Source organism: Netta rufina, assembly GCF_964035555.1.
Source record: "Netta rufina genome assembly, chromosome: 2".
Classification (NCBI taxonomy): domain Eukaryota; kingdom Metazoa; phylum Chordata; class Aves; order Anseriformes; family Anatidae; genus Netta; species Netta rufina.
Window position 1 is genome coordinate 66,161,187 of NC_140124.1, and position 230,399 is coordinate 66,391,585.

General features: G+C 40.8%; 1 long non-coding RNA gene across 1 annotated transcript; it reads right to left on the reverse strand.

The window, feature by feature from the left end:
• Positions 1 to 50,186: 50,186 nt before the first annotated feature.
• Positions 50,187 to 230,098, reverse strand: LOC311207131. Its single transcript, XR_014618251.1, has 3 exons — positions 230,029 to 230,098; positions 155,884 to 156,000; positions 50,187 to 50,247 (listed from the first exon to the last, which is right to left on the reverse strand). It is a non-coding gene; the product is annotated as an uncharacterized lncRNA (long non-coding RNA).
• Between the last annotated feature and the right edge of the window lie 301 nt (positions 230,099 to 230,399).

The following is a 230,399-nucleotide window of genomic DNA, read 5'->3' on the forward strand; positions in this document are numbered from 1 at the left end:
AGGCAGCTGTCGGGAAGGGCCTGCCAGCATTCCCCAGTGCCATCTTTCCCAAGGATGCGGTGCCCAAAGTTGTGCTTGGGGGACTGCAGTAATGCTGGCAGAAGGTCAGCACGACTTTGCTGGCTGGCTCAGCTCTTGTCTTGGATTTGAATCAGCTGCCTGTCAGCTCTCTTCCCCACTGACTTAAGGTCTGCATGGTGAAAGGTTAAATAGATTTGCTCCCCACCAGATGTATGTTCTGCAGAGCAGGAGACACTCTGTATGGCTGCTGGAGATGCCTCTTTATGTTTCCTTTGAAGAAAAAAGGAAAAAGCAACCCAAATGTGTTTCTAATAAGCAGTGCTTATATCCCTTAAAGTGAGAAGGAAAAAAAAAATCTTGCTTAGTAGATTTTTCTTGGAGATACAGGTAAAGGTGTTCGGAGATGATTTGCTGACATCTGGGCCAGATAGGAGTTTCAGGACCTTGTCAGCTCTGGGAGAAGGTACCAGATTCCCTTCTAGTCCCATCCCTTAGAAACACAATTGCTACCTGGGGCTGCCTTGCAGGTCTCCTCTGCCCCCAAATGATCCATGGGTGAAAGTGAAGCAGTTTATCAAGACAGGGATTGTACAGATGAAAGCCTGAGCAGAAAGTGCCCTGCAGCCTCTGTATTCTTTGTAACTATGCAGAAACCAGGAAAAAAAAAAAAAAAAGACTTTCTTTGAATCTCTGGTGAATTTTTAGGACTGGCAGTTAGATGGGGAAAAAAGCCTTTTTCTTTGAAATAGAACATATAAGATACTGAAATCTTTAACAGACAATAAACATGAAATACCGCAATACTATTTGTACCACCACTTCAGAGCAAAAGCTCATCTTAGGAGTCTGCCAGCAAAACCCATTACTTGGCCTGTAGTCGCTAACACCATTACAGGGATTAAAATGAGAACACAGGTTGCTGTTGAGGCAGCTTCAGTGGCAACTGAGATTGAAGCAAGGAAACAGAGTTTGGAGGGGCAGATTTGGCAGGTGAAGGAATTGATTTCCAAGGCTTTGATTTCTAAAATACAGCAAAGTCTTAGACTGCTCTCTTTAGAGCAAGAGGAATTCTCTAGGCACAAGTCTCACATCTTCTTCCCACTAAGTGAGATTTAGGTGCTGCTGTACAATCAGCCTCCTAGCAATGAGGAGGGACCGGGCAGAGTCACAATTTGGGAGAATTAGGGTAGCTGCAGGCAACAGAGATCTTGGCAGGGCAACAGCAAATGAATACTCCAGCTCTGGCAGTGGTGTCCTTCCCTGATGTTCCAGCCCAGACAGGGCAAGGGCATGGGGTCTGCCTGCTGCAAGGTTTGCTCTATGTGTCCAGCAGTGGAACAGGTGAGAATCACAAAACTATTTTTCATTCATGTCCCCAGCAGTGCCAAGAAACAGTTTTTTCTGCCAAGAGGCTCAAAAGCACTTTCTTATGGTGAACTTATAGGCCACATCTGAAATAGGCCTGGAAAGGCCGGTTAATAGTTAATGCTCTAAGTGTTGTAAAACCCTGTATATATTTTGTATGAAAAGCTTGTAACGTCATGACTATGTAAGTGACTGTCATACCACTCTCTACTCCCCCCCCCCTTTTTTTTTTGTTTTACCAAATTAGTACTGACACCTGCTGCACTCCCTCTCTTCTCCCAATTACTCACTTGTCAACCACGACTGATCTGTCAGTTTCTTGACAATTAGCCTTGGAAAGATGAGTCAAACCTAAAATCTTACCAAAAAAGCAAAAAGGGAAAGAAGCTGGATTTCTTACATTTTTATTTCCTTCCACAAAAGCTGACTATTGAAAATAAAATATTCAGTATAACAAAACAGACTGATCAAATTAGATGAGCCTACATCTCCCGCTCTCTCCCACGCTTCACTCTTGAGAAGTTGGACTTGTGATTAGTGCCGATCAGTCTCTAAGTGAAGGTACTCAGCGGAAGTATGAGCACTGCAGCACAGTGCTAAACAAGAGGAAATTGAACAGATTCTCTAGTGAAGAGATGAGTGTAGATTTCTGGAGTGGGGAAGGGAAATTTGGATGAATAAAATATGAGAATGGATTCTCAGCCCCAATTCAGCTGAAGTTGTTGCACTGTGTAAAGGCACTTGAATGCTGCCTGGAGTCACCATCAAGCACTCTCTTGTTGGGTGGTGCAAAACTGAGTTCATCCTCTTTCCTGCCTCCGGGCCACACACATGAAGGTGACAGGGTATGATGCAGAGCTCTCCTCTGTGCTGGGACTCCAGTTGTTCTTCTTGAGTACTGTCTGTAGTCCGCGCAATCAGAGCATCCAAAAGACTCCTGGCACCAGGAATACATACTCTGATTATTAATACACACTGCTGTACTGCCAAGTCCTACCTGCTGTAGAGCTCCACAGTGGCAAGATTAAGTTGCTGTAGGTGTTTTGGCCCATGCCGTGTTCTTTCACCTTCTTCTGGTGCAGATGTTCCTCTGATATATTTAAGCACCTTTCTGCAAAAGTTACATGAGCACAGCTGGATTTCTCTAAGAGGAAAGTTATGAAGTCAGCACTTATCAAAAAATGTTATAACTGATTAGACACCCCAGGCATTTACTAGAGAAAAATACTAAGGATAAAGGAGAGAGGAAACTACAGGTATAATTATTTACTGCCTGGTGCATAAACCAGCTCATAGTCCTGAGCAAAATGGGTATAAGGTTGCTTATAGAGACGATACTGATAAACAACACTTTTAAACCACTACGTTCTGCTCTCTAGGAATAGACAAAGCAGGGAGGAATCAGGATGTCTGCCACCAAAGCACAGCCCTAAAAGGGAAGAGGATTGCAGTCTACTGAGAGTCCAAGTGGTTGCAGACTGAGTGCCGTAGAAAACCATTAGACATGGAAAAAGGATATCATTCTGGTACTTGCAGTACAACTTTATCATCCTCTCTCTAAGTCACTCAGTTCAATTTGTGAATGTTCCAGGTGAGAACTTGTAGCTTCATTTCTTATTCCATCCAATTTTGTCTTTGTGGAAACTGGCAACAGGATACCCATCCAGCACCATTTGCGATGGGAATTTTACTTTTGGCATAGTGCATTTGGCCAGACATATCAGTGGACATGTTCACTAGGCTGTACTCTCAAACATTCACTATTGCCCACAGCTGGCTACTAGACTGCAAAGACCAGACCATTGCTTTAGCAGAGAATTTGCCTGTGTTTCCAAGTAACAGGCTTGTGGGAACTTATCCACCAGAAAACATTGTACCCACAGAGATAACAGTATTAAAATAGCATCAGGTGGCTGTTTTTTGTTCCCCTCCCCACCCCCCACCCCCCTTATTTTGTTTTGGTTGTAGCCACATACCCCTTGTTTTTGTTTGCTATGGGTAGAATCTTGGCAGCTCATCAAGCAGCTAACATAGCAACAACCCTTCCCACACCCCAGGATTTCATTTATCAAAATGCCATCCAAGGGAAGGGCTACAGTCACCATCAACCTGAAAGCAGAAGCCAGTCAATGCTCTGAAAGCATTCACGGTACTAATGGGATAATGTAGACTTGTACTTTGACTAAAACGATCTCAAAGTACTTTTTGGAGTTAAAGTAGTAAGCCTCCCACTGTTCCCAGGAGTGCTTATAATGTAACAATGGAGTAACAATAGAGGAAGCCAAACCAACAGATTTGTGCTTGTGCTTAAGTGTGAGATAAACAGAACCTCTGCCTGAACATTAATTTCAAAACCCATCTTTCTCTCCATCCATGGCAATGCTACAGGGAGCATTGCAGAGACCACAATGCAGCTTGGGCAACTTGAATCTATCTTTCAGAGAGATTATGATGAGATTGAAATACTGCTACCCTGCCATCTAGTTCAAGAAAATGAAGAATGCTGCATCCTCTTGTGACAGCAAGAAAAGTTTGAGAAGCAAAGAAGAGGATGTAATTATAAAAGATGGAATTTAGCCAAGATACATCATGTAATATGTTCAGTCTTACAAAAAGCATTGAGGTACCTTTAAATAACTAGCAACAGTCCCAACCTGATTTTACGTCTTTGCTAGCAGTGTGATTCCTTCTCTCTTTTTATAGGAATGTGATATAAAAAGAGGCCCATGGAATCAGTAGCACCACTTCCTGCAACTCACAGATATTTGTAGAAATTCCTGGCATTTAATAGCCATCTACTGACTTGGTCTAATATGACTGTAGCGGGAATGCCCTCATCCAGTTCAAAGGGTTGCTGTGGTAGTGATTCAGCTATGCAAGCACAGTGTACTAAATCCTTTCAGGGTATCTGTGCTCCAAATATTTAAAGAAGTAACAAAGTTATGATAATTAATATCTCCTCCTTTTTTTCTGGACTCTACTTTAACCTCACCCCTGTTCTCCAGGATGAAAGGCCTCATAGAATATAAGACTCTTCCTGATTACCGTCGGTACAACTCAGAAGACTCTCATATAAACCCAGCCAGCTCTACGTACTTCTTCTTCTCAGCTGGTTCCAGGGTGGGGTGGGAGGAAATCCCAACAGGGTCACCATCCTGGATCTTGGGCCTTTTTTTTTTTTTTTTTTTTTTTTTTTTTCCTGAGTAGCTTTCAGTAGGAAGGAACTTTCTGTCATCTTTCTTTCCTAGATCTCCTCCAACGTGAATTCTCCCTGAAATTTCCTTGTCCAATTGTCATCCTTTTCAGGTATGAGCTGAGTATTACAGCTCACAGGGCTTCACTGTATTTGTCTCAGGTACCTGCTTGTTCCATCACTCTGGTATAGAAGAGTGTATTATAAAGAGCTAGTTCTTAACTGATGCCAGTGAAAATGAGCTTAGAGCAAAATTTTGCTTAGAATATAAACAGAATCCAAAACAAGATCTGCCTCAAACATCCCCAGCATAGCTAGTGGTGAACACATGGATTTTTTTTTTTTATTATTTTTATTTATTTATTTATTTATTTTGTTTCTACAGATATCTTATGGCTACGCACCAATTTTTAAAAGGCTGTGCATGCACAGAATTTTCTGTCTTAGGTAGTTATAGCATGTCTGTCACTGTAATATTTAGGCACAAACATGTATGCTGAATGCAAGATAAACCTCCCTGTCTACTGCAAATCTGCAACAGTTGCGCTATCATATTTTGCGTTGAAAGAAAATAGGATTTCTTAACGTGCCAATGACCTCTGTCAAAAAAGCAGGACTTTTCTACAGTGTCAGAACTCAGTTACACGCAGCAAATCTTTAAGTGCCTCTGGACCTGGTAGGATGAAAGGCTTCACAGAAATATCAGAAATTATCATTGTCAAGATTAACGTTCCACTCTATCTAATTAGTGCATGTGTCAAATGGAATAGGAGTGTGTTTGATGAGTGTTGCCCACTGTTATGTAAGTTATTGTAATGATCTATACAGTTCTTAAACAAGAATAAAGAAAATGTTCAGCCTATTATAAACTGAATTGGAAAGCAAATATATTACAACCCAAATATATTGTTTTTGTTTCTTGAATCTTGATAAGATGCAAAACTTGAAAGATATTGATGGAAGATGGGCTATGTTTTCTCTACATAGATTAAAAATGTTGAAAATTAAAATGTGAAGTAAAATGTAATAATTAAGTTTCCAAAAAAAAGGTAAATCTTAAAAACACTGCAAGAGGTTATCTGCAATATTTTGTATTATTTTAAAGTAACGAAAACTCTTATAATTCAGTGCAAAATGATAGTAGGAGGGCAGATATGATCAGTACTCTGATTCTATCAAATATAATCAGTACCTTTTTAGAAGGGCTGTGAAAGGTCAATTTACAAAGGAAAAAAAAAATCAGGTCTCACTATTATGCCTAGAAACAGTTAAAAAAAACACTAAGCATTTTAGCTGAGAACCTTTCCAACCAGATCTCTTGATAGATATACCATCATTTTTTTGAAGCACTCCAGTTCATACAATAGTTGTAATTTGTTGCTTGAAGCAATAGGAAAGACTATAATCACTTGCTGCCATTTGAAATCTCAACACAGAGCTTTTTGGAGTCACTGCTCCTTTTATAAGTAAATTTCATTGCCTCATTATCCAAAGGGGTCAAGTCCAGCTGCAACAGCAAAGAATTTCATGAGGAAAGCCAGTCAAGATTTTTAGAAGTGCAAACATCAGAAAAGAAGAGAAATAAAAGAAGAAAAAAAAAGTGGAACATTTTTCAAAGTATGAATGACTTTACTTTCCAAATTCCTAATTATTTCTATTCTTTCTTGGATAAAAGAAAGGCAAAAGCAAACAACAACAACAACAAACCACAAACAAACACAAAAAACAATTAAGGTTTTATTTTGTTAGTCATATCGCCTGCAGTAACACCTTGCCATACATGTAATTCTGATGTCTCAGAGTGGCTGTTCAGGCAGAAAAGGATTGCACATTAGACCCAGTGAAGAGCTTTCCACAGAATAGGTTACCTCAATTTCAAATGAACAATAACTGAACTCTGTGGTTTTAGACTGAGTAAGCAGGATCACAGAATGATTTTGGTTGGAAGGGACCTTAAAGATCATCCAGTTCCAAAACCCTGCCATGGGCAGGGACACCTCCCACCAGACCAGATTGCCCAAAGCCCCATCCAGCCTGGCCTTGAGCACCTCTGGGACTGGGGCATCCACAGCTTCTCTGGGTAACCTGTACCAGTGCCTCATTGCCCTCTCAGTAAATAATTTATTCCTTAGATCTAAACTCAGCCTTCTCTCTTTTAGTTTAAAGCCATTACCCCTTGTCCTATCGCTACATTCCCTGACAAAGAGTCCCTCCCCAGCTTTCCTGCAGGCCCCCTTTAGGTACTGTAATGCCACTATAAGGTCTTCTTAAGGCCTTCTTTTCTCCAGGCTGAACAAACCCAACTCCCTCAGCCTGTCTTTATAGGACAGATGCTTCAGCCCCTTGATCATCTCTGTTGCCCTCCTTTGGACTCATTCTAATAATTCCACATCCTTCTTGTCCTGGAGTCCCCAGAGCTGAACGCAGGATACTGAATTATGTTGTAGATTTATTCATATGATTGGTCAAATTGATTTTAGCAAGATTATTCAGCCAATTAAATTACAGAAGTGATGATTTAGCTCATATATTTATGTATCATTTTAAAGTTCTGTTTCCATTTCGTAGTCCATATACTGCCCCCTTTTTTTTTTTTTTTTTTTTTTTTTACTGGAACATGAGGAAAGAAAAGACTAACGAGCAAAGAGCATGAGGATAGCTGAAACCTAGAGGAAAAGCAAGTTATTCCACTTTCCTAGGAAAGACTAATATTTAGGATGCTTTAATTTAGCCAAAAGCAGAACTAACAGCAAGGCACAAGTGGTTTGACTTTTAGGGGACTGACAATTAAAGGAATAAGGTATTTATAGTAAAAGAAGTAGCCATCATCACATAATGCAAGGGATTGTTTCAAACTGGGGCATTCTTCTGAGATCTCAGAGAGAAGGAAATCCAGTGGATGTGGTAATCCAAATGATCAGAACATTTAAGAGGCACAAACACTAGGAAGATATAACATCAGTCAAAAAAGGATTTTGATTCATAAGATAATACGAAAAGGAAAGTATTATCAATCAAGCTGCAATACAACAGAAGAGATTCTCTTTCCAAGTGAATGTGACCAGCTCTCAAACATGAACTCATATGAACACACAAAGCTTATACCTAAACTCTTAGGTGAAGAATAGAGCTTTTCAGGTTCTATTTTTCAGTCCTGCTATTTTGAGTTTTTACAGCACTTAGGATCTTCCTTCACTTTCTGGCTTGTCTTGGGTATTACAGTAAAAAAAAAATCATTTAACATAGTGGATGCATGTCTGCTCAATCCCAGGAGCACTGTAAATCTAACTTGTGAAACATTTGGCTGTGTTCAAAGACCTTATCATCAAAATTTTGCTTTCCCTTCTCCCCCACACTCCCAGCTTGCTGTGATAAATGAAATCCTGCTTTTATGCACTGACCATCAGAAACTAGAGGAGGAGGTATTCAAGCATTTTAGCAATGAAAAATAAACCCACAATCATTTTCATGATTGAAATATTTGAAATATTTTCATATGACTGAAATATTGAAAAAAAAGACATCAAATAAGTAGAAGCTAAACACTAGATATTTATATATATATAAATGTATATATGTTCTTATGCTGCATACTTAGCTATAATATAATAATGGCTTCACATATTGCAGAAACATTGAGTGATAGACAATACTAGGCAGAAGTGCTCAGGAAAGATGGGGAAAAGATCACTGCAGCAAGGACTCCATACATCAAAAGAAACAGTACAGAGAATGATCCAATTTGGAAAAAAAATAGTTGCTGTGTATTTGTGTGACCACCTAGTAAGAGCTTTGTGTAGCAAATCTATTTTTGTCTTCCACACAGAGAAGAAAAGAATGTGTGGAAATGTGAATGACATGTTTTAACTGCAGATTGTTGGTAAAGCTTTTGGCTTTACAGAGGTGTATTTTTAATCCTGTTGCAGCTAGTGGATTTATAAGGATACTTGCAGTACATCTTAAAAGCGGTTTCTCCATCAACTGAAATACTCTGTCCTCAAATCTCCATGGGTGGGATTTTCAAAAATGCATCATGGGGCTTTATCTTCTTCCAGAGATGTGAAAACTGCCTTCCTTTGACCCAGACAAAACAGTTGGACCATAACCAAGCAGTTAGCAGAAATCCCTACCACTATGCTTGTACAGAAAGGTTTAGATATATTTTACTTGTTACTATTTCTCTTACTACTAGGCACCTAGAAATTACACCTCGACCATATGCTCAAGAAAAAAATGAAAATAATCTGGTGCTGGATTCACTCACCTTACGTTCGTATTTAAAAAAAAAAAAAAAAAAAAAAGTAATGATTGAAAGCTTTATCCCACTGAACCTGAATTTTATCTAATCTAAATGTAAGAAGGAAGTTGATAGTAGAGTCAAATACATGATAGTAAAGCAGCTAAAAAAATAACCATTTTTTTTCCCAAGTCCTTTATTTTCAGATGTTGTTTGCTTAGCAGCTGGTAAATAGGCTATCAAAAAAGACACGGGGACAGTTTTCCAAAAGACATGAATGACACCAGGGCATCAAACTTTGGTTAACCAAAGACAGATAAAGTTAACTTTTTAGAGAGAATTCTAGTAGTATAAGAGAACATATCTCTCTCCCATCTAGGGAGGCACTTTGAGAATTACAGTAATAGCTTCTGTGCCAATTCTATAAAACACCATTCCTGAGCAACATAGCTTTGCATGTGAAGTTTCAGTCATATTATATTACTGACAAGGGGAAGACATTCACATTCAACTTCCAAAAGACTAAATGTTTTTAAAGAGAATTATCTTAAAGGGGAATTTTGAAGATGCATGCAAAATGCTGGGACCACTGAAATCAGTAAATGGTCCCAGGATTTCACCCCTGCAACCAAATACAGATGGTTCCAGATAAGAATGTCTGGTGAGATATCTGTGGGAATAAAATGATTCTGAAAAAACAGGCCAACACAGTTATCTGGCAAACAGATCAGACAGTGCTATTATAGTCAGCAGGCAAACCACTTTCCCTGTTAATTATATGCATCTAGTATCAGAGAGCTAATTATCCAAGAAAAAATTAAAATTCCTAAAAGAGCAAAGAAATGAAAAAATGGAATACAGACAAACATCCCTGAAGTTTTCACTCATGACAATCTTAGCCTCAGAGATCAGCATCAATTTTGACTGTGCTTTAACCTTTTTATTTTTTTTCCCTTCAAATAGCATGAAAAAAAGAAAAAAAAAAAGTTCTGTATATATAACTTTCAAATATTTACTGCCTTCCAGCACTTCTTGTACCACTTGATTATGCTGAATTACCCTGATTATTTCTCTTTTTCTGTCACTGAGAGAGAAAGATCCCTGAAAACAAAAACTTACTTTGGAAAATACAGTTTTACACCAGTAATTTCACCTTTGAGAAGACTGGTCATAAATTCCTAGAGCCACGAAGTAGACCAATAGCTATTTTGTTAAGTATTTAATCTCATCAGTTGTGTTCATTATATAAAACAGAAATTAATGTTGGAGTGAAATTCCTTCCTGAAAATGTAAGTTTTCTCTGAATACATATACGTTTTATAGCCTATTTCACATAACACCCCTGCTCAAAAAAAAAAAAAAAAAAAAAAAAAAAAAGTGGAGGAGCTATCTGATAGCCAATATCTAGACCTCTTTCCATTCCATCTATGGAAAGAGGATTCCACCTATGTCCACTGAAATAGCTATGAGTCAAGACACTATGGGACTATGCTCTTCATACTGTTTTCCTTTAAAAACAGCACTTTTTACTATTTATACAAATAATAAGACCAGAAAACAAGATAAGCTGGAAACTCAAGTTGCATCTGAAGACACATTTAGAAGTTACATTTTGATAGCTCTTAAACGTTGTTTTTAGATCAAGCCTAAAACCCCCATTCTCGACCTTCAACTTCACTACTGCCAGAGGGTATAATATGAGCTGAAGGCAAATTTACAGAAGAATACACCAAAAGGAAGAATAAGTATTATCTTGGCATTACAGAAACTATATTAAACTATATCACCTGGGACCACAGAAGAGACACAGGTTAATGGAATTGTTGCTCTCATTTTGTAAAAGTCTACCCATGTGGGAGCAACTTGACAAAATGTCTGTTACTATTTTAAATGACAAAACCGAACCAATTCGTCTTAGGTGTCAGACATCCCTACTCAAAAAGGACAATTCCTGGTTTTAGGAATTGTCCTTTCCTATTTTCTGTAGATTTTCTTTTAATCTGTCTCATAAAGATGTGTAACTATTCCAATGAATTTCATCATAGTTTAAAAGCGCTGTCCTCATTTCTTCTTCAAGGGCTCTTCTTAATTCCTTTCAAATGTTACATGTTAGTTCAAGAAACAAAGATTTTCTGTTTTACCTAGTAACCTTCATTATCAACTCATATTCTATTATCACTCCCGGACAAGTAAATGATTTATATATTCCTTACAGGGCTAGCTTTGATATTGGAGGACTGATCTAACAAACAGATTGTCAGGGCTCTCCAACAAATTCACTATATTATTGTTTTATTCTGAGAATACCTCTATACTCTAATCTCTAGTAGGATTTATTGCCAGATGCAGAAACGCAATGCTTATCAGATGAAGCAGTGTTGTAACCAGCCAGATAGGTTTTCCCAACATGAAGGAGGTGAGTTGTTGCTCAGTGAGAGCACTTCTGGTGTCTTGATATTTACTGCAGACCCGGTAGGGAGCCACCAACAGTAAGGCTTCTGGGGGACAGGTCTGAAAGTATCTGAACATGCCCATTCAAGCTGCAGCAAGAGGATCTTCCATTCTTCCCCAGGTGGGGAAGGAAAATGTGGAATTATAGAGTAATTAGTCTACACAAAATCTGTACGCCTGTATTCACACCATGTAGACTTGGAAGTGGGATGCAGGCAGGTTTCACAACACGTTGGGGAGAAAGGTAGGGTTTGGTCATTGATTTGCTGCTTCCTTGGATGTATTTTTCTACTGAGCTGAGAGGAAAAACTGCCCACTATTTATCAGAAATGAATGCCTATCCACCGTAGACTCACTGGTCACTGTGTCTTGATGCTAGCATGAAGGTCTGTTGTTTAAACTGAAAAGAAATGTTTTTTTGTTCACTCCTAAATTTCTAAATCAACAATGAAAAGTATATTAAGTATCATATCAATGTTTATTGAGCCTTTTCTAAGCCCACCTTTTCCATTGTAAAGCTTCAGTCATGTTGGCATGAAGATATTCAGCAATACGCTCTAAATACTAATACCTATATATCTAGTTATTGAATCATCAAACATCTCCTAATTCCCCCACTCTTAGACCAATGTAAACTACGCTCTCCCACCCAGAGTATACCTTAGCCTTTCATTGGAATAGTTGTACATAATTTCTCCTGTCTCTTCAGACAAAGCTGTACAGTGTTTATCATTTATGGCGTGGCTAAAGCCTTTCAAATCTGTGAGTCATTAGACCTTGGTCAAACTATGTGAGCTCACGTAAGAACAACATGAAGTGTGCTTGTAGAAATGCTTTGCTTGCTTATCTGTTGTACTTCACGTAAGCCTTTTTCTAGGCAAATACTCATGAGCAATGGTCTTTCTACAAAAGGAGGGAATTCACTGGGTATACCGTTTTCAAATGAGCTTTTCTTTCTGAATGTAAAATTCTTACTGGATGTGAACTCTACATACCGATGCATATTTGAAATGGAAAATGTATCAAATGGAGCAGAGTGCTGCAGCTGCATGAGCTTCTTGTGTCCCAGATTTGTACAATTTGATACATATATATATTTAAATCCCTTACTATCTTGCTCTTTTACCCTTACTCATCCTTAAGAATTCGCATCTTGGCTGGAATGTGGGGTTTGGGTTTAGTTTTGCTGATACGTGAATGGTGGATTTCACCACAGTGTTTTCAAAGCTGATGACAGCACCTGAAACTTTCACAGCAGAATATCCTATTATGAAACACTTTCACATGCAATCAAATGAAACTGCAAAACGTGTCTGATTTTGATGTCAATCTGTCAGGTGGTTCATCTATTTCAAAGGAAAGTGATTTCAGCAAACTTTGATGTACTTGATATTAGGAGTGCCTTAGCTTTAAAACAAAACAAAAAAACACAAACAAAAGCAAACAAACAAAAAACAAACCACAAAACTTGAATACAGTAGAGCACCTGATAGATCTAGGTTTCCAGACATTTAGAACCATTTCCCTTATAAGGGTCAACAAAAAGAACATTTACCCATACTAAATTTAATATTGTCACATGAATGCTGTGTAACTGCTTGTCAAAGTCAGCAAATAATTTAAAGGCTGCATTGTAAGACCTACATTTTCTTTGTTAGTAGGGTACTCCCACATTTAGGAGGATATTAAACATTAAAATATATACATATGAACACTGCAAAGGCATGGTGTGCTGTACTAATTGTTTTGATCACAATAATTACAGCAAACAAAATTAGCTCCTGGACCACAACTACAGAGTGAATAAATCTCACCAGTCTAAACATCTCAAAGTTTGGAATTGAAAAAGACAAACATACATCTGAATTGTGCTTCTCACAGTGCAGCCTTCTCCCCTCTGTTTCCCTCTTGATTTTGCAGCCTATTAATCAGACAATTCATCTCAGTCACATCCCTATCGCATCTTTCTCTCTGCTCCAGTGCAACTCACCAAGTGTAGCCTCTTCACATGTTTTCACATTGATGATACTACAAAATTTATATCTTATGCAACACTGGAAGCTGCATTTCTAGGGTCAGTGGTCTTAGGCAAGCGTCTCAGTCACTAGAATAGAATTGAATGGAAGCACTAAATTATGAAATGTCTGCAAGAACTGGGGTCCAAAACTGCATCTGATGTGGCCTCTCTCAGTCTCTGAAACAAACACAGTCCACACAGGCATACCTTCTATACAGATTTAAAGCAATTTGAGATGGCCCTGCTACCATCTACCAATGACAAGCCAGTTTAAACAGCACACCCTAATCTCCATGTACTGATTGATGTTTTGTGAGTCTCTCCAAGTCCTTAACCTGCAAATTCTCCACCCACTTTTTCCCTCAAAACAGCCCCAACCTAAGACTATGACCTCTGTATATGTGTGATACAGCTTACCCACAGCACGTCAACAGGACGGGCTTTACTTCTTTGGCATTACCTTAGGCATTCAGCCTCAATTCTGTCCAGAAAAGCAGCTCATGAGGGATGTCAGTAAAGGTTCATTTAATGCAAGGCAAAAACAGTTAGAAATCAGGACACTGAGCCAAACATGTTTCTCAATCAGGTTGGCTTGGTGCTGTGAACCAATCAGCCTAATTAGGCAGTCATGATGAGGAGCGACTGTCCTCTCTAGAAACACCCAACTGTGTATGGAGCTGGCAAGGATAATTAGCCCTTTATCAGAGAGCTCTGAAAGAAGCAACACATTAGCACGGTGATTACCACCGAATGACACCCAGGTGCAGAGAGTTGTGTAGCTGTGTATATGGTACTGGGGAATTTTAAGCCTGTCATGAAACTGCTCCAATAGCTAGGTTCTCTAAGAAAAGATATAAAGAAGACTGAAGGATGGATGTACATTCTAGCAGAATTAATCAAGAAAAAGTCAAAGCTATGAAATGTTTTTAAAAAAAGGCAATCATATTGCTGCAGCTTTATAAAGTTATTTCTGTTTTAATACAGAAAGAACTGAACAAAACTTATTTTAAAATGTTGAAATAAGAGACAATTTCTTTCCATACTGCTGTATCTGTACAGTTTTTTGAGTAGTCATAGTTTCTAGTCCTTATGATTGTGACTATAATTTAGGAAACATTAATTGGAATACTATGAAGAGTAGAAATGTCTGCAGTTGCTGTCTGAAACAATAGCTTGGATGGGTATGAATTACTTTGTTCACCTTAGAATATATTAACTCTGAAGACTGATAATAACAATACTGTTACCATTTCACTACTCTTAATTTCATTTTAAATGTATAGCTAAAGCACGTGTCTCAGAAACTTACATTCTCTCTCAAGTGACAAAAACCCCTGACTATCTTTTGTGTATGACCAGATATTCTCCATCCAACCTGCTGGTTTGTTGGAGTTTCTTTGACAAAAATGTTTTCTTTTGGCAAGTGGTTTCTTTCCTCTTCTAGAAAAAGGATCCATCTCCAGTGAAATACGAACTTCAATAAAATGAAAACATTTTCCTAAATCTAAAGTTGACAAAATCTCAACTGGGAGAAGCAGTTCCTTTCATCTTGGGTCTATAAAGTCATGTACTACATTTCCCTTCTGCCACAGTGCTACTTCTCCCTACACACCTTGCCTGATACTCCAAGGACCCAGAAAACTGAGGGTCATCCCTGCAAAATGGATATAACCTTAACTAACATTTAAGCTTAGCCTCGAACAGTCTTTAAGCTCCTTCAGGATCTGGTTAACTTAGTTAAAAGTTGTACTGCATTAGACAAAAGCCAGAAAACAGTGAAAGAAGGAGCCAAAGTGAAAGACTTTGTTTTCTCTCAATCTAATTCCTGTTACATCTTGGTGGTTATTTTATTTATTTGTTTGTCTGTTTTCCTCCCTTGCACATTCTTTCAAATGCATATCTGAAAAGTAGTTCCCCATTTCTAAATTTGTGTCATAGACACAACAACTGCTGTTGTAGAGCACCACAACTGCTCTCTCACTCCCCCTCCTTAGAAGAGGAGGGGAAGAAGTAAAGGAAAGAACAACTCACGGGTTGAGATAAGGATAATTTAATTAAAGGAAAAATTAATTATTAAGGAAAGATTATTATTAATTAAACAATTTAACTAATGGGAAAAAAGGGAAAGGGGAAAAGGGAGGGGGAAAGGGAAAACAAAACAAAACAAGTAACGGCTGTGTAGATGTGCAGAGGAAAGAAATTATTCTCTACTTCCCACAAATGAGTGATGCTTGACCACATCCTTGAAGCAGAGCTTCAACGCACATAGCCGGTGTTCGGTAGGAGGGCCAACGTTTTTGCAATGAGAGCCCATCCCTTCCCTCTTCTTCCTTTTTCCACCTTTTATTGCTGAGTGTGACATCATATGGTATGGAATATCCCTTTGGTTGGTTTAGGTCAGCTGCCCTGGTGATGTTCCTTTCTCACTTTTTTGCCCACTCTCTAGGAGGGTTAGAGAGAATCCTGATGCTGTGCTAGCACTGCTCACCAGCAGACACAACACTGATGTGATACCACTGCTGTTCTAGCTACAAGTGCAGAGCACGGCACTGTATGGGCTGCTGCAGGGAAAGTTAACATCCCAGCCAGACCCAGTACAGCACAACAAGCTGGTGGGAGATGAAGGCAGCGGAATTCCACAGCCCCCCTTTGACTCCAATTAAAATGAGGTCCAGGAAGCAATTACTCTGTGAAAACATATGTATCTGCAACCACCTGGAAGGGGTGGCATTAATTAAGAGTTTTAATGCTGTTGCCTGATTAGAAAGAGGAAAGTTAAGGTTAGCAGTTTTTTGCTTGTCACAGTGATTCAAAGCAAGGCTATGGGGAGTGAGAAATAGTACTTTCAAGGTAAGGGAAGCTTCACTTTCAAGCTCATGGCAGCTATGCTTTTCATCTGATGACTGCGTAAGTTGTAGAAAGAGAAAGGAACAGTCCTAAGAATCCGCAACCTAAAAGAGCATCATGGATTATGGAAAGCAGTGTCTGCTTCAAGAAAAACTAAACTCATCTGCATCAGTCATTTGGAAGGGAGGAACCTGTTGCGAGGACATTTGTTGTTGACGGAAGGAAGACAAGTGCACTCAATATGAGTGATCAGCAAGCTCCATTTTATTGCCCGAATAGCCTAACTTTTATAGTGAACTTAACAGGGGCGGACAGTGTCTCACACAAGATCATTGGTCAAAAGCACTCAGACAAACAGTGACAAGAAAACAACCCCACCTGCAAGAAAACAACCCCCTTGTGATTAGCAGTCACATAGACCTTGTCCTTGAAGCCAGCTGCTGGTAACAGTATTTTTCTGCGTTCCTTAATTGGGCAATGTGAGAGTCATTGCAGTGGGAGGTTTGCACAGTTACTCTGGTAGCTTGGTTTGCTAAACTACAGCAGGCCCTGAGATTTTCTAAGGCCTACCCCTGCTTGCTTAAAGCAAGCTCAGATTGAACAATTGTTCCACGGGCACATGTCCACGTCCTGTATGCCAGTTCCCAACAGGAACCTTATTTTACACATTTCTTTTGAACCCCAGTGCTATCCCATTACACCTCAACCAACATGTCTCACATTTGGGCAAACACCAACTCAAAATGGGTTTCTTTGGGTTCTGGATGCCTTCAAAATTTGTTGGTAATTTTGTTCTTTTCATCACCAAGTAGTGAGAAGTTCAGGGGCGGACATATCTCTCTTGGTGATGTCAAGATCACTGTGAAAGGGTCTGCCACCCTACTTTTGATAATCAGGTCACCCTCCTTGCATTCAGAGTGAGCTTGTCAGGTACCCTGCCAGGTAAGTGGGCTCTAGTCTCTGGCTTTTCCTCTTAACAACAATACCTGTATGAAAAGTCCTATTTTTTTGCCTCAAAGAGGCTGCAGGTGAGGAAACCAACTGTTTGTCTAAATCCCCTTGTACTACAGGGTTTGCTAGAAAACTTTTTCCAAGGCTACTGTAATGCATCCTGAGCTGAATTAAATTGCCCTTTCCCACATGCTATGAGTAGGTCTGCTCCAATTTCCACAGATAGTTTATATTTCATCATTTTCAGTCTGGCTGTAAGGAGAACTTGAGTCTGACAGCATGTCCAGAGGCAGAATATTTCCTACAGCTACTCCGGGTCACTGGATCAGTAGTGGCTTTAAGATGCACAAGTATTGAATCATCTTTCTGCACCAGTCCAGTTCAAGAGACTTAGTAATCAGACCTACCTTGGGCAGATTATTAGAATTTATGAGGCCATGGCCCTATGGATTATATGTGCTGCCTTGACAGACAGAAACAATAGGTTTATATTGGATTAAGTGGCACTGTATGTCATTTGTTATCAAAATAGCCTCTTCGTGTGTGCTAATTATTTACTTTGCTACTGAAAAATACAACATGGTAATATCAACATAGAGCAGCCAGCACATAACACTTATACTGAACTTTGAGTAATTTCAAGTACTATTTTAACATTTAAGAATGGGGATTGTAGAAACAACTACTGCTCTCATCTGTGTAGAGTATGACCAGAACAAGCTCAATTGCTCTTAAATGCTATCATTCTCCTTACATATGGTCAGTGTTATTGTTAGTAAGATAGGTATTTATGCATATACAAGCCATACTTCTTCTTTATTCGCTGCACAATTAAAACACTACTGTTTTCATCTGCCAGGCAGAATGGTATGTATATATTGCAGTAGAACGGTGCAAGTCTCCAGGGCTGACTGCAGATGATGTTTTTAAAGATGGTCCAGAAAGATGCATGTTCAAGTGCTGTTTTGTGTCTATACCGCCAACTAAAATGAGAAAACTAACCTCAGGCTGCCCTTCCAAGATCTCTGAGTTGCAGACTTTTCTTCCCTGAAAGCAGCCAGTGCAGGGGGTCAGCCAACAATCCCTGTATTGTATGCCATTCAGGAACAATTCCTTCACTTTTATTCTCACGGCGGGGAAGCAAGATGCTTAAGGAGATCTAGAGAGGTGCCAGGACTTTCTTCCTTTTCCACTGCCCACATGGTAGGTCCAAGACACAGGACAAGAAGAGCACTTCTAACAGAAAGAAAAAGATTACACTATCACTGCCTTCTAGGAGCTAGACACCAGAGCTCTAGCCTAAAAACCACTATCCAGCTCAATGTGTCACAGGCTCCTGAGCGGAGCCACACAGGCATGCCAGGATCCCTGCTGCTATTAGTTTAAGCTGTTTTTATTAGTTTAAGATCAAGCTCAGCATTTTTCACCCACACTGGCCTGCTGAACACCCTGGCCAAAATTCCTGTTGCAATAGTTTTGGTTAAAAACAAATAGGGGAGAGAAAGAAGACAGCAGAATTTTTTAAAAATATATCCTTTTGAAATCAGAAAGACACCCACATTCTGTATTTTCCTGTATGTTAAATGAAGAACCTGTTTTTCCCAGGATAAAGTTACCATGTGTCTGAATTTTCCTGGCATTTTGTCCTCAGACATTTTGTTCAGGATCAGATAAAGCATTTAGCTATTCCCTTGTAATTTCAAAATATACAGAGTGCCCCTTGGAGCAGTAAGTCTGAGTGGCCTACCCAGCATCCAGAGGTCTGGATAGCCCTTCTAGAGGCATCAGGCACGGGGCATGGAGCCTGGATGTTCTGCATGGAACAGACTTGACCGTGGATAACCGTATATAAGCTATATGTTCATGTAATAGACTGAAGTACAGTTTCAGCTAGCAATCCAGATACATTCACTGCAGAATCAACCCCCAGATGAACAGCATGTCTGATATATCCAGCATGCATTGAGTTCACTCTAAGTGCCTTTATACATATGTGTATCTGGATGACACCTGAGGAGCCCTGGCCTAACCTACCCGGAAAGACTAGAGAATGATAGCGCTGAGCAAGTGATGCCTTTTTATACAATGAAGTATTGAAGTTTTTATGATAAAATAGCAATGCTACATCTACTCAGCATGTGCCTGCACCACATGATTGCTTTAGTTCTAGTCTACCTGGCTTATTTTAGCTAGACAGAAATGCTTTACTACAGCTTTGACTCCATTTTGAAATGATCACCTGCTGTGCTGTTCTCAGTACTTGATAATTCTTTCCTGAGTAGCAGACATCTTACAGTGTTTCTGTGAGGATTCCTCTACAGAAAGTTTGCTCAAATAATGCCTGATAATACCAGCGCTGAGAACTGAAGACAAGGATTGTGAATGTTCAAGATCTACAAAGAAACAGAACAAAGTCCCTAACAGGGCATGTGAGAGAACTGATTATTCTTGTTAAGGAGAAAGAATAAATAAATAAATAAGTAAATTCAAATTTTTCTCTTTAAATTATCAGAGAGACTAAAATGGCACTTGGTTCTAGTCTTATCATCTTCTGATTCAATTTTCCATACTTTCCTTCTGTTTCCTCTTCCCCAAGTCCTCATTCCATCCCACAGCTGCATGCAGGACATTTTAGTGGCTTGATGGAGAAACAGTGCATTTCCTCAATACAAAATTGAAACCTTTCCCTTCTGTAATTTGAATTGAAGTGCCACTGTGTTTATTTCTATTTTAGGGTTGGCATCATTCTCATGCAATGATGTATGAGCAGTGGCTGAGTTGAGTCTATCAAGGATAGCAGTCAAGAGTACTCTCAAGAAATCCTCCACAATAATACTGGACACTGGTGCATCATGTTTGGATAGAAGTGAGTCATCATTTCCAGCCAACATCAGCACTTGCACAGTTTGTTCCTCCTCCTGCAGCCAGCACCCCACTGGCCTCTGACGCCAAGTGCAGCTCTGTTTCTGTACCAAGGGAACGGCTATGTCAAGGCCAGTGACAAGTTAGAGATTCATCCTACCTTGTATGTCAACCTCACTGTTTTTCATGTTTACTAAGCACCAGCAACTGTTCAATTCAAGCAGAGTATCTGGACAGAGAAGAAAACTTTGATGACAAAACAAAAAAGGAGGAAGATGGTGACTGCTATAAGTATTGATTGCCCTTCATTATCAATAGGCACTGACTCCATTAAGAAAGTGGTAAACTTATACTAGAATACTGAAAAATAACATAAACATTGATTGTGCCTTTCAGTGGTAATAAAAAAAAGACGTTATCACAAACCACTCTAACCTTAGGGAATTGAAAACCTCATCAAACAAACAAAACCTGCCAACTGGACAACCTTCCAATTAAACTAAAAGCAAAAATGCATTGACCTGAACATTTTTTTTTTTTTGAAAAAAAAGAAAAGAAAAAAGGTTTGATTTAAATTCTGAAAAATGAAAAATAGAAAACTTAGCAACAAAAGTGTATAAACTTTCTCTGCTACCAGAATACACAAGAAACCTACAATTCTCTATTAGTGACAGGAAGAACTGGGTCTGCAACTGGGCCATCAGTCCAAGAATATTTATACATTTGACATCTCCAGGTATCTACAAATATAGGAGGATTTTTCAAATGAACTCATCCCTTGGCAGGACAAATAACATGTTTTATTTTTGTGTGTTTGTTTTCAAAACCAGATAACTTTCAACTTCTTCATGCTGTAGCATTTGTGTTGAAATTTTAAGAAGCGCCTACGCAATCCAGACCCTGGAACAATTTTGAAAATCCATTCTCTTAGCCTGTTGCATAAATGCTTACTGTGCATTAAGTCAGTTTTGACATTAAGGCCCAAAATGTGAGGACCACCTAACTTTTGCTCAGATCTGATTCTCAAAGAGAAATGGTGTGAACCACTGACTAAAATAGGCAGAAGATATAAGCATTTTAAAAACAGATTAATTTGTCATTGAACCATATTAAAAGGGGGGAAAAAGCTGGGTAGAAACATAGCCTTTAACAAACGTAATTTCCCACTTCTTTATGGTCCTTTATGCTGTCTTCTGTAGTTAGGACTGAATCTCTTCACTTGATTTCAACCCCTATTAGGTGGAAGTAAATTTTCCTGAAACAGTGTTTATGAGGAAAGTAACAGAGCTCTAAGTTTGCCAGCAAAAGTTTAGACACAGATGGAATGGTATGTGTCAGGGAAGATCAAAATAGCTAAACTTTTACACAGAAAAAAAAAACAATAACAAAACAAAAACAAAAACAAACAAACAAAACAAACAACAACAACAACAACAACAAAAAACAGAACTGGTACCTATTTGACACTAGTAAAACTGTCTGGTTTGGGGCTTGTTGATGAGGATGAGAAGGGAGGCAAGGCTGAAATGGCAGCAGTCATGGTCATGGAAAGAAGCTGCATAGGCCTAAGATGACCTAAAGCGTGTGAACACATTTGCAGAAAGGCATGCAGTGATAGCCATTGCCACCCTGGGATCACATACTGCGATTTTGATCTCTGAGCAACCCTGGCAAAGTTGCGAAGACAACATTTGTAGAAAAAAAGGGCCTTCAGAGGGCTGCCAGTTGCTATTGCAAGTAGTTAGCTCATTAAGGTAGATCTTTACTCATGGATAGTACATGCAAAGAAAGCTCAGGTGATGTGTGCGGATGGGATGTGTTTCTCCCTTGGTGAAGTCAGTAGTAGAGGTGCCTGCAAAAGGCATGGCTGTAGCAGAAAGCCTGATGCTACCACAGCCCTGTGGGTTGCCCAGAAAGGGAAAGAACAGTGTGTATACCTAGCATGAAGTTTGTCAAAGAGCATGGTCAGCATGGGGCTCCATGGGTGCACAGCCCTTTGAGGGAGGAGTAGCAGCCTGTCTGAGCAACTGTCTGCCATGCTGTTCATGTTGGCTCCTACTGACAGCAAAACAGGGGCAAGGTGCCCTTAAAATATCCTCTGTGGAATCCCAGCACATCAGGTGTTGTGCTTGCATGACAGTTCCCTGAAGTTCAATAGCAGACAGACAGCTGAAGCTTTAGGCCTTGAATTTGCTGCTGGGGATGTCTTTACAGGGCTATGTAGACACAGCCACTACCATGAAATGTCAAAATGCTTTTCACTTCTCCAGATTTCCAGCCAGAAGGATAAACAGTAAGGTCCCAGATAAGCTTTGTGATGTTTTTGTAATATTTTGGGCTAGCATGAATGCATGTCTGCATTTTTATTTATTATTTATTTACTTTTCTGACAGCTAATTTCTAACTAGATTGACATGGAAATTGTATGATGACTTTTTGATTGATTTTTTACTCCCTTTTTATTAAGGTATACAAGACAGTGCATTTGCTATGACAAAAATGTAAAAAGAAGATTAAGGAAACAGACTTGATATTATAGAAAATGTTCTGTCACTTCAGAATCAAAATAATTTAAACACTTTTCTAAAACGGCATTTCTTTTTATAAGGAATGAGAAGAAACACATGGAAAAATAATTTGAACTTCTGGCCAAACAAACAAATGCTAACAACAATTTGTATTCTTCACTACTGTTTTCTTTTTCCGCGGATTGGGGGGGGGGGGGGGGGGGAGAGGAGGGAGAAGCAGGCGGAGATTTTTTGCTTAAATGAAAAAAGTTGATCAACTTGTGAGATGTCAACTGGGATTACCACACGACTGACATGAGCAAGTCCAGGAGGTTCTTAAAGCACCTAGATGATAACTTCTTGGTGCAGGTGCTAAGGGAGCCAAATAGGAAAGGTGCCCTCCTAGATCTGTTGCTGGAGAACAGAGACGGTCTTGTGGGGGAGATGGCAATTGGCAGCCGTCTTGGTCATAGTGATCATGAAGTGATTGAGTTCAACATTTTTGGTGACAGAAGGAAAACTGCCACCAAAACTTCAGCCCTGGATACGGGGAAAGCAGACTTCAGGCTGCTCAGGGAACTAGTTAGCAAGGTGCCCTAGGAAACTGCTTTTGAAGGCATTGGAGTCCATCAGTGCTGGTCAGTCTTTAAACAGTGCCTCCTAAAAGCACAGGATGAGGCAATTCCAAATAATTAAGCAGGCAGGGCAGAAGGCAGGCCTGGCTGACCAGGGATTTTCTTCTGGAGCTTAAGCTGAAAAAGAAAATGTACGGCTGCTGGAAGCAGGGTCAGGCAACACAGAAGGAATACAGGGACACTGGTCTCATTTGTAGGGAGAAAATTTGTGTGGCCAAAGCCCAACTAGAGTTGAAGATGACCAGGTCTGTGGGAGACAATAAAAAGTTTTTTTTAGATGTGTGAACAGAAAAAGGAGGACAAAAGAAAACATAGGTACGCTACTTGATGGGAAAGGTCTCCTCACAGTGAAGGACATAAGCAAAGCAGAGATGTTTAATGTCTTCTTTGCCTCCATCTTCAATGCTGATGATGGGCTTCAGGACCCAGGGTGCCCTGAGCTGGAGGACCATGACGGTGGGAATGATAAACTCCCAAATCACCCTGAACATGTGCGGGATTTGCTGCTCCACCTGGATCCATACAAGGCCATGGGTCCGGATGGGATTCATCCCAGGCTGCTTAGAGAGCTGGCTGATGTCATCGCGGGACCTCTCTCCATTATTTTTCAGTGGTCTTGGGAATCTGGAGAAGTTGTAGTAGACTGGAAGCTGGCAAATGTTGTGCCAGTTTTCAAGAAGGGTAAGAAATAAGGCCCTGGCAATTACAGGCCTGTCAGTCACTGCCTAGTAAAATTATGGAGAAGATTATCCTTGAAGTTATTGAAGTGCACCTGGGGGACAATGCAGTCATTGGTCCCAGACAATATGGGTTCACAAGGGGTAGGTCCTGTTTAAAAAAATTGATTTCCTTTTATGATAAGATCACCCATCTAGTTGAACAAAGGAAACCATCTGATCTGATCTTTTTGGACTTCAGTAAAAGCTTTTGACACAGTTTCCCATAGGATCCTACTGGACAAAATGTCCAGGATACAGCTAAACAAAAACATCATACGATGGGTGAACAATTGGCTGACGGGCAGGGTTGTGGTAAATGGGGCGACATCAGGATGGCAGACAGTCACCAATTGGGTCCCCCAAGGCTCCATTTTAGGGCCAGTCCTCTTCAACATTTTTATAAATGATTTGGATGTAGGACTAGAAGGTGTTTTGAGCAAATTTGCCAATGACACTAAACTTGGAGGAGTTGCAGACCCTGATGAGGGTGGAAAGGCCCTGCAGAGAGATCTGGACAGATTGGAGAGCTGGGCGATCACCAATTGCATGAAGTTTAACAAGAGCAAGTGCTGGGTCCTGCACCTTGGATGGGGCAACCCTGGCAATACTTACAGACTGGGCAATGAGACGCTGGAGAGCAGCCCCTCAGAGAGGGATCTGGGGATTATGGTTTGTAGCAAGTTGAATATGAGCCAGCAGTGTGCCCAGGCAGCCAGGAGGGCCAACTGTATCCTGGGGTGCATCAAGCATGGCATCACTAGTTGGTTGAGGGAGGTGATTGTCCTGCTCTACTCTGTTCTGTTGTGGCCTCACCTCGAGTACTGCATGCAGGTCTGGCACCACAGTACAAAAAGGACATAAAACTGTTGGAGAGTGTCCAGAGGAGGGCGACAAAAATGGTGAAGGGCCTAGAGGGGAAGATGTTTGAGGAGCAGCTGAGGTCACTTGGCCTGTTCAGCCTGGAAAAGAGGAGGCTGAGGGGAGATCTCATCACAGTCTACAGCTTCCTCATGAGGAGGAGTAGAGGGGAAGGTGCCGATCTATTCTCCTTGGTTACCAGAGATAGGACCCATGGGAATGGTGTCAAGCTGAGGCAGGGGATGTTTAGGCTAGACATCAGGAAGAGGTTCTTCACTGAGAGGGTTGTCACACACTGGAAGAGGTGCCCCAGGGAAGCAGTCACTGCACCAAGCCTGTTGGAGTTTAAGAAGCATTTGGAGTGTGCATTTAGTCACATGGTCTGAATTTTTGGGTAGACCTGTGTGGTGCCAGGAGTTGGACTGGATGATCCTTATGGGCCCCTTCCAACTCGAGATACTCTATGATTCTAAGTTGGAAACTCAGGAATCAGTTATAACAGGATGAGACTGTTGGAATACCTTTCTGAACATCTTTCAGGTTTGTGGGGGAGGGGGAATTAGGCAGAGGATGATGGGGGACTGGGGACAATTTGACAAGTTCTCTGTGCCTAGCAAAATAGCTTGTCTCAAGTTTCTCACTCATTCTTATAGTCCCGGATATAAAAGGAAGACCGTCAGATTTTCTTCTGTTATTTCACAAGTTATGTGTGAAGGCAAGAGTCCACAGCTGTAAGAATAATTAAGGAAAGTCTCAAAACTTTTAATCTGCTTTTCAGCATAGCATTTGGAAAGATGGAACTGCAGAAATAATTGATTATTTGAGGTTAGTGACTGAAATCATAAACCAGCCTGCAAAAAACAAAACCTAATTTAGATAAGGTATTCTGAACTGTACTATTTCTTCCCCCAACTTCTCACTAGATCTAAAGAAGTAAAAACATTTTTTAAGATTTAAAGTTATCCTTTTCCATTGACATTGGCTATCTTCCCAAAATTTTAATTTTGTTTATCATAATCTAAAACGTGAATTTGAAAAGGGAAAATGGTTTCACTTTGAAAATGCAGCATGACAGATGAGAAGGAATGTTATAATAAAGCCCTCAATTTTCCCAAAGGAAAATTATTTCTGAACCAAGTTCCCACTGGTAGAATGTTTAGGTCACAATGAAATTGTTTTTTTCAGCTAGTAAACAATGTCTGAAAACTTTTTGCGTAAATCTAATATCACATCCAATTTTGTCAAAAGCATTTCACCTATTCTTAAGCTCATTTCATAGGATACTTTCCAGATTTCTTAACATTTACCTAAAAACTACCATCAGATATGCCATTCAATCAAGTAGTGATTGCACATTCAACTAAATCATATGTATTTCAGAAAACACATTCACATGAAGTATTTCAAAAGCTTTGGTCTTTTCTGATTGCACATCCCCATGAGTTTATTAGCCCCCACCAACACACTGGGCCCTAAGTTCCTCTAAATGTAATATTATACCATATATAAAAAGTGTTTAGTCACTGAAGAAAGAAAATGTGAAGAACAAGAGCTTTTTGCCTGTTTCCCCTGGTATGAACAAATAAATGGGGTCAGCAATAAGCACAGGAGCAGTTCTGGTTTCTCTCTCTTGTCAATAGAGAAGAAATAGCTGTTGACAGCATGGAAGGGAAGACCACTAGAGTGTGAAGTAACCGCCTTTCCCCTAGACTGAAAGGGAGTTTCTCACACTCATCACTTCTGGTTTTATGGCTATCTGTACAGTTTTCCCTGAGTAAGAAGTTGTGCAAAGTCACAGTACATCTACCTTTGTCATTGGCAGTTGTGCAATCTTAGCATCACAAGGCCAATGCCTCCCCACAAAACTTGAGACTAAACTACCTGAGCTTTACTATAACAGTATGACACCAAAAACATTCAAAGAGATGAAGAACAGCATAAAAGAAGAAAACTTCATGCAGACTCATCCCTGCTCTGAAGATCAAGACAGTAAGTTCAACTTGCTCTATGCTTTCAGGTATGAGCAAATGTGTATAGAGGTGAAAAGTCAGAGAAAAAGTCTAAAAGGCTCTGGAATATTCTATATTAAATACAGTTTTGGAGTGGAGTGGTGTTTCTTTACATTCAGTTTCTGCAACTAATCCTTTGAAACCATAGTCCTCAAAAAAGCAGTATATTATCACCATCTTCTTTTCTTTACATATCTACCTTCTACTTAGATAATACGTTCTTACAAGACAGAATGCATCCTTTTGCCTACATGAGAAGCTTCAATCAGTGAATAGCAAAACTTTCTGAAAATGCTGGTTCTTTGTTTCTGGCAAGGTTCAGGACTCTTATGGCATTACATAAGCAGTGATCTTACACTCATGGTAATTATAATTCTCTCACACTTTGTTTAGGATTTTGTAACTGTTATGCAGTCTGTCCACCCTCTACATTCAGATTCATAGAACTAATATCCTTTGCTTAGAAAATATCATGGATTTTCACACTCAGATCTGTCCTTTCATCCTCCAAGGGTTTCACAACTCTGCAATAGTACAAATGATTTAATTTTAATTTTCCCCTATGTTTAGCTTCATGGGACAACATCATAGTCTAAGCCCTCTCTTTTCCTTAAGAATTATGGCCTGCAGTAAGTGGTGCAGCTGCTTTGTCCCAGATCCTATAGGAATCTTTGCTGCTTATTTCTGTACAGGAAGAACAGTTTAACATGTTACTCTAAACATGATATGAATTATCTTTAGGATACCACAGTGGTGTTCCCTTTACTCTGTCACCTTATTTCCACTGCTGGCCAGTAGGCTGATACAAAGAAAGGCAAAGCATAGATGTTATGGATGAATTTGTTCTTTGCAAAATTTCTTTCTATTAGATTGTTAGAATTCCGACCCTACATGACAAATTGAGTTTTGTCTAATGCAACTGAGTGTTCTTTTTTTTCAACCTAGATTGAATAGCTACAGCAAGCAATCCTATTTTCAATACTATTCTGCAGTAATGAAAATAATGCAGTATTAGTCTCTATTAAGTGTTTCATGGGTTGCATATACACCTGCTGGAAGCTTGAGTCAAAATCTAATAGAATATCAGACAGGGTTAAATGAGTACAAACAAATAGTTGCATCATTGATTTTCCTGTTTTTAAGTACTGGTTTGTTTGCTGATTGTAGATTTTTCATCAGGCTGGCTGCTTAGCATATGGCAAACCACAGAATACATTATCCATAAACAAGAAACAAAAGTAATCACAAATGGAAGCCAGAAACTCTCAGCTACAGTCTACCTTGAGATAACTACACATTGTGTCTGAGAGAAAAAAAAACTTTTATTAAAAAGGTAAAGCACAGATAAAGACAATGAAATAAAAAAGGTATTTAAGCTGAAATGTACCCATTAAAATAAGATATAGAATAATATCCAAGACACAGATCACAAAAGACACATGCAAAAGAGTGAGATGTTTGTATTGCATGAGAGATCTTTCTCAACTAAGAGAGAAGGTTATTAATGGATGACTTCTATGCATAATTTAAGTACATAACCTATTTTGACACATGCACACAGCTGGAAAAGTTCCTGCAGAGAAAGAAACATAAAATTTTCACTCGTGTACTTTACATGACACATGCGGCTCTCCCAGCTGATACTTAATGGGAACTGAACTGTAGCCACTCAAGGCTGCACTCAAATAGTGAGTCTTGTGTGACTTATAAGTATGGTTGAGCTTAGTGAATATTCACACATTGCAAATCTAAATGCCCATAACAAATAATTGCCTAAGATGCTGTTCATGGCTTCACAGACTAAGATAATTATTTTACGTGGATTAGAGTTTATAGCAGAAAAGACAAGGCTGGACAGTGGAGATGAGATACTGACAAGGAAGAGGTTTCTAGGAAAATTAAAAACCAGTACATTAAAAGACACAGACTTACAACTTTATTTCTACAAGAACTAACTTCAAACACGATTTTTAATCCATTCCCAAGGTGTTATGCACCCAGCTGTGACTTCTAAACACACTCCAAAATGATAGGAATCCTTCTGCACATCTGAAAGATGACAATATCCAGAGGGATATATCCTGATGCTTTTATCCTTGAAGGTGGGAAGAGCTGCATTTTCATTTTGTGCATTCACCAAGAACATTTTGATTTAATATTATATTTAAATAAATAAATAAATAAATCCCAGTACCTGTAGTAATTGAGAAATCATAAAACATGTGATTTAATAATTGTCAAAAATTCCTTAGCAATTAGCAGCAAAGAAAAATCACAAAGAAAAGAAACACATTTAAGTAGATAATTCTGGCTCCTTTAACATAGCAGTAGGGGAACAAGAATTGCTACAGAGGACTACTTTGAAAACAGTGAGCTACATTCATTTGGTGTTTTTCTCAGTGCTTGGTCTGAAATATGGACAAACAAAAAAGTTATTATAAAAGTAGCAAAATCCAGACTGCTAACTGCTTTGTCAGTACCTTACATGACAGGATCTAATTTGTAACTGACTTGCATCTGAATAGCAAGAACCTGCACAGATAAGTTAACATGGAGCAAGTTTACCATCTCTCCCAAGGACACTTTTGGGCCTCTCTCTCCCTCCGACCTTGCAGTCACAAAGGTAAGTTCCATGCTTCTGACAAGCTTTACTAACTGTATCAAAGTTATCAGTGAAAGACAAAGCTCTAGAAAATTAGTTTCCATCACCATTCAATGTGGAGAGCGTTAACTTTAGCGTTACTAAGGGCACATTTGTCCTCTGAACCAAAGTGACAGGGTAGAGGAGTGTGTTATCCAAATAAGGATGAAATAGTAGTATCACAGGCCATTAGATTGTCTTGGTTCAATTTCTGCTTGCTTAACCAAGATGGTAACTGTCACACCATAATAAATCATGCAGAAAGATATCTTAGGAGCAGTCCTGGCAGCTTCCTCTACTACCTCATTCTTAACTCTCTATTCATAAGTCACAATATCTGTCAAGTGAGTATCTGTTGGGAAACAGGGCAGAACCTGCAGGACTTGAGAAGTAGAAAATGAAGACATTGTGGTTCTGCCTTCAAAGAAGAATTTGGGGGTGAGCACCTTGGAGAGTAACAGCAGCACAGCTACCTGTATTGAGAGTATGTGTAGACCTCACTATCAACTTTAATTGAAGTGTTTCTTCAACACACCATATAATATACTTATGTCTGGCTACTTCTGATCAGTCAAAGAGGAGATGTTTTTCTAGCATAGCACAAACGTAAGTAAGTAAAAAAATCCTATTTTAATGCTCCTACCTTTGTGCCCTTAAAGGTGTTACTATAAAAAAGCAGAATTCAAACTCCAAGCTTCTAAACACATGCCAGCATTAACAGAGTATTTCTGACTTTTTGCAAAATTATTTGGTAAAATCACAATTAAAATACAGATCATTAAATTATAATTATATAAATTTCTTTCCATATTTTTCCTGTACTTTCATGCAGACAGCTGTAAACAAAATATTTGTAAACCATACTGTGTCTATAATTAAATAGATCAAAGTGTTAGTAGAGAGAGAGCTAAATAACTTCACATCAAAGTCTTCCTCTCAGAGGCTCTACTAATTTAAGAGTATAAGCTTATCATCATTTTTCATGGGTTTTCTGCAGATCTGAAAGTACTAGGAAATAAGAGAAAGGCTCTTTCTTCCCCTTAACTCAAGAACAGTGTGAATGCCTAAGTTTTGATTAGTTCTGTTAACCATCAAGTTTTCCAGTCAAGGCTTTAAATAAAATTAATCCCCTTCCCTTTGTGTGCTTTATCTTTGTTATGGAGTTTGATTTTTGTTCTTTTAGCACTGAAGTTAGCGAACTTACTTGCTCCCTAAGGGACTGCAACATTGTCTAACGAAATCTCCACATTGCTGCACTCAGGTAGAGTTTCTAAACTCAAGTTTGGTCTTGCTGAAAGAGAAGAGACTCTTGTGATGCAAAGTAGTTACCCCTTCTTTAGAGGACAGAGGACAAAAAGGATCAGATGGGCCCAAGCTGCAATGGAGCTGGGCCAAACGCTTATTTTTCCTACAAAATGAAGGTAAAAAGAATAGCAGTACTTACTGTCACGTGTGGTTTTTCACATGTATCACAGAATCACAGAATTTTTCTAGGTTGGAAGAGACCTCAAGGTCATCGAGTCCAACCTCCAACCTAACGCTAACAGCCCTCCACTAAACCATATCCCTAAGACAAACTTTAAATGCAGTAAAATTTGCTCAATAACTGTATTGGCGATTTGAACACAGTAAGTTAGACTAATCCTCTTATTAGCCTCACATATTAATTGTCCCATTCCAGGCTTCGTTACCTTTCATGGAATTGCAGCATCATTTATGTTGGAAAAGACTTCTAAGCTCATCTAGTACAACCTCTGAAACATATCACAGAAAATGCCTCTAAAGAGAGTCAATGAGTGAAAAATACGTGGATGAACATCCATGACAAAAACGTGCACTTAAAATATCCATGTGGACAGAGTTTGCTGCTTTAAGTAACTGTGTTGCATGCTATGAAGATGCATTAAAATTGTCAGCAGGCATCCACATAACAGCATAATGAGGATGCCAAGGGAAGTGCTTGCTCTGGTTTTGTGCAGGAGACAAGCTGAGGATAAAAAATTGCAGATATACTGCAGAGTCACTTCCCAGAGTTGAGAGCTTAACCTGGAGCCATTTTGTCTCTAGATTAGAGGACAACCCTTTTTCTACCTTCCATCCCCTTGTTTTTCTTTCCATGGAGAGGAGAGTTGGGCATGTGAGTCACAGCCAGCTGGATCACATTGGACTGCAGTGCACAACAGGGAGTGTACCAGCGCCTCACTAGACAAATATCCACATCACAGGCTGACCCCTAATGCTCCTTTTCTGTTTCACATTCACTGCAAAAGCCTGCCTCGATAGAGCTGTGCTATAGCTGCAGAAATGTGCTAGACAAATGAAATGAGAAATTGCTTTAATATTCCCTTTTCATGGGCTCCTTTAAATGCTGAAGTCTCATTTTCTGTTCAGGAAATCTGCTGCTGTGCTTTCTGCTTCTGAGACACAATATTAGATTCTGTCCACAAGTGAGAGCTAAGAAGGGAACATGACAACTAGTCTTTTCTTTTTTCTCATTTTCCATGACATGACATGAAAAAAATCAACAAAACAAAATATTTTGACTGACATATTTGAGGTTTGTTCTTTTCTGCCTGCCATAAACAATGTTGTAATGAGTTCATTTTAGTTCATTCCCATTTTAGGGGCATTGCAAATTGTAGCACTTATCTCTGCACTTAAAGTGGAGCACACTTTCTGGTCCTGACAAAGGCTCCACAAATAGTAAAACTTTTTTGATGTATACAATATGTTTTATATTTACACTACTTAATTAGAAAGAGTGGGAATTTTCTATTGGAACAGATTCTTGATGGAAAAAGTAGTTTTTTTGTTTTGTTTTGTTTGTTTTTTTTTTGAAAAAAAAAAATCAGTTAAAATATGAAGAAAATATTGTGCTTTGTGTGTGTTTAACTCAGAATATTTCTTCATTTAAAAGCATTAGCTGACTATCAGATTGATAAAATAATATACTGAAATGTCTCATCACTGCATAGGCTTGAAAAAAAATAAAAAATGAGTTTAGGTCTCACAGTTTCCCCATGTTACACTCCCTAGAAATGTAGAGAGCACTTCTAGGTGCTTCTTTCAGGGCATGGTTGTACAATACCTTCTAAAGTAAAAATGACATAAGACATCCCAGCACCTGCCTGTTCCTGTCCTCTGCCTCCTGTGCCATCCTGCCAGAAAACCGTGCTGTCACCCGTATCTCTGGGCTGATCCCAACTATGACAACTGTATTAGAAGCCTATTTTTAATTGCAAACCAGAGCATCTCTGTCTGGCTTTGGTTCCAAGTTCAGCTTAGCATCAGACTGTCCCCCTGTAATGCCAGCTGTAACCATCTGTCTGAATGTTGAACCACTGTGTCCAAAGGATGAGGGTACTACAGGAGATGCAACCCATGGGACGGATTTTAAACCTTTTTTTTTTTTTTTTTTTTTTTTTGTGTGTGTGTGTGTAAAAATGTACTGTAATAGGTTGCCTAACAGCATTGTGTCATTTCAACGGAATCTGCCTTTGAGATTTTTTTTTTTGAGAATTTTTATTGAACTTCTGAAACATTTCCTCAGAGAATGACTTGAAATTATTTTTATGGCACAGATATTCTAACTTTCCCTCTTTCACCAATTAATAAAATATCTTATAGTTTTCTGTAAGTAGAAATTCCTCTTTTTTTTTCCTTCTTGTCATTAAAAATCCTGTACAGAAATACCTCATTAACTTTTCCATAGTCCTTTCAGGTTAGATAAATATTCAAGGACTGTAATAAAATATGCAGCATCTGATATAATTTAACAAATCAATTTAGTATCTTTAAGGGATGGACTTAGCATTTCAGTTCTGCTTGAATCATTAAGACTTCTTCAGACTTCTGTGAAGTACAGAAAGTTCCCCAGTGTGTAAAGCAACTTAAAAAACACCCAAACCCTAGGTTTCATCAGAGAAAGTATATTTTTTTCCAATATGTTATTCATAATGACATATACTTAAACACGAGGTATTATCATTTTGGAAAAAATCACTGAAAGAAACATCAAACAAAACATTCTGACCTTCCTTTGTTCTTCTGAACAGTTCAGTAAAATAGTCAAGTTTGAAAAAAGAAATTGGTCAAGTCAGAGCTACAATTTTGGGTGTAAAAATACATCTTGAAGGAAAAAATAAAAGTTGCCCTTCTCTACACCAGTTGCTATTTAGTGATCAGTGCACATGGTTGATACAACCACTACTGAGCACAGGTGTTGATGATCCAACAGCCTATATGAAAGATGGAAACTGAAAAGTATCTGCCATGGTTAGTGACAGTGGTTAAATTCCCATGGTTCTCATTATTGCAAGATGTTAACCTTACAATGGAAGAACGAACAGTTTTCCTGCTGGGGCAGAGAGAAAGATGATTGTTCTAGTTATCTCTTTCTTCACTATCCTAGTATAGAGGAGTGAGCTTGACTATAACTCATCTTTTGCATACATAAGCATATAGCATTCATCAGGTTTTGATGTAATGTGTCCCTAGGCCTCAGAAGAAAATTTCAGAGAGTACTGACTATATTGCATTAGGAAAACTAATTACCAAAAGTACAATCTAATTAATATAGGGCATTTAGGACACAGGATCCCAAAGCTAGAATTGCTAGGGGACTGTAAAACAGTGAACAGAGTTTCTTTGTACGGTATCATATCTCCTCTATACTCTACGTTAAACCAAGGCTGTTTTCCAACAATACTCTCGAGAAATCATTTCCCTGCATGTGATCTTACAAGCTATGCAATTTCATTATGTAACATAATGCTTCTAAAATACATGTATTAAGCATAATATATGGGTTTTCATTTCTACATCTTAAGGACCTGTATCCTTCTATGAAAGGTAATATAAGGCAGACATGAGCATGGATATAATATAAATATTCTGTACAAAGCCACCTTAAGGATGTAAATACTCTGCAATTACTTTTTAATAGCCTCCACAGAATTACCTCAATGTATCTTGGAAAAGATTTCAGAAATGAGCCATTGTACATGCTTAATCTGCAATACTTCAGAAAGATCTTGATTGTTTAAGCTTTTCTAAAATTAACTCCCTTCAGCAGCTTCCAGGTGGGGACCCAAATCATCAAAAATCTCATTCTTTATAAATACCTATGTATCAAAATTGCACTTCAGATGAATGAAACAATCAGGGGATTAAACCTCCTACTACTCTTTTTTCTTTCTTGAGGTTGAGAAGAAGGCAAGAAGACATCAGATGACTTGCCTAAAACCTCTAAGAAAGTTTACAAAAAGTATAGTATCTGATTTCTTGACTATGACTTTAGCCATGGAACTGTCTGCTGATGGACTCAATACAAAGTTTTTTTGGGGGGGAAAAACTGCATGAAATTGAATTGTCGTCTCTCAATAAACAAGAGACTTAAAGCAAGCAGAAACTGATATATTTAATGGGAAAGGACTGAAGGGCATGTACTCTAGCACTTGTAAGATATATTTATCATAGAATCATAGAATCATAGAATATCCTGAGTTGGAAGGGACCCTTAAGGATCATCAAGTCCAACTCTTGACACCGCACAGGTCTACCCAAAAGTTCAGACCATGTGACTAAGTGCACAGTCCAATCTCTTCTTAAATTCAGACAGGCTCGGTGCAGTGACCACTTCCACGTGTGCAACCTGTTCCAGTGTGCAACCACCCTCTCTGTGAAGAACCCCCTCCTGACGTCAAGCCTAAATTTCCCCTGCCTCAGCTTAACCCCGTTCCCGCGGGTCCTGTCACTGGTGTTAATGGAGAAAAGGTCTCCTGCCTCTCGACACCCCCTTACGAGGAAGTTGTAGACTGTGATGAGGTCTCCCCTCAGCCTCCTCTTCTCCAGGCTGAACAGGCCCAGTGACCTCAGCCGTTCTTCGTACGTCTTCCCCTCCAGGCCTTTCACCATCTTCATAGCCCTCCTCTGGACACTCTCCAACAGTTTCATGTCCTTTTTATACTGTGGTGCCCAGAACTGCACACAGTACTCGAGGTGAGGCCGCACCAGCGCAGAGTAGAGTTCATATTTTAACCAGTATTATTTAATAAATTCTCTAGAAATGTAATTTCTCTTAATGACTCAACAAAGAGATGATCCAAACACAGCAGTTGTGATTAGTCATCTAAAATGTACCTCAGAATTTAAGCTAAGAAAAAAGAAATCAAGGCGTGTTAAAAACGAACAAATAAAGAGTTATCTGAAGTATTCATAAAGCAGTTACTGAAAAAAGCTTTCTCAGAAGAGGCATACTTATATTCCCAAGGCTCATTGGATTGACTGCATTGATCCTTTGGGATCAATTTATGATATGTCTGGACTTGCAGCATGTTGACCAAACATAGATGCGGGGCAGGAAGAAGGGGGAAGACTGGACCTAACACCATCAAATGTTTTTAATGCAAATTTTGGGTAAACAGCTTTAAAGAAGTCTTGAGGTTGGTCTGTTCTGTGTCATGGTCAGTCTCCAGCCAAGTAAGGAATCACAGAGCTGTCAACAGTTTCTCTGTTATTTTCATATTTCTTGACAGAGGAGAATTGGGTCCTGCCAGAGAAACAGGCTGGGGAAAAAAAAAAAAAAAAAAAAAAAAAGAGAGAGAGAAAGGGGAGAAACTATAGTTAGGTTAAAACAACTATTATGTATCAAGTGCTTAAGCTGTCACACTGAAATGCAAGTCAGACTGCTGAGGTTACTTAAATAATAGTGTACAATAATAGAAAAACAGAAATATTTCAGGCTCATTCCATCAATCTAGAATAAGCCATGGAAGTAAATAAGAACATTCTAAATAGTCATTTTTAAGGTAACTGCCTTAATGTAGTCATAAATTCCCCAAACCTGGTCATGAGATACTCATGTTCCCTAGGGTCACACATAGTGCTTCATGTAACTACTTAATTATCTTTCAAACCCTTACCGCTCACAGTAAGTGCCACTTTCAAAACTGCAGATTGTTCTTGCTTGTAAACACATTATATGCACTGGAGAAATTACTGTGAATGAGCTCTGATTGTATCTGTACACTGAAAGTCATTATGCTTTCTGTGGAAATACGGAATATGAAAGACATTTTGCATGATAATGAAAATTTGCTGGCATTCTAAGTCTACTGAGATATGAAACGTATTACCAAGATGACTTAACAGCTACCTAGTTTCCATGCCATCTTATAAGTAAGCTGAAATGAAAATTTTGTATGCTACTCTGTTTTTGGAAGCTAACAAATTAAATTGAAAATAAAGGTTTATTACAGGGCCCAACTACACCTATATTTTATCTTAAATTAAGCATACCTAGAGTAACATACTGTTAGGAAATGAAACTCCTGCTGCCAGAACAAAGCCCAAAAAAATCACAATTAGTGAGGTCTGCAATTCAGTCTTATTCCTTGTCCTGAGAAGCAGTCCTAGTGTGTCCTGCACCAATACGTATGGAAAGGTATGCTTTCTAGCCTATTCATTTTAGCATTTTTTCCCTTTCTTTGTGATGCCACAAACTTTATGATTTTGTAATAACTGGAATTATAGAATCATAGAATACCCTGAGTTGGAAGGGACCAACTAGGATCCCTGAGTCCAAGTCCTGGCTCTACACAGGACCAACCCAACATCAGACCACGTGTCTGAGAGCACTGTCCAAACACTTCTTGAACTCCAGCAGGCTCAGTTCTGTGACCAAGACCCTGGGGAGCCTGTTCCAGTGTCCAACCACCCTCTTAGTGAAGAACCTTTTCCTAACATCCAGCCTGAACCTCCCTTGTTACAGTTTCATGCTGTTCCCTTGGGTCCTATCACTGGTCACCAGAGAGAAGAGATGAACTGTCTTGAGATGACATCGGCCAGCACTTTCAGTACCTTGGGATGAATCCCATCAGGCCCCATAGACTTAGGAGCATCTAGCTGGAGAAGCAAATCCCACACTAGTTCAGAGTCGCCTGGGAAGTAATCATTCCCACAGTCATGGTCCCCCAGCTCAGGGCTCTGAGGGTCCCAGGGACCATAACTGGTGTTCAAAATAGAGGGAAAGAAGGCATTAAATGTCTGTGCTTTATCTATGTCCCCATTTGTGAGGTGACTAACCTCATCAAGTAATGGACCAATGTTATCTCTGGCTCTCCTTTTGCTGTTAACCTATGTTAAGAAGCCCTTTCTGTTGTCCCTCACTGTACTGGGAAACTTCAACTCTAACTGAGCTTTAGTTATCATAGAATCATAGAATATCCTGAGTTGGAAGGGACCCTTAAGGATCATCAAGTCCAACTCTTGACACCGCACAGGTCTACCCAAAAGTTCAGACCATGTGACTAAGTGCACAGTCCAATCTCTTCTTAAATTCAGACAGGCTCGGTGCAGTGACCACTTCCCCGGGGAGCTTGTTCCAGTGTGCAACCACCCTCTCTGTGAAGAACCCCCTCCTGACGTCAAGCCTAAATTTCCCCTGCCTCAGCTTAACCCCGTTCCCGCGGGTCCTGTCACTGGTGTTAATGGAGAAAAGGTCTCCTGCCTCTCAACACCCCCTTACGAGGAAGTTGTAGACTGTGATGAGGTCTCCCCTCAGCCTCCTCTTCTCCAGGCTGAACAGGCCCAGTGACCTCAGCCGTTCTTCGTACGTCTTCCCCTCCAGGCCTTTCACCATCTTCATAGCCCTCCTCTGGACACTCTCCAACAGTTTCATGTCCTTTTTATACTGTGGTGCCCAGAACTGCACACAGTACTCGAGGTGAGGCCGCACCAGCGCAGAGTAGAGCGGGACAATCACCTCCCTTGACCTACTAGCGATGCCGTGCTTGATGCACCCCAGGACACGGTTGGCCCTCCTGGCTGCCAGGGCACACTGCTGGCTCATATTCAATTTGCTGTCTACCACGACCCCCAGATCCCTCTCTTCTAGGCTGCTTTCCAGCGTCTCATCGCCCAGTCTGTACGTGCAGCCAGGGTTTCCCCGTCCCAGGTGCAGGACCCGGCACTTGCTCTTATTGAACTTCATGCGGTTGGTGATCGCCCAGCTCTCCAACCTATCCAGATCCCTCTGCAAGGCCTTTACACCCTCATTCGAGTCCACAACTCCTCCAAGTTTGGTGTCATCAGCAAACTTGCTCAAAATACCTTCTATTCCTACATCCAGATCGTTTATAAAAATATTGAAAAGTACCGGCCCTAAAATGGAGCCTTGAGGGACCCCACTGGTGACCGCCCGCCAGCCTGATGCAGCCCCATTTACCATAACCCTTTGGGCCCTGCCCGTTAGCCAATTGCTCACCCATCGTATGATGTTTTTATTTAGCTGTATGGTGGACATTTTGTCCAGTAGGATCCTATGGGAAACCGTGTCAAAAGCCTTGCTGAAGTCCAAAAAAATCACATCAGCTGGTTTCCCTTGGTCCACCATACGGGTGATCTTATCATAAAAGGAAATCAGGTTAGTTAGGCAGGACCTACCCTTCACAAACCCATGCCGGCTGGGACCAATGACTGCTTTGTCCCCCAGGTGCGCCTCAATAAGTTTGAGAACCAACTTCTCCATGATTTTACCAGGCACTGACGTGAGACTGACAGGCCTGTAATTGCTAGGGTCTTCTTTCTGACCCTTCTTGAAAATCGGCACAACATTTGCCAGCTTCCAGTCTACCGGGACCTCTCCAAATTCCCAGGATCATTGAAAAATAATTGAGAGAGGTTCCGCGATGACGTCCGCCAGCTCTTTCAGCACCCGGGGATGAATCCCATCCGGACCCATGGACTTGTAGGGATCCAGGTGGAGTAGCAAATCCCGCACACGTTCAGGGTCGGTTGGGAGTTTGTCATCCCCACCGTCCCGGTCCTCCAGCTCAGGGCACCCTGGGTCCCGAAGCCCATCATCGGCATTGAAGATGGAGGCAAAGAAGGCGTTAAGCGTCTCTGCTTTGCCTATGTCATTGTCTGTGAGGAGACCTTCCCTATCAAGGAGCGGCCCTATGTATTCTTTAGTTCTCCTTTTTACATTCACATATCTAAAAAAACCCTTTTTATTTTCTCTCACAGACACAGCCAGCTTCAACTCTAGTTATATAAATTTTCTCCCTATAATGGTGAACAGCATCTTTATATCCTCCTATGTTGCCTTACCTTGCTTCCAGTATACATACACTTTCCTTTTCTGCTTATGCTCTAGAAGAAGATCCAAGCCCAGACAAGCAAGCTTTCTGCCCCACTTGCTTGACTTCTGACACTTTGAAATCTCCTGCCCTGATGCTCTTAAAAAGTAACCAGCACTGATGGATCCCAATACCTTCAAAAGCAGTTTCCAGGAGATTTTACTAACTAGTTTCTTGAACAGCCAGATGTCTGCTCTCTCCATACCTAGGGCTGAAGTTTAGCTTCTTCCTCTCATTTTCAGTCAGCTCCTTCCTGACTTGGGCCTTGCCAATCCCTCATCTTTGATTTCATACAAAGTGAGGAGGGATGTCACTCCTCAGCCCAAGTTGCTGGCCTTCACTGTTCCCTTGGTAAATATGAAAATAATCTCTCTGTGCTTTCCCCTATGCTATATGCAAAGGTTGGAACAAGCAAGTTATTAATAACATTACTATTACATCCATATCAACCCTGTCTTCCCTAAAATTCTTAACTCTGATGATTACAAAGAGAGACAAACTGGTGCCCATTCCTCTCCTGCCTCCCATGCATTAACAACCAAATACATTAGGCCACAGATGGCTAAACCCATTCATTATCATCCAATAATTTCTTTGTATCCTCATGCCTGTCTCTACCTATCTTACATTTCTATCCTAAAATCTTTGGAAAATATTTCCCTATTTATGTATTTTATAGTATAAGGTGCACCTACTTCATACATACTGATTCTAGTTACTTGAATTATAAGAAATATCCTTTCTTCATGAATACTCTTCGTACAATTAAAATACCAACAACAGCTACAACAACAGCCAAGCATCTTCTCTCAGAGATTTCCTATTCTCACTTCAATATCACAGTGAAATGTATTTAGATTTAATTGACTATTTGTCATACTTTGTTAAATTGATCACGTACATCAGAAAGACTTCAGCAGACATAACTGGGGATGAATTTTTTCAATGGTATTCATTGAATTGTCAGAAGAAAAGAAAAAAAATGTTTTCTCAGAAGAGCTGAACATAGCACATAGTGAATGAATCTAAAAGCACGGCCACTAATTACAGACCTAAATAAAAGTTTTATTCCTTTGCAAACCTTGCTCTGAATACCTTAAAACACATTTTGTTTATGACAGGCCTATTGGCATGTTCTGAAAATGCAAGGCTTTGTTATAGCACTACTTAAACTAACCCAAACATATGCTTCTCTAGATATGAACTGAGGATAATACTAGAAGAACAGTGAAAAACAAACAAAAAACAACAAACTAACAACCACCAAATACAAAGGCAAGACATAAAAACCATTCTTTCTAAAGGGTTTTTGCTATCCACAATGATGCCACAACATTACAGCATCATTAAGGGATCAAGCAGAAGATGAACTGAAATAGAGAAATGGCAGTTTTCTTTATCATAAATATTTCTAGCAATTAGCAGAAGTGACTAAGAAAGAAAGAAGGAGGTACAGTGTCTTGAGGGACGGACACAAACATGCAGAAGGGCCAGAGAAAATGATGTACAAGGGAAAGAACTACTTCTTAATAGTTCTTATTTATTTAAATTACTTAAGCTCCTATATAACTTAAATATGGAATAAGTTTCCTTTAAGTGTCCCACTTCCAGTTAAAAAATAACAATGTTTTTTCATCTAAAGATAGCCCTATGATGGTCATCAAAACAAACTAGCAATTTACTTAATATGTAACTGAAAGACCTAAGAAGCATTGCACAATGCTAATTGTTTGTATACACTGGGTGCCAGCACCAAACAAAATGAACTGAAGAAAGGATGTGAATTGGCAGACAGTGAATGAATGGTTGTAGACCAGTATCTATCATGTCATTCATTATCCTAATAAATGTCATCCAAAATGCCTATGTCTATCACAGGCTATATTCCAGGCTCTTTCTAGAAAACTGTTTTCTGCCCAGTGCTAGTTATCAGTCATGCTAAAAATCTTGGATTTATTAAAAGATTAGGATTAAGAACCACAGCAAATCACTCATTTAGTGTTTTTTTTTCTCTCTTTTTGTTTTGTTTTGTTTTGTTTTGTTTTGTTTTGTTTTGTTGCAATCATTGTCACAAAAGCCTTTTAGAAAACCTACAGTTTCCACAAGGAAGTTAGATGATACCCCCCCAGCTCTCACTTACATGCATTTCATGCAACATTTCACATCTCATCTCTGGAAAGAAATCATATATCTACCAGCACATTAAAGGACAGCATTGCCCTGTTTGCATCACCTATTTGCATTCTGAAAACTTCAAGATATTCTCTCTATGTTCTAGTTCATATTTTAGCAACAAACAAAGCACCAGCTCACTAGATTGAATTGAAGAAGGAGGAAACCATATAAACTTTCTTGAAATCATCTCAAAATGAACTGCTTTTATCCATCTACATGCTCTTAATCCTTTCTCCCAGAAAAGGAAGATGGAAGAATATTCAAACACTTGACTGATCATTATTCAATGGATAGGTTTTGAGAATCAAATCTTCATCCTTCACAAGAACCTTAGTACTATACTATATACTGCCTTATGCATGTAAAGTTTCAGTTTTACTGTTAAACACTATTTTCCTAAGGCACCTTGAAGACATGGAAGAGAAAAGAAAGGAGAAAAAAAAACCATCATACAACCCTGATGTAAGCTGAGTTATCTCTAGCTTGTTCCTGGAGTTTCTTTTTTCAGTACATTTTCTGGGATCCTGTTTTCAGGGAAGTCTTTACCTTCTTAATTCTATATAATTTAATTTTTGCTTGAAAAATTCATTCCTTGTAGGAATTTCTGTGCTTGTGTGTGGAGAGAAAAGATAATAGTACATTAATAGATAATAGATAGAATGGGTTCTGTTCTCACTTATTGCAAAGGAAAAAGCCCCAGAGTAGAAATAAAGTCAATTTAAATTTGCTTTAAAGCGCCTTCAATTCATTTACTTTTTACCATTTTTTAAGGGTATTTGAATGATAGGATAAAAATTTCATAAAAACCCAGTAGTATAAGAAACAGAGATCTCTAGTGTTAATTTTAAGACTATCGTTTTCATTCAAGTGGTTCAAAAGTCTCACAGTGGGCAGTTGAATTCTCACCTAGATCTCATAGGAATCACCAGAAAGATGGCTGTTGCCATTAAGCAGTTCTAGATCACAACAATCTATGAATTATACTTGGAATTTGAATCCTGGATCTTATTTTCCTTCTTCCTTCTCAATGATTACTCCACTTCACATATTGCACCACAGCAGCCTGTAATAAGCAGAAGCAGTGTCTTGCATCTGGCATGAACAAGTTCATGCTTTGCAACAGGTTTTACCAAATCAAAAGCAATAGTTCTTCACCATTCTGAACTATATTTGGTTTGATTTATTACTTCTGAAAAGCAAAAAGCTGAAGACAAGATTTAGCAACTTGCTCCAAGTATCTGTACTGTCAGCAGCATAGATCAAGTCCAGTCCTATGCTATGCTGAAACACTGTGCATTGCAAACCTGTGGTGAAATGACAGAAGTGCAGACCTGCTTTGGATGATAATGCCAAAGAAAGACATAGGTAAGTGTCAGCAATTTGCTGATTTGAGGGACTTAGTATCAAAGTCCATGCTCATCTCTTTACACTACATGAGGGTTTTAAAAAACATATTGTACATTTTTTAAAGTGCTTTCTATCACAAAGAAAGTCAAAATGTTGTGAAAAGGAGATAGAGTACTATAGATAAAATAGTCACAAAACACATTTCTGAATTAAAACTCTTTGTAGGACAAAACAACCTCTTCTAATTATAGTTGCTTTCATTTCAGTCCTGCCATAGAGGTTTAAATCTCCATGGTGGAAGCCAGTCACATAATTCCTTGTATCCAGGGCAGGTCCTGGTAGCTCAGTGCTATCAACATCCCCCTGGATGCAGGTGAGCCTTTGTCTGGCAACATGACTGTGAATATTCCTCTCAAGCTATCTTCTATCTGCAACAGAGGTGAAACATTTGCGTTTTATTAATTGTAAAGTGGCAAGAATCCTTTATGAGATAAAAGTGGTGTTTCTCAGAGGGCAGAGCAGTTTGATCTTCATAAGATGACTCTAATTGCATGGCAGTTCTTTATTAGGGCTGAGTTAAGTTACTGTTTCCAAGCTTGTTGCTGGAATGTCTAGTACAAGACTTTGGATGCTGTCACTTTTTCATTTGGATACTTAAAAAAAAAGTATGTTTATTGTGTTTTTACTTTAATTTCTTCCCTTCCGCTCCCCAGACCGTATCAATGGATTGCAGAATAGTCTGGAAACTGAAGTTATGTTACCATGAAAGCCACTGCAAATGTCTCAGCTTATGTAAACATGTTCCTAAGTAAAATTGGGCCACTTGGACCAGAGCTCTCCATTTCTAATTCTTCAATTAAACTGCAAAACATTTTCCAGCCTTCATCCTGAATCCTTATAAAATTCATCTTTTGCAGAATTATCATAAGATAGCATCCTTCCTTCACAGAAAGGTAACAAAAAAAAAAAACAACAGTTAAAATATAGAACAAGTACACTTGTTAGATTTTTAAGATTCTAAACACAGATCAGAGGTAAGTTTTGGAAGAGTTTTGCATCATTATAGAAACATCTGGAGGGGAAAACACCAAATGTACAATGAAGCCAAATCTGAGCCTCCTTCTGCTCTTTCTACTGGGGCTTGCATCATGCTCAGGGGTGGAGAGGAATTCCTCGTACCTATGGCAGAACCAAGACTGACTGGGACTATGTCTCTACAGCAGGAATTAATGCAATCTAAGAGCAGCTTTGACTCCTCAGGGAGCCAAGGTTAGCCTTGAGATTGGAGATTTGGAACAACTTTCCAAAAATCTCACTCTTCTATTCCTTTCCTGTAAGCCAGGGACAGAACAGTGGTAGCATCTACGCAGCCCATTTGCTGCTTTTAATTCAGCAGTACCAAAGTCAGTCCTGCAAGGAGAAGGGGATACAAGATCTTCTGAATTGCAAGAATGCAAAATAAATAGAAATCTACAAATTGCACGTGAGCCAAAACTCAGAGCTTTCTATATCTAAATAAGGAGAGGAAAATAAAGTGAAAGAATGAGGCATAAAGTTAATGATGCTGGTACTCCAACCTGTAATAGAAACCTCTTTTCTGTTTTTGCTTTTGTTTTGTTTTGTTCTGTTTTGTTCTTCATTTGAAATTAGCACAGGAAGCCAGCATAAAAATATACTAAGGGATTACTTCCGAGTTTCGGACTCCAGAGGATTTTATCTTAATAAATAACGTAGGTGGTAGGAGAGTAACAGGAAGGGATTTTAACAATTAATAGAAATGTTAGCAAGCACACACTATTTTCTCTGCTGGTATCTCTCAGTACACTTGTGCACAAATGTGATGTTTTGTCAAATAAGGTGCTATGTATTGCAGATTAAGTTATCAAATAAAAATAGCAAGGATAATTTCAGTTCTATCCACAGCACTGGGAGCTGGGGAGGGGAGGAAAGTGGAGGTGGAAAGGAATATTTTTGGAGTGGAAAAATTCAGTGTTATTCGGGGGTGGGAAAGGAAGGAGGAAAGATTTATACAAAAGCTCTGCTGAAAAGAACAAAAAACAATGAATCCAGGCCTGGTGTATATGCAGCTTTTGTGATGGTTTTTCAGTCTATACATATAATGCTGAGCTTGTTCCATACCATGTACCATCAATACATTTTCAGTAGAACATTTCTACTGTGTGGCATAGGCCCCAGGCGTAAGACTGCACATATACCTTCTTCAGTCTATCAGCTTGGTTAGAATGAACAATGTAATTAGTAAGTCTGTGATAAACTGGCTGTTTTAGGCTTTAAAGAGACTGGGAAGCAATTATATGTAGTGCTCAGCCAGCAGAATCATGATGTGCATAACTAGAACCTATGGATTCAGCCAGCAAAAATGATACAAGCAAATAGTATGACTTTCTTGATGGGAAATTTTATTTATACATTAATCTGTGTTAGGGCAGTCAGTAAAATTCACCTGAAATATTTTTTTTAATATTCATACAATCATAGAATCACTTAGGAAAAGAACTCCATAATCGTCAAGTCCAGCCATTAACCTAGCATTGCCAAGTCCACCATTAAACCATGTCAATAAGCTCTACATCTACACGTTTTTTGAAGACCTCTAGGGGTAGTGACTCAACTACTTCCATGGGCAGCCTGTTCCAATAGTCCACAACACGTTCAGTGAAGAAAAATTTCCTAATAACCAACTTAAAACTACCCTGGCATAACTTGAGGTCATTTCCCCTCGTCTTATCACTTGGTGCTTGGGAGAAGCTCCAGCACCTCGATGTCATTCTGGTAGTGAGGGGCCCCAAACTGAACACAGTACTCAAGGTGTGGCCTCACCAGAGCTGAGTACAGAGGGACAATCTCGTCCCTAGTCCTGCTGGCCACGCAGTTTCTGATACAAGCCAGGATGCTGTTGGCCTTCTTTGCCACCTGAGTACACTACTGCCTCATATTCAGACAGCTATCAACCAATACCCTCAGGTCCCTTTCTGCTGGGTAGCTTTCCAGCCACTCTTCCCCAGCCTGTAGCATTGCATGGGGTTGTTGTGCCCCAAGTACAGGACCTGGCACTTAGCCTTGTTGAACCTCATACGGTTGGCCTCAGACCATCTGTTCAGCCTATCCAAATCTATCTGTTGAGCCTTCCTACCCTCTATGGCAGATCAACTCTCACTCCCAACTTGCTGTCATCTGCAAACTTACTGAGGGTGCACTCGATCCCCTTGTCCAGATCATTAGTAAAGATATTGAAGACTATTGTTGATCAATGTTGATTGGCTATGCAGCCTTAAAACACATAGAAGGATGCCTGCTTGGTGTAAAATGAAGCAAGCTTAATCTCAGCTACTTGCTTAACCAAAGAAAAATTCACAAAAAGCTATAATAAAGGTCAGCTACACTGGAGTTATATCCTGTGTTTTCAGTAATAGAAATAGACCACTCAATGAACTGACCTGGGCCAAAAAAACTCATACAAAAAGAGAGATGCTTTCCTCAGACACGCATATATACATGGGCCCACCAGCCTAATCATTTAAGAGCATTTTTCTCTTTCAAATGAAAGTCTATGACAAAATAACTTATGGTGAATTCTGAGCAAAGTAGATTTTCCTACACTTGATAATCATAAATCTGATGAAACAGAACTTTGTATCACACAATCTGTGTTTTCAGCAGAACCATCCTCCAGGCAGCCAAGTATTTCAATTTGTGGGGTTTAAAAAGTTTTGATTATAAATAACCCATACACATTACAAGGGATTTTAGCCATTATCAACAAATCTCCCACCCATCTTGAGCCAGTAGTTCACTGCTTGGGACGTTACCCAAACACAATTATTTTCTTTAGTAGTTATGTAAAACTGCATCCACAGCAATCCCAATGACCTCTGTAATTTAATGTGTATTTTCTTCAGTGATGTAGAGATTTTGGCTAACTAAGGCAGTATAAATACACATTTCACTCCACCAAACCAGTGAGGATACCTCAGCTGTGAAAAAAAACAACAAGGCAAAGTCAGAGACTGAGAAACTGATCTCATCAGTCCTGCTCAATGTCCCATTGTATCTTCTTATTTCTTCACCAAAAAGCAGTAAAAACATTACCCTCTTGTCTGCTGAAATCACATGTATACCTGTGCCCTCACATTGCCACCTGCAATGCATTTGGGATATACCTGCATGTCCCTCAGGATCCCATCTATAGACATACACCTGGTCTCTTTTTCCTCAGTCATTGTCAGTCTCATGGCTTCCCTGAAGGCCACAGAGTGGCACCTGAGCTTCTGTGAGGCTGAAGCTAATGCCTGTGATATCTTATTTGCTGCAGGAGACTGAGCATGAACAACAGTCGTGCCCAAGTACTACCTGCTCATAGGCAACACGGACAACGCTAAATGCGGAGTATAAAAGTAGTCCCTGCTTCCCCTTACCTTCCTCCCAGATCTCCTCATAATATAACTACCTCCACAGCACCAAACACATCCAGTTGCAATGATAAAAAGAAAAGGCATATGGTCCGGAAAATATTTTGTGCAACAAAAGCAGTTTCAAGGAAAAGTGGGTTTAAACAGAACATCACACAACAACTTTTTGTAAATTCTTTTTAAACTCTAGTCTCTGGGTACTCAACCAAATCACCTTGCTATAGTAATAAAGCTGAACAACCCCTGCCATTTAACTGATGCTTCTCTTCCACTTCCCAAACAAAGCCCTTCTAGATGGTTGCCCAGTCATGCTAGAGGCTTTCTGTAATGTGTACTACAAAGCACTTTGTTCAAGGACTGTGTAACATTACTCTGCTTGCTTTAAGGCTGCATGAACAGCTGTCACTGGCTGAATTAAACGAAACAGTGACTCATACTACTTCCTTGATATTGAAAAAGGTGTGGGTAGTATTTCATATCTTGCAAAAAAAGCTATGATTTCACATTATATTTAAATAAAGAACGACAGTGACTTTAGAACATATAAATTCTAGATGATAGATGATGTACCATGTATTAAATTTTTTTGGCAATATACATGGTTCTGTCATCATCCAACAGCAGGAGGATCACAAACAGAAGAGGAGTTCAGATGAACTTCCAAAGAAATAACATGTAACAGGAAGAGAAAGTATCTTACTGATACTGAAAGTATCTTGCTCTCAATAAGCCGATATGCTTTTTGAAATTACATCCTTCAAGATGCATGATTCCTTCCCACAAATATTAGGTATAGGAGAAGGTGATGTAGAGGTTTTCTGAAGCCAGTATCTCGGAAAAAGAAAAAATACATTTATGGAAAATAGTCATGCCAGAAACATTTCCTCAACTTCTGTAGGAAATAAAAGGAAGGAAGACAAGTCACATTTCCTGGAAATAGCATAAGATGCATACACATATACATACAGTAACTACTTTTCCTGTTTAGAAGCAATACAGAAAACATAGTAGTTAAGGCAGCCACTGAAAAGCTTGATGAACATTTTCCTTTCCAGACAATTTAACCTGCAATCTTGCTGGGAATTATCTTAATTTTTAACACTGTTCCTTTGTTGTTGTTGATACTAAATCAGTATTACTCATTCCAGATAAGATGCCAACATAGAGGCAGGCTGAGGTAATCTGGGAAGTGTTAGCCAGCTCTGGAGGTGGTTGGAGGACTGGATTCCAATACTTCTCAGCATGATTTTAAACACCCGTAAAGTCCCACTTCTTCCCAGTAGCCAATAAAAGAGTGAGTCAACCAAGACAGTTTTATTTTATTATACGTACTTTGAACACGCCTTTTCAGGCCACTTGCATAATGTTATCTCAGCAATTTGCTGTCTTTCTGCTTCAATCTCTACCTCTCTTTGTTGTTTCTTCAAACACCATTGTAAGCTTTAAATTCTCTAATGTGTTATAATGTATCAAATATATGATAAGATTTTTCCAATATTCTTTCCATATTTCCTGTTTCTTTATCATGCCCTATTAAATCTAATTATATCCACTAGAACATCCCCTCAGCTACTCTCCATCTGTCAGAACAACTGATAGTACATTCTAGAGAAATGCACTTAGAAGTCTACTCATAATTCAGGTCCCACAAACTCAAATATACAAATAGATTTACTTATTCCTCTGAAACACACATCACCTGATGAAAATGGTTGGGGAAAAGAAGCCAGCATGCTTACAGTCCAAGTTTACTGTTTGCTAGCCTGCCCCTCTGCAAAGTATGGGAATTCCATAGCATCATGGAGTGGCATGGGTTGGAAGGGACCTTAAAGATCATCTACTTTCAACCCCTCTGCCATAGGCAGGGATGTAACCCAGTAGATAAGACTGGTTCAGGTAGCTTCCATGAAGTGCTAGAATCAACACCTACCATACCTTTCCAAAAAAGTACTTTCCCTAGAATCTTGTTCTTGATGTCAAATACCCTTGGATACAACACAACAATGCCAGGCTCCAAAAGGTTTTACTTGCACTGAATTCTAGAATCTTATCTAGAACAATTTGTGTCTCCTAGACCTTGAAAAAAAACTTCTAGGCATCCAAAATTTTGGGATAAACATTAATCTTTTGCAGTAACATAAAGCTAAAAGAAAAGAAAGGAAAGTATCTACTTCTCACTACTAGATAGAATTAAGAATTCTGTATGTTTGTTTTGTTTTAGAATAATAGACTAATTTAGGCTGGAAGAGACCATTGGATGTCATCTGGTCCAAACTCCCTACATGGTCTGGGACAATTTCAAAGTGACATTAGGTTGTTCATAGCCTTATTGATTCAAAATGGAAAACACTAAATGAGGGAAAGAGAAGACGATATTCTGGTGCCAAGGGTACTTCTCCATGTTTTAAAAACTTTTTATTTAGATAAAGGGCATCTCTCTTCAGAGAAAGAGCTTCTCTTACTTTTCATCTTACTCTGTTACAGGGGAAAAAAAAGATCCTGCTGACTGCATGCTGGAGATCCAGCTAATTAAAGAATGTAAAATGGTATGAAACCCGTCTTTCTGACTTCTGGTTCCCACATTCTATGCTGAAGGGAGTTTGGAGAGAGAAAGTGTCATTGCAAAGAAACTGCAGCAAAAAGTATCAAAATGGTTTGCAAAGCAGCAGCTTTGCAGCCCCAGAGTTTTTTCTACTCCCCTCTCCCTCCTCCAAACATACCGAGTTTTTAACACAAGTCTAGTAAGAGTCTCCTCTTGACACAAAACTTATTAGCAGCTTACCAGCTCTCTGTTCCTTGTAGTGTATTCACAGTCCTTGGAGACATCTGTATCTTAGGATATGCTGCAATATAAATGAAATTGATATTAGGAACAAGAATGAAGTTTGCTGCAGTCACACTCATAGCTTCTCAGAACGCATTTCTAGATAGACTTCTAGCACTTGCTGCTGGGCATTCACAGTGTGTGTATGCCCTAATCTAACCATGGTACAAGCAAAATGACTTAATGGAGGCATAACATGTCTGTATTCAATGCTGTAACATTCCAGCCTCAGGACAACGTCAAAAAGGCCTTTGGCCTGAGGTGGGTGGCACATGCTGTATGTTGAGTTGTTTTATGTCTAACTTATGACTTTCTCTCAGAATGCTAGGCAGAGAGAAGTGACCCTTTTGGATGAGGAGATGTGAGCAACTTCTTCAGTTGTCCTTCTGTGCCTAACAACAATATGGTCATACTTGAAGCTTCTCCCTTACTTCCTAGGTAGGAAAAGCATGGCATGAAGGTCCCTAGGAAAATTTCATGTCCTCTTTATTTATATAAAAATCAACAGAGAAAGAATAGGGCAGTGAGGAGGAAGAACCTGAACAGGCCCCACAAATATGTTAATTGCTGCTCCTATGAGAGCAGCATGATGGCTGTAAAGAGAGCATAAATTTAAACATAAATTTATGACTATAGCCAAGTTGCCAGCAGTGACCAACTCATACCATGTCAGCAAAACTCACAAGATAATTTCATCCTGTACAAATTGTTTAATGCATGGTCTCAAAGTATGGTGGCTAAAAACTCATCCACTTGTCCTTCATTAATGCAATTTTTTTAATGACGCAAAAAGGGCACCTACTGATTACACTTTGAACCGGAGGTTGGACTAGATTAGTTCTCAAGGTCTCTTCCACTTCAATGATCCTAGGTTTACATGGAAATGTGTTTTGAACGTGATTTATTTAAATTCACAACAACAACTAGAGAGGTATTTGCTTACTACACCCAAATAGAAAGCAATTTTAGCTTATGTGTATCAGAATTCAATGTGAAAATGTGATGGGGAAAGAAGTAAATTATCCAAGCCAAAATAGAAGATAAATATTAGCAGAATATTATTAAAGAAACCTATAAGCAACAAAAGAATGTCAAAGAAAATTTAACTGAAAATTCAAAGTTAGTATCAACTGTTACTTAGTTACTAAGTTATTTAGTCTATATTAGGCCATATGACACAGCTACTCTCTTTTTCTCTCCATACCCTCTTCCCCTTTTCATCCCCCCTCACACCAAGTTTTTTCTCTTAAAAAAAAAAAAAAAAGCTTTCATAAAGTGACTCTTCTCTGTTCTGTCCATCACAGAGCATTTGGACAGAAACAAAAACTTATTTACCAATGGAGCCTCTCTGTACACCCAAACTCTGGGAGACAACAAGACATAAATCGGAGGGCATGGCCAAAAATGTGTCCTACCACCTCCCTGACACAATAAATGTGGATGATGATGTCTCCTTTGATGAAGGAGACATCCTACAGTTTTTGCCTGGGAGACAAGGTCCCTACAAAACAACTGGGGATAAATACCACCACCACCACCTGACTGTGTGTGTGTTCTCTGTTTGGTGCATTTCACTCCTTCTAGAAAAAAGCCAGCAGAAACCAGTCACTCTGATCAAATAGTGAGACATCACCAGCACCCAGGTTAACTATCAAAAAGAAATTGAAAGATTAGGAATACCCAAAAAGCCTTGGAAACAGTCAAATATTTATTTTTATTTTATTTTTTTTTAAACAAGAACAGTTAAAGGGATGCTTGTTTTGTATCTGGATATTCATTTGAAGTGTCAGAGAAACATTAGCAAATAAGCAGAGGGGATGATGTGAATTTAAAGATGGTAATTATGGATTAGGGATACCTAATCACCTCCTCTAACTTCATTAAACATCTACAATAGTTATGATGGATTTATTGCCTAAGAAACAAGAATTGTGATGGCGTGAGAAGTGGTTACTATTTTACTGAAGCCCAACTTCTCAAGTCCAGGAGGTCACTGCAGGGACATGGACAGTGGGAGGGCACAAAGAGTCTGTCACAAGGCTCTTCTACTAAATGAGATGGACTTAAAGAGAATAAATGAATGAACAAATGGACATCAAGTATCCCTAGGAGCAGAATCAGCTTCTGTGCATTGTCAAAATACAGGGCTAACTAGATCTTTGTTCCAGAGTCTGCTTTTTTAGCCATATGCTAGGAAAGCTTATTTTGATAGAGAAGAAGATTGGGCTGATCACCAGCATAAATGATAGGAAAGGCAGATCTGTTATAGTAAACAATGGAAACTGTTGCTATGGCACTAACCTTTCTATTTCAGCACTGATGAAAGATTGTCATAGAGTAGAAACATCAAAATCATGTATGCAACAGAAAGAATTATAATTTTTGAACAGTATTCAGACACTTAAAGGTCCAGATAATTACTTTTGAAAATTCCCTATTGGTGTCCCACTGCATCTTCAGCTGCTCAAGCTACGCTCAGTATGTCTTCAGGTATCTATCCTGTATGGGAGAAGGAGAAGACTCTCAACATCCTTTCTTACTTTTGCTCTGCAACAAGAACTGGGAGGATCCTTCATTGTCACATCCATGCAACAACACTCCTGCAATTTTCCTGTCAAAATCTGACATGTTCTTCAACTAACATATACATAGCCTGTGCAGGAAAAACAAACAAACAAGCAAACAAAACAAAACAAAACAAAACAAAACAAAACAAAACAAAAAAAAAAAAAACACACCATGACTTGCAACGAAGGGGATTTCTAGATATCTTGTGGGGATAACCTTAACTGTATGTCCAATTTCTCTCAAAGCTCAAAAAAAAAAAAAAAAAAAAAATAGTACCATGTCTTTATTTTAATTCAAATCTTGGGATATTTAGGTTACACTTAATCTGAATTCATAAACATGATAAACAACAGGCAATTTAAAGAACAGAAAATATGTATTAATTTCCCTTCAGAAGCCCTAGAATTAGAACAGGTCTGTTTTCATGTTCACTGTTTAACTCACTCCATATATGAAGAAAGGAAAAGAACATTTCCTGATCTACTTTTAACGTAAAATAAAAAGACACACTTGTTTGACAGAGGCTTTGAACTGACAGAAAGTACTCTCAGTTTTATAAACTATATTAACATTTATTGTCACAATACTAGAGTGCTGCTTTGCTCTTCAAAGTCCTCTAGGATGAGTTCACTGGGTGAGAAGCTCCATAATTATGCATGGGGGAGCACTGTGCCTTGTTTTTTAAAGTAAATGTTTATGTCATTCAGCCCTTGGAACACTTCTGTTTATCCAGAGCTGAAAAGCATGATATGTAGCCCAATGCTATATACTCTACAGCTAAAAGTACCAGCCAGGAAAGAAAAATTCCTGCCACTATTTTCAAAAGCTATCAGAAGAAAGAAAGCTGTTTTGAACTAGTCCTATTAGACGTGGAGATAACTTTGTTAAGTTTTAAGGTGAGTTTTCCAAGAGGCTGAAATCCTGTCTTCTCCAGGACCAGTGTTTTCAGTCCCAGGAGGACACCAGAAGTAGTAACATGTTCTTGTCCTTATCCTCTTGGGTCTCGACATTTGTGTCTGATACTTTGCTATATGAGTATAAACTAAGTGCCATGAAGAACCATTATTTCTAAAAGGAAAGAAGGGGGATGCAGTCATCAACATATTCATCTAGAACAAGAAACAGTGAAGGTACTGATCTTAGGATATATGAATTTATAGAGGTAATTAAACCTAGAAAAAAAAAAAAAAAAAAGAGGAACATTCTTAGAAGTAGCAACGCTTCAGTAGGCATGATATGTTTTATTCTCTAGTTACATATAAACCAGCTGGGTATTACATTAGATTCTGGAGTTCAGTACTATTATAATGCATTACTAGCTATAGTAAATATAATCCATGTGGGCATCTGATATTTAACAAAGCTGTCAATATCACATTGGCCTGATATATGCCAATTCACACCAAACAGAACTCAAGCCCACTGATGAGTTGCGTAGCCTATAAATCTTTAGAGTATATTTCCAATTCCCCATAAGGAGTTAAATGAATGCTTAAAAGGAAAGCATGCTCTGTGCAAAGACTTCAAGATATGTCTTCAGTGTAAATCATCATTAGTGATTCTGCACTACAACTGAGGAAGGTCTGTTTGCAACTTTCTGTAGTCTGCAAGCAATGGAAGTGGCTTCAACTTGTCCTTTGCCTGCTAAGGTACACAAAGGATGACTTCCTGATACTGATGGCTGCGTTATGTAGTGTGCAACTATGAATGTTGTGATGTATATTCCCATATTTGCATTTCATATGCTCAGGTCTTAACAGAGAGTAGAAATATAATTTTGTACTTTGAACAAACATTGAGTTGCACAACCCTTTAAGCATCAAGATTCAACCTGACAATTACTAACAATTAGTCTATCTAAATTCAAGGAAGGGTGAAGCATGGGAAAATGTGTGCAGAACAGCCACCTTCTCCACACCCCCAGACACACAGTTTTTGCATTGCCACTAGAAGAGAGTATTACGTAACCTTTCAGGTGAGTTGATCATAACATTCTGTTTGCTTACTGTGCTGTCCTTTGCTTTTTCATTCTGGGCCCATTATTGTGAGTCAACAAAAGTCTTGTGCTGACAGGATTTAGCCTACAGATGCATTTGGAAGGTAAAACCAAAAAAAGGTCTGTTTTAATTCTGCTCTGGGCTCATAAAGAAAGAGGGGTCAGAGGAATAGTCAGCTAGGGGTATATAAAGTTAATTCCTCGGTATGTTTACTTTCATAACCTGGAATATGAGTCCTGCTTGTACCTTGAATATTTGCAGCTAAAGAAGACTTGATAAGTGTTTGCAAAAGCTGAACTGTGTTCTGGAGAAATAGGAGTTTCCTCAGGATACCAACTCAGAATTAAACATGCTGAAATCTTAGATCTTACTGAAAAGATCTTACTGAAAAGAAAAAGAAGACACCAAGCCAAAACATGATCAAGAACTGCTGAGGAAGAAAACTTAGAATTGCACAAATCATTCTCTCTTCTGATTACCAACTGTGATAAAGCTTTAAACCAGAAAGAGCTACTAGTTATTATCTCAACTTTTTTTTTTTTTTTAATGCTCTTTCAAAATTTGTCCATTTTCAAAAATGTTATACGGTTACAGTTTGAGAATTAAACTTTCCCATTAACTTCACTTTCAGTGTATTTAAATTATGGGAAAATGAAGAAGGAAAGAACAAGAGCGACAGCAGATTGTAGAAGATATTTGCATAATTTTAGAAGATGGAAGTGTTTCATTTTGATTCCTGCAAAATAACCAAGTAAAAATGCATTTTAAATGTCATTACAAAACAGACACACTTTCCTTAATCATCTCTACAGTAGGAATTCTGAAAGTGCTCAGATTGGAGCTCTTGTTCATAATGTTCCACATCAAGATTGTAGTTAATGACATCATCCAGCCTAATTGTAAAATGCAGGATTTTCTAATTTTGAATGAACGTACTAGTAAGAAGTTGTTACAACTATTTTTCATCTATAGGTCTCAAAGCACCATATGTTCATTAATTATGGATTAACACAGTCTAATCTGAGAACCCACCCTGAACAAAACCAGAATAGCTTGCATAAACTTCAACTCCAAGTAAATAACTTAATGATTTATTTCAAAGCCATTATCATAGCTTACAGACAGTCTTTTTGTGATGTTACTAATTTTAGCAACTGTTCTGTGTAAAGGGTTTAAACTGTTAATCAATTGAAATACATGATTTACACAGCAGCATTCAAAGAACATGACTCAGAGTGCTTTCTGGAAAATACTACGCAAATGTTTAAGTGCTTGAGAAGAAAAAAAAAAAAAAAGGAAAGAAAATTCTGGAAAACAAACAGAAAAACAACAACCCAAGGCTATATAAACGTAGAATACAGGAGTAAAATATGTTATCTCCTATTTAGGTTGGCACTGTTGGGACAGTTTCAGTTACAGAAGAGGTCCTAATCTGTTGTCTATCTCTGCCTCATGAGTTTGTTATCTTCTTCAAAGCTCCCTACCGGCACCTTGGCTCATCTGGCATGTACAATATAAAGCGCACTGGGAAATGCAAAGCAGGCTGATAAGCTGCCTGGTTCACTGAAAAATGAAACAAGCCACTCAAAAATTCACTTTTCACATTGCAATAAAAAGAGAGTTATCTGAGCAGAAGACTGTTTGATGATCGTCTGTGGGTATGCAATATGAGTCGTTTAAATGGGTAAAACAGAGATTGACTATCAGGTCATCTTTGTTCGTGCAGTTGATTGTGCAAGGTGATACAGATGTGATTTTAAATAAGAAATTAAGCACACACTTCTCCTTAGAAGCCAAAGAAATACAAACTTTGTCTCCACATTATACACATTCTACCTACATTTGTTACTATGACATCCCTACATATAAAAGAGGATTAAGATGCTGTGGTGGTTTTACCTTGCTAGGCAGCTGAACTCCACCACAACTGCTCTCTCACACCCCCTACTCAGAAGAGGAGAGGAAGAAGAAAAGGAAAGAAACAACTCATGGGTTGAGATAAGGATAATTTAATTAAAGGAAAAATAATTATTAAGGAAAAAATATTATTAATTAAACCATTTAACTAGAGGGAAAAAAGGGAAAGGGGAAAAGGGAGGGGAAACAAACAAACAAACAAACAAACAACAAGTAAAGGCTGTGTGAAAGTGCAAAGGAAAGAAATTACTCTCTACTTCCCACAAATAAGCGATGCTTGACCACATCCTTGAAACAGGCATGTAGCCATTGTTAGGGAGGACAGACATTTTTGCGACAAGAGCCCACCCCTCCCCTCTTCTTCCTTTTTCCACCTTTTATTGATGAGTGTGACATCATATGGTATGGAATATCCCGTTGGTTGGTTTAGGTCAGCTGCCGTGGTGATGTTCCTTTCTCACTTTTTGACAATCCCCAACCTACTGACCCTGGGAGTGTTAGAGTTCTGATGCTGTACCAGCACTGCTCACCAGCAGACACAACATTGATACCAGTGCTGTTCTAGCTAGACGTGCAGAGCACAGCACTGTATGGGCTGCTGCAGGGAAAGTTAATATCCCAGCCAGACCCAGTACAGATGCAAGGTTACAAATGTGTTTTTGTTTGTTTGTTTTTATGTGTACAGCTGCAAGCGTACTTGGAGCTTCACTGTATTGTTAATCAGTGAAAAACAGAAAATAAAAAAGCAGCTAAACAACCCACAGGCATGCTGACAGAAAGACCACTTCTGGGTTATACATTAGAGCATGCACTTGTGCTGTTTAAAAATTTACTGAAACTCTGATGAAACCTAATGACTGCAAGTATGTGCCCAGGCCATTGAAAGGTACAGGAAGCTGTGTTTGCTTACAAAGCTGCTGAGAGAAGCCTTTTGCAAATGCTACCATGAGAGACAGGGTTTATCTGACCATATCCTAAAGCTTGTAAACTGCTAAATGTTCCCTGGGAAAACCCAGTGTGGGATCCACAGCACTATCTGAAACAGAGCCCAAAGAAGAATTTCCAAACATGAAAAGTCAAAAAATGGTTCCATCTTTCTGAGTGTCTCATAGTCAATAATGAATTGCAAGTTCATATTTCTCCTAGAGAGAATAGAAATTAATTCCTCATTTGCACCCCCTGCCATATCCCCAGATGTCTCAGGTTTCTAAGCAGAAAAAAAAAAAAAAAAAAAAAAAAGGAAGGAAAGCAAACCCAGCACAACTCATATACCTAATATATATATAGAAGGGTATAAAGCGGAGAAAGAAAGAGGTCCTTCCATGATGCAGAAAACTCGTGATGAGCTCTTCCCAAGTTATTAGCATGCTATATTGTGTGTATATATAGTTATACATGCATTGTGATTTATTCTTTCAGGTTTTGCAGGGAGTTACTGGCATGCAAGTCAAACATTTTAAATCACATTGCTTTAGATATTAGGAAACCATGTTTAAGTTCATAGTTGCTTGCCTTACTTGGTCCTGTCCTGTCAGACCTACAATATCATTTAGCAAGAAATCAAAGTGCCACCTTTGCCTTAAGAAATTCTTTGCTTATACTAAGAGAAAGACATGATTCAAGGTTCAAGATGATGGCCATGGGACAACTTAACACACTAATTTATTAGCAATTCAATACTGCAGGCAAAGAAGATAGGGGTATTGTAAAACATGTGGTTTGCCCACATTATGCACTCTTCTGTCCAGGAAGGAGTCAAATTCTACAGCTTGTGAGCGAACCAAATGAGAAGCCAAGGCCATTGTAGCACAATAATCACCAGAATAGCCCAGAAGAACTCAAGAGAGATGATAAATTGTGTATATAAACTAAATATATTGTGAATATAGCACCACAAATACCCATCCATTTTGCTCCTAGAGTAGTAATCGTGTGCAACAGTGACTAGTTTCTCTTAACAAACAAGGCCCACTTCAACTTGTAGCCAGCACATTTCAGACAACTCTTGTTTCATCAGCGTTACTGGACCTACAAGACCTCACAGAGCAGCTTTGTCTGTTTCTCTCACTGTACCACACTAGTGGATAATAGGTAATCAGTTCCCCTCCAGACATCTAAGTTTAATTATTGGCATAAAGCCTAACTCCTTCAACCATTTGTCTTGATTCATGACAGATGATCAGCATAGTAGAATAGCTTCTTGTCTGTGCTACTGCTCAAATTGCCTTAATTTTTCAAATTAGAAAATCCATACACTTTATTGTAGTTCATGTTCCTGACAAAGATCATTAGTAAATTCAGAAATATCAAGCTGACTTTCTGCTTATACCCATCTCATTTGTCTTTTGAATCTACTCAGTACTTTGCACTGTTTCATCTTTTGGCAAAAGTTTTTGTATGCCTATAGTGGCATTCAACTCCTAGACACAACAATAATCTATGCTACATTTTTATTTTATTTTATTTTTTTACAATCTATTCAGAAATGAGGCACAGTTCAGAGACCACTTCTTAACTGCATCTTTTTACTGACAGTGAAATCCTACCACCTGTAATATAATTCCAAAGTAACAACAACTGATTTTTTTTTTAAGAGGGTCAGATAAGGAAGACATAGAATACAGCAGGAATGTATATGCATGCATGTGCGCACACACACAGAAGAGAAAAATTAAATTATCCTGTTACAGATTCAGGGGTTTCAAGGCATAAAATCATTCTTACGGATCGTAAAACTGAGAAATTGTTGGTATGAATCAGAAGCATTAAAGATCTCTAATGATTATTTTCCTAGCAGTATAAGAAATCTTTGAATGCTGCCAGGTTTACAAGGTAACATGCCCATGCAGGTGGTCTATAATACCCTTAATGATGTTATTTCTACCTTCACCCAACCATTACAATTATGGAGGAACTACTGCTCATTATCTTCTAGGTTGGATGTTAGGAAGAACTTCTTTACTGAAAGGGTTGTTAGACATTGGAACGGGCTGCCCAGGGAAGTGGTGGAGTCACCATCCCTGGAGGTCTTTAACAGACGTTTAGATGTAGAGCCTAGGGATATGGTTTAGTGGCGGACTTGTTAGTGTTAGGTCAGAGGTTGGACTCGATGATCTTGAGGTCTCTTCCAACCTAGAAATTCTGTGATTCTGGGAGCACCAGCGCAGAGTAGAGCGGGATATATGTATATGCCATATATATGTATATATATGCCTACTTTGTCCCTTAATAGGTAATACAGCTGTCTACCTAACTTCATAAGCAGCCCTTCTACTACCATCAACTGTATTTGTGTTTATCTCCTTCACATTCCCCACAACCTTTTTCCAAACTGAAGTTTCTTTGAGCAGCAGTATCTGATGTTTTCAAGACATGGCTAGACTCTGATGCTCTTCAGATTGCCCTAGTTAGACCACCACAAATAATACTTTCTTGCAGTCTTTCTTACTGGCATTTTATTTAATACTATAAAATAGTATTTTAGGTGAAAGATGATATCTCCCACTCTTTGCTAAGTGAACATTAGGTGCCAGCAGAAGTCTCTGCTCCTCCTGCTTCTCTTTAACCTCATGCACCTTCAAGTCCTCTAAACTCTTTGCTCTCTCATGATTTTCCTTTAAAAAGGGAAGGAAAATAAAACCCAAGCAAAGCTTCCAATCTTCACTTGGCCTCTGCTTCTCTCACAAGTAATTCCAGCCTTAGCTGTTCCTACCTTAACAGATTATTCAATAAAGCCGCAGCCCAGCCTTCTTACCTGGAAGACAGATAAATTGTTGGTAGGGCTTGGCACAGTACTGCTTAGAGGGCCACCAGACCATTTTGAAATGTACAACCATTGTGTGCAGATAAATAATCAAGTAGTACTTAAAGCAATATCAGGAGTATTTTCAGCAGCAGCATTAAAAGTACAATAACTGTTCTATGGTGATTCACTTTGAAGGTCACATTCAGATCGGGCTGGTCATCTAGAATGTTGAAAAATAAGAAAAGTGGATTTGAAAGTGGAGGATTTTTAGGATGCACTTCTAAAGAACAAACAAGAATTACCTGTCTCCCATTGATACTCTAATTGCCTTTTACATTCCTCTTCAGAAAAAAATAAATCTGTTTCAGAGTAGGGCTGCTTTGATGTAAAAGCATCTACAGCTAAAGGAAACCAAAGTACCTCATTAATTTTGTATAGGGTTTCTAAAGCACAAATAATTCAAACATGCATTAGGTTGATGCTGACAAAAATGATGGGCTAACACAGGGATCTCAGTCAGGCACTGTGTATAAAAAGGAAAGGCTTCCGTGCCTACAGCCTGAGCGTAGTGTACTAGGAAAAAAAAAGTTCCCTTCTTCAGTAAGTAACCTCAAAAGATAGTGTGTACCTATTGACATATTCAATTCAAATTAGAGAATAAAACCTAGGACAGCCTAGTAGGACCACTTTTATTTATAAAAGACATACCAGTAATTATACATACTTGTGTTTTTATGCGTGTATATATCCATATACATAACAGCACTTCATTAACTATTCTAGCGCATAGATTTTACCCCTAGAAAGATTGCTTATAGATGTTTAACATGATAACAAACACAGTTAAAGCTGGACACTAGGAGTTCAGAGCCTAGTGCTACAATGCTGTGTATTTTGAGAAGTTTTTCAGCATGGGGAGCAAAGTGAGAAATCACTGGAGGAAGGCAGTATCTTCTGCCTATGATCTCAGCCTGATTAGGCTGGCTAGCTGCCCATCCACCCACCTGCTATCTGTGACTAGTCCTTAGCTTTTATAATATAATGAAAGGTGGTCAGTGTACTATTTTTTGAATATGCTAAGTGTTAAATGAGAAAGGTGAAACTGTTAGAGATTTAGTGGTAAGAGTATTAAAGATTGAGCTAGAGAAAACAACATTTGCAACCAAACATTCAGATCCAAACTCTTGTAAGATATGCACATAGGGTTTTGACGTATGCAATAGGGCGACTATCGCCCAACCAGAATTCAAGAACACCCTTTGATGCTGAAGTGGCTTAGTTGAAACATTGCAGTAAGGGACATTTGCATCTTCCTATACCATCACACAATTTAATTTGTTCATCTTTTAATGGAATTCTCCCCACTACACACACACACCCCTCCCAGTTTAGCTATGGAAAAAATAACTATTTGCACAGGTAGATCAAATTTCAGAATCCAAATTAAGCTGTAGTCCAAATGTATTGAACTTAAATTAGCCAATAAATTAGGCTGAGAGCAAATATTAAAATAACAATGCTTAGCAACAGAGAGGAGATAGCAATGCAAGAACTTATTGGAAAGAAAATATTTAGCTGAAAAATGATTAACGTCTACAAGTCTATGTGCCACTTGGCAATTTCCACTACTACAGGTGTGAGCTTTGGACTTAGAATAACAGCTCTTGGTTAATGAGATTTCTTAGTTAGGAATCAACTTAACCTTTCAGAGAGAAGTTTTTTGATTATGTTAGCACCTGTCTCTGGCATATTTGCATCAAAAGAGATAATGAAGGTTATTATCAGTACTACAATTGAGCAAATAATTTGCAACAAGCTGGGAAGTTCTATGCAGTCAAAGAAGCATCTGTAGCCTTGATTATTTCCAGTTTTAAATGCTTGATTTTAAACACTGAAGTTATATTTTTTCAGAGACATGAAACATTTCAGAAAAACAAAAAAATAAACTGACAAAAAGTATCCAGAATGACCTGTAGTAATGGTCACAGGTTGAATAACCATTAATAGACATAATCTCAAACTCTGTAGAGTATTAAGCAAAAAGTTAGATTAATGAATAAATAAAAATCAGGCCAGTGTTTCTTTCTGCTCAAGTAACTGCCAAGACCAAGCGTAAATATACTAATTAATTAATGGATTATCATTCTCTTCTCAAAATTTCCTTTCCCCTTCTAACTTCCAAAAGTCTGGTAGTCACTACTCTTTACTGGGTTCAATTTTTTCCAGATAAGATGTATATGTTTTATTAGTAGGTTATTTTTCTTATGTCCTACCACAAACAGAATTCATTTAGAAACTCAAATTGGCCTTGTGAGCATTCGTGTATGAGATGTAAACTGGAAGTTTCAAGGCATAGCAAGAAGTGACAGCATGGCTTAGTGAATTACCAGTATCCTTACTGTGTCCTCTAGGTGTCTGGAGAGTGGGAATGGAACTGGCTGTCCAACCTGGAGAAGCAGTACCTCCTGAAGGTCTTGTGGTCTGCACAGACCATTGCTCCCACGGGGCTCATCTAGACAGGGTGATAGAGCTTCCTCCCCAGCACAGAGTAGTACCTACATCGCACAGAGTTACCCAAAGTGGTTTTCTCTAGCTTAAGAAAAGTGATCAGAATACAAAATCATATTTTCAGTAGAATGAACGCAGGACTCAACTCACAATAAATTCAGTGTCATCTTTGGACAGCAGGTGAGGCTGACAAAACATACTCTCCATGCATGCACAGCACACTGTTTTGTATTTTCCAAGTAGCATCTGGGTATTTGAACATTCTGACAATGACACAGATTCTCGGCAGGATGCCTTCAGAACACCAACATTTTGAAAGATAACCAACACAATGATAAATAAATAAATAAATATATTTATATTAAAAAAAAAAAATTAGTACCATGCCTTGATGGGCATACCTTGCCTGATTCATTCCTGCCTCCTAGTTCTCCAATACCAAGTTTTTGTTAAACTTAGTTTCAATCTTCTTGCTCTGTTTCACAGCTTACCTATGTGCAGCTCTCATACTTACTTACAGAGAGCTCATTTCTCACATTTGTCAATTTAATTTATACATTTTTCCATGACAGAACAATTAGTAGTTAACGTGCATGCTTCTTGTTTTGTAAAAGACAGGAGAGCCTTAGTTGAAAATATGCTAATTTTGAAATGAAATGTTATTTTTAGAGCTGCAAATGCATTTAGACCAGCCATTTTATTACTGCAAATTACATGAGTTTTCACAGATAAGGGTCTGCTGGTACATAAAGTAGGCTGGCATCACCTCTATTGGTTAAATCTAGAACACAGGCTTTTCAAAGCCACCTGGTGGCTTCCCTGCATCTTGAGCAACTAGCAAAGCAGTGAATATCATTATAAAATCACAGAATAACTGAGGCTGGATGGGACCTCTCGAGGTTCCCCCCCCCCCCCTGCTCCCCACTACGCAAAACAGGTGAGCTATGGGCCAGGGCCTCGCCCTCTTGGGTTTTTAATGTTTTCATGGATGTAGTTTACATGGCCTGTCTGGGCAACATTATCTTTTATCTTCTCAGGGCAGTAATAATAGATAATAAAATACAATATATTTTAGTGAAAATTCCTCATTTCCATTAAACTAGGATCTTTGGTGAGAGAGTTTGTTCAGGGTCTACAGTAGGAGGGTTTTCTAGTTCTACAATAGCCAGGTTAATAGCTAGTGAGGCAGATGTATTTAAGCATTTGAAGAAAAATTTATCTCCCCCACTGTGCACTATCACACTTTGTATCAGTCTTCTCTTTACATTCTAAATTTAGACAATTTCCTTTGAAGAACAAGTATACTATCTGTAAGCTGCTGGCATGCAATGAGAAAGAGAATTCCCTTGTGCCAGGCCATAAACAGGCACCAGAAAATTAATGGTGGCACATACCTGAAACAACAAAATACTTCTTGTGTCCGTCAGAGACTTTGTTTCTAAATTATTTTTTTCAAGGTCAAGAACGAGCGAGCAAAAGATCCAAATGGCTGTGACATGGCCCTGGTGAAGTCCACAGCACAAGGCTGCTTGGGATGAAGAAAGTGGGAGTGAAGTTCTTCCTTGCTGGGTAATTAACAAGTGAGGAGGGACAGACCTGCTGTGCTTTCACTTTTCTTCTCTCCCCTGATACAAGAAACCTTATTTTCAATAAATAATTAATCAATAAAAAAGCCTTTCAATATAGAAATAAAAATCTAATTCTGAAAGCCTTGTTATTTCAAAAGGCTGCTCATCAACAGTGAAACACTCAGCTTTTTAATCTAGGAACAAACAAGCAACTAACACTTCACACCAATGGTAAATATTACAAGTGCCTGCTAGAGAAAGTCCAGGGAACCCTCTGAACCATAGCTGCTCAGCTATGTGTCCAGCTAAATCCTGGTGGTTATCTGTATCTTCTCAAACAAACAAGGGCAGACGGCTATTGGAGAGGAAAAAGAGAAAATTTAAACTACATATCTAAGGCTCTTCCACACCTCTTGCATTTTTGAAAGTCTGTTGAATCTGCAGATGAACCAGGGTGTCCTTTTTATTTGTTTTTTAAACTGAAACAATCCTTTTTCTTTGTATAGCAGATAGAGTCATAAGGCTCCTAAGAACGCTTGGAGAAGTCTCTCTTTATATTCGTCATACAATATAAAGACCTCATCCTAAATTAAAATACAGAGCCACTGCAATATGCATATGTTCAACTAGTTAGATCTTCGGCTCATTCTGTAAGAGCTTCTCTGATAATTGGCTCCAAGTCTCTCCCCCCATTTAAACATAGCTTCCGGCTGCGCCTTCTCTGACCTTTTAACTGCTTCTGGTTTTACTATTTTTTTCAGTCATTCTGCTCATGAGTTGTGTAGAGTCAATCCACCAGTGACACCAATGGGAAGTTAGTCATCCTGCCTACACTGTGTCATGGTGAATTCCTTTCAGGATTCAACACTATGCCATGTAGCAAATAGCAAACAGTTTTATGTCCATTCAGAAACAACAGACTGTAAGGTGTGGCTTAATGGTTTTCATAGTACTGTAACAAACTCCCTATTTATAACATACAAAATTTTTCCTTTTCACGACAACAAATTCTAAGGTGAAAGGTTAAAGCAATTAGTCTGCTAACTCTACCCACAGATTTATCACTCAATTTAGCTTAATGAATGTCAAAAGAAAAAGCAAAAATGTCACAGCATTTTCAATAATTCTTGACTGGTGTGATTAGAAGAACTATTAATGTCATTTTAAAGTTGCATGCTGGAAAAATATAGGATCAAAACATACACTTCCGTTTATTTTTTCGCAAAGAATTAATTCTCAAATTCTAATAATTGATTCAGCAAACTACTCACAAGAAGCATTTCCAGTTCAGACTGGAAAATAGAAATGGAGTAAGAGAAATATTGACTTCAAAAAAAAAAAATTAAATACTTGAAAAGCAACATAATCTGAAGAAAAAATGAGTACGGACAATGTGAATTTCAAGACAAACTTTCTAAACAAAATTATTTTTACTGCTCACCTGTATTGTAGCTTTCATTAAGTGCAGGGCTGAGAGTGAACCTGCTGTGGCTGTGCAGCAGTTTCTGTATTACAAACGTAAAGGCAACCATGGAATTTCTTGCTAATGTTTTAGTGACAGAACTATTCTTGTGGACCCTGCTCTCTTGCAGTGATTTCACACAAGACAACCCTAAACAGAACAAACTTGAATTCTAACTTTTAATTCAGTTTTCATACAGACTGTATTGGTTTAGTTTTCCCTTGGTTTATGATCAACAAATCTCTCTCTATTTAACACCTCCTGCCCTCAACAAAGAAGCTTTTTACTCACAGCTGGTAGTCAATAGAGTTTTGCCCTGATACACAACTATCAACAATGTTTCTTCCCAATTAAGATCCTAATTTTTCACCAGCTCTTCAAATTAAAGGATTAAAACTACGTTCACGTCCACTTCCCCACTGTACTCATTATTACCACTGAAGGCTGAGAGAGAACCAGAAAGCCTAATTTAAGCATTAGGGCCTGCCTGGCTTTCACAGTGGCTAAATCAAGGTACATATAAATCGTGACATAAAAAGAAGGTTTTCAGTCATTACATGGAAGTGACAGACAAGGAAAATATTAATTTGGCTATATGCAGCTTGTAGGTGAAGGGCAATGGAGCAAAAATACATGCTTAAACTGTACTAGCCATTTGCTCCCTAGTTTGCTCTTCTTGTAATTTGCCATTTGCACAATTTCAAAATGGCTGATGCAAGGTGTGAACTTCTCAACTGAGCTTTTCAATAGAAGATGGCTGATGTGGAAATTCATTTTACTAAACTTGTACTTTAACTAATAAGGAACAGAGAGAGAGTAAGGAAAGAAACGAAGCATTCCTGGAACTAATAGGAGATTAGGACTGAGATGCTCAAGAGGCAGCAAGTTTATTAGACACACCATTACTACCAAATTGATATGTTTTTCCCCACTCCAATTTATCATGAGCAAAAAGCAGCTGCACCATTAAGTATCGAGAACAAGCCAATGAGATGCAAATATGCAAGAAACTATTTACCAGGCAGGCAAAAGAGCTTCTATTTTGGGTCTGTTGAACAGGGGATTAATTTCTTTTAATGGAAGTGAAATCTGCCAGATCAGGTTCCTTTATAACCCATTGCCTTCAGACTCTCACTGAACCATTCTGCACTTCTGTGCTGAGCACTACGTGTCAGAGACTTTTATCCACGTGTGGCTCAGTCCCCAGCACACACTCTCCTTTGGGTTTGAAGTTAAAAAAAAAGGCACACTTCTCAATGGCTGGCAGTGTATAGGCCTCAATAGGTTGCTTGAACAGGCTCTAAGAGAAGGAAGAAAAGCAGGCACCTCTCAAGTGTGTATTTTCCTCAGATTAAAGGCAATCAATGTTCATTTAACTCATGGTTTTGATCTATTCAGTAGTAATCACTTGATGTTAAAGTGATGCACATGAAAAGAACTGAGAAGGGAAACAAAAAAAATGTTCATTTCCCACTTTTTCAAAGATGGTCGTTTGTCAATAAATAGCTTCATTTCATAGGAATTCACTGCAGTTTTGCTGTCACACCAAAACAGTGATGGAGTAATATACCCTCATGAACTAGATTTATGAAGTTATTTTAACTGTACTTACTGATAGGCATAGGAACTGTTCTAGCTGTAGTCATCTCTAAAGTAATCCAGCTATTTAAGGGTATGCGCCTTTTTTTTTTTTACCATTTTGTTTAGTTTGCATTACATCTTTTGGGTTTGTGGATTTCTATGGATTTTTTTTTTTTTTCCTCTCCTCACTCCATCTGAGATCATGGCTTACACTTTAACAAGTAGAGGTCAGGCTTGAGCACCTGCATTTTACCACATCCATGAGGCATTTCCCTAACCTTCCTGGCTGGATGCACACCTGCAGTATCTTTCAAATTTGTGTTAGTCCTCAATATAAACATAAAGACATGAAATAATAATTATGGCTTTTACACACCTCAAAAATTGTTCTGTATTTCAATGGTAAAGATTTGAGACACAGAGGCCTCAACATGACATTGCAACCATGGCCCAGAACAAAAAGATAAACAGCACAGTGGCGTGTGGTCATACAACCGTGTAAAATGCCATATCTTCTAGATCTTCTAAGCAAGACTTCTAAAAAACAAAACAAAACAAAAAAACACAAGGTGGTCAAGTCTTACCCCTCAAATAGTATCCTGTTGTCTTAACTGGATTATCCTCTTCTTTTTCCATCTGTTACTTTGCCATATATTTGTTATTCACTATATAGAGGTGCCTCTGACCCAAGTGTTGCATTGATTACAGAATATAAAATCTCACTTCTGCCCAGAACAGTGAATTTCAGTTCTACTGTGCCACAGTTTCTGTATATGCAAAAAGGTGGCTCAAGAAAGCACAAAGCAGACAGCTCATGCAACAGGATAGTATCAAGCCCGTTTCAGAATACTAGAAGAAATGACAACTAAAGTTGTGTGACCTTATAATTCAGCCACATGCTTGTTTCACACAAGTTGATGAAGCTTAAACAACCCCTTTCTTTGCTATGCCAAATTAATAGCTCTATGCAGTGTATTAAATCTCAAACTTTTAATGAGTCCCAATTAGAACTATTTCTCAGAAGATCAGTCTTCAATGTGAAAACTCAAAGTAAGTGGAACTAGTTAAAAAAGTAAGAGGAACTAGTTAAAATGCACTTGTTTGTAAAAATGTCTGGATGTCATAGTAACTTGGAATGAGTAATTTTCCTATTTTGAAGTACCTCTATATACAGTATAGTCTTATCCACAGTATGAGGCAAAGAGCATTTAAAAGTAGTATTTTGCTTACAACCATTAGAAATACCATCAAATGCTTGATAAATAATTAAAAATTTCTCCCCTCTTACATGAGTATATGCATTCCCTTGAGAAGAATGATGGTATAGTTTGAAATCTCAGTAATTCACCATCATTATCATTAAATTTATTGCCTGATACACGTCTGGTTTTCTTTGATATTTAATCACGCTTTATGTTACCTTCTCTTCCTTCCCATAAATTATATCATCAGATAAATTATGATCTCAATGTCTGAGGATTTTTCTCCCTTTCAGTACTTAAATTAAATTTGGTACACCTCTTCAGTGACTTAGCATATATCTTGCACCTATACAACATGTACTGCCAATATGTCTTTGGCTATCTGCATTGTGGTCCAGCTTTGTCTGCCAGTGTCAGAGAGGAATTTGCTTGACAACCCTGTTTACAAGAAGAGTGAGCTGCCAGCCTGTTCTCTGGAAAATCGATTTTGAAAAATAAACCAAAACTTTGAAAGCAGAGATTAAAATAAATTCAGCCTAGATGTTTACTCTATTTTTGTTTCAGATTTTGGCCTAATCCTTTGCCAGTGCACTTGATGGGACAAGAAAGTATATAAACAAAACTTTTTTAGGTCACCAGTACAGAACAACAACTTAGACTGTACCGGAATTTTAAACTTTCTGGAGGAATAACAAGGTGGTAAAGCTGTGATCTGCACAGAGTTACTCAGCTTCATATACCAATGACAGGAAGGATTCTTCTGCGGAACTGCAAGATAGAAGACAAATCTCTCCTTGAAGGACTCATATTGAAAATAACAGGAAAAAGCAATTTAGAGTGCTCACATACGATTAATCTATCTTCCAAAAGCATTCAAGAAGAAGACCTGGGTATCACAGCAGGCAATTTAACAAAACCATCTCCTCGACACAAAGTGGCAGCAAGAACAAAACAAGATGTTAGCCTATAAAATGGAATTTGAACCAATACTGAGTATCAGCACTAACACTAGTCTTCCTCACTACTACGAAGAAGGCACTCTGTCCCTGCTCTGACTATTCCACACAATTTGCCAAGCCTACTCTAAAAAGGAGATCAGCACAAAATGTAAAGGTAAAGGGAAGAAAGGTGGAAAGATTTCCATTAAAGGTAAATCTAATAAATAGGCCTATTCAAGCTGGGGTAGTGGTGGTGGGGAGACAAGGACAGCAGACTATCAGACCTATTTCTTGTTTTAAACACCAAGTCAGCTGGACATCTTTGCTTATTGCTGGCACAATACAGAAAGGGAACACTACATAAAATCAAAAATAAACAGTAACTAATATATAGCCAAAGTACTTCGTAACAAAAGGCATTCTTAAGAGGAAAAAAAGTAGTCAGGTTTATAAATATCAATATTAAACCATTTGGACTATGACAAACTTCATAGCCTCCCACCAAGAATATTACTTCACTATTTTACACAGTAGAATTTAAACTTTTAAACTCATTCCTCTTAAAATATTTTACTCACTACCATCTTGAGATACCTCATGGGATCAGATATTTCCACTAGTTTCCCTGACATCTCCAGCCATCTGTGCAGGACTTCAATGCAGAGTATTCATCTCCTATAATCACTAAGTTGATGGCAATGCTGACCACTGTGAAAGGTGCATCTCAAACTCACAAAATCAGAACTTTTAGGAATTCACAGTTATTTTGCTTGCAGGACATGTAGAGTCCCTGCCGTAAACTTTTTCCTAATCAGCTGTGACTCAGGCTTTTCCAGCATTTTGATGACCTTCTTCCCACATCATGTCAGCAGCGACAGGCCACAATGGGTTGGGTTTTTTGTTTTGTTTTTTCAACCTCTTACTTTTTCATTTTTTAGACTGTTTTTTTGACACTTTTTTCACTCACAATGAGAAATTAGAGCCTCCAATGAAATCAAACACAGATTCAAGTAAATACTGCAAATATTACAAATGATAACAACAGTGATAAGTTGTCCTTTAAAATCTGAGGAAAAAAAAAAAAAAAAAAAAAAAAAAGATAGAGAGATTTTCCTTATAAAGCACAAGAAATATTTTATATTTTGATGCTATAAGCTATGGGTGCACAAAAGATAGTGAATAATTTATTAGGACATGCCTCACAAATAAGACAGAACAAACACATTCTTATTAAATGATATATAACTAGGCAGCAATGCCACACTAGGGAGGAGGGAACTATTTGCAGATAACCTAACTGACTTTTCCTATGATAGTTCTTATAATTCCATCCCAGAGCTATTCATTTGTTTACTTTTTCCATCATCTATCCTCAAAGTATCCAAAGACTTCCTTGTAACATAGTAAATATCAGGGTCTCTGGCTTGTAGAATGCTCTGTTTAGACATAGCTGTGGGCTGAGGATTTCATGTGTTTGATGCAAACCACTACTCGTTTTGGAGAGCAGTGCTAGGAAGGACAGATGGGTCACTGCTGTTACAGCCAAACCACAGAAGCAGTAATTACTCTAACTTGAAAAGAGTCAGAATGCCTCCCTCATACCATTGCCCCCCCAAACACCCTTACATTATATGTTCCTATTCTAGTTTAAAAAAAAAAAAAAAAAGAAAAAATAATAAAAATAAAATGCCATATGCAGAAAACCAAAGAGGTCAAAGATGGCCTCACAAGGCCTCGCCATAGCAAGAATACTGGTCATCAATATCTCCATTGCTCCCAGAACATGAATCATGATCCTCCATCTCCTGTCCCCCACTACAAGGAAATTAAAAAAACACCAAACCATTAGTCTAGCCTAAGGCAGATTTGCTTCCTGACACTAAATCTTGGTTTTGTGCTGGGGGGTGGCTTTGTGGTAGTGGTGGTGATAATGACCATAACAACAAGTCCATATCTTCAACATTTTTCATCTTCAATAAAGCTAAATATGGACTGGGAAACACTCAGAAATTAAAATTGTGGTGCATTACGTTTTACTGTATTGAGAACATGGAAAGTGATCCTTCAGATTTTTACCAAAACATACTGCTTATCTATGTGTTTCAAATCCCTAGAGAAAAAAATCTTTTGCACTATCTACCATAATCAAGACCCTTTTTTTGTTGTTGACCAAAAAAATATCTTTTTTTCCCCCTGGTATTTTTCATACTTTTTTTCTGGAGACGAGTTGACATGACTGACTTATGTGAACATTAAATATGTCAAGAGCAAGTACTGAAATACATGCTCAAATCTTCCAGACTTTAACAAAGACACAGCAAACTACTGTCTGCATAATAGAGATGGCAAAGAGTGCTGCCAGTACAAGCATGAGGAAAGTTGAAGTAACACTTAAAACACAGGCACTTAGGAATGTCCTTTGAATAAACCAAAAAGGAAAAACAGAAAAAGAAATAAAGAATCTGTGCAGGGGCTCATTCTCTTCTAGTGTCTCTATTGATACTTAAGTCTCACTTTGCCTGAACTGCAGAATACAAATAGATTTCTTATCTGCGAGGTTGACTGACCTAATTTCCATAAAGGCATAGAGAATCCTCTGAGGTTTTGACAGCAGAAATATTAGCTAAAATATATCATCTTCAGAAAAAGACGTTATGTATATGGGCAACTAAGAATCTCCAGGATGAAAACTGTTTGTAAATGAATATTTTGCTGTGCAGTGATTTATGACACACAGTACTGGATAGTCAGGCACCCCAGGAACCCAGGTTCTTCCAGGCAGCTTGGCTCCAAGTCATTATTGAAGAATGTTGGAGACCTGGAGTCAAACGAACTTGAATATCCTTAAGGGGAGGACAAGCAGTTAAGTGTCCCACCAGATATATGAAAGCACTCAGAGATACAAGGGCATAGCAAACCCTCCCCCACCCTTGAGAACAAAGGGATTGCATTTTCAGTTGCAAACATAACAGGAAAACCCAAACTGAAGGAGTTTTGGTGATTGCATGCTCTCTGGAGCATTAAGTGTGATCAATACAGATTTGCTGCATTAAAAGAAACCAACAAACAAACATCTGGTCTCAAAGAGTATGTAAGTTAAGACTGCCAGAGTCTACTGAGAAGCAAAGTCTAAGGAATTTAATTCCTTCTATAAGCTCAAGGTGGTGAGGAAAGCAAATGCCTCAGCAGCTTTATCAATGTAAAAGGCCATCCTAGGGACTAGATAGGATTTTGTTTAATGCCAGAGGAATGCTGACTCCTTAGATGTTACAGAGGAACATGTTACAAAGGATAGAGAGGTTATTTATAGACATAAGAAAAGGACCAAATATGTTTTATGAGTCCTCAGATGAACAGAAATATTGAGGAAAATGTTAAGGCTGTCACGTATGCCAGAAACAGAGGCCAAGTCAAGCAAAGGAGGCAATGTCGGTATCACAGGAAAAACAGGCCCTAGAGGGAGAAAAATGCACAATACCTTTTTGCAGAATGCAAGCAATTCTATTCATTGTGTTCAGTTACCTTTAACAATAGATAGGATGGTTTAAAAAGTCACTGGATTTATTACTCATTCTCACTAGACGTCACATACTCATTGGGCCTCCGTCTGCCCAGCATGATTTAAACAGTTATCATCCACATACAGGATTATTCACACAAATGAAGCATGCTTACGTTTCAAAATGGCACAAGTGAAGCACAGATTGTTACCTGCTGACAATCTCATTCAATAGAAAACAGAGGACAAACTCCTATCAGAAACTGAGATCACAAGTGCTTGGGACCTTACAGTTCTACAGAGGAATAGCAAATCATAAAACTTTCATGTTTGTAGGGCCCAGGGTCTGCTGTTTCCTGAAGGTATATTTTCACAGTGAGAAGCAAACAGTGGTATCATGGGATAATGTACTAATCAAATGGATACTTCCCCCCCCCCCCCCCGGGAAAAAAGGCAACAACTTCCAGAATTTCTTAAGAGAAGAAAAGGAAACTGGCTTCTAGGCTCTGGGACTGCATCAATTCTTCAGTGCAAAATACACTCAAAATAGACAGACTTTTATTTAACTTCCAAGCTGCACATACCTATGCAGAATAACTCAGAAAACTGCTAAGTAGCGGATTGTTCATCTACTTTTGGAATCCTCTATCACTCAATTGTTGCATTACCTATGATTACTTATGTATAACAACTCTACATTATTATTATTACTAGTTCTGACAAATGATGGAAAAGTGAACAGTACCTTTTGGATATTCTCACCACATCCAGTTGGAAATAGCTGTTGTATTGTGCAGAGGCTGTTGCTGAACAAAACCAAGGAGCTCAATGTAGATAACCAAAGAAATTGTCCTCTGCCAGAGGGTTTAACTAAGAATAGTTACCAAACACCACAAACAATAAATTTTAGGTTGTTCATCTGTGAAATTAAGCTTTTTAATTTTCTATAAATTCCTAGATATACAAGCAGACTGGAAAGAATGTGAACTTTCAAAATACTTGTGACATCGGTGGTATAACACAGGGTCAGAGTATCATGGGAACAGCCACTTGCACAACTTGACTTCTCCTGCTGGATTCAAACTTTATAGTCTGAACTTTCATGAATAAAAGAGAAAGGCTTACATGAAGAGAAGTTAAAAATATACAGCAGAAAGAAGAACAGATGTGATAAAGACCCTGCACTTAAAAAACAGTCACTTTGAACCAGAAGGTTTCTTCCTTGTCTAAATTTAAAGAGCTATCCACAAGAAGGCCATATGAGAAAGAAGACTTGGAAAAAAAAAAAAAAAGAAAAAAAAAGAAAAAAGAAAAAAGAAAAAAGAAAAAACAAACCACCAGCCATCCCATATAAATGTGGGAACATCAGCAGCTATCAAAGCACTCACAACACAATACTTTCCTGGGGCCGCGAGCTTTCTATCAGCACACTTTTGGTTAAGGAGCTGGAGTACATCCAAAAGGCAACAATAAACTTCAGACTGACTTTGCAAATAAATAAAAAGGGGTCAAAGCTGGAGTTTCAGCTACTGACACTGACAGCACACGGATTACAGTCCCTAGAGGCAAGAGATGAAGCAGACACAGCACTGTGACACAACCTCATGAATTGGCACTAGCAGGCAGCGTTTCCAAAATAAAGATGCAGGCAGGAGTCCTATTACCAGAACTATGAGGGAACAGTTTCAAAAGTGACTTCAGAGGGTAATTCTGTGTCATTTGGACTCCAAAGTCACTTGGAAAATGTTACTTCATATCTGTTTGCTCCTGCAGGGGGGGTCTGACAGCACTTTCGAAATGCCAGCACTACTGTCAGCTTTCAGAGACAATAAAAACAGCCACAGTACCAGGTTTCTGGAGATTCCTTTCCCATGTAAAGGAGCTTGATGTACCAAACTATCTACATCAGAAAAGAAATACCTTGCAATGGAAAGGGGCTGCTGTGTACCCACATCTCAGTCCACTGTAGATCCAGGCATGGGTGAAATCACATGTAAGCCAAGGACCTGAAGTCTCCCTGTATAAACACTATGCAGCCATCCGTGGTGCGATCATGGCAGCCAGAGAGAGCAGGGCACGCCACCCTCCTGCTGGACCCACTTGGTGGTCAGTCTGCTGGAGGTAGGGCCATATCCTCACTCTGATCCCCCTCTCCATGGCTACTCAAAATGCATTGGGTTTGCTCATAGAAGTAGGTAGAGAGGAGACGGATTAGGGAAGACGACTCTTATGTTTGTGATCACTGTCACAGGCTGCCTATCTCACCAGGAGCGCTCTCCAGATCACCTTGGAGAACTAACACTGCTATGAAACATGCTCGTAAGTGGTTATACACTTCAGGCACCCAGAGCAGTATGTGTCCTTTGGTGTTACACAAAATAGCAGCAAATACCCCACAATACAGGAGCCTTGCCTATATGAAGATCACCACCCCTTGGCCAATATAGCCATGGAAGGACCCAAGTGAAAAACATGAATTGCCACTGCTTTGCCTAAGGAATTTATCCTCATTTCTGCATTAACTTGGGGAGAGAATGATCCAAGCCACATTGTCACAGCATAAGTAGTAGCCCTGGAACTAACTACTGTGACAGACCTCTGGAGACCCATTTGGTTTAGGATTTCAACAGGCTTGTTGCCCAAGCACAAACAACCAGAGCTTACTCCACTATTTCCAGACTTACAACAGCCTTACAGCCCTGTTCTCCCCACGACTTATAAAAAAAATATGCAGGCTTAAGTTCTTTTCTAAAAGTAAAGATAAGAGGATTAGAGCATTTAAACTTATAAAATCATTTTAAAAAATCACTGTGCAGTGAATTTTACATTACAGTTCTTATCCTCACACAAAGGAGTTTCTGACAGGCATTTCTGCAAGGAAGAATCTGTATTGAGTTATCAGATTTTTGAGATCAGGATCGCTCAGTTGTTGAGGCATCTTACCTACATATGTTTCAATGCAAAATATAAATAAAGGAAAGGGAATTAACCTGAGACAAGACAAAATAGGGCAATAATATGAAATTCCTTTTCTCACATTCCAGGACATTCCCATGTCTACAATTGCATTATTGTCACCATTTTAGTTGGTGTGGTGTCTGGATTATTGTAGTTACTTAGAACTGAAATAATCAAGAGCATGAAAGAACAGGAACTGGCAAAGTCATTGTTTAGGATAGGAGTCATGTAAAAGATGGACAGTTAATTAACAGTAGGAGGGATGGGAAGAAACAATGGTCTCAATACTCAGTTTTCATGTGTAACAAACCCTCTATACGAGACACAACTCCACAGATTCAACAAAGACACTTTACATTGCAAATAGTTTAGTTATCTTTCTGGTCTTTCTGTTTTATAAATGAATTTGTAAAGCAGGTTTTTAATTACATCATGGTACACAACAACACCCAGTTATTCATCACAATACAGTAGCTGTAGGAAAAAAAAAAAAAACACAAAACAACTGTCAGTTCATCCTTCAGAAACATGGCATGTTATATTTCCATGTTATGCACAGTGATCAGGTAATGCAACTGGCCAAAGCAGAGCACACAGTATAGACAGCAGCATGAGACTAGAGGCAGTTTGTGGTTTGCATGCCACAAAGAAGTAAAGAGGAAAAAAAGGAGATTCCTCTCCCTTCTGCTTAAGGGCTCACGAACTGAAGGAATGCATCTCTCAAGCACAGCTAATACATCACGAGGTTTCATAGCTGTAACAATGCACTGAGAAGCAGTATGCCACTGTGTTTTAGAGTAAAGTCACATCAAGAGAGAAGTTTGAAAGAAAATTTCTGATTATTTTAAAGTATGATGTATTTCACATGACTTGCCTCAGTTTTACAAGAGTTATCAGCTTATTGTGTCAATAAATATGACTATGCATATTACGATTGACACCATACTTAGAAATCTCTTAGAATCAGTGACAGTGTTAAAAAGAAGTGGTCTCTAGCAGGTGAAGAACATTGAGACAGGCTTGTGATATTCAGCAACTTCAAAGTAATTTCAAACCACCATTACTATCAGGAAATAAATAGGAGGATATCATATACAAACTGTTAAAACTATTAAAGGCACCTCCCCAGAAGAAAGAAAAAAGAGCTTTAAGCCTTCTTGATTACACATGAAAAAACAGAGGAAAAGGTTTTTCAGACAGAAAAAAAGACTACAGCAGCATCAAGCACCTGGCTTATTATTTAGTGATTTCCTAAGCTTGTGCCAGTCATGCTAATAACCAAAAGATAAGAGCCTTCAACAGAGCCATCCCAGATCTTAAAAATTAATGAGACAGTCTGTAATGATAACGTACATATTAAGATGTTTCCCTAGTCACTGTTAGTATATTCTATTTCCCAGTATAAAACTGTACAGCTGCTGAGCTTCTTTTTGCAACTTAAATGTTAGCTAACAGTATTGCACATTTCTTTAATTCATGTCATTTTTTGATTTGGTGTGTTCATGTGCAGGGGGAAAACAGCAATTTAACAATAAGGAGATTAATGCTCTGTTTAATGAATAATACACAGAAGCAATTAATACCTGTTGAGATGCTTTTGAGTAATTTTATAACAAACATCCTTTGATCTATCCAGCTTTTATAAACCTCCATATAGGTCTTGTTGAAGCTTTTAAGGGTGAGGAACAATGTCTGGGACTTGAGACAATTTATATTTAGTAAGAATTTATTCACAGAAAGGGTGGTCAGGCATTGGAACAGGCTGCCCTGGAAAGTGGTGGCATCCCCTACCCCCAGGGCTATTTAAATGATCCGTGGCTATGGCTCTAAGGGGCATGGTTTAGTGGTGGGACTATGTCAATCAGGTTGATGGTTGGACTTGATGGTCTTGGAGGTCTTTTCCAACCAAGATGATTCTATGATTCAGATAAGAAACTAGTTTTACATATGGCAATTTGTACCTAATCTGTGCTCAGGCTAGGAAGCCTGAGCCTGTACCTCTTCTGTGTTCAGGCTAGGAAGAAAGATAAGCAAACAAGTTAACTTCCAATAGCAGCTAAACAGAAGAGATTAGTCTTTGTTAAATAAGGGTGGCATTTATATATAGCTATTTGTTTATGGCAGCACCTATGACCTAATACATGCTATCTAGACCTTGAAGGTCTAAGCTGATTTTGAGACAAAAACAAAATTAAAAAAAACACAGCCATGAAGATGTTTCTGAATTTCTCTATTAAATTACACAGCAGAAAGCTTAAAAAAGAATGTCTGAGTTTAATACCACACAATCCAAAACATTCTGACATACAAATACCAATTTTCAGCTCCCTCTGTACAGTGCAAATCACAAAATAATAAAAGCGCAATTTTTATGCACACAAGAAATGGGATTAGCAAAGGCTGTTCCTTTTATTCAGGGATGAAATTTCTCAAGTGTTTTCACCTCTCTTTCTTCCTCCTGTGATTCAGATATACCTTTCAAGGAATACATGTTTGGGTCAAATTCTAAAAACAAACCAGAATAAGTTATTTTTAGGGATGTTCTCCTTACTCAGAAAGCCAGCGCCTAGCCTGTATAATCACAATGATGATATAGCTGCAGTAAAAAGGGTGCAGTTTAAGTACAGAAGAATTAAGACCATACATTTCTTTTTTATTTATTCTGTGAAAAAAAAAAAAAAGAAAAAAAAAAAAAAGGAAATTAACATCTTACATTTCTCACTTCTTGTTTTACTCAGTTAAACATGATAGGACAGATGTTTTATTTTTATTGTTCTCCCAAAACATTTTTCATGTACATTAAACACATATTCATCACAACTCTTTAGCCCTACTCAGCACATCTGCACTCCTGTACATGTTATGGCACTGGCTGGTGCAACACCACAAAGTTGAACATAAAAAATGCATTCGAACTCTGTGCAACATCTGTTTGCTGCTCAATATTACAATTCACAAGCACAGACAATCAAAACCTCCTATTAGTCTTAGATTTGTAGAACCACAGAATGGGTTGGAAGGGATCTTAAAGATCACCCTGTTCCAATATCCTTGCTATAGGGCAGGGACAGCTCGCACTGGATCAGGTTGCCCAAAGCCCCATCCAACCTGGTTATGAACACCTCTGGGGATGGGGCATCTGGGCAACCTGTCCCAGTACCTCAACACCCTCTTACTAGTATTTCAGTTTGTTGGCATACTACAGATTTTTACTTAAACAAACAAACAAAAAAATAAATCAACATACATACAGCTGAACAAAAAACATTTTGCTTGAAAATTACTACAGACCTGACCAGCTATTTGCAAATGTTATTGTAATTGAGTCATTTTTGACACCTTGTTCAAAAACTATAAAAAGCAACACACCACATGATAGTTATAGTGGGAAAGCTATTTCCAGAAAAATGGCACTTATTTTTTTTTTTACAGGGGAGCCATACCTGTGGCTCATATGGAGAGACTTACAATTAGTACATTGATTGATTCCCATTATGTTTACCCACAGTGGGTTGACATATCAAAAAAAAAAACAAACCACCACCACCAACAAAAAAAAAGTTTTAATTAAGGAACAGAATAACAAAAACAAACACATAAAATAGTAATAAATAGTAAACACATACTAAATGTAGACAATTGTTAATTCAACTACAGGTCTCCCTTTTATGGTATCTTAAACCAGAACTCCATCAGTAGAAGAGTACACTACTGTCACTTTTAATCCAGAGGCTCTGCCAGGTTTGCTTTCAATTCTCCATTCACAGAATTCATGTGGTTTGCTGCTTCTCATGGCTTGCTTGTCACCTCTCAGGCAGTCACAGTCACTTTCAGTTCCACAAGGGGAACCCCCTTTTAAACCCAACCATTTGCTTTTCCTCTAGTTTCCTTAAACTGCTCCACCCTAGAGGAAGGTCTCAGGTGGCTGCTATCTGGCTAAGGCAGCACCAAGGCAAGCTTTCCTTTACTACTGCCCCTTGGTGTTTAATCCCCAGTGTTCACCTGTGAGTTTCCAGGGTGAGCCTGTCCCCACTCATCAAGCCCTCTTCCAATTCAGCCTACGTAAGTCTTTTGCCCACAGGTTATCATCTTGCATCTGGGGGATATGGTAAATGTCAAAAGCCTGCTATGAATGTATCTGGCAAGGGAATCTCCTGTGGCTTTTGTAGGTGTTTGAACACCACTGCCAATAGATTATTTTCTTCCATGCCATTGATGTTGCCAAGATGGCATTAAAATGAATGACACCAAATGGTCCCAGCAATAATCTTCAGCAATGACAGACATCCTCACATCAGGATGTGATACATTTCATTTTAAGATTTCTGTTGAAGAGCAGCCTGTTTCCAACAGGATGCTGTACTAGGCAGGTTTTTAATACCTCTGTGGGTAAATCTTGGCTACTCCAGACTCTTACTGACCAAGGGAAAAACAAAAATGGACCTGTGCCTTGTGTTTCTTCACTGAAACAGCACAGAACTTCCTGAATCCTTTCACAGTAGCCAGAACAGATAGAGCCACATGGTTTGGATGTAGAACAACAAAAGCAATGTGCAACACTTCCATGTCAAGAGAAACTTTTAACTGAAACTATGTATCAGTCCATTTCATTTTGCCTTCCTCTTTTATATGATTAATTTTTTTTGAGTTAAAGGAATGCTTCTGGGAAGGTGTGCATGCCTCAGAAAATCAAAACATGAACAAGTTCTAAGATTTCTTAACCCCTTTTTACCGTTAACTCTCCCTGAGAGATTAGATGTTCCAGAACCTCATTTCCACCTACTGATTTCAAAAGATACACATTTAAAAACAGAAATACGAGCACCTCTTGAGTTGTTTGGCACACTGCTCAAAGTCTGCAGCATGCAAGCTTCCAGATATTTCTGTGGTTGACTCTGAAAATTAATTTAAGTGAATCATAATTAGAATTAAGAAAAAAAAGTGAAGCATGAGACAATAATCTGTCTGTGCAAACCTCACTATCTATATGCTTCAACAGAATCAGGGACTTTCCTTTGCATTCCTCATTCTGATCTCTGCAGAAATAGCAAGACTGGTGGGAACTTCAGTTGTTCATAGCAAACAATATCAAATAATTTTGGCTGGGTTCAGATACTGCAGACATTCTGCATGACTGCAGTTGCTTTCCTACCTCTCAAAATGAAAAAGTCTAGCAATAGGCAGGGCAGCCAACTGCTGTGACTTAGCTGGTGTCTTCTTCTGATGTTTTCCTGCAACAGCTAAGGACCATGTTTTCTAAAATGCAAACTCTTTTACAGAACGAGCGAAGTGGAAAAGACTGGCTGACAGTGAAGATAACGCGCGGTTTCAGAGAGTGTGACTTTGTGTAAATGATATTCGCAGAAAATAAACAAAAAACACCTTACAATTCTTCTGAAACTTTATCGTTTAAAGATAACACCATTATTAAAAATTGGGCTTCTCTAAACTGCAGTGTTTTTATCCATATGGATTTCATCACTTTGAAATTACTATGAAGTCCTCATATGGTCCAAATGTTCCTGGAAGCTGCACAGCAGAAATCAAAACTGAGGATCCACAAGTGCAGGGAGTGGGAAGCTCTGAAAGGCAATGAAGATTCCAGGGTGAGCTTTGGCTCAGGCTATCTGTGCCATTGCTGCCACTGAATTCTTTAATAGTTAATGCAAGGGTAATGTGTGTGAAAGCACAGTACTAATTATTCCCAGCCTTTTCATTCCTTAAATGCAATCTTCACAATGAAAAGAAAGATTGTCGAGATTAAGACTTCACCTGAAATTAGCATGACCCTCAAACATTCAAGAATTTATGTTGATCATGTGTTACCCACACAGAGTTTAACACAAATAGTTTGAGCACAGAATACAGTCTCCCTCTTTAAGTTATCTGACTCATTTTCCTTTTTAACATGCCAGGAACGTAAAATGCTTATTTCAGTAAGGCAAAAGAAACACCACACTAACAACTTTAAAACAATTGCTCAATTCATCTTGAATTAGACAATGAATTCTGGAGAATTATTTATGCTATTTAGACAGACCTAACAAGTTCAAAAAAAATAATAATAAAAAAAAAGCTTTAAGGGGAACAAAACCAAACTAAACCAAACCAACCAACCAACCAACAAACAAAATAAAACAAAACGAACAAAAAAAACAAACAAAACACAACAAAACTTATTCTAGTCTTTGTTTCTCTGGTGAAGCAGTCACTTTCTAACTGTAGAAACTTGAAAATTGAGGTGACAGTCCAGGGATTTAACAATGCCATTTCACCAGCTCTTAGTTTCTCCTGGCTAGCGAGGGCATCAGATAATGTATGCCATAATTTTATACAGACAGCCCTGGAGTCTCCTCCTGCTGAATTATTTATTAGAGAGACTAGTTGTTTGTCAAGACAGATAATATGGGAAATGTCCTCTGGGAGAAGAAAGATAACAGACACGCTTTTAACTTTTCTGTTTGTTTGTTTTTTAATAACATCACTTTATATATTCAATAGTATTTTTACTTTTACTTTGAAGTTGAAATACATCTAATAGCTGGTCTTAATAGGTTAAAGAATACTTAGACTGAAAGATCTCAAAAGATGTATTCAATAAACTGCGGAATATTTTTTGGTAAATATTTTTGAAATTACGTGCTTTTGCAAGCCTATCTTTAAGTGCACCTTTTTTTTTTTTTGTAGTGCTAACAGTTTTTAATGAAAAAAGGTAAGATCCTCACACTAAAACTTGAATGACAGCACTGAAAGGGAAAAAAGGACACAGGCTCAAAATAGAATTAGAAGCAGCTCTACTTAGAGGTGCCATTGCTCATGGCCAGGCATCTCTGAAGCAATGCTCTAGTGATGCCATTGGTAAGGTCTCAACACCCGCTCCAAATAATACCCCAAATGGGGGTCTCAACCCCCATCAGGACAGTAAAACCCAGCATCACTTTAGATTTGCACCCTTCCCTTCATGACAGAGGGCATCCTGGTATTCCTAAGAGAACACCAAACTGTAAACCCTGCCTGGGCAGAAATTCATGTGTATTGATCAATGCCTGTGATAGCTTCCAACTTATGAATGTAATTTATCATTTTTGTTCTCTAGTGGCCTGATCTGGTTTTGTATGGAGCCAGTGGAAAGAACTCCTGTGAACTTCATTGGCAGCTAAACCAGGTCACAGATGGAAAGATACAGAATTTCTAGCAAATTTAAGAAGTATGGGGATATACATAGACAAAGACAAGATTATTTCTCACTGTCATTTGATCAGAGATACCCTTAAAAGTTACATGTTTAATCCAAACTTGTTTAGTCAAAAGGAAGTTTCCTGCATGAGGGATGTATTTATATATAAAATATGATTTAGGTAGCACATCAGAGATAGTTATTACCTACAAAAACCTTTAATTATGGCACATATACCTGTAAATTAGATAGAACTAAATAACCGAATTGTCAAGTGTATTTTTGTTTTGTTTCGTTTGTCAATATCACTAAAACACAGTCATCAATAACTTTCAGCTGGGCTCAGACATAACAAGCAAATGGAACTCTAATGTTATAATGCAGATCGAGAAGAAAAAAAATGTCTCCAGGGGAAAAAAATGAGGTGGGTGAGGGGAATGAATGTCATCATACTGCACCTACTCTCTGGCTATCTTTAACGCATAGGCACATTTATCAGTTGCCTGAAGCAGGAAACTTCCAGAAGCCAACAAGAAATAATGGGAAATAGTAGGTGGTGGTTCCATCTACAGGGGACAGGAGTCATTGGTAGATATAAGGGTCTCTGGTTCTCCAGCAGGGCAGGAACAGCAGCTCTGGTGCTTCCTGGCTCTCCCTTCCATTTCTCCTGTTCCTGCCCCACACTGCTGAGAGGCTGTAGCTACCTCTGATGTCTCTCTTCTCTACCCAGTGGCTAACAAGTGCCACTTCAGCAGGAAAAAAAAGTACAGGTATGTGCTGGTCTTTAGACTGAGCAGCAGCCTTTGAAAACCATACAATACTTAGAGTTTAGTAACTGTAGAGAACATTTAACTGTTTTAAAAGACTATAACAGAGCAACCCATTTAGTCATTAAGCTATTCTTGGAAATAGAGAAGTACCATCATAGCTTATGCTTTCCAGACCCTTATGCTCTCATCAGACTCTCTAAGTCAGAAGAGAGCTTTCAAGCTCACACACTAATCCTTCCCAAACCTGACAGTTGCTTGCTGTGCTACATTCAGGTTCAGAAAGGTGGTTAGTATGGGCTTTGCTTTAAGTATATGAACTGTCCCATTACAGTGAATGCTTCGCCGTAATCTCAGGGACTGAAAGAATACCCACTTGCTTTCCTCATCACCCAGACATCACAACATCCTGATTTAGACAAGGAAGTCCCTGACCATGGTCAGGAGGATACTCGGGGAAGAGTGAAAAAAAAAATGGGGTGGGTGTAGAGCATTTCTCTCCCTCATATGATCTCCAACCCTCCAGCAGAAAGAGTTTAGGGGCATCCTAAAACAGAGGTTGCATCTAGACCCTCGTGTTTAACAGCAAATGATGAAAATGTGAGAAACTCTGCAAGTCCCCTCTTGTACAGATCATAAGTTATAAGAAACATGATGTTCTCTAACATAGTATTAGAAGTGTGGTGAATATTTTTATCTTTTTATCAGTCTGAGCTTGCTTCCTTTCAACTGCACTAGCAGAATCAGCAAACATTTGAAAGCAGCAACCGTTTAGATCTAGAAATATCTGTGTTATCCCTAGTATTTGAAAAAACTGAGCCTCTGACAATCATAAGAAACTACTATGACCACAGATGTTCCTTCAATTTGTTTGTCCAAAACACCACCAACAGTATCACAACTCACAGTACTGTCAAACAGAGAACCCTCAAAGACTTTGCATAGCCTATCAGAGCAGGCTTAAGGGAGCAGAAAAATTCAGGGCATTTTCTTAAGTTTTTGGGGAATTGCACTACAGAATAAACATGTAGACCACTTGCAGAAAGGCACTGTGAATCACAGAATCACAGAATCACAGAATTTCTAGGTTGGAAGAGACCTCAAGGTCATCGAGTCCAACCTCCAACCTAACGCTAACAGCCCTCCACTAAACCATATCCCTAAGCTCTACATCTAAACCATTGCACATGTCAAATTCCTCCCTTCCTACAGCTCAACACCTTTTGTGTTCAGACATTTGCATTAGTGCTGTCTCATCTCTAAAATAAGCTCAAGGAATTTAAGAAGTAAGGAGGAGATTAAGAGGATTTTTCCAACTACAGTTTTTGTTTTGCAATAGAGTCAGCTTTTCTTCTCAGGCAAAAAAGTCTAAGGCATAGTTAAAGGGCAGGTGGATTGTGTGCATTTCTCACAGACATATAGCTTACCATACATGTGCTGCATGCTGTGTGAATGCATAGTGCTCAGCTTGTGCAAGCTGCTTTCCGTTAGCCCAGTGTTTTACTTTATTATTTGCCTAAAAATAGAGATGTGATGTAATTGTCAGATTTTTCTAAAGAAAAACATAGAGCAATTCTCCTAATTGAGGCAGCTATTTTTCTTTTACTTACCTTTCAGAGGTGTTGGCTTACTCTGAGCCCAGCCTTCAATCTTTTTATGAATTGATTTTATGTGGAAATAACCTGAGCATTGGACGTGTTTCTTCTTTAGGTTTTAGGGGAGTTGACATTTTAGTCACTAACATCTCTACATGCAGAACATCTTTGAATCCCTGAATGTGTGATTACATTTTTCTACAGGCTTTCCTCTAATAGAAAATCGGTGTTCCATTTACAGCAGAGGAACTGAAATGGTTCAAAACTTAAATAGCTGTTACGACTCACCCTACAATAATACAAATAAAATGCAAGATCCAGTTTCCAGCATGTTCCTGACCTTCAGCACTAACGTCCCTGAAAAATTATCAATCAAGCAAATTATGAGCAAAAGTGCCTTCTCAAGATCTCCTAAAGATATATATGAAAAATAAAAGTGATTTTCAGCAAGAACCAGATTGTAACAGGACTGTGGACAAGCAAACAAGCATGTGCATGGGTGGGTGGTATGCAGGGGAGGGGGAGGAGGAGGTTGGAAGCAAGTACAGAAACCCTGCCACTCGTCCTACCATCTTCCTCCATCAGACTACATTTCTCAGATTAACAGACATATACTGGAATGCTGTCAGTGTAACTTTTTTTCTAAAGAGAGGACTCTCCTCTTCCCTCTCCTCCCCTCCTCTCCCCTCCCCTCTTCTCTCCTTTAGCCAGGGTCAAGAAGAATGATTAGCTACAGATGTCTTCCAACAAGGGGGCCATAATGGAAGAGTCTCTCCAGGCTGGGGAGAAAAATACATTTGATGTATTACCTGGTACAGCTGAAGTCTAAGTTCATAACACAAATGTCACACCTGCTTGTGCAAAGGAGTATTCATTATATTGCCAGTGACCAAATGATAGCTGGTGCAACTGAGATGCTGTTAACAAGCACTTTAATCGCAGTGGTGCCCATTACAATGGGGCATTCCTTGAAGTGCAATCTTCCCCAGGAAGATCTACTGTTAAATGTACCAACTCTGTTGATAGCTTGTATTTGTTTGGGAAGGAAAAAATTGCTTATTTGCTAGTAAGGAACTGCTACCTTCAACAGCCTGTGCCTGAGGGATTTTTGAGAGATTTTTTTTTCTGACGGTTTACGTTATATCCATTTCTCATGGAGAAATGGACTGAGCTTGACTAAAATCTATCAGGCTTATTCTTCACTATGTTACAGCAGCTCAGTGCTAACACAGCACATTAATTTCATGCCCAACACAGCAATTGGGTCCTTTCTAATTAAACTTAGATGAAGCTTTTGATGTTTACCATATATAGGCTTGTAACTCTAGTGATGCTAATCAGGTGAAAATTTCTTCTCTCCAAACACAAATATAATGTAATTTACACTCTCATACCCAGAAACATATTCAAGAGTTTTTACCTAGTGCAGATTCTCCCACATTTATATATGCCTACATAATTCCCACTGGAGTTAAAAGAAGCTATTATTATTCTACTTCCCTTGATCAACCACTGTGTTTGTGGTTTTCTGTCTTTGTATGTAGCTTAAAGGCACTTTCACTGCTAGAAATCTGAGGAAAGTGTTTAAAAATAAGAGATTTCCCCAAATCACTTTTGGTGAAATTATTGTAAAATATTAAAATTAAATATTAAAACAGCACAATGAACATATATCTAAAATCCACCTATACCTCTGTGCACACCAGCACTACAGCCCCAGAATGTGTCTTTAATTTGTCTTTCACTATGGGACATGCAGTTCTGTTAAAAATATACTATTTTAAAGGTCAAAAGCAAAAAGTAAATGAGAGAAATCAAGATATGAAAGAAAAAAAATGATTATTTAACAGTTCACAAAAGTCACTTCAGAAGAATAGTAGAAAGAAAATAAAACACTAACCATTAATGTTATTTCATCAAAAACATCCTTACTGGGTTTACAGGAAGGCTGGATTACTTCTGATGAATATTATCTACATCTCTCACATAGCATTTTATTCTTGCAATTTTCTGTTCTAGCTCAATGAAAAGGAGAAAGAAACACCAGAATGACAACTCAATGGCACCAACTTCCCCCTTCCCCACAATTACTGAAACAAAGTTCTTACATCGGAACATAGAGTAGCCCATTAAAATGATGATTAACATGACAAAAGGGACATAAAGGACAGTAATGTCTGTTTGTATCAAATAACTAAATATTCCAGAATAGTTTATTATTACTTTTTGGTCTCCTCTTGCTGTTACAGGTCACTAGACTGTGACAAGTATGAAGAACAGCTCTGACATCTGCCAAATCATAAGACTGTTTAGAACCAGCAAACCCAGGAAAAATGAGTTTTAAGCAGGTGATGAAAACTTTGTTAAAAGACAATTATTTCAGTTGACTCTGTTTCCAGGAAATTCAAATACTGAAATTCGTTTCCAGGAAAAAAAAAAAAAAAAAGAAAAGAAAAAAAAAAAAAAAGATAAAGGCTCAGCTTTGTTTTAAGCCATGTGCATCTCTCCAGCCGCCAGAGAATATTGCGTGAGCTTCATTGGTCTCTAAACTAACCCACAACCCACACATCATAAAGAAATAGAATACCAAGTTAATTATGTAGCCCAGAGACACTCCTTTTTCACAGACCCCTGGCTTCTCAATAATCTATCAATCTTTTTCTCCAGATGGTGTTGCCTCCCTTCAGTTGCTCCATTGTTTCTTAGTTATGCAAGTTGTTTCCTGATTAAAAATGGTCAACTGCCATTCCCCTAAGCACTCCACAAATGTCTGACTGTCACTTTTTAATATGTGAGTCTATACTTGCCTGTTCTTTGTCCCTTTAAACATCTGTTGTAAGCACAGTAAGCAATTAACTATCTTTATTTTCTACCTTTTATGACACATATATATACATTTTTAATCCTCAGATACCCTTGAAACAAGTTATTTTCAAAGGAAACATTACAATGTACATTGTACTCCTGGTAGCATGGGAATATTTTCACTGCATAACTCACTGTAGTTTTCCTGAAACTCCTTTTACTGGTACTCCAGTAAAAGGTGAAGTTTGGAAGATTTACAGTTTTAAATATTAAAAAGAAAACTGTTGATGCAGAGGGTTCTCCAACTTGCATTTCAGTTTTTTTCATGTAAAATGCTGGTATGAAACACTCTCCATAGCAAGTTTCCTAAGCAGTCTTCAAAGACTTTATATTTCTGCTTGAGGAAAAAGTCTCACGAGGATGGCTTTTACAACATTATGTCAGTATTGCTTGTAGACTTGGCCAGAGCATATTGAGAACCACAGCTACGTAGAGACCAACAGCAAATGATAAAAGCACATTTTAAACAAGTTTTGTAACTCTAGAAGATACAGAGTTTGTTGATGGAAAATAGCACACAGTTTGTGGTTTTTGTTTTTTTTTGGTGGTGGTGTTTTTTTCCTTTTTTATCCTCTTCAAACCCATCTCTTCCTCTCTATTTATCTATTTTCACATTCCACTCTGAAATGAAGAAGCCACATCACTATAACTTGTGTCTAAAATATAAAGTTCCAGGAAAATTAAAGTAAAAAAAGAAGCAAAAAAAAGAAAATATGATGCAAATATTTCCTAAAAGAGACGTTTCAGGTACATTCCATGACATCTGCATTTGTAACAGTGGATGAATAAATATTTTTTACTCAGGTTATCTATTCAAAGATAAAGGAATGGTAATCATTTCCTTTATGTTTGTCAAAGGGCATAAAATAACAATATGAAACTGTCTCAAGGTTTTATTATTACTCTACATATCAAGGAATTATAGCTTTTTAAGCAAACTTTCTAAGTTTACTTATCTTTTCCTGCCTGTATGATATATAAAATGCTGCAAGAGACTCAGAATTTGGCAAAAAGGTTAAATATTTTACTTTTCAAATGACAGGCTTATGTTTTTTTCTTGTGTGTGTGTGTTTCTCCAAAATGCAGCTCCCATAGTTTGAGGAACATTTTATTGTGAAATTTTGAATGCTTAAAATCAGTGATAAAAACCTGATTGACTTCTTTCAGTCAGAAGCTCTTTTTTCCCCTTCAAGACCTCAGTCAAACACTTTACTGTCAATGTCTTAAAAGTGGCCCTAAATTCACCAACTCAAATCTGCTTGCTCAGTCTGCTAAGGCATTCTCACATCCCAGAATTCACCCATGCTACATGAATAAAGGCTAGGGCCAGGACTTCAGTTTTCAAAGATGACTAGACATTCAATTTTGACTCTTCAGAAATAAAGAAGGAGCATTTTGGTGGTGTTTTGAAGTGGGTAAACAATACTGAAGGTCATAAGATGGTTACTTGCTTTCAAAAAATCTTAGTTCTTCCTCATTTCTTGACACTCATGGAGAACATTACTGGACATTTTAGGAATACATTTGAAAATAACGGTGTTAGCATTATACTATTGCATCATGCCATATGGGGGATGTATCAGCCACGCTCAGTGAGAAGACTGGAAGTCAGAGGAGCAGAGCAAACCCGAAGGGCAGGAAGCACATGCTGTGTACAGCTCGGAGCTTGTGTTTGCAGTCCGCTTCATTTCAGAAGAATATATGTAGACAACTGTAAACGTTATTCCAAATCAGGCCGATTTCCTGAACTGGGACCTGAGTCTATTGTCTTTTATTACAATGACCTTTCCTGGTATTCCCAGTTTTTCAGGGTGCCATTATCATATTAATCTTTTCCCAGAAAACACCTTTGAATCTGATTTGACACTCAACGTGTAACCATAGAGCTGACTCAAGTATATTTTGAGGTGTTCTGAGAGGCTTGAACTGTCTTCTTCGGTACATCTTGTAAAGGTCTGTTTGATAGCTTCATATTAGTTGGCCTGAGTACCAGTAACAATCTGACAAAGGAAGCAGAAAACTCCTGACAAAAATGTAAAGTAAATCAGATTGCACTGAGCTCCAACCATGACACTAGTACTGAAAACTGAGCTATTTTAAAGCAAGCTTGGAGGTGCCTGCACTACTGAGATCTCCATAGTCAGTTTGTACCTCCAGCTCTACTCTTTCCAGAGGCAAGAAAAAATTTCTTTTTCCAACCGAAGTTCCAGGCTCGCTCTCAGCTCTTGTGTTAGAGTAAGCGATGCAATTTATACTTTTGCATCCCAAGCCATTTATTTCATAGTATACGAGAACATTGCAGAGAGGGCCAAAGACTAGTGATAGCAGTCCCATCTCTATCAATGCTCAAAACAGCTGTTATGCAACTGTTAGCGATTTAAACAGAGAACTAAAAGCTTGCAAGCTTGAAAAGCCCAGTTGTACTCTGTGTGCCTTTGATTTGCACAATGACTCTCATAAAGCAGATGAGAACACAACTGGAAAATGAATCCTGAGAGGTCCTGATCTGTTTGTTTCTAGGCAAATTTTCAAGAGCTCCTATGTGGGGATGTAGAATGGAAGACATGATCTAAAATGTCTAAGATTACAAGTTGCAATGTGAAATCACAGAGACTAGAACAGAATGCTGTAAATGTCCAACCACCATGGAAAGGATTATCCATTGAAATGAAAAAAGCAACCAGAAGCATATTATTCCAAGCTAAAAAGTTCTGAAAGGATATACGCTTGACAAAAATCTATCTAGTAAACTTTTATTTGCACTTTCAGAGGAAGCACATCATCCAGTCCCAACGAGTGGATTTCTTATTTTACTGTTTCTATGACAACTGTTTGCCTTTCAGAGTAACCAAATGAATCATGAAAAAACACTTCGTATGGTAAATTGATTTCCAGTCCTTTATCCTCATCATACAGCATTGCTGTACTCAAAAGGTACTTAGTGTTTTAGGCTGTATCATATTTATAAATAGATTTTTGTAGTGTTTTCATATAGAACATTAATCCTAGACCATGATCATCTGAGACCTTAGTAAAAAGAAAAAGAAAAAAAAAAAGTTGTCTTATTTTACATTTGTGTCTGTAACAGTCTCAGTTTTGATCATATCATATCACAAAAGTACCCTAGTGTTTGCAGACCATCATCAACAAAGGAAATGGTTTTTCAAAAGTATTTGATAGCCTTGGTGGGAGGCATATATTATCATTCTCTGTTAAAAGATTCCAGTAAACTAACTAATCCATAGAGGATTATACAAATGGAATTTTGCTGTGGCTGTCATGATTGATAGACATAGTACAAACAAGTATTATAGACAATACTTTTTTAAAAAAAAACAAAAACTCGGAAAAGTTAGAAACTATACAAACACCTTTGCTTGTTTGAAAGAGAAGCTGCAGATTCAAAAGCAAAACTGGGTTCAATTTTCTTCCAAAGCGGATGTGATTTTTATTTCTGCTTTCTAAATCCTATTTAACCTACTTTGATGTTATTTTTTTTCCCATTTGTGTTAACCAGCTGTAGCTCCCTCTGAATTGAAGACAAGAAAAACTGATACTGCTCAACACAGAAATGCTTTCAAGATGGTTATTCTTCTCCTTCTGCAGTAGTTCAAGTGTTTCATGCTCCTATACTTTTGATGGGTTCAGCTTGGCACGTGGACCCAAATTTCCTGTTTTGCATCCCTGTACACCTCTTACAATGAAAGGTGCCAATATATTGCAGATCACTGTAGGGAGATTTAATAAAAGAGTTCAGTCAAGAAGCTTTAATAGAAAAATGTCACCAGGAAAAAAAAAAAAAAAAAAAAAAAAAAAAGAAAAGAAAAAAAAAAAAGAGGGAATTGAAACACACTTTCTGCATTTTTTTGGTCACAATTTTGTCAACATGCCCAAATTTCAAATTTTCAGGTATGGGACACATAGCAGGAGATAGATGGCATAAAAAGCTTATATGAAGAATTGCTCGTGCTGGAGAAGAGAACCCTTTTTACCCATTTGCATGTTGTTAAATTGATACCTCTCTACCCTACTTTGCAGACATTTTTCAACACCAAGTCAATGCCAAGTAAATAGGCAAGAAAGTGGATACATCACTGAAGTTAGCTCACACATTTTTGTGCATGTCATAGGATTGTTAGAAGGTAAGAACTCCCAACATGAACAGGTAAAAGTTAATGGAGTTTCATGTCCAAGTTGCCATGCTCAATCAAACAGAATGAACTTTAACTTCAGTTTCCAGTATCCCAAATTGCTGCTCTGGCTATTGGCTTTCCTGCTAGAAGTATTATCTGGTCTGAAGAAACTCCCCCAAAAACAAGAGTTTTGAACTTTGAGAAAGCACCATTTTTTCAAGACAAAATGTCATAACTAACCTTAGGAAACGAGTCTACTGGAATTCTATAGACTGTCTTCTGTTACACCAAACAACAGGATACTTTGAAAACAATGAATAGTTGCAGCAACAGATTGACATATATGATTTCTTATGGATATAAAAACCAGACCCTTAATTTATGACCTAATTAGGATGAAAAGAAGTGTGTGCATGTCTGTGTAAAAAACATTTTATTTTTTGCAAGGCCAAATGATACAGATTTGCTAAGTTTGTGTACCAAAATATTTTCAGTACAGTTGATTTAGAGTTGATGCCTTCTCTCCAAAATCTCATACAAAAGCTATTAACATTTCAAATCCACTACATCAGTCAGGCTTGTAAACAGGAGGAATGGTGGGGAACGGCTATGAACATTACCTGACTCACTAAATAGAAATGAGGTCGTTTTGTCACTGGTATTGCTATGGGCCACTCCTCTATGCTGTTTCACAAAACACAGTTAGGATGTAGCCCTTGGGATACTGCCCTGAAAATCAGCCTCAAACATTCATATATCAGCAGTGATCGCTACATTAAGCCAGGCAATAGGCAATAATACCATTAACCACAAAAAGCTGATTCCTAATGAAAAATAAGCTTCAGAGCTTTGCAGGGGAAAACACGCTCCATGAATAGTAAGGCACGGCAGAAGCAGAGCAGACTGAAAACGCACGGTAACCACCCCATCTGCTGGTGCCAGGTAACACTACACTCAGCTGCGGTGGAAATTTCTAGTTAACAGAAAAAGGTAAGACTTTTGGCTTATGTTTGGGTCATCTGGTTTCCTGTGTGCTTCACAAACAACACAGGCCAGGTCAGCCCTGGGTCACTGGGCAAGCACATAGAGGGCAAAACCATTGTTGGCTGCCTGGTTTGTTCTCCAAAACCTGGCAGTAATATCTGCTGCTTATTAGTAAGCAATTTAGTCTGTCTGTGTAAACAACTGTGGTATCTCCACTTTCTAAGAGATAAGGCATTTGTCGAGCATGATACAAGTAAATACCAGCAGTTGATCAGCTCCAGCCTACTGATATGCCAGCCAAGTCATTCATGATGTTAGAGATGTTTCATGACTACAAGTTACTACTGCTAATAGTAATATAATTGCAGTACTATTGTCATTACTACAGCATTTGTTAATAGGAATTGCTAAATAAATTTATATGGCATATAATTATGTGATAATTTTCATTAACAACCATAGAGAGGAGGGAGTAGTTAAAGCATAACTCTATATCACCTCAGGATAAACTCAGGATGTTTGAGTGTTTGTGATTTTCTTTTGCTTTTGTCACATAAAGAAAGAGGCAAAGAGCTTTATAAGATCAGGCTCATTTTTCTTCTTATAAAAATAACCTGACACAAAGCCTGCTTTCATTTAGTATCTTTCCCAGGATGTAAGGCCCACAGAGTTCTTGTGCTGCTGGTTATAAGCACAGGAGAGTTATAAGCAAGTTCTTCAGGTTTAGGATAGGGCTGTCTTCTACTACTTCATAAAGACAGCATCATGGCACAATGAGCTTGAATGCAGAGCATTATAGACCTGCAAATTTGAAATTTTGATGTTACAGAATTTCAATTTGTTCTGAAGAAGAACAAAGGCGAAGGTGTTTTTTTGTTTGTTTGTTTTTGTTTCCTACCCTGAATTGAATTCTCCAAAACATAATGCTGGACAGTTCTCTCTTGGGTATGGTTAGGTCAGCATTATCACTACATTTTGCCCTATTTCAAAATATATGTACCAGGTGAGCTTATTTTGTTCTACAGCCATCACTAAATAGAGTATTTTGTGCTAAGTATTGAAGCTTTATTGAGCTTTGCAGCTCAAATAGGAAATATATAAAGGTTCTAAATAGCAGCTCTTGTTCATTACTACAAAAATACAATATAGAATATTGAAAAAGACAAAAACTGATGATCTATAACATATCAAAATAAAAACTGCAACTATTTGGATAAGACCGACTTCTCTGACAACAAAACTCTTGTTGAAAATTTCAGAACACCTCTCTTCAGACCTAAGGGTAAAAGCAGCACATACTCATTCAATTTATTTTTCTGATTTTCTTTATTCTGCTCTGTAACAGTTTTCCATTCATCAAAAAAATAAAATAAAAAATGTAACCTAACATGCAAATATTTTACCTTGCTTATAGCACTCCTTGATTTTATATATATATATTTTCAATCAGTATCATTTGGGGCAATCATGTTAGAGAAGAGAAAGGCATTTACCCTGTTGAGTTTAAGAGCAATTCCTACCACTAAGTAGGCAAGTATTGGCAAGTATCAAAGTACTTCTGCACTTCAAATTAGTGAAAATGCAGCTTCTGGACTCATTACAGGATTTACAAATAAGGCCATATTGACAGGATCACCTGAATTAAATGGCTGTTATGAACCAAGTCTAACATTTTCTGGCCTTTCCCCCTTTATAGAGACAAACACTTTGGTTTGGTTCCTTTCCTCAGATTGAGAGATGAGTGAATGTATCTTCAGCACTGGCTTCCCAAGCATCACCTCACCCACAGCCTAGATGCTCTAACCTACACCACCCACACTTCAGACCTGTCTTATCACCCCATAATCATGTGATTGCTCACCTAGGTTTCTCCCAGTTCACTCATATTTTATGAGGATAGCATGTAACAATAACAATCTTTACATCATGATCAGCAGCCCCAAACATCCCATCTTTTAAGTCTAACTGGAGTGATGTTCACTGCAGACCCTCAAGGTTTTTTAAGGTGGGTTTTTTTTTTTGTTTTTTTTTTTTGAGATCAGCTTTCCAGGACACACACAATCAGCCTGGTGCAGGCAGAATATACTAGGCTTACTGGGTACACCCCAAAAAATCATGTCCTCCAGGAGCCAGGTTTGATAAAGTTTTGGCTTGATTTGCCATACAAGCATAGTATTACCTGTACAGTGTGCCCTGAAACTACTGGACTTGCTGTGAATCAGGTGCAGTTAGGAGTAATATATATAGTTCTCAATGGAAAATCCCACTCAAAGCCATAGCTGATTTACTAATGAGGTAAAAGGAGGAAGATATGAAGGGCAGAGTCATGTTTAACTCATACCTTCCTCTTGGATCAAAGATATACAAGTGGACAGGCAGCTTCCTATTCCAGCTTCCACCTACAGCACTTATTCTTTGTAAACCTGCAAAATGGTCACAACAGACAAAATATTTGGACTTACTCCATTGCAGCTGAGACCTGTTGGCTCAGCTCCCAGTACTTCCCATTGCCCACATGTGGACTTTGTTGCATGGACCACCTACAAAGGAGCACAGAGCCACAGCAAGCAACCCTGGCTCATCTATTACAAGTGCCTTGAGGTCCTCCTTGCCCTCTGAGAAAGAAAAAATTCCCCACCACCATCTATCCTGCTTTTATTGGTAATTATGGGTTTATCAAGTCTAAAACATGAATTGAAGCTGATAAGGAACAACAGCTGATTTCAATGAGGTTTGGAGAAGGACCATTAGAGGACTGGGAGGAACCTAAACCATAAATTAAAGTGTTGTATATGCCAGCAGTAACTCTTTTTGCTCCATTCCCTCTTCCCAGTGAACAAAGGATAGACAAAATGTGTTAAAACTCTATTTTAAAATATCTTTTGGTTATTCTATGAATTTTTACTTCCTCCTCAACACCACCTCCTCCTATGCCCCGCCCTCCCCCCCCCATTTTTTTAACCTTATATTCAATTAGATTCTCCAAGGGAAAAAATATGCAAAACAACAACAAAAACTAAGAAAAGAAGAAAAGAAATCTCACACTGAGTGCATTAATATGTTGACAGAAGTTGTACTTTTGCATGAGCTTGGCCTATGAATAGGAATTATGCAGCCTTATGAGTGAGAAAATACATTTTAAGGTCTCTTTCTCACTCTCCAGATTTGTATTCTCTAGCTACACATGCAGAAAAAGTATGGAAGAAACGTCTACATTTGAAGGCAGCTGGATATATCTTCCAGAGATGAACATTTTACAAATGAAACCTATTTGCATATGAAAAAGCAATACTGACAAGCAGTTATCACCCTGTATCAAATGCAAACTCTGAGTTCAGCACAACTTAAAACTATTAAAAATTCTGATTCGAGAGAGACACCAAGGAATTAAGAGCTTGATCCAAAGCATACAGGAACTGAAAACAAGGCTCATGTTTACTGCAACTGGATTTCAGTCATGTCCTGCTCGAATTTGGTTGTCTCCTGCAGCGAATGGACTTTACTTTTTGCAGTCTACTGCAGCTGTGTGTGGCTACAGCTGTGCAACATTCCAGACTTTTGTTTTACAGAAATCTACATTAATCTCCGATTCAAATTCATCCTGTCCATAGTCTCCATTCACCCCATCCCCAGTTCCCACCTTGTATTCTAGATCATATTTAATGCACAACAAACATCTTCCAGGAGCTGTGATCTTAGGAAGCTGAGCTCAATGTAGTGAAAAATTCAGTGTGGGTTCCAGACAACCATCCTCTAAATTAGGCAATTGATTCTGTGTCCCCCTAGAAAGGAATTGTGACAATTTTTTGGTAGCAAATACCAGACCTGGCACCCAATAGATGCACACACACTATCTCCTCTAAGCAAATTGTAGACTTCTCAATTTATTGGGAATCATCACCCCCCTCTACAGTGCCTAGATTTTCCTCAGTTGAGGCTGTTCAACTTGTACTGTCTCCATAGTCACTCCTTCTCACAGAACCTACTTCCAACTGTGCTTCTGCAATAAATCCTCCTACCAGCCTTTCCTCCCAGAGCTCCTACTGCAGAATCACAGAATCATCTAGGTTGGAAGAGACCTCCAAGATCACCTAGTCCAACCTCTGACCTAATGCTAACCAGTCCTCCACTAAACCATATCACTAAGCTCTACATCTAAACGTCTTTTAAAGACCTCCAGGGATGGTGACTCAACCACTTCCCTGGGCAACCCACTCCAATACCTAACAACCCTTTCAGTAAAGAAGTTCTTCCTAACATCCAATCTAAACCTCCCCTGGTGCAAATTTAGCCCATTCCCTCTTGTGCAGTTTCCCCAAATTCATTGAACCAGTTTATTTTTGTCATAGAAGCCTTCGCCTTGGTTTGTGCATCTTAACAAAGAGCCTGCAGCAGCAGGTTGGCTCTAACCCAGCTGAGCTCCTCTTCACCACTTCCAGCAACTGCTGCCATGTTGCACAAGGGAAGTAACATTGCTTGCAAGTTGCGCCAGCTACAAGAGCGAATGGGAAATCTTTGAGTGAATCTGTTTAAGAGGTTAGGCTGAGGGGAGGGACAGTGCTTTGATTTTGGAAGAGTAGTAAGGTTCTGAGATTTAATCTTTGTGAGAACAACACCATATGTCTAGGTGAACCAGTTCTACCCACTCCAGCATCAGGCTCCTTGTAGATGTACAACTCCCCCTGAATATCAGAGGTAGTGCTCAAAGGTGCAGTCCTGCCCAAAGCAGGGAAGGCTAAGTGCAATCCTCCATCATGGCCAAGAGATCATAATCTGCATCTCTCTTTGGTCTGATAGAACTTCATTGATTATATGTTTGAATAACAATTTTGGGTTTAGGAGGTTTACCTGTAGCGTAAGAGTTTTAGATTCTTTCCTGCTTTCACTGATTCAGACGGAATGTGTCCTATTCTAATTGTTTGAGAATTTCTGGGCCCTAACTGTTTAACGTTTTTAATTAAGAATGACCAACCATGTTGTTTTAGTTTCTTTAACTGGATAGCTAACACTGAGCAGCAGAAAAGCAAGTCATCTTAAGGAGAGACCTTACATCTGCATCAGTCTCCTATACAAACCCAAATATTTGTGCAAACAATCATTCCCAAAATATACAAAAAGTTGTTCACCCAAGCTACTAACAGAGAATGAATAAAATTGCACACTGGTCAAATACTGAATATGAGATTTTGTGGTCATTTTCTGGCTTGGCATACAGCTAATGGAACATCAGTGAGCAACTCTCAGAAAGAGATACACCCTAAGCACCCCATTTTGCAGAACTACTACTGCTGTAGTTGTGACGTTACCCTCCTAAAACCTAGCAGTAATCTGTAACCCAGGTAATTAAGCCTGCCTGAGAGCAGATGTATTTTCTCTTTTCCTGTTTCTGCAGCATGCTTCAGTTGTTATAGCTCATTTTAACAACCTTGTTCAGCTGCGTTTACTCTTTTGAGATGTCAAATTGATTTTTATTCTAGCTACTAGACATTGCTCAAGATCATATATTATGGACAGTACTTCAGTGTCATCTAAGCCACTGCTGTAGTGGTGGCTATTTTGTAATGTAAAAACCCAGCTGTCTGCTGTGATGTGATAAGTGCTAAAAATGGTACATTGCAATCCAAGCTCCTGTAGCATTATAGCCAAGAGAGGATTACAAATGGGATGGCTGCTGTAAGGAAAGGCTTTATACAGTTGCACATATACACTTCAGTGATTCTATCATGGAGGGGAGAATGGCATTTTCACTTTTAAGAAAAATTTCTCTCTACAGTGTACTACTGGTACCTTGCTGACAATTACTGCTTCCTGCAATGAAGTGAGACCATATGCTCACAGGCCATGACATTTGATTAAAGACTGTAATACGGAGTCACCTGAGGAAGGAGATGTGTCATTAATGTGAGCACGAAGGAATTGATAGGTGTAGTGTCTCTCGACAGTATTTTGTAGGAAAGCAAGGGAAGGAAGTGGGTTAAAACAGAAAGAAATTAGAACAGGAGAATAATGATCAGAGCTGATAGCTTTAGATAACTTCCAGAGAGTAGGCAATTGATATCTTTTGCTTGGATGGAGTTCTTTCCTTCCTGCCCACAACAGCCTCCATCAGGTTATATATCACTGAAGTAGACTGAATCATTGCAAAGGGGAAGATCAGGAAGATCCCACAGGCAAACGTAGGGACATCCAAACTGAAACATTTGTAGCCTCACAGCTCGAACCTCACACAAGTCCATAAATGCAATTCCACTCCTAGGAGACATCAAGAAAATCACAATAATCTTGGAGGGGCTGGGGCTGCTGTACAGCCCCACTGCTAACTCATGATCTGATCTTTCTGTACTTGTTAAACTACAAGTTTAACAGCCCAACATGCTGTAGTAGTAAATAGGAAAAAAAAAATTGTCAGCATTCTTATGGAGCAGGGCCTTTATGTAAGTATATGGAAGTTTAATTTAGTAACTGAGTTTGACAAATACAGCCCAAAAGGTACGGTTTTACTCTTACGCATGTTCATCCAGCTGCCAATGAAGCTAGGTAGGAGGCAGATAAAAAGTATCTAAGGTCAAAATGAGTCCCCCAAAACGACATAAAAGCTACCTTTTTCCAATAGTGTTCTCACATTTGCTATGGAACACAGTGCACACAAGTATTTGGACCAATGTAGCACACTTAAGTCACTATAGTACATCTTATTTTTTGCAAGATACAAGAAGACTGGGTGAGGTTTACAGCCTGAGACACAACAGATTCCTGGGGAGCAAGCTTTTCTCAAAGATTTATTTATTGCTATAAATATTACAAGCCTTTGATTTTAAACTACCATCTGAACATGCTGTGCTTTTTGCCTTCAAATTGCTTATCATTTTAGAAAGCAAATGACCGGAACAGGGAAAGTCACAGAATCATTTAATTCTCAGCTTTTTGTTCTCAATTCCATTTCATAGACAAACCATGGATAACAAATGAAGCTCAGCCTTTTGATATTACATTTCATGCTTCCCAAATATAAAAATGCCATATACAATAATTAAAGGGCACGTAAAAAACTGATAAGCCTTACAAAAAGCCTATCAGCAATAGAAATAACCAACATCAGCGACCTGAACTGAGAAAGAAAAATTCTTCAGAAGAGCATAACTCAGCCACCACAGCACATATGAACCCGGAACAAAACTCAAGAAGGTTTGCATTCTTGCCTTTCTGGCTTGGATGGGAGGTTTGAGAGGTAGCTCTAAAGCAGCCAAATATTTAGGACCACACTTCAAGAAATCTATTTCCTCCCTTAACACTGCTTGGGGACTTGCTCTTCATGACAAGCCTCTTCGTCTGCATTCTTGTTCCAATCTTACCCAACTCTAGAGGCTGGAAAATAAAAAACTTGATGGCACAATATAATTGTGACAATGCAATCTTCTCGGAAATACAGACAATAAAATCATCACAGATCACAAAATCTTACTAGTCAGCTAGTAAGTGTGACCCAAGGGCATTTGATAAGTACTGCCACACCCATTACTGCCTTCAAAATAAAAATTAATTGAAAAAAATTGACAAGAACAAATCATAAGGTATGTAATCTGTTTATGAAATGTATATAGGGGCAAGAGGAGTTTAAGGATGAAGTTGTAGCACTGGCCTAAATTCAGGAGACAATAAAGCAAGGGAAGCAGGGCGGCATTAAAAGTTTGCTTGGTGCAGCTCTTCAAAACAGTATCTGTCAATGCCAGAAAGCAGAATGAAGGCAGAGAACCTGGTGGGAATCCCTGCCAAGGTACTCACAAACCTCATTAACAGGAGGGGGATCAGGCACTGGGTGCATTATAATTTGGGGTATTATAAAATATCCTTAATTTTGAAGATAAATGTGTTAGCTCTTTTAAATTAGGCAGTCACAAACATAAAAACATGGAAAAGATTCTTTTGAAATTACACAGCTGTAAGAGCAGGATAACAGCAGAGAGAGCTCCTAAGTGCAAGGACCTGATCCTCCCCACTGCGTCATCCCCTGAGACTATATTGGACAAGACCCTTTGAACAATATCTTTACATCTGTGCATTATAACACTACAAAAAAAACAAACAAACAAACAAAAAAAACAAAACACACACAAAAAAAACAGTTTTATTCTTTACAGATAGCCACCTGCAGGAAAAAGCAAACAAACAAAGTGTGACCAATATGACCTGCAGCATCTTCCTCATAAGCAACATGAGGCACATCTCATCTCACTTTACCACTGCCTTTCCCCATAGACATACAGCAGTGAGGCATCTCAGCAATAGGCCATCAGCCAGAATATCATAAGGATAGGAATTCTGTAAAATATCACAGACTATCCAAGAGAGCCATGAAGAAAAAAAAAAAAATGTCTTAATTTGTTCTGGATAGTGACGTATTTATTTCCAAGAACTATAGTGGCATCGCTGTCCATGTGCACTAACAGCAAAGTGATCCTCCCAGGCATTCCAGACAGTGCACAGAGATGATAACTGTCAATGAAAAATACTCCTCATGCTACATAATGCATCAAAATTTGGTGCACTGTTGTTTATTTCACTGTAGGATGACATAATGGGATGTTTTCTTCAATGTAGGCACAAGCATTGAGGTTAAGGGTTGATCTGTAAATAGATCCTGTAAATATTCATAATATTTAGCCCTTTAAAATAAAAGCTAGATAATTACATGTTCAGAGACATTGTTAATTGTTTTCAGTAACCAGAAATACAGAAACTGCCATTATTTCCAGCAAATGGCTTTTATACTTCACATATCGAGCTCAAGTGTCAAACAGACTATGATTTATGTCAGCTACACTGTATATTCCCCTCAAAGCTCTCCTGCAAAATAAAACGCCACAGGCAGGAGGAGAAACTAGAAAGGATGTCTACAGCAGCCTTCCTGCCCTTGACTGAGAGCTATGCAGGTAACAAACCTCACCATAAATGGACAGAATTTAAGGGGTTGTGGAAAAAATGGCTAAAACTGAATTAATTTATCCAGTTCTACAAGTATATTGTCTCCCTCGCAAGCTTCAAAGCTAGAGGTTGTCTCATTGACCCTTTTGCCATTTTGTGTAGGAGAAAATTCATGAGGTTCATGTAACTTTAATAAGTTAATTAAGATGAAAAATGAGACTGAAAAGCATTGCAGACTCAGTTCATACTGTCCTTCTATCTTTGGTTTATCTAACCATCTTTGTCCAAGGAGACAAATTAAAATCTTCCTGGGACCAGGTATTTCTCTGGGTCAAAAGACACAGCAATTACTGCTTTATTGTTTTGTTTGTTGTTTCCTCTGTTCACTTAGTGCTCAACACAGACAGACTTATGACTCTGCAATGAAAAAAAAAATAAATTCAATGGTTTTTGAACCTAAAAGATGCAGCTCAAGTCTCTTGTAGTTCAAAGACGATTCATGTTAAAGCAGGATAAAACTACAGCCCTCAAAAGCTGGTAAAATACCAAATGCACTGAAGTTGTACTGGTTATAGAGTCAGATTTAGCTGGCTCAGATTCCATACATGGCTCTGAAACTCATTTCTGCAAAGGCAGGTGTGAGGCCTTTAGATCTAAAGAAGGCTTGTTAGGGATGAAGGTGAAGCTCTGATGCAAGTTAAAAAATAAAATAAAATAGTTATCGGTGGCCAAAAACATACACAAACAAAACCCCAAAGCACTACTGTCTAAAATACTTTAAATTAGTTAGTGGTGTGGTGAAAAAACAGAGAGCTTTGCAGTCCAAACTAGACATTAGGAATTGGGGCTCTATGCAGAGAAAGGAAAGAAAATCAAAACATGAAAAGCTTTTCCCCACAGAAACCCTACAGGTTCCTCATTAATAAATTGTGAGTAGAATTCCTAAGAGACTGCCAGTACTTACTTTGTTTGCTCCTTTAACATGTAAAAACCCAGGCAGGTCTCCATGGTAGTTTCAGTCAAGCTTGGCTCTGGTGTTCATGAAGGATGCTCACATTATCTTCTATGTAGCAATGGCAATCTTTAGCAAAGGTAAGATAATAAAAGAGTGTTAGGGGTGAGAAGGTTGTATCTAAATTTTAACCTGGCTAATCCAGTTCTATTAATTCACATTCAGTGAAGCTGAATGATCTGTAAAACTCAGTTACCAGATTTCTTCCTCCCACTCTTTATGTTGATGACTTTCCCCTGGCACACCCCTCTTCTAAGGGCAACCTACAAAATATATTTAGTCAGTGTGGGTTGTGGTTTGTTAGACATCTGAGTCTATCCTAGCCAGACAAGCCATCTCAGAATACATTTAAAAAAATCTAATAACTAAATTATAGTAATGGTCATTTGGAAGTTGCAATATGCCAACAGTCATTACACTGAAGGCCTTGATATTGTACAGTTTTCTCATTTTAAGAGACATAGGAAATAACTGGCTGTCCATCATGGGCTGAGATATACTGGACAGCCACTGTCAACAAATTTGCTTATGTTTCAGAGTTCATTAAATCTATAAATCATCATCTGACTATTCTTTCCTTTGGTATCTGTAAAGACCTGACTCCAACTTTATATTGATGAAACTTTGCTCCAAGTAATATAACTCAGAGGCCTCCCAGTCATTTCTTTATACTTGCTGTCATTTATACCAATGTGCAGGAAATGCTAACCCTTGGCTATATGAGAAAAGCCTGTTATCAGTTGTGTTTCACTCCCTCTGTACACAGCCTAACACAGCCTTGTGTGACAACTCCACAAATCTAACCCAATCCCGCAGCCTTGGCAGGGTCATCACTGCAGAACTGGATTAGCCAGGTTAAAATTTAGATACAACCTTCTCACCCCTAACACTCTTTTATTATCTTACCTTTGCTAAAGATTGCCATTGCTACATAGAAGATAATGTGAGCATCCTTCATGAACACCAGAGCCAAGCTTGACTGAAACTACCATGGAGACCTGCCTGGGTTTTTACATGTTAAAGGAGCAAACAAAACAAACAAACAAACAAACAAACAAAATCTACCCTTTCCCAGAAGAACAATGACTCTGGATCACCCTATCCACATTTACCGTGTATTTGTTTTGAAAGTACTCCAAAAGGGGCATGGTTATTTATGCCAACATTTCCAAATGCTTAATTACACAAACCCTACCATCTGGAGGAAGAAAAGATTTAGAGGCTGTTTAGCCAAAACAAGTTAAATTTTAACTCTGAGATATGAACGTATGTGCCTGGGAGGTCTCAGCTGGAGAGTCCACAGAGCTTTCAAACGCAAGAGTTACCACAGTTTCTGAAGCTGACTGTGTCAGCTGGGTTGGGTTCTGGGTTGACTGCAGGAACAATTTCCAGAAATAGTGGGCCAAAACTTCCCCATTTCATTTCCTTAGAAATGTGGCAGGATTCCTGGAAAAAGAGCAGTCACTCTCTCATGTGGAGTTGCAATACTCTGATGAATTTTGGGCCCACAAATAGAAAACATTTTCATCCTCACAACTAGCCATTGACATGTAGTGCATTATATTTTAAAGAGCCTCTACATATTTCAGGCAGCATTGCACTCCTGCACAGCCAAAAATCATTTTCAGTAACATTCTGACACATATTATATAGACAAAATGCTCCTTAGTTTAAATATTTCTAGCACCAAGTTTAGTCAAAATGCTAGGCATATCTTCTGAAATATTTCAAAACAAGCAGGAGAGTTCACAGAAGAAAAAAACAAAAACAAACAAACCTGCAGAATGTTATAATATTTAGGCATCATGCATACTGCTGCTAACTATACATTTTTTGATGCAAAGCAGACTTGAATGAGAAAAGATTGCCAATATTTCTCATCTTAACATCATCCTCTCAAAAACAGTATAAAATGGAGAAGCATTAAAGTTTCTTTTGTACATGTAGGGAAGCCCTAAAACACTAACAGGTTTGCAAAATAAAAGGTCATGTCATGTATCAGTAGCAGATTTAACAACAGAGCACAGGTCTCCTGATAACCATTTCTATGGTACTTAAAAAAAAAACAAAACCAAAAAAAAAAAAACATTTGGTTAGAGATAAGATCAAGTAATTCTTAGCTGGTGTCAATGAGTATCTTTGAATCGAGAAGAACCAGTTTGTCCAGCGTGTCTCTCATTTGGACTATACTGCTTTTGAGGGCAGGACTGGAAGAATGACACCCAAGTTGACACTTCCAGCTAAGGATCTGACCCAACATATGCATTTAAGTACTAAAGAAACAGAGTCAGAGGAGAAGGAAATAGTCAGTACAAATGCTATGGTAATATGGACTGCTAGGAGAAGCACACTATTGTGATATAAGTACTCATAATTTGTGTAAAGAAGATGGCTGATGTTAATAAAGAAGGGGGAGATGTGGGAGTGTGGCCATGGGGGTTGGAAAGCCCCGTAGTTGAGATAACATCAGACTCTTAACGATGAGGCCATCAGGAATATAAAAGAGTTTATAGAGGGAACAAAGAAGGGTGATTCAGGAGACTCCATGCAGTCTCCAGTTTCTTGTTCTCCAGCAGTTAAGGCATGGAAGTTTCTGAGTGTTTGCTGTTGTTGTTACATTCGAAGTTGTTTGACCAATGAAAAGTTGTTTTGAAAAGAACTGCTGTGGAGAGAAGGGTATAAGAGGGGAGCCTGCCCTCAAGATAAAAAAGGCAACGTTACCTGATGAAGTTATGTCATCAATAAAGAAACAGGAAAAAGGAGTGAAGAGGAACAGGCTGGCTGAATGGAGACCAGGACGGGAACAGGCACTTTGATTGCCTCATGAAGATAGGTTCGGCCAAACTCAGCAAACTGCTCAGAGAGGCTCGTGCTGAAAGTCTCTGGAAGCAGGCGCACTGGAGCTGGAGCTCAAGCTGAAAGAAGTGGACCTGTGCACACAACTGCCCCTCGCTGGTAAGCAGTTGCGCATTATGCGGAATCATACGTCCTTAGAAACAAAGACTGTCCTGGTAACCTTACAGCTTATTCTCCTTATTAACAATCAGACAGTTTATGATCCTGAAATATGGGACCAAATTGAGGTCAAGGTGTGGAACTCTGCAACTAAAAATGACAAGGTTGCAGTGGGATTGCTCAGCACCTGGCGAGCGATCTCTGAGGCCTTAAAGAGCCCTGTGGGGCCACAGTCAGATAAATGTGGCTTGCCAGATAGTGAGGAGCTGCGGGCTCCTTTACTGATCTGACTACACCATGGGCCCCTCTGCTGCTGCAGCCATCGAAGGCCTTTGCTGTTACACCCCCTGGTGACCTGAATGTGCCATTTGACCCAGGCCTCATTGTCCTTGAAAAAGAGATGGATATGCTTTTCTTCGATTTGGGAAGAACAGGATACATAAGGCCTAAAGACCAAGTTGCTTGACAAGACAAGACATATTGTTCAAAAGGAATGGAAAATGGAGACTTGTTTGTAGTTAAGAAAAGGAATGGAAAATGGAGACTGTTAAGTCATGGAACTTAGAGGATTGTTTCTTACCTTTTCTGATCGTACATATGTATAGGTGTACTCGAGTTTAGTAAGTCATAGAATTTAAAGGATTGTTACGTTTCCTGATTGTACGTATGTATAGGTATACTCGTGATTAGTATGTAAAAGCGATGTTCTACGTATTTAGAACGTTTGATGTTTGTGTGTGCGTGTTGGTGGAGCGTAGACTCCCCGCACACCCAGCGCTGTTTACTTACCTTTTATACCTTTTAGACTTTTTATAAGTATAAATATTACTAAATTCAGATTGAGTTGAGACTTCATTTATAACAGGTATAAGAGGAGAACCTGTATATAATGCATAAATAAAGAAAGAAGGAATGAATAGGGACAGGTTGGCAGAATGGAGACAGGACAGGAACAGGCACTTTGATTGCCTCATGAAGATAGGTTCGGCCAAACTCAGCAAACCACTCAAAGAAGCTCGTACAGAAAGTCACTGGAAATGGGCGCACTGGAGCTGGGAAGAAGCTCAAGCTGAGAGAAGTGGACCTGTGCACACAACTGCCCCTCGCTGGTAAGCAGTTGCGCATTATGGGGAATCATATGTCCTTAGGAACAAAGACTGTCCTGGTAACCTTACAGCTTATTCTCTTTATTAACAATCAGACAGTTTATGATCCTGAAATATGGGACCAAATTGAGGTCAAGGTATGGGACTCTGCTACTAAAAACGACAAGGTTGTGGCGGGATTGCTCAGTAGCTGGAGAGCAATCTCTGAGGCCTTAAAGAGCCCTGTGGGGCCACAGTCAGAAACGCGTGGTTTGCCAGACAGTAAGGGAGCTGCGGGTTTGTCCACCGATCCTTCTGCTACATGAGCGGCACCCCTGCTGCTACTGCTGTCGCAGGCCCCTCTGCTGTTCCGCCCCCTGGTCATCTGGACATGCCTTTTGACCCAGGCCCTATTGGCCTTGAAAAGGAGATGGAAATGTTTCCCTTCAATCCGGGAAGAAGAGGATACATAAGGCCCGAAGGCCGAGTTGCTTAACAACCTAAAGCAAGACATATTGTTCCCACAACTAGCCCTGGAATTCTCTGCTGTTTGTAATCAAGAAAATGAATCAAAAATGGGCACACCAGAAGGCTGTGCTGCCATTCAGTGAGACCTGGACAGGCTAGAGAGAGGGGTAGGAAGAAACCAAATGAGGTTTAACAAGAGCAAATGTAGAGTCCTGCACCTGGGAAGGAACAACCACATGTATCAGTACAGGCTGGGGGATGACCTGCTGGAGAGGAGCTCTGCGGAGAAGGGCCTGAGGGTCCTGGTGGACGACAGGTTGACCATGAGCCAGCACTGTGCACTCATGGCCAAGAGGGCCAATGGGATCCTGGCACACATTAAAAGGAGCGTGGCCAGCAGGTCAAGGGAGGTGATCCTCCCCCTCTACTCTGCCCTGGTCAGGCCTCACCTGGAGTACTGTGTCCAGTTCTGAACTCCCTGGTACAAAAAAGACTGCAATCTCCTGGAAAGAGTCCAGTGGAGGGCCACAAAGATGATATGGGGCCTCGAGCATCTTCCCTGTGAGGAAAGGCTGAGAGACCTGGGTCTGTTCAGCCTGGAGAAAAGAAGACTGAGAGGGGATCTCATCAATGTGTGTAAATACCTGAGGTGTGGGAGACAGAGGGATTTGGCCAACATTTTTTCAGTGGTTTGCAGGGACAGGACAAGAAGTAATGGTCACAAGATAGAGCACAGGAAGTTCCACACCAACACGCGAAAGAATTTCTTCACGGTGAGGGTGACGGAGCACTGGAACAGGCTGCCCAGGGAGGTTGTGAAGTCTCCTTCTCTGGAGATATTTAAGTCCCGTCTGGATGTCTACCTGGGCAGCCTGCTCTGAGGAACGTGCTTTGGCAGGGGGATTTGACCCGATGATCTTTTGAGGTCCCTTCCAACCCCTTCAATTCTGTGATTCTGTGACTTTAAGTCATGGAAGATATGGTTGCCATCACGGAGACGTGGTGGGACCAGTCTCATGACTGGAGTGCTACAATGCCTGGCTATAAGCTCTATAGAAGGGACAGGCAGCATAGAAGGGGTGGTGGTGTGGCTCTCTATATTAGAGAGTCTTTCAAGGTTGTAGAACTCGAGGCTGGGAATGATAAGGTCGAGTCCCTTTGGGTTAGGATCGGCAGGGACAACAAGGCTAGTGTCCTGGTCGGGGTCTGCTATAGACCGCCGAACCAGGATGAGGAGACGGATGAGGAATTCTACAGGCAGCTGACAGAAGTTGCGAAATCGTCAGCTCTTGTACTCGTGGGGGACTTCAACTTTCCTGACATATCCTGGAAGCACAACACAGCCCTGAGAAAGCAGTCTAGGAGGTTTCTGGAGAGCGTGGAAGATAGCTTCCTGACGCAGCTGGTTAGTGAACCTACCAGGGGTGGTGCCCCGCTAGACCTTCTCTTCACAAACAGAGAAGGACTGGTGGAGGACGTGATCGTCGGGAGCTGTCTTGGGCAGAGTGACCACGCAATGGTGGAGTTCACTATTCTTGGCGAGGCCAGGAAGGGGACCAGTAAAACCGCTGTATTGGACTTTCGAAGGGCTGACTTTGAGCTGCTCAGGACACTAGTTGGTGGAGTCCCTTGGGAGGTGGTTCTGAAGGGCAGAGGGGTCCAGGAAGGCTGGGCGCTCTTCAAGAGGGAAGTCTTAATGGCTCAGGAACGGTCTGTCCCCACGTGCCCAAAGACGAGCTGGTGGGGAAGAAGACCAGCCTGGCTCAACAGAGAATTGTGGCTTGATCTTAGGAGGAAAAAGAGGGTTTATAAGCTTTGGAAAAGTGGGCAGGCCACTAAGGAGGACTTTAAAGAAGTAGCGAGGCTGTGCAGGGACAAAATTAGGAAGGCCAAAGCTCATCTGGAGCTCAATCTGGCTACTGCCGTTAAAGATAACAAAAAACGTTTCTATAAATACATCAACACAAAACGGAGGACTAAGGAGAATCTCCATCCTTTACTGGATGCGGGGGGAAACTTAGTTACAAGAGATGAGGAAAAGGCGGAGGTGCTCAATGCCTTCTTTGCCTCAGTCTTTAGCGGCAATACCGGATGTTCTCTGGATACTCAGTACCCTGAGCTGGTGGAAGGGGATGGGGAGCAGGATGTGGCCCTCACTATCCATGAAGAACTGGTTGGTGACCTGCTACGGCACTTGGATGTGCACAAGTCGATGGGGCCGGATGGGATCCACCCAAGGGTACTGAGGGAACTGGCAGAGGAGCTGGCCAAGCCACTATCCATCATTTATCAACAGTCCTGGCTATCAGGGGAGGTTCCAATCGACTGGCGGCTAGCAAACGTGACGCCCATCTACAAGAAGGGCCGGAGGGCAGACCCGGGAAACTACAGGCCTGTCAGTTTGACCTCAGTGCCAGGAAAGCTCATGGAGCAGATCCTCCTAAGAGTCATCATGCAGCACTTGCAGGGGAAGCAGGCGATCAGGCCCAGTCAGCATGGCTTTATGAAAGGCAGGTCATGCCTGACAAACCTGATCTCCTTCTATGACAGAGTGACGCGCTGGGTGGATGAGGGAAAGGCTGTGGATGTGGTCTACCTTGACTTCAGCAAGGCTTTTGACACCGTCTCCCACAGCATTCCCCTCAAGAAACTGGCTGCTCTTGGCTTGGACTGGCGCACGCTTCGTTGGGTTAGAAACTGGCTGGATAGCCGGGCCCAAAGAGTCGTGGTGAATGGAGCCAAGTCCAGTTGGAGGCCAGTCACTAGTGGCGTCCCCCAGGGCTCGGTGCTGGGGCCGGTCCTCTTTAATATCTTCATCGATGATCTGGACGAGGGCATCGAGTGCACCCTCAGTAAGTTCGCAGATGACACCAAGTTAGGTGCGTGTGTCGATCTGCTTGAGGGTAGGAAAGCTCTGCAGGAGGATCTGGATAGGCTGCACCGATGGGCTGAGGTCAACTGCATGAAGTTCAACAAGGCCAAGTGCCGGGTCCTGCACCTGGGGCGCAATAACCCCAAGCAGAGCTACAGGCTGGGAGAGGAATGGTTGGAGAGCTGCCTGGCAGAGAAGGACCTGGGAGTGATGGTGGATAGTCGGCTGAATATGAGCCAGCAGTGTGCTCAGGTGGCCAAGAAGGCCAACGGCATCCTGGCTTGTATCAGGAACAGCGTGACCAGCAGGGCGAGGGAGGTGATCGTCCCCCTGTACTCAGCTCTGGTGAGGCCGCACCTCGAGTACTGTGTTCAGTTTTGGGCCCCTCGCTACAAGAAGGACATCGAGGTGCTTGAGCGGGTGCAGAGAAGGGCAACGAAGCTGGTGAGGGGCCTGGAGAACAAGTCCTACGAGGAGCGGCTGAGGGAGCTGGGCTTGTTCAGCCTGGAGAAGAGGAGGCTCAGGGGTGACCTTATCGCTCTTTATAAGTACATTAAAGGAGGCTGTAGCGAGGTGGGGGTTGGCCTGTTCTCCCACGTGCCTGGTGACAGGACGAGGGGGAATGGGCTTAAGTTGAGCCAGGGGAGTTTTAGGTTAGATGTTAGGAAGAACTTCTTCACTGAAAGGGTTGTGAGGCACTGGAACAGGCTGCCCAGGGAAGTGGTGGAGTCACCATCCCTGGAAGTCTTCAAAGGACGTTTAGATGTAGAGCTTAGGGATATGGTTTAGTGGAGGGCTGTTAGCGTTAGGTTGGAGGTTGGACTCGATGACCTTGAGGTCTCTTCCAACCTAGAAAATTCTGTGATTCCGTGATTCTGTAACTCCAACTATGCCCGCCCAGACATGGACATTAATACTAATAGAAGTAAAGGATTGTTTTTTAAACACTTGCCTTTTAAAACTTTGTCATGTTTATGTTTCTATTGATACCTTTTCTGATTGTACATTGTCCTGGTTTCAGTTAGAACAGAGTTAATTTTCTTCCTAGTAGCTGGTAGAATGCTATGTTTTGGCTTAGGATGAGAAGAGTGCTGATAACACCTCGATGTTTTAACTGTTGCAGAGCAGTGCTTATACTAAGCCAAGGACGTCTCAGTTTCTTGCTCTGTCCTGCCAATGGGCAGGCTGGGCATGCAGCAAAAGCTGGGAGGGGACAGACCCAGGACAGGTGACCCAAACTAGCCAAAGGGGGGGGTATTCCTTACCATCTGACATCATGCTAAACAATATATAGGGGTAGCCAGCTGGGGGAGGGGGCCGGACTGCTTGGGGTTAGGCTGGGCATCGGTCAGCGGGTGGTGAGCAATTGCATTGTGCATCACTTGTTTGTACACATTATTAGTAGTAGTACTATTATCATCATTGTTATTGTTATTATTATTATTATTATTTTCCTGTCTTACTAAACTGTCTTTATCTCAACTCACAGGCTTCACTTTCCCATTTCTCTCCCCCATCCCACAGAGAGAGGGGGGAGGGTGAGCGAACAGCTGTGTGGTGTTTAGCTGCCGGCTGGGTTAAACCACAACATACATATGTGTAGGTGTACTTGGATTTAATATGTAAAAGCAATGTTCTGTATATTTAGAAAGTTCAACGTTAGTGTGTACGTGTTGGTAGAGCATAGACTCTCCGTACACCCAGCACTGTTTACTCACCTTTTATAAATATTAATAAATTCAGATTGAGTTGTATCTTCATTTATAACACTACTGAATTTGAGATGAACACAGCATCACTCTCACATTAACCAGGGTCACTGCAAAGAACGAGCCATACAACCTTTAGAATTTAGTGTCAGATATTGTCTCTGCCACTTGTTCTTGTTTTATTTATACCTTGACTTTTATTTTTATTTTATCCTACATCTCACTCTATCTTTTGAAGTCTTTGTTACTATGGAAACAATTACAGTATGGCAGTACACACAGCCTAGTGATGCCTCACAGTGAAAAAGAATTAACAAGAGTGTTGGGCAAAAAAGACCAATTTGAAATCATAAAGCACTATAAGACAGCCTGTCAAATCCCCTTTAGCTCCCTAATTCCCTGATGATGAAGTCAGAAGGGTTAGTTCATGCAGTTTAAATAAGTGGTTCTGCCTGAAGTGAGTTTGAGAAGACCTCACACACACACTTAACTGTGGTAGAAAACAGGCTTGTGCCACCTCAGCACAACTGGAAATGACCAGCAGCTAGGCACGACACAGAGCCTTCTGCTGGAAAAGAACCTTCACAGACTTGGATGCCTGCTATAATATATGCGCTGTACTGGAGAATTAAATTTGACCTGAACTGTTCTTTGGGATTCACAGCAACAAGCACAGGTCACGCTATAAAATTTCTGTAACCTTCAGAATGATGCCGGTCCATCCAGACTGCTTTTTAAGGATGGATTCTGGACTGTGTGACCTAAACTATGCACAGCACCTTTCTGGAGAAAAACAAAAAAAAAAGACACAGGATGAAATGAAAGTAGGGCCATTCTAACAGTTCAGCTAAAGAGGAACTGGGGAAGAGCACACTGGCTTGGTGGTGTTTTGTTTTGCTTTTCAGTATAGGCATACACTACAACTATCCTGAAGAGAGAAGAGGCTCAAGGAGCACATTTAAGAACTAGCCCCTAATTATCTGCAGTGCTTAACTGCTAGCACACTCACCAGCTCTGTCCCCGATCTGCTTCAGCCACCTCCCTCCTAATCCACTGCAAAAAGAGCTAGGCTTAAGTTCTGCAGACACGTTCCTATCAATTCATGCAATTTTATAGATAGGGCCCTCTTTTACAGGTCTGTGGCCCTCTTTCCTTCAGTGTAGTAGATACAGCCATGCCTCTCATATCACAGGAGCTATCAGAAAAAACATGTATACAAGCTCTTCCCCACTGCACACAAAGCCAGCTGCTTTGATCCTGAATAACAAAAAGCATTGAAAAACCTGGCCAGAAACACAATCCCATTTCCTAAATGAGCCTGAGGTGTACCCTAGGGACCCACAGGCTTAAAGAGAAAATCAGGAAGGTATTTGGAAGAGAAGCTGGTCTTACCCAGTAGTAGTGAGATCCCGCTGCAGCTATGGAAAGCAACGGGTTAAGTTCAATGGATGAAACCCTGGGTTAATATTGCAGTACATCTACTATATATATATATTTACTTAAATTAGAAGATATTATCGGATGCTAGATGGCTATCATATCAGATTCTTTTAAGAACAGAAAAGAGAGCATACAATCCCTGTAAGTTGATTATTTCAGAGAGTTGTGTTTTTTTTTTTAGATGTCTGCATGTTTTTTTTTTTTTGTTTGTTTGTTTGTTTTATTATTATTATTATTTGTAATAGAGGTAACAATGTTTAGGAAGACTAACATACTAAGTTCTGGTTTCCTTCCATCCTGGTATTTTTTCTCCAGTATAATTTCTCGCTGTCCAGCACTACAGAGTTGTGTCAGACGCCTTTCTGCACAGAAAGGCTTTCTTACTGCATTTCAAAGCTGTCTGTTCAAGGGCAATGGATCATAAAGTATATTTATTACCTTCCACTGTATATACCACTTTTCTTTAAGTTCTTCTTCACTGTTATTAATTTCTAGTCAGGAAAAAGTCCCCTGAGCTTTCCAGCAATACTAATACACTGAATCTTATTAACTAGTGATACTTTTTCTCTCAGGAAAAGAACTGATTTATTAAATCCCCTTTGACTTCACTGTGAATTCGGAATGAACAAGAAATATAGATATGAGCATGAAACGCTAGTAAAATCTGGAACACTGTAGAAGTCATTCATTTGACTTGAAAATCTAAGTGAAATTCTCCATCAGCGTGTAGAAATTGTTGGTTTAGTTAATTATATTTGTTGCTTGACTATCCAAAGACGGAAATCATGCCTGGACAGTGGTCAGGAACAATTCCAGGATGCCTCTCAAAAATAAAAGCTTGCACTAAAGGAGATAGGTGCTCTTCAAATAACTCTTCTTTTGCAGTAAGAGAGGGAGGAACAACTCCGTAAAAAAAGTTGAAGGAATCCCAGCTTGAGATATGAGATGAACTCTGTCCTTCTCATAAGGATCCAATCATACTGGTCTACAGAAGCTGTGTTTTATGATCCTCCATCACAGCCCCTGTGGATTTATTGCCACACACGTATCAACTGGAGAGCCATATATGCTTTCCTCCTTGAACAGCCAAAGCAACAAACACTTGCTTTGAAAACAGCTGTACTAGAGACAAATCCTTCGGGTAGGGAGGCGGATATCAGTGGCAGTATTTTAAAGAGAAGTGAAGGTATATACCAAAGCAGTAAGTGATACTGCAGACTGTGTACAACTTGTGTGACTTTTCAGTACACTTTCTCTGAAGTTATGAAAGTTATGAAATGTGTTCAATGAACTTTATACATATGAAACAAGTTTCTGCCTGAAAACATTTATTTTGTCTGAAAAGTGATGCTAATTTTTTTTAAGTAACACTGCATATAGGATAAGTCCTCTAGTGACATCTCTATGAACTATAGTATGTGTGTGGAGGGCAATTTTAGCTAACTAGAAGCTAGAAACCCAAGCTAAATGGAGGTGAATCTCACTTAAGAGGACTGTTTCAGAAGACACCACAGATTTTAGGTTCAATTTTAAAATAAACATACAAAACAGAGATAGGACAAGAACTTCATTATTGTCAGCAATAAGAAGACTTCAGATTTCTTTAAGCTTCAAGGAAAAGTTTTAAAATAAAAACAAACCAACAATAACAACCACAAAACTTCTAATTGAATAACAAACTGATTTAAAAGGTAAGATATTGCAGTGTAAAAATAAATAGAAACCTCATTCCAGCCTTCTTACTAAATTATGTTTTCTGGACACATACGTTAACATGAATAAGTTTGACATCAAACAGCAAGTAAAACCTAGAAAACAATGCCAGAAGATCCTTGAGAGAACAACTAATCTACCTCTTGCTTCAGAAGTGGACTGTCCTGTCCTGTCTTAAACCTAGCTCACACTTTAAGACACTGGCTCTGCTTTTAACACCTTTGGTATTGAAATTCCCATAGAATCCTTAGGCAAGTTATCCCCATGCTTTATATTATCATGACTGCTAGAAATATTTTCATACTGTTAAATCTGAATCTTTCTTACTGAAATTTACTTGTCATCTTAATACTGTATTCTCTTTTGCAACACCCTTGTACGTGTTTAAGGAATGCTGTCGTGTTTCTTTAATCACTCGTGGAAGAAGCAATCCTAGTTCTGTCAATCAGTTCTTGATTGTCAGGCTAGGAAACAGAGCTCTCTTCTTGGAACTCTGCAGTATATGCTGCAGTTTGCTGCAAATGCATGCTCTCCCAATTAAGGGAATTTCATCTGAACCAAATTGCTATTCAAATAACCTATTAAGATTATGTTGTACTATCAACTCTCAAGTATTCACTACTGATTAAAGTGATCTTTTCCATGAAGAGGAATAGAAATACAGAGTTCTTCAAAGTCAATAAAACAATAACAGTCCTCATTCATCTCTTATTTTTGCGGGCTTGAAATTCCAGTATCATAGAAATATCACAGAAGAAAAGAGCTCAGCATGATACTACAGAGACACAACAAAAGGATGAAGAAGGCTTACAAGATGTCACAGACAATTTGTTAACTAGATACAAACATTCAGCAACTCTTATTTGAAAATTTTTACCATTCTGTGAAACAGCAGTGTTATTACACGTCTGCAGTGGTCTCCTGAATTATGCAAACAAATTATGACAACAGCTGTTTGAAAGCCAGAGGGAAGTGGTTTTCAGATTTAATTCTTAATAAAGAAAAACATTTGAAGCAATGCTGTCACCTCTGCTAACTTGATTCATACCACCTATGAGCAAGAGGAAAACTAACTGTAGCTTAAATGTAATTACATCTAGTATAAACAAAAGAAAAAGACTAAATTAGTTGTTAGATGCAGAGATATGACAAGAAAAAAAAGTCACTTATTTAGTTCTTTTGAAGTAGGAAAGCAATTAGTGCAGCATGGGCTTTAAAGTCAGAAGAAGAAAAAGAAGGGACACATCATAGTAAGGGAAAGAAAGATTTCGCAAGTCATACAAGTTTATAACATCAGTTGAGTCCAAGAAATTGGAAAAAAACAAAATCCACAAATACAAGTCTGGTAGAAAAAGAAGTACTTGCAGTTATGAGTGATTCACCTTTTGCTAAAGAATCAAATCATAGAAGCTGTAAAGAATTCAATAGTGTTAAGTATTTTAAATAAATTTAGTAGCAATGAGAGACTGATTTCCCTTGAGAAAGCAAGCAATAGGAGAAAGTATATCGGATTTCCCTGGGATCATTAATAAGCTGTCCAAGTTAAATTTGTTTATCTTCTAATGAATCACCGCATTTCCAAAATTAATTAAAGCAATTAATATGTGTAACAGCCACATTTGACTGTAAAAATAAGGAATACATAGATCCAACAAAAAACTCACTGCAGGATATAAAATTCCATATACACTAGTTGCATCTTCACTGAATCTAGAATATGTTTCAGTTTTCTGTCTGGAAGACAAATGCTTTCCTCTCTTTCTCTCCCGGAAGATCCACTGAGATTTCAGAAACTGTTCTGTTTCATATGTCACCTATTGAGGGATCAAGTTTAGGCCTTGCTTTAGAAAGCTGTCTTCTTCCCCTAAACTGAGACAACCTGTTAAGTACATCAATTACACTGACATGTCCTCAGGAAAAAAAAAAATAAAAGAAAAAAAAAGTTTTTTACCCTCCAAATCAGTATCTATATATGAAGAACACAACTTTTTTTTTTTTTTTTTTCGGAAAAGTCCTTGTCAACAGTCTCAAGTGGAGACTTACGGCCCCAGTTCTATACCTGCCATCTCTCAGATGTACCATTCTGAAGTCCTGTAGAGGTCCACTTACTTAAATGTAGGATAAAGATCACAGTCAATGAGAACAGAGAATAAGCTTTGTGAAAAAAAGCAGAAAGTTAAACATTTCAACTAGACTCTTAATTTGCTTTGTAAAGCTTTGCATTTGCAACAATAAAGGTTGTTTTTCCTTGAGTTTGACCAGAAACATGAATGACTGTCAAAGAACACCAGATAAGCTGGTTGGAGGGGACCTCTGGAGTCCAGCCACCTGCTTTAAGTGGGCTGACTGCCAACACCTGACCAGGTCAGCTGTGGCTTTTCCTAACCAAGTCATGAAAGCCTGCAGGGATGGAGATTTCACCACATCCAACAGGTCCCTGTGCTGTGCCAAATTCCTAGTAAAAAGCTTTTCCTAATACCAGTCTGGATTTGCCTTAATTTGCAGCTGTTGCCTTGGGCAACTGTATAGACAGTGTACTATGTTACACTACTGTTGAGCTCTGGCTTTTTTTTTTTCTTTTTTTTTTTTTTTTTTCTTTTTACCTCCCCATCCACAGTTGTGAATGCAATGAGACTGCCCCTAAGGTCCATCTTTGCCAGACTAAACCAGTCCAGCTCCCTCCCTCTTCCCATGTGCTGTTATCCTGGCAGCTCCTTTGTAGATCCATTCTAGTTTCTCAGCAGCCATCCAGAAATGGGGGGCCCCAAAACTGAACCCAGAAATCCACGAAGGCAAGGCTGTAAGACTTATCTTGGTCTGATAGCTGTGCTCCTCCTAAAATAGTCAAGCATACAGTCTGCCTTATTCATGATGAGAGCACAGTTCTGACTCCTGTTTAATCTGGTATCAACTGTAACACATTGTTTTTCAGTAGAATTTTTATCCCATTAATCCTTTGTCTGTACCAATGAGTTTTTTTCCCCCAACCCTCTAACAGCTATCATCCAGATGAAAAACAAACAAGCAAACACAAAACAAACCATCACTGAATTGCCAGAAATCAGATTACACCTAGTTTTCTATATAGAGTTAAAGCAACAAGAGGATAAAGTATGTTAAACCTCTGGTATGTTGTGGAATAAAGACCACATATAAAACAGGGTTCTTTTAGGATCACTAACTGCTACTTCTTCATTGATGACATAACTTCAACTCTTGCTTACTGGGGGCGTAACTTCTCTCACACTGACGGCACAACTTCATTATCCCTTCCTGAGGACAGGCTCCCTTCTTATACCATTCACCACCCAGCAGTACTTTTCCACTCACTATTCACTGGTTGACAATTTTGCCTGAGAACAGCAAACACCCTGCAACTTCCATGCCTTAACTGCTGGAGAACAAGCAGTCTGAGACAGCATGGTGTCTACTGAATCACCCTTTTTTGTTCCCTCTAAACTCTTAGTGGTTCATTCCTGATGGCCTCAACATTAAGAACTCGATGTTATCACCAACCATGGGGCTTGTGGACTATCTGGCAAACCACACGTTTCTGACTGTGGCCCCACAGGGCTCTTTAAGGCCTCAGAGACTGCTTGCTAGGTGCCGAGCAATCCCACTGCAACCTTGTCATTTTTAGTAGCAGTCCCACACCTTGACCTCAATTTGGTCCCATATTTCAGGATCATAAACTGTCCGATTGTTAATAAAGAGAATAAGCTGTAAGGTTACCAGGACAGTCTTTGTTTCTAAGGACATATGATTCCCTGTAATGCGCAACTGCTTACCAGCGAGGGGCAGTCATGTGCACAGGTCCGCTTCTCTCAGCTCGAGGTTCTTCCCAGTTCCAGTGTGCCTGTTTCCAGCGACTTTCTGTACGAGCTTCTTTGAGTGGTTTGCTGAGTTTGGCTGAATGTATCTTCATGAGGCAATCAATGTGCCTGTTCCCATCCTGGTCTCTGTTCTGTCAGCCTGTCCCTATTCATTCCTTCTTTCTTTATTTATGCATTATATACAGGCCCCCCTCTTACACCCTTTGCCCCACAGCAGTCCTTTTCAAAAACAACTTTTCATTGGTCAAAAAACCTTGCCCGGCAACAGCAAACACCCAGCAACTTCCATACCTTAACTGCTGGAGAACAAGCACCCAGAGATGGCATAGCATCTCCTGAATCACCCTTTTTTGTTCCCTCTAAACTCTTTACATTCCTGATGGCCTCATCGTTAAGAGACTGATGTTATCACCAACCATGGGGCTTGTTGACCCCCATGGCCACACTCCCACATCTCCTCCTTCTTTATTAACATCAGCCACCTTCTTGACACAATTTATTACTCCATATATCACAATAAAATGTTGAAATATTGTTTGAAATGTATTAATTGCAAGAAAGAGTATACAGGTTGAAACCCCACAGATGAACCTTTCCCTTATTCCCACCTTTCTCTTTAAAGTATCCCACATAGGTCCAGGCACTCATCCTACACATTAGTTGCTTTCCAATGTTACTTAGAGAGAATCCTGGTTAACTGTCCCACAAGTCATTAAAATGGAGAAAAAAAATATATTTATAAACCTACTATCTCTGTTAAAACGTAATTGTATATTTTAAGGGGAAAATGTTTCAGATAATAATCTGCCTTTTTTTCTGCCTGTAGAGACAATGTAAAATTTCTCATTTATTTACATTGTGTATCAGAAACCGAGCTTTCCAAATAAAAAAAACTGTGGATAACTAGCAGTATTGTTACCTAATAAGTAACAGTAGGATCAATGAACCTTTACTGATAAAAAACAGCTAACACCTGTATAAGGAATAAAGCTTTTAAAAATGCAGTTGGATACATATGTCTCAAACGCTTAGATGTTCCAAGTGGCTATAATTTATGTCATACATTCTTCCAGAGTGAAACTAATAACATTTGTTTAACTATTTTGGTTAAAAATCAAACCAAAATACTTGTGCGAGAAGAAATACACTTTAAATGGGAAAGCAACCAATGTTGCTTGTCTTGCAAAGAAAACTAACTTTTAACTTTGTAAATAGCTTTGAATTTTCTTGTCCATCAGGACTAATGAGAAATGAAGAATGTATTAATATTCACTTTAGAACATTCAACAAGTTAGTGGAACTGGACAGGTCTGAAAACATAAGGGGCAACTTTACTTCTCTTTGGCATAACGGAATTATCAGAAGGTGAACAAAAAATACTAGAACCTGGAATGGTTGTCCATGTTTGTTTTCCTGACACTGGAAGTCTCACATATAATTAGACAGGTAATAAAAGTATGTAGTAAAGAGCATCACAATGACTTGTGTAACATTTCAATTTGAGAATACATTTTATAGGTCTGGCAAGCAGTACTAAGTACTTCTTTTTGTCTAAGAGTTGTTAAGGAAATATCAATGCTTGTTAACAGTGTGATCTATTATCGACTGTTGAACATTCAGCTATTCAGAAAGGATTCCTAACATCTGCCACACAGCCTATGTCTTGGTGCTTGAAAAAAGGACACAGTAAGCAATGCATCAAGCTAATACACATTCTAAAGTTATCCCCAGGTTGTACTAAAGGCCACAAGATAAAGCTTCTATTAAGGTTAGATTCTCTAACTTCTGGGGGGAGACAGTGCCAGGAACTGCATAACATTGGTTGAAGAAGAAGCTATCTGTAAAAGGACACATGACATATAGCTCAACACAAGCTCAGAAACAGACGAGTAGCTTGTATGCAGGCATGGAAATATAACTAAAACCTTAAGTAATTTCTGAGGCTTTACTCCTGACCTGGATAGATGAAGTTGGAGTGAACATCAGTGTTCATCATTTCTATATTTCATATTTCAGTGTATCCTTGAGCAAGACATACTGCCCCCATTTCCAGCCAAAGAAAGCAACCACAACATCGCACAGACCGCATTCCTCCCCTTGCCCTGCCTCATCGAAGTCTGGTGTGCTAGTGGGGCTATTTTATATACACACAATCAATAAATTAAGATTCAATTTTGATTGCAGAAAAGATAGTCCTACATAATCGTAAAACTCAGTATTTTACTTCCTTCCAGCAATTAACTGGTTAATGAATAGAGATGCTTGAACTGAAAACAAAAATTAGCATTTGTCAAGACAAAGAAATTAGTAAAGCAAAATATTTCATTTTAAACTAATGACAGTACCTTCCTGGGTGGTAGTCAGAAGCAACAGAAAGTTGGCTTTCCAATAAATAAAAAGCTCAGGAAGGAATTTAATGGAAGAGAGGGCCTAAATGAATATTACTCCATCAGAGCAGCTGAAGATTTGAAGACTAATGCTCTCAGCAAGGGATGCTAGAGCATTCCAGCTGTATGCAGAGAACTGATTGTTGTGAAGCACATTAACGCTATGCAGAGTTGAGTTGCTAGCACTGACAAGTGATGAGTCATTAATGAATTTCAGGTAAAAATAAAAGATAAAAGTATGAGTGATAGTGGAAAAAAAAGCAACTTTGAGGGCTCTTAAACAAAATTATATAAAAAACAGATGAACAATGCTTGAATCAGAGTAGATGTGTGAATGTGTATTTCAGTTCCTCAAAAAATGGAAAAGAACACATCACAGGTCTAGTAGAAGATGAAGACAATTACAATAATAGACTGAGAAAGGACCAATTGTGTTATAAGGAGAAGTAGAAATCTCAAGAGCCATATGTACATTCATTTGCTAACCTTAGTCATGTTACCTGATACCTGCTAATCCAGTCTCAAATGATTCACTACACTTCAAACTCAGTTATTACAGCTGTCTATAAATAATAGTCTCTTAAATTCCAATAATTATGGACTTGACGTTGCAGTAAAATCCGATCTGGACAAAATCTACTGTACATGACAAATGCTCAAAAAAATTACAAGAATAAAGGTTTATGGATTTTACCCACTAGAAAACAGTGAAATGTTCAATTTAAACGTACTAAAAGCAATCAGTTTTCAGTATTTCATCAAAAACTTGGACTATTTCAGAACAAAGGCATTCCCCAAAAACCTCTGCTTAGCTGAAGAGGCTGTTTTTCAGTGAAAACAATTCTCATGTGAAAATACTTATTCATATGCTGGGTATAACACTTAGAAATATTTATACACAGTCTTGAGAAGATAAAGATAAGTAAAAGAAACTAAAGAGGCCTCTAATATCAAATACTATCATCCTGCATAGGAACCAAAAAAATTTTGACCAGTATCTTCTTAGCCTTTTTTGATACACTAAACAGCTTGACTTGAGTTCATGGGATTCTTCATGGTTCCACAAACAACAAATCATTCTTAGAGCTTCTCTATTTAATCCTTTCCTTTTTTTTTTTTTTTTTCCTGTAAACTTTTGTGCGTTGAGGTACAAGGGCCAGTTGCATGCAGTCAGGAGTAAGTTATCTGTTTAAAAATCAAAGGTCACTTCCATTGTAGGAAAGTACAAAGGCTGACATTAGACATCCTCCATTATTAAAATATTAAATCTCAATTAACAAAAAATCCCATTTCTCCAAGTTTATAACAGCATTTACCTTTGCCTATACTTTTACTGCTGCTCAATGTTTTTAATATTTTTCCCTTTTCAATGGGCTAAATTTTAGAATGAGAAAACATAAAACAGCAAGAATTTACTTCATATTCAAGCCCTCAGATATACTCCTGGTTAAAAATAAATATCATACCACAAACCATGGCTTCTCATGCGAAGGAAACAAAAACTTCACTGGAGGAACAACCTGCAAAGCTGCACAAACTCTAAGAAGTGAGACCCTTTCCAAAAAAACAGGCACTGTCAGTCTGCTTGTTGTTCTGAGGTCTAGCACAGGAGAGAATAAGAAGCAGAAGAGATGCTGGCTACGACTACAAGTTCAGAAAGCTAGCTGTAAGGCAGGAAAAGCCTACTGCACATTTCTCAGAAATGAGATGGAGAAAAGGAATGTAAAAATTAATGAGTAGGGAAGCAGAAGGAAAGTTTGAGAAAGGAAAGCAGTACTTCCCCCTGTGACAAAACCATCTTTCACACTTGTCAGAGTTTAGTTTATTATGCCATATTGAAAGGAGCATGTGTATTTACCTGTTTTTTGTTGTTGTTGTTAACATTCATCTGGATAAATATAACAACTAGCAAAGCTGCACAGAAACTGAAAAGGAAACATATCTTTCTATGTCAGAAAATATTATACTGTCACTTAGGCAGACTGAAACCCCAGGGTTAGAAGAAAAAGGAAATTTCAATGAAATATTTGGAGATTCTCCAAAGGCCTGCATGGCCATGAACGATTCATGTGAAATTTAAGTACAGTCAGGAGCTGGGCTCCAAGCTGTCATTTGGATTTGACACCTCCCTTGTGATCACAATGCTCTATTCAAATATGGGTATATGACTTTACTTCAGAACCTAAGTCCAAAGATGCACAGACTAACTCCCGAAGTAGCTCTGCAGTACAGAAATAAGCTTATATTCACAGTCAGACGTTTAGCAAAACAACCACAAAAGGCTGGAGTTCTCACCATTATGCACAGGATCAGACCCAGGCACTGCTGAACGATTATAGAATGAAAGAAGGAAAACACACATTTAGAGAATACTGGGAGAAAAAAAGATGGAAAAGGACGGAAAAGGATGGAAAAGTCTGTTAAGAAGCAAGCTACAATTCAGCTCCTGAGGAGTTATTCTCAGGTGAAAATATACAGCCTGTGAGCTCAAGAATTGCCTGGCAAATGTAATTTACTCAAACCTGAAGGTACGCATCACAACAATTTTCTTCTAAAAATTTCTGTAGTGACAATTGAGCTTTAATGAGATGATTAAAACCAAATACAGACATACATTTATACTACTGTCCACCCTTAGTATTTTTGGGAAACACTGGCAAAGCAACAGAGGAGATCCTGAAGAACAAGATGCCAAACCCTGGATTACCTGTGTAAACCGTAAATAAGGAATGCCTTAGCCTCAGACTTGTTAATCTGGAGCATTACATGAGCAGCGCATTTGTTTAAAATTTAAAAATGCAGCATCCAGAAAAGCATGATATCTACCTTACAATAAAATGTTAGTGGAGAACAAATACGGAAATACTTTCCAAAAGAACATTTGAAATAGAAAAAAAAAAAAAAAATATATATATATATACACAATGAGGATTTCTTCTCTAGAACTCCTTTAACTCCTTGAAAGTCTTACCAATAGACTGAAAACAGTAGATCATAAAAATGGACAATAGTCTATTAAAAAAAAAAAAAGATGACACCCCCCATTTCAGTCATTTCTGCATTTCTCATTTCACTGCTCTTACCAGTTATTTGTTCAGATAGTATAACCCTCAGGCATATAATATGTAAAGCAATAAGCATCAGTTCTCTGGTGAATTTTTAAACCTACACGAATCCCATTATAATTTACACTACAATAAAAAACTTCAGAGAATATCACTCATTCCATTTAGCTCACCTTAATACCTTTTTACTCTTCATTACTTCCTGTTCTATACAACATATTGCAGAGCTGAACTGGATCATTATCTTAGTCTAAATCATCCCTGCCCTGTCAAATGGACTTGATTTAGTAGATTGTAGAAGATTGTCATCTCACACTTGCTTGTGATGCTTTTGCTGCCCCAGGTCTTATTACTCAGTGAAAATAAGCATCCTTTAATACTTCTCTAGCTTTTTATGAGCTTGGGTTGTTAACAGAAGTGCGAGTATTGTTGCTGTTGTTCTGGACTTATCCTACAATCATTTGCTGCTATGCAGGCCAAGACAATTACTACAGGCTGCAGCAGATAGATATAATATAGATATATAAATAGATATATAATATATAGATATAATTCAGAAAATATATAGATATAATTCAGAAAGAAATTAGCTAGCTGAGCCAGTCACAAATCTGTGATCCTCCCCCTCTACTCTGCCCTGGTCAGGCCTCACCTGGAGTACTGTGTCCAGTTCTGAACTCCCTGGTACAAAAAAGACTGCAATCTCCTGGAGAGAGTCCAGCAGAGGGCCACAAAGATGATACTGGGCCTGGAGCATCTTCCCTGTGAGGAAAGGCTGAGAGACCTGGGTCCGTTCAGCCTGGAGAAAAGAAGACTGAGAGGGGATCTCATCAATGTGTGTAAATACCTGAGGTGTGGGAGACAGAGGGATTTGGCCAACCTTTTTTCAGTGGTTTGCAGGGACAGGACAAGAAGTAATGGTCACAAGATAGAGCACAGGAAGTTCCACACTGACATGCAAAAGAACTTTTCACGGTGAGGGTGACGGAGCACTGGAACAGGCTGCCCAGGGAGGTTGTGGAGTCTCCTCTGGAGATATTCAAGGCCTGTCTGGATGCCTACCTGGGCAGCCTGCTCTGAGAAACCTGCTTTGGCAGGGGGGTTGGGGGAGTTGGACCCGATGATCTTTTGAGGTCCCTTCCAACCCCTACAGTTCTGTGGTTCTCTCTCTCCCCTGTACCCCATCATCCTCAGCTATTTGCTACTGCCCAGAAGAGAAAGCAAAAAGGATCAAGGAGACCTGATTAAGGACACTTCTGGAGATGCTGGGTTAGCTCAGGCTGCTGATGAGCATCTATTGAGGTCTGTGCTCCTGATCCCTCCTGCTTGTGGTTAATGGGGAACAACAAGATCCCATGGGTCACCTCAGCTGCCCTACAAGCTGTCATCTCTTTACTGAAATAGCATAGCAAGTACCCATCATCTGCACCCATATCACCTGCTACTGCTGGAAGGACAGCATCTCTTATCTCAGCCAACAGCAAGGTGACCCAGCTGGTGCAACATAGCTATGGCTACAATGCAACCTCAAAACAAGACCCGATGATTGACTACTTACTATCTACCCCGATAGCCCTCTAATTTAGCGCATGCATGAAAAGATGCTCCCTGAAATGCGAGGGGTACCCAGCTCAGCCACCCCTTGCTCCCACCATCCTGGCAGTCACTGCTTATCAAACAAAACAGATGATGTTTGCCCATGGCAGGGGTTTGGATTAGATGCTCCTTTAAGGTCCTTTCCAACCCAAACCATCCTATGATTCTATGATAATTCCTGCAATAACTGTGGGCAGCAAATAGAGATACAAGCAGTCTTGATTTGGGAGTGCTTTTGGGCCTTGGGGTACAGCTGGACCATGTTAACTAATGAGTACTATTGATATAACCTGTGTAGTTCCTGCTAATTTATGCTATTTATTTATGCTAACTTATATTTTAATTTCTGTTATCCTTAAAGAAGAAATGCTGACTTGCTTTGTTACTTTTGCCTTTATTAAATGTATCCCATTGGCCATCATTGTTTTCCTAGTACAGCAGTGTTTTAAGGTACATGGGACTTCAAGAAAAGTTGTTCACTTAAAGGGTAAGGCCTCATTTTCCCTCAGGAGCTACTCAAAGATCAATGTTTCATTTACCATAACTATGGAAGCAGCAGATGGAGAAAGCAGCAGGGAACAACACAAAGTGAAGGTGAAGAGAATATCCCAAAGATGGAAGGAAAAACAAAGCTGTTCTGGGATTGAGCAGACAAAACAAGTGCCCAAGCTACCAGAGCTGCAAAAATTAAAGGGCTTCAAGCTTAAACACCATTAAAAGGGAAGATTCTACTCACAGTGGACACAGCGGGTGCATAAGGGCTTTAAATGCAAAATCTTGCCAGGAGTTCCTTAACTGAGCAGCCAGGATGTATTCTGAGTTCTTGCAGCCACAGAGCTGATATCTGTGCCAGCAAGTTATGAAGCACCAGTGGTGTCATGCTGTAGCCACAATTTAAAACTCAGCCTATTTTTTTTTCCAAGCAAGTCACCTTCTGCCTACTGAGCTACTAATCTGCATGTATTTTTTTAAACATGTATTTTTTTTAAACATTTCATTAAAGTGAATGAAGATATGCTGCAGAACGTTCTTTGATCTGTAATATCGCTGCAAACAGAATAGATCCACGAACTGGGTGAGTCAAACCTTTTTTTCTACACATTGATTTCTTTTCATTTTACAAGTACTCCTGCAGAACAGAAGTGGATTTTGATTTGCTGTTGCTTACAAAACTGCATATAGGCATCTCCTGTTAATATCCCACAGATCCATTATCCAGTAATAAGCATATGTAGGTCAGGATTTGACATCAAGAGTCATTTCTGGAAATGACTCTCCTTTCTTTTATACTTCCATGTTATTTACCTTTGTTAAAAGAACTTGTTTGAGTAGTGGGGTCTTAGGAGATGCCTATCATGCTGTTAAAAGAAAAGTTCATAGCACTCATACATGAGAAGCTTTACTTCTTTCACAGATCTTTTTGTCTTTCTGCCCACCCTGTAATTTCATTTAATGTTTCATTTGTAAGTAAATACAAAAGGAATATTTAAGAAATAAGAAACCAACAACAAAACAAGCAATTTGATACAAATCCAGCGGAAACATTTTCACAGAAACTATTGCATAGATTTAAAGATCAATAAATAAGAAGCTGGAAACCGTGAATAAGCAACTAATCCCCATTAGAGAAGTTTTTCCCATTTAGAGAAGGCTTTAGAAGTTTCATAACTAAATCATCAGGTGATGGCCATCAGTTTTAGGGCGAGAAGGAACCTTTACTTGAATATCAATTTCCATGATCAGTAAAGGATCATTACATTAAAAACAAGGCAAAAATAGTTGTCGTGAATTCTACTATGGTCAGCATTTCAGTACTTCAAAGCAAAACTTGCAATGGTATTTATTGTTACAGGAAGATGTAGGTTTCTAAGGGAAAACTGGGAGAGAGCTATGCCAAAAAGTTACCTGAGTGATTTTAGGAAGAGAGAAGGGGAGAGGAGAACAGGAAAGGAACAGCTTAATGTTTCTAACCTTTCCCTAAGTATATATTAGAAAGGGCTCTCCGGGTGAGTCACTGTGTGGGTGATTGGCAGAGTGCTGCCGAGTGGAAGAACAGCGGGGGCAGAGGGAGATTACACAAACTCATTGATGACTACTTACATAAAGAGGAATTACTACACAGCAACCTCTCTCTTAGTGGTACTACTATCTTTCTGGAAAGTTGCACAGAGGCTGGCTCTCCACTACAAGTTTTACTCCTTAAATTTACCTACCATTGGGGTTTGCGAGGTAAATGCAAGTTTTGATTGGTATTGGTAAATTACTGTGATTATAAGAGTCAAAAAATAAACTCTTTTGCATCACACCCCTTTTCCCTAGTTTTCTACGTTCCAAGTGTGTAATGTCCATCAATAGCAATATTCTATCAAAATGCAGTCACTATCTGTACTACAGCCACCCTTCTAGTGGCAAATTTGATATGTTGCTTTCCCATGATAAAAAAACCTTGTTCCCTCTTCTTTTAAGATTCCAGTAGATTTTGGAAATAACTGTCTTTTTGCAAGCCTCTGTTTTCTGTTAATTTTTTTTTTTTTGTAATTCTTTTTTCCTCTCTCAGACTAGAAATCCATTACTCTATTTTTTTTTTTTTTGGACAAAATCCCAGTAAATTAACATGTATCAATTTGCTTGTTCTTTTCTTCCTTCCTCTTCAGTCTCAGACAACTGTTTGGCAATTTGATTTGGATCCAGCAGGCACTTTTTTATGGGGAGCAAAAGCTATTTGCCAAGTTATTGACGTTGGTAAAGGTTTACAAGATTACAATACTGCACCAAATAGCTGTGAAAAGATGCTCCTCAGTGTAAATAACAAAGAGCATGCCATTAATTCCCAGGACATAGGATTATTAAAACATAAGCCACACATCTTTCCCTATTTTATGGATAGAAGATATTCTAATTATTTTCAGGGTAGAACAGGGACTGCAGGATTTATCTCTATATACTCCAGGCTCAAAGCAGAATACAGACCTAAATATATTAGCATCATTTCTTAAAACATTAAATTCTCTTCCTTCTTGCCATGCTTCCCCCCTCCCATTAATTTCTTCATTGCTCATGGAAGAGAAGAACCATGAAATTAACAGCAAACTAAATATGCTGCTAACTCTGGTAGAAAAATATTCAGGCAAAATATATTCATAACATTTAGACAAACCAGCAACGTGCGGCAAACACCTATATTTCTGGCAAAACAGCTATGCCAGCGCTACCCCTCCAGTTCTGACTGCTTAACTCCTTTGGAGTTTGCAGCTTCCTACAACAGGAGGAGGTTCTGAGCACTATGCCAAATGCTAGTCAGGAAGGCAGGTCAAATGAAATAAAGGCTCCCTCCTGGGTGCTGATGGAAGTTAGGGAAAGCTGAAGCAGTTTCCACAGAAATTCCAGAAATGGTCCTAGTGAAAATCTTGGGGAAGTCATTAGAAATAGAGCTCTAGTAAAATTCTTAATAAAGATCCAACAAATAATTAAACAGGTTCTAGAAAATCACAATAGTATCTACACCAGCCAATGAAAAAAATAAATACTATAAGAATAAATACCATTCAGAGTCAGTGAAATATGCAAAGTTGTTCTTAGGGTCAGAATCTCATGAATATGCTAGTATTAAGTCCTCTCCACCACATTCACGTCCAAATTTTTTAATCCCTCCAACATCTCCCGTAATCCCTTTGGTCTACCTGGAAGCACTTTAAAATCTTCCTCAAAGCAGTTTTAAGGAGGTGTACTGGGAAGTACACCTGTACTAGTAAATGACTCAGATAGCAGTACAAGTGTTAAAAGAGGATAAGTGAATGCAGTATAAAATTCAGGGTGCAAAAAGCCATGTTTTCATGTTAAAGAGAGCAGTTCTCCCATGCACGCATCTGTAGAAGGCAATGAGTAAGAAATGGAGAGCTGGGCCCTGAATAATATTGTTAGCCTTGTTTAACAATAAAGGTAATTTAATTCTTAAACAGCCAAGCTTAATACCACAATTTAATCTACCAAGGAACTAATATTACTATGAGCTTCATTTCCAGTTAATAGACTTTTTTTTTAATTAAGTTGTTTAGATGTAGAGCTTAGGGATATGGTTTAGTGGGGATTGTTAGCGTTAGGTAGAGGTTGGACTCGATGATCTTGAGGTCTCTTCCAACCTAGAAATTCTGTGATTCTGTGATCTTATGTAAATATATGAACTTCATATCTTCCTCATGTCACTATGTTTATAACTCTTTAAATGTCAGAAAGTCAGCCAATTTTATTTCCATAATTTTGTTTCATTTATAGATTTCAAACCATTCTCCACTGGCTCAAAAGCTTTATTATTCCTGTTTTACATAAGAACAACATTGATTAAATGATCTGGCTTGGTATCACATAGTAATAGTGATACTGTTAATGGGCTTCCTGATCTTCGTTGATCAGGTTCAACCTCTTCTGATAAGACAGCATTCAATAACATAGCAGTCATAGTGATCAGCTATTGCACACAGATTTATGTGTGAAGCCTCCATCTGGAACAGCAGATATCAAACGTATCTCAGGAGAGAAAAATGTTTCTTAGCGCTCGCTATTCCATTACTTGAATAACAAGTATAAAACTAAAAGCTGGTCTTCAATTGGATAGACATCATCATAGTCACATTTCATGAAACACTAAATTTGCAATAGAATCATATAATCATTAAGATTGGAAGAGACCTTCAAAATCATTTGATCCAACCATCACCCTATACTACCAATGCCACCCATTAAACTATGCAAGCACTACGTCTAACCTTTCCTTGAACACCCCCAGAGACAGTGACTCCACCACCAACCTGGGCAACCTATTCCAATGTCTGACAACTCTTTCTGAGAAGAAAAGTCTCCTAATTTCTAACCTAAACCTCCCCTGGCACAATTTGTGTATCCTCACAGAGTAGTCCGGAAATGAGTGTCTGTGGAAGACTGCTGGGTGTTTACTGGAGAGTTTTAAGGGGAAACAATTAATAAAAACAAGTATAAATTTGTAACACCAGGGTCTGAATTGCCAGTGGAAAAAAATTAAGTCTGAAAAATGAATAAAGTCCTTTACCTAAGAAAAATAAAATACAATCCTCAAAAAACTAGAGACCTTTGAAGATTTGTTTATAAATTATCTGAAAAATGAAAGACATGACAAAGTCTTGGAAGAAAAAAAAAAAGGAAAAAAAAAAAAGAAAAAAAAAGAAAAAACATTACAGAGAGTCTGGTCCAATGAATGTAAATACTACACAAAGAAGTTGAGGTCTAAGTTACCTTACTGCATAAAGTTTTTGCTTATTGTCTGTTGAGAAGACCTGACTCTCAGGCTGGACAAATTCAAGCCACAGCACACTACCATGCACCCTAGACTGGGCTATGGGAAAGAATTATCATGTTTTTGTTGTAGTTCAATCCTGACGAGTGCAGGAGCTGCAGCTGGCAGGAGAAAGCCTGATGCCATTGGTGAACAACCTGTCTAAAACAAGATAACACTATGACTAGTGCAAGAGAGAGTAACTTCAGAGTCATTTATATCATACCTTAAGAAGGTCACAGCACCAAACCTGTGACACATATGCTGACAACCTAAATTAGTAATTAACTAATAAACTACCATTAATAAAGTAAGCAATGTTTAATTTTAGGTACCGGATATAAAATTTCACTGATGCTTGCTACTCCAGCAAAGTTTAAAGATGTCACCTGGGCATTTAAATTTGTTCCATTGCCTCTTAGGGTTTTTTAAAAAATATCAACATACTGCTCAACTCTGTTTTAGTTTTCTGTGTTTAAAGTATCCTCAAGCTGAAGAGAAAGAACACACTAGAAATACAGTCTAGGAGCATTCAGATCATTATTAACACAAACCAATACATGACTTCCATGTGTTTCTATTCCACAGAACCACCTGTTATCAATCACAGGATGACTATGAGCCAGTGATTAGATTTACTGTGGAACAAGACAGATATGATTGTTGATGTAATTGGAAAGATATTTCCAGTTGAAAGAGAAAGATTAGCCAGCATTCTGAAACATCTGGCATACTGAGTGTAATTTTGGCCATTCATATCCAATAAAATAATGAATTTACACTGGGGCAGTAGCAGAGAAGGGCAAGAAGAACTTCAGAAAAATTACAAGTGTCTTACAAGAGGAGACTGCAAATCCTCAATTTGGTCATATGGCAACTCAGGAGAACGATTACTGCTCCCTATATATTATATATTTTACCAGATAAAACTAATAGATAACACTACCAGTCAAGCACATAAATGGGTGGTAAATTGCATTTAGGAATTACCTATCAATGTCTGACATTCAGACTAGTGGGATTCTGCATTGGTCTGCTCTGGGTCTGAGGCTAGTCAGATTTACATTAACAGTTTGGAGAAGATAACTAAGAAGTGTTCATTCAATCTGCAAATTCAGCAAGTTAGAGGGTGGCAAGCATATCACAGAAGAGGAAAAGAAATCAAAACTGTCTTGAAAATAGAATTATCTTTCATATTATAGTTGGCTTGTGCCTCATCTTTTTTCAAAATGAATTCTACACTTTTGAATGAGATGTACCAACCTCTGCTTAGAATGCCTGACTAAACAGCTCTTGAGAGCTCAGAGAGCAGAGCCTGGGAGCACCACTCTCTCAAGCCTTACTGCTTGTCACCCTCTCCATTTCTGTGCCACCAAACTTCTGGGTGACAACCATGCTGCTGTAAAATGTGCCACCAAGTGAATCCATCCAGCCCAGCACTGTCAGGAGCTCTCCTGCAAGCACTGATGGGGTACAGCAACACAGTGTGCAGTTCTCCAAAACAGTATATGGCTTAGCTTACACAAAGTGGCTGGGTGGTGCTCCAGAAATGCCTCTGAAGTTACAGTCCTCAAGCTGTAGCTGTAATTACCCTTCTTTTCAAAGACTTCATTATGGCTATGGGGACAAACTCTGATTCAGCCAGTCTGAGAAAATATACAGTAAGGTTTTGTATTTTCTCTAGTTCTCATTATGATGGCCAATCTAACAGATCAGTGTCTTTTGATCTCTTTCTCTAGCAAAGCAGTCCTGTTATCACCCTGGGAAGCAGAATCCTCTCCAGCAGTGATACACCTGGCTATTAGTAGGTGAACAGTCGTTTTGCTTTTCCTGCCCTCCTGGTAGAAACTTCTCTTCGGTCTATCTCATTTGCACATAACCCTCTATAAAACACCCACGTAGTAGCATGCCTCTCAGTCATCCAAACAATATGCAGCTGTAGCTCTGTTAGCATGGATGCACCCAATGGTGTTTCATAGCCCCTTCTGCACCCTCTATTTTTCATCCACAAGCACCATCACTGGGATGCTCCATGAAGACTCTCTGTCTAATGCTCAAAGAATTTCTCCAGAAGAAACAAAACGCACAGGAGGTAGAAGCAGTGACTTGATTCAGAAGACAGGTTCCCTACCATGAAGAGATGGAAATGATCTCTAGATCGCAGATTCTTCTCAAATCATCAGAAAGGCTAATACACTTTTTTTTTTTTTTTTCCCTATGACTTCAGGATTCTGATTATTTTGCCACATGGTTTATAACTATTGCAAAACTATCTCAACTCCAAACTGAAAACTCATGGCATTATACAGTTTTGTGGCTAATGGAATCCATCTCACAGAGCAAATGATTACATTAACAAACCCTCTATTCATATATATTCTTGGCACTGTTAGATCTACCTTGAGCTGCATTTACAAACCGCACTGTGATGCCAATCACTGCTATGACAATTTTCTCCTGAATATGAACTTTGTCTGGGTGAATCATGTTTTGTCTTAAGGACAATACAGTCTCAAAGCAGCATACAGTTACTACCAAACATTTTAGCAGCTCTCAGCCTTTCAGTGGAACTCCCAGAGTTTCAAGTCTGTGGGAGTAGCTCAGGAAAACACTTGTGTAGCTAATATGTAAAGGTGTTTTTTTTTCATCAAATAACTAAATATTTTTGAATGAACTCAAAAAAAAAATCTAGTGAGGTTAACAGCAGTATAATCAGGTTAGTAAAACATACTGATCTGCTTAACTGGTGTAAAAATGAACTGAACTTGACTGACATGTATCATCCCTCCAAAAATTATTAAAATAAAATGGGAGCCACTGACACAATAAGGACTTTTAGCTACAGCAAATGACAGCTGAGCCTGTTGACATACTAGCATGAAAGCCTCAGTAAAAACTGAAGGCTACTTATGCAATCTGGGAGCAGAGAAAATAATATTTTAATGAAAAAGGCATTGTAGGATGTTCAAAAGAATATGAAGCAAAAAGGGGCAGTTAAGCTGTCTAAATGGCTATTTAACTACAGATGCAGGACTAACAACTAAAACTGCATCTTTAACTGCATACAGCATGTTTAACTATGCAATGCAGTGAGAAGGCTGCTATAATGTTACCTACTTATGCAGCTTGATGGGTAGTTACAGCTTTTACCTCAGAAATGCCGTTTTAGCTCTCCAACCTCCAATAGAATATTCAATCTTTTGGCAGTAAGAAAAGAATTAAGAGCAATTTTCCCTGTTCATCTGCCTCCTAGAGAAGAGAAGACAGCCACAACCACTCAAGCAAAAACATTCGTGAATGAGGATAGATACAAGGAGAGCTGTTCTCCTAATCTTTTATTTTGGATGAGTTGTAGCACAGTGTTTCCCATCACTCCCACCACTTGTGGGCCTGCAGCCCACACGCTTGTGGTAATTGCTTCCACCCCTTGTGGGACTGAGGAGACAGAAAGAAAGGGTGAATGTGACTTCCAGATGGGTGCTATCATAAGGGATGCTACTGTGCAATTAACAAAGGAGTGGGTTCACAGCTGAGGAACCTGAAACAGATGCTCAATAAAAGCATAAAATATATGAAAATACATTAAAATAAATAATTGATTTGGAATGTGTAAAAGCAAGAAGTGCCATGCAGTCAGGTAGTGATGGATACCATGCTCTGCAATGCTCTTGCATTCGGGTCTAGACACTTGCAACCTTTACTTATGATAGTTGTACTAATTTGAGCGAGGGAGAACGGGTGGGTCACAAGGCACAAAAGGCATGTCTATTAGCTTAATAAAGGTCCTGTGCCGGACCCCAACATATCTATCCTTGCAGCTCAGAGTCAAACTCAATGTAAGTATTAGTTGGCAGTTTAAAGTTTTTGAGCCCATAAGGTTGCATTCCTAGACATTTTCCTTGCAGATTTCAGTAAAGCAGAGGAAGAAATTACCCTACCTCTCCCATCCTTCGGCTTGGCTTTCTCACCTACTGCCTCTGACTGTTGAGCAGATGTGACTCTCCTACCTTGCACACAAAGGGGCCTTCGATGGATGAAGCCTTCCTTCTACTAAAGTACCTCTTTCCCATTCATGGGATGAGCTTGCAAGGCTTTAAAGGCAAAATAGAACGAATAATTTTTACCATGGAGCTGTGAGACTGCCTTCTGCTCTATCTAAATAAACTAAATGCAAGCAAAGTTACTTAATTATATAATACCATTCTTTGTAAGAGTGCTTCCCAGCAAGATATCCTGAATGTCACCTGACAGCAACTATTATCTTCCTATTAGACTTATTCTGTGTAACCACCAGCTTTAGCACTTTACCACAGGTCTGTTTGTCACATATGCATTTAATGATGTTTTTAATTTTTTCCCCTTGGAATAGTGTAGTCCACAATTTCACTGAAGAGGTGAAATTCCCATTCACTGAGGAGAAAAAGTAATTCCTTTTTTCTCTCACTCTGTAATTTTTAGCATGCAAATTGCAGCTGGGAAAGGGGATTATACAAAAATAGTTTTTACTCTGATTACTGTGGGGTGATGTCTTCTGACAGTGCACTCAGCTTGTTCTAGTGTACTAGATAATGCATTGTTTTTGAAGAACAAAATAGCAAGAGTGTCCAAAAAGAGTAGAGATTTAGCAGCTCACTAGATTACAATGTATTTTCAATGTGGTACTTTAACAGGCTGAATTAAACACTGCCTTCTTGGCCACCTGAGCACACTGCTGGCTCATATTCAGCCGACTATCCACCATCACTCCCAGGTCCTTCTCTGCCAGGCAGCTTTCCAACCACTCATCTCCCAGCCTGTAGCTCTGCTTGGGGTTATTGCTCCCCAGGTGCAGGGCCCGGCACTTGGCATTGTTGAACTTCATTCAGTTGACCTCAGCCCATTGGTCCAGCCTATCCAGATCCTCCTGCAGAGCCTTTCTACCCTCGAGCAGATTGACACACGCACCTAACTTGGTGTCATCTGCAAACAGTAACAGGGTGCACTGGATCCCCTCATCCAGATCATCAATTAATATTAAAGAGGACGGGCCCGAGTACCGAGCCCTGGGGAACGCCACTAGTGACCGGCCTCCAGCTGGATTTGACTCCATTCACCATGACTCTTTGGGCCTGGCTACCCAGCCAACTTTCTAACCCAATGAAGTGTATGCCAGTCCAAGCCATGAGCAGCCAGTTTCTTGAAGAGAATGCTGTGGGAATGCCATTTGCCAAGGCGATCCGCTCCGGAGCAGACGCGTTCTGCAGCGGAGCGAGGGATCGGGCCAGGCAGGGCTAATTTTTCCGGCATCTAGCCTACTTGAGGGAGCTGCCAGGACCCGGCAGCCCTTGTGAGGGAGGTTGACGAGGCGAAGGCGGAGCCAGCAGCGCCCCCTCCCCAGCCGTTCATAAGCTGCCCCTAGGGAGTGCGGCGACCAGGGGGGGCAAACAGGGCGTGGCGCGTCAGAAGGGAATGGTGCAGCAGTTCACCCAGGCAGGGCGAGCAGGAAGGGCAGAGCGCTCCCCCTGCCCACACGAACACCTCCTTAACGACAGCCGTTAGCTAGGCGATAATGGTCTCCACCAGGCACGGTGCGCTCTACAGGAAGTCGGTACACACCCAGACCGACTACCCATTAAAAAATGCAGCCGTTCAGGTCACCGGATGCAGGGAGTGTCTGAGCCTGTTGCTGCCATCGGCGGGAGGCAGAGAAACTGCGTGCGTGAGGTGCGAACAGGTGGATGACCTGATCCACATGGTGGCGGAGCTCAAGGAGGAGGTGGAGAGGTTGAGGGCCATCAGGGAGTGTGAGCGAGAGATAGACTGTAGGAGTAACTCCCTGCAGGGCCTCAAGGGGAGGTACCGAGGTGAGACTCCTCAAATGGGGGTGGACCCCCTGCCGTGTCGCTGTTGGGCAGAGGGAGGGGATCTGAGAATTCAGGAGGAATGGAAACAGGTCCCTGCTCAACATCGCAGGCGACGCCCTCCCCTTCCGGCCCTGCATTCCCAGGTGCCCTTACACAACAGGTTTGAGGCCCTGGAGCTTGACAGACCAGTAGCTGAGGAAGAGGTAGCAAGTGTTCCCAGGAGGATGCCTAGGGCGAGGAGGTCGATTCCACGCCTCAGGACTGCCTCCACCAAGAAAGGCAGGAGGGTTATTGTTGTTGGAGATTCTCTTCTTAGGGGAACAGAGGGCCCTATTTGTCGGCCTGACCCTACCCGTAGGGAAGTCTGCTGCCTCCCTGGGGCCAGGGTCAGGGACGTTACCAGGAAGCTTCACAACCTGTTACGCCCCTCTGACTGTTATCCTCTTTTGATAGTCCAGGCGGGCAGTGACAACATTGAAGAGAGAAGCCTGAAGGCTATAAAAAGAGACTTTAGGGGGCTGGGTCAGTTAGTGGATGGAGCGGGAGTGCAGGTGGTGTTTTCGTCCATCCCTACGGTGGCAGGGAGGGGTACAGAGAGGACACGGAAAGCCCACCTGTTAAACACGTGGCTCTGGGGCTGGTGCCAACACAGAAATCTTGGGTTTTTCGATCATGGGGCACTTTACTCAGCACCTGGCCTGATGGCCGCAGACGGGTCCCTATCTTTTAGGGGAAAAAGGATCCTGGACCAGGAGCTGGCAGGGCTCATTGAGAGGGCTTTAAACTAGGTAGGAAGGGGGATGGGGCTGAAGCTAGGATTGTTGGGGCTTTGCCAGGGGGAACAATGGCAAGGCCGGAGGATAAGGCAATGGCCCAGCTGAAATGCATCTACACCAATGCACGCAGCATGGGTAACAAACAGGAGGAGCTGGAAGCCATCGTGCGGCAGGCAGGCTACGACTTGGTTGCCATCACGGAGACGTGGTGGGACCAGTCTCATGACTGGAGTACTGCAATGACTGGCTATAGGCTCTTCAGAAGGGACAGGCAGCACAGAAGGGGTGGTGGTGTGGCTCTCTATATTAGAGAGTCTTTCAAGGTTGTAGAACTCGAGGCTGGGAATGATAAGGTCGAGTCCCTTTGGGTTAGGATCGGCAGGGACAACAAGGCTAGTGTCCTGGTCGGGGTCTGCTATAGACCGCCGAACCAGGATGAGGAGATGGATGAGGAATTCTACAGGCAGCTGACAGAAGTTGCGAAATCGTCAGCTCTTGTACTCGTGGGGGACTTCAACTTTCCTGACATATCCTGGAAGCACAACACAGCCCTGAGAAAGCAGTCTAGGAGGTTTCTGGAGAGCGTGGAAGATAGCTTCCTGACGCAGCTGGTTAATGAACCTACCAGGGGAGGTGCCCCATTAGACCTTCTCTTCACAAACAGAGAAGGACTGGTGGAGGATGTGATTGTCGGGAGCTGTCTTGGGCAGAGTGACCATGAAATGGTGGAGTTCACTATTCTTGGTGAGGCCAGGAAGGGGACCAGTAAAACCGCTGTATTGGACTTTCGGAGGGCTGACTTTGAGCTGCTCAGGACACTGGTTGGTGGAGTCCCTTGGGAGGCGGTTCTGAAGGGCAGAGGGGTCCAGGAAGGCTGGGCGCTCTTCAAGAGGGAAATCTTAATGGCACAGGAACGGTCTGTCCCCACATGCTCAAAGACGAGCTGGCGGGGAAGAAGACCAGCCTGGCTCAACAGAGAATTGTGGCTTGATCTTAGGAGAAAAAAAGAGGGTTTATAATCTTTGGAAAAGGGGGCAGGCCACTAGGGAGGACTTTAAGGATGTAGCGAGGCTGTGCAGGGACAAAATTAGGAAGGCCAAAGCTCATCTGGAGCTCAATCTGGCTACTGCTGTTAAAGATAACAAAAAACGTTTCTATAAATACATCAACACAAAACGGAGGACTAAGGAGAATCTCCAGCCTTTACTGGATGCAGGGGGTAACTTAGTTACAAGAGATGAGGAAAAGGCGGAGGTGCTCAATGCCTTCTTTGCCTCAGTCTTTAGCGGCAATACCGGTTGTTCTCTGGATACTCAGTACCCTGAGCTGGTGGAAGGGGATGGGGAGCAGGATGTGGCCCTCACTATCCATGAAGAACTGGTTGGTGACCTGCTACGGCACTTGGATGTGCACAAGTCGATGGGGCCGGATGGGATCAACCCAAGGGTACTGAGATAACTGGCAGAGGAGCTTGCCAAGCCACTGTCCATCATTTATCAGCAGTCCTGGCGATCGGGGGAGGTCCCAGTTGACTGGCGGCTAGCAAACGTGACACCCATCTACAAGAAGGGCCGGAGGGCAGACCCGGGAAACTACAGGCCTGTCAGTTTGACCTCAGTGCCAGGGAAGCTCATGGAGCAGATCCTCCTGAGAGTCATCACGCAGCACTTGCAGGGCAAGCAGGCGATCAGGCCTAGTCAGCATGGGTTTATGAAAGGCAGATCCTGCTTGACGAACCTGATCTCCCACACCGTCTCCCACAGCATGGGCTTTTGACACCGTCTCCCACAGCATTCTCCTCAAGAAACTGGCTGCTCATGGCTTGGACTGGCGCACACTTCGTTGGGTTAGAAACTGGCTGGATAGCCGGGCCCAAAGAGTCGTGGTGAATGGAGTCAAGTCCAGTTGGAGGCCAGTCACTAGTGGCGTCCCCCAGGGCTCGGTGCTGGGGCCGGTCCTCTTTAATATCTTCATCGATGATCTAGACGAGGGCATTGAGTGCACCCTCAGTAAGTTTGCAGATGACACCAAGTTAGGTGCATGTGTCGATCTGCTTGAGGGTAGGAAAGCTCTGCAGGAGGATCTGGATAGGCTGCACCGATGGGCTGAGGTCAACTGCATGAAGTTCAACAAGGCCAAGTGCCGGGTCCTGCACCTGGGGAGCAATAACCCCAAGCAGAGCTACAGGCTGGGAGAGGAATGGTTGGAGAGCTGCCAGGCAGAGAAGGACCTGGGAGTGATGGTGGATAGTCGGCTGAATAGGAGCCAGCAGTGTGCTCAGGTGGCCAAGAAGGCCAACGGCATCCTGGCTTGTATCAGGAACAGTGTGACCAGCAGGGCTAGGAAGGTGATCGTCCCCCTGTACTCAGCTCTGGTGAGGCTGCACCTCGAGTACTGTGTTCAGTTTTGGGCTCCTCGCTACAAGAACGACATCGAGGTGCTTGAGCGAGTCCAGAGAAGGTCGATGAAGCTGGTGAGGGGCCTGGAGAACAAGTCCTATGAGGAGCGGCTGAGGGAGCTGGGCTTGTTCAGCCTGGAGAAAAGGAGGCTCAGGGGCGATCTTATCGCTCTCTATAGGTACCTCAAGGGAGGCTGTAGCGAGGTGGGTGTTGGTCTGTTCTCCCATGTGCCTGGTGACAGGACGAGGGGGAATGGGCTTAAGTTGAGCCAGGGGAGTTTTAGGTTAGATGTTAGGAAGAACTTCTTTACTGAAAGGGTTGTTAGGTATTGGAGTGGGTTGCCCAGGGAAGTGGTGGAGTCACCATCCCTGGAAGTCTTCAAAAGACGTTTAGATGTAGAGCTTAGGGATATGGTTTAGTGGGGACCGCTAGCGTTAGGTCAGAGGTTGGACTTGATGATCTTGAGGTATGTTCCAACCTAGAAATTCTGTGATTCTGTGGGAAACGGTGTCAAAAGCCTTGCTGAAGTCAAGGTAGACCACATCCACAGCCTTTCCCTCATCCACCCAGCGCGTCACTTTGTCATAGAAGGAGATCAGGTTCGTCAAGCAGGATCTGCCTTTCGTAAACCCATGCTGACTAGGCCTGATCGCCTGCTTGCCCTGCAAGTGCTGCGTGATGACTCTCAGGAGGATCTGCTCCATGAGCTTCCCTGGCACTGAGGTCAAACTGACAGGTCTACAGTTCCCCGGGTCTGCCCTCCGGCCCTTCTTGTAGATGGGTGTCACGTTTGCTAGCCGCCAGTCAACTGGGACCTCCCCCGATCGCCAGGACTGCTGATAAATGATGGACAGTGGCTTGGCAAGCTCCTCTGCCAGTTCTCTCAGTACCCTTGGGTGGATCCCATCCGGCCCCATCGACTTGTGCACATCCAAGTGCCGTAGCAGGTCACCAACCAGTTCTTCATGGATAGTGAGGGCCACATCCTGCTCCCCGTCCCCTTCCACCAGCTCAGGGTACTGAGTATCCAGAGAACAACCGGTATTGCCGCTAAAGACTGAGGCAAAGAAGGCATTGAGCACCTCAGCCTTTTCCTCATCTTTTGTAACTAAGTTTCCCCCTGCATCCAGTAAAGGCTGGAGATTCTCCTTAGTCCTCCGTTTTGCGTTGATATATTTGTAAAAACATTTTTTGTTGTCTTTAACGGCAGTAGCCAGATTGAGCTCCAGATAAGCTTTGGCCTTTCTCGTTTTGTCCCTGCACATTCTTACAACATCCTTATAGTCCTCCCAAGTGGCCTGCCCTTTTTTCTAAAGATTTTAAACCCTCTTTTTTTCTCCTAAGCTCAAGCTGGAACTCTCTGTTGAGCCAGGCTAGTCTTCTTCCCCGCCGGTTTGTCTTTGGGCATGTGGGGACAGACCACTCCTGTGCCATTAAGATTTCCTTCTTGAAGAGCGCCCAGCCTTCCAGGACTCCTCTGCCCTTCAGAACCGCCTCCCAAAGGACTCTGCCAGCCAGTGTCCTGAGCAGCTCAAAGTGAGCCCTCTGGAAGTCCAATATAGCAGTTTTACTGGTCCCCTTCCTGGCCTCGCCAAAAATAGAGAACTCCACCATTTCATGGTCACTCTTCCCAAGACAGCTTCCGACCACCACATCTCCCACCAGTCCTTCTCTGTTTGTGAAGAGAAGGTCTAATGGGGCACCTCCCCTTTTAGGCTCAGTAATCAGCTGCTTCAGAAAGCTATCTTCCACGCTCTCCAGAAACCTATTAGATTGCTTTCTCTGTGCTGTGTTGTGTTTCCAGGATATGTCAGGGAATTTGAAGTCCCCCACGAGAACAAATGCTGGTGATTTCACAACTTCTGCCAGCTGCTTGTAGAACTCCTCATCTGCCATCTCATCCTGGTTCAGCGGTCTATAACAGACCCCCACCAGGATGCTTGCCGTGTTGGCCTTCCTGCTGATCCTAACCCACAGGGACTCAACCTTATCATTCCCGCCTCAAGTTCCGCGACATCAAAACTTTCTCTAATATTGAGAGCCACACCACCACCCCTTCCATGCTGCCTGTCCCTTCTGGAGAGCCTATAGCCAGTCATTACCGCACTCCAGTCATGAGAGTGGTCCCACCACATCTCCGTGATGGCAACCAAGTCGTAGCCTGCCTGCTGCACGATGGCTTCCAGCTCCTCCTGTTTGTTACCCATGCTGCGTGCATTGGTGTAGATGCATTTCAGCTGGGCCATTGTCTTCTCTCCCAGACTTGCCATTGTTGTCTCTCCCAGCCTGGCACAGCTCTAACAATCCTTGTTTCAGCCCCGCCCCCCTCCTACCTAGTTTAAAGCCCTCTCAATGAGCCCTGCCAGCTCCTGGCCCAGGATCCGTTTTCCCCTTAGAGATAGGGACCCATCTGTGGCCATCAGGCCAGGTGCCAAGTAAATCACCCCATGGTCAAAAAAAAACAAAATTTCTGTGTTGGCACCAGCCTCTGAGCCACCTGGTTATCAGGTGGGCTTTCCGTGTCCTCTCTGTACCCCTCCCTGCCACCATAGGGATGGACGAAAACACCACCTGCACTCCCACTCCCTCCACTAACTGTCCCAGTCCCTAAAGTCCCATTTAATAGCCTTCAGGCTTCTCTCTTCAATGTCATCCCTGCCAGCCTGGACTATCAAAAGAGGATAATAGTCAGAGGGGTGAACCAGGTTGGGAAGCAACCAATGTCCCTGGCAACATCCCTGACCCTGACCCCAGGAAGGCAGCAGACTTCCCTACAGGTAGGGAGTGTCAGGCCGAAAAATAGGTCCCTCTGTTCCCCTGAGAAGGGAGTCGCCCACAACAATCACCCTTCTTTCTGTCCTGGGGGAGGCAGTCCTGAGGTGTGGAGTCGACTTCCTCGCCCTGGGCATCCTGCTGGGTAGACTTTCTACCTCTTCCTCAGCTACAGGTCTCTCAGGCTCCAGGGCCTCAAACCTCTTGCGTAAGGGCCCCTGGGAAGGTGCGGCCAGTGGGGGAGGGCATCGCCTGCGATGTCGAGCAGGGACCTGTCTCCATTCCTCCTCAACTCCTAGGTCACCTGCCTCTGCCTCACAGCAACAGGGCAGAGGGTCCACTCCCATTTGGGGTGTCTCACCCCGGTGCTTGTCCTTCAGGCCGCACAGGGAGTCGCTCCACAAGTCTATCTCACACTCACACTCTCTGATATCCCTCAACCTTTCAAATTCCTACTAGAGTTCTGCCACGAGGCGGACCAGGTCATCCACCTGCTCGCACCTCACACACACAAGTCTCTCTGCCCCCCACATCTTGACACAGATTTACCTTCTTCAGAGACTAATGACCACAGGGAATCCCAGAGTCAGAATACTTTGGATTTGCCCAAAAAGTAGAGAGAGAAATGCTGCAGGTTAGAAAACCCTGCATAATGCAGAATGAGCCACTGCATGCTGCAGTGGCTGTTTAATGTCCTGGGTCTCATCGTTCCTCCAAGAACAACTTTTACACTTAGTCTATACTTCCATTTCAGTACTTTGTGGTATTATTAGCAAAGCAACATCCACCATTTGTAGTCAATCATTGATAACAAAAAGTTTAAGGAAGAACAAACTGGATGAATACTCATGCCATTGGAGTTATCACCTTAGGTCAAATTTGGAATTAACGTGTTTTTCATCTCACAAGTTATGATATGGTAATTGCTTAGCTTCACTGACAGCAGCAGATGTCCAGATTATGTGTTCGATGAATGTTGTTTATGACTTCGTTCCATTGCAATCCTCCTGATCCACATGTCCTGGTTTCAGTTAGGACAGAGTTAATTTTCCTCCTAGTAGCTGGTAGGGTGCTATGTTTTGGATTAGGGTGAGAAGAGTGCTGATAACATGCTGATGTTTTAATTGTTGCAAAGCAGTGCTTACACCAAGCCAAGGACTTTCAGCTTCTCACTGTCCTGCCAGCAGGCAGGCTGGGGGTGCAGCAAGAGCTGGGAGGGGACAGACTCAGGACAGCTGACCCAAGCTGGCCAAAGGGGTATTCCATCCCATATGGGATCATGTTGAACAATATACAGGGGTGGCTAACTGGGGCGGGGGGGCCAGCTGCTCAGGGTTAGGCTGGGCATTGGTCAGCGGGTGGTGAGCAATTGCATTGTGCACCACTTGTTTCATATACATTATTACTAGTAGTACTATCATCATCATCATCATCATCATTATTATTATTATTTTCTTGTCTTAATGAACTGTCTTTATCTCAACTCACAGCCTTCACTTTCCCATTTCTCTCCCCCATCCCAGAGAGGGAGAGGGGAGGGTGAGTGAACGGCTGTGTGTTGTTTAGCTGCCGGCCAGTTTAAACCACACCATGCTATGAAGAGGAATAAAAAAGTCATGATAGCAAACCTTATTCTTAAAAGCTCCCTGTGAAGTTGAGTCTTCTCAGGTAGACTATTCCTAAGATTTCTTATTAGAAGATTGTAATGAGTACAGAACCTGAGGTCAGCTGGCTGAGACTTTTCTACCTCCATTGTGGCTAAAAATTTTCAAATACTTTTATCTTCAACTTAGACAGAAACTTGGGGGGGGGGGGGCAGTGTCTCACCTTGGATTCATACTTTTTCACCACTTATTCAAGGGCATTTTTTCCCTCTCATATCCATGTGCCATATCCATGAAGTTTTAGGGGGAGTTACCTGCCATTGGGATCAAGAGTCATGTGGGCACATTTTTTAATTAATATATTTAGACATTGGGAAATTTTCTTTATTACCACTCCCTCCTGTTGCCATGGTTTTGTTATATGTGTTCATCTGATTCGTGTCAGTATGGAACATTTCTTCCCAGTGTGTCCCAGTCTCCCCCTCATTATAGTCAAATTATCAAATCTTCAGAAATATTCCTCAAATCCATGAGCCTATTTGCTTTTGTTATTCTGAACTCTTATTTCTAACAGTTACAGCCTTTTTGCCTTCTTTGTGGTTGATTTAGCACTGCTATAGATGTGACTGGAGTGTCCCTGTGAATGGCCTGTGAGGAATGTTTTAACTACTCATGAAGTGTCAATAAGAGAGCTATTTGTGTTTGTATGTTTTTTCTTTGAAGTCTCTGATGTCTGGGGGTTTCAGAACAACTGCTAACAACTAGTGACTGTTATGGCTTCTGAATGGGACACTATGCAAGCCCCTGATATCTGGCCAGGTGGCCAGGAGATTAAGGAGAAAAAAAAGAAGCTGAAGGACGGCTAGGAGACAAAACTTGCAGGGGGTGCTGTGTAAGCTTGACATGCTGCCAAGGAGTACAAAGGGGAAGGACAAGAAAAAAAAACTTGGAGAGGAAGACTACAAGCCTTCAGCATGAAAGACCCTTAGAGACCCCCAGAGGGACCAACGGAGACTGATGCGCATGCTCCAGTGGGAGGTACCGGATCCCGGAAGCTAATTATAATAACCTATTTTTTTTAGAAGTAGTAATGAATATGTATTAGTCTAGGAGCATAAAAATCAGCTACTTGATGTAACTGGTGTGCGTCCTGGTGGAGCGGAGACTCCCGGTGCACCCAGCGCTGTTTTCTTACCTCTATTCTTTTAATAAATCCTATTTTTTTATTTAATCCTACTTTGGGACTGAGCAAATTTATAACAATTTGGGGGCTCATCCGGGATGGCTATGGTTCCTGAATTCTGATTTGATATAGGAGAGGCGCCCTACCATTTGGTGGCTCCTGTTTGAGTCAGGTTGGGACTAATGCCATCCTGAACCTGAATAAAGGTAAGCAAAGAATTTGATTTTTTTGAGCTCCCTTGCTGGCTGCAGCATTGTTTTTTGCCCATAATTCTGCGCGCGAAGATCCGGACGAAGACGACGGAGTCGTAAGTGTTTGGGTATGCCGTTCGGTTGGGTAAAGGTGAGGTTGCCAGTGTTTGTGTGTGTGAGAGTGTAACTGAGACTTCTAAAGTCAGCGTGGAGGTCTTTTTGTTTTCTCACCGGTTCCAATCTCCTGTGGGGGGGCTTGGCCGGTGAAGGGAGTGATTCTATAGAAGTGGTTCCTATAGAATTCAGGGATTCGTGGGTGGGTGATAGGTCCTAAACCTATTCTTTTAATAAATCCTATTTTTTTATTTAATCCTACTTTGGGACTGAGCGAATTTATAACAGTTTCCAAACACACAAAGGTATTATTAATGTTCAGCTTAACACTTCTAATGAGTACCTGCTGTTCCCTGTAGGTCAGGTTTTTTTTTTATTTTTTATTTTCCTAACAAAACATTAATTGAACCATGGATTGCAATTAGTGTTATTAACTATTTGAAATGACTGCCCACCTTTTGCCCTTCATTTAACATTTAATTTTATTTTCAAGAAAATTCCATTTATGCTAGATGGAAATCAAAACAACTCCTCAGCCCACAGTTCTCAGTATACAGAAGGGAGACTAATTAGTAAGTGGAATAAAGCAAATTGAAATAACAAGTTCAAAATAAAGCAGGCAGCTTTAGTATTTCATAACAATGAAGTAGGACAGCCCTCTCTGTATACGAAGAAAAACATTATTTTTCCTGTGGAAACAACAGAAAGTGGAAAGAAAGAAAGAAAGGTTTTTCTAGAACAAGAATATGAAAGCATTTTGAGCATACCTGCCTCAATTCATTTAAGATGGAGAGATTCACCAACTTCCTTCACAATAGAATTGCCAGCTTAAAGCAAGACTTGCTCACGAAAGGAAGTTTGGACTACTTTTCTCAAAAAACAATAGCCTCTTACCCTGATTGAAAGTATTATAAAGACCAAAACTGGCCAACATTTTCCATTAAAATACTTTCTCATTGCAAAATGCTAATTCAGTGACACTGAAGTGTACTGAAGCAAGAGAGATTTAACTGACAAGTTTGTGTAAGAACCAATTTATGTATTTCATTTAAACCATATGATTTTGAAACATGGGATTAGAAATTAGAGAGTGATTGATTAAAAATGAATATGTAGGCAACACTTGTTGCTTAATATGTGCTACATTTGCGATGTGCCTGTGCTGCGATTAGGCCTCCAGATAACAGGAGCCCCTGGGATCCCAAGAAGCAGATCAAACCAACCATATGGTTCGGACTGTGACCAAGGGCTCAGAGATAAGGAGGACTGTTCTTAAAAAGGGACGTCAAACATGCAAGGCCTCGAGATAACAGCGGCCCCTCAGATCTGGAGAACCAGACCAAACCAGCCTTATGGCCCAGATTGTGACCAAGGCCTCAGAGAGCATGTGCAAGGAGATGAGGTGAAAAGTTCAACCCTGATGAAGACATCTTACTTCATCCTCATGATCCTTAGCACCCACCACCAGAAGGCAAGCGCAGACGGGAGTAGTTTATGGAAATAACTTCTTGGAGCTAATTTTAATACTAAGTGGAGACAGGTTATAAATATGTATAGGCATAGTGGGAAACGTCATGCATATGCAAATTTTTACTGCATATAACCAAAGCAAGTTGCCGTGTTAGGGGCGCACGACTTTGGTGGGACAATCCCCTGTGCTGCCCAGCGCTCAATAAACATACCTACTTTACAATCTTACTGATTGTGGAGTCAGCTTTCTGTGAGTCAATTTCAGCTAATACAATGAAAACATTTTGTTTGTGTGCTAAAAACTCACATTTCTTTTGGAATTCCCCTTACTTTTTCTTCCCCCCCCCCCCCCCCCCCCCCCCCCCACTTTGGGTCATAGTTTCCAATCATATAATTGGGCAAAAAGTTTTGGCAAGTTCTGATCTCTATATCATCTTTAATTATTAAAGCCTTCTTTAAAAAACACTTTTGCTATGTTTAAGTAATGAAGATCTTCCTTATAAGCATTGCCACCAGTTCCCAGCTACCCTCATAGGGCAAACAGGCGATCAGGCCCAGTCAGCATGGGTTTATGAAAGGCAGGTCCTGCCTGACGAACCTGACCTCCTTCTATGACAAAGTGACGTGCTTGGTAGATGAGGGAAAGGCTATGGATGTAGTCTGCCTTGACTTCAGCAAGGTTTTGACACCTTTTCCCACAGCATTCCCCTCAAGAAACTGGCTGCTCATGGCTTAGACTGGCGTACACTTCCTGGGTTAGAAACTGGCTGGATAGCCGGGCCCAAAGAGTTGTGGTGAATGGAGTCAAATCCAGTTGGAGGCCAGTCACTAATGGTGTTCCCCAGGGTTTTTAGCTGGGGCCGGTCCTCTTTAATATCTTCATTGATGATCTAGATGAGGGCATTGAGTGCACCCTCAGTAAGTTCGCAGATGACACCAAGTTAGGTGCGTGTGTTGATCTGCTCAAGGGTAGGAAGGCTCTGCAGGAGGATCTGGATAGGCTGGACTGATGGGCTGACGCCAACTCTATGAAGTTAAATGAGGCCAAGTGCCGGGTCCTGCACCTGGGGAGCAATAACCCCAAGCAGAGCTACAGGCTGGGAGATGAGTGGTTGGAAAGCTGCCAGGCAGAGAAGGACCTGGGAGTATTGGTGGATAGTCGGCTGACTATGAGCCAGCAGTGTGCTCAGGTGGCCAAGAAGGCCAACTGCATCCTGGCTTGCATAAGAAGCAGTGTGGCCAGCAGGGCTAGGGAAGTGATTGTCCCCCTGTACTTGGCTCTGGTGAGGCTGCACCTCGAGTACTGTGTTCAGTTTTGGGCCCCTCGCTACAAGAACGACATCGAGGTGCTTGAGCGAGTCCAGAGAAGGTCGATGAAGCTGGTGAGGGGCCTGGAGAACAAGTCCTATGAGGAGCGGCTGAGGGAGCTGGGCTTGTTCAGCCTGGAGAAAAGGAGGCTCAGGGGCGACCTTATTGCTCTCTACAGGTACCTTAAAGAAGGCTGTAGAGAGGTGGGTGTTGGTCTGTTCTCCCACGTGCCTGGTGACAGGACGAGGGGAATGGGCTAAAGTTGTGCCAGGGGAGTTTTAGGTTAGATGTTAGGAAGAACTGCTTTACTGAAAGGGTTGTTAGATATTGGAACGGGCTGCCCAGGGAAGTGGTTGAGTCACCATCCCTGGAAGTCTTCAAAAGACGTTTAGATGTAGAGCTTAGGGATATGGTTTAGTGGAGGACTGTTATTGGACTCGATGATCTTGAGGTCTCTTCCAACCTAGAATTCTGTGATTCTGTGATAGATTCCACACACCATCACACATCCTGTGATACGAAGTGGTACAAGCACAAATTAAAGCTGCTAACTCCTGGATAAGGAAAACACTCAAACAAAAAAAAAGTTTTTTCTGGATTTTTTTTTAAACAAACTCCCTCACCAGGATCTTGACTGTTTAGTTCACCCATCTCTGCTTTGCCTATTGACTTCTGAATCTTGACAAAATTCAAGCAATTTCGACTCAGAAGGAGATCTCAGTCATATTGAATATTTCTATCTTTCTGTCTTTCATGAAAACAAACAGGCAGATTGAAATAGGACTATTTCAGTGCTGCTATCAAGGAAATTATTGGATTGTGAGAGTGCACCTCATTAGTCAGCAGAGAATCCTTAGGGAACCCTCATGTGTATTTTAACCATAGGAAACCTTCATTCTGAACTTCTGCCTTCTTGACTGACACCTAAGACAGTGAGCTTTGGGATAGTCTGTAGGATGCTACTTCCATAATTCCACTGCTCATGAAAGAATTCATAAAGTGAGCTAAGAAACTCCTTGCTTATAGTTACTGAAAGTCAGTGCTGCAGCACACTGCTTTGCTCCAGTGGCTCTTCCTACACTGGAAAGCATTTTGCTTTGACACAGAGATAAATGGGGAAAGGGAAAAACATGGCATAATGCTGATGTGAGTAAATTCTGGTGACTTAAAATTCTGGTGACTTAATAAATTCTGGTGACTTAAAATAACGATGCCTCTTTTTATGCCTTCCAGAAATAGAAGGATATTGCCACTTTATAGCTGCAGTGAATCAAGCAACAGATGAAGATGTGCTAGAAATGGTAACAAGCTGAGCTGTTTCTGTGGGGGGACTGGGAGTGCAGATTCAGATTGCTGACATTATATTCACAAAGTGAACATGGTGAGCTCTGGCATGCTCCTACCCATTAAATAAACCCTAGCCACATCATTTAGGCAGGAAGAAGCAGGTGGCATAGCTGCATCTTGCCAACAGATGCCAAAGCCGAAGGGATGGAGCATTCCTTCTGCTGACAGCAAAAGAAAAGAAACAGAGAAATCTGCTACTAAAAAAAAAAAAAAAGAAAAAGAAAAAAAGGAAGGAAAAAATGGGGGAAGAGGTTAAATTTATTAGTTCACTTAAGAAGTCTATCCTCTTATCACCCAGAACAGATATGCTTACCTAAATGTCAAGACAAACATTATGACATTATGGACTTCAGAACAATACAGGCTGCTCAAGCATGAGAATAACTGAACTCTGTTGATCTTTGCATGCTGTTTTTCATTTTGTGAAATACTTTTATCTATCTTTGTATAAGTAGATACATACTTATAAAATGCATATCATATATATGTTACATACACATAAATATTAAAATATTTTTCTCCTCTCCCCTTAAATAGTACATTTTCAAAGCAAAGGAAACCTAACCATCAGAAGGAACTCAGTCATACCTCCCTTAGGCCCAATACATTTATCTAGTTAAATAAAACACCTTTGCAGGGGGAAGAACATCCAGACGGATATAATTCTCCTCACATGTATTTTTCTATTAGAAACCCTACATTGATCCAATCTCTGAATGGATTGTTTTGTTTAACAATTAGAGAATTGTCAGGAGTTGGACACCTGTCTTACTTATATAATTTTTTTGAGGTCCCTTTCAGAAAGTCATGTGTGTTCTTTCACTTTGATATTTCTCAGTGGTAGTATAGTTCTTAGAAATCTTCAGTTACAGTTATGCAATCCCTATTGTATTCTAGTCATGTCTTGGGCAGCATCTGTCCTACTCCATCTTCTTCACAAGGACCGAAAAATGATTGAAATTTAGTAAATTTTTAGGTAATTCATGACATGAAATGGAACACAGCACAGTCTCTTGGTTGAAGTGTTCAACAGAAGTGAACAAAATAAAAATCAGTAAGCATTATTCCCATCACTAGAACTGGCAGTGCTCTGACAATACATTGTGAGTGCTTGTCCTTCCAGCAACAACTGGCTATTTCACCCAAAGTAATTCCTTTAGGATTGTGATATAAAAGAGCGCTTTTACAGATTCAAGTAGAAATGAATAAACAACATTCTAAGGGTTAATTTTTTAAATATTTTTTGCAGTTGGCTTTCTGTAAGTAATTGCATTATACCAAGGTGAGGGTGTATACTCTGACCATAATACCCTGCTTTTACCAAGCACCTCTACTTGTACTGATTTAATGAAATAAGTAAATGTATGCTGATTATATTTCACTGTGGGAGATAATACAACAGTTATGGAATTAAAAAAAAAAATCTAAACTTTTTAAAAATAAATCATCTGCATCTAGCTCTCAGACAGCCTTTTATCACTGAAAGTTGATAAAATTCATAACTGGCCGAAAGAAATGCTCACCACTCCATCTTGACCTGGAGAGTGACCGTACCCCATGGAAGCTCATCTTCAGCTATTTTTGAACACTGATAAGCCCATTCCCTCTTCAACAAGATGGATATGTTCTAACCAATGAGAGCATTTGTTGCTGAGGCTGTTTGATGAGGAAGACTTATATACATGTATGTTTCAACAGATGATGCACATAAATCCATCAGAGACCGCAATAGAGGGTCATAAATACAGCCTCTAGAAAGCAGCATAATAGGGACCTTATGGAAAGTAAGAAGTTCAGTTCATATCTCAAGCTTTGATTCTTAAAACTTTTTAGGAGAGTTGTTCCTCCCTTTTATACCACAAGGAAGAGGGTTATCTGAAGAATGTCCACTTAACTTTGTCTATATGCACTGCTGAGAGACCTGGTGAAAATGACTCTGCCTGCATTTTCATGAGCAGTAGGGAATAACTTCTGTATTTGAGAAGTCAAACACCAAGTTGTCGTGGTTCCACTCGAGTGGGCAACCGAGCTCCACCACAGCCGTTCTCTCACTCCCCCTCCTCAAAGAGGAATGGGGAGAAAATATGTGAAAAGGGCTCAAGGGTTGAGATAAGGACGAGAAAATCACGCAATAATTATTGTAACGGGCAAAACAGACTCAGCATAAGAAGATAGTAAGATTTATTGCTCATTACTAACAAGCTAGAGAAGTGAGAAAACAAAGGAAAAAGCAAACCAAAAGCACCTTCCCCCCCATCCACCCTCTTCCACCTCCTCCCCCCGAGCGGCGCAGGGGAACGGGGGAATGGGGGTTGTGGTCAGTCTACAGCACTTCTTCTCTGCCGCTCCTTCTCGGTCACTCTCGTCCCCTGTGCTGTGGGGTCCCTCCCACGGGATGCAGTCCTTGAGGAACTGATCCAGCGTGGGCTTCCCACAGGCAGCAGCTCTTCCAGAACTGCTCCAGATATGGGTCCGTACCACGGGGTCCATCCCTCAGGAGAAAACTGCTCCAACCTGGCTCCCCTACGGGCAGCAGCTCCTGCCAGATCACCTGCTCCTGCGTGGGCTCCTCTCCACGGGCTACAGGTCCGGCCCGGAATCTGCTCCGGCAGGGGTCTTCCACAGGCGGCAGCCTCCGTCGGTGCAGGGCCACCTGCTCCACCATGGTCTCCTCCATGGGCTGCAGCATGGAACCCTGCTCCACCGTGGTACTCCATGGGCTGCAGGGGGACATCCTGCTTCACCATGGTCCTCACCACAGGCCGCAGGGGACTTCTGCTCCGGTGCCTGGAGCACCTCTCCCCCTCCTTCTACACTGACCTTGGCACCTGCAAGGCTGTTCCTCACTCCCTTCACTCTCCCAGCTGCTGTGTGCCGCAGCGTTTTTTTCCCTGTCTTAAATATGCTCTCACAGAGGCGCAAAACAACATCGCTTATTGGCTCAGATCTGGAAAACAATGGGGCCCTTCCCAAACATGGGGCAGCTTCTAGATTTTTCTCACAGAAACCACCCCTATGGTCCCCTGCTACCAAAACCTTGCCACGTAAACCCACTACAAGCAGTTGAACCAAGTTTCTCATTCTGATGGAGAATTTCACTTAGATCTGAAAGTCACAAAGGAATCTGCTTCATCAGTGACTTCAGACTTTACTTGTATCTTCTGTCCAACCCACTGTCTCTAACTTAATATAAACCCTTACTCTTTGGCAAGTCAGATATGATATGGTTATGCATACAGTGTCAGCATGAGGCTTATTCTGAGAAGAAAAGTGTAACATTCAATCTATGAGCAATCTGAATTTAATGTATTTATTTATTTAATTTATTTTGCAACACAGAAACATTCCAGTTAACTTCTGAAGTACAAGGGAAAGTATAAGGAATTTTGTATATTTTAAGTATAGCAAGAATTTTCATAATCTTGCTGTAAAATAATTAAAATAGCTTATTACCAATTGTTCTTGAAGAAACAGTTGAATAGAAGTAAGATGCAATGCCGTACTTCCAGACAAACAATTACCATTTACATGGAAAAAATACTCAAAGAGAGGAAACCAGTTTTGACAGAACATGATACATATCATTTGCTTGGCATCATTACTTATACTTGGAAAGCATAATTGCTGACCACAAATCTATATTATGTCTAAAAAGTCAGATACAAGTGAATATATTCAGTAATCCTAGACCCTCTGTAAGGCATCAGTAATTCAATAGCCACATGGTTTCTTTTTGCTTTTCCAAACAGTAGAATAGCATACAGATAAAATGTATCATAACCCTTACAGGTGGCTCCCAGGTTAAACATTCCTCCTTTAAGACACTTAGTGCCAAGGGTACACCACAACTGCACAAGGCCTGTTATTTGCACTACTTCTGCCACAGGAAGCTGTATGTCTAGTTATCATGAACAGAATGCTTAAACAGTGGACATTATGAACTGCCACTTCATAGAGAACTGAAATCAGGCTCTGTCCAAGACGTGAATGCTGGTGAAGGATCAACACATTTACATTTAATGACTATCTAGTTCCAGATATACAACAGTTTAGTTAGGAAACTGACAGCAGGCACACTCAGACTGCATTTAACAGTAGAGGGAAGCAGAGAAGAAAGACAGGGTTGTGCTGAGTGATCCATGGCTGAATGAGATCTCGTCAGCCCTCCACACCTATAAAATCCAGTCACAATCTCAATGCAACACTTTTAACTCCGTTCTTCACATTGGGCTGACACAATTATTCTAATCATCCATGACTATTATTGATTACAAGGAAAGGAGAAAATCTAACAGAAGTTTTGTGGAAAAGAGGGCTGAGTTAAGGTAGAGGTGTGCTGTCTGAGATGTAGCTGAGAAAATATTTATGGACAGAGAGAAGAGGTTATGTACTGAGACATTGGGTTGTGGCTTTCCTGCTGTTTCTCACTTTTCTGCAATTACTTAGACACACATCAGGTGTACAGCAGCAGCTCTAACTCTTTCAAACAGGTTCTTGTGTGTATAGTACAGTAAGGCATACATTGTAGAGGGCAGCTTGTAAGTAGGCATAAATCATCACAGCTTTGCTAAAAACAGTGTAATCTCTATATAAACAGCTTAGATGCTCAGCTAGATAAATTGATGTCATGGTAGTGAAATCAACGAGTTACGACAAATGGTCTAATGCAGGTTTATGTCAATTGAAGGATTGTCCTCCTTCACCCTCCCCTGCTTCTTTCCTAAATTATCTATCATTTTCAAAGGTTAGTCACGCAGATCAGAATGTAATTTGGGGTCAGCATATGCAGGCACATACAAAATAAAGTGTATGTTACACCCACCTGAGTACCAACAATGATTCTAGCCACGGAGAGGTCTCGTCCTCTTGGTGCATGTCACTCATTTAATACAAGTTCATACCTCATCCTTGTTTGACAGGGCAAAGCATCAGGGTTACACTAGAAGAAACACGAATTTTAAGTCAGTAGGGGGGGAAAAGTAAATTTAGATATTATCAGAAATGCCTTATCAAAAGTCACCAACTTTTACCAATAAACTCCAAAATTATCTGTAAATTTAAAATTTCCGGAATACCAAAACAAAACTCCCACAGCATATTCCTGCAATGGAATATTTTGAAAAGTCAAAATCCAAATAACATATGTAAAACATAACTGTCTCACAATAGATTATTAGGAAACTAGAAATTAAGGAACATGCATTCTGTCCCTAGTCCTTCTGATCTCTTTGTGCCTTGAGATGCAAGATAAAAGAAAAAAATATATACTTTACCAAATTCCTTATGTTAAACAGTAAGTAATGTTGTCTCACACAGGTGTTTTACATACATGTAATTTTAAAGTAAGAATAAACACAGTACAAATGCAGTATGTCTGACAAAAATATTGTAACATTTTGTTGCAGTTATTTTTCTGCCACTATGATTTCTCACACATGGCATTTTGGAGGAAACAGGAAGCAATGTTTTTTCACTTTCTCTCCACTGTGATTAAGCAGCCCAGCACTTCTCTGGGATTATTCTTGTGAGTAAATGTGTGCAAAATTCCCTCAGAATAGAATTCTTCTGTTACATAATTTACAGCACTTTTCAAAACTATAAATGACTGCGCTACTCGGAAGGAAGGGGCAAGTATGAGATGAATCAAATCTCTCATGTACTGAATGTGAAAACCTTGTTAGTGTTCGCAAAGGCACATAACCACGAAGTGATTATATGAAGGTGCTTTTATTTGGCACCGGAAGTAAGGGGCATGTCTGCCCAAATCTAACTTTGTTTGATTTGCTCACACAACAAACGTTTATACAATTCAGAAACATACATTTCCATAATATACTCGTAATCAACAGTTATCTTCATATTCATTGGATAAATGTCTATTCCATCTTCTATAATCACAGCCCCTTTATTAATCTGATTGGCCCCTTTACTTACCTCTATTTACCTTTTTCAGTTACTTAGATACTTTACTGATTCCATTAGATTTCAATGGTATTTACCTTAATTTCCAAACTAGTCATTCACCTAGCAATAATCTCCCAGATACCCATAATATTTATCCTAACTATCTCTTGTTTAGATCAAATAAGCATTTATGGTATGCATTGCTAGTAGCAATACTGGTTTCACTACCAATACACGTGTTGCTATGTTAACATTTACCAACAACCTCAGGCTTCAATAAGATTGTCTCAACTATCTGAACCAGCAATAACTCCACTGAAGGCTCATGCCTGCATAAAATGGAGGTATAACCAGCTTTAGTTGCTTTGGAAACGGTAGAACTTCACCTGTCAAAAAACTTTCGTATCAGTGAAGAAATCTGTAGTGCAATAGTAGTCTGTAGTACAAATTACTGCTACATGTTTGATACATGACAAACTGGTTCTCAACACATTGCCAGGTGCTTCCAACCATTACTTACCTAACATGATCTGATTTATAGCTACCATTATTGCATAATATACTCTGATATGCTTATTTCATAGGTACCCTCCCCACAAATGCAAAGAACAAGTAATACTTAATATGCAGGTTCTCAACAGTAAATCACAGAATCACAGATCTGTTTGTTGTTGTTGTTGTTGTTTTTCCCCACATCAAATTTTAGGAAAAGCATTTGAGCCTCCTATTGAAAGTTGCACAAATGGGCTTCTTCTGAGTCGTCCTACAGTATAAGTAGTGTTTCATGATCACTGACTAACATGCACATGCAATTTTAGACAATGGAAGATAGTATTGTCAGTTCCCATGTCAAAGTGAGGGTCTGAGAAGGAAAAAAATGTTTTGTTATGCCAGGAATGAAAGACCTGCTGACATAGTAAATGCCTAGATATTTTATTTTTTTTTCTAAACCAAAGGAAAATTAAAACTTATTTTACAATTGAAACAAGCTGATGAAAATACACACCTAGTACGCAAACACCTTACAAAATTTAACTTTTTTTAAAAAATACATGTACTGGTTTTGATTTTTCCATGTTTAGTAGGAGGATGTTCGCTACCAAGATTTGAAGATACTGTCATATTGCTCCAAAATATACTACTATTCTTAATCGCCTTGCTTGCCAAAGGCAGTAAGAACACTGTCTTTAGTACATGGCAGAATAGCTAATGTATCACTCTGAAGGCTATTTTCAGTTTGTGGTTAAACAAATGTTGAGTGAGTGTTTTTATAATGCTAGCATATTTTTAGATGTTTTTTACAGTTTTTTATCTTGTTATCATATTTATTTTTTTTTAAGACTGTAACATAATTTAAGACATCTGATCTTGACAAGATCATGCCAGCTCCTTTGAAGATAGGAGCAATACTTCACTAGATGACAATTACAGGCTTCACTGACTGCAGTAAGGCTCCCTAGTGTTATATATGGAGTGGTAATTTGTGTTGAGAAAATGGTTGATATTAATAAAGAAGGGGGAGATGTGGGAGTGTGGCCATGGGGGTTGGAAAGCCCCGTAGTTGATGATAACATTAGACTCTTAACGATGAGGCCATCAGGAATATAAAAGAGTTTAGAGGGAACAAAGAAGGGTGATTCAGGAGACTCCATGCAGTCTGGGGTTGCTTGTTCTCCAGCCATTAAGGCATGGAAGTTTCTGGGTGTTTGCTGTTGTTGTTACATTCGAAGTTGTTTGACCAATGAAAAGTTGTTTTGAAAAGAACTGCTGTGCAGAGAAGGATATAAGATGGGAACCTGCCCTCAAGATAAAAAAAAAGGCAACACAATGTGATGAAGTTGTTATATATGGAGTGGTAATTCGTGTCAGAAAAATGGTTGATATTAATAAAGAAGGGGGAGAATTGGGAATGTGGCAATGGGGGTCAGAAAGCCTCGTGGTTGGTGATAACATCAGACTCTTAACGATGAGGTCATTAGGAATGTAAAGAGTTTAGAGGAAATAAAGAAGGGTGATTGAGGCGACGCCCTGCCGTCTGGGGTTTCTTGTTCCCCTCTGTTAAGGCACAGAAGTTGCTGGGGGGGTTGCTGGCTAGAACTGTTAACATTTATTGTTTAATGTTATACAATAATAATATTAGTAGTGTGGTTTCAAGGGTTAACAAAATGCGGGAAAAGCAATCACGTTTTGTTGCTTTTGGGAACCTTGTCATGGGCAGAGCATGTGCAGAAGAAGAGGGAGACAGTCGAAGCTGCTTCCACAGTCTGGAACAAAAGGTTGCTAATGGTGATGGGGAAACCGTGAGCGTTTCACCTGCAACGACCATCACAAAGAGAATTATAATATGAAGTGGGGATAGGATATACATATATATAGGCGTACTCAGGTTTCTTGTAAATATGTAACAGCAATGTCCTTTATATATTTGGAAAGTTCGATGGTTGGGTGTGCGTGTTGGTAGAGCATAGACTCTCTGCACACCCAGCGCTGTTTACTTGCCTTTTATAAATATTCTTTTATGTTACTAAATTCAGAGTGAGTTGAGACTTCATTTATAACAAATCTATGTCATCAATAAAGAAGCAGAAAGAAGGAATGAAAAGGAACAGGCTAGCAAAACAGAGACCAGGATGGGAACAGGCACATTGATTGCCTCATGAAGATGGGTTTGGCCAAACTCAGCAAACTACTCAAAGAAGCTCCTACAGAAAGTTGCTGGAAACAGGTGCACCTGAGCTGGAGAGAAGCTCAAGCTGAGAGAAGCGGACCTGCGCACACAACTGCCTCTCGCTGGTAAGCAGCTGTGCATTATGGGGAATCATACGTCCTTAGGAACAAAGACTGTCCTGGTAACCTTACAGCTTATTCGCCTTATTAACAATTGGACAGTTTATGAGCCTGAAATATGGGACCAAACTGAGGTCAAGGTGTGGGACTCTGCAACTAAAAATGACAAGGTTGCAGTGGGATTGCTCGGCACCTGGAAAGCAATCTCTGAGGCCTTAAAGAGCCATGTGGGGCCACAATCACAAGTGTGTGGTTTTCCAGACAGTGAGGGAGCTGCGAGCTCCTTTACTGATCTGACTGCTGTGCCATGACCCCCGCCCCCCACCGCTACTGCTATCAAAGGCTTTTGCTGTTACTCCCCCTGGTGACCTGGAGGTGCCTTTTGACTCAGGCCTATTGGCCTTGAAAAGGAGATGGATATGCTTTTCTTCAATCCGGGAAGACCGGGATACATAAGGCCTGAAGACCGAGTTGCCTGACAACTTAAAGTGAGACATATTGTTCAAAAGGAACGGAAAATGGAGACTTGTATGTAATCAAGAAAAGGAATGGAAAATGGAGACTGTTAAGTCATGGAACTTAAAGGATTGCTTGTTACCTTTTCTGAATGTGCATATGTATATGTGTACTCGAGTTTAGTAAGTCGTGGAACTTAAAGGATTGTTTGTTACCTTTCCTGATTGTATGTATGTATAGGCAGACTTGGGTTTAGTATGTAAAGCAATGTTCTGTATATTTAGAATGTTTGATGTTTCTGTGTGCGTGTTGGAGGAGCGTAGACTCCCTGCACACCCAGCGCTGTTTACTTGCCTTTTATACCTTTTATAAATATTTGTTTTATAAATATTACAAAATTCAGATTGAGTTGAGACTTCATTTATAACACTAGTGATATTTATACCCAATGTGTGGTGTAATGACCATCCAGACAACAGGATTTCTTTAAGGATCAATAACTTCAACAACCACTTTACTGAGGACAGGCTCCCTTATACTATTAGCTCTACAAGTGGTACTTTCCCACCAGTTTAGTTAACAACTTTGCCTGGCAACAGCAAACATTTAGCAACTTCCATGTCTTAATAGTTGGAGAAAAAACAGTTTGAGACAGCAAGGTGTTTCCTGAATCGCCCTTCATTGTTCCTTCTAACTTGTTTACATTCTTCATGGCTTCATCATCAGGAGTTCGATGTTAGCGCCAACCATGGGGCTTGTCGACCTCCGTGACTATACTCCCACACCAGTGGAGATCAAGAATTATTATTCTGCAGTATTACCATGGTGATTTAACTAATCAAGCACCTTACTTTACTGATTTTGACACGGATAGTATGTCATTGGTAATTATTACAAATTGTTATGCTTCAGTTAAATAATGTGAACGTTGTTCCAGTGACAGGTTTTCTTGTCTTAGTTGAGAGTTATAACCTGGAATTTATAAACGGAAGCTGATATTTGTTCATTTTTGGAGGACAACATTTATCCACATCTTCCGCCTATCAACACCCAGGATAGATAGCAGGCCCTTGGCCTGAAAGCCTGAGCTCTCTGCTAACAAGGTTGTTTCTCACTCCATGCTGACAGGAAATCATCCTGCACACTAATCACATTGTTGGCTTTGTTTGTTTTTTATTGAGTAGAAGCTATTTCTCCACATTCCTGGCTCTGGCTTTGAGTGCTACCGAGAGGAAAAAGGCAGGAAAGGAAGAGAACAAAAAACATCATCTCCTCAAAGAGCTGATCCAAGTTACTGTCATAATACAAGTAGAAACGTGATATCACAGTTTCCAATTACTTTATTCCACCAGAAAAGCCACAAGACTAACCAATGTTAGTGTTATTAGCGCATAAAAAAATCAGTGGAAAGAGCAAAGGTAACAACAATTAGCCCTATGTGGTTTCAACTGGCTGTTGAATACAGTGTTAACTGACACAGGGATGGTGATTCCTAGGTCTTCGCTACCACAATTGTACATTAACAACTGAAAGATAAGGTAACAAAAGACCCTATGCACAGATAATGGAACCAGCAAGAACTGGCTTGACTGCTGAAGTCTGTCAGAGACAGGAAAGGCCAGAAGATAAGCAGTGAGGAAGACTTCTGGCCTTCAACAAAAGACCACCAGAGTATGCCAGATGACTGACCACCCAAGGATTCCACTACGTATACAAGTAGAGACAGAACCTATGTTAATGATTCTTCGGAGACCTGATGAACATACAAGTGACTTAAGGGAAATGAAATGAATATGTATTTGTCCAACTAATATAAGCACACTACCACTAACCATTGGTACGCAAGTTAGGTTGAACCTTGTGTCCAGTGTGTGCACAGGGCCAAATAAACATACCTGCTTTATAACTGTTCTGAGGTTATAGTCTGTTTTCCACAAGTCATAACAATAAATGTGTTTTAACTTGTGTGTGATGTTTCCAGCCTCTTCCCTAACAGCATAGATTACCACCCATTAAAAAGGTGTTGGTTTTTTTTTTGAAGGCTTCTAGAAGTATTTGGGCTGAAATATTAGGCAAAAGGCAAGCTTGAAACAGCACTGTAAGGAATGTTTCAGCAATTCGTGTCAATAGAAGGCTTGAAGGGTAAACCCTGAGCCTCTGATATCTGGGGGGGGTTCAGAATAACTGCTAACTATTGTGACTATTGCATGGGGCACTATGCAAGTCTCTGATATCCAGCCAAGAGATTAAGGAGAAGGGGAAAGCTGAAGGACAACTAAAAGACAAAGCTTGCATGGGACGCTGCACGAGTCTCTGATATCCGGCCCAGATGGACAAAGGAGAAGGACAAGGAAAAAGCCTGGGAGGAAGACTACGAGCCTTCAGCATGAGAGACCCCCAGAGGGACCACCGGAGACTGATACACATGCGCCAGTGGGAGGGTTCGGATTCCGGGAACTAATTATAATAACCCTGCCTTTTCTAGAAGCAGTAATGAATATGTATTAGCCTAGGAGCATAAAAAACAGCTGCCTGATGTAACATGTGTGTGTGTTGGAGGAGCCCAGACTCCCTGTGCACCCAGTGCTGTTTACTTGCCTTTAATTGACCCCATAAATAAACCTTATAAAGCTAAATTGACTCAGAATTTATAACAGCACTATCAGATATACACAGAGATGAGACATTACTCTGCATGTGAATGCTAGTATACATTTGGCACTTTTGTACAGCTAAGCAATTGCACTACAAAAAAGTCTTCACTTATTGTTCTACACATTGGTTTTCTGGTTTGGTAGATATTTTTCGGGGTAGTGTTTGTTTATTTGTTTGTTCATTTTATTGTGTGTGCATTATTTTGGTGCGATATAGATAGTTGTAATAAGGTTTTTACCTTTTTCCATCCTCAGCCAAGATCTGGACTACGCTCTTTCTCAGAGTACCATTAGACTTCAGGCTGTCTGGGGATCAGGTTTGATTCATGAACAGCCCCGAGATAAACCATTAGCTGCACCTTCACAAAGATTACCTCTCAGGTGGAAACACACTGTCTACAGCTGCAAGAAACTGAAGGAATAGATTTCATCTCATGCTGTTAGCAAAGGCGTGTCAGGGAATCATGAAAAGGAAATGTACTACAGTTCAAACATGAATGTATCAACTGCTACACAGCTCCCGCATGATGCAGATGTGTGACCATCATTGCCTACGTTGATTGTGTGACTTGAGGACAACAGTGCAAGCAATAAACTGTGAATTTGCTTTCAAATCTTTACTAATGTTATAAATGAAGACACAACTCAATCTGAATTTAGTAATAATTATAAAAGGCAAGTAAGCAGCACTGGGTGCGCAAGGAGTCTACGCTGTACCAACACGCATGCGCAACTGTCGAACTTTCTAAATATATAGAACATTGCTTCTACATATTCATAAGAAACCTGAGTATGCCTATACATATGTATGACCTATCCTCCCTTCATATTATAGTTAGTATTTTCACCAACTCCTCCTTTTGGCTTCTGCACAGTGTTTCTTGGTGGTGGCAAACACCCAGCAACCCCCATGCCCCAAGGGCCGGAGAACAAGCAACCCAAGAGGGCGTGGAGTCTCCTGAATCACTCCTCTTTGTTTCCTCTAAACTCTTTACATTCCTGATGGCCTCATCCTTAAGAGTCTGATGTTATCACCAACCATGGGGCTTGCCGACCCTATGGCCACACTCCCACATCTCCCCCTTCTTTTCATTGGGAGTCATGGGGATGAAGACTCATGGTCCTTCTTCTTCTTCTAGTAACCTTTTGTTCCTGCGCGGACTCTCTGGGTTCCTGGATTTCCTCCAGACCCCAGGGGCTGCTTCAACAAGCTCCCTCTTCTTCTGCCCGTGCTCTGACCTCCACAAGGTTCCGAATGTAAAAAAAATGTGATTGACACTAACTTATGTGAGGCAAGACGTCTTTTCCCGCGTTTGGTTAACCCTTGAAACAACACTAATGATTATCATATAACATTAAACAACAAATTTCAACAGTTTTTTTCAGTGTTTTTCATTGTTCCATATCAACCACCTTCTTGACACAAATTATTACTCCATATATCACACTAATTAGCACAGTCAGTGTAACCTAATCAAAGATCTTATAGAAAAAGCATTAAATTTTTCATTCAAGACTTAAGAACATTGGAAAACCACAGAAAGCAACACTGATATGTCCTTTCAATATAAATATGCACCAATTAACAAGTTAATGAGACAGTCAATCTGCTATTAGAATAACTCCAGCTAGAATAATTGTGACAGAGAAATGTCTGGTGACAGTGCAGGTTCCTTGAGACATAACACAGCTCAGCTATGCTCATCACCCAAGCAGTTTGGATTTGTTTCTTCACTCGTAATTAAGAATTGGCTGTGTCTTTGGCAATAGGTCAATGTGAGGAAGGAAGGAACACAAGAGTTTACAACCTGAAACACAGCATTCCACCAGCTACCTGGAAGAAAATTAATTCTGTTCTAACTGAAACCAGGACAGTTGCAAACTTGCTTTTCTGCAGGACAAATCCTACAGTGTTTCCCTCTGCATCTGCAGGTATAGCAAGAAGAGTGTGAAGTCAATTGCATGGTTGGCACTTTATGGAAAAACAGAAAAGTAGAAGTTTCCTCCCTTGCCTACCATGCACTGGGCATTGCTATTCAAGAAGCTAGCATCACACCATTTCAAGTCCCAGGTAATTACTGTGGTTACTAATTTCTAAAATTCTCACTTGTATGGGAAAAAAGTAGAGATCACTAAGCCTGAGTACTTTTCACATCAGGCAGTGCAGCTCCTTCCTCTCCTGCACAGCCGTGTAGCTCTCCTCTGTCTGCTTTCATTACCTGCATCTTTCAGGAGCAAGAGAGCAACTAGTAAGAAACAAACATGGGTAGAAACATGTGGGTTAGCTTGACAATTTTAAGTAGCTCTATGGTATGAATATTTTGTCCCAAAGATAAACTCCTACTGGTTTCACGAAAATAGGTAGTCCTTTGGAAGTCAGAAATCCTACTGATGCATATCATAGACCTGTACATATCCCATACACAACAAACACACACACTTCTTAGACTTCAGAGAATCAACTCTAAAGGTTTTTCATTAGGCTGGAGGGGAAGAGACTGAAACAGGAAATACTTATTCAAAAGCTGCATTGGGAAAAAGGCAATTTTACAGAGCATTCACTAATGAACACAAGTAATTTCAAACACCGTGTGCTCAGGAATGCATCCTCTTGTTTCACTTTAACTAGACTCTTTTTCTGCAGAGTGTCAGAGGAGAGCAACTGTTTATTTGCAAGTAAGACTGCATCCCTGAAGGAGATCCACGCCAGGCTTGTGTTCTGCAGCACTGAAAGGAAGACCCTTCTGAGGAAGGGCAGAACTGCTACACACTGCAGCCAGGCTGGAAGTGGAGACCTCTAAGTTCAAGGCAGATTATTGTTAACTAGATTTGAGATGCTAATGTATACCAGGGAAAAAAAAAATAATTAACCAGCAGACTATAGCCCCTCCCTTTCCGGAGGTGTACTGACTCCACATCTAAAGAAATCTTTCAGCTATAGGGTAGCTCATTTTGGGTTCAACAGGAAACCTCGAAAGGCTCTCTTCTGAGCCGGCTGCATCCAGCTTAGACACTGAATAGCCCTCGCATTCTGCAAAGCCTCTCCCTCTCATTGTTCACCTAGCGTGTGCCAAAGTGAAGGGTGCACGCAGCCTTTTCTGCATACCTGAAGGACCCTTTCTGTGGGCTTTCAACTTCCCCTAAGCCTTGCCGCCACAAAACCTTTCCCTGTGAGAGCCCGTCAGTCTATGTTACAGCACCAGGCAGTAAATCGTCCTACAATGAAAAGACCTCTTAGGCTAGTCCCAAGAATAAAATGCAGGCTTGAGAACACTAGGTAGTGGTGTGGTTATCTTTTTTCTTCTTCCAGGGGAAGGGTGTGGTTGTGGGTATGTGGTTTTGGGTTGTTTTTATATGTTTGTCTGTTTTTAAAACAGTATGAGATTTAGATGAGGAAATTATAGTGTTGAATTATGAGAACAGAGTGTGGATTTCCTGCAGTACTCATTTGCTGCAACAGTACCTGTGTAATTGGGAGAGAAGAAACCACTAACTAATGAAATATTTGTGGTCGTGACAGATAGCAAGAAAAGCCATGAAGATATCTATCATCCAGGGAATAGTGTGACCTATACCAACAGCTATTTTACTTACAAATGAGACAATTATAAAACAGACTTTACAAAATTTTGGTAGGTAGGAACTCAGACATGATAATAAGCATAAAAGACCTCTCCATCTAAAAAGGAGAGGAAGTATAATTAACAAGAGGAAGCACAGCCTAATTTAATTTGTGCGTAGGTGGGAGTAGTACAGAAATCTGCTGAGGAAGTAGTTTGATTCAAGTGACAGCCTTGTCTGAATATGGCAGAGTTAATAACTGGAAACAAACAGTAACCTCTTCCTTCACTGTGGCACTTTGAGGAAAAAATAATCTGAGGTGTGGTATCAGATGACATGAAAATACATACTAGCTCAAGTTTTTCACTGCTTGGTATAGCTAGATACTGTTCCGCTAGGGTTTCCAGCAAATCCAATTAAATAGAAAATCAAATAAATAAATACATAAAATAAAATAGACTATCACTTTTACTTGAAAAATTCAGTAATTCACTATCTTTTTCGATTAGAATGTTAAGTATCTGCTGTGGTTTAGCCCAGCCAGCAGCTAAACACCACACAGCTGTTCGCTCACCCTCCTCCCTCCCTCTCCGGGATGAGGGAGAGAAATGGAAAAGTGAAGCCTGTGAGTTGAGATAAAGACAGTTCACTAAGACAAGAAAATAATAATAATAATGATGATGATGATGATGATGATGATGATAGTACTACTAGTAATAATGTGTACGAAACAAGTGATACACAATGCAATTGCTCACCACCCGCTGACCAATGCCCAGCCTAACCCTGAGCAGCTGGCCCCCCCACCCTGGCTAGCCACCCCTATATATTGTTTAGCATGACCCCATACGGGATGGAATACCCCTTTGGCCAGCTTGGGTCAGCTGTCCTGAGTCTGTCCCCTCCCAGCTCTTGCTGCACCCCCAGCCTGCCTGCTGGCAGGACAGTGAGAAGCTGAAAGTCCTTGGCTTGGTGTAAGCACTGCTTTGCAACAATTAAAACATCAGCATGTTATCAGCACTCTTCTCACCCTAATCCAAAACATAGCACCCTACCAGCTACTAGGAGGAAAATTAACTCTGTCCTAACTGAAACCAGGACAGTATCAAACTATTTACTTTAAGAATTAGAATCCGCAGATCATAAATAAGATAACATTTTTTATTATTGCTTATTTGAGTATGGAGGCAGTAACAACCCCAAATGGCATCACTGGAATTTTAAGGGGCCACTATAGAACATTCTAAAACTTCTTACCAATACCAATTTGGTTATTAAAAATCAAATTTGCGTATAAACCTATTGGCTGCGCCTTGTTTTTTATGTATATATCTTCTGTTGTTCCTCATCTTTCACTGTATGTTCACACTTGACTTCATTTTGCAGAACGTATCCATCTAGTGAATGTCATTTTTGTATAGTTTATTTTTTAGCAGATCATTTATCCTAAACAGTGTGACTCAAATATATAAACTGAAATACAATACTGTATTCTGCTATCTTACTCTCTTTCACTACCAAAATATTATATGGGTTTGTCCCTCTACACAGCACTAGATTATGTTGTCCAAGTTCATTGTCCACACTGGAGAAAACTATGGAAACATGGAACAGAGCAGAAGAGGCCTGCAGAAGTGCTTTGTTGATTAAGAAGCTTAATCTACTCAGTTTAACAAAATGAAAACTAAGAAGTAATTTGCTCACTGTGTGCCAGTATGTTCACATCATGAAAGTGTTTAATAGCAGGGAGTTGCTGAGAAGAAGGTAAGAAAAATAAATTTGATTTATGCTACAGACAGGCACATTCAAACTTGAAAGACCACTTGGTTCCCCACTAGTCAGGACAAATGAACATTGTAGTCAGGGGCAACCTTACACTTTTTCAGTTCAGTTACACAGCTCTAAGTTTTTCTTTTTTGGCCATATTTGAGTTCTAGACTTCAAAAAATCACTTTGTTTCAAGGAGTGGCTCAAAACAATTTTCATATTTGACTGTGGTTAGGTCCCTGATTAAAGGCTATTATGTTTGCCCTGGTGGTAGACATAACATCATACATGAAGACAAATTGTCCTGCTATAAAGAATCAAGAAAACATACCTATACCCAAACTTCTGTGGGAAACTATTTAGGCTGAGACCATGAGGCAAGGGAATTTGCACCACCTAAGTCACACTTTTTTTGTCCACATTAGACCATAAGTAATAAAACATAAAAGTTTTGTGCTTTAGCCAGACATATCTGCCAGAAAATTCATGTCAGGGAAGACAAAAAAAAAAAAAAAAAAAAAAAAAAAAAAAAAAAAGAAAATTTACTTCAGATAAAGACTCTTGGAGAGTCTTTATCTCTGTGATTGGAGAAAGACTATTACTTCTTTAGCACAACTACACCTTCTGTCCATCATTAATACCCATGGCATCCAGTTCAGACATCTTGAGAAATGAGGAATTTGCCAAACCAGAAGTGTGACAAAACAAAAACAAAAACAAAAATCAAATAAATAAAATAATAATAATAATAATAGTAATAATAATAATAATCTGGCTCAAACATGCTCAATTGAGACAGAAAGCCCAAATCTTGCAGTTTGCACATCTGCCAGCTTTAAGAACTTCCTTCCCAGCTGTAGTATAATCAACCTGGAAGCATTTTCTGTCCTCTTCTTCCAGAACACATAAATATCTGCCTCTTTCACCTTTCCTGTGTCTACCATCAGAGTCTGGACAGTTTCTAATGTATCTCTGCTTCTAGAGAGTATGGTAGCAGCAGGTGAGGGAACTCTGTTCTTAACCAAACATTTTCTTTCATTTGCAGAGCAGGCAGGAACACTGGATACCTTCACTCTTGGCAACATGGATGATCAAAAAGATCTCAACTGTTCTGGCTAGCAGAAGTATTCTTTCCCCCTACAAATCCAGAAATAGGAAAAGTAACCTAAAAATGTCTGAAAGTACACATTCTATTCTTTACTATATCGTAGAATCATAGAATATCCTGAGTTGGAAGGGACCCATAAGGATCATCGAGTCCAACTCCTGGCACCACCCAAAAATTCAGAACATGTGACTAAGTGCACACTCAAATGCTTCTTAAACTCCAACAGACTTGGTGCAGTGACTGCTACCCTGGAGAGCCTGTTCCAGCATGCAACCACCCTCTCAGTGAAGAACCTCTTCCTTATGTCCAGCCTAAACTTCCCCTGCCTCAGCTTAACACCATTCCCACGGGTCCTATCACTGGTGTTTACAGAGAATAGGTCACTTGCCTCTCCACTCCCCCTCGCGAGGAAGTTGTAGACCACGATGAGGTAACCCCTCAGCCTCCTCTTCTCCAGGCTGAACAGGTCAAGTGACCTCAGCTGCTCCTCATAGGTCTTCCCTTCTGACTAGCCCGTAACCATCTATTGCAGCACACCAGCCACAGGACTCATCGCACCAGGTTTTGCTTATGCCAATGATATCGTAGCTGTGGGACAGGGCCAAGACTTCTAGCTCACCCATTTTATTCCTCATATTTATTCTTCATACTGTGTGTGTTTGTGTAGAAGCACTTCAAATGCACCTCACTGCATGCAGCATCTTGTGCAGCCAACTGAAGGACCTCACTGGCACACAGTCTATCTGATTTTAGCGCACCATCCCTTAGCTTATCACCGGTGGGCCTGGTTTTATCCTTTTCCCCCTTTGACTCTAGTTTAAAGCCCTATCTATCAGCCCTGCTAACTCCTGAGCAAAAATCCTTTTCCCCCTCTGAGTGGTTCCCATCTGGTGCCAGCAGGCCCAGTGTCATGTAGACCTTACCATGATTAACAAACCCAAAGTTCTGCCGGTTGCACCAGCCCCAAAGCCACATATTAATATGATGAGTCTCCTTGTCAGCATCGATCCCCCCTATTGGAAGGACAGAGGCAAACACAACCTGTGCCCCTGATCCTTTAAGTAGTTGCCCCAAAGTACCTTTTGATCACTCTCGGACTTCTCCTTGCTATTTTGTCATTACCAGCCTGAAAAACCACTAGTGGGTAGTTGTTGGGCCATACCAGGCAAGTGACTTTCCTAGCAATATCTCTCACCTGAGCCCCAGGGAGGCAACAGACTTCCCTGTCGGTTGGGTCCAGATGGCATATTGGGCTCTCTGTCCCTTTCAGAAGGGAGTCCCCCATGATGATGACCCTTCTTTCTTTCTTGACAGAAGATTTAGCGATATGGGGGCGTAGGATGCCTTTCCTTAGGCACCCGCTCCAACTGGGATGGGCTTTCATCTACTTCATCGTTTTAACTGTTGTGTTCTAGAGCTTCATACCTCTTATATAAGGATAGATGGGAAGGTGAGGTGGGCAGGTACAAGGTTCACCCAGCACCTTGAGCAGAAACCTGCTTCCATTCCCCGCCTTGGGCGAGGTCTCCTCCTGCTGCCTGGCAGAATGCGGGAACTTTTGTCTTTTGTGTAGCAGGAGACACTTGTGTCGTGGCAGGCTCATGAGTCTGTCTCAGAGAGGGCAGAATACACCTCCACCAGCCAGATTCCCTCTCTGACTCCCTGATGCTCCTGAGCCTGCTCACCTCCTCCCGAAGCCAAGCTACCTAGCAGAGCAGCTCTTCAACCTGGGCACACCTCCCACAGGCATACCCCTAGCTGCTGCTGTCGGATACTGACAGAAGACTCAGGCACACCCTGCAACCCAAGACCTGAATGGCAGTGTGTTTCCCCAAGCCCTCCGTCTGAGTAGCCACATCCGTGACTGTGGCTGGAGAGGCTGCAGAGATGCAGAGGCCATGTTTTTCTGCCTGGTGGATACCATGGCTGGGCTCTTCATGAGTTATGTTAAAAGTACTGTTGGGAAAGACCTCTGTAAAAGAGCAGTGAGGGCACCCTCCCTGCTCGCAATGCCTGCGTGAACTGCTGCGCAAAGTGCTGCACCACACCCTTACTGTTGCACCACACCGTTTCCCTATCCTGTTGCGCAAGCTGCTGTACCACACCCTAACTGCCATGCCACACACTACTGCTGTGCCACACCCTGTTTGCCTGTCCTGGTCGCTCATGCTCCCTAGGGGGCTGCCTTTGAACAGTAGAGGAAGAGGTGCTGCTGGCTCCACCCACACCTCAAACTCCCTCCAGTGATGGCTGCAGGTCCTAGTGGCTCCTTCAGCTGCCTCAAGTGGCCTCAATGCCAAAAAAACATCCTCGCCCACCTTGATTCCCTGCTCTGATGCAGAACACATCTGCCCCGGAGCTGATTGCCTCAACTTCACTTGTTATGATTTCATATGACTTCACTTGTTAATATTTCATCCATTATCATGAATTAAGCATGTCAGAGCACTTTCAAATACCTGGTGATTTTTTCCAGAAAGTAATTGTTTGTCAGCCTCTTTACTTGTAAAAGCAAGGACATGTAAGGAATGTTTCAGTAATTCGTGTCAATAGAAGGCTTGAAGGGTAAACCCTGAGCCTCTGATATCTGGGGGGAGGTTCAGAATAACTGCTAACTATTGTGACTATTGCATGGGGCACTACGAAGTCTCTGATATCCAGCCAAGAGATTAAGGAGAAGGGGAAAGCTGAAGGACAACTAAAAGACAAAGCTTGCACGGGACGCTGCGCGAGTCTCTGATATCTGGCCCAGATGGACAAAGGAGAAGGACAAGGAAAAAGCCTGGGAGGAAGACTATGAGCCTTCAGCATGAGAGACCCCCAGAGGGACCACCGGAGACTGATACACATGCGCCAGTGGGAGGGTTCGGATTCCGGGAACTAATTATAATAACCCTGCCTTTTCTAGAAGCAGTAATGAATATGTATTAGCCTAGGAGCATAAAAAACAGCTGCCTGATGTAACATGTGTGTGTGTTGGAGGAGCCCAGACTCCCTGTGCACCCAGTGCTGTTTACTTGCCTTTAATTGACCCCATAAATAAATCTTATAAAGCTAAATTGACTCAGAATTTATAACAGACTGAAAATACTTCTTAGGAATAATATGGCTTGTACTCTGCTCTTATTATGTAAAATCCACTGAATTTGCAAGAAAACATACACACCATTCAAAAATTCTTCCCAGTTAACTAAATTAACTCACATAATGCTGAAACTACTCATGCTCCTCTGCTCAAACAGATTTAGGATATTGGTTTTTGATGTTGTTCTTCTTTATTTTTAAAGGACCCATATTTTAAGCATTGCATCCCAAGTTAATGTCTCATGAACTCAAGGCAAATGGGTAAAATAAAACAACTACCCCTCAAACTCATGGTAAATGCCAAGAGCCATATCTGTATAGATTTAGTACGCTATCTTTAGCCCATCTGTTAGAAAATACAACCTCAAAAATGCTGTGAAATTGGAGTAAGCAGTGATCTTGGGCAGTAAGCCTGTACTGTGCACATCAACCTGGAGGAGCCCTGCCACAGCCAGGCCAGCTGGGGGCAGCAGGAGCTGAGCAGCAGGAGCAGGGTGGAGATGGAGCCCCAGATGTTGCTGACAGAAGCAGGGCAATGCCCCCCATATTTGTACCAGAGTAAGCATGGAAGGAGCTAAGCCAGGTCCGCCGTACACTGCCTTGTGTTACAGTAAGGTGTGAGGATTGGACAGCAATCTGCAGGCACCCAATGAGTTCCTGTAAGGAAGTGTATCTCCACCAAACAGGAGAGCAAGTAAGCCAGGCTCCTTTATATATATAAGGGAACAGAGGGCCCAAGTTGTCGGCCTGACCCTACCCGTAAGGAAGTTTGCTGCCTCCCTGGGGCCAGGGTCAGGTACGTTGCCAGGGACATTGGTTGCTTCCCAACCTGGTTCACCCCTCTGACTATTATCCTCTTTTGATAGTCCAGGCTGGCAGTGATGACATTGAAGAGAGAAGCCTGAAGGCTATCAAACGGGACTTTAGGGGACTGGGACAGTTAGTGGAGGGAGCGGGAGTATAGGTGGTGTTTTCGTCCATCCCTATGGTGGCAGAGAGGGGTACAGAGAGGACACAGAAAGCCCACTTGATAACCAGGTGGCTCAGAGGCTTGTGCCAACACAGAAATTTTGTGTTTTTTTGACCATGGGGCGATTTACTTGGCACCCGGCCTGATGGCCACAGATGGGTCCCTATCTCTAAGGGGAAAAAGGATCCTGGGCCAGGAGCTGGCAGGGCTCATTGAGAGGGCTTTAAACTAGGTAGGAGAGGAACGGGGCTGAAACAAGGATTGTTAGAGCTGTGCCAGGCTGGGAGAGACAACAATGGCAAGGCTGGGAGAGAAGGAAATGGCCCAGCTGAAATGCATCTACACTAATGCACGCAGCATGGGTAACAAACAGGAGGAGCTGGAAGCCATCATGCAGCAGGCAGGCTACGACTTGGTTGCCATCACGGAGATGTGGTGGGACCACTCTCATGACTGGAGTGCGGTAATGACTGGCTATAGGCTCTTCAGAAGAGACAGGCAGCACAGAAGGGGTGGTGGTGTGGCTCTCTATATTAGAGAATCTCTCGTTGTAGTGGAACTCGAGGCTGGGAATGACAAGGTTGAGTCCCTGTGGGTTAGGATCGGCGGGAAGGCCAACACGGCAAGCATCCTGGTGGGGATCTGTTATAGACCGCCGAACCAGGATGAGGAGGCAGATGAGGAGTTCTACAAGCAGCTGGCAGAAGTTGTGAAATCACCAGCATTTGTTCTCGTGGGGGACTTCAAATTCCCTGACAAATCCTGGAAACACAACACAGCACAGAGAAAGCAATCTAGTAGGTTTCTGGAGAGCGTGGAAGATAGCTTTCTGAAGCAGCTGATTACTGAGCCTAAAAGGGGAGGTGCCCCGTTAGACCTTCACAAACAGAGAAGGACTGGTGGGAGATGTGGTGGTCGGAAGCTGTCTTGGGCAGAGTGACCACGAAATGGTAGAGTTCTCTATTTTTGGCGAGGCCAGGAAGGGGACCAGTAAAACTGCTATATTGGACTTCCAGAGGGCTCACTTTGAGATAATCAGGATGCTGGTTGATAGAGTCCCTTGGGAGGTGGTTCTGAAGGGCAGAGGAGTCCTGGAAGGCTGGGCGCTCTTCAAGAAGGAAATCTTAATGGCACAGGAGTGGTCTGTCCCCACATGCCCAAAGACGAACTGGCAGGGAAGAAGACTGGCCTGGCTCAACAGAGAGTTCCAGCTTGAGCTTAGGAGAAAAAAAGAGGGATTAAAATCTTTAGAAAAAAGGGCAGGCCACTTGGGAGGACTATAAGGATGTTGTAAGAATGTGCAGGGACAAAACGAGAAAGGCCAAAGCTTATCTGGAGCTCAATCTGGCTACTGCCGTTAAAGACAACAAAAAATGTTTTTACAAATATATCAATGCAAAACGGAGGACTAAGGAGAATCTCCAGCCTTTACTGGATGCAGGGGGAAACCTAGTTACAAAAGATGAGGAAAAGGCTGAGGTGCTTAATGCCTTCTTTGCCTCAGTCTTTAGCAGCAATACCGGTTGTTCTCTGGATACTCAGTACCCTGAGCTGGTGGAAGGGGACGGGGAGCAGGATGTGGCCCTCACTATCCATGAGAAAAAGGTTGGCGACCTGCTATGGCACTTGGATGTGCGCAAGTCAATGGGGCCGGATGGGATCCACCCAAGGGTACTGAGAGAACTGGTGGAAGAGCCGCTTACCATCATTTATCAACAGTCCTGGCGATCGGGGGAGGTCCCAGTAGACTGGCAGCTAGCAAACGTGATGCCCATCTACAAGAAGGGCTGGAGGGCAGACCCGGGAAACTACAGGCCTGTCAGTTTGACCTCAGTGCCAGGGAAGCTCATGGAGCAGATTATCTTGAGTGTCATCAAACAGCACTTACAGGGCAAGCAGGCGATCAGGCCCAGTCAGCATGGGTTTATGAAAGGCAGGTCCTGCTTGACGAACCTGACCTCCTTCTATGACAAAGTGGCGTGCTTAGTGGATGAGGGAAAGGCTGTGGATGTGGTCTATCTTGACTTCAGCAAGGCTTTTGACACTGTTTCCCACAGCATTCTCCTCAAGAAACTGACTGTTCATGGCTTGGACTGGCATACGCTTCATTGGGTTAGAAACTGGCTGGATAGCCGGGCCCAAAGAGTCGTGGTGAATGGAGTCAAATCCAGTTAGACGCCGGTGACTAGTGGTGTTCCCCAGGGTTTTTAGCTGGGGCCGGTCCTCTTTAATATCTTCATTGATGATCTAGATGAGGGCATTGAGTGCACCCTCAGTAAGTTCGCAGATGACACCAAGTTAGGTGCGTGTGTTGATCTGCTCGAGGGTAGGAAGGCTCTGCAGGAGGATCTGGATAGGCTGGACTGATGGGCTGACGCCAACTCTATGAAGTTAAATGAGGCCAAGTGCCGGGTCCTTCACCTGGGGCGCAATAACCCCAAGCAGAGCTACAGGCTGGGAGATGAGTGGTTAGAAAGCTGCCTGGCAGAGAAGGACCTGGGAGTATTGGTGGATAGTCAGCTGACTATGAGCCAGCAGTGTGCTCAGGTGGCCAAGAAGGCCAACTGCATCCTGGCTTGCATAAGAAGCAGTGTGGCCAGCAGGGCTAGGGAAGTGATTGTCCCCCTGTACTCAGCTCTGGTGAGGCCGCACCTCGAGTACTGTGTTCTGTTTTAGGCCCCTCGCTACAAGAACGACATCGAGGTGCTCAAGCGAGTCCAGAGAAGGGCAACATAGCTGGTGAGGGGTCTGGAGAACAAGTCCTATGAGGAGTGGCTGAGGGAGCTGGGCTTGTTCAGCCTGGAGAAGAGGAGGCTCAGAGGCGACCTTATTGCACTCTATGGATACCTTAAAGAAGGCTGTAGTGAGGTGGGGTTTGGTCTATTCTCCACATGACTGGTGATTGGACGAGGGGGAATGGGCTTAAGTTGCGCCATATGAGGTTTAGGTTGGATGTTAGGAAGAACTTCTTTACCGATAGGGTTGTGAGGCATTGGAATAGGCTGCCCAGGGAAGTGGTTGAGTCACCATCCCTGGAGGTCTTTAAAACACGTTTAGATGTAGAGCTTAGTGATATGGTTTAATGGAGGACTTGTTGGTGTTAGGTCGGAGGTTGGACTCGATGATCTTGAGGTCTCTTCCAACCTAGAAATTCTGTGATTCTGTGTGATTCTGTGAAAACAATTTAGACAGTTCCTCCCCAATAAAATTTACTATACAATGCAAGAAAGAGAAGAAATCAGTGAAAGCTGACAGAGATTTTAAACTACAGCCCAAACCAACATTCTGGCCCAGAAGTTTCCTGGGCTACTCTTCCTCTTTAGTTATTCTGTATACATGCACTGCATTTTTGGTTAAATTGGTTTTAAGTGGATATGAACCACACATTCGAAAAGGTAGTTATTTAGGCTCAGGATTAACAAAAAAAAAAAATTCATCCAGTTATGTCAGTATTTTGGAAAAAAAAACTACATAGTGCCAAGCTCCATAAAAAAATACCACATTTGTCTCTGCTACAAATTGAATAAGAAAGCGTCTAGTAATATTTGCAGCTTGGCCTTTAATGTAATGAGACAGAAGTTTATAGGATATGAAAAGACTTTCTTATTAAACAAGATGAGGTGTAAACAACTTTTGTTGCATTTGTCAAATGTTTGGAGTATGGTAGCTAGAATAAGTTAATGGCAGAAAATAGATTTGAGGATGGTGCTGAACAGACACAACAGGAGGCAAAGAGGAGACACATCCAACATGGCACAGCATTTTATGACCCTATAGATTAGCTGACCACATGGAAAGAGAAATAAAGAGCAAGAAGACAATACATTTCACAATGCAGAAAGATTAATACATTCAACCGCTGGGCATTTTCTGTTTTCCGTTCTCCAACACACCTTTTGAAAAACACTAAACCCTTCTGTTCTTACCTCCTAGCTCAGCTCTGCATGGAGGGGAGGCAGGACTCTCCCTTTAATAACAAGGCTAATCTCTCCTAGCAGGAGAGATCAGCCAACCTGAAGCAACTCCTTTGGCCAGATCAAAAATGCCAAAAACTTGCAGGTCTTTCCACTATTGAGCAAAAGCAGGCTCAGGGCAGGCAACAGCATACATGACACCATTTGCAACATGACTTGGGACAGCAGTTACAATGACAGTAGAAATGCCAGAAGATACCTTCATGACTGGGGACTGGAATGAGTTCCCTACAGTACAGCCCAAAAGACACAGAGAAAAGGAAAATAAACCCATGCCAGATATAGTTGCTGTCTTGTTCATAGATCAGGTAGCCCACAGGTGGTTTAAAATAAGGAATAGCGAAAACCTACCAAATCCTTTCAGAATGTTTGCATCAGTTCCCAAAATAATGGAGATGAAACAGGATAGCTATATTTTAAGAGCTGCTCTTACTTGTCACTTATTCCTGATTCTAGGTGGTCTAGGAATGACATTTTCCTCTTTATCCTATTCTATTTCCTGCGAGAACCAAGAAGCAGAGAGCATGATTTCTGTATTTGACACATCTTCCAAGCAAACAAAGAAACTCTCCACTGAATCAAATTCAATTTTTTTCTCCCAGAAGAGCCTTACAGCTTATATCTATTTATTTAATAAATGCCCCTTAAGTACACAAACAAAAAGCATTCTAGGAAGTCCAGGAGCAACAAAACAAATGAACTCAGTACCCCAAGAGATTTATATTTCTAAGTGGATTTTGGCATGTTTGGTAAGAGATGAATGCTGATGGTTTCCCCTCTAAAAGCATTAACGGGATTTTTCGCTATTACCCAGCTGTCAATTTCTATGCCATTTGCAGGAATATAATTGTTGTGGGTTTTGGTGTCATTGTTTGTTTTAAGACTTCTGCTCCTCTGCCAAGTGCATCTAGAATTGACCAGTGGCTCAAAAGTTAATTGCCATAGTCTGACAGACACATGTGCACATACACATACAGCACTCCTTAAGCCTCATTTCATTTGGAAGCCCAAAACAGGGAAAAGAAAGAGTTGCATTTATTTTCAATACCTGAGAATGAATATATGACCTTATGGAACAGAAGACTAGAAATAAAATAGAAGACAGAAGACTAATTCATCTTTTACCTGTTGGCTGACATGGACACACAACTGTGAGCCCTACGAATAACCTTTCTTTCACATTAAAACAAGCAGCTGTCATCTCTGAGGGCTGCTTACTCCAGTGAAATAAGCAAAGGATTGCTGGTTATTGATTCCCTTAATCACAAACCCAGATAGTGAATAAAATGTCATGCTGATGTGCTGAAATCTACTACTGTGCTTAAAGTAAAAAAAAAAAAAAAAAAAAAAAAAAAGAGAGAGAGAGAGAGAGAAGGGCTATTTTCAGGGATAGAGAAGAATTAAAGAGGGAATGTAATCATGGCAACACAAAAACAGGATCAAGGACAACATGCAACTATTTCTAGTGCCTAACTAAACTGCAGAATACATTGGCTTAGTGCAAGGAAACAGCTCCATCTCCTGTTCTGCACACAGAAGTTCACAGTACTCTCATAAAAAAACAACACAACAAAAAATACACCAACCACCATCCCACAGCTGCTGTTTTAGAGTCTCTGCAAAGAGGAAATAAAATTCAAGCTTATGTCTACAAAATTAAATGTTGTTATGAACACATTTAAATACCCCTTTTATCTGCTGGGATAAAGCATTAGAAAAAAAGATTCAAGTAGGTGCTAAAAATGGCTATTTGTCAAGCCATCATCTGAAATGACAGTGTGGGCTGTGCTCGGCTCCCCCTAAAAAACTTTCATATGGTTGGAATGGAAATCCATCGTATTTCCATCGTTAGTGCTGCAGGCTCTGTTCACCATTTCATAGCATGCTTTAAAGCTTTTACTCCATAATATGACCATGCTTGGGTGCTTTCCCTTTCTCTCCCAGAGACCTCCAATGATACAGTAATCCCACTGAATACTCTGTGACATTCAACAGGATATTTTACATAAATTTTACAATAAAGTTTTCCCTTTTAGCTAAGCAAAAGAAATTGGAGAACTGGGGTACAATTCTCTTGCCCTTCCCAACACAGAGACAGACTATTTTCATCTTCTGCTGCAATACATCATGACTGAAACAGGGGGTGGGGGGGGAATCAGTATGGGAGATGTGTCTGTGAAAGTGTGTACATTCTGCAGGGAAACACTACACAACTGGTTCTTGTGAAGCATTCCCAAAATACTTGGAAGACTGCAATCACCTGTGAGACTACATACAGCAAGAGGTAAAACCAGGGTTAAATATACTATAGCATTAGGAGAAAGGTAATAGAAATAACCTGATTTGATCCAAGCACAAGGCATCCTTTTAAAGAAGGGACAGCCCCAACAAACAGCCTGTGTTATATCAGTTAGTGACAAGACAGGTATAGAATTAATGCTAGACAACATCATTTCACTCTTTTCCCAATTCACCTACATGAGAGGACTTGTCCTGTCTGAGAGAGCAGTGGAGAAGACCTTTTTTCTGCCCATTCAGCATGGCAGAAAGGAGCTTTGATGCTCAACTCTGAAAATGAAGATAAGTAAACATCTGTGGGCAAGGCTAAAGGGCAGAATACCTCCACAAGTGGGATGGTGAGAGCTAAGTTACATGCAGAACTCAGGACACTGATAGGAAAGTGAGGTTGTACTGAGAGAACAAAGGGATTCAACCACATTACAGAATGGCATATCACCAGAACAGTAAGAGCAGGCATTTGGGTGATCACTCTCAAACCCATGGAGAAATTCTAAAGCTGCACCCTTCCACCTGAACAGGGCAGTTTGGTGGTCTGAGGTTGCTATACAAATGCAAAGGGAGGACAAAAGCTCCAGCAGCTTCACCATTATCCCATCTGTGCTGTGAAGCCACCAGATTCCTCGTACCTTGTAATGTACAGGCCAGCATGGAAATCATGTCTGCCATTCCCATTCAGTACAATCTCTGCACTCCTCCAGTGCCTGTAAAACAAGAGCTGTACTTCCAGGGCGTTAGGTGACAACCAAGACCTACAATTCAAGCACTGACAGAAGTAAATGTACACAAATAGGACTTTGTGAAAATCTTTTCAAATGATATGGCTGTAACTCAACCCTTTTGTGCCTGGTTTTGGAACAAATGCATGAACAAATGCAGCTTCTTCAGTGTGTGGGTGCAGGCTTAGGGTTTCCTTCATTTCACACCCATCCACACTGGAATGGGAACCACAGCAGGTACTTACAAGATCACAGAGAAGAGCTTCATAGCAACCCAATAGCGCTCTTTACTGCTTATGTACCAACTGCCTTTATCATTTGCCTTTAAACAGTCTCCCCATATGCCTTTATATCAGCATTTAGCCTATACTGGAATAACATGTCACACAGCATTCAAATAGAAGGCATCTCATGAATGGGAGATGCTTAAGTACTACAGAGGCTGGCAGAAAGAAAAAGGATCCTAAAGGCTTAATTTATCTGTCCATAAATTGCATTGGAGATGGAGGAACGCCAGTCATTCAACACCATTCCATCAGCTTGCTGGCAAAGGCAAGATAACTTAAATCTTTGAAGAGGCTCAAGCAATGCACTATTTGCACTTGCATGCTGGAAACTAAGTGCCACCCTACTGGGAGATCATACCCTCTTGTGGAGGTATATGTGCTCACTGGAGAAGAGCCAGCTTTCCCAACTTCTCCCAGGAGTAATGTGGGCTGAAATCCTCCTCATATCCTTACAGCACCCATATGGTAGTGCTGTAAGGAGTGTGGGCTCCTGGATATACTAGATGCAACACAAGCCTATTCTGTACCTGCTTGTTGCAACATGTGGAGTTGAGTGCAGTTGCTGAGCAATTACTTCACATTGGAGGAGTTAGTATGATAAAAATTCAGCTCTGCAGAGCTGGAAGGTTTGTAGTCCGATATGTCACATCATGCCTTCAGACTGTTACTGAAAATAGTTATGCTATTTATGTCATAGCCTGGGAAGGTAAAGAACACTTATCATCTGCATTAAAATGCCCAGTGGCAGTACAAGGCTGGTTGGTCTGTAGGAAGCAAGTGTCAAGTAGTTGCCATCTGAAAATGTAACAAAACCAGCAGGTTTGACCACCCACCTGCAAAACTGCAACACTGTCTGATTTTATTCCATTGCAAAGTAACATCACTTCTCTTTCTTTTCACTCTTAGCATGAGTCTTCTCAGCTAAGAGCTCCTCAGCAAGCATAGCAATTTATGAGCAATTACCTATTCTTATTCCTATGAAAGAGGACCTGCCTTCTGCTTTGCCCCTCAGATGTTATGGGTCTAGAAGGATGGTTTTGCAATGGGAGCTCATCTCATTCCAAATACCACTCCCGAGGTCTCTGGGAGCAAATCAGTTTCAAGGGCTGGCCTTATAGTGGTTTAAAGGAGAAGGGAAATATTCTTGCAGCTCCTTACAGCTTCCTCTGAGAATTAGCACTACAATAAAGCAAACAGCTGTATGAGAATTCCCTCAAAGCAAAAATCCTTACAACACATAAAGCAAAACACTATATGAAATTAAGCCAGTTAAAATAGCAGTACAGTCTGTCTGGACGCTTCTGCTGAGACACGGGGTTTTCACACAATTTTTATGACCCTATTTGAGGACAGTAAGATGGTGCAGAGACCAGTCAGGGGTAAATCCAAGGAGGTGGGAAAGAAAAGGCCTGCAGTTGTGCTGCTCATTAGCATTTCCCAGAGCAGTACACAGAGCTGCACTCCTAACCTGTGATCTCCTGGAGGAGGAGGGCTGTGTCCTATATGGCACAGCCTAACTCAGGGCAGAGCAGACAGATGTCAAGCTGAGCATCTTGCTTTGACATCCCTGCACTCGAAGCCAAACTAGCTTTTCAGGGGAAGGATGAGCTTTCGTCTGTGACACTGAATTACAATTAAACAGTTTGACCTATAACTCCCAGTTCACATGCTCCTTGTGAGATTTTGGTTAAATCACTCTGTGGCTTTGGTTTAATCCTCTGCTGTAATTACTGGTGCTTTCTGTCCCTGACCCAAAGGTGGCCAAGCAGCATCCAGACCTGATCTCAGTCACTACCGCTGCCTCAGAGCATGCACTACGCCAAACCGACAGCCCCAGAAACTTCCTCAGAGGGAGGGCCTGCTCCCTGGATCAATCCTGCAACAAGCTCATCTAATAACCTTGTTGATGATCGTCTACACTTCTTTTTGGGTAGAAGACAGACCTTTTGAGTTCACCAGGTGAAATATATAACATCTAAAAATTATTCTACTGCAGGGTGGAATTTTTAAAAGAGCTGCTATTAGCAGCAGGTATATGCAGCACAGCAGAGAGCAGATCACTTTGAATGACAGACTGGAATCCATATGGGTATAGCCCTCTCCTGTAAGTGGGTGAAAGTGTTCTCACCTACAGGAATAACAATTCTTGCAGCTTCAGGTTTATATATATAAAAATCTTAGATGTAGGGTTGGTTAAGTAGTTCAAATAATGAAATTCTCCAGTGTACAATGCTATCATTTTAGATAATGAGACATTTCTCCATTTTCCAAAAGGTAAAAGACAGACTATAAATTCTGCATCTAGCAGCCCAGGGAAGCTTCTCCTAAAAGCCCCAACAGACATCATTTCATTGTCTGGGATGCATCAGGATCAGTTAATGCTGACGAATTGCAAGGCTTTGTGCTCAGAATAAAAGCAGGGGCAGTGAGGCTTCATGACTTGAAGCTACTAGAGAGCTTTCTGCAAATAAGGTGCAGAAGGGGAAAAGAAAAACAAAACAAACAAACAAAAAACACCTGCCACCAACTAATACAAAACTAGTAAATAACTACAAAACATTTGCTAAGAGAGGAACATACAAGGTCATTTTCATACTATATACTACATACAGGGCAATCTCTGCAAAGCAGACTTTATGGGCCAACTTGCGTTTCACAGAGCAGGTGGCAATGCTGCCCTTTAGGTGCTGGCAAGCCAGAGGACTTGTGCCTCAGCCATCTGGAACTCCATCAGCACACACTGATGCTGGAAATATAATGCACAAAAATTTGCATAGCTGATTTTCTGCTCTGTGCTTTGGTGAGGACAGCAGAGACAAGCAGCCTTGCCCTGCTGACCACTTGTGACAAGAATTTACTTGGCAACAGAGACCCTCAGGTGGCCAGATGAGACCAGCCATCTGTTAGCTGCGAGGCTGCATCCAACCACTGCATGAAAAGGTAAAAATTAAAACAAAAGAAAAAAAATCAAAGAACGGGCAGAGAAAGAAAACGATTAGCTGTGCTGCATTTTTTTTCCTTTTCTTTTTCTTTTTTTTTTTTTTTTCCCCAACAATAGAGGGCGTCAGTCCCCCATTCTGTCCATAGCCCTGGCCCGCTGCAAGCCCAGCACGATGCTCTGGATTCTCAGCAATCCCCTGAGACAGGCAGCAATTTTATTTTTAGGGAGCAACATATTTTGTGTGTGCTAGCAGAAACAAAAGAGGCAAGAGCACTAGTGCTAGCTTCAGGCAGTTAAATAGACACCACTTCTCCTTTGTTAAGTGAGAAAGATGTTTGCAGGTTGAGACACAGAACTGCTTTTACACTAGGCGTGCATTCACACAAGAGCCATTTAAAAATACATTAGCCCTCCAAGCAGAGTTTGAACTCTACCAGAGTTGCAGATCTCCCACTATGGTACTCAGTCCCACGATAGGACTCTGCACGCTGGCCAGGCTCAGACACACAACCCAGAGCACCTCCAGGTTGTCATCTTTATACCAGGATAGAGCCTCACTGCTTCAGTTATCAGACCCAACCCAAATCCAGTTGGTCTCCCATGGGAACCTAAGCATTACACTCCTAGTATCTATTTATTTTTAAAGATGGACTCAAGGAAAGAATCTGCAAGTATTTAGGGCTAATGAATGAAGGAGGAGATAGGACTTGGCCACTCACACGGTAGCTGTTGGCACAGGTCCACCTCTAAAAGCTTTTCAAGCATTTAAAGTCCTGGTCTGGAAACAAAATCAGCATCAGGTCATGTGGTAGAAACTGTATCTAGTGTTAGTGCAATATAAATAAACACAATAAAAGGGGACAGAGCCCAGCAGTAGCAGCACCTCTGCTCTGAGGCATGACACCGGTGTCACTGTCACTATCTGCTGCCCCACAGCACACAAGCTGGGACATTGGAATGGCCCCTTCTGAAAGGGGACTGTTTTCATTGCACAGCTGACATCAGGGCTGTGGGGATGTGCCTTATCCAGGGCTGCAAAGTAAGCCCAGGAAAACATCAGAAACAAAATCCATGTCTCCAGAGTAGCTGGCACTAATGTCATCATGCCACATCCACATGGGCTCCTTTCCAGAGCGTCATCTCCATGCCCTGACAAGATAATCGGACGTTTTCTGCTCAAAGCACTGGCTGTATAACAAAGACCATGTGTAACCCAAGCCTCCACATGACCATTTCTGACATGAGAGATTGGATCTGAGTGGCAGATTCCTCCAAAATTTGTCTCAGCTGGTCCCCCAGCACCAAACATTAGCTCATGTTAGCCCACCAGTGCTGACACTCAGGAAAATGTCAGGTGACATTTCAGGTCTCAGCTTCAGGAACACAAACATTTTCCCTCTGAGCTCCAGAAAAACCACAAATGCAAGCCAAGCTCTATCAGGTTATCAGGTACTGAAGTTCTAGCACAAGGGAAACAGGCAAAACATTCTCAGAAAAGTAGAAAATTTGATTCAAAGTGGCAAAGGGACTAAGGCTTATGGTAAATTCAAAATAAGAAGATGCAGCCTTGTGATCCCATGCTGTGTAAAGAGATCAGTACCTGCTACATACATAATTTATGCTGCTGAGTCAGACATGTCCCATATTTGCTGTTTTAACTATTAAAGCAAATGAAAAGAAAAAAAAAAAAAAAAGAATAAAAAGCCCACATATCCCCTAGAAACAATACCATTCACTGAATAAACAGGTCATTTGGGCAAAGCTTTGAAGTGGTCAAAATTATTAATTAGGCCCTATTTTTCTATTGACAGGAATTGTATTTGAAAACAACCAAAGTTTTGTTGAAATAACTGGTGTAAATGTTCCTATTTTCAGAAGGCATGCTAGCGATGAATAAATAATGAAGGTACCATTTATTTAAAAACTTATTTAAAAACTCTTTTTGGGAAGCCCCACAGCTCTACTTGTCTTTTATTAGTGTCACTTAAGCCCCAAAGCTCTACTGTTTGCCTCACACACACACAAAAAAATCCTTGCGTCAAAAGAACCTCAAAGATAAAGTGAGTGACCAAAGTATATCCACTTCCTCCCTGCTCCACCTTTCCCCTGCCAAAATAAATTATCATTTATTCATATTTTCTTCAGAAGATTTAAAGTGTGCTGAAAACTTTCAATGTCAAAAATGAGCATCTACACCCAAAGCATAATCACCCTGGGCAAGTCTCATCTTTCAGATCTAGGTTTTCAATGAAAGCCCAGTAAATGCCTTTGTAAGGAAAGAGTAGCCATTTTCTATGGACTTTTATTTTTATTGAAGCAGTGTTTTAATAGAAAAATTCTGGCCATTTCTGCCAGCTGAAAGGCAGGTTCACATCGCATGCAGCTGGACAGTCCCGTTGTGCAGCAGGGTAGTCATGCCCAAACCACTTCCTTTCTTGCTATTTCATGACACTAGAAGAAACCCATCACTATGGTTGTTCACAATCAGAGGTTGATGTGAACACTGCGTATTCAATGTATGATGGGAAGAGAACAGAGAGGAGCAGAAAAGTACGGGTGGTTTTCCTGTAACTGAGCTCCTTCTGTCAAGGGAAGATATTCCCACAATACCAATGCAATAGCAGGCACTGTGAAAGACTACCTAGTGAAGTTACCAGATAGAAAAACTTAAAGGTAACCACAATCCAAATTAAGCTGTGGCCTTGTCACAGTCTATGGAGAATGCCAAGACAGGCAGGTGGGACAAAATGAATCTATGAGGATCCACCCATGGCTTCTGAAATGCAACCAGTGAAAGTAAGCAAATGAGTAAAAACCTTCAGTGCATTAGTGGCTGGAAAGCTTTAACAGCAGAAAGATCACCAGCATGGTCCTGCATCCAACACACAGCAGCTGCTGTCAGAAGATGGGGCCCAAGCTGGATGCAGCTGCTGTCCTGACAGTACAGGGGAATAGCTCAGGTTGGGGTCTTTGTGCTGGCTGCCAACCTCAATGTTTTCACAGCCACCATTCCTGCAGCTGTTATCTGTTGGAGATCAACAAGGGAGGAGGAGATGGCCACTAGTCAGAGATACAGCAAGGCCTGTGTGCCTAACTAAAAGGACATGGAGACACATCCAAAAGCATTGACTGATCCTAATTATGAGAAATGCTCATTCTTCTAACCACACAACTCTGTGATGAAGATAGAAGAAAGTCTTAAAAAAAAAAAAAAAAAAAAAAAAGGAAAAGATGAACCTTATTTCATTCCAGGATATGATACCAAACATATTTTTATAGACTGACATCTTTGCTTCCACAGGGTTTTTCTACAGTTTTTCATTCATTTTAAATTTGCAACAGATTTTGTTTCTTAAGGTCAGAAACATTCAGTTTACCCAGCTATTTTTAGCCAGGCTGGACAGATTCATTGAATTACACCATGAATTATTCATAGCACCAAGAAACAGCCTAGGCATTGCTATGATATTTGAAAACAATAAGGGCTTCTCACGTTTTTGCTGTGCAAGTGCAAATCTTGGCTCCAGCAGGAGTCTCACAGGTTTGTCAAGGGGGCCAGAAATGAGCCTGTCTGATTTCCTCTGGACAACTATCTTTACTCAAGTGCTGGAAACATGGTGAAAATCACAGAGGCCTATTACAGCAAAGACAGAATACTCCACCACAATTTCTTTTTGTTATTATTATTAGTGTCACTTATTGAATGTAAATTTTGATAGCTTTGGTTTCTGGGCATAAAAAGGCCACACCTACCAAAGCAGACAAAAGGTCTCTCAGAGCAGAGAAAAGAACAGCAGGAAAGAAATTGTTGCTGACTGTTCTGGAAATATCCTTCACCCAACTTACTAATTACACACTCTGTTGATCACCTATAATTACAATCTGAAAGGAAATTCTACACCCTAGCAATTTATCTGGTGTTTCTTTCTTAAAGTCAACCATTTTCACTGTAATGAACCTCAGTATGAAGCAGCTAAACCTTGGAGGGAAAGGCTACAAATGCGACCATGAGTACTTGCTGTCTCATTAACATTTTACTTGCTTGGCTAGGAGTCCTTTTGTTACAGGAAGCTAAGTGTTTTTATGGCTAACTCTCCTGAATCTGTAATAATATCCATTATGAATGTGATTTCTGCTTTTAAGCTACTGAACCTCTAAACAATCTCCACTAAAGCTAACAGTCAATGTGCAGCACTAGCTAAAATACAAGTAATTGCTGCCTTGGCCAGCTCAACAGCACAACACTAAGCTTGACATTTGGCAACGCTTAGTATTTATATCTGGATGGATCCAACCTGTCAGATACAGACTTCCCAAATGCAAGAGGATGTCTGGAACTACTTTTCGTTACAGTCAGTATGATGGAACCAAAAGGAATAGAAGGCAGTAACACCTATGCTTAAGGCAATTGTGAGAAATTAATATAGGAGTTATTTAAGTGAAATTTAACGGTGAATAAGTCACTGTTCAGACTCCTGGTGTAGTGGGAACCTTCATGACTGTAATCATATAGAACAGCTGCCCCACAGCACCAAAAATAATTCATCATATAAAAACAGGTCAGATATGAAAATGAGAAGAGGGCTCCGTCACAATAAATAACTTTGTATGAGAAACACAACTCTCCTGATCCCTGCTCTCACCTTCTCGTGGGCAGCGGGTTCCAAACAAAACTAAGTCAGGCCTTGCTGAGGCGATCGGCTCCGGGGCAGACGCGTACTGCAGCAGAGCGGGGGATCGAGGCGGGCAAGGCTTTTTTGCGGCATCGAGGCCACTCGAGGCAGCCGAGGGAGGCTGACGACGTGTGGGTGGAGCCAGCAGCGCCCCCTCCCCGGCCATTCAAAAGCCGCCCCTGGGGAGCGCGGCGTCCAGGACGGGCAAACAGGGTGGGGCACAGCAGTTCACACAGGTGGGGCAAGCAAGGAGGGCAACTCTCCGCTCCTTCGTAGCAGTCTTTCCAATCCGTACTTGTAATCCTGCTCGCGAAGAGCCCAGCCATGGTATCCACCAGGTAGAAAAACATGGCCTCTGCATCTCTGCAGCCTCTCCAGCCACAGTCACGGACGTGGCTACTCAGACGGAGGGCTTGGGGAAACACACTGCCATTCAGGTCTTGGGTTGCAGGGTGTGCCTGAGTCTTCTGTCAGTATCCGACAGCAGCAGTGAGCGGTATGCCTGTGGGAGGTGTGCCCAGGTTGAAGAGCTGCTCTGCTAGGTAGCTGAGCTTCGGGAGGAGGTGAGCAGGCTCAGGAGCATCAGGGAGTCAGAGAGGGAATCTGACTGGTGGAGGTGTACTCTGCCCTCTCTGAGACAGACTCATGAGCCTGCCATGACACAAGTGTCTCCTGCCACGCAGAAGACAAAAGTTCCCGCATTCTGCCAGGCAGCAGGAGGAGACCTAGCCCAAGGCGGGGAATGGAGGCAGGTTCCTGTTCAGGGTGGTAGGTGAACCCTGTCCCTGCCCACCTCACCTTCCCATCTACCCTTATATAACAGGTATGAAGCTCTAGAACACAACAGTCAAAACGATGAAGTAGACGAAAGCCCATCCTATTTGAAGAGCGTGTCTAAGGAAAGGCAGCCTACTCCCCGTGCTGCTACCTCATCTGTCAAAAAAAGAAAGAAGGGTTATTGTCATGGGGGACTCCCTTTTGAGAGGGACAGAGAGCCCAATATGCCATCTGGATCCAACCCACAGGGAGGTCTGTTGTCTTCTCGGGTGAGAGACTTTGCTAAGACAGTCAAGCTCCTGGTATGGCCTTCTGACTACTACCTGCTACTGGTTTTTCAGGCTGGTAATGACAAGGTAACAATGAGAAGTCCGAGAGAGATCAAAAGGTACTTTAGGGCTTTGGGGTGACTACTTAAAGGATCAGGGGCACAGGTTGTGTTTGCCTCTGTCCTTCCAATAGGGGGAATCGATGCTGACAAGCAGGCTCACCACATTAACATGTGGCTTCAGCACTGGTGCAACCGGCAGAACTTTGGGTTCTTTGATCACAGGAAGGTCTACGCGACACCAGGCCTGCTGGCATCAGATGGGATGCGCCTCTCTCAGAGAGGGGTAAATATTTTTGCTCAGGAGTTAGCAGGGCTGATAGAAAGGACTTTAAACTAGACTCGAAGGGGGAAGAGGATAAAACCAGACACGCTGGTGATGAGCTAAGGGATGGTGCCCTAGAATCAGAGGGACTTTGTGCCAGTGAGGTCCTTCGGTCGGCTCCACAAGGTGCTGCATGTAGCACAGAATCACAGAATTTCTAGGTTGGAAGAGGCCTCAAGATCATCGAGTCCAACCTCTGACCTAACGATAACAGTCCCCACTAAACCATAGCCCTAAGCTCTACATCTAAATGTCTTTTGCAGACTTCCAGGGATGGTGACTCCACCACTTCCCTGGGCAGCCTGTTCCAATGCCTCACAACCCTTTCAGTAAAGAAGTTCTTCCTAACATCTAACCTAAAACTCCCCTGGCGCAACTTAAGCCCATTCCCCCTCATCCTGTCACCAGGCACGTGGGAGAACAGACCAACCCCCACCTCGCTACAGCCTCCCTTGAGGTACCTATAGAGAGCGATAAGGTCGTCCCTGAGCCTCCTCTTCTCCAGGCTGAACAAGCCCAGCTCCCTCAGCCGCTCCTCATAGGACTTGTTCTCCAGACCCCTCACCAGCTTTGTCGCCCTTCTCTGCACCCGCTCAAGCACCTCCATGTCGTTCTTGTAGCGAGGGGCCCAAAACTGAACACAGTACTCGAGGTGCGGCCTCACCAGAGCTGAGTACAGGGGGACGATCACCTCCCTAGCCCTGCTGGTCACACTGTTCCTGATACAAGCCAGGATGCCGTTGGCCTTCTTGGCCACCTGAGCACACTGCTGGCTCCTATTCAGCCGACTATCCACCATCACTCCCAGGTCCTTCTCTGCCTGGCAGCTCTCCAACCATTCCTCTCCCAGCCTGTAGCTCTGCTTGGGGTTATTGCTCCCCAGGTGCAGGACCCGGCACTTGGCCTTGTTGAACTTCATGCAGTTGACCTCAGCCCATCGGTGCAGCCTATCCAGATCCTCCTGCAGAGCTTTCCTACCCTCAAGCAGATCGACACATGCACCTAACTTGGTGTCATCTGCAAACTTACTGAGGGTGCACTCAATGCCCTCGTCTGGATCATCGATGAAGATATTAAAGAGGACCGGCCCCAGCACCGAGCCCTGAGGGACGCCACTAGTGACTGGCCTCCAACTGGACTTGGCTCCATTCACCACGACTCTTTGGGCCCGGCTATCCAGCCAGTTTCTAACCCAACGAAGTGTGCGCCAGTCCAAGCCATGAGCAGCCAGTTTCTTGAGGAGAATGCTGTGGGAGACGGTGTCAAAAGCCTTGCTGAAGTCAAGGTAGACCACATCCACAGCCTTTCCCTCACCCACCCAGCGCGTCACTTTGTCATAGAAGGAGATCAGGTTCGTCAAGCAGAATCTGCCTTTCATAAACCCATGCTGACTGGGCCTGATCGCCTGCTTGCCCTGCAAGTGCTGCGTGATGACTCTCAGGAGGATCTGCTCCATGAGCTTCCCTGGCACTGAGGTCAAACTGACAGGCCTGTAGTTTCCCGGGTCTGCCCTCCGGTCCTTCTTGTAGATGGGTGTCACGTTTGCTAGCCGCCAGTCAACTGGGACCTCCCCCGATCGCCAGGACTGCTGATAAATGATGGACAGTGGCTTGGCCAGCTCCTCTGCCAGTTCTCTCAGTACCCTTGGGTGGATCCCATCCGGCCCCATCGACTTGTGCACATCCAAGTGCCGTAGCAGGTCACCAACCAGTTCTTCATGGATAGTGAGGGCCACATCCTGCTCCCCATCCCCTTCCACCAGCTCAGGGTACTGAGTATCCAGAGAACAACTGGTATTGCCGCTAAAGACTGAGGCAAAGAAGGCATTGAGCACCTCCGCCTTTTCCTCATCTCTTGTAACTAAGTTTCCCCCCGCATCCAGTAAAGGATGGAGATTCTCCTTAGTCCTCCTTTTTGTGTTGATGTATTTATAGAAACGTTTTTTGTTATCTTTAACAGCAGTAGCCAGATTGAGCTCCAGATGAGCTTTGGCCTTCCTAATTTTGTCCCTGCACAGCCTCGCTACATCCTTAAAGTCCTCCCTAGTGGCCTGCCCACTTTTCCAAAGATTATAAACCCTCTTTTTTCTCCTAAGATCAAGCCACAATTCTCTGTTGAGCCAGGCTGGTCTTCTTCCCCGCCAGCTCGTCTTTGGGCACGTGGGGACAGACCGTTCCTGCGCCATTAAGATTTCCCTCTTGAAGAGCGCCCAGCCTTCCTGGACCCCTCTGCCCTTCAGAACCGCCTCCCAAGGGACTCCACCAACCAGTGTCCTGAGCAGCTCAAAGTCAGCCCTCCGAAAGTCCAATACAGTGGTTTTACTGGTCCCCTTCCTGGCCTCGCCAAGAATAGTGAACTCCACCATTTCGTGGTCACTCTGCCCAAGACAGCTCCGGACAATCACATCCTCCACCAGTCCTTCTCTGTTTGTGAAGAGAAGGTCTAGCGGGCCACCACCCCTGGTAGGTTCACTAACCAGCTGCGATAGGAAGCTATCTTCCACGCTCTCCAGAAACCTCCTAGACTGCTTTCTCAGGGCTGTGTTGTGCTTCCAGGATATGTCAGAGAAGTTGAAGTCCCCCACGAGTACAAAAGCTGATGATTTTGCAACTTCTGTCAGCTGCCTGTAGAACTCCTCATCCGTCTCCTCATCCTGGTTCGGCGGTCTATAGCAGACCCCGACCAGGACACTAGCCTTGTTGTCCCTGCCGATCCTAACCCAAAGGGACTCGACCTTGTCATTCCCAACCTCGAGTTCTACAACCTCGAAAGACTCTCTAATATAGAGAGCCACACCACCACCCCTTCTATGCTGCCTGTCCCTTCTATAGAGCTTATAGCCAGGCATTGTAGCACTCCAGTCATGAGACTGGTCCCACCACGTCTCCGTGATGGCAACCAAGTCGTAGCCTGCCTGCCGCACGATGGCTTCCAGCTCCTCCTGTTTGTTACCCATGCTGCGTGCATTGGTGTAGATGCACTTCAGCTGGGCCATTGCCTTATCCTCCAGCCTTGCCATTGTTCCCCCTGGCAAAGCCCCAACAATCCTAGCTTCAGCCCCATCCCCTTTCCTACCTAGTTTAAAGCCCTCTCAATGAGCCCTGCCAGCTCCTGGCCCAGGATCCTTTTTCCCCTAAAAGATAGGGACCCGTCTGCGGCCATCAGGCCAGGTGCTGAGTAAAGTGCCCCATGATCGAAAAACCCAAGATTTCTGTGTTGGCACCAGCCCCGGAGCCACGTGTTTAACAGGTGGGCTTTCCGTGTCCTCTCTGAACCCCTCCCTGCCACCGTAGGGATGGACGAAAACACCACCTGCAGTCCCGCTCCATCCACTAACCGACCCAGCCCCCTAAAGTCTCATTTGATAGCCTTCAGGCTTCTCTCTTCAATGTTGTCACTGCCCGCCTGGACTATCAAAAGAGGATAATAGTCAGAGGGGCGTACCAGGTTGGGAAGCTTCGTGGCAACATCCCTGACCCTGGCCCCAGGGAGGCAGCAGACTTCCCTACGGGTAGGGTCAGGCCGACAAATAGGGCCCTCTGTTCCCCTAAGAAGAGAATCTCCCACAACAATAACCCTCCTGTCTTTCTTGGTGGAGGCAGTCCTGAGGCGTGGAGTCGACCTCCTCGCCCTAGGCATCCTCCTGGGAACACTCGCTACCTCTTCCTCAGCTACTGGTCTGTCGAGCTCCAGGGCCGCAAACCTGTTGTGTAAGGGCACCTGGGAATGCGGAGCCGGAAGGGGAGGGCGTCGCCTGCGATGTCGAGCAGGGACCTGTTTCCATTCCTCCTCAGCTCCCAGATCCCCTCCCTCTGCCCGACGGCTACAGGGCAGGGGGTCCACCCCCATTTGAGGAGTCTCACCTCGGTACCTCCCCTTGAGGCCCTGCAGGGAGTTACTCCTACAGTCTATCTCTCGCTCACACTCCCTGATGGCCCTCAACCTCTCCACCTCCTCCTTGAGCTCCGCCACCATGCGGACCAGGTCATCCACCTGCTCGCACCTCACGCACGCAGTTTCTCTGCCTCCCGCCGATGGCAGCAACAGGCTCAGACACTCCTTGCATCCAGTGACCTGAACTGCGGCATTTTTTAATGGGTAGTCGGTCTGGGTGTGTACCGACTTCCTGGAGAGCGCAAGGCACATTTGAAGTGCTTCTACACAAACACACACAGTATGAGGAATAAAATGGATGAACTAGAAGTCTTGGCCCAGTCCCACAGCTACGACATCATCGGCATAAGCGAAACATGGTGGGATGAGTCCTGGGGCTGGTGTGCTGCAATAGATGGTTACAGGCTCTTCAGAAGGGACAGATAGGGTAGGTGGGGTGGTGATGTATGTGAAGCATGGGCTGGACTGTGTGGAACTTCAAGTTAGCGACGGCAAAGTTGAGAGCCTCTGGGTAAGAATTAAGGGATGAACAAATAAAGGGGATGTTGTTGTGGGAGTCTATTACAGACCACCCGGCCAGGATGACAACACTGATTAATTATTCTTTGCAGATCTATGAGAAGCCTTGAGATCAACTCCCCTTGTCCTTACGGGGGATTTCATCTTGCCAGACATCAACTGGGACCACCACATGGCTGACATGAGCAAGTCCAGGAGGTTCGTAAAGCACCTAGATGATAACTAGGTGCAGGTGCTAAGGGAGCCAAATAGGAAAGGTGCCCTCCTAGATCTGTTGCTGGAGAACAGAGATGGTCTTGTGGGGGACATGGCAATTGGCGGCCGTCTCGGTCATAGTGACCATGAAGTGACTGAGTTTAGAATTTATGGCAACAGAAGGAAAACTGCCACCAAAACTTCAGCCCTGGATATGGGGAAAGCAGACTTCAGGCTGCTCAGGGAACTAGTCAGCAAGGTGCTCTGGGAAACTGCTTTTGAAGGCATTGGCGTCCATCAGTGCTGGTCAATCTTTAAACAGTGCCTACTGAAAGCACAAGATCAGGCAATTCCAAGATATTGGAAGTCAAGCAGGCAGGGCAGAAAGCAGGCCTGGCTGACCAGGGATCTTCTTCTGGAGCTTAGGCAAAAAAAGAAAGTGTACAGCTGCTGGAAGGAGGGCCAGGCGACAAGGAAGGAATACAGGGATGCTGTTTGTGTTTGTAGGGAGAAAATTCATGTGGCCAAAGCCCAACTAGAGTTGAAGCTCGCCATGTCTGTAGGAGATGATAAAAAATTTTTTTTTAGATATGTGAAAAGAAAATAGAGGACCAAAGAAAACATATGTCCGCTACTTGATGGGGAAGGTCTCCTCACAGACAAGGACATAAGCAAGGCAGAGACATTTAATACCTTCTTTGCCTTTGTCTTCAACACTGATGATGGGCTTCAGGACCCAGGGTGCCCTGAGCTGGAGGACCATGACGGTGGGAATGACAAACTCCCAAACCACCCTGAACACATGCAGGATTTGCTGCTCCACCTGGATCCATACAAGGCCATGGGTCCGGATGGGATTCATCCCAGGGTGCTTAAAGAGCTGGCTGATGTCATCGTGGTACCTCTCTCAATTATTTTTCAATGATCTTGGGAATCTGGAGAGGTCCCAGTAGCCTGGAAGCTGGCAAATGTTGTCCCAATTTTCAAGAAGGGTAAGAAAGAAGACCCTGGTAATTACAGGCCTGTCAGTCTCACGTCAGTCCCTGGTACAATTATGGAGAAGTTGATTCTTGAAGTTATTGAAGTGTACCTGGGGAACAATGCTGTCATTGGTCCCAACCAACATGGGTTCATGAGGGGAAGGTCCTGCCTAACAAATTTGATTTCCTTTTATGATAAGATTACCCATCTAGTTGATCAAAGGAAACCAGCTGATGTGGTCTTTTTGGACTTCAGCAAGGCTTTTGACACAGTTTCCCATAGGATCCTACTGGACAAAATGTCCAGCATACAACTTAACAAAAACATCATACGATGGGTGAGCAATTGGCTGGCAGGCAGGGCTCAAAGGGTTGTGGTAAATGGGGCCACATCAGGCCGGCAGATGGTCACTAGTGGGGTCCCCCAAGGCTCCGTTTTAGGGCCAGTCCTCTTCAATATTTTTGTACAAATAATTTGTATGTAGGACTAGAAGGTGTTTTGAGCAAATTTGCTGACGACACCATACTTGGAGGAGTTGTGGACTCGGATGAGGGTGGTAAGGCCTTGCAGAGAGACCTGGACAAATTGGAAAGCTGGGCAATCACTAACTGCATGAGGTTTAAAAAGAGCAAGTGCTATGTCCTGTACCTGGGATGGGGGAACCATGGCTGTACGTACAGACTGGGCAATGAGACACTGGAGAGCAGCCCCGCAGAGAGGGATCTGGGGGTCATGGTTGATAGCAAGTTGAATATGAGCCAGCAGTGTGCCCAGGCAGCCAGGAGGGCCAACTGTATCCTGGAGTGCATCAAGCATGGCATCACTAGTTGGTTGAGGGAGGTGATTGTCCTGCTCTACTCTGTTCTGTTACGGCCTCACCTCGACTACTGCATGCAGGTCTGGCACCACAGTACAAAAAGGACATTAAACTGTTGGAGAGTGTCCAGAGTAGGGCAACAAAAATGGTGAAGGGCCTAGAGGGGAAGATGTATGAGGAGCGGCTGAGGGCACTGGGCCTGTTCAGCCTGGAGAAGAGGAGGCTGAGGGGAGACCTCATCACGGTCTACAACTTCCTCGCGAGGGGGAGTGGAGAGGCAGGTGACCTATTCTCTGTAAACACCAGTGATAGGACCCGTGGAAATGGTGTTAAGCTGAGGCAGGGGAAGTTTAGGCTGGACATAAGGAAGAGGTTCTTCACTGAGAGGGTGGTTGCATGCTGGAACAGGCTCTCCAGGGTAGCAGTTACTGCACCAAGTCTGTTGGAGTTTAAGAAGCATTTGGAGTGTGCACTTAGTCACATGGTCTAAACTTTTGGATAGACCTGTGCAGTGCCAGGAGTTGGACTCGATGATCCTTATGGGTCCCTTCCAACTCAGGATATTCTATGATAGGTGAGAAGACAGAGCTGCCAATCAACTTCTATCAACAGCTCCATGGAGCAAAAACGGTCCAGACCTGTTCCTTTCAGCTACCTTCTCAGTACAGTCATGAAGGGTGAAAGAAGGGACAGAAGTAGAAGAATAGAGATCAGCAGCAAAGAAAGGGGGGAGAGGAGTAAGAAACAAAGATGAGTAGGTGAGACTATTCAAAATAGCAATTAACATTTCTAAATAGGACTCCCAATTGCTCTCTCCACAGAAATTGAGGCCATCTTGGCTTTTAAAGGCTCTCTCAGACCTGTATTATCTACATTCAAAGACAAAAGCAACATGTGACCCAGGCCATCTGATGCAAGAAGCCAGTAATCTAATACAGGCAAGGCATCAGTGCTCTTCAAACACCTGAGGACCAAGGAAATAACCTTCCACTATCCAGGGGAGAGTCGCCTCTGCACAGAAAGCTGCTTTCAGGGAAACTGTCTCCTACTAAGGCCTTGATTTAACCCATCTCTACAGTGAATGCCTTTAGGCCACCTCCTCAGAGGGCAGGGCCAGTCACCTCCCCAGAGCTCCTAAGCGGGTTGGTGCTCTTTGCTTCAGGAACTTCCTAGAAAATTCTATTGCCTTCTGTGATACTGGAAATCAACTTCTCTGTAGATGAGTTCATTTCTGCAAGCTTATTCCCAAGAAAGGAAAAAAAAATGAATTGCAATAGAGATGATTTTCTGATCACATTAATGTATATTAGTTTCTCTCATATTCACCATTTCTTGTATTGCTATCCCTCTGAGATCTTCTCTTCTCTTCAGCTCTGTTTGTACTGTGTGGTCTTGAGTCTCTTCTGTTTGAAGATTTGTGGTAGTTTTACTGTGCTAGGCAGCTGAACTCCACCACATCCGCTCTCTCACTCCCTCTCCTTAGAAGAGGAGGGGAAGAAGTAAAGGAAAGAACAACTCATGGGTTGAGATAAAGATAATTTAATTAAAGGGAAAGGAAAGAAATAATTATGAAGGAAATATTATTATTAATTTAACTAAAGGGAAAAAGGGAAAAACAAACACCATAGAACAAGTGAAGGCTGTGTGAAAGTACAGACAAAAGAAATTACTCTCTACTTCCCACAAATGAGCGATGCTTGACCACATCCTTGAAGTAGGGCCTCAACGCATGTAGCCGGTGTTCGGGAGGACAGATTTTTTCTACAATGAGAGCCCACCCCTCCACTTTCTTCCTTTTTCTACCTTTTATTGATGAGTGTAACATCGTATGGTATGGAATATCCCTTTGGTTGATTTAGGTCAGCTGCCCCGGTGATGTTCATTTCTCACTTTTTGCCCACCCCCTAGGAGGGTTAGAGAGAGTCCTGATGCTGTGCCAGCACTGTTCACCAGCAGACACAACGCTGGTGTGATACCACTGCTGTTCTAGCTACAAGTGCAGAGCACAGCACTGTATGGGCTGCTGCAGGGAAAGTTAACATCCCCTCCAGACCCAGCACAAGATGTGAAGTTTTGTGGGGAAAACAACCAAGAAGAAAGAAAAACAAACAAACAAACAAACAAACAAAAAAGAAAAGACTGCCTGTTGCCATGAATCCTTAGCAGCTCAACTCAAACTTTTCTGATGAGCTTCAGGTTGAAGGACACTAAGCACAAAAAAATGTCACTGGAAACTTGTTTTACTCAGTAATTCATTATTCAAAGAACAGAGGTTAGGCGCTAGTTCAGTCCTAGTGTTATCTTTGTATCAACGACACAGGTCAGGCATTTGAAACACTGAGAAGCCTGGCATGCATTGGTTCCAACAACAGCTCAGAAAACAAATGGTCTCAGAGGGACCAAAGAGAAGTTTAGCTTGTAGACTGTTCTTCTGTTTCCGGCCATGGCAAGTTACCAGAGGCTGGGAGAAAGGTTACAAGACTACCATGCTTCTTTCTCAAACCAGCTCTGTTTATGCGTTTTGTGGTAGGATTTCTTGAGGCTATAAAGCTCAAAAGGGGTGGAAGATTTAGTATGGAAAGCAAATTTAATTCAGATTTGAATCAATGTCAGGGTTTTCTTTGTTTTGTTTGGCTGGTTGGTTTGGTTTTTGTTAATTTTCAATTTGCACTTTATAAAAACAGAAAATGAATGAAAGAGATTTTTCAAAATGTGGGTTTCATATATGTATGGGAACTTTGGCATCATGCATAAATCCATGCTGAGTGAAAGCTAAAAGTGACTCAGACATCAGCTACTGAGCAGAAACTTTTCTTAAATGAACATCAGCACCTTTCTGCTTGACTAACCTGATCTCCTTCCATGACAAAGTGACATGCTGGATGGACGAGGGAAAGGCTGTGGATGCGGTCTACCTTGATTTCAGTACGGCTTTTGACACTGTTTCCCACAGCATTCTCCTCAAGAAACTAGCTGCTCTTGGCTTGGACTGTCATACGCTTTGTTGGGTTAGAAACTGTCTGGGTAGCCAGGCCCAAAGAGTCATGGTGAATGGAATCAAATCCAGTTGGAGGCTGGTCACTAGTGGAGTCCTCCAGGGCTCAGTACTGGGACAGTTCTCTTTGATATCTTTATCGATGATCTGGATGAGGGGATAGAGTGCACCCTCAGTAAGTTTGCAGATGACACCAAGTTAGGTGCATGTGTCGATCTGCTTGAGGGTAGGAAAGCTCTGCAGGAGGATCTGGATAGGCTGCACCGATGGGCTGAGGTCAACTGCATGAAGTTCAACAAGGCCAAGTGCTGGGTCCTGCACCTGGGGCACAACAACCCCAAGCAGAGCTACAGGCTGGGAGATGAGTGGTTGGAGAGCTGCCTGGCAGAGAAGGACCTGGGAGTATTGGTTGATAGTCAGCTGAATATGAGCCATCAGTGTGCTCAGGTGGCGAAGAAGGCCAACGGCATCCTGGCTTGTATAAGAAACAATGTGGCCAGCAGGTCTAGGGAAGTGATTGTTGCCCTGTACTTGGCTCTGGTGAGGCTGCACCTCGGGTACTGTGTTCAGATTTGGGCCTCTTGCTAGAAGAAGGACATGGAGGTGCTCAAGTGAGTCCAGAGAAGGGCAACGAAGCAGGTGAGGGGTCTGGAGAACAAGTCTTATGAAGAGCAGCTGAGGGAGCTGGGATTGTTCAGCCTGGAGAAGAGGAGGCTCAGGGGTGACCTTACCACACTCTATAGGTACGTTAAAGGAGGCTGTGGCGAGGTGAGGGTTGGTCTATTCTCCCATGTGCCTGGTGACAGGACAAGGGGGAATGGGCTAAAGTTACACCAGGGAAGGTTTAGGTTGGATATGAGGAAAAACTTCTTTACTGAAAGGGTTGTTAGGCATTGGAGTGAGCTGCCCAGGGAAGTGGGGGAAGTGGTGACTCCAGGAAGTTACCATCCCTGGAGGTCTTTAAAAGATATTTAGATGTAGAGCTTAGTGATATGGTTTAGTGGAGGACTGGTTAGTGTTAGGTCGGAAGTTGGACTTGGTGATCTTGGAGGTCTCTTCCAACCTAGATGATTCTATGATTCTGTGAAATCAGCTTATTGTCAGAGTGCTCACAAGGAAAGCTGAAAACTCTAGTTTAAATCCATCCCTAGATTGCAGAGGATTGATAAAGTTAACATGCATCATGATTTTTTTTTCTCCAAAAACTTGGACAATAGTTGGTTGGGAAACCTATATTCTGTTTTATTTTCTCACTGACTGGCCTCTCAACTCTCGAATCATTTCCTGCACCATGGAGCAACTTCAGGAGCTGGGTAAAGTATGCTATGCACCACCAGCAACCTCTCAAAGGAGCAATGCAGTTATGGCATTGTCATAGGAAACAATGATCACACTGAACCTTAGTCCTGCACTTCCCTGGAAATGTACAACCTAGTTGCACACGACACCAACACAAGCCTCCCTGTGATTAACACAAAGCACAAAGCTAGGGACTTCCACCAAATACTCTTATAGGTTTCACCAGTGACATCCTCAGGACACAGATACAGAGATGATCACATGCTGTAGATGTTAGTCACACCAAGATATGGGCCAAGCACTCTCCTCCTGCCAAGAGTGAGGCAGTTCTAGTCTGCAGTCCTGTGGGGAGCTCTGAAGCTCAACAGGAAAATAATCTATACCAGACACTGCACCAGCTAAAGAAGGGGGTGGTGTTTTTTTTTTTTTTTGCTTGTTTGTTTATTGTTGTTGTTGGTTGGTTGGTTTATTATTTGTTTTTTACTTGCTTTTTGGTTTTAATATAAGATTGCAATTTCAGATTGAGCAATCTGAATTCTACACGTATCGCATATCAGACATTTTAGTAACTGGATACTTCATAAGCTGCATGATAAAGTCATTACTTAACTTTCCTCCTGGAAAACTTATATAGACCAATCAGGTTTAATCTGCTTTCCTGTGTTTTGTTCTTGCAGCTGTCTGGAAATATTTAAATATACAGATTTATTTATTTTTGAAAACAGGCACTATGTGCCCTGTAAAACACATAGCAACCACATCCTTAGTGGACAGAGCAGTGCCCTGCAACTTTTTTTTATATTGAGATACCATATATATTTTTTTTTAATGATAGTTTTCGGAAGGCTGGAAGGGGAGATTTTATGCATTTTTGGTTGCTTTTTTCTTCCTTTTCCTTTCTTCTTCTTTTTCTTGGACGTGCTCTCACAGAGGCACAAACTGCATTGCTCATGGCTTAACTCTGGGCAGTGGTGGACACCTTTGGAGTCAGCTGAAACTGGCTCTTAACTGCCATGGGGTAGCTGCTTGATTCTTCTTACAGGGGCTACCACTGCAGCCTCCCCCTATCCTGCCACTACCAGAACCTTGCCACGTGAACCCAATACACTGAGGCAGCTAGGTCATTACTGGCCTTTAAAGTATCAGGGCTTAAATTAACTAATGAAACCCTAAATGTGATGGGGGTAGAAGGGACTGCGATAACAGTGCCACTTTTTGGGGACACCAAGCTGAGACTAGGGATAGAATGATCACTGGGCAATTATTGTATGTACCCAAGGCAGGGACTAACCTGTTGGGAAAGGATTTGATAATGAAATTAGGCATTCAAATAGTAAACTGTCAGGCTAGAATAACAGTGTTATTAATGGGATGCTCTCAGACCCTGGGAGCAAAGATCAAGATTGCCTTTGAGTGGAAATACCTTGAAATGGAGGAGAAGCAGCAATACAGATGTGCAATTTTACCTCAGCATTCTACAGAGCCACTAATTCATTTGGGCAAGTTCTAGAAGAAATTTTGGATCAGTTCCAACCTCCTGAGGAGGTGTTACTGTTGCAATATGTGAATGATCTTTTATTGTCAGGACAGAAGAAAACAGTTATGAAAGAAGCCATTAACAAGCTATTAAACTTTCTGGGAAAACAGGGCTTGAACGCATTGGAAGATAAAGTAAAATTCGTAGAAAGAGAAGTCAAGTATCTAGTGGCTGAGGGGGAATGAAGCATAAATCCAGGGAGGATTCAGGACTACCTGGGTTGAGCTACCCCTACCCAAAACTAAAAAGAAGTAAAAAGTTTTAAGAGAAAGAGGTTTTTAAGGAATTACGAGTCACAAAGTCCAAGGGAAAATAAATACTCCCTGATGGGAAAGAAATGCTGAATGAAGTGCTAATGAGGCAAATATTAAATGTTTTGCATCAAGAGGGTAATTGGGGAATTCAAGCAATGTGTGATGCATATATATACATATTAGAATAGATATACTCAGGCTGAACAGGTATGCAGGAGTTGTGTAGTATGTCTAAAGGTAAATAGGAAAATTATCCACAGTCAGCCCAAAGGTGGGGGGGGGGGTGGTGGTGGTGGTGAGAACCAGGAATTCAATGCTTCCAAAACGTACAGGCAGATTTTACAGAACTCCTTAGAGTAGGTAGATTTAAATACTTATTAGTCTTGGTAGATCATTTGTCAGGGTGGGTGGAAGCTACTGCAAACATAGTAGTAAAAGTAGTTCTAGAACAAATAACTCCCATATATGGAATTGTTGAAAATATTGACTCTGATCAAGGAAATAATTTTATTTCAGAAATATTGCAAGGGCTAATGTGGACTCTAGAAATCAAGGGAAAATTTCACACTCCTTGGCATCCTTCCTCTTCTGGAAGGGTGGAGCTGATCAGGCAGTAAAGAAGCAATTTACTAAGTTCTGGAAACTCAGCTTCACCAAACAAAGTGCTTACCTTTGGCACTTCTCTGAATTCAAACTGCACCAAGAAAAGATGGGGGAGTTTCACCATATGAAATACTATTTAGATTGCTGTACATGGACAAAGGGAATGAATTACCTCAACTTGAGACAAAAGATGTTTTTCTTAAGAACTATATACTCAGGCTGCCATCCTCTTTGTCATCTCTCAGGACCTGGGGATCATTAGCTCAAACCCCACCCTTGGAAGACCTGATCCATCCATTTCAAGCAGGAGATTGTGTTTTGATGTGAACACGGAGAGAATTGAAATAGCAACATGAATGGGACAGACTGTTCCAAGTGCTCCTGACTACTGAGACAGCAGTAAGAACAGCTGAGAAAGGGTGGACTCATATCTGGGTAAAAGCATCAGTTAACCCTGATACATGACAGACTGTTTTAACAAAGACTTTTAAGATCTAGACTGTGCAAAAAAACAAAAAGCCACACTGTTGCAAACCTTTAATTTCTCCTTAGAATTAATAAGTGAAATGTATTAAGTTACGTAGAATTAAAAGTTGTCTGGGGAACATGAAAGAAAAAAGAAAAGGGGGGGGAGGTATTTTAATCCTCTTTAGAAACTTTAGTGTGTGATCTTTTATTATCTTTCTTAATTATTTTTCCTTTTAATAGGGACATATGTAGAAAATATGTATTTTAAGTTTATTCTAGTAATATCTGTTCCTAGTAGATTAGTGATAGGATGGGGGGGGGAAATCAACATTTCCAATTAATTCAGAATATCTCAAGTTCTCTATTGGAATAATTGTTGGATTTGCTTCTAAATGCCTAAAAACACTGAGAAGGCCTTGTCCCTAATTGTTATTCCATTACCAGCAACAACTGTCTCTGGATTCTCCAGTTTTCCAAACACAGTTAATTATACTCAGTCCTGAGCTAGGAAGGTGTTGTCCCTGGAATTGAAGGAAGCAATAATTCCAAATGTAACTATTGTTGAAGTTCCACTGAACCAAAGCCCTCCTGACATCCCACACAGAGTTAAAAGAACTCCAGAAAATCCTCTAGTAAAAAGAAACAAGGGATTTCACCATTTTGTGAGGTGGTTTCTACCATGGTTAGGGGTGAGTGACATAGAAAAAGCTATTGTAAATATTTCAGCTATAATTGAAAAACTAGAAAACCACACTCTGGATGCTGTCCAAAAGTTACAAGAAGAGATAACAAGCTTTTCAAAGGTAGTACTCTAAAATCGAATGGCATTAGATTTTTTACTAACTTCACAAGGAGTGTGCACTGTAATTAACACTAGTTGCTGCATGTATGTAGACCAAATTGAAACTGATCTCAAAAATATTGGGAAAAAAAAACTAATATCCTACATAAGATTTCTGAAGAAGATACTTCCTGGGGAGTTAAGAGATATTTGGGAGAAAGTAACTTTGTGGTTACCTAACTGGAATTGGCTTAAGCAACTGCTTGTTTGTATAATAATAGTAGTGGTATTGTTTAATTTTTTTTGCTTATTCCTGCATAGCATCTTTTGCTAATTGGAGCTTTGAATGGAAACAATTATCCCCCAATACATTTGAAGAGAAGTATTGCACCCTAGTGCTAAAGAGATTCAAATGCTAAGAATATGAGGAAGTACAAAAACAACAATAGAAGTAAGAAAATAAGGGGGGGGGGGAATTGTGAAAAACTAAGTTGTGTTTTTGCAGTAGAGAACTAATTTTCTGTATGCCAAGGTAGTTGTGTAGTCATAATAAGGAGAAATGCTAAGTAGATAAGTGGACAGTAGAAGGCCTCACTGTTCCAGAATAAGGTGGAAGCTTGAGAAAAGCAGGATGAACAGTGTGGGAACAGTAAAACAAAGATCACAGGTTCTCAAAACATAAGAAAAAAAGAGGGGGAAAAAAAGGGCAGAGGGAGAATTGGCTGTAGTACTCAGCCAATGATGAAACAGGGGAGGTGATCAGGTGTTGGGTAATAGGGAGTAAAAGGTTATGATTCGTTTACTATAATGTGCTCCTAGTTAGCAGGATGCCTGCCACTGCAATCGCGAATAAAATAACTAACTTCATAGAAGGCTTGTCTGAAGAAAATTGAGATTCTTCTCACAAAGTCAAGCCTACTTTCTGCTAAGACAATCAACTTAATGAATAATTAGTATAAGAGTATTATAACATTAATGCTTAATGAGTTGAATATTCTTTGCATATCCTCTAGTTTCCACAGCTTGCTAAATAAAAGTTTATTTATTGTCTTAAATTAAAGGACGTTTCTGAAATGAGATATAATAAAATTGCAAAGAAGGAAAAGCTAATCAAGATAATTAAAATGAAAAATTGTTAGAATAATTCACATTCACCTGCAGTTGCAGTATAGTTGAACCAAGAGTTTCTAATTAAACAAGAAAGTATGGGAAGTGCAGTTCAGTTGATGTGCATTTATGGAACTGAAAAAAATATTACCTTATTAAAGTAAGTTTCAGAGGAAATGTCACAACACAGAGGTTGGCCTGACTTGACTTTCTAGTAGATTATGCAGTCATTTATAAATTTGACTGCTTCACAGAGCCAGCTCCTCTGCAGCTCTAAATCAGCATGGTCTCACTGAGGTTAATAAATTTATACCAGGTAAGCATCTGCCCACTGACTATTTCAATGTATATATTGCTGCACAGAGCATAATTATGTACACCTTAGAAAGATGCCTGTGAAAGACAGCATAATGCTGCTGTGCCCAGATAGTCAATTTATCTCTATTCCACTGTCAGAACAAGAGCTGTAGCAGTGTCTGCCTCTGTAGATTTATTCCTGCAGCTATGGACAAGAAAATGGCCTGAGTGATATTTGCTGGCCTTATTTTTGTGAAGTACAGCATACAAATATCCCTATTCTCAGCCCTGTACATAGTGCTTGTTAAAACTACTATATTTACCCCAATCCACAGAAGACCTGACACTGAGTTGACCTTGTACATTCAGAGCTTGGAAAAGGAGAGGGCACTGCCTGGTGTGCTACACAATCTCCTTTCTTGGTTGAGCCTCTTCTTCTTTCTCGCCTGCGCTCCCATCAACAAGAGAAACACAATGTGGTTATAGTAAAAGCAGGCAAACCAAGCCCTCTGTCACTGATTGGAAACAGCCTATAACACAAAGTAGCTGAGAGCTGGTTCTGCACTATTCACTCTAGATAAAATGTGAGGGTATTCAAGGTACTTTATTCAGATTAGATTAATCTAAGATGACTCCTGAGGCAGGAAGTAAAGGGTCTTCTGAGATGCAAACAATGTATTTCATCTCAGAAGCATAGTAAAAGAGATCTTTAACTATGGGTATGTTCTGCAATATCACAATTATGTTTATGTGGGTAGTTAGGGTCTAGTGGCCGGAAGATGTCGCACTGTACGGAAAGGTGGAGCCCCTCCCTTGATGGACAGTAGCGTGTGGTCTGTGATGTAAGCAAGCGGAAGTGATGCTATGGGCCTCGGGTATATAATGCCATGTGACTCGACAATAAACGCCATTTGCCATCCACCACATTGGTGTCTGTGAGCTGATGGACCGAGCGGCCTGGGGTTGGTCGCCGTGCCGTTCCTGAACCAGGTCGCCACTGCCCCCTGAAGGCAACAGTCTAGATTCTACACCTATAATATTTGACATTGGCTGAATATTTACTGTTTCTTGAATAGAAAACTGGAATTCAGTCTACTGAAGAAGCAAGTGCTATTACAGCTCTTTTATGCTTATATTTTGTTCAAAAGAAGTTATCCATTCTACCATGTTCTTAAATCCTTTTCTAGGCAAACCACTGATGTTCTGGGGAAGAATTCTGTGGTCAAGGACTCAGCTGACAAATCTGTGTTACATCAGAGATGACGGCCTGCTGGTGGAAATAATGACACTGCAGAGGAAGAGAAGCTTCAGCAAGAGAAGGCTCATTTCCAGCACTGCTTCATTTATTCAAGCTACAGGCCTAAATTAACCTTGCAAAACCATCATGAAAATGTATCAGGCCACGCATAAAATTTACTCTACAACTCTCTATCATAACAGTGATGACAAAAGAAATTAACAACATTCAGTTCACCTGTCAAGTTGATTGCTCAGCCCAGATAAAGAGCAACAGTTTTGAGAAGCAGTTTCAGCTGACAAGCTACAAATCACAGCCATATCATGGTACAATATCCAGGTGGTGCAGTCACACTAATTAGGGGATGCTCAACCTGCTCTTCTCAGCTGCCATGGGTAAGCAGACAGCTAAAAGGCCCAGGTCAGCCTTGTTGTTAAATACAGATTGTCTCCTTAGGTCAAATAGCCTTCTGGTCCTGTTTTATTTGAAGTGCATTAGGCTGTTTTTTTAATTTGTATTTTAAATTATTTCAGTTTAACATTAACTATGGAATTATATATGCATTCAAGAAACCCATTTTATAGAAACTAAGTTGCCTTATCACTGAGCATGCAAGAGCCTATATTTATGTTGATTTTCTGTGCTACATACCAGAGGAACTCTTCTAAATACTTAGGGCAACTTCTGTGAAGATTAAAAATACTCAACAACAGCAAACAACTGAGTTGCAAGTAACCTATAGCCAGTATCACAGTAATGATATATTAAAGAGTGGAAGGCCATGAAACTCTTGAGATGGGACAGAAAAAACATCCCCAAAAATATGAGTATGAGGCACATGTATGTCTTCTATCTGGCCAGCTTCGTCTTTATCATTTGACAGCATTGTCAGAGCATGAAGAAGAGAAAAGATGGACAAACAAGGAGAACCAAGGAAAGGGAAAGAAAGGCTTTGTAACTGGGCTGGGAAACCTGGATAGCTTTTGACTTTTTTTTTCAGGCTCTCATGGCATTACACAGGTTGCAGCTGATACAGGACAGCATATCAGAACATGGAAATCATTACAGGATTAGTACTGAGTCCTTTTTGGTGTGATAATGCTCAGGTGCTGGCAGGGGGCTGCAGAGGAAGCCTCTGTGAGATGAGGCCAGGGTTGCCCCATGCCAGCCACAGCCTGTCCCCAGCCAGCTCCAGTGGCCCCACCACAGAGCGCAGCTGGGCCTAGTAGCTAAGATGAGGGCACCTAAGGGAAACTTAACTGAGAAATGGCAAAATGCTGTATGGTAGAGTTGAGGAAAAGTGGGTGGGAAACATCCCTGTGAGCACCAGGGTCAGGAAGTGGGGTGCTTCAGGTACCCCAGCAGAGTCCCCTGCAGCTTGTGGCCAGACCAGGCCATGGTAGGTTCCTGACAGGAATCCATGGAGGGCCCAGGGTGGAGCAGGTTTATGCTGAAGGACTGCAAGCCTGTGGAAAGGCCCATGCTGGAGCAGGGGAAAGGTGTGAGGATGAAGGAATAGCAGAGACTAGCTGTCCACAGCCCCACCCATTTAGCATGGGCCATATGAAAAAAAAAATTAAAAAGGCCCAAAACATATACCAGAGGAGAAAGGAATGAGTTGGGCTGTTATTTGGTTTTCAAGTTTGTTTTTATCTGACACTGGCTTGCTGTGGTTCTCTAAAGAGCCTTCTGATGACTTGTTACCTGTTACAGCCAATACAGGCTTGAACACACAGAAGTCACAAGAAGTCTCCAGAGACTGCAATGTGTACCTGAAGATAAAGGGCATGCAAAATAGTTGTGGCCTAGTCCATGACAAAATTCTTAATCAAGTGTGCATAATCATCATCATTAATATTATTGTTTTAAAAGTTCATCAGTTTTCAGAGATAGTCACTAATTTGTGGTGCTAAGTATTTGGACAGCATCTTTACTTTCATCATCATTATCTACCAGAGTCAGATGGATTCACTGATATTGCAACCTCAAATAAATAAATAATATAGTAAATAAAAGGAAAACCAGCACACCTGAGATACGTGAACATCTTGGTACTCTCAAAAAAGCAGATACTATCCCAAAATAAGAACCTTTGAAACCTAGAAAGCTCACTAGAAGTTGCTATGACTAAAAATTGGGATGTACACAGTGAAATAAAGTCATAAGAACATAAAGATACTGAAGATATTTTTTCTGTAAGAAAAAGAGAGGGAAAATAAGGAAGTCTTATATAGAGAAAAGCAGGTACAACTTGAAAGAGGAAAGCTTCTAAAAAACAGTGCACCATCCTTCTTACTCTCAAATAAGATATAGGAAGGACCTTGAAGTCCTTTCTAACATTGTTCACTATGAAGCAAAGTATGATTCCGTGAAAATCTACATTACTTGGTGAGATGCTTATTCAGGCTTTCTTATGTTGATTATGTGTGGCCTTGGAGAGTAGGAAGGCATTCAGAGAAGTCAAGATTTCCTGATTCAGCCCATACCTTTTCATCACACAACCTTCTGGAGTTATCCTTTTTTTTTTTCTTTTTCTTTTCTTTTCTTTTTTTTTTTTTTTTTTTTTTTTTTGTAATTAGCATGCTGCAACAAGATTTCCAAGTTTGTCCTACGCATCTTTTATTTTATTTTTGAACAGAGGGGGAACCAGACATTACTTGATGTTTTGACACCTTTCTAGATCCTAGAATGTTCTGTAAGCCTGTAAATGCTGCAGCTTAAGGAAGCCTCCAGAATCTAACAATCACTAAAGCATACAAGACCCCCTAATGACAGCAGCAATGTTAGTGCTGAAGCCACAGCTGGCACATTTATTACGTAAGTGATAAATTCATAGAACCTTTGCTTCAGTAACCTTTTATGTCTAGATGATGCACATACTTCCAATTTGAAGATATTAGTATTCAAGGTTATTAAATTAATTATGTGAGCATATTTCAGCCTGTTAGGTGTTTCTGCCACTGCATTTGTGATGAGATTTTCATTGCTAAAGAGGTCAAAAGGTTGCATAGTACTGATTCAATTTCCAGATTAAAGCAGTCAAGCCAACAGGGCCAGCATAATACTGCTGCTTCAATATCATGTCCCATTTGCCTAGACGGTTGTGATACTTAATCCACAGACATTACTGATGACAAAATTCACTATGGAGAAACAGAAATCAAATAAACGAAGAGGAAGGTTATAGAGAGTACTTTTTCCACCAGTATATAATCAGACTTTTCAGAGTTTCCTAGGAAAGTTGATAGATTTGATATATAGGAAGAACAAAATTTTTAAAATAGCTGGAAATTAAAAGAAAAAATTAAAATCAAAAGTCTATACCAATTACAATGTCAGATGAAGAGGATTTTGACATTTTCTGTCTCTCTTGTTGCCATATTTTGCCCTAGCATCATGTCTCACTGTATCACTGCTCTAAGAGCTGGACAGCTAGAGTGATGTGGAAAAGATGAAGATTTTCATTCTTTCCTTCCCTCTCCCCAGATACTCCAGTTTTGTAGCTGTATTTACAATAAGACCCCTCAAATAACAGTACCAGTGCAGAGAAGAGGGCAGGGAGCCATCATTTAAAGGCTTAGATTTTGTAATAGCCCACGTTATGCCACACTCTGAGTTTTGCAACACTTTCCCCACCCTCCCCACCAAATCTTTCAGTCTGGCCCCCTTATTCATGTGGAAGACACCTTACTGCAGGCCGTAATACATGTGTTATTTTTAGTATAAACAGAGTACAAAACCTTTTAAATAAAGACTAGGAATGTGTAACCTATCAGCCTCAACATTCCTGACAGCCAGACCAATACAGCATTATCCCAGATAAGGAAATTACAAACATGTTATCAAAGCCAAGTTTTATCTAGACATTGTCATGTTTTTAAACCACATCTATTTTATAATCACATCTCTTTCTGACAGAAAGCTATTTCTAATGTACAGTCTAGAAGTTCTCTTAATAGCATCCCCCTGTGTTTGTAATTAATGCACATTACTTGCTTTCTCATTCCTTCGTAGGTTTAAAATCACATCTGTTCTTTTTTTTTTTTCCTGCTGAAACTAAATGTGAGTAGCCAATGAACAAAAGAGCAGAGATACCACACTGTCAGCAAAACTTGTCCCTAGCTGAAAGGTGCATGTAAGAGCAGAACCTTCAAACGCATTTGAAGGCATGAAACTTCAATGGCATGAAACTTGAGATATTGGAAAAAGGGTAAGATATTTTTCCTATTTAAATTAAAATATTGCCTTCATTGCTATTGTGCTTAGAAGATGAGACAAAGATAAGACAAAAAAAATGAAGGTGTGCTTAATGATGAACAACTAAAATGAGAAACTGATTCCTCTGGAACAGAAAGGAAATTCAGTGTACTCCATTCATATTTGTATACACCACATGAAAAAAAAAAAAAAAAGCAGAATGTAGTTAGGAGATGAATATAAGAGAACAGCCAAATGCAGGTATTTAATTGCTGCAGTATTCTATTGATTTATGTAGTCCTGACACTAAGTAATTCACTGCAGATTGCCTTAAACCTGCATTTAGGATTAAACTATGTAATAACTTCTAATTTTGTGTTGGAAATAGTTAACTAAATCTGAAAAAGTAACTTACAGTTCTAGAATACAGCTTGCTTCATGCTTTAGGAGAATTAAAAAAAAAAACACACAAACACACCACAAGCTTCACAGCTCTAAGTTCAGCCCCCATTTTAACAAGATGGGCTTTCAGTAAAGTGATTAAGAGATTGCTATAATATGTTGTGATCATCACATACAATAGAAGCACCCAAAAGGCCAAGGGGGTATACGTTGATGTGCATACCTCATCCCTCTTCCATCTCCTCCATTTCACAGCAGGCCACGCAGGAATGCAATATAGGTTTTAAAAGAGTCCTGCTGCTCTGTGAAGCCAGTGCAACTTCCTGGAAACCAGTAGAAGCACAGATAGATGAATAAGTAGATATGATCAAATGGTTGAAGCAGTACACCTTGTCAAGTGCTGACAAACCTTTTAATCATTGCACTGTCCAGCTTTAACCATTGGAAGTCCAGCTTCAGTTTAAAGCACCAGGTTTCAAATAACTTCTTAAAACATTTTGTTTCACTTTACACCTCCTTCAGGCTTTCAAGGGTCTTTGTCCTTGGAAAGGAGAGCAGTTCTCACTGAAGACTAGGTTAGGCATATCTAAATGTTGGGGAGATGTATCACAATTGGAGTTACATGTTCAAGGACAAATAGCTATATACTATGAGTTATTTTTCTCCCTGTGATGTGTATTCCAGCTGCATCAGCTCATTTCCTAAGCTTATAATCCTATTGAAAAATTTCACCAATTATTTAAAGCATGTGATCATTTAAGAGTGTATATTGTAGCAACATATCCAGCAACAGACTGGCACCAAAGCAAGGAAAAAGAAGAAGTTCTACTTCCAAGAAGAAGAGAAGAGGAAAGTCATCATAATCACTCTATGAAGTCAATACAACAATACCACCACTGGATGAAAGTACAGGAATGCAGATAAATTAGCAAACAAAGAAAACAAAGTTGTCTTGAAAAAAAGAAGTGTGGAATTCAGAAGGTTTCTGCTCTCATTAGCCAGGAGTGCTAGATGTCTCCTTATTTTTGAGTTGACTTCTGGGAAGTATCAGCCAGATGGCGGCTAAGAGTAGATTAGCTTAACAGGTTAATTATTTCTTCAGGATCCCAAGTGAAAAAATTAAGTTGCTGGCAACACCAAGAGAAAATCTGTTAGCTACTGTTATAGAATATTAAAAAAATATATAGTAGTTCTTTCATAACTTAGACAACAGTTCTCTACTCGGGATTACATTCACTTTTTTTTTTAATAGAAAAAAACAAGTACAGTTCTCAAGAACCACAGTTTAGTTGAAACTGCCCGATACTTCTCCAGAGATAAGAAACATGTAGAAACAATATGGAGGTACAGTGCAAGTTAAAGGTGAGTTGGAAAAGGTCAGGAATTAGGACATATATCTTGCTAAGCTGCAGATCTGTAGGGACATTTTATGCTGCAGATACCAAGTTCTGAGGAAAAGTCCTTTGCAGACCCAAGCTGGAAGGGAACAGGCAGCTTAGAGACAGTTCATAACTACCCCAGTACCTAATGCTATCATATTGCTCTGGGTGTGGAAAGAAACCCACCAGTTCAAGTTATGCTGCAAATATTTAGGATAAAAGATCATCCGTCCTCAAACCAAACCTTATTACTCATGATGTCTAACATCACAGGTAGTGATGCATTATGGAGGCCTGACAGTAGAACTAGTGATTCACCTTCTTAAACAAAAAGTTTGTCAAGTTGAACAAGATCATTTACATTCACCTAAGGGAACCGCTTCTATATCGGATTATACTCCATGTGACAGCAGACCTACCAAACAAATAATGTGAGCCCTACATGACCTCATAACCTAGTAATTTCCACTGACTTCAGTAAAGTAATTTTGGCACGGGAGATGAAGTCTGATATCTATTGAGGTAGTATTATCAACTGAAAGTGCAGGGAAACAATTAGCCAGGCTTTTCATGGCAGTGTTTTATTGCCTTTATAGATAATGTTTCATTCTAATTCTGACCACCAACACAACAAACCTAATGGGACAGCACTGTTTTGGTTACTGTCTGAGCACATTAATTTCATACCAGTAATATTGTTCAAATGATATAGTTCTGAAGGACAATAAGCAATGACAAAACAAAGCAAGACAGTTATTACAGTGGCAGTGGAATTTATTTATTTCCCCCCGCTCCAGTAAAAATAACAGATCCTTATTTTTTCAGACCAATTTAACTGCAGATGTGAAGTCATTATATATATACACATTAATTCCCTTTCTTCACACCAATATAAATGCAGAATAAAGGCTTTTTGCTTTAAATTCAGACTGCAAACAAAACATGTTTATGGCATAAGAAGGGTCATATGTGACAAGAAATGCTAGATAACTGATGTTCGAGTGAAGTTCCAGTTTTCTAAACAAGCAAAAAGCTGTTACCGTAAACAATGATATGCAGCAAGTACAAGTACAGGACATCTGAATAGAACAAGAAAGGTCAATCTTGAGGAGAAAGAACTTGGTTAATTATCAGGTTTTTAAATATCCAGATGGATCCTATAAAATCATCCTATTTAATAATTCAGTTGGCTTCAAGGTACCTACAAGACATATGCGTGCACACCAGCTCTAGTATACATCTCTGAATATATAGAGAGAGAATTACTCCAAAAAACATTTCTGGGAATGAGTGCATTTCTTCACCACTGGAGTTGATGAAAACACATTGGGGAAATCTGGACAGCCTCTTAAACGTTTCATAATCTGTAAATTTTCCAAATGAAAGAGTTCTTCAGCAGTCTCTCAGGGATGTAGAAATGTACCATCAGATGAACCATATAAATCAAGGAAAGTTTAAGGTCTAAAACCATGGTAATAAAACACAGTTCAAGTTGTAAGAAGTGGCAGAACATTTTTCAAATACCAATAGATTGTGTCTCAATTGTACTGAAGACTGAAAATAAATAATGGGGCAGAAATAACATAATTCATTAGTGCCAATACACAGTAGTAGGTAATAAAATTATTCAGAGCTGCAGAATCATTAATCTATGCCAAGTGACACAAATGAAACAGAATGTCTGAAGACAATATTGCAGGAAAAAACTAAATTGAGAACACGTCAAGGAATCTGAGCTGCTTGTGAAGAGCACTGTTGTTTGTCTCAAATAGGTAGTATCATGGTTTTAATCATAGCGTATTGTAGGTTTCTGGAGCCCATTTTAGCAAGTCAGGCAATTTCCTGCTGTAGCTTAACTTCTTTCCACTTGAATTCCCTGCAAGGCTAGAAGGTACAACAATGGTCAGATGACTGGGAAGAAAAGACCACCTCTCAGATATACTGATTCAATATTTGGAGCTACAGTGGGTTGTGAGCAAAATGTACTGCTGGTGTCAGCTGGTGGCAAGCATGAATGGGAGCTTAGAGGGCAGCAGGGTGGGAGAGCAGGGGTCTAGATTTTGCCATAGAAAAATAGGACCATATAGAAATTTGAGCAGATATAAGGAGATACTAAAACAAGCTGGAAACTGAGAGGAGGTAAACTGAGGTGGATCCACAGCAATTTACCACAAGAAAAATACATCAGGGGACCAAAAGTGGAAGAAGAACAACACTGAAAGCAAAAGACCCAGAAAGGTTCATCTTAAGGTATCCACGGAAGGAAAAGAGCAAGCAGAACCTGTAATCCAATTCTACAGTGTTGGGACCCAAAAGGGTGAACAAACTTTTATTTCAACATATTGAAAACTAATCTGCTGGTAGCAGAATGGATTAGCAGCACAAAAGATAAACATAAGACTTTTGGAATTCGTTGCATACATTCAGGCTGTCATACTTCAACATCCCAATAGAAATCACTGGTATTAAAGGCCATTTCAAAGTGGGACCTTCCTGAAAGTGCTTCAGAACAGCACTGATCTTCCATGATGGTGGGAAAAAAAAAACTAAATTTGCTCATGAGACTGTTCCTGCTTTAGTTTCTAAATTAATCTGGGACCAAATGCCCAAAGACAGATACATGGTGCTAATGACAGAAGCCTCTTGCTTGTAAGAAACAGCATGTTTTTCTAATTAAAAAGAAACCCAGCACATGATATAAGCGAGTGGCTGATTACCTAAGAGACTGGCTCAGTAGCTGGAGTTTTTTGTAGTAGCAGCCATGGGATTCCCAGAAATGGTGCTGTAAAGAACACCAGTTCAGCATTGATTACTGTACACAGAAATGCTGTATTCCATCATCCCTCCCACAAATGGGTGCCTGATTTTATAGCCAAGGAGATCTCAGAACAATGATCAGCATTCCTACTTCTATTTTTAGTAAAAGGTGAGATGCTGAATCCTGTCTTCAAGGAGAATAGTTTGCTTTAATAGAAGGAAAAAGGATAATTAAAGACTTCTTCCATCTTGATTCAAAAATGATTGTCCAAAAACATGAACTCAGTGATGGTACAAAACTTGCATGTTTTAAGTTTTTCTTCAGTGTTCTAAATACAATAGTACAATACTATTGTGCTGGAAATTGGAAGACAGCTTTGCTTTGGCACAGAGTATGATCCAGTGGCTTGAGGAGTTCAGTGGCTTGGATCTTCTGGACCTGGTTTTCCAAAGCTCCTGACCCCTAAGTGACAGTAGGTCAGTCTTTTGGTAGTGTTTATTCCATAGTAAACAAAGTGAGGTAGAGTAAAGGAGCCCTGAATTATGACAAATGTATCAAGCTCAGTGTGATTCCATGGAGATAAAGAAATCTGGCAAGCATGGAGCTTGCCATAAAGAACAGGATAATTTGAGTCCATACTTGTGTCCAGACACATTAAAAGTGTTTTCTTTTACTGTGCTCCAATTGGCAATATCCTTCAGATATCCTTTTAATTGCTCTGGGGTAATCGCAGTTTCACCTTCCTGTAACTCTTTCCATTGTGAAGGGGGAAAAAAAAAAAAAAGAAAAAGAAATCAGACATGGAAAGAGAGAGGCTCCCCAAAAATGTTTATTCAGAGTTGGAGCCTAGTTTAGCTAGGCTATGGTGCCTAATTTTGTTAGTTTTGTTGGATGGGATCCCATTAAACCTTTTATTTTCAAGAATGTTGTCGTTGCTCACTCCCACATGCTTTATATGCCTCCTTGGGCACTACTGTTGGTACGAATTTATCACAGGTCATGAAATTCCAGCCTGTGTACAGAGCCAGAACCCAGCCCATGTGTGGCAGGAGTTTTGCTTTATGGGCACAAGGAGACTTGCTTGCAGGAAGCCCTCTCTACCTCTCAAGTTGAATTGTTCTCTTCCTCTTCAACAGCATGAAGCTGTTTCAATTTTTTCACATTCACTTAAACCTTTTAAGTCTATTCACCGAGGCACTGGAGAACTTGCTATGAAAGCACACTGGCCTCAGTCCTACATGAAAGGCTTTATTCTTATATTTAACAACACAATAAGTCTTTTTTTAAAAAATGGACATATTAAATACTGCTTCTGCTGAAGTACGCTAGGTTGGTTCTCCTGGTAATTATTTGATTGGAACATCAGTAAATAAGTCACCAGGTTAAAATAACAGTTAATATGCTTAAGTATAGGAATTCTGCAGTGGGGACAGAAGAAACACCATCAAAACACCTGTAAAGGAAAGTGTTCTTGTTTAGTAATGATTGAATTCTTATCCTTGCTTGCTGACCAGCAAAGAAAGCCAGCCTCTCCCACTACCAATCAAGATATAAACATGTGGGAACAAGGATTCTCTCCCTGGGAGGAACTGTGTGACAAAACACCAGAGAATTTCAGCTGGTGTAAAACTGAAAATGACATCTACCACTTTGCAGACAGTCATGGCCAAGAAAGGCACAATCCTTTTCCCCCCAGAAGTCGGTAATTTGCTGACCTGTGGTTACTATCTTGATGTATCTGGTGAAGACAAAGGAGAGACAGCCTTTGAAAAGCAAACAATGTTTTAAGGATGTTACCCCTTTAAACAGGAAACAGTCAACCATCTTACATTTCAAAGCAGAACAATGAACTAAGCAGACAACTGCAGACTTCCTTGATAATAGTGAGTTAGTTACAAGATCTCAGGCTCCAGTCAGTACTGAAAGAAAGAACTCAGATACAACTCAGATACCGCAAGCTTGCAGCAGAACTCTTTTTTTTCCCCCTCCCAGATCTGGAGTGCAGTAGGAAATCCTAACCTTGTAATTATAGTCAACGCAAAACAAAAGTGCTGATAATGAGATAAAGATGACAGCTACCATCTTTCTAATAAGGGGGGGGGGAAAGTAAACAGACATGAGGTAATCTACACTGTAGACTTTTTTTTGGTAGCTACACCTGGTTTGAAGAAAACATCAGAAAAAAAAAAACACCAATAAGGAGTGGAGAAAAGTCTCTTCACAGAATCCAGCTATCGTTCAGTTCATCTTCAAATGGAGATTTGTAGCTTTTCTTTTAAGAATTATTCACTATACTTTAAATAAGCTGCAAAGACTTTTCACACATACCCACTTTTATAAAGTGAGCTAGTAGTTCATATTACTAGACTACAGTAGATTCCTCTATCTACTGCAGTAGCATGCCTCTAGTCCCTTTCTGTGCAGAGCTACACATACAGAGCTTCATTTGACATACGAATGTCATGGTGAAAGTTCTCCTGCCCAAAACTCCTTCTGGAGATAGGGTCTAAGAACATCCATCAGACCCAATAAGCCTCTTCTTTTGCCTCAGAAAGTTTGTGTAGTTATTTAACTACATCCATACATGTGTGCTTTTTCAGGTTCACTGATGTCAATCAGATACAAGATGCTCTAAGACCTGTGAGGGGTGAAGGACAATCTCAAGATTCATTTTTCCATTCTGTGCATTAAGAAATTCCTGGATAGTTCTTATGAAGAGAAAAAAAAAAAACACACACGAAAACAAACAGTTTCTTACTGGCAACTCTGAGGTTACCTTAACTCTATGAGCCTTGGAAATTGAACAGGCGAGGTGATACAACTCATCTATATACTTTTCCACTGTAGGTTAAACAACAGTGAATTACCTCCTATTTGCTGCTGATCAGAAGTGCAGCAAATATGAAAGCTGCAGCCCAGTTCTGGCTCATGCTGTACTCACTGAATCTTTAGTCCAGCATCTTGCAGTGCTGGTGTTATGGACAGTGCAGGGGTACCCTTGAGCAAGGCCAGTCCCACCTCACAGAGGGTGGCTCCTTTGCCCCTTATAACTTAATCTATCCTCATGCAATTAAGCTTAAGAAAACCAATCAACTAGCTTTCTGTTCACAAGAACAAATCCGATGTATTGTTCAGCATTATAGCCCTTCACAGCTAAATCACAGAATCACAGAATTTCTAGGTTGGAAGAGACCTCAAGATCATCGAGTCCAACCTCTGACCTAACGCTAGCAGTCCCCACTAAACCATATCCCTAAGCTCTACATCTAAATATCTTTTGAAGACTTCCAGGAATGGTGACTCCACCGCTTCCCTGGGCAGCCTGTTCCAATGCCTCACAACCCTTTCAGTAAAGAAGTTCTTCCTAACATCTAACCTAAAACTCCCCTGGCTCAACTTAAGCCCATTCCCCCTCGTCGTGTCACCAGGCACGTGGGAGAACAGACCAACCCCCACCTCGCTACAGCCTCCCTTGAGGTACCTATAGAGAGCGATAAGGTCGCCCCTGAGCCTCCTCTTCTCCAGGCTGAACAAGCCCAGCTCCCTCAGCCGCTCCTCATAGGACTTGTTCTCCAGGCCCCTCACCAGCTTCGTCGCCCTTCTCTGCACAAGCAGGAGAGTCACCCTTCTCTGCACAATCCTTTGCAAGAAGGAAATAAATTTTTTAAGCCAGTTACATTCATGCTAACAGTAATATTGGCCACCAAGTACATCACAAACCAGCTTAAAGTATAGCTGTATTCAGATACTTAAGCATGTTGATTCATTAAAAAGGTGCTTATACATTTGGATTTTGTATGGAAGAGCATGCTAGTATATTTCTAAATCTCAGAGGGTAAAAGAAACAGGGTGGTGTATCTTTCAATGCTTTCAAGGAAAAAATCCCTTCCTTCAACATTCTTATGATGAACCTTAAGAGATTTTTGTCTAAGAATTAGACTTTGTTGTAAACTACCTCTAATTTTATTTATGTAAGCGTGGAATAAGCGAGGATTTCTATCTTATGAACACTCAAGGTAAACATATCAATTCATCATGTTGTGACGTGTTCCATAAACTCCAGGAAATACCATCATCTTAAGCGCATGTTTCATTCAGGCTCCCACTTCATTCCCAACATAACAAAAAAGATGAAGTCATAAGAACTAATAATCAAAGATACTTTTGAGTCCCAGTGCTCCAGACTCTCCAAGTTCTATAACAACAGAACACACTTAAAGAATAACAATGTTCTTCATATTTTTTTTCCTGTTTCTGCCATTTACACAGTCCTAAGGGTGCTGTCTGGGAAAATAACAAGAGCTACTACAGAACAGCTTGTTGCCAGCATTGAACATCAGTGTAAGTGAAACAGAGATCAACGTGAACTGTGCTTTACAAAGCCTAACTTTGGTTATATGCTTGATGGCATATTCAGCTTCAGACAGCTGGAGGTTTTGCCACCTTCCTGTTCCCAGCTGGTCATCCCAGCTCCCACACCACTCCTCTGGAAACTGGATTGAGGCAGTAACTATTTAAGCAGGTGCTGTTTCTGAGCAGTTAACACTTTCTCTACCTCTTTCTTTCTGCAATATGGAAGATCCAGAAATATTTTTAGGGATACCAGGGCTAAAGGAACAATTGGATAGTGTGTCTTCTCCGCTGAAATGCTTCCCAGGTGAATAGCAGATGATCATTATCTTTACACCAAATGAGTCAGACAACTTCAAGTTGCATGAAATATATACAGCAAGAAAGACTTATTTTGTTAGGTATGTCATTAAATATCCACCATATGGCACATGCCACTAATGGCATGGCATGCTACACTTATTCAAGGAAACCATTCAAGTATCCACAAATAGTGGAATTGCACTACTGTAAAAAAAAAAAAAAAGATACAGCTGAGAGAAGAAAGATTCATTATAGGCTGCAGTATTTGCTAACTACATGTAGTTAACAGCAACTATTTTACATGTGGTGTGCTTTTCTCTTCCATGTCCACTGAATGATGTATTTCCTTGTAATTCGCATCACTCCTCAGGTTTCAGGTTTGCAGCTCTTTTGAGAATATGTGAGAGAAACTGCTTACTATCACCAGAGGTATACTGTGGTGCACAAGCTATTTTAGAATTCAGGAAGTGCTGGAAAAACAGAAGTCATTCCACTGAATCCCACCCCAAAGCTGTCTCTGCACTGAGGCAGCAAGCTGCTGCACATGCCATAGCTGCTCTGATATTGCCTTCCCTTTTTCATTGCTCTGACACTTTCAGAAATTCTACATTAACCTTCAGAGGTCAGTTCAATTAATGAGTTGTGTAAACCATTTCATCAATTTACTTCCAATTGATGAAATTACAAAAATAATCTCTTTGTGAATTCATGAGTCCTTCTGTGCTCCTCGTGTGAAATAGGTAATTTATGCTGCACTTACAAATTACAAACTTGTTTAGGTATCTGATTGCTAAAACCCTAAAATAAGCATGGAGGAACAGAGGTGAGTTTATGGACATGAAACAACATTTTTCAGGTCTTTCACTGTATGTTAAAATACAGCAGTAAGTCAGGAGCCAATATATATATATTTTTTTTTTCCACTTGCAGCTTCATATAGAAAAGCAATTAATCCAAGCAAGGTTATGTATGCCAACAATTGAATACTAACTTCAAAGCTCTTCAATCTGAAGAAAAAAATCACTTCTAGTCATCATTAGCTTCGAAGGTTCCCCCTATACCACACCCTGCATTGACATGCCTCCAGCAGTGGGCTGCCATGGGCTGCCCTTCCTGCCTCTGCTCCACAAGGTGAACTCCTTCCCTGCACGGCTGTATATTAAATTCCCATGCAGCTGTCTTACACCACATACCTTTTCTGGTGTTAGAATAAATGAAATTAAAACAAGAAGCCAGACCTGAATGGTCCAACAGGGTTTAAACAGAATATTTCTAGAGAATTGTGCTCCCTGGGCAGCCCATTCCAATGCCTAACAACCCCTTCAGTAAAGAAGTTCTTCCTAATATCCAACCTAAGCCTCCCCTGGTGCACCTTTAGCCTATTCCCCCTCATCCTGTTGCCAGGCACATGGGAGAATAGTGTAATCCCCACCTTGCTACAGCCTCCTTTAAGGTACCTATAGAGAGCGATAAGGTCGCCCCCGAGCCTCCTCTTCTCCAGGCTGAACAAGCCCAGCTCCCTCAGCCACTCCTTGTAAGACTTGTTCTCCAGACCCCTCACCAGCTTCGTCACCCTTCTCTGGACTCTCTCAAGCACCTCCATGTCCTTCTTGTAGTGAGGGACCCAAAATTGAACACAGTACTCAAGGTGTGGCCTCACCAGAGCTGAGTACAGGGCAACAATCACTTCCCTAGACCTGCTGGCCACACTGCTTCTTATGCAAGCCAGAATATCAAGTAGGCTGAATAAATCGTAGCTGATCACTCCCAGTATACACAATATGCGTTTCTCAGAAAGTTGGAATGAAAATGCATGTATAGAAATGCAACCTTGGATCTTGCTTAAATTGTATAAGAGGATCTTAAGAAAAGAGTAACGCTTAAAATATGTATATACACGCACAAAACAAACTGAACAGAATACAGCCTCAGACAATACTGGTTTAAAACTACTTGTTCTAACAGCCTATCAAGTATCTGAGACTCATACAGCATGAAAATAAGTTTTTGCTAGTGCTGAGGTTATTTTATAAAGCTTGGTTTGATTTCCAGACAGATATGCCTCCAAAATGCCAGAACTCCTGCATGCCTAAATACCAGACCCCCTAAAGGTCTGGTTATGCAGAACCAGCTACCTCAAAGTTGTTGGACCACCATCATACCTAACTACCTTCTATCAAGAGAGCAACAAGGAGCATGCCCTTCTCTCATTTTATCTTTACCATACATTCTGTTTACTGCCATGTTACTGCCCAGCCAGTCATAAGGCTACATTAACAATCAGTAAAGAGGTTTTATTTTTTTATTGCCTGACCAGAAGATTGCTCTATCCAGCCATGCCTGGAGGATATCAGCATTCTTTTCTCAAAATTAAAAAAGGGACAATAAGCATTCCTGGGGACATAGAGTGCAATACAAAGCAAGTTCCCACACTTATCTTTCTCAGTGCTTTAATTAAATGCAGTCTTCATGAATTACTGACTCTGAAGGCCTCTCTAAGGAGAAGGTAGACACTTTTCCCCAAACCTGGTTGATGAAAACATCTAAAACCGTAATTGAAGTTTTACAAGAGACATGTATGTTTGCAGGAGACAAGTTTTTAGATGGGTGAAGCTAAAGATAACTTGAAGAACGTGGCTATAAAGCTTACTTTTGTCTCACTTTTTTTTCCCTGCTTGTAAACCTAGCAGTTTTGTTGATTTTGCCTTAAAATAAATCTAGTTTTCATTAGAATCACAGTCTATTATAGTCTTTCAAATGGGCTCTACCAACCACAGGACCTAGACATCCCTGTTTTTAGGAACAGTAGCCCATACAGAGACTGAGATCACCATTCTCGTGTGGTAGAATCCCCAGAGAAATCCAGGGCACCCCATGAGTCACTCACTGATCAGTTTCTGACCATGTAGCATAAATCTGTGCTTTAAGCTGTCTGTAAATTTATGTGTGAGAATGTTGTTAGCCATGTCATTGTTAGTAGCTGCAGGCTATGGAAAGAGTCCTTTAAGCAGCTACACTGAGTTTAGGACTGTTGAAAACCTTGGCTTCAGACATGGGCTCTGCAAAGTCAGGAAGCTCTAAAGGGAGGCATACCTGGAATGTGATCTGGCTAGCACTACTTTATTTTTTTTCCTGGAAGTTTGTCAGTTACTTTTATGTATATACAGTATTTGAGTGGAGCAAAGATCAAATCTACGGCACAGGTGCTACACAACACTTAGATGGACTCATTCACTCTAACCTTGACACCTTTCCTTTGGGCTTTCTTATGCATCTGTGGCGCCAAATAAGAATTTATTATCCCTCCCATTGGGATTTCAGGGTGATAATGTCATGTGTATGGCTTCATTTCTGAGATGCTTCTGAGGAGAAGTGAGTGATAAGTATTGCACATTCACAGGTCTCAGACAAATACAGCCCACATAACACATCCTTTGCTCTGTACAGGGTGAAATAAATAATTAGCCCATTCATATTTTGGCAAAAAGACAAAATAGGAAGGACATTGCTAGCAGTCTTTAGCATCCTTGCCCAAATTCCTCTGTGGAACTCAGCAAGCACCAGAATGCTCTCAGCCAAAGCACACAAGCACATCTGAACCCTTAACCAATTCCCCTCAAAATTCGGAATTGAAGTTTTCTTGGCAGAAAGCTTGGAAGACTTTGTGAAAGGTGAGTTTAAATGTGAGCTGAACCAAAAAATAGAATGGCAAGATCAGAAGTGTTTTTTGTTTTGTTTTTTAAATTACATATATAATATTGTCCAATAATGCTGTATTCCCTTGTGTCAGACTAGCTTAACAGGATGGTCACCAGCAGATTATGAAAAAAGGTTTATATTGAGTTTATAACATTATGCCTCTGCTTTTTATACATAAGAAGTAATACTGATGAAGCTACAGTTTCTGACGACTTTCTAATACTTAGATTTATTAATACATGAACACATTGTCTAGAAACATTCTGGTTCCAGTTTCCATCATTTTCCTATTCTTTATAAGTTGCTAAAAATTGTGTTTCCCAAACTTTTAAAGGCAACATTGATTAAAACAACCAGAAATAGATACAAGGCAGGAATATTCACATATTCTTAAAAGATTGTAAAAAGGAATAAGAGAACAACCCTTCACCTACATTAAATATACAACATATAAAAATTACCAAAGTTGGAAATGTCTGCCAATTACATGGCCAAATTAAATACATGGATAATTGGTATTAAGCTAAACTGCCATCTAAAGAACTATGAAATTGCAGATGGCAAAAGTGAAATGAGGAGGAGGTGTAAAGTTAGCCCTGATTATGTCTTGTTTGACATGACCATTTAAACAGCTTATCCTCTGCTAAGATGATCTATTTTCAGGGATCTCATTTTTTATAAGGCTGAATCAGTTTTTGCCTAATGTTATACACAGGATGGTTTTGATCTGATCTCCAGCTTGCAGAGTGGCAGCAGGTTGTTTTACTCTTTGCTTCAGATTAATTAATCTTTAATCACATTGAGGGGGAAAGTTAATAGAAAAATTAATGAAGACAACATCACTGACTATGACGAGTAACGAATAACAATAAGAACAACAGATGCAGTCTGTTTGATGACCCAATTTAAAATACTTCATGTCCAGTTACAAGCACACTCATTTTCTGTAAGGCAGGCAGTTGGGTAAGAAATAGATTATCATTTTCTGCTTTATGAGTATTGTAGAGAATACCTAAGGTTATAGCATGGAAGATTTAAAGAGAACAATAGTAGTCATAGGATGGATAAACACATGACAAGGAGCCTTGCTTTTCACCTGGGAATACTGGTTTTGTAACCCTGTGTGCATGTAGCCTTTCTTATGAAAGGCATGAAAGATGAGTCTTTTTTTAGGAATTATCACAACCAGAAGAGTTTGTCCTTGAATTGTACCACCCAGATGCAGTTTTCCAGGCCATGAAGGGAGGTTAGGGTACAATCATGTCCTACGCAGCTACACATTGCCTCTTCTCCATTCTCTATTCCTTCCTGCGATGTCTGTCACTGCTTCACCTTCACTGCTTCTCTTGTACAAGGGATGTGTCCCCTTAGAGAAGGGCCAGGTGAAGGCCAACTGTCCTTCATTTTGGTGACTTCCTCTTTTGTATGTTTTAGATGGCTATCCCTCTTTTAACAGGGCAGAAATATAACTCTACTTGACACAAGTTATCTCCAGTATCTCCATATTGCTTCTACGCCACATATCTCCTCTGATTTAAATTATAAAAGATAAAAAAGCCCCACATAAGGGAAGGAGGGGAACAGGAACAACACCTCTCCCTCATAAATGGTCCAGACCAAACAATGGTTTGCTATTCAGTTTAAAATAGCAAAGTATTTGTTTGTGATTTTAACTTCCTCCACTATAACTCAGAACTTGAAAATCCTGGGATGAATATACCTGAAGACTAAATTGAAACTGAGTTCTTTACTCTCCTGTTTTCACAGGGTTCTGTTCAGGTTTTGGGAGCTTTTCAGAGTTTATTCACTTGTGTTTTGTTTTGAGATTTTTTAAGTTTTGTTTCTTTTCAATCTAAAACTTTGTTAATCCTCTGACAAATTGGTACTTTTAAATGAGAAAACAGTCTGTTGGGAAATCTCCAACTAGCTGTACTGCAGGCCCTCACATGGCAGAAGTTCAATATTACTTCAGATAATCTGACAAAAACACAGAGAACTTTAAAGTTCTCTTTTTAAAGTTTGCAGACTTTAAAGTCTGCAAAATGACAAAGTTCCCACATATTAGTTTCATCCAGTACAAGTTTGCATAAAGGTAACTCCTCAGATTGCTACTGGTAACCATTGTAATAAATGGCTAAGTCCCAAATAGGGTTACAATCAAAGCTTACAATTTATTAAACGAATAGAGGTAAGCAAACAGCTCTGGGTGCGCCAGGAGTCTCTGCTCCACCAAGACGCACACCAGTTACATCAAGCAGCTGATTTTTATGCTCCTAGGCTAATACATATTTATTACTACTTCTAAAAACAAACAGGGTTATTATAATTAGTTTCCGTAATCCAAACCCTCCTACTGGAGCATGCCTATCAGTCTCCAGTGGTCCCTCTGGGGGTCTCTTGTGCTGAAGGCTCATAGTCTTCCTCCCTCTTGTCCTTCTCCTTTATCCTACTTGGCTATATGTCAGAGACTTGTGCAGCATCCCCTGCAAGCTTTGTCTTTTAGTCGTCCCTCAGGTTTCCCCTTCTCCTTAATCACCTGGCCAGATATCAGAGACTTGCATAGTGTCCCATGCAATAGTAATAACAGTTAGCAGTTATTCTGACACACCCCCCGAGATATCAGAGACTTCAAGGAAAAGCCTACAAATACATTTCCCTTCAAGCTCTCTATTGACACGAATTGCTAAAACATTCCTTTGCAAGATACAAGAACTATATACATTAACCACTCTGTTTTTCTTAGACTTGTGCTTATACAAGGGTACGTAAGACAGAAGGTCACATTCATCATACCATGTGGCCCTAGCATCATTCCATATTGACACGAATCAGATGATTTCACACCATGAAAAAAGTCTTTGAACCCATTGTTAACTGCATCTGCCTGTTCTCTGCACAGGGGCAGAACACCTCAGAGAAACAATTGTTTGAATTATTAAACCCACCTGAATAACACTGAAGTGTAAGGTCACTGTTTTAACAGGATCTTGTTTAGACACTCTCCCTTTTATTGATTTGGTTAGAACACAAGGGCTAGAAGTGAGATAGGAAAAAAAAGAAAAAGCAATATGATTTAAAATACATTATTTTTGCTTGCTACCCAGGGCAAAAATGCAATGAAATCTGAAATAGGTCAAGTCCTGTTTTATCAGCTGTCACATTAATCAGTCTGGATGCATGAAGCTATTAACCATTCATACAGCTGTTTCATCTAAACAAGATATTCTGTAATATTGGGAGAATCTTTTTTAGTCATGAACTCATAAATAATCATTTTTGAAAGTGCCTAGTCAGAAGTAGGGTTTTATCACTACATGCCTTACCCACAGAAGCAAACACAAATGAAGTCTTGAAATTATGTATTAGCAAGAAGAGGTACACATCAAGATTCACATTTCATTATCAGATTCAATGAAATTCACATTTCATTATCACATCAAGATTCACATTTCATTATCTACAACAAAGACCCTACCGCCAGTGAAGCAACAACCTGTTACCTGCAGACACCTAATGAGGGAAAAAAAAGACTGCACTGAATCAGAGCAAAGTCAATCCAGCACTTAACTGTGTCTCTGACTGTCCCAACAAGAAAAGCTTTAAGACGAACTCAGGACTGGGAAAATATATCCTCTTCCTTCCCAAGGGTACTCTTCCAACCTCTCAGCTAAGGCTCAGGGTACTTCTCACACCAGACACAATGTCTTTGTCTAAATATTCCCAAATGGATTTTTCTTCCAGAAATTTATTTATAAATTCTTGTCATTAACAGCAGCATGTGGCAAAGAATGTCACAATTCTGTTTCACTCTATGGTTTTTAAAAGCTTTCTGAACTACAACAGAAATAAAGAAGGAGCTTTCAAGAATTTTTTGAAGGCATGAAATGGCATACTATACACTATTAGCTTCTCCCTGGAGCTACAGAAGTTCCTGCTATATAAAGAAATTATTAGCTGCAACATTAGAAAGAACAGATAATACTAACTGAAACATTGCCAGAATACCTCCTGTATATGGTTCTTGATAGTTCAGGTTGCCTGCAAGATATAGCTTAGAGCATGCAGAACTTTCATGATCCATAAATGCATGACAGCAGAATGGTACAAGCCCATGCCATGACAGTACATGTGCAAGAAATAAGTGAATATAGATTTGCAGTCTCAACACTAAAAGTTTTTGCTATCCAACGTACACGGGATAGCAACCAGTTGCCCCAAGCAGCATTATTTCTGCTGTTTCTGGATGAGTTGTCATCTCTGACATTAGCTTTGCACAGCTGCAGTAAAGATGTTTTTACCTATCAGAAAAATCAGAAATTCTCCAACAAGCAAGGGCACATGAGCTAGCAGGGTTTAGGTGGCAGGATCATACTCAATACACCAAAGAGTACAAATCCTGCAGGGTACTTAACAGTGATAGAAGAAAATGGGATTGGTGAGAAAGGTTCTACTTTCTAGTGAAAGCGATGTGTTTGGTCATGGGCAATTAAAAACTCAAGACCAAAGACAAAACAAAAAGATAAGACTAATTTGACCCTGATATACTTTCCAACATTCTCCTGTCAGACTTTCTGTCACACATAGGTCAGACTACTCTGACAGACACTGTGGCACCCATAAAGCACATTAAGCACAACACACATCCCATAATTATCACAACTCTTCAAGGCAAACGTTCACCATTCTAGCAAGCCCAGTTGTGCATCTCCAGCAAAAGAGCTAAAGCCACACACACACACACAAAAAAAACCACACACACACAAAACACCACAGCAGCATTTTCCCACATTTGAAGGCTTCATTTCCACACTGTTCTCAAGGGAAGCAATGCAACTTCTTAGAAGTCTCACATGCACTTTTTCATTTCTAAAAAACACGCAAGCTACAATATTCACACCATCCACCTTTGGCTCCAACACATCAATTAGCTCTAGTCATCCTGAACCATGGAACTTGTTTTTTTTTGATACAATAGTTGGGATCCTACCAATACTTGTATGATATAGACATGGGATACTGCACTTTCTTCAATCTATGAAAGGAGCAAGTTTGGAAAATACCACCTTAATGTTAGAACCTAGAGGACAGTTCTGCTACTAGATAGCAGTACTTCTGAGCCTCTTTTGTTTTCAGTAGCATGACACATAGAGGGAGTTAGAATCTCATCATGTAGTGATAGAACATTGACAGCATTAAACTAGGATGCTACTTAGTGTCTTTGCTAACTATGATGTGTTGTGCAAATTAATTAAAGCAAGAAGCCTTGGGTCCCTTACCAAGGTCAGGCTCACACTCTTATTAGGAAACTATCTCAAGAAACTGGTCCTATGGATGGACAAGAGCCAATAAACAACTGAGTCTACACAGAAACAAGAGATCAACTAGCAGTGACAAGGAAAAGTCATCAATCTTCATCCCCACAACCCCTGATTACCACCACCAGAATACACTGCACAAGCACAGATGGGAGGAGTTTACAGAAATTACTCCTTGGAACTAATTTTAATACAAAGCAGGGACAAGTTATGAATACATATAGGCATATTGTGAAACTTCATGCATATGTAACTCTTTACTGCGTAAAACCAAAGCAAGTTGCTGCGTCAGGTGCACACAACTTTGGTGGGACTACCCCCTGTGCTGCCCAGCACTGAATAAACATACCTACTCTACAATCTTGCTGATTGTGGAGTCTATTTTCTGCAAGTCAACGCAGCCTAATGAAGAACAAAAGTCATGAAGCTTTAGTAAAGCATGGTCATATGTGCTATTACTGGTTTAAAAAAGAAAAGCCAGATTTACAGTTTTTTGTATGTCCTTTGCTTACCTCCTCTCTGCTAGCAGCAAGTAAAAATTACAGGTGGAGTCAAAATTATGTATGTGTGAAAGTAAAAACTGTGCTTCTACTTTAGCCATTCCTTACAGTCAAAAGCTTGAAATACCCAGCATTCAGAAGGTTTTAAAGTAATAATAACTAAAGTTTTCCATAGCAGTAATAAGAGGACTAAGGAACAAGGAAGCAAAGGCAGGGCATCTACAACTTTGCATAAATGCAGAAACAGCTCTGGGTTATACAAGAACTTTAATACTGCTCACAGTTTGATCTCTCCAGCATGCACATTACCCCTTTCACAGAATTAACCACATCAATGCTATACCCCCGCTTACTATGGTAGGAAAAGCCTAGCTCTGTCATACCAACACAGAAACTAGCTCAAAACAATCACAATCTCTCAGACACCAGATTTATATAAAACAACAGCAACTGGAGTTGGCACTCACCAGGAGCTGACACCAGCACTCTACTCTAGTCTGCTCTGCTCCCCCTTTTTCTTCCTTCCTTAGAAAGGGCCTTAAGCCCTTAGGAAGATTAATTACACAACTGCCCTATCCCCACCACCTGTGGCTGTAATTCATCCACAGGTGCTGCCAAACTGATGCAAATTAACCCCAACTACCAGCTGAGTTCCACTGAGCCACTTGCTCACCCCTCCCCCACAGTGCAATGGGGGAAAAAAGGGATAAAAAGAGGGGTAAAAAAAAAAAAAAAAAAAAGAGGGGTAAAAGATCTTGGGTTGAGATAAAGGCAGTTTAATAGGTATTCCAAAAGCTGCATGCACAAGCAAAGCACAGAATCCATTCACTGCCTCCCA